This window comes from Orcinus orca, chromosome 16, assembly GCF_937001465.1.
Source record: "Orcinus orca chromosome 16, mOrcOrc1.1, whole genome shotgun sequence".
Classification (NCBI taxonomy): domain Eukaryota; kingdom Metazoa; phylum Chordata; class Mammalia; order Artiodactyla; family Delphinidae; genus Orcinus; species Orcinus orca.
In genome coordinates, this window is record NC_064574.1 from 48,882,453 (window position 1) to 49,140,367 (window position 257,915).

Consider the following 257,915-nt stretch of genomic DNA (forward strand, 5'->3'; position numbering starts at 1 on the left):
AAATGGTAAGGGTCACGGGATGTAAGTGGGGGACCATTGCCACCTGCCACAGAGTATGTGCTGAATGTCCTTTTGTCTGAGTCACTTAGAATTTGTCACTCAGAGATTGCAATCCTGGGTCAGGCTTCAGAAAGCAAAATCAAATGTCGTCACGTAGTTCCTCGTTTAGCAGTTAGTTAATTAACTAGTCCAACATTTATTAAACATACTCTGTGTGCCAGACAGTGTGGCATGCTGGTAAGGGGAGAGTTTTCAAGTTTATTAATGATCTCAATTACCGTAATATAATATACCATACAACACATTTGTTCATGTTCTCCTGTGCACACACATTTACTCAGGTACTTACAGTGTCACATCCTAGGAAACAGGAATTACTTGAAGCCAGAATCTTTACAAAAATTTTTATGTTGCCTGTAGATATCTCTTTTTTCTACTAACAGTCCAAAAATAATCTTTTTACTTATTCAATTAAGAAATTACTCCTTCCCCATGTAGGTGCTCCAAAATACATTAAGCACAGTGAATAAATGTGCTGAAACGGATTATTGCATTTGCCTAAACAAAAGTACCTGGCGAGACAACTACACATTATTAGGGAAAATTGATGGTGTCATAAATTACATCCTATTATTTCTTTGTTAGAAATAATACAAAGAATACTAAATGGAGTCTCCTTTCCTTTCTGTTTAGAGCTTAAAAAAATCTTTCTCTGAATTCATTTGAGGTTTCAATTTCAAGAAAGAAATATGCCTTTGTTGTTCTTTCCAAAAGATGAGTGGAGACCGGCTCCATGGCACAGTTTTGAGGTACATATCATTTAAAAGCTTAAGAGAGAATAATGAAAACCATTAGTGGAGCGCAGAATGTGCTAGGAATTTGGACCAGTGTGTATATTATATTCACTAACAGCCACGGCAAACCTTTTCTTTTCCCCATTAAGTCTTTTTATGTTTTTGGACCATGTGTTCTGTTAATATTCCTATTTAAAAAGGTGGGACTTATCTTTTTGGAAAGAAAGGTCATTTTTATATTTTATTTAATCAATGATCAAGAATGGATTGGGGGCCTGCTCTGTGCCACACATGGCTCTGGAGAGACAGCAGGGTACACTGGACGTGCTTCTGCTCTCAAAGTCACGACTTTGTGGCGGGAGAGGAAGGAATTGAATAAGCAGGCAGATAACTAAATAGGAGAAAACCACCTAGAGACAATATTACAGGGAGATGTGCTAGAGTGCCAGGGGTCTCCTTTGAGTTGGATGGTCAAGCGAAGACCCCATGGACGAGGTGACGTGTGATCTGATGACAAAATGGGCCCATCACGTGCAGATCGGAGAGAAGAGCATTCCCGGCAGTGGGAACTGCCAGTGCAAAGGTCCTGGGGCAGGAATGGACTGACCTGTTCAAGCAGGGGAAATAAAGAGGACTGGGGGGACGATGGAAAGAGGTGGGGACGATGGAAGGAGGGGAGATTGAGGCGGGAGGCAGGGGCCAGGTGAGCAGCATTTCCGGGAGGTTCACCTGAGCCTGAAAGCCGGGCTTGCAGTGTGAAATGCAGGGCTGCCTGCAGTGGACAACTTGGCGTCGAGTCAGGCTCTTTGTCTGCCCCCTGCTCCCCCCACCCCAGAGCCCCACTTGCTCATTTTCTTGGCACTCCTCTCCACTTTTCCTTGTTGGTTCTCTTTTTCCCCAGGAGAGCTGCAGAATGGGTTCATTTCCTGGCTTCTCTCCCGGAGGTCTCTGAAAACAAGCAAGTTTTTATAAAAAGTAAAACCGGGGGCTCAGAGCAGGCCTCCCAGTAGCATCAAAGACAAGAAAATGCCAGAGCTTTGCCACTGCTATATCAGGGGTCCTGGCCTCTTCCCCGACTCAGCCTCAAGCCCAGGACCGAGACTCTCCCAAGCCGCCTTCCCCATAAAGAAGCTGTGACCCAGCCCCCCAGCCCCCCATTCTCCAAGCATCTGAGTCGGTGACCAGTAACTGCTGTCGTATCAGCCGCCCTGGTGCTGACCCCACAGACCCTCCAACCCTTGCTGCTCTGGTTCAGGCCCATGCCCCAGGCAAGCATGGCAGGCAAGTGTGACTCCGCCTCAGGGGCTCCTGTGGCCGCAGGAGTGAGCCTGGTCCACACACTGGGCAGGTGGGCAGTGCAGGGCCCTCCGGAAGCAGCACTCATCCGAGACTGGGGGGCCCAGGTGTGTAAACACCCCAGCCCTCGCGCTTCTCTGTTGGGGTAACTCCAAGACATGTTGTACAGTCCCCAGTGGGTGTCAGCCCCAGATGCCCATGGAGAAACCCACTCATCTATGTGCCCTGAGTGGGACTCCTCCCTTCTGTGTCCCACTGTCCTGCTTCCCTACAAAAAGATGCTTCCTTTCAAGTAAATGACTTGACCTCGACTCCTTGTGTCAGAGTCAGCTTCTGGGAGGAACCAGCCTAAGACGGTTGGTGGGCATCTTCCCAGCCACCTCTCCCGCTGCTCAGGAGGCCCTCAGCCCTGATTTCGTCTTGAGGAGCTGCTTCTCCCACACAGGTTACAGCCCTGATGGGACCATCAAGACATCCTGCCTTCCTCTGCCTGTGGGTGGGCAAGTGTCCAAACCAGACCCATTGTTGGAATAGGAGATCTGAGTCTAGCGAAGCCAAGACTGAATGTGCTGGAGCTGGAGTTCTGACATGGTCCCCCAGCTTCCCGCTGTGCAGCCCTGTCCCCAGTCCTGCTGCAACCCCTGTCCCTTTTCCAGGCTGGTTTGTGCCGTCTTTTCAGGCTTCCCTTCAGTTCAGAGCTACGCTGCACGCTTCGCACACGCTCCTTGTTTGTTTTCACTGGTCAGAATTGGTTTCTGTTGTTTGCAACCCCAGAGACCCCAAAGACAGCTGCTAGTGAAGGAGGTTTGGTATCAAGGGGGAACTCGTGGAAGTTTGGATTAGGTTGGGTTGCCCCCAAAGCAGACCCTAGACAAGGGCTCAGGTGCAGGTGGTTCATCAGAGCGGTGATCCCAGGAGCTCGGCGTGCCATGGGTGAACACCCGTCTCAGCTCCAAGCTGGCCTTTCTACACTCCAGTGCTGGGGCTGGAAGCTGCGACCTCGTTCTTTCTCTGCCAGCATCTCCCTGATAGGAGAAGAGAGAAAGGCTGGAGGAGGGAGAAGGGCCCTGCTCCTTGTTTGTTCTCATCTCCTGGCAGTGCTACCTCCCCCTGGCAGCGGCAGCTCCTTCCCAGAGCAGCTGAAGCCAGTTCTCAGTTTTTCCCACATTTGCAGAAGCAGCCTCGCTACAGTCTCCTCAGGGGTCTGGGTCTTCCAGGGCGGGCCTGCCTACCAGGGACACTCTTGCTCCACCTCTGGGCAGGTGGGAGGGTTGGGCGGTGGGTAGTGCCCCCTCCCTGGGACCCCACCACCATTCGACAAGCCGCCTTCACCTTCACGCAGGTGTTAGATTCCTTGGTCCACGTGGTGCTTTAATGTTCCCTTTTGCTTTTCTAATTAAGAAGGCATTACGTCTTTATACTCAGTTTTAGTGCTTTATATTCCGTTCTCTCTGTTAACATCACCAGTGGGGTTTCTGTCCCCTGACTGGTGAAGGAGAGGGAGTGAGACTGGGAAGAGAGGTGCCTGCACAGGCACCCACGGGGAAGAGACCAGGTGGAACATCTTCAAATTGTCCTGACAGGAGGTGAAGAAGCTGGGGTACCTGTGGACCAGCTCCCACCCTTCCTCAGGTGAGGGCGGCCATGGGGCACTGATTCCCTGGCCCTTCTGCTTGTGGTACACGAGGTCTTGTGTGCAGCCAGAGAACATCCCTGGCAGAGAGAGCATCCTTGGCATGTATAGCAACTGTCTACAGGTGACCTCTGGGGCCACCCAAGGAGATAGATACAGGACAGAGGTTGGCAAACGTTTTCTATAAAGGATTATAGGTTGTACAGCCTCTGTTATAACTACACAACTCCGTTGTATTAGCATGAAAACAGCCACAGACAATACAAAAGGAAATAGGCATGATTGCTTCCAATAAAACTGTATTTACAAAACAGGCAGTGGGCTGGATCAGGTCCCTGGGCTGTAGTTTGCTGATCCCTGCTGTAGGACAGGCACCAACAAGGTCTAATACAAAATCCAATTTGCATAGCAGAGGACACGTCTTACCTGGCATCGCTGCTTGTTTTTTCCTTCCCTTTTCATGTTGGAAAATTCCATTTAGCTCTCTCCTTGACTTGAAACTTATATTTTGAGAAAGGATCTTCAAGCAACCACCACAATCAAGTTTATCCTGAAACGGTTGTATCCTGGGTTTGCAGATGGGATGTTGCTGGTGAGAGAAGTCACCTCAAAACTCACACAGCATTTAACACATTGATGATGAAGAACATTATTCAAACCCCACCATTAGTGCAAATGGTCGACTCCCATCTCTCGTGCTTGGATAAAAGCAAATAAATGCCACAAGAAAGCCACGCTGACTTATGTTTTATTCAGAGACATGGGGATTTTGAATTGAGATGTGTATTCTATCTATCAAGAGATTATATCCCTGGTCAATAGCTCACCTGTCACACCTGCCCCTTCACCTGTGTGCTTGTGACCAGGAGTTACCTGGTGGCTTACCTGTCACCTGTGGCCAGTGGCTCCAAGATATGGGATCAAAAGAGAAAAAGATAGGTTGCAGCCTCTGCCTTCCACCCAGCGTGGAGTAGACCAACGGCGTCCTCTTGGGTGCAGGGGAACATCTTCCAGGGCACTGTGATGTGGCACCCCTCCATGCTGGGAAGGTGAGGGTGGGGTGGCCTGAAGCCTCCATGGTAGGAACTGGTGACAGTTCATATGATAACTAAGGAATCCCCAGCTTCATTTGGCTCTTCGGGCATCTGCAACCCTGTGGGCTGAGATTTCTGATTGCCCCCATCCTACCCCACACAGCGCAGGGCTGAATATTAGGAATTTAGCAACGCTGAGTCTGCATCTCCTGGGCCGAACACATTTCTCATGGTCAAGTTCATTCTCTCCTCAGGTTCACAGTGAGTCTCCTCTACGTCCTGAGAGAAGAATGAAGCCGGCAAGCTGACTTAGAGAATTTGCCTCGGGTCAGATTTTGATTCTTGGCGCCTTATAAACTCAAAACCAAATTCAACCCATGTTTTTGAAACCCAAGGAAAGGGACAATTAAATGCACAAGAGATTAGTGGACCAACTCAAGTACGAGTTTATTAATTTGCAACGCAAAGAGGGAGCCTCCTTTCCTAGAGCTGGCCACCCCCTCTCCTGGTGTCAATGTCCTTGGGAAGCTGATGAAGGCGTCAGGAGGCTGTGTGTGGGCTTAGAATCCCCCCTGGCAGGTGGATGGGGTTTCAGGGTGCTCGTCTAGGGATGGCCTCCCCGTGCCCAGGTCTCTGTCCTCAACAGACTTCAGCTCTTCAGAGGATGGAATCCCCCTTTATACCAGCGTCTGCGTTTCCCTACGCTGAGCACTGCCAGATACGATTCCTGACTTCCGGCCTCCACTGTCCATTTCCTAAGCTCCCATGTGCTGAGTACCGGCCCCCCTTTCCCCACAGCTTGTTCCTTCTTTGGAGACAGGGAACCACCTGGCAGCTACAACCAACACCCTTCACTGGTGCCGGACACATCCTGTGCTCATGTTACTTCAAACTCCCCGTGTTTTTCAAACCCCTTATTCTCTCCCACAACTGGTGCCTCTAATCTTGGCATTCTGATTTTTAGAAATTTCTATCAAATTAGACTCTGCCTCCAAAAACTGACTCTGGCTACGTGTTCACCAATTCTCTTAATGCATTCAGCATTTTTCTCTCTAAATACGAAATGCTTGGCTACGTTTCCTAAAGGTTTTGTAGTGTGTGGTTTTCGACTCCAACCAGCGAAGGCACTGATCCCATGAAAACCACTCATTCATTTGTAAGTGACAATAAAAATGACACATAGTAGTAACTCTATAAGAATGAACAGTTTTTTAACTTAATCTTTGGGAAATCATTCTTTGAACTTAAGTATTGAAAAGAAGCCTTCAGTCTGTCACAAAATCAGACGGGACTTTACACCTTTCAGTATGTGTTTTCAGCCTTTGGCTCTCTTAAGATTTTACAGTAGTGTATCATAGGATAAAACTGGAAATTGTTTTTACAGTGAACTATGATAAATATAATATATTTGTATTTTATTAATACTTATCAAGATTTGCTAGAACTGCATGTGGTCTCATGGGTAGAGCTGGTTTTTCATACTCTTCATGGTACTGTCCTATGAGGAGAGGCTGCCATGTGAATCAGTACCTAAGAATACGTTTTTTCTTTCTTTTTTTTTTTTTGCGGTACGCGGGCCTCTCACTGTTGTGGCCTCTCCCGTTGCGGAGCACAGGCTCAGGACGCGCAGGCTCAGCGGCCACGGCTCACGGGCCCAGCCGCTCCGCGGCATGTGGGATCTTCCCGGACCGGGACACAAACCCGTGTCCCCCGCATCGGCAGGCGGACTCTCAACCACTGCGCCACCAGGGAAGCCCTGTTTTTTCTTTTTTGAAAGAGATCATATCAGTTCTTTTTAATAAACTCCTCCACAAGTCACAGGATTTGCAAAGTTGGTAAAATACCATTTTCCATTTCACCTGGAAGCTTGCTTAATTTTGTGACTACTAAATCCAGTTCTGGATCGGGAAAGTTATAGCAAAATAAGTACCCTCTTGACACTGAACAGTCCCTGAGGTCAAGCTGTGGCGTTGATGCAGGGGTATGCTGTCATTACATAGTTTATGTTATAAATACATCCCCAGTTACGCTTCCCTTATATTTTCCACTCACTTTACTTTCTTTACATAAGAATATGTTTTAAAGTGGCATCAAGTTATCTCTATGGTAGAGACCCCAGGGCTCACCAAGTATTCCACCAGTTGTCCTATAATCCCTCAGTTGCTTCCCGTGCAGGCAGGGTCATTGACCAGTACTGGCCAGTGCACGGTGGGTCAAGTGACGTGTGTGTCTCCTTCAGGGTGAACGTAGAAGAGTGAACAAATCTTCATGGGTTCTTTTCTCCTGCCTGCTGTCGCAGCCTCGCGTTGTGATGATAAACCTAAGGTTGAAGGTTGAAGCAGCTTGAATCCCTGGGTCACTGAATGGAGATCTCTGGCCTTGGGGAGTCACCCAGATCCCCTGTGACATTTGTGTAAATCATAAATAAACCTTTGTTGTGTTAAACCTCTGGGATCTGGGGGCTGTTCATTACCGCAGTATAACTTAGTCTAGCCTGGTGAATATATTCTAGAATAGTGTTTCTGAAAGATCTTTGTGACCCCAGTAAGAAACGTACTTTACATTGTGAGCCAATACACACACTCAGACACACACACACACACACACACACATTTCTGAAAAAAAAATCTCAGAAAACAATAGTTATCATGAATATGCATGATCTATTCTATTCTATTCCAAAGTTGCTGGTTTTAACTCCCTAAATTTATTTTACAACTACTAATGGGGTGTAACCTGAGTTTGAAAAATGCTGCTATAGATCATAATTTGGGTATGATTTATTTGCTAATTATATATCTTTCATGAATATTTATGAAAGCAAGATTTTTAGATCTCTTTGGCCACTTTTAATGATCTGCTCCCAGAATGGATGGAAGTGTTTTTATGTAATACATATCACATCCCACGTAATTTCTGGAAGGTAATGTTTTATTGTTGAATCTCCTAATTTACATCATGTACTTTTAAATTTACTTATAAAATTTTGTCACAGGGAATAGCAATGTTAACTTGATTAATTATTATTCACTTATTTTCATTTTTAAAATAAATGACTATAAATAAGTATCTCTTGCATTAGAATCAGGATGTCATAAAAACCTCACTAGGTAGACATATTTTAGTGTTAATACTGGTGTAAAACATGAAGTAGAGACCGAATAGTTTTAAATAGCACTGTATATATCTTTATGGACTGTATACTCATATCAAAACTTGCCATTTCTATTAAGAAGCTGATAAGTTACTCTCTAATTTCACAAATTATACCATAACTGTGAAAATATGGACAACTATTTTATATCTGTGCTGCTATATAAGACACTTAATGTTTATACAGAGAAGCAAGATTACAGAGGTGAAGTAATGGGAGCTGACGAACATTTCACCTGAATTTCCACCAGCCTTTTCCTTCAGCCAGAATCATCTTGATATCCTCTGAATATTCTTTTAGAGATGAATGTGGTGTCTGTTTCTTTAATAAATACACATACACACATTTTATGTATATGTGTGTATATACAGTTATACAAGTGTATATAAAGATATATACACATATATACACACGTGTATATAGTCTACATATGTATATATATTTCTGTGTGCACTTATACACACATGCACACATAACGTCCTTTGGTTTATTTTCAGACTGTTAATGTGAAATGAAATTTTGATGATTTCCATTTATTTTTTCTTTAAGTCTAAACTGGTTTAAAAAGACCTTTGCCACATGTAATAAATTTCTTTTAAAAATCATAAATAGTATTACATTGTAAAGCATTCTATAGAGAAGGTCATATGGTGTTAGAGAAGACAGAAATTCATGCCAACATGGGGGGAAAAAGAAAGAAAACGGGTTTTCCAGACTTTTCCCTTCAAGTTGCCCCCTTCAGGGGACGGAACCTCCTGCTCTTGTGTTGCTGGCTTTAAGGAAAGGAACTCCAGGCTGAGCTACCCGCTTCCATGGGAAGAGAGAAGTGTGAACAGAAGTGGTTGATCAGTTCTTTGGAATCAAATCAAACGAGCACATCGTTTCTCGGGAGCGGCTGGGCATTGGGATTGGTGATGAAGAGCCAGTCCTCGAACAGGAAAACGAAGTGACAGCTGCTCAGAAAGCATTTCTATTTGCTGATGAGACGGGGTCTTCGGGGGTTGACTGGGGAAGAGGGTGTGTCACCTTTAGATTACATGTAGAACCCCCTCCTGACGGCTTAGCTGCCAAGATGGTAACTGAGTGCTTCCGTACAGAGGCCTCCTCCTGCTTCCTTCGGGCCTCAGGTTACTAGGGGCTGAGCTGGCTTTTCCCCTCTTCAGCAGAGGGGTCTCCATACAAAGGGAGGGTCCATGTGAGATGGCTGCCCCCTCGCCCTGCACACACCTCTTCTGGAACAGAGGCCGTTTCCCCAACTCATCAGAGAAATCACAACACACAGAAGGTGTTTCCCTCTAGTCATGTGCTTTGGAAATCAAAGCCCAAGCAGAAAGCTCTTGAAAACGCTCAGCTCACCTCTCACTTCCATCAGATTAGGAAGCCCCAGAGTGACAGCAGAAAAGGAACATTCCTGTGTTAAAAACCACTAAGCGCCCCTTTCCCAGAAGTGTTGCCATCCTGCCCTGCCTTTCTTCTTTTGGATAACTATGGGAGGAACCCCAGAAAATTGGGGCTGGGATGAAGGCTACACACACAGGGTAATTTGGGCATCTCTAGCAGAGTTTACCGTCACTCAGAGCAGCAGCTGGTAAAGGGCAGCCAGGCTGCTGAGTTTTTACATGTATCACGCTGGCGGAGTGAGACTAGCTACGATGTGGGCGTTGGTGGCAAGATTTCCAAACCTTCATGCTTTCTGACTCTCTCTTCCCTATCTGGTAATTAGGGCACCTTTCCATTCACGCCACCTTCATTTACATCCCTGAAAAATCTTGCTAAAAGTCAAAAACATCTTTCCCCAAAGGATTTACAGCATCTGTGCTTTAAGAGACTCAGAGCTCACCTCTGTCATAACCTTGGATTCTCCTTTTAAGTAACAGGTCCTCAGCTGAGACCGTGAATGAACGTCCTTGGCGTTACCGCGCCTGGCTTTTTAAATGCATTCTCTTCTATGAAGGAAACCGAGGCGACAGCGGTCCCAGGTTTGTTGGCAAGATATCACCTATCTGAGTGACAGAACTAAAGAACTTCGAGTCACAAATAGGACAGAGGTGTTGGTGGGAACACTGTATTTGGGGCACAGAATAAAAAAGGTTGCTTCCATGGTAATGAAAATAACCACTGACAGTGAGCAAAGCTTCGGAGCAAGAAGTTGGAGTCGCTTGTGTGGGGGGAGGTTAACCGCTAGATGCCCGGCTGGGGCGGCGGGCCGGCAGCAGGGAGCGGGCGCCGAGGGGCTAGTTCTCGCCCAGGATGCTCTTCAGGCTTCTCTCCACCGCTTCGTCCAGCTCTTCCTCCAGCTCCTCCTTCTTGGACATGGCCAGCTTGGACTGGTAATCCCTAACCACCTGGTCGATGTACGGGGCGCTCTGCGTGCCGTGGAGCATCAGTGTCCACTCCTTCAGCACCCCCTTTTGGGGCACGCTCCCCACGAAGCCCAGCTCCAGGGTCCATGTCCCCCGGGCATCTTCCCCCCAGGTGTGGGTGGTCATGAAAGGCCACTTGTCGAAGCCCACCTTGGCGTCGTCGTCCCGTGGCCGCCGGCTCAGCAGGATGGACTTGGTGCCCATGGGGGACGTCATGTTGATGTTCAGGTCCCCTCGCCTGGTCGCGTTGACCGTGACGACAGCTTGCACGTGCTCCAGGTAGCGCACGAAGTTCTCCTTCCCCTCGCAGGCGGCGGTGGTGAGCTTCAGCACGAGCTTGCCGGTCGGCGGTATTTTCCTGAGGGCAGAGGGGAGGAGACCGTGAGGGCTGGGCACACTCTCCCAGGGGCAGCTCTGGGGAGCTGGGAGAGCAGGGGCTCTGGAGTGAATTAGTATTTTTTTTTTTTAGGTAACTGAAAATTTTATTGGAAAATTAAAATGTAGAACTCTACAGTAGGGACTTCCTTGGTGGCGCAGTGGTTAAGAATCCGCCTGCCAGTGCAGGGGACACGGGTTCTAGCCCTAGTCCGGGAAGATCCCACATGCCGCGGGGCAACTAAGCCGATGCGCCACAACTACTGAGCCTGTGCTCTAGAGCCCACGAGCCACAACTACTGAGCCCATGTGCCACAACTATGGAAGCCCTCGTGGCTAGAGCCTGTGCTCCACAACAAGAGAAGCCGCCACAATGAGAAGCCCACGCACCCCAAGGAAGAGCAGACCCCGCTCGCTGCAACTAGAGAAAGCCTGCACGCAGCAACGAAGACCCAACGCAGCCAAAAATAAATAAATTTATATATATATAAAAAAGAACTATACAGTAGGTTCGCATTAGTTACCTGTCTTATACATAGTATCAATAGTGTATATGTGTCAAACCCAATCTGCCAGTTCCTCCCACCCCCTTCCTTCCCTATTGGTGTCCATACATGTGTTCTCTCTGTCTGCGTCTCTATTTCTGCTTTGCAAATAAGATCATAGGAGGAATAGATAAAGATGTGGCACATATATACAATGGAATATTACTCAGCCATAAAGAGGAAACGAAATCCAGGGTTAATTCTTACGCTTGCTGTGTGAGCCTGAGCAAGTTACCCACACTCTCAGAACCGACTGTGTGTGGACGGGGCAGGCGGCAGATGCTGTGGACACCGTTCCTGCTTCTCCTAAGGCACTGCTGGGTTTGCCTACAGCTGAGGCTACTGTGGACCCTGCCTGCATCCACCACGGGTATCAGCATCTCCCAGCTTCTCTCCTGGAGCCTTTCCCTGCCTCCTGGGAGCATCCTCAGCCTGCGTGCAGGCCGGCCCCAAAGTGTCAGGGATTTAACCCCACAAGGAAAGCCCCCTACCGGCGACTGACGGAAGGTGGTGAGTACATACACCTGGCTTCCTCACTCCTGGTGGGGACAACTCAGCGTTGCCCAGGGTGGCAAGGTGTTGGTCAGGGGAGCATCAACGCATCTTTATTGGATTGCTTCCTCTTCCCTGCCTACAGCTGCACCTCCTCACTTGTTTCCCGAGATCATCTCTCAAAACATTGTCAGTACCCAAGTCCCATCAGGGTCTACTTTTGGGACAACCCAGACTGAGACAGGAGCTCATATACTTTTCTTTTAAAGTACTCACTACCTTGATAAGGAGAAATTATTGCTAATGTGATTGTTAACACTATCATAAAAAAGCTGAAATTGGGTTAATTAATCCTAGTGAAACACAGTCCTGTGATAGACCAGGGAAATTTGGGAGTCTCTTCGGTCATAGAGTTGGAGCCCCATGGACAGTCAGTCTAAGATTCCTCAGCTGTCTTTCCATATAACCGATCTCCTTTCTGGAAGTGGCCTCCTTTGGAGATGAGATGCTCAAAGGTTCTTGCACTAGAAACATAATACAGGAAACTCCATTTGAGGAGTGCATGGTATCATGGAAGGACTCCAGACTTCGGGAATAAACCTATTTGGGTTAGAATTCTGCTTCTATGCTTACGGGTCAAGAGAGCTTGGGAAAATTTTTCAAATACTTGAAGTCTCATTGTCATTGTGGGTGGGTTTAAATAAGACCATGTAGGAAAACACTGAGCACAGTGCCTGGACCATGATACTAGCTCCCTTTCTCCAGCCCTTTGTCTATGTTAATGTCCTCCCTGGACATGGCTTTTATTTTGGAGCATAAAAGGGTGTGTATTTTTAAATTTTTATTTATTTTATTTATTTATTTTTGGCTGTGTTGGGTGTTCGTTGCTGCGTGTGGGCTTTTCCCTAGCTGTGGTGAGCAGGGGCTACTCTTCGTTGAGGTGTGTGAGCTTCTCATTGTGGTGGCTTCTCTTGTTGCGGAACACAGGCTCTAGGCACATGGGCTTTGGTAGTTGTGGCATGTGGGTTCTAGAGCGCAGGCTCAGTAGCTGTGGCGCACGGACTTCGTTGCTCCGCGGCATGTGGGATCTTCCTGGGCCAGGGCTTGAACCCATGTCCCCTGCATTGGCAGTGGATTCTTAACCACTGCACCACCAGGGAAGCCCATGGTGTGTATTTTTAAACACACATCTTGTAGAATACATCTACAAAAGGATGCTGGTCGTACACCCAGCTCAGAGCCAAGCCTTGCTTCTACGTTGCCCTTGGAACCAAGGCAAAGAACCTGGGAGGGCTTGCTGGAGCTCCCCTGCAGCTCATTGATAAAGGCAATACTCTCCCAAGGAACTTAAAATATACACATAAACAGTCTCATGGACCGTGTGTGCTCTGCGTGGACTCTGATGCTGAATCATGCATCCACTGGCCATGGAGATCCAGTGATGGTGCAGGGGCAGAGGGTCCCCAGCACCAGGTTCTGGGGAAATCATCCAATTTGGTGGAAAGCAGGCATTAGGCCAGCTTTGGAGATGTGAGTATGGCAAGCCACTACCTGGACCTCTCAAAGAAGATGCTACTTACTCAGAACAGGATCAGAAACATGACAGGTGAGCTGATAAATGATTAATGATCACATGGGCTCCAGCCCCTGGGCAGAAAGCTAGATGGGTAGACTAAAGGTCCAGTTGTGGGTAAGGAATTTGAACTTTCTGAGCTCACTTTCCTTACCTATACAATGGGGATATGACTTCCTACCTTGAAGAGTTGCTGTGAAGATAAATATAGACACACACTCATATACGTTGTACATATACAAATGTCTAGACCAGTGCTGGCCAACAGCACTACCAATTCCTGCAAGGATGGAAATGTTCTATATCTGTGCTAATACCGTAGCCACTGGCCACATGTGGCTTTTGGGCACTCGAAATGTGACAAGTATGAGTGAGGAACTGAATTTTTAATTAATTAAATTTAATTTTAGTGATCAATTTAAATTTATTTAATTTCACTAAATAGCCACATGTGGCTAGTTGCTTCTGTTTTGTATAGCACAGATTTAATTGTTGAGAAAATAATTGGAATTTTGCCATCCACCTGGGCAGGTTGGCGTGGGAACAAGCACACACACCTGTTAGGATTTACAAATTGTCCTAGAAGCCTTGGGGTTGGGGTGTGTGCCAGGGTCGGAGGCCCCTCCGGGGACCCCTCGGTCCCTGGGACTCTGGCTTGTTTAGCGCCTGGGGGACTTGCCTGCTCCCCAAACTCCCATCCCCACCTGCTGGCTGAGGGCCTGGGGCCCTGGGGAGAGGACATTTAACTGCACTCTTCTTGGAATGTTGTCACTTTGAAATTGACTTGAATTGTGAATTCCAGAGGCAGCAAGCTTGATAGAGAAAAGAGAACACCACCCCCTCTCACAGGCGACCTGGCGTTCGTTGGTCGGGAGGGGCAGGGTTGGTCGGGAGGGGCAGGGAGCAGCTCTCGCGGATTTTTCTTACCCTCTTCTTGCTGCGTTGTATGTTCTGACTTTCCTCCAGTGCCATATATTGCTTTTAGAAGAAAAGGAGTACAACTCATTCTTATTTTAAAAGAACAGGGGGCTTCCCTGGTGGCGCAGTGGTTGAGAGTTTGCCTGCCGATGTAGGGGACACGGGTTCGTGCCCCGGTCCGGGAAGATCCCACATGCCACGGAGCGGCTGGGCCTGTGAGCCATGGCCGCTGAGCCTGCGCGTCCGGAGCCTGTGCTCTGCAACGGCAGAGGCCACAATAGTGAAGCCCGCGTACAGCAAAAAAAAAAAAAAAAAAAAAAAGAACAGGGATAGGTGCTCAGGAAAAGTCAGTTTATCAGAAGGTTGCAGTAGGAGATGGCTGTTTGTGGAACCAAAGAGGCTCTTCAAAGACCCTGATCTAGCCACACAGCCACGTTCGGGAACACACTCACTGCTGAAAATGAGGCACCCATCAGAAGGTGTGAGCTACTCTCTGAACTTTCAGAAACAAGTACAGAAGCCTGGTGCTCAAGTCCTATAAAGACAAACATGGCTTGTATCTTTGTCTTACTGCATGTTGGTGCAAAATGAGGGCTCAGTGACTTTGTGCCTAGAAATAGGCGTTGCTTCCCAGGGGGCCCTTGGAATGCTCTTTGGGTTCTCAATCCTCAGCTGTATGATAAAAACTGTTATGAAGCCGTAGTTGTTTTGCTAGAATAATAATAGTAACAATGACAGCTGCCCTTTCCCGAGTACCTAAAACACCTGCCATGTGGTTGTCAATGAAGAACACTCAACAGGGGTCACTTGATGTTTGCTCTGCCCCACGTCACAGTGGCAGGTGGGCATTAACCCCCACAGAAGGCACTGCAGCTCAGAAGTGACCAGTGCACAGCCACCCGGCCAGCAGGCTGTCGCCGAGCACACCCTCCGCTCTACTATGCTGCTTCAGGCATTCGGATCAGGTTTGAACGTTGATCTCCAAATTCACTTAAAATCCGGAGTTCGCCACAGTCTTCAAGGAGCTGAGTGAACAGGGGATGGTGGAAGTGGCCTGTGCCTGACAGCATGCTCTGGGGACATGCTGGCCGATGGGGCGGCCTGGGCTTCCTCTGCTCACGGCCCTCGGCTGGTCCAGCACAGATGCTCACAGCCAGTTCTATTTTTCCCTTTTATTTTAGTCAAGCATCCTTTACAGACTCTCCTGATAAAGTCTCCTTAGAAAATTGCTTTTCGAATTGACTGCTTCTCTGGGAAGATGAGTGCTGAGGAAACTCATAACCCTGACGGTTGCCACTCACCTGCTCAGAGGCCGTTTCTGTACAGCCCTGCATAGAAAGTGGCAGCTGTCAAGCCTGCGGATCCCTCCGTCCCAGCCCCTGAGAAGTTGGATTCCTGGTGATAGGGCTGCCTCTACCAGAGGCACAAGCTGGCCTGGGTGTTGCCCTCAGGACCCCCTGCCCAGCCTCTGAGTTCTTCCATGAGCACATCTGCCCCAGACCTCACTCACCTGCATCTGAGAACAATTCAGGTGTGGGTGGACAAGGGGACACAGAGCGCTTCCAACAAGGCTGCCTGCCCCCTGCCCCTGAATCTCCCTGGCTGGACTCGTGGTCCTATTGCCACCGTGTAGACATCTTCCTTGTGCCCAGGTGCTGCTGGCTAAATGTTCATTCATTCATTCATCCCACAAATATTGATCCCATGACTACTAAGTTCCAGGCGCTGTTCTAGGCCCTGAGGACACACCAGCAAACGAGACAGATGAGGTCCCTGTCCTCCTGGAGCCCAGCTGAGTTAGTGCTGAAATAGCTCTCGAGTTTCCTCTCATTAAAATAATGCTGCTGAGACCACCCACAAACCTCCATCTTCTGAACTTTACCCCAAACCTTAGAAATAAGAACCTCTGTGGGGTGGGGAGTTGACATACGTATTTTCACACACCAACCAAGAAATCCCTCTATACTTTACATTTTAAAAATTGCTGTCACAGTATATGTGTACATGTGTATTTTGTTTGGAATAAAATTGTCTCAACTAACAGAAGGTCATTTGTGGAAGGTAAATTCTCAATGGATTTGCATAAAAACCTGTAAGAAATATGTTTTCTATATAGACAAGAACATCTATAGATATTGTGAAATAAATTTAACCTAGTGAATCAACTGAAATATAATAAAAGATTTCTCCAGATTAAAAAAAAAATAATGCTGCTGCTATTGGATAAGTTCCCAGTTAGTTGTGAGCCATTGGGACGGTCACATCTCAGGGCCTCAGATTCCTTAACTAAAATGAGGCGTCAGACAGCCTATTTCCAGTGTTGCCTCTGGCTCCGAATTCCAACCTGTACCTGGATTATGACAGAATGTTCAGTGCACTCGGAATTGGGAGAGAAACGGTCATTCATCTCGGCATATACGTTCCGCATCTCCCTCTCCCCTCCGCCCCCCCGAAGCACAGAGCGTGAGGATCAACAGAGACCCATCCTTCTTGTCCAGGGCAATTGCGGAGAACAAGGTCTGACATCAAGGTGAACCTCGACTAAGCAGGCCCCAATGCCCGTTCCCCTAAATACTGCAACCGTGCCACCTTTCTGTTAATCTCGAATGTAGCCAGGAGGCAACTAACTGTACATCCTGCTCTGGTCACACTGCCCATGGTCCCCACCTGCTGTGGCCCAGCGTCTGCAAAGGCACAGACGCCGTAAGTCTTCCCCTTGGCAATCCCTCTTTGTAAATCTCTCCCTTTTTGCAATAAGGGAAAGAAGTTCCAGGCCCCAGGGCTTTGTAGACTGGATACTTTGGAGTTGTGCAACACTGCAGCTCTGCCTGGAAGCTGGTTGTCCCTGAATCAAATCCAGTGCATCTCGGGATGACGCAGAGAGGGAATCTGTTATGGTCACCAGTGCAGTGGCGCCATCTCTGGGTATTTTCCACAAACAGCAGTAGAACTGCTGCCCCCACTTACTCAGGGTCCTGCACGGAGCCTCCCACACAGTGGAACCTCTCAGGCACAGTTTTCCAGTCTTTGGCCATTTTCACCATGGCGCCTGCGTCAAGCACCCCGTAGCCAAAGAGGTGATTAAACTCCAAGCCGACCCCGTTCCTCCGCCACTGATGGACCTCGTCGTGAAGCTGGTTCCGTTTGGAGGTGAGCACGGTCAGATGCTGCATGTCTCTCCAGGTCAGACCCAGGCTGGGTACCGGAGGCAGAGTGTTTGAGAGCAAGGGCGGGGAAGAGGGGAGAGAGAGAGGGAGAGAGACACAATGACTAAGGTAGGACATAGACCCCTGGTAAGATGTTGAAACATCTATGAACCCACACGTCAAGGGAGGATTTCCATGCACTACTGAGAATATAGGTATAGATATATGTCAATTAAAAATATCTTGCCTTTCTTACTTAAATACATTTCAATTGTGATATCTAACACACACTGGAATGGCTAAAATTAAAAAGACTGACAATACCAAGTGTTGACAAAGATGTGGAGCAACTGGGTACTTTGGTGATGGAAGTGTAAGTTATTGCAAACACTTTGGAAAATGGTTTGGCTCTATCTTCAGATCTTGCCCATGCACTTAAGCTATGGCCCAGAAGTTCCATTTTTAGTTATGTATCCAACAAAAATGTGTGTATATATTCACCAGACATATACGTATTGGAATGTTCATAGGCCTAAACTATGAAGTCCTCAAATGCCCATCCACAGTAAAGTGGATAAACCAATTGAGGTGTGTTTATAAGAGGTGGAACACTGCACTGCAATGAGAATGAACTACAGCTACTCAGAATAACAGGGAACTCACAATTGTGTGAATCTCACAATAAGAATTCTGACCCAAAGAAGCCAGACACAGGGAGAACATAGAGTATGGTTCCATTTGTTTAAAGTATAAAAACAGGCACAATGAATCTGTGCTGTCAGAAGCCAGGTTAGTGGTTGATCTTGGGGTGGCAGTGCCTGTAAGGGACACAGGGGGCTGCTGGGTGCTGACAGAGTTCTGTTTCTTGATCTGGGTGTTGGCTACGCAGGAGTGTTCCATTTGGGGACATGGAGCTGTCAGTTCTTCAAGGGCAGAGACAACAGCTTAAGCATATTTGTCTCCCAGTGCCCAGGACAGCCCTCAGCATACTCTTCGTTCAGCAAATAGACAATTTTGCTTGCAGACTTGTCTTTGGAAATTAATGTCTAATAGTCTGTGCTATTGACATTAGTGTCAATGTCTGTGCTTTTCGAAGTGTTAAGTCATGACCCATTTGTGGGCTAGGAGGTCAACTGATTGCACAGGCTATGTATCTGGGCTGCACAGTAAAACTGTCTGGTGGGAACATTTAAAACTCCACTGCTCAGGCCACATCTCAGACTATTTAAATCAGAATCTCTGGGAGTGGGACCCAGGCTTTGGAAATTGTTAACACTTCCCAGGTCATTCCAGTAGACAGCTGAGGTTGAGAACCAGAGATTTAATGGATGGGGCCATCACAAGTGGAATAGAACAGAAAAGAATAACAGTGTGCACGTAATATGGGAAACTCTGTGTGTGTGTGTGTGTGTGTGTGTGTGTGTGTGTGTTTGCGTGCACTCGTGTGTGGTATTGTAGTATGTGTTTGGGTTGCAATGCAAAATTAATTTCTCACTGAGAGTCACGGTCACAAAAGTTGGAAAACCCTGCACTACGGTTCTCCTTAGACTCAAATGATTGAAAGAACACCATCACTCATTTGATAAAATCTCAGCACAAGCAGCATTCATTGGTTCAAAGCTTCAAAACAGAGTCAAAAGATGATAGCGATTCATATGCTCTTGAAATGCAGACCTTTAAGTTCTTTTCCCATTTAGGTTTGTACATAATATTGAGGAGAGGGAAGTCCAGGAAGACCTTCAGCTTTTAAAGAGAAAGTTCCAAGGAAGGTCAATGCTTATTTGAGAAATTTAAGAACATATCTTGGACATATGGTCCCCTGGACATGTGGACTACGTGAACAGTGTGAAATTTCCTGAAGTTGATTATGGCCGAAAGCTCATTGTTTTGCTGGAATAGGATTCTGAATTCATTTAACTCAAAAGTGTCGATAAACGAGGATCTGGTGACCTCAAGGTGATCCAAGGGCTGGCTGGCAGGTGGAGCATCTCTCATCTTTGCTAGGGGTTCTGCTGCAAAAATGAGCCATGCTTCTAACCCCACTAGATGTTTCTCCACGGATTTATTCTCATCGGGTCCATAAGAGAGAAAGAATGTGCTAGAACAAGGATGTTCTACTTCTAAAATAAATCAGAGCGTGCGCCATACTCCAATGTCACTGAATTTGTGACACCATTTGAACAACCATTTGCTCATGTCTGAAAAGTAAAACAGAGTCCCTCTCATTTTCCCATTCTGAGCAACTTCTGAATTGACCGAAGATACCATTGTGTAAAATAATTATTTCACCAACGTGCTTTAGGCTTTAATCCTACCATAGCAGCTCAAGGATTGTAGGTGATACCTATTAAATAATAAAAAATAAATTTACAGAACATCTACAATATAAAAATCACTGTGTTCAGTGCTACAGGACAAGGAACATGACATTTTCTCAAATATTTTATATGATAGCTGGGAAAGTAAGACAGATATATGGAAAGGTATCATGTCCAGGCTCTGAACTAGTTCTGGGCAGGTCATAGGAAGGTCCCTCCCTCTCAGAGCCTACAGCCCGGGGGACAGATAGACACCTCAATATTTTAAAATGCCAGGGGAGCCAACAGTGGAACCCTGAGTTATCCCAGCCAGGGAGTCTCACAGACTGTGGTCCTGCATCAGAACCGCATGGGGACTCGTGACAGATACGGATTCCTGGCCTCAACTTCAGGTCTCTGGAATCGGCCTCCTGGGGGCTGTGGGCCTGAGGATGTGCCCTCAAGACAAAGTGCAGGTGGTGCTTCTGCACACGGGGTTTGAGAACACGGGTCTGAGATGGCGGTTCACAACCTCGTCTGCACATGTGAACCAACGTGAACACAGTGATGAAGTCAGACAGGACCCAGAGATGCTGATCCCGTGGGCCTGTCCAAGCATCTGCCAAAGGCTCCAGCAAACCTGCTTGGGGTGGGGGCGGGGGTGGGGGGTGGTTCTTAACTTCCTGGCGGCACTGGGGGTGCTTGTTACAACTGCAGCTTCTGGAGACTCTGAGTCTGTGGACCTGGCGTGGGCTTGGATGTCTGTTCTTAGCAAGCACTCCAGGGATTCTCAGCAGCAGCAGCAAATTTGAGAAACTCTGGTCCAGGGGGTCAGCAAGGGTCTCTCAGGAAGTGGTATTTTTAGCTAAGGTCAAAGGGACGAGTGGGAGTGACTGAGTAAACACAGGGAAGGGGAGTTCCTAGGGAGAGAAGGTTCTGGAAGGAAGGATCTAGAGGCGGGAGAAGGCACATATCAGCACAGGAGGTTGGGAGCCCTGTATGAGTCAGGGAGGTAGAGCCAGGAACAGAGGCGGAGAGGATGACACAGTAGAATGTAGGGACTTTATCTTAGTGACAGACAGGAAGGGCAGAGAGACCCGTGATCCGATCTCCAGAAACATCACCAGGGAGGAGGAATCAAGATGTGGGACTGGAAAGAGGATGCTGCAGGAACCTGGCCCACGAACAAGTGACCACAAGGAACGAGCCGCGAGCAGTAACAAGGCCATGTACGAGGAACCCCCGGTGAACTATTAGTGAAAATGGTGACATCTGTGCAGCTGCAGGGCACCTATTGGCTGGGTCCAATCGCTCATAGGACTCTGTGATGTTCCGGGGTAAACGTTCAGCTGTCAGCAGACTGGTCCTAGGCCACTTGGGATGGGCCATCTGCCTCTCGGTTCAGAGAGAACATCTCCGGAGGTCAAAGCCAAACCCATGGCTTCTAGATAAGATGTGAGGACAGGCCAGGGCTCCAAGGAGAGAGGTCACTCAGAGCCTGGCCAAGGTGGCAGCCGTCTTGAGCAAGAGAGTGTGGGATCTTGGAAAAACCAGTGTGAAGCCCAGGGAGAGACTGACCCCGCATGGCTGGAAGAGGAATCCTGCACCAGGGAGACCTCGGGATGGGCTGTTTCCTAAGCCTCTAAAGCTGGTCCTGGCAAGTGAGTTTTTGCCTGTGAATGATCCGTAGAACCATATCTCCTACAGAGCCCTGCACTTACGATTGGTGTACTAACTTCCCACTGGTGCAAAATAGTGCCCTTTTTTTTCTTTTTTTTTTTTGAGTTCCCTATTTGTGAGGATTACCCCTGAAAGACCATTGTTTTTCAGAGTTCTTCTATTTATGGTATCAAATTCTCTGGATTCCAATTCACATTTTCCTCCTGATAATCAAGACAGCAAAGGGAATTTAAGGAGAGAACAGCTACAAAACTACATTTCCCATCCTCCCTTGCAGTCTGGGGGTGGCCACGTGACAGTTCTGGCCAATAAGAAATAAGTCCCTGGGTGATTTTTTGAAAAATTTTTAAACAGGGATCACTCAGCTGGTGGATTTCTTTTTTCCCTTTGCTTTTCCCCTCTTCCTGCCTGACATGTAAACATGATGGCTGGAGCTCCCGTGGCATCTAGATAACATGAAGGTGTAGAAGAACAGAAATCTAGAGACAGAGTCCCTGATTCTTGGTGGCCACCCTGCACTTGCCGGGGCTCCTCACCTCTGTATTATCTTCTGCATGACAGAAAAATAAACTCCTTCATAAGAAACTTATTAAATAAAATTAATATTCTATTTAAAATATATTGTTACTATGCTATTAAAAAAAAAAGGAAAAGAAAAGAAAAATAAATTCCTGTCTCAGTTTAGCTGTTGTTTTTGGATTTCCTGTTTTCAGTCTAATACGGGCACCTAGTCAGAGGCAGAGTGCGATGTTCATATTCCGCAAACGGCACCTGAGTGCTAGGTTCATAGAGCCCTTGCCGTACTCCTGGATGCCACACACTCCAGGCCACAGACCAGCACGGGGCTGGCTGCTCTTGCAGTCCCTGAAAAAGGCGTTGAAAAGACAGATTCCTGGGCCATTCATCCCTAAGGATGTGATTCAGTGACCTTCGGCTGAGTCTTGGGAATCTATCATTTTCAAAACTCCCCAGTGCTCAACTTCACTAGTTATCAGGGAAATAAAAATTAAAACTACAGTGCAATTCCACAGAAGGCCCACAAGAATGGCTAAAGTGTAGAAGACAGATAATAGCGAATGTTGGCAAGGATGTGGAACAGCTGTAACTCTCATACACTGCTGGAGGGAGTGTCAGCAAGTGCACCAACTCTGGAAAACTGGTAGACCTGCACCTGTGTATACCCCATGACCCAGCTTTTTGAATCCCTAATATACATCAAACAGAAATGCGTCCACATCTTCACCAAAAGACACGTACGAGAATGCTCACAGCAATGTTACTCACAATAGCCCCAGTGTGGAAACAACCCAAGTATCCACTTATACGATGGAGTAATATTCAACAACAAGTATGAACTACCTATAAGCACACGCAGCAGCATGGAGGAATCTCTCAGACATAATCCTGAACCGAAAAGCACATACTGAGACTTAGGTAATGGTCTGTTTCCTGACTTGGGTGCTGGTTACACGGATCTGTTAACTTTACAAGAAGTCTTTGAGCTGTATCTAATATTTGTGCACTTTTCTCTGCATCTAGTAGACTTTGATGGAGCTCACATGAAAAAATCCATCCCTTGGAAGGTCAGTTTTGGAAACACTGTTCTAGTCCAGTATATGGGCCGCTTTACTGTGGATGGTTCTCCTGGGTCACAAGTTTGCCTCTTTTGACATCTACCCCTCGAACCCAGCTCAGCCCTCTTGAACCATCCAGAAAGCCTGGGTTATAGAGAGAACCCCAAATATTTGAAGGCAGCAGTAACTCCCCACTAAAGAAATTCTTCGGAATGTCTCTGATATTGGTCTCACTGGGAAACGTGAGCAATGTTCCCGACAACTCAGAAAGGCATTTTCAAGCATTTGGCAGAAAAGCATTTTATGAGATTAAACCACAAGGTGATGACTGGTCAGAACAGAGGCGTGGTTTCCCTTTATCCCCTGGAGCCATGGGGGTGGTCATTCTCCCTCTTCCGTAGTCCGGATGGGAATTCATTTAGACAGGATAATTTATTTACTGTATTCAAGTTGCTTTGGAAAAGCTTTCTTATTGGACCTCTGGGTGGGAAACAGCCCTCGACTGCTGCCACATATGTCACTAGGGACTCCCAGCTGCCTCATGTGAAGATAAAGAGAGATGAGCTGTAGGAGATGAGCTGTAGGAAGTGTTCGTGGAGAGTCTTTCCCTCCTCCGCCCTCCGGGCTCTCTCCTGGGGCTATTTCATGCTGAGCAGTGGTTTCAGCTGCTGGCTGTTGGAGCCTTTTGGCCAACAGAGAAGACTTGGAGTTTACTTTCCCAGGTGGGGCTCTTAGCCAACGGCCAAACAGTACAAGAATATGGCAGCCCAGCTCCCTTGCTTTGATGTGGAACAAACTCTGAGGCATAATTTACCCTCCAGAGCTCTCCCTGGGATCAGGCTGAGGCCAGAACTTCTGAAATCGCATCCTTGCTCAGCTTCTTCCCCAGCCCGACCTGCTTCCTCTCCTCCCCAGTGGTCTCTGCCGGGATCCCTCTCTTAATAAATCACTTGCATCAAACTCTAATTTCAGGGCGTGTTTCCAACTCAGGTGATCGGTGTTCTGAGGAATTTTTGAGGACTGGCTCCCAAGACGCGCTTGAACCCCCTACTGCCAGGTATCATTTTTTCCCTCTTTATGGCAATAGACAGCACTCAATTCATGACCATTGCTCCAAAACAAAGTGTGCCTAAGTGGTGATTGCATTCTTTTCTGTAAGGAAATCTGCAAGTGTGCTAAAGAATGGAGAATAATTGGTGCAGAGCCCATGCATCTGTTTAAAGTCTCAGCAGCCTACTCCATTACTTTGACGTATGTAAGGGGTCACTTTGTAGGCATAGAGGCCTGGGAAAGTGACTTTTTGCTTGCCAGAATCTAAGGAGACTTTGAGTCAAGTTCTGCCCTCTTAGATTTAAGAGGAGGCCACGAAGCCCTTCTTGTTCCCTGTCCTCTGCAAGGCTCTGCGGCAGGCAGCAGCTTCCCTCTGCTCGTCTGCTCCCAGCTGGAGCGAGCGAGGCTCAGACTCCAGGACCCAACAGGCCCTGAGAGGGACAGCTTCATCTTCAGGAAAGGCACATAATACGTGAGTAAGTTCTGGTCTCTGTGCTTAATAGGAAGGCTTTGACCAGTGTCCATCTCTTTCCTAAAATTTCCAACTGACTTTTGTTAAAAGAATCAAAGCTTGGCCTGGTCCAAAAGAGAAGTCACTCCCAATTTGGGGCCTTATCTGTAAAAGGGGGATAATGATGTCTTTTCTGCTTAAAGGCAGAGGGGTTGGACTAGATAATCTTTTGAAGTCCTCTCCTATTCTAGGAATCAGCTCTTACCTCCTTTGCAAGTCAAAAAATGCACTGCATATGTGGAGAGTCAAGCAGGGCTGCCTGAAGATTGTTGCTAGAAGCTCCGGTTGCCTAGCAATGGCTGACAGGGACGGGAACTCAACTTCCCTTCCGCAGGAGCCTGAATTCAACTTCTTATAAGTTGCTGCTTCTGTATTCTTGGATAATTCCCTGCCTAGCGGGCATTTGCACTTACACCACATGGGTGGTGCCTGAAGCCACAAGTTCATTGTTCAAACCCAAGGCCAGCCTCTGGTTTGCACTGAGAGAAGACAGGGGAGTGGGTGGGCAGGGACCTCTGCTGATGCTCAAATCCAAGGTGGGTCCAGCTGTACTGACCTGTGGCCTCTGTGGAGGTGGTGAGAACAGAGGGGATGGTCTCCCCTCCCTGGTAGCTGGATGGTTTCTCAGCAAAGCCCATTTCTTGGTCTACGTTGTGTGACTTCGCCCACCTTGTCTCAGTGTTAAAATGAATTCAGCCTTATAAGTTAACAAATCTGGAGCAAGAGCATCCTGTTTAACACATGTCTGAAAACCTTGCTGGATACCCGGCTTGGCAATGGTTTTCCTTCATGTAGCTGTTTGGGAGTATTATTAGAGTAAGACAGCCACGGGATCCATAGAAGATAAAAGGGTGTTTTCACCAAGAAAACATCGATGTGCCCCTATGTGTGGTTGGATGTTGGGCTCTTGTGCTCTCTCAGGATGTAGTTTTGTGGTGTGTGTGTGAGTGTGTGTGTGTATCATTTAGCAATGCCCACCAGAGTTCATTGGCCCTGACTATTTACTGACTCTCACACCCACTTTTGCCTCTGTGGACACCTAGGTGGGGAGACATGTCTCAGTCCACCCTGCAGAACCGGCCCTTGGTCCCGAGATGGAAACATACTTAGCCTCTAAAGCCAGTGCAAACACTCCAGCTGCCTCCGGAGCAGCTGCGGATGTCCCAGAATGCCTCAGGGTGCAGTTGCCGTACAAATCTGTGGTTGCCTGGAGGGGAAGATAGTGAGTAATGAGTGAGTCACACTGCTTTAAACCCAAAACAACACGGAGCAGAGGATTTTCTATTTCTTTTACTTAAACTCTGCCTTGTTCTGAAGAAGATTAAGATGAAGATAAGGATAAGCTTAGCACCCATGTATCTATTTTGTCATGCATTTTATCTGAGTTTCCTAGTAGCCTGTGCAAAAAGGGAAACACAGTCAGTTATAGTTACAGTGTCCACAAGATAAAAGCAAGTCAATTGTTCATAGAAGCTATCTGCAGCTATTCTAGAGACCAGAGAGACATTTATCTTCTGGATCCTAAAAGGAAACATCATAGGTGGAAAGTGACAAGCCAATATCACCACCATAGTCAAAGCAATGGTGAGTTTTGTTGCATTGGGATTGGCTCAGAAAGCTCAGGGCCAGTCCATCAGCAATTTCCTTTCCCTTCAGGAAAAAGGGTGGCATTCCCAAAGAGGAAAGACAAAACAGGCTCAGCCCCAGTTTGCCTAGAGGGACAGGCCATTAAAGAGAAGTGTTACATTCTCCACATCTAAAATCCACGGAGAGAATCTGGAACACACTGAGCGACACCTCTGATACATGAGTGATCACCCCACGGGAGGCTGATCAACTGAGTTTTAAAGGATTTTACAAAGAGAAAGTCCCCATTTGCAGTGTTTGCGAGAGCCAGGGTTTTCATTAAGATCATTTATAAGCCACGAGAATACTCCTTCCTCCTGTTTGTCTGTAGGCTCCTCAAGTGGGCCTATTATTTTGGGGGACAAAGTACCAGGGAGGTTTAAAAGCATCTGCTTGCGGAAAATGACAATATTCAAAGAGAACTTAAGGCCCCTCCCCAGCCGTAGTAGTAGAAAGAGAGTCATACACAGGCGCTGAGGACAAAGTGACACCATTGGGAGGCTCTTGGGGCAGGGAGGGGAGCTTCTTCACTTGTCCCTTTCTGCCCATGTAGCTTGTAGGATGAGAGAGGTGAAACCTCCTTCTGCTTGGGAGGAGCTGACACGATCTCCGTCCTCCCCAAGACCAGGGGGAGCCCCAGGCTCATGGAGGGAGTCAGGCTAAGGTCTGTGTCTCCTGTAGGTAAAGGGCTTCTCCTGGGTCACGTGAGAGCCTGGCCAGCTGGTCAGGTGGAGCCCAGGCAGGCACCTGGGACTGCAGGACTAGCTGGTATTGGTGACTGTGTTCCTCCCAACCCCAGAGGAGGCAGTGGCCGGGCAGGATGTATCTCAGCAGGACTCCTGAACCAACCACTAAATTCCAGGCTTGGAAGACTGAGGAAAGGCCCCTATGTGAGTGAAATACCCAGAGAGAGGAAGAGATCCCAAAATGCTCGTTACGCTTTACAGACATATATTTCTAGGGGCCTTGGAAAATTCACTATTAAACCTCAGTGCCCAGGAAGGAAGAGTGCTCAAAGTGCAGTAAATAAGTTTGTGATTCTTAACCTTTTTGTTTTCTCAATCATGGACCCATTTTAAAATACGTTGGAACACACTACTCTTCCTTTGAGAAAACACACATGTGCCCACTTTGGGGGGTTCTATGGACCCAGAAAAGTCCGTCCACGGCTGCTATTTTTAAATTACTGTAATAAATGGACGAGCTCTTGGCTCAGATGGGTGCGGGTGTGATGCCCCAGTTCTTAATATTAGTTATCCTTATAAGTGACGTGCTGGGGGCAAACCAGAGTTCATCATTATTTGTAAGCCAAAACAATGAACAAGAAAATCGATGGTACATGAGCGGGAAGGAGGTCATCACGTTCTTGTTTATCGTGGGTCTCTACCTTGATAACAAGGCATCATCAGCCTGGAAGAGGGTGGATCTCCCCCGGGGATAGGCCCTGACTCTTTGAGGGAAGGGGGGTGGGGAGCTCCTCCTCCCATGACGTCACTGTGTCTGCGCATGACGTCAGGAGTGTCCACCCACCCGGCCTCGCACTCACCACTCCGGCCTCGGGGTTGCGCTTGCGCCCGTTGCTGAAGGTGGAGGCCAGGGTGGAGGAGCAGCTCTCATCGTACAGGGCGGTCCTGCCGTCGTTGATGGCCGAGTTGATGGAGATGGTCCACATGCTCGAGGCGTAGCCGTCGCAGTTGCAGTCGTCGTAGCTGCCGCCGTCCCCTGAGGCCCACACGTAGATGCTGCCTTTGCCCCCTCGGCCCTGGGGTGGGGGGCGACAGGGAGAGATGCGTGGGCTGCAAGGGGGTCCCGCCGGGGCTGGGGTCGGGGTCCGGGTGGGGACCTGGGCTTCTTCAGCAGCTGAGAGCAAGGACTGGCTTCCTTTCTATCTGCCCTTGAAAACCACTATCCTTCTGGCCGGGCACCGTGAGAATTTTTCTTTTCAGGAAGGATTCAATAGAAAAGTCATCCGAATTTACAATTTAAGCTGGGGATAACAACGTGAGAAAAACTGGAAGAATCTCCTTAAAACTGACAAATGAACTGCTTTTAAACATAGTACATTCTCATGGTAAAAAGTCAAAGTATATGGAAAGGAAAATGAAAAAAAAATACCCCTGCATGTAATTCTTATATATTCTTTCAGGCATTTTTCAGCAAAAATGCAAATGTACTTGTATATTTATATCAATACTTAGCCAAATAAGATATAAAAGATATTTATAGCTTCTATTTTATATATTATATATATTTTATATAAGTTTACATATATATGTAGATGTTGTAAGTATAAAATACACATTTTACTTACAGATTATATATATGTTGGGGTGTGTGTGTGCGTGTGTGTGTGTGTATATATATATATATATATAAAATACACTTTTTTTTTACTCAGTTGGATCATACTAGAATTCTTTTAAGCAAAATATTATATATTGTGCCTGTGTAAGGGAACACCAAATATATAAATATAAGAAGAAAGTCTAATATGATCAAGTAAAACATACAGCAAAAATAATTTTAAACGTAATGATATGCACAGTGATTACTGCCATATGCTAATTAGTTATAACCAGCAAGCTTAGTTGTAGGTACCTACAGTTTGCATTGCTTTTCTGTTTAAACCACTTTCTTAGTGCTTCTGTTTTTCTTTTCCTGTTCTCTGTCTTCTAGGAGAATTCTCTCTGCCTCCACAACCTGGAGTGGCCATTCCTTCCGGCTTCCTATCTTCTGACCCCAGGGGCAGGAGGGCCGGGCTACCCTGCTTTGACCCGCAGGCTGGGTGGGCGGTGATGAGGGCAGGGATGCCGTGTGGCAGGTGAGCAGTAGGTGTCCAGCCTGGCCAGGACTCTGGGTAACCCTCTAGGGCGAGGACAAAAGTAGAAATCATGGCAGAGAAAGTCTGTCCCTGCGCGGCCACCAGCAGTCCTCGGTCCTAACTCAGTGGTTTAAGGGCGGCGACGCCAGAGGCGAGAGGATGGTTGGGTCACCGCCAAAGTCTCTCTGCCTCCTGACAATGAGAAGTGACATTCTGATTGCTTCTAACAGGACTTGGAGTTAATTAGCCTGTGACTGACTGAGTCAATACATCAGCAAAGGTTGATTCAGCCACTAGCTGAGAACTGTCTTCAGCACCTTGATATATCTGTCCTGGAAAACTCTATCCAAACGAGCACTTGCTCTCAGAAACCAGGACACAGAGGGAAACAAACGTATCATCCTTACAGCTGGTGCAGGGGATCACCCTCTCAAGCAGACTCAGATTTGGGCTCAGTGTCAGGAAATGGCACCCTCGGAAAGTGAAACAGACATGAATCAGCGTAAATGGGTGAGGCTGCCACCTGAGGAAACTTCCTCTGAACCAGCCCACAGGTGGGCTGCTAGTGAGACAAGCAACCTCCGCTAAGAGGAAACCAGTGCTAAAAGCGTTCTCAGTTTGGTGTAGGGAGAAGGATCGTGACTCTAACTTGTCCGACTTTCTCTGTATTCATGCCCCCTTTACTGTATGATTTGCAGCCCTGCCATCAAGAGGAGAGGTCCGTTTCCCACTGCTTGAATCAGGGCTGGCCTCCTCTCTTGCTTCGGCAAACAGGATGTGGTGGGAAGTGGTGCTGTGTCAGTTCCAAGCATTGGTTTCAAGGAGCCCTACCCACTTCCGCTCTCCCTCAGAGCACCATGGGAACCAACCTGAGTTAGCCAGCTGGTTGATGACCGACAGTCCAGTCAGGTTCACTGTCACAGCCAACAGCTGCCAGACAGGGGAGGCTACCTCAGACCAGAAAGTCTGTAGCTCACCCCACAGCTGACCACAGATGCATGAGTGAGGCCACCTGAGATTAGCCAAGGATGGCCCAGGTCGGCAGACCTGTAGACCCATGATCAGACTTAAATGGTTGTTATTTTAAACTACTGAGTTTTGGGGAAGTTGTTATGCGGCTTTGCTCACTGATACACAGAGAATAACTATCAGCGTGTTTCTGAAGAGTGAGCAGCAAACATTAGTTTTGTTTTGGATGTAAGACTTGCCCACAAGAATACTTTGATTGCTAGGAATATTAAACTTCATTTTCCTAAGATGTTTGTGTGTGTGTGTGTGTGTGTGTGTGTGTGTGTGTGTGTGTTTACATGAGGCAGTAATAATTATATTCTTGCTTCTAATGATTGGGTATCAGCACCAAATAGGCCCTGGCTTCTGGGGAAGATGGGCCACTGAGGAGCAGACCCTGGTTCTGAGGGCAGGTGAGTGGGGAGGGGCATCTATAAGAGGCTGAGAGCCAGCTGTGGGATGGGCCTGTTATCAGCATGCCACACTTTCCTGTTGAAATGACACTCCAAGATCCACTTCTGCCCCCCAGCTTCACCTGAACAGCAGCTGGGCTGAAACCAAGATAGAACAACTGCGACCCGCATTCAAGCAATCATCCACTGGCGGGTATGACAGATGATAATCACAGCAAGCACTTCTGCAGCACTTACTGTGTGCCAGGGACCGCTCTGAGCACTTTACACAGTAACTCACTGCATCCGCACAGCAATCCTGTGCAGCAGCACAGTTCACACCAGCCACACGAAGGATAAAATACTTAGGTAGAAATTCAACAAACTAAAAAAAAAAAATAGGACTTTGAAATTCTGTGGAGGGACACAGGTGGAAAGACACATCAACACTGTCATGTTCTTGGATAGAAAGGCAGCATCACAGAGATGTCAGTTTTCCCCAAGTTAACTTACAAATTTAACTTGATCCCGAGAGGTACACTGCATTGATCAAGATACTGCCATGCTGGGCAGTTCAACAGAGGGAATTTTATCCAGGGAGCAAGTGGTAAAGAAGAGCAAAACCCCAAACGGGGTGTGGAAGGGTCACCCACAGATGAGGGGGTAGATGGCCCAAAGCCTGCACTGAGCAGGGGTGGGCTTCCTGCTGGGGGTCTCCCGCCCTTACTCTGTAACGCATGCTCAGTGGAGACTGGTGGGCACACTTGCCCTCCATGTTATTCTGGTTGACAATGGAATTGCCTTCTCTGCCTCTCCTGCCACTCCTGCTTTTTTTTTTTTTTTTTTTGGTCAAGTGTATTTATATGTGGTGCAATTCCACTTTGAATTCTGTCTTTGTATTAGTCTTCTGGAGTATAGTGGGATTAATGTCTCTCAAAAGTTTTCACAAAAAGAGAATTTTTCACCAAGGCACTATTGGAGGTATTTAACCACCAATGTTGTCAACCAGAGGTGATTTTGTGCCCCAGGGGGCATTTGGCACCGCTGGAGACATTTTTGGTGGTCACAGCCAGCATCTATTGGGTAGATGTGCGTGGTGTATGTACTATTAGCATCCAGTGGGTGGAGGCCAGGGATGCTACTAAACTTTCATAATGCATAGGGCAGCCCTCTGCCTCCTGTCCCCACCAGCTACCAACTAAGAATTATCTGGCCCAAGTGTCAACAGTGCTGAGGCTGAGTCTTTGCTCTAACATATTGGCAAAGGGCAGTGAGTTGGAACTTGCCGATTTTAAAAGCATAGCCTAAAGCAGCCTTTCACAGACTCACATTTCTTAAAAGTTCTTGCCGATTTTGTATTTTGCTTATAATATAAAATAATGGCACAAACTGCTTACCATTGGCTATAGTAAAGTTCCAGCTTGAGGCTGGTGCGGTGACTCTGTGTACCCTCAGCACATCACCTGTCCCAGGAGGTGAAGATCCCACTTTGAGAGACTTGGGGCTAAAGTGAGTCGGTCCCTTCATCCTCCCCAGTGCCTAGTGACCCGGACTAATGAGCCCCCTCCCCAGGCCCTGGCCCAGTGGTGGTATCTGCCTGCAGACACTGGTGAGGACAGCCTGATAAAGTTTGTATTTCCTAAACACTCAATTACACTCATTTTTATTTTCCAGTCACCTTGACATCTTAATACAACACTGACATACTTTTAAAAAAGTCATTATATTTTTATAATGAAAACCATATTCATTGTGGAAGAACTGGAATCTAGAGCATGAAGAAGAAAATAAAAATCCCATGTGATCGCCCATGAACAGAAAATCACTGGTGATATGTTGTGTATTCCTGCCAGTTATATATATAAATGCAAAGTATAAGAACAGGTTTAAGAATGAAATTGGGATCATAAAGTATATCCACCTTTGTGGCCCTGCTTACAATGTATTTCTCACTTACCATTACATTATTAACATTTCCTCACATAATTAAATATTACTCTACGTTATAAGTTTTTATTAGTCTTCTTAAATAGCCATTCCATAATTTATTTACTCTTTTTCTTAGATGTACGTGGAAGGCTGTTTCTAGGTTTTAAAGTGCTGAACTGAACATTATTTTATATATGTCTTTGTATTTCTGTTTATTTCTTCAAGGAGAGTTTTTAAAATAGGGAATTTTGGGTGAAAAGGAATGAATGAAGATTCTTTATCCATAGTGCCATATTATTGCCCTTTATACGGCTTATTAATAATTTATATCTTCACCAGCAGTGCACAAGAACTCCACATCCAGCCTATCTGGGTCAAGATTTAGAATCATTAAAAAAATAGTTTTTCCAGCTTGGTGGACAAAATTGGTACCTCATTGTTTTGAGTTATATATTTTTTTCCACTATCAGTTGAGCTTATCTTTTTATACCTTTACTGCTCATTAGTATTCTTGCTTTATGAATACCTTAGTAAAGCACCAAGCCCTCAAAGATAATGTCCTGTACCTATTTTTTCTTTCATGATATCCTTTTTATTGATTTGTTAGAGCTCTTTCTATATTAAAGACCTTAACCAAGTTTTTGTCATCTATATTGCATATATATATTTACCCACTTTTTTTCTTTTGTATTTTGCATTTTGACTTGCAGAAAAATTTCCATTTTGTTACTTATGTCTATTATTTTTTACAAATATATATTTAAATACCATATTAAACTATGCATTGATTTACAAGCACTGCTTTTCTGTACTCACAGTTCATGGAACAATTTTATTCAACCTATTCACAAACACATTTGACATTTGTGTGTTTGTCCTCACAAGATCACTGGTCACCCAGCAGTTTTTCTGGGCTCATTGTAGTAGCTGTTAGTGCTGATTGTCAAATATTCCTAGCTGCCCACTGTCTAGGCCCATGATAATGCCCCCTTGTGCTTGGGTGGGGTCTTATAAGCTGTGTTAATCAGTGAGTTGTGAGTGGGAGTGACAGATACAAGGTATCATTCTTCAGCTGAACCATTTACCGGTCAGTGCCAGCTGTGCAGAGCTCTTTCTTTCCCTCTGCACAGTGAGTAGCAATGTTCCAGGTGTCGGCTCTGATCCCCAGGAGACTGTGGTGAGCAGAGCCCTCTACTGACCATGATGGCTGAGCAGCTGATTGAGAAATAAACCTTTGTGCTTTCAAGCCCCTGAGCTTTGGGGGCTGTTGGTTACTGCAGCACAATGTAGCCTCTCCTGACTGATAAAGTTCATCACATTTGGTTCCATTTAGTTTCTATAGATATAACATTAAAAAAGATACAGCATCAAAAAAACCTCTCTCTTTTTAATATAGTCCCTGAAATATATATATTCAGGGAATATAGTATAGTCCCAGAAAATTTTATCCCAAGCCATAAGTAGCCATTTGTATAATATTAGAACAGTTGCTGTTTTCACTTTTCTCTAAATGTATATTCTGACTCTTGACAACTTAACCACCTACTGAATTGCTTTTTGCTTTTTTTTGCTTTTTTAGTGTGAATAAAAACCTTTTAATTTGAAAAACGTTAAGCGTCATGAAAAGTAGAGTGAATGGTATAATGAATCTCCCTGTATCCATTGACCAGCTTTAACAATGACCAGAGTTGTAGAAATTTTGAAAGGTTTTATGAGTAATACTTATTACTCTTTTTTGAGGGGTAAATATTTCCTCTTTTATGTGTAGAAAGTCCCTCTCCGGCACAGTATCAGTGACTGCATTATATTTCTGTGTAGCTGTTTTATGTTTTCCTTCTTTATTCCCTTCTTTTCTGTACTTGGAATGTTGGGGGTAGCAGTGAAGTCACACAGAGCCTTAAACAAGGGTGACAGATGAGTGGACCCCTCCTGGGAGCGGGGGCTCACTCTCAGAGAACTGCTGGTCACGCCTACAGGGAGAAGCAGTGGGTCCCAATTTATGCCCCTTCAAAAACAGATGCTGAGACCAGGACTTGGGGGGCGATCTCAGGAGACACAAGTGAGCATGAGATGGGGATAGGGGTGGGGGGAGGGAGAAGGGCCAACCAAGTGTGAGCTGATGAGGAGCCTCCCCCCAGCCTCTGGAGACCCCTGAGAACCTGTCCCCAGGACAGCGCGCCGTCGGCCGCCCCACAGTCCGGGCTGCGTGGCCTGGGACTGGGAACGCCTCCCGTGGGGTCGGCAGGTCCTCAGGCAGAGGCGCAGGGAGAGGCGGCTGGTGACGCGCAGGAAGCCGCCCCCGGGCCAGGGGACTGCAGCGTCTGCCTCGCACCCCCGTGGGTTCCACGGAATTCAGCAGGAGTGGGTGGGGTGTCAGATACCCAAGAAAGCCGAATGGAGGGTGGCACTACGTAGCCTCTGCTTAAATCCTTCACTTGAGCCCGTGTTTCCCCACACCTGCAGTTGCCCCTGACTTGTCCTGCCGTGTATCCACCTTGGAGGTAAGGCTCCTGTGCCATCCTGTCTCTTTCTAGCAGGATCCAAACACGCCGTGATGAACCTTTCTGATGTCACAGGGGCTGTTGAAGGCTTAAGTCCACATCAGTCCCTTAACCTGGTGGTTGGGTTTCTCCCTGGGCGCAGATGGGTCGCCACCATCAAGAAGGCTTAAAGGTGAGTGACAACTGCCTCGGTTGGCCCGGGATTGGGTAGTTCCCGGAAAGTGGGGCTCCCAGCGCAAAACCTCAGAAAGTCCCGAGCAACCAGGACGGTTGGCCGCCCCACCTGGGGCTGGCCAACTCTTAGGAAGGGTCACCAGAAACCCGCCAGCTTTTCCTCCCGCTTCTCCTTCTCAGAGATGAAAGGAGGGACTGTAACTGAGAAAGGCATCTCAGAGGCCGAACCGCAGATTCCAAGCAGCGGCATCCCCTGTGCAGTTGGGAACCTTCGTTTGGTTTCAGAGCATCAATCAGGGCTCCTGGAGGAGTCCTGAGAGCTTCTTGGCAGGAGGCATCGTTGCCGCCGGAGGCCCTGGCACTTGTGCCACTATGTCAGGCCCACTGCTCTGATTAAATTTCAGCAGGGCACCAGGCTCCTCCTCGCGCGTCCTGATTAATCACTGTCTCCCTGGGCAGCCTCCCCCACCCCGCCCCCCTTCCTGGATGGTGGCTTTTGAGCCAGTCTTGCAAGTGACCCCTAGTATAATATATTCCAGCTCCAAGATCTGGGATCTGTGTTTGAGCCCTTTGCAACCTCCCATCCCCCGCCCAGGAAATAAACTATCAATGCTCTGTCTCATCCGTGCCTGTGCCTCAGAGGATTTTCTGTTCCCTTGTCTTTAAATATTCCTAAGATGTTCCCTCTGGTAGCAACCCTGAGGTGTGATTAATAAGAGGTTGGGGTGTAGTCATCAGAGCCAGCCAAAAACGTGCCAGAGCTGCCCTGGGTGCATTTCCTTAAGATGTGGAAAGAAGTTCATGAGTCAGTCATCACTCTCAAGACCCTCTAGTGGTCTCTGAATTCCTCTTCTGGTTGTCAGAGTGATGTAAGATGCCGTATCCCATACCAGCTGGGCTTTGCTCGCCATCAGTCTCTCTGTAAGGGCTACATCCTTTTCTGACCAGCAAACACATCGCCATATTGGTCCTTTATTACCCAGAGAGAGATGACTCCAAGTTCAGATTAGGCTTTGCCCAAATTGCACTTGGAGATTGTGGTAGATGGTAGTGGGTGTCGCCCGTATTCCTTCGAGCTTGTGGCTTCTTCTGCGCTGGGGGTTTCCAGATGTCAGCACAGGCGTCTCTTCGTGTAAGGGATTTCTCCCCAGAGGCTGAAGGCTGCCCTGCACACCTCCCTCCCGGCTGAAAGTGCTGGGACATTTACACCCCTTGGGAACAACCTGAACCACTGACTTTTCCGCCAGCTCCCGTGCCGCCGGCTGGGATAACTTCAGTGTGTGTTCTGCATGGTTTCCCAGTTTCCCCGTGGGATTAAGCTCCAGTTGACGGTAGTAGCTGACTTGATAACAAATCCTTTAATAGCCCCTTTCTTCCCTGTTATACCTCCCCACTCACTCCCTTTACCTCCCAAATCAACTACCTGAACTCAACCCTCACCTCAGGGTCCACTTCTGCGGGATCCTGAACTAAGTCAGTTCCAAGATATATCATAATTCAGGGGTCTCTGTCTGTCATCTACTCCCATATGTAATGTGAAGAATGTCTTAACTGTAAATTCAACACATAGACTATAAAGAGGAAAAAATTGAAATAAACAAACGGGGAAAAGGTTTCCTTCTTCTCTTACTTCATGCCAGCTGCTTGCTGTCTCCGTTAAGTATTTATTGAGAAAATTTAGGAGATGCAAACTCAAATCCTATGAGATGCAAACTCAAAATCCCTAAGGAGCCCATTTATGTGAGAAGCAGATGTCATCCGATAGGGAGTGGTGGGGTCCGTGGCAGATGGTACATCCCTGGAAAGTTGTCTTATCCTCTGTTTCCTCTTCCTCTCCCCTTTTATCATTACAGTGTTGGTCAAACAAAACCTATCTGCAAGATGCTAAAATTCAAAGACAAGCATAAGAATTTCTTTAGTGTAACAGGTAATTATCTGACTCCTTTGTTCAGGTGGAGATCACCTTTCAGGGGTACATTTTCCTTTAGACCTGACCAGTCAGCTGAAATAACTGAGAGGAAGTCTTTTTTGCTCATGTATAATACCCCATTGCTCACACAATTCTATAACACTGTCCAAAAAAATTTCACCTTGAAATAAGGAAAGAATCCTTCCTACAGCTTGGGGGAAAGTCAAATGAGAAACTGTATTTTTCACCATACTCCACTTTGTAAAATATTTACGTGCTGTCAGCTGAAGATAAGTCATAACAAATTATTCTCCTAAGTTCTGGTGTACTTGGCATGCTTTGCAGAACAATCATACTTGAAAGAGCCTTTTTAGTTGCAGCAGGGGACGCTACAGATGGAAAGAGAGAAGTACCCTGCCTTGAAATGTGATGGAGCCGTTCAGAAGCTCATGGAGAGTGACAGGACTCGCCCGGGGATGTACTGCACTGAGCCCATCTGCACTGTCAACCCTGACAGAGGCCAGATGTCACCTACTCTCTGACTCTCTTTTGGCCTCAGGTGTCAAAAAATGCTTCTCAGTGAAAATCCGTGTCTGATGGGGAAGGGGGGCATCTGCCAGGTGTTCCCCTGGGTAATGTGCTGTCACTGTCACCTGGTTCCGGGCCTGGATGTGCAATCGTCTCTCTCCAGCCACACCATGAACAATGCGATAAGGAAATAGCTGTCTGTATGTCAGAAGTCTCACCCTATAAACTCCTAAGGGTCTGGGCATTGAAATGGGGCAGCAGCACTACCTCCTGCCCCTCCCCCACCATCCTATTGGTGACACACACCCCCACCCCCGTAAACTGCACTGTGCCATTCCAATGCCAGGGATCTTTGTGGCTGTCTCAGACGGGCTGAGGGCAGGGACAGGGCATCGCATCAACCTGATGGAAAGTCCAATCCTGGGAAAAGACTAAGACAAAGTGACTGAGTGCCCCGAGGAGACGGTGCCGTGGCACCAATGGCCAGTAATTCAGCCCCTCGCAGGAGCCTGCAAACACACACCAGCCTGGTGATTCAAGTCCCCAGACTTCCAGCTGAGGCCCAGCAATTGTGGAGCAGGGACAGGCTATCCCCACCGTTCCCATCTGAATTCTTGGACCACAGAGTCCACAAGCCCTAGTGAAACACTGTGCATTATGCCTCAAAGTTTTGGGGCGGCTGGTTAAGAGTCCCTAACGACCCAGGCAAACACCAGCCATTTGTGGGGCCTCCCAGGGCCAGCACTTGCATGTCTATCTCACACCTCACAGTGACCCCAGGAGAAATGCACCGTTATCACCATTTTACAGGCAGGAAAACGGAGGCGCAGTGAGGTCAGGTCACTGCGGATAGACACTCAGCCCCTGAAGAGCGGACCTGGGACCTGAACCCAGGGAGACTCTGGCCTGGCTGTGGTTTGCAGGGGGACTCTGCCCTGGGATCGCAGAGGCCACCTCCTGCCGCTCCCCACGGGCCGCTCACCCGCACAGGGACCCGCGGCTCCCGGCTGCCTCCCTTTGAGGTGCTGCTTTGGTCCCTGCTCCTTGGCTCTGTCCATTCCCGGACTGACCCCAGGGATGGGCAGCCACGAAAACGCACGCTGACTCCCCCACGGGAACATCTGGACGCAGCTCCCCTGCTGTGCTCTGAAGACACCCAGTTTGCGCGGAGACCCCACTCCCAGCCACGTCTGCACGGTGGGGTGCTAGTGCAGCTCCCTGTGGGACCCTCCTTCCCCACTCCCTTCGCAGGGGCCAGGATAGCGTCGCCCTCCGGAGGGCCCCCGCCCCCTTGCCTTTGTCCTTCACAGGCGCCCCCTCCAATAAGTCTGGACCTCTAACCCAATTTGGGGTCCATTTCTCGAAGGACCTGAGCTAAGGCACAGGGTAACAGCCCCACCTCCACCGCAGCCCTGCCCCTCGCTGTGCTCAATTGGCACCAGCGATCCGCCCCTCCCCCTCCCCCACCCACACCCCGTACCCCTCCTCCCCGGGTGTGGCTCAGGGCTTCCTGGCGCAGGAACGACCTTACCTTGTTCACGCCGTCCGCCATCGCCTGGAGTGTGAGCTCCCGGGGCCCATCCACCGTCTTCCCGTTGTCGGTGGGGCCCCAACTGGCGCTGTAAATGTCTATCAGCTGAGGCATGTGGCTGATGGAGGAGGCCTCGATAATGTCCGTCATGAAGGGCTGGTCCAGCATCCGGATCCCTGTGGACAGTGAGGGCCGGGGAGCTCTGGGTGCCGGTCCCCGGTTCACAGGAGGCAAGGTTGGGTAGGGGGCTGGGGTCCTGGGTGTGGTTGGAGGTCTGCCTTCCTGGTGCCCTGGGCTCAGCCGGGCGATCCTGAATCCAGCCTCACGCTGTGTGTGTGATCAGAGGATCAGGCAGGTGCACTGACTGATCCACTCCATCCTTTTGGACCCCACCCACTCCTTTCCTTATGCAACTATTTGAAGACAATTTTATCCCCCTCGCAAAAGTTGCTAGAATTCCTAATGTGGTCTGTTTCTGATGGGAAGCTTGGCTTCCAGGGACTGGGGGGGTGATGGGGGACACGTTTCAGAGGAGAAATAAATCTACTGGGCATGACAGTGTGGGGAGGAGATTGCGCTTAGATATTTAAGGAACAATTCTAGAGGGCAGGGGGCAGGGGCAGAGGGAGGGGCAGGACAGTGCAAGGGGGAGGGGCAGGGAAGGAACTCTCAGTTGCATCGTAGCTGAGAAGGGGCTTTGGCTAGGGGGACAGAAATGTTGAAGGGGTCATTCTAAAATATATTTGCAGTGGGGTGCAGGATACACCCCCTCCTCCTTCTCCCCTAGGCCACCTTTGTAAAGTGTGTGCTTCTATGATGCCCTGTAGGAGTGACTTCTCGCTGGGAACTTTTCTCTGATTGTGTGACTGTGTGTACAGGGACTCAGGAGGAGCCCAGGCCTGTGGCACCCACGGTTCACATCACCCTTGGGCTGTCTGGAAAAAGCCTGTCCACTCAGCAGCAGCCAACGGGAAGGGCATTTGTTCCTTCATCATTACCCTCTAAACATTGCTGTTTGGGGCCAAGATTGTTCTCTGCTTGATACGCTATTTCGTAGCAAGGGACCTAGAGTGCTGCTGAAGCTGACCTAAGTCTTCCCATCCACGGGAGTTTTGAAACGAAGGGCTGGTCTGTACATAGTCGGAGGCTGGCTTCTGACCCTTCTTACTTGTCCCTGGTGGTCAAAGGACATTATTATACAAGCATCACCTAATGTGGTGTGCACACCAACTTAAGGAAGGAAGATTGATATACATTGGTTACCTATGTACCTGTCACCACTTTCAAAAATCTACAGACAGGGACTTCCCTGGTGGCACAGTGGTTAAGAATCCGCCTGCCAATGCAGGGGACACGGGTTCGAGCCCTGGTCTGGGAAGATCCCACATGCCACGGAGCAACTAAGCCCACGCACCACAACTACTGAAGCCTGCGCGCCCAGAGCCTGTGCTCCGCAACAAGAGAAGCCATTGCAGTGAGAAGCCCACACACTGCAACAGAGAGTAGCCCCCACTCACCAAGAGAAAGCCTGTGCCCAGCAGCGAAGACCCAACGCAGCCAAAAATAAATTAAAAAAAAAAAAAGGCCCCAAATCTACAGACAGTTCATGTGGATGAGAACTAACTGCTTATTGTTGAATAAAGTTATAGGACTGCCTTCGCATCTTGATTTTCCTTTTCTAGTTGCAGGTAATAGGCTTGTATATCTTAAAGCAGTTCCCAATTATAGGGTCATTTGCAGAGCATTTCCTAAATACTGTTCCTGGGCCGCTTCTCCCCGGTCCCTGGAGTTTCTGAATATTTGCACGGGGCCTAAGCAGGTATTGGTCTAAGGTGGTTTTGAAGTGCAACCTGACGTGAGAATGGCTGTTTAGGTAATTGGGACATTGGGGGTATAAAGTTAATGCTTTTACATGCATGTTTTGTTAATTCTGAGATAAACATTTTTCCAGAAAAAAATATAAAGCAGGAAGATTCAGGCTCTTACAGGGCCCATGAAATTGACAGAAAATTCTCTTTTCTCTTAAGGTTCTCTTTCCTCCTCCCACGTCTCATGGCCCCTCCCTTGCACTTGCACTGCAATGTTCCCCAGAGTTCACCCTCCTCCTGTCTAACCTATGATCTCAGTAGGCCTTTCCCCTGAAGTCTTTGTGGGTCCAGCTCTGCAGGTCCTCTGTTAGCACTGCACTGGCAGCCTCCTCTGTTAGCACTGCACTGTCAGCCTTCTCTTACAATTGTTGATTTGTGTGTTTCATTTACCACCAGACAGCAAGGTCTTTGCGTACAGGGCATGTGTCTATTCTGTGTACTTCTATGTCCCTGGGCATCAGCATGGCGCTTGGAATTTATCTTAAGCTTGATAAATATTTGGTGAATAAATGCATGATATAATTACCTAATTTAGTTGAGTTTCTCCCTAGCAGGGATAACAGGTCCAGACTTTCCATCCTCTAGTCATAAATCAGGTCACCGTTTTTGCCAACAAGTCTAATTATTAGTTAATATCCTTTCTCCTGGAGAAAGCTCCTACAGCGTAAGCATAGCCTTTGGTTTCAACTTTCCAGAAGCTAAGTTTTATGGTTCATTTCATTAGGGATAGGAAATCTAAAACTCCACATTTCACTTTTGGCCCACCTATATTTTGCTCATTTAAAAAGTCTGTTTAACAAAGGTGGCTGACAGCTTACAGAGTAAACTGAAGAGCACAGCTTCTTCTCACAAGTCGTGTCCACTTTGTGGACTGGAAATGTCACAGAGAGGCTGGTATTCACTCGTCTGCAAGGAGGAAACTCAGATGGTCTTGAACTCATCCAGTGCCCGGATGACCAGCACTGAATAGCCTGCCTCCATTGAAAAGAGGGAGGAGTTCAACTCTGGCCAAAGCGCACCCGGACCGTCCCACGTGCCAAACAGTGGCGACTTTGCATTTTGTCACCAGCTGGTGCCCTTTGCCCTCTCTCTTTGCAGGTCCTGTCTCTCTGCCTCTCTCCCTCTTCATCCCGCCCTCGCTCCCTTTGTGCCGCCCAGAACATCAGAGCTGTTGTGTATTAATCTCCGGACTGTTCAGCATCGAGGGAGGCAGGGGCGGCCACGGGCTGGGAGCAGGGCTCTCATTCACATTCAGGGCCCAGGCCCCCAGCATTCTTTGAATCTCATTAAGCTGGAGGGAATGAGGCATGCATGAATTGAATGAGATACAGTATTAATTTTTGCAGGCAACTGCCCCATTAGCGGCCAAGACCCAGGCTCAGGGTGACCCAAGGGTTTTTAGGGAGGGACTCTGTCCCTGGATGGTCTAGGGGGGTGGGGAGGGGGAGAGAGCGAGAAAGATGGGGAAGGCAAGAGAGTGAGAGTGAGAGGCAGAAGGAGAGTGGGAAGCCCAGGGAGCCAGGACTCGGCATCCTCACGTTTGCACAATGCTCTGCTGGCTGCGGCGAGGTGATGGCAGGAGAGCCTGCACGTCAAGCATTTCTGTCCCCTGCCCTTCCGCCAGCCTGAGCACCGCATTCATGACCAGCAGTGAATCTGTGAGTCCCTCCTGCCTTTTAGAACCTGAGCCTCACGCCTGCTGCATGGCTTGCTTGCAGCCCTGGGCTCTAGGGGCTGCACAGCCCAGGGGTTTGAGCTAAATCCTCTGCCTCTCCTCCTGCTACAAAAGGTGAGCTTGTACGGACACCAGGAAGTGCTATGTCCGTCCGCACACCTCAGTGTCGATCATCGCCACTGTTGTGTTCACTAGTGTTCATCTGCAGGCTAGGGAGCCGACGCATGCTGGTCTAGGTCTTAAGGATCTGGAAACATGTTAATCATTGTGCCAACAAGCGATTTTTACTGATTTATTTAAAAACTCAGATAAAATACGTACAAACTCACTGGACTATTAGGAGTTTTATTGGCCAAATATGTGGAAGCAATTCATCGCTGGTAGAGAAATTTCAGGGTACTTTGATAATGGTCTACAGTGCGGTTTTCAAACTCCTTTTAGAATCTTTGCTCAAAGGAGCACTCGTTAGCAGATGCATAAGTCTATCTGCTCTGCCTTCAGAGGAAGGAAGGTAAGGCCAATGCCACCTGGCCTGGCCCCAGCCTGGGGCTGCTCTGAGGGGCTCTGCAGACGCCCAGGGGTGATGCTGTAGAACCTGCCCTCAAGTCACTTGCTGTGCCCCGGCAACCGGCAATCATGATCGGATATTGTCGTGTTTGTTTGCTCCCTGTCTAGGTCTCCCTTTAGACTCGAAGCTGTGTGAGGGCAGGTGTCTTGTCTGCTGGCTCACTGCTGCATCCCTGCCCCCCAGCAGGACCGGCACATGGTGGGCACCCGGCTGCAACTCCTGAGTCCTGGAAGGGGCTGAAGGCAAGAGATAGCATCTCCCAAAAGGCGTGATGCATTTCGAGCCTTTTTCATACTCTCAGAGGTAGAAATCTGACAAACTTGCAAGAAACATCATTTGAAGGGTTCATTATTTATATTGGTTGTCCATTTATTTGGTTTTGTGAATTTTGAATAATACACTGTCAATTTCGATTTTTTGTCTCAGTCCTTTTTGGCTAAAGATGCCAAACATTGATTTAAAAATTAAAACTAAGAAAAGAATTAGGTTGTCTTAAAGAGTTACTTTAATAAAGTCATTTTTAAAATAAAAAATGGAAATTAACCTTTCTCTTCAAAACATATAAATAAGTGGATAAGGAAATGTAAGTAATTAAACTTTCAAAAAAGTTTGGTAGTTATTAAAGCTTTGAGACAGCACCAAGACTTTGGGACAGCCCGGATGTACCGGTCTGCGTGTTACAGAGCATTTACTCTTTGGGAGCCAGACTAATTGGAATTTTCCTCTCTCCTTGCCATGTGTTAGCTAGAAGAAGTGGTAACAGCTGTGCTCATGGAAACAGGCAACAGAAGTCAAAGAGAGAGCTCATCTTAAGGAAGAAGTTTCTAGAGTTACCCATGTCCAAAGGCAGAACAGACTTTGTTGTGAGGGAGTGAGTTTCCCGTCACTGGAGGCATGCCGTTCCAGGCTGGGTCCAGGCTACATCAGGAGAGCAGGAAAAGAGAAGCTGTTCGGGACTTCCCTGGTGGCACAGTGGTTAAAAATCTGCCTGCCAGGGCAGCGGACACAGTTTCAAGCCCTGGTCCGGGAAGATCCCACGTGCCGCAGAGCAACTAAACCTGTGCGCCACGACTACTGAGCCTGCGTGCCACAGCTTCTGAAGCCTGCGTGCCCAGAGCCCGTGCTCCGCAATAAGAGAAGCCACAGTAGTGAGAAGCCTGCACACTACAACAGAGTAGCCCCCGCTCACCGCAACTAGAGAGAGCCCACGCACAGCAACGAAGACCCAATGCAACCAAAAATTAATTAATTAATTAATTAAAAAAAAAAAGAGAGAAGCTCTTCAAATGTTTTAGTGCAGGGACCCAGGCTGCGCTGGATACTAAATTGTTTTACAATTTACTAGCTGTGTGGCCCCATGTTCAGTTTCGTTCTCTGTAAAAGAGGGATAATAATATATAATAAATATGTTCTCTTTATAAAATATATAATAATGTATGATAAAGCTGTAAAGAGGGTTGAGTTAAGGGTTTTGCATCGTGCCAGACACATTGGAAGAGACAATATGTTATTATTATTATTGCTACTGTTATTGTTGTTATCATCATGCAAGTGTCAGTGGGTGTTCGGACTCAGGGAACTTTAGACCCTCTTTGGGGCCCAAGATTTTGCGATTCTGACAGGAAAATGGAAAAGATGAGCCGCTGGGAATTCACACGCTCTATTTCCAGCAACCAGATGACACACAGTGGATGGATGGCCATGATGCTCGTTGGCCTGGAGTGGCCTAGGGTGTTGATGCAAAGGGGTCCCCTGCCTGTCTTCACTGCTGATGGACATTCCCAGTGTGCCCTTGCTGGGGAGGGGAAGTGGGTGATGAGAAGGCCCAGGTCTCCTTGGAACTAATTTGAATGGGCTAAAGTAGCAAAGGTGAGACGGTGCTGGTAGAAGGGGAGATACCTGGTAGCAATTCCATCAGCTTTGGGTCCTTAGATCTTTATGCCCTTAATCCCTTAACTCCATTCATCCACCGATTCTTTTATTCAGTGATTAATCTCTACTGATTATCATGGGTTTATCCACAGACGCTTCCTTCTCTTTATTCCTTCTTTGCTTTCTGTCACTCAGCAAATAGAGTTTGAGCATCCTCTGTGCGCCAGACCCTGCTGTGGGTGCGAAGGTGAGAGAAAACAGACATGGCTCCTGTCTCTGTGGACACTGTTGTCTGCCTGCGGAGAATGATACTGATCAAAGAACCAGGCACAAGAATTTGTGATAACTGACAGTATTAGTGCTGGGAAGAGAAGATTCAGCATCTTTATCTGTGGATGGGGACTGGCCTGGGCAATGATGTTGGAGGATGCCATGGGGACCCGCTTGCTGCAGGATGAAGAGGTGGTGGCCAGGTGGGCCGTAGGGGGCAGGTGTTCTGGGCAGAGGGAGAGCACATACAAAGGCCCAGTAGAGGAAGGAGCGTGGCTACACTTCCTGACTCACAGTTGCTAGGAAGTTTCCTCTAAATTATATTTACACAGAGACTAACCACATGTGTATGGGAACTTAATATACAATGAAGGTGGTACCACAAATCAAAGGGACGGGATGGATTATTAAATAGATGGTATTGGGGATGTTTGCTCACTATTTGGAGAAAAATAAAACTTGACCCCAGCTGGCATGACATACAGAGGTGGAATCCAGTTGGACTAATGGCCTCATGTGAAAGTTTGGGAGAAGATCCTTGCGCTGATTAAAACTGATCAGGGGCTAATATGTGGGACATACCAAGAACATGTGCAAATTAACAGGAAAAAGACAGGAACCTCCATGGAAAAATGAGAAAGTGTATGAGTAGAAGAGAAACCCAAAAGGCTCACAGGCCGATGAAGAGATGCTCAATGATTTTTTTCCTTGTTTCCCTTCAGAGGACTCATTTTATCATCTTGTCTCCACTTTCCTTTCTTTTTCTGGACTGAGATTCTGCAGCACCTTAACTTTAGCCTTTTTTTGAAGACAAGAGACCCGGGATCTAGGGGGCAGTTGGGACATCGCTTCCCTACCCTGTGACTGAACACCTTGAGACGAGCAGTGATACGGGACGGCCACCAGATGGCGCTCCAGACCTCCCCAGCTCAGAAAGCTCGGGAAAGGAAAGATTCTCCGGAGAGTATAGCCCATTTATTAGTAGAATAAGGAAAATCAGCCAACTTTTGAAATTGCCAGCCAGAATGAACAAAATGTTCCCCCCAAATCTGTAAGGTAGAATTCTGCTTCTGTTGCGATTCCTGAGTACCTCTCCAGGGCTTTCTCAGGAAGAATTCCTTTCGCTCCCCTGGGGGAGCCCTGAGTCACTGGATGTCCTGCCGGGCACAGGGTGGGGACTGGACCTTCCTGCCCCTGAGCGCTTAGGACCCGTAAGAGTGACTACAGAGGAACCAAGCTAGGGTTAAGGGAGAGCAAGAAGGCGACCCCTTTGCTCAGAGCCTCTGTGGGGCTGGGCCTGCCTCCCCCCGGCTCTGGGCTCGGTTCCTGGATCCTCAGAGCCTTGCCTTGAGACCTGTGAGTTATCGGGGTTCACGGACAGGGGTCGGGTCGTGTCTTTGAGGTACCGGGCTGCATCCGCTCGCCTTTGGCATCAGGGGCGAGTCAGAGGCTGTCACACTCTGCCTGGATCTGCCCATCCGAACGAGGGGCTTGCCTGGGGCGTGTCCTCTGCCTTGCGGGTGGAGCTGCAGGCGGGACAGCCCAGGTGCTCGAGGCTGAGGTCCCGCCCCCCACCCGAACCCACCCACCGATGAGGGATGGGAGTTGGTGGATAAACTCCCAGCCTCCTCCTCTCGGGGGGCAAGAGCCCCCCAGAGCCCCAGTTAGGGAGCCCCAGCTCATCTACACACCCTCTGTTGGTCTCTCTTCCCACCATCTTTCCCTCTCTTTCCCTCACTGGCTTCCCAGGGTCACCTCCCAAAGAAACTCCTTGCACCCAGACCCTTGCTTCAGGTTTGCTTTTAGGGAATTCAAAGAGAGCAGGAGAATCAGGTACATTTGATAAGCAGCTTAGATGTTTTCAGAGTGCAAATTACAAGAGAGAAAAAGAAGCAGATGGAGAAAAAGACCCCAGCGGACCTCCAATTGCCATGAGCTAATCCCAACTCTTCATTGTTGCAGGCACTTGTTCTGAGGATCCCTTGTTCAAAAATCCAGTTACTTTGGGCATGCAGAAACTTCAAAACTCTTTTGAAGACCGTCATTGTGAATGAGAAATCCACGTTTGACATTTTCAGTTGCCTCCACTCTGCCCTGCGAACAGGGAACCCCCCCACTCAGATAGCACCTGGAGTGTGAGCCTGGTTTGTAAAATATTAACCAGGTGATATTCTTTCCCCTGAGCTCATAATGCCTTCTGACATTCTGATGCCAGCATTTTGGAGGCACACAGAATACAGAGAGATGAAAGCCAAGGGGCAAAGCCGCCCCAGTTACATTTCAGAACCCTCTGGATGTATTCGTTTGAGGAATTCAGCACCCAGCTCAGGCAAACCTCTTAGCAGACAGTGTTGAAAGAGGTTAATGGTGGGTTTGTGTAGGTTGCTCTTGCTTTATTTAGGTTCCTGGAAATGCAAGTGTCAGCACAAAGTATGTTTATGGTTCTATTAAATCACCAGGAAAAAAATATCAAGACAGTTGTAAAAAAAAAAAAGCAAGGTTGGATGACTCAGCCTGAATAAATTAAGAACCAAATTTGATGCAAAACTTGGAATAAGCCAGGAGCCACTCCATTCTCCAGCATCTTGTTGGAAGCTTATGAACCCCTTTCTCTCATTTTCTCTCTCCCTTTCTGTCTCTCTCTATTTTTTTTGGTGGGGGGAGGTGTTGGTTTCTAAATTTCTGGTGACCAGCCACCCTTCTTTCTAAAGGCCCATATAGAGGAATTTGTTAAATGTTTCCCGTGGAACTTAATAAAAAGGTTCTAGGTAGAATATTTTCCCTTAAAGATGAGAGGCACTGTGCAAACAAACAAACATACAAAAAACCTCACCAAAAACATTTGGAAGAGTTCTGAGTATGTTTACAATAATCTATACACACCTCCTTATATTCTACCGTCCTTATTTGATTCCTATTAAAACGCTATGGTTACTTGGACAAAATTATAATTCGAAAAGATAGGGAACTCCCTTAACTGTTGGTGGGAATGTAAATTGGTGCAGCCATCATGGAAACAGTATGGACGTTCCTCAGAAAACTAAAAATAGAGTTGCCGTATGAACCAGAAATCCCACTCCTGGGCACATGTCCAGACAAAACTGGAATTTGAAAAGACATGTGCACCCCTACGTTCATAGCGGCACTATTCACAATAGCCAAGACACGGAAGCAACCTAAATGTCCATCGACAGATGAATGGATAAAGAAGATGTGGTACATACATACAATGGAATACTACTCAGCCATGAAAAGAATGAAATAATGCCATTTGCAGTAACATGGATGGACCTGGAGAGTATTATACTAAGTGAAGTAAGTCAGAAAGAGAGACAAATACCATATGATATCACTTATATGTGGAATCTAAAATATGACACAAATGAACTTATCTAAGAAGTGGAAACAGACTCACAGACATAGAGAACAGACTTGTGGTTGCCAAGGGGGAGGGCAGGTGAGGGAGTGTTGGATTGGGAGTTTGAGATTAGCAGATGCAAACTAGTATATATAGAATAGATAAACAACAAGGTCCTACTGTACAGCACAGGGAACTATATTCAATATCCTGTGATAAACCATAATGGAAAAGAATATGAAAAGGAATATCTACACACACACACACACACACACACACACACACATATGTATAACTGAATTACTTTGCTGTACACCAGAAACTAACACAACATTGTAAATCAACTCTACTCCAATAAAAAAAAAAGATGCTATGGATACTGACACACAAAGAGTACAGACAGTACAATTCCATTTATATAAAGTTTAAAAACTGGGAATAACTGACATTTGCTGTTAGAAATCAGGGTCGTGACTGTTCTTGTGTGGATGGGCAGTAACTGGGAGGGGACACGAGGGCTTTGGGGTGCTGGTTGTGTTTTGTTTCTTGACGGTTACGTGGATGTGGTCAGTTTGTGAAACTTCATTGACCTATGTGCTCATGATCTGTGCACCTTAAAACTTTTTAAAGTTTATTGATCTTGCCATATAGGTTAAGTTAAAAAAATGTTTTTCACCCTTGCTAAGTGTACCAGTCCCCGCTCGCCTGCTCCACTGGGAATCTTTGCCGCGCAGTGGCCAGGCCCGAGACCCGAGTGTGATGCCTCCTGGGATTGTTTGACAGCAACAGCCTACCTGCGACCTTGGAGCCGTAGGCCACTCCGACCCCGCAGATGTTGTTGTTGGCGACTGCAGAAACTTCCCCGGCACATCGGGTCCCATGGCTGCAGAGAACAGTAAAGACAAGTCAGATACAGGGTCAAACGACTTGGAGAAGATCCCTTAAATTCTATCTATGGTTCTTTTCAATGGTTCAGTTAGCCCGGAGCCCACCCAGGCCCCTGGATTTTCCATCTGTGTCTCTCCTTTCGACCCCTTCCAATTCCCAGCTGCCCTTCCTGACCTTGGCTTGTTTCTACCGTGAAGAGTCTTCTCAGAACATTTTCAACCTTGAGAGGTGATCTTTACTTTAAAATTTGAAGTGTCTTACTGCGGAAAACAGTTATAGGCTTTCTGTGAAAAGGAGACAATCTAAAACAGGTTGGTGCTGGTCGAAACAGCTGATTTTTTTTTTTTTTGAAACGCTAGAATTGTGGGCTGGTGTTTATTTTCAAGGCTGGTTCTGTCCACAGGCAGGGAATGAATGCTGCCTGCCAGTTGTGGGATGAAAGTTATTTACCTTTTTGGATTATAGCCTCCTTGAGGACATACTGAATGCTACAAATCCCCCACCTTGCTCTGGAACCAAATAAACCCACACTGGCAACTGTTTGCATTCAATTTCGAGGGGTCCACAGAAACTTTGAGGCCGACCAGATTAAGAATCCCAGGCATCTATTAGATAATCTTTCTGAAGTTTGCCGGCCTTACAATTCCTAGCAAGGCCTTCTCAGGGCTTATGTTCTAGAATGTTCTCTGCAATAGACACTGGAATTTCATTAACTTTTTCCCTTTTGCTCCCTTTTCTGTTACACCAAAGGAATCTAAACAGCTCTCCCCTTGAACTGGGCCGGCCTGGTGGCTGGCTTGGACACATGGGAGGCAGCGGGAGGATGCCTTCTATCCTCTGGGCCAGGGTCCGTACAGAGGAGCTTGGGCTACAGCTGAGGCCACGTGGGGAGTGCAGCCGGGCAGCCCCCATTGTTCCAACATACCTCAGGTGAGGCCCCTGGAGGCCTGCCTCCCCCAGACCCAGACGAGTTACCCCGTCAGCAGCACATGGAGAGAGACAGGTGCCTACCTAAGTTGCAAGACTGTGAGCTAGTAGATGTTCTCTTTTAAGCCACTAGGTTTCGGGGCGTTTGTTAAACGGCAACGGGGAACTGAACCCCGCGTAAGCTTGAGGTCAATCACAATGCCGTGTTTTAACCCCAAACAGCATTCAAGAGGAGGAGTGGTCCAATGTACACATCACTGGAAACGGCCAGCCCCAGCCTGGAAGTCCATCCTAATGGCCCATGAAGCAGCTAAGTACGAAGTCGGCTGCAAAAGTGTCAGCTTGGCCTGCAGAGGGACGGTGGTGAGGGCTGGCTTCCCCCTCACTATTCACACGGCGGGTGCAGGAAGGGATGTGGGGAAGGGGACTTATTGGCTGCGCAGCCCAAGAAGTCCTGATTTCTGCAGTGTAGACGCTTCGCCGCATTCTCTTAGGGCAAGCAAAGCTCACACCCGCCCTTAAAAAATCACATCGGAGGACTGAAAATATACGCACATATTTTCTCTCTATATGTGAGCAAAAGTGAATCCTGCCTCTATGAAGGCTACACATCTCACAGACTCAAAATTCCCTTTGGAACAAGAATGAAATCTGTATGTGGTGTCTGAGGAGACCTCGTCGTGACTGCAGAGGTCAGCCCTGTGGTGGAAGCTCTGTGAAGACCCCACGTGCTGACTGAGTAAACCCCTGTCTTCTTGCCTGTAAGTTTTTGGTAGATCTCATGGGAGATTTTTGAGAAGGGACTTAGTTATGGTTTAACTTGATGGGAGAAGCTACCATGGACGTGGATTTCATGGCCCCCATCTTATTCTCAGTGCTGAAGAAAATGGTAAATAAAATTCTGAAAAACAGCATGGAAGTGTACACCCATGTATCTATATAAAGTGAAACATACACATTTTATATTGCTTCGTACGTAGACTTTAAATGTATATATTCAAGTATATAGTTGTACTTATATCTACTTATGTATTTGTAATTATATACTTCTATATTCATATGTATATATACTTACACATTATATATAATCCACATATTAGATATTTAAATATATAAAACACATGCCATATTAAGAGGACATGCATATACTTTATATATACACACATATATATTTAAAAATGGAACTTGTGCGGACACTGATTAAATTTGGCTGGCTCCCTTGCTGTTTGGTTCATGCTGAACAAGTTTTTGTTTGATTTTTTATTTTTCTTTTCGGTATGCGGGCCTCTCACTGCTGTGGCCTCTCCCGTTGCAGAGCACAGGCTCCGGACGCGCAGGCTCAGCGGCCATGGCTCACGGGCCCAGCCGCTCCGCGGCATGTGGGATCTTCCCGGACCGGGGCACGAACCCGCGTCCCCTGCACCGGCAGGCGGACTCTCAACCACTGCGCCACCGGGGAAGCCCCAAATAAATATGTGAAGAAAAGTTTAAAAAGCAGTGCCACCTCTAATTCGAGTGAGCACTAATTTCCTTATTATTTAATAATCAGCCCTGCCAGGCTCTCCTTTCCGAGGCCTTGCCTGGAACAGTCGATGCTTTGACCGACATCTGTGAAGCACACATTATGCTGGTGGAGGGGGGGCCCTGCTCTGAGGAGCGAGGAGGGCCAACAGCACCTGCTGTGGACGCGGCAGTCGTTCCTCACCAGGGACCACAGTCAGTGCTTTTCTTGTCGCACCCCCTTTACCCCTCGCGGGAGTAGGTACTGCTCCATTTCACAGATGTCAAAGCTGAGTATCCGAGGATCTGGGCCAGGTCTGAGACCCAGGGTCAGCTACTGGACCCCCCATCACCCTCCCACCCAGTGACAGACCTTCTCTGCCCTAAAACTGCTCACGAAAGGCTGGAGGACAAAATCGTGCGAACTTCCTTGAGCAGATTAAAGACACTGAATGCTTCCATATCCTTAATTTTGGCCTTTAAGTGGGGAGATGACTGTCGTGGTCCCTCCAGAGGAACATATGGGAAAAAACATTTCATTGCTAAATTAGGCGACACTAATTATAAGCGGGTAGTGGCTCCCTGTAATTGTTGGTGACACCAGGCCTCTTCGCACCCCTGGGCCTCTGTCGGCTCCGTCGCCACGGCCTTGAGTGCCTTCCCTTCAGTCCTGTTTTCCTGATCATCTCAGAGAACGAGCTTGCTCTTCTGAATATCAGGAGAATCCTTTTCCAAGTCCATATTCATCTGGCCCCTCTGCTCTCCCAAGAACATTCAGTAGCTCCCCTTTGTCTCTAGAGTAAAACACGAGTCTGTCAGAAGTGGAAATCGCTGTGGGTGTGGGGAGGAGGGACAAAGCTCGGTGGCTTGATTGGCCTCCCTTTTTTTTTTTTTTTTTGAAATTCAGTAAGTGTTTATTGATTGGCTGATTGAATAAAACAGTCCAGGTGAGAAGTCTGATTAGCTCACAAAAGAGTGGGATTTGGCAAAAAAAGATGTTATCTAACAAAATCTGAGTAAGTTATAATCTTTTCAAACGTCTTCAACGTATTCAGAACAAAAGTAATTTAAAAGATAGATTACTGAACAGTGCTCCACAGGAAGGGCAAGAAGACTGGTTTTTGGTGAAGATCCAACCCTTGCGTGGACCCATCGTCTGGCCCCTGGAAGACCTGAACCGCTGACGAGGGTTAGTGAGTACTCTCTGGTTCTACAGAACCAAGCCCATAAATTTGTGCTTTAACTAATTAATCGCCTCCTTCTGACAAAGGTCACCGGGGGGCAAGTGACAGGAGTCAGGGGTATCATGTTGCCAGAACGGCCTCGATCTACTGTTCCCCTGGGCCTGTGCTCTTGGCAGTGTGATTTTCTAGCTGCTTCATGAAGAGGGGAAGCACAGTTCCCCTACCTTGAGTCTGGCTGGCCTGGTGACTTGCTTTGGACAAAAGAATGTGGTGGAAGGGATGGGCCTGGCCCTCAAGAGGCCCACAGCTGCTCTTTCTCCTGAAACTGCCCTGGTGCCATGTGGACAAGCCCAGGCTGGCCCATTGGATGGTGAGAGACTGTAACCCCTCATGCCTGTCACCCAAGCTGACAGCCAGCTGTCCCCCAGACATGCGAGAGAGGACGCCCTAAGCCAGCTAGCCCCCAGCCTCCCTGCCAACCAACCCTGGATGCAGGGACGAGCCAGATCAGCAGAACTGTCCAGCGGACCTACAGACTTGTGAGCGATGTCAGTGCTTATTGCTCTAAGCTACTACTTCTGGGATGATTTTTTATGTGGCATTACTTGGCAATAGATAACTGATACTCTGGACAAGCAAGGCTGGAGGGGCAATCCCAGGTTAACCTGTGCAGGGTGGGGTTTAAGCCTGGACCCTGATGATGGCTGCACTGGGGCTTCCCTACAGCCATGGTAGCTGCTGAGATGTCTAAGAAAATCCTGAGGACCTGCTCTGACTCGGGGAGGGGGCACATCTCCAGAGAGACTGTGCCCCTTCTTCCACATTGCTGACCTTTCACTAGAGTGACTGGCCACCCTTCTTGCCCTTTCCAGCCAAAGCATGCATTTCTATGTGACTCCATTCAGGGAGAGATGGACGGGGCAGCATGCATACAGCACCTCTCGTTTACTGACACCCACCGTGGGTGGGCACCATGCCGAGAGTGCCGCAGGCTTTGTTTTATTTAATTCTCACAACTATCATTATCCCCATTTTAAAGAAGAGGGAGTTGAGCATCAGGGTACTAAGTCGCTTCTCAGTTCAGAGGCAAAACCAGAATTCAGATACAGGTTTGCTGCTTCTGAACCCTGTTCTTAAGCATGACCTTTATAAACAAGATGAAAAGACAACCCTCAGAATGGGAGAAAATATTTGCAAAGGAATTTACAGACAAAGGATTAATCTCTAAAATATATAAACAGCTCATGCAGCTCAATATTAAAAAAACAGGCAACCCAATCAAAAAATGGGCAGGAGGCCTAAATAGACATTTCTCCAAAGAAGACATACAGATGGCCAAGAGGCACATGAAAATCTGCTCAGTATCATTAATTATTAGAGAAATGCAAATCAAAACTAAAATGAAGTATCACCTCACACCGGTTAGAATGGGCATCATCAGAAGATCTACAAACAACAAATGCTGGAGAGGGTGTGGAGAAAAGGGAACCCTCCTGCACTGTTAGTGGGAATGTAAATTGATACAGCCACTATGGAGAACAGTATGGAGGTTCCTTAAAAAATCTATAAACAGAACTACCATATGACGCAGCAATCCCACTACTGGGCATATACCCAGAGAAAACCATAATTCAAAAAGACACATGCACTGCAATGCTCATGGCAGCACTGTTTACAATAGCCAGATCATGGAAGCAACCTAAATGCCCATCGACAGACTAATGGATAAAGAAGATGTGGTACATATACACAATGGAATATTACTCAGCCACAAAAAGGAATGAAATTGGGTCATTTGCAGAGAAGTGGATGGACCTAGGGACTGTCATACAGAATGAAGTAAGTCAGAAAAGGAAAAACAAATATAGTATATTAATGCATATATTTGGAATCTAGAAAAATGGTACAGATGAACTGGTTTGCAAAGCAGAAATAGAGACACAGTTGTAGAGAACAAACATATGGACACCAAGGGGGGAAAGTGGCAAAGGGGTGGGCAGTGGTGGTGGTGGGATGAATTGGGAGATTGGGACTGACATATATACACTAATATGTATAAAATAGATAACAAATAAAAAAATAAAATCTTAAAAAAATATATCATGTATTCCTGATGCTCAGAAATGTGCAGATAAAAAGTGTGATGGTTAAATTCATGTGTCAGTTTGGCTGGGACATGGTGTGCTCAGATATTTGATTAAGCATTATTTTGGGTGTTCCTGTGAAGGTGTGTTTTGGATGAGGTTCACATTTAAATTGGTGGACTCTGAGTAAAGCAGATTGTCCTCCATAGTGTGGGTGGGCCTCATCCAATCGGTTGAAGGTCTGAATAGAACAAAAAGACCAGCCTTCTCTGGGTAAGAGAAAATCCTCCAGCACTGCCTTTGGACTCCAGCTCGTCTCTCCTGGGTCTCCAGCCTGCCAGCCCACCCTGCAGATTTTGGACTTGCCAGACCCCATAAACAAATCTCTTTCTTTTTATATACATATCTGATTTGTTCTTTTTCTCTGCAGAATCCTGACTAATTCAAAAAGTAACTTAGTGGTTTAACCAACTTCCACTGGTTCTTTGGCTCACTCACTGGTTAGGGTCATTGGCTTAGGTTTTCTTCTACAACACGGACTGTCTTTGCCACGTGATTTTTGGTGGTGACAGAACATACTAACTGGTAACCAAGCTCATTTTCTTTTCTTCCTGGGATCCGGTTAGGCTCCATTTCCCAGCATCCCCGACACGTGCATGTGGCCAAGTGACTGAATTTCAGCTGATGTTATGTGGGTGACAGGATGTATGCTGCTTCCAGGCCTGGCTCATAAAAATCCCCAGAGCCATTGTCCATGTTCTGTCCCTCTAGTCCGTCATGCAAACCTCCAAGGTGGAGCTTTAGTTCCATTTTACAGATAGGGGAAACTGATTCAGGGATCACTTACTCCATACCAAGCGATCAATATATGGACCTTTGTCCATTATAATCTACTGTATTTTTGTCTCTTAAGAAAAGAATAATTACCACCTGAGGACCATAAAATCCCCCCATATGGCAAACATTAGTTTCCAAAGTAGAAATGATTATACCAACATACAGATATTTCTTTTGCCATCTGTATGATTCTCTCCACAACCCCAAATCTGTGTTACGTCTATTTCTTTTAGCTGAAGGGGAAATTTTAAATAATGAAAACTTGTGTCATCCAGGTAGCGGACTAGAAATTTTTTTAAAAACTCACAACTTTGTGGTATTTCTCCAGTGGCTCAGAAGAGCTCACAAAATTAAACTCTCTTGGATTTCACTGTACTCTGGATTGGCTAGAGAGAGGGGGTTGATTGCAAAGAGCAACCTTTGTGCTGGTATCGGCTTAGGAGGTAGTCTCAACGCTCACATGAAAGAAAAACTTAGATTAGGTCTTTGAAGGCAGTTTGGATTTTGTTATTCAGGAGGCAATTTCAGAATTAGTCCGTAAAGACAGAAGGGAAAGATGTTTGTCTATTTCTAAGCCATTACGTGTCCCCAGGGTAAAGTATTGGTTTCCATCACTGTGCTAATAACCAACCAGAGAGAGCAATTTTCCCCCCATATTCTTTTTAGGCCTGTTTATTGGGTTCTTCAGAATGAAATATGACTTTTAATTAAAAAAAGTTAATCACTGAAAATCGTTCTTATTTGAAGGTTTAACTAATGCTATCAATCAAACGTGCCCACACAGAGACAGACGATCCTTGGTATCCATTTATCCATATTTCCCTTCATTTTGGTTGCTTGAATAATAAATGTCTTCTCTCTTCCTGAATTTATAGTAAACTTTTTGTGACCAGGAATCGCATCTAATCCAGAATCTCTTACTCTTTAGGGCGTAATAGATAGAGCATGCTGCACCCTGTGATGCTGTGTAAATATTGCCGACGGCGGGGATGACATTTCAGTGGTGTATGCCTGTCAAAGAAATGCTATGCAAGAGAGATTGTTATGGACAGCAGCACAGCAATGGAATACAGATCTGCAGTGCATCACCAAACATTGACCTAAAACCCAGCAAGGCTGCAAGATTATTGACAAAGTGTGAGCTGCAGACCTTGGGAGAAGCAGGCAGCTCTGAAATGGACAGATGTCAAGGGCACTCAACATCTTGGCATGGCTGAGAAAGTATGCCACCCATCCATCAACCAGCCAATCAATATTTATTGAATGCCAGAAAAAAAATGTGATACTAGATCCTGATACCTCACAGCAAATCAGTTACAGCTGTGTTGCATATTATTGATGCTTATTAAATATGTATTATTTTCTACCTTTTTGCAGTCTGGGTTATTGTTGCTACTGTGGCCGTTATTATTTTGCTTGGTCGTCTGTATTTCTCTGATTGCAAGCTAGGAGGAAATTACACTCCTCTTCCAAATTTCTCAACTGTGTTTCAAATACATACCCGGAGCACAGATACCGCATACAATTATTAAATGGTTCACAGTAGAAAAAATACACTTGCTCTGCTGAAAAAGGAATAATCCTACAAAATCAAATGAGGCACAGGGCGAGGAATTCTAGTATACAGGTCCCCTAAAAGCTGTTCTGCATATGTATGAAGTTTGCCATCATAAGGAGTCCTTGGCTTGGAGTTTTAAGTATGTTCTTAAAGAAACATACACTTGAAGGAAAACAAGTTAACCTATAAGCACAGAGAGGAGATATGATGGTTTAAAGTGTGAGGAAAGCCCAAAGGAGACACGTGGCTATTAAACTCAGTTTCCCAACCAAGGGGAACGTCCTCCTTGCTTGCTCTTGAGAGCGCCCCTGGTAGAGTGTTTTATTTTCTACTTTCCACAGCAGTGAGAAGCCAATGATGGAGAGCGTGGCCTTTTCTGGGCAGGAATTGCCTCTGCGTTCTAACTGGCCTGTGTGGCAGGTAGTGTGGCTAGAGCAGCAGCAAGCCCAATGCTGGTCAGCTTCGGGCAGCCCTTCATTGGAGTTTCGGTGCCGAAACTAGCTTATCCAAGAGCCCCGAGTCCGCTGAGCAAAGATGGGGGAGTTGGGACTGGTGCCCAAGCCCAGAAGAGAACACCTGAAGAAACTGGCAGGCTGGAGGCTGAGCCTGCCTGGGCAGTAAACCCTGCTCCAGCCAAGGGCAAGTGCTCAAGGCTCTCAGAGCTTCTGGGCAGCGGCATTCCTAGAGTGCAATGGGAGAATCGTCCTTGTCTAGGCCCCACGCCCAGTTTCCGACCCAGTCACAAGATCTCTCCTCTTCTCTCCTAGCAACCTGTCCAAACCTTTCATGCTCACCTCCTCCATGAGGCCTTCTCGGATTGCTGCCTTCTGCACCAGTCTCTAACTCCAGGACCAGTTATCCAGGACACCTCCTGAACACATCTGTACCTCCTGCCTCTGCTTCTTTGCCTAAATTGTACCCTCACCCCAGAATACACTCCCCTCCCCTCCCAACTCTACCTAGTACCTTCATTCAAATCCCGGACCAAATGCCACATCTTCAAGGAAACCTGTCCCAGTTTCCCCAGCCAGAGATAACTTTGCATTTCTCCACGCTCTCTCTCCAAAGCACTTTATTATGAGGCAGTGCTTGTAACGGCCCCTCACTGGTGTCAAATCCTGTCTCCACCACTTGTTAACTGTGTGACCTTGCACACATTACTTAATCTTTCTGTGCTTCGGTTTACAAAATAGAGATAATAATGTTCACACCTATTTCAGAGGGTTAGATTGAGAATTAATACACGCAAAGCACTAAAACAGTGCCTTAAACATAGTAATTAATAGGTGTTCGCTTTCCTTGTATGATTTCAGTCCTAGCTACACTTAGCACTGTAGTGATTCGGGCTGCTGTCACCTCCTCATGGGACGCTGCAAGCTCCTCAGAAGCTTAACCACCAAAATGAATCATTTCATGAGGACCAAGCTAAAGGCCCAGTTCTGGTTATCTCTTTTTACGTCCTATGCTTTTAAAATTTACTTTTTGTTATAGAAAATATCAGAATAGACAAAAGTAGAGTGAAATCTCATGTAACCATCATCCAGCTTTAACAATTATTAACTCACAGCCAATTAGATTTCCTTTAAACCCCCCTTTATTCTCTTTCCTTCCTCTACAAGCCCCTAGTTATACTGAGAGAAATACTAGGCATAATATTCATCCAAGAGGGAATTTTTAATAAACTTATCTTACACTCAAGGGAACGGTGCTATCTTCAAATTCGCTTTGTGCCAAGCAGGGACCACCTCCAGGACAGACACGACTCTTCGGACCACAGATCCTCCCAGGGCTGTGGCCTGAACTTTGACCCGCCTTCCTCTCATAATCACTTACAACAGTCGTTTTGTTTCGAGAGGCCGTGAATTGAACCGTGGTACCGTCCAGTCAAGCCATGATGCATGAGGATCTTTGAAAATGACTTGATAATTGTGAAAAACCCCATTTATGGGTCAAAGCGGCCACTGTGTCTTGAGTCATTGGTTCCTTAAGAGGCAAGGATCATACTTGCCTGACTCACGATGACTGTGTCTCAGGCAGTTGGACACTTGGGGATTCTACCTCCGGCAATGAAGAATTTTAGTGCCCTGGGCTTCCCTGGTGGCACAGTGGTTAAGAATCTGCCTGCCAATGCAGGGAACACGGGTTTGGGCCCTGGTGCAGGAAGATCCCACAAGCCACGGAGCAACGAAGCCCTCGTGCCACAACTACTGAGCCCTCGCGCCTAGAGCCCGTGCTCCGCAACAAGAGAAGCCACTGCAATGAGAAGCCCACGTACCGCAACGAAGAGTATTTCCTGCTCGCCGCAACTAGAGAAAGCCCACGCGCAGCAATGAAGACCCAATGCAGCCAAAAATAAATAAGTTAAATAAATTTTTTTAAAAAAAGAATTTTATTGCCCTAAGCGCTCATTAGTCCTAGAGGATTTTAGCCAGTTTAAAATTGAACTTTCAAGAACAAGTTTGTAAATGAAATTATTTAAGATAGAGGACATCTCCATTTTTGCTTTTGTTTTTGTTTAAAGAATATTCTTACAGCTCATCACACAGGGAAACTTACTTGTGGGGGGTTGTGTTTGGGTTCAGAAAATGGGATGGGGGAACCATTCTGTTGGTTATATTTTTGTGCCTGGGTCCATCCATTGAAGATGAATTTAGTGCCTACTAGCTGCAGAGAGAACGCTAGTAGCTGGCACGCATGTTGCTACTGCCCTTTTTGATAGCGTGTGGACAGCTGGTGACCGATGGTGCTGAAGCCATGGCCACCCTCATTGTCCTTCTCAGCACAAGGTTCCAGGCTGCTGTTAATATGTCTCGCCCCTGGCTTAGTGACTTCTATTTGATGACTTCACATCCCTGTGTCTGAAAATGGTTTATCAGCTAAGGGTATGCAAGGATCTAGGTGAGTAAGAGACACTTCAAGTCAAAAGTTCTCTGGCCTTTTTTATACACCCTCACCCCCAAACGCACACTTCCAAATCCTGCATGACGATTTTAAAGCTGCAGATGACGTTGATAGAGAGTGAACTGTGCTCTTGGATATTAGCGATGATCTTTTAAAAATGTTACAAATTCGAATTGTGTTTTCCCCTTTATTCTTTTCTGCATTTTCTGTAATTACCAAGCCCTGTGTGCTCTGTGTGTGCCCCACTCAGTCTCTGGTCAGCTTGCTAACTGTAGGAACAGAGTCTAAGCTACCTGGTCCAGTGAGGACCCATCCCTGGCCACTCTCTGGTCATCATGCCTTCTGTCTTTTATAATAAAGATGATGCTTATAAAAGAAGGGTACAATTTGGATTTAGAAACACTTATCGAGCTTGGGTTCAAGTGTCGGCTTTGATATTTACTGGTTGTTTGTACAGGGAGGTCAGGCAACTTTTCTGAGCCTGTTTCCTTGTCACTAAACTAAGGATGACAGCATTTGTTTCATCTACCTTGAGTTTGTCACGAGAAGTAGAAGCAACGAGTAAAGTGCTGTACACACAATATATTTTTATATCATTAATTGAAGTTCATACGTTCTCATCAGCTTCACTCAAAAACATCAATAATGGGGAAGCACTAGGTTTAGAACTGAGTCAATTTTGACTGAACAAGCCACGTGCCTTAATTTCTTGATATTTCTTACGTGTGATAAACAACTTAGGCAAGAATTTTACTTGGAGAAGAAAGAGACTGCGTTTACATGTTTTGTAGCAAAACAGGCCGAAGAAAAACCACACTTTTGGATGAACCATTCACTGGGTAGTGTTGCACAATAGGATGCCAAGAAGTATTTCAAACCCAGAGTTAACAATACTGTACTGCATATTTGAAAGTTGCTAAGAGAGTTGATCTCAGAAGTCCTCATCACAAGGAAAAAAGTTTTTTTATGTGACTATGTGTGGTGTCAGATATTAACTAGACTTACAATGGTGATCTTTTTGCAGTATATACAAATATGGAATCATTATGTGGTACAGCTGAAACTAATTATACCTCAGTTAAAAAAATACCTCAAACCTCTGCCAATTATGCTTACTGTTTTGTCAAAAGGGGCTACATGAGCTGTTATAAGGCTACAGCAAAAACATTTTTCAAAAACATATAGACACAGACCCCTGGGGCAAAAGAGCTCTCTGCAGTAGTTTCAAGAGATCAAGTAAAACCCATGTGTTTACGATCACCTTGTGGTGGGTTGAGAAAGGTTTCTTATTATTCCTATTTTCTTTTTATCTTTAATAAGATGGCAAATAATTCCTAGTTCAACAGAACAAAATAGTCAAGAGATAATTCTAGAGGAGTGTTGCCATATTAAAAAAATCAAGAATTTAGAGAATGTAGCCACAAAGAAGGAAAAAAAATCACCATATAATTTAGCAAGGCATTGAAAGCATTTTGCTGGTGATATTTAAGCCTTAAAAACACAACAGAGTGAAATAAAACCCCACACCTGATGTCCCAGACACCTCAGGAGGCCCCATTTACCTGTTAAACCAGTCATCTGTGTATCGAGGGTAAGGATAGGGGTCGTTGCTGCTGAAGTCGTAGCTTGCTTCGGCGTTCTGCAAAACACAAGGTGTGTCATTAGGTCATAAAGCCAGAGGCACGGGCACGAGAGGATCCGAGAGATGCAGCCGTCTTATGTGGACGGTCCCTCCATGGAGGGCTATGTTAACATTCTCTCTGGACCAGCCCTCGAAGAGGTGACAGAGCAGACGTGCGTCCGTGGAGGATTCTATCCTCCTGTTATCCTCTTTTCCAGGCTCCCTCATCCCATCCTATTCCAGGCCCTCAAAGGGTTAGCAAATTTGCGTCCTGTGCTACCCAGGACTGTCTCCATTTTAAGCTGAGTGACACTTGTGGGTCAGTGGGGCTCCCCCGGAAACCAGGACTCTCGTTAAGCTTCCTTGCATTGATGGCCAGAAGGATCTAGTTCTCATGTCACAAGTGAGGCAGCCTCTAGAGTTTTCTTACTTTATGCAGAGCTCACTCCAGCTCCCTGCTTCAGGCTGACAGAGGCTTGTCTCCTTTACATTTACGGGTGTTAAACCCAAGCCCCGAACGTTGGCCATGATATCAACCTCATTTATTCACTCAACAAATATCATTGAGTCTAATATATGCCAGCGACTTTCCCAAGTATGGGACTACAATGGTGACATCCCTGCCCACATGTAAATTACAGCCTGGTTGTCGGGACAGACATCAATCCCACAAAAAATAGATAATTGCAAACAGGAGTCCTCAGCGCTACAAGATACAATGAGAAGTTTAAATTCTATTCAGTCCAATACCTCCAATTTTCCCATTGGGAGTCTTTCCCCACAGAAATCAATTACCTATTCACTTAAATTGATTTCATGCTTTAATTTGTCCGTTTAGGTCTTCAGTTGGTCAGCCTTTTATTTTGGTCCGTGATGGGAGATGGTCCCCCACCATCTGATGGCTAATCCCTTCCTTCCTCTCTGCCTGTCAGTTGCCCAGGTATGCTGAGCTCCGTGAAGCTCCTCTCTCCTCATCCCAACCTCCCTCCTTGGTTTTTGAGGTGTGCAACCAAGACCCCGGATGGTTTCCTGGTCCGCAGTATACACTGGGCTGGGAAACACTGCGTTAGATACATATTCCAGCTGGGAAATTTCTCCATTCCATGGGCCCTGAGACATTGTAGAGAACTGTGCTCTTTTATGAGTCAAAACACTTTAGTTTGTAAACTTAATGTATTAGTGGCATAATGGTTTTAAGAGCAAATTGACAAGTTCCATGAGTTTCTGTTTCCATTTGTTGGATGGCAAAGGGCCGTCAGTAGCTGGAATGACCAGAATTGTAACACTAATTTATTTTAAAAAATGTGCTTGGGGCAGAAGTCACCTTGAAATTTGTTTAAAAAATTTTTAACTTAAAAGTTTTTAGCTTTATTGAGGTATAATTCTTATACAGGAAATTCCACACGTTTAATGTCTATATCTTGATATGTGTACACTCATGATGCCATCACCACAACCAAGGTACTAAACATACCCATCACCTTCAAAATTTCCTTGTGTTCTTTTGTGTCTGTGTGTTCTTCTCCTTCTTTTTCTTTTGGTACGAACATTTAACATGAGATCTATCCTCTGAACATATTTTACAGTGTATAATACCGTCTTGTTGACTGCTACATGGCAGAGGTCTAGAACTTATTCATTTGCATAACAGAAACTTCATACCCATTGAAAAACAATTCCTCATTTTTCCCTCCCCCACCTTTCTGTTCAAAATTTGGACCAGTCCCTTATCTTGGGCATTGAACATGGCTATCCTGTGTTCTAGAATCTAGGTCTTCCTTTAAATCCTAGTCTTTAGAGAGGATGTGTTCCTGTCTCCACTGTCCATAATTATTGGCAAATACCCAGGTCTGCTCCTCTCCACTTAGATCCCAAACTACCTTCATTCACCTTTAAAAGTTTAATTCTCTATCTGGGCTATAATCCCAGTCTTTGGGAGACCCTCTCAGATTTGGCATATTTTTTTTTCTTGATGTTTCTTGAGCTATTTGGATCTCAATTCTTTTGAGGGATACTATTTTGAAAGTAACTTATTCGTCTTCCCTAAGTATGTTCAATTAGCCCAATCTTCCCTGAATTTTTGAGACAAGAGCATGCTTAGGTAGAGCTGGTGGGGTTGGAATATTAAGAGGAACACAAGTTAATAGTTTTTCTTTGGGGTTTCAAAGCTGAGGTTGAAAGTTAAGTGATAGATCTGGAAGACTATTTGCTAGGCCTGGTTTGTTTCTCTGTAGAAGAAATTAGAATGGCCCAGTCTAAGGTGAATTGAATAGAAAATTTATTGAGTAGTACTTGTAGGGCCCTCAGAGGAAGCCCTGAGCGCTACCTCTCTCTTCTGAGCTGTGTTCTTGGAGTGGGAAGGGGGCGTGTTGGGATGTCCAACCTCAGAGAGGTCTGGGACTCATCCCAGGACAGGGGCGTGGAGCTGAGGACCAGAAGTAGCTCCGTGAGGTGTCTTAGCTGAGGGACTCGGGGACGCCCCATTCCGTGTTCCTGTGATGCTCACTGCAGAACAGGAAGCAGCAGAATATTGTGCGGGAGGCTGAGATTAGTGAGAACACGACAGAGAGAACCAGCTGCCCTAGGAAGTCCAAGGGTCACAACAGTGAGGGTTCAGGCAGGATCTGCGTGAAGTGATGACCGAGGCCATTGGGGTGGGGATGCAGCAGTAGTTTTCATGGTGGACAGATGATGAGACGTGAGCTCTGGGAACCCGCCGCCTCTTCTTGATGCTGTGCTAGTCCTTTGAAGCTTGAGGGTGGAGACAGGAGGGTGGGAGCAAAACCCGTGTTGGCCAAGGACAAGTTTCTACCATCAGTGCCAGCAGGTTGTTGGATAGAAATTAAATTCCACCAAAGGGCTTCCCTGGTGGCGCAGTGGTTGAGAGTCCGCCTGCTGATGCAGGGGACGCGGGTTCGTGCCCCGGTCCAGAAGGATCCCGCATGCTGCAGAGAAGCTGGGCCCGTGAGCCATGGCCGCTGAGCCTGCGCGTCTGGAGCCTGTGCTCCGCAACGGGAGAGGCCACAACGGTGAGAGGCCCCTCCAAAAAAATTCCACTAGAGAAAAATAAAATCAGAAATTTCTGCACCTTTGTGTTTGCTGCCTAAGCAATTGACCTATTTCACCAGCTTTCCGCCCTGGCTCACCTTTCTTGTTCACAACTGTCACCTGCGGTCTGGGCCAAGGTCTTTAGCTCTGATTTCTGGTTCTGGAGAAAACGGCTTGCCACGACGTACGTGGGGGCAGGGGGAGGAACTGGAGAGTTCAGACAGCAGAATTTGTTCCGGAGAATCCACGGGACTCTGAGACCACTTTCACAGCAAGAAGAAAGACCATGTATTGTCTGCAGTCAAATTCACCTCAATGTTGAGTTGGATGAGGACTTAGGAACTCTAATTTGTTGTCTTTACGATGAATTTGATGACTGATGCTCATTCCTTGTGTAATAGTCCAGGCTGAGGCTGAGTATTAAGGAAGGCAAACAGGTGTTCTTTGGCTGTATATTTTCTGGCAAAAAATCCAACGGTTTATGGCAAGAAAGAATGAGTGATTTTTTGCAAGGGTTCTGTTTAGACTTTTAGAGCCCAAACTCGACGAGTCATTTGTTGATCTGAATTACAATGTCTTCGTCCATAAAACTGTTTGTGTACAGGAATAAATTAAACTGGTCTTGGATTATAGGGGAATTTTCTAAAATATCCATTAACATAGACAATTGGGAGGAGGCAGAGTCTCTGTAGATTTAATGCTGTGGTATCCTAGGCTAAGCCAGAGGTTGGTTTGGTTTGAATTCTGTAACTTCGTCCTAAAATGCATTCGTCTATTTTCTTTTAGAAAATACTAGCTGTTTAGCGAACATAATTTAATCATTGATGATTCAGTATCAGGATGATTCAGAGTCACCATTAAGAACTTGAATTATCATTGCACCATTGTGGAGAAAGTAGGAAGACTGGGCTGAATCCAAACTGACCTCAGGGCATCCCTGGAAGTTATTTCTAGAAGAAACTTCTGATAATGGCTCATTTTCTCTTTAAGAGTTGAGTGCAGGGAAAAAAAGTCCCTCTAGCAATTAGTATTTCTAAGGCTTAGTGTCTGAACACTTGAATGCATACTCAGAAAGCAAGGCTAGATTAACTCTCAGCAAAGAAGTTTAATAATTATGGTTTTGGATGTTGTTTGCGCTGCGCACTCTCCCATCAGATGGCCTGCCCTCACACTAGGCTAAGTAAGGACAAGGGACTTACTTATTTTCATGAAATCTTCTGACTCTGTTATATCTGAGGTGCTGCCATCAAAGACGCAGGCTGACGTGGCACCTGTCTGATGCTATGGCTGGTCTCACCTTGGAAGCTGGTGGTGGACCCAGTGGCAATCATGTTTGTTGCTTTAACATTTTCAGAGGAGCTTCTGAGCCCCTTGAGACTGAACTCAACTCTAGCACTGCCACCCTTAACCCCCAAATCTGGAATTTACTGCTTCTGGGACAAGGGGACTTTCCATGCTGGGTAGCACAAGACAGACGTATCTGCAGGTGTCAGCTTGAAGCAGGGGAAGGAAGAGAGGCATTAAATCAGACAGATCTGGTTTTGAACCCAGGCTATTTGGTCTTGGCAATATTCTTATTTTCTGGAAACTGAGGTTTTCCTCATCTTTAAAATGCAGATGATAGCAGTGATTGAGAGTCCGCCTGCCGATCCAGGGGACGCGGGTTCGTGCCCCCGTCCGGGAGGGTCCCACATGCCGCGGAGCGGCTGGGCCCATGAGCCATGGCCGCTGAGCCTGCACGTCTGGAGCCTGTGCTCCACGACGGGAGAGGCCACAGCAGTAAGAGGCCCGCGTACCACAAAAAAGAAAAAAAAATTGCAGATGATAAAACAGTAACTGCTTGGTTGCTGTGAGGATAAAAGGAAGTAAGGGATGTGGGCCAGCAAGCACACCGTGGATGATGTCTCACCTCTTTCTTCTGCCTTTGTGTCCTCTACTTTCTTTGATCACCTATGGCAAGAGTCACAAAATGTGACCCAAAGGCCAAATCTGGCCCACCACTTGTTTTTGTAAATAAGGTTTTATTGGAACATAGTTGTGTCCATTTGTTTATGGGTTGCGTGGTGCTGCTTTCACATACAACAGCAGACTTAAGTAGTTGTGGCAGAAGCCTACCAATCTTAGAATATTTACTCTATTTTATAGAAAGTGTTCCTCAACGCTTGACTGACTTCCTGGGCCTTTGGGCGCCCAGGCTGCCTGCTGATAGCCTGAGGCTTGCACTGCAGCATCTCACCCAGTCCTGCCTTCCTAGGAGGCTCCTAGGAACTAACCTCACTATGTTGCTAAGAGTTTGAAGTTTACCTGTCCTGGGCCTCACACCAATCAAAAGTAGGTTATCAGGTGTTCCTGTGCCCAGAAATGGGGGCTCAGCCCACTTGTGGAGGCCATGAGGGCATCCCGCTGGGATGGCGGGGAAGCCCCACCATTGTCCCCACCGCCCCTCTGCCCATCTTGGGTTGAAGGCTAGTCCTAGGGGCACCGACCCTCTAGTTCATCTGTCTTTCCATCTACAATTATCCTGTCCGTGCGCACGGTCAGAACATCACCCTTGGCAGGTGTTTGCAGTAAACGGCATGTGCCCAGGTGATATGGGCACATGTGGTGTCTGCTACACAAGGGCTCACCCATCTTTCATTTTTAAAACTGATGTTGCTCTGACATTCTAACAATACCAGGCTCTCAGAATAGACCAATGTATTTAATATAAAGGTCCGTTGGTGTGATTGAATTTTTTAGAGCACTAAGGAGCAAACTCTGTGGTCTGACTATAAAATTAGGCAAGTGGTTTTTTTTTTTAACATCTTTATTGGAGTATAATTGCTTTACAATGGTGTGTTCGTTTCTGCTGTATAACAAAGTGAATCAGCTATATGTATACATATATCCCCATAACTCCTCCCTCTTGCATCTCCCTCCCACCCTCCCTATCCCACGCCTCTAGGAGGCAAGTGGCATCTTTAATCAGGGCTGCCTTGCACAGCTGTGCAGGTCATGCCTTCACAAGCAGCCACGCCCAAAGGGGGGCAATGAGGGGCTGCGCTGGACTCACAAGCCTGTGCCCTGGGCAGGGGCTTGAAACACTAATCGGTCCGCCTGCCCGGAGGAGCCACCTTTTCTCATTTGTCTGCCCAGAAGGGGGCACATTTTCTAATCTATTTGCCCAGAAGAAGGTGCTGTTTTGCAATTCACCCACCGGAAAGGGGTGCTTTTTTCAATTTCACAAGAATGCACTTAAGTACTAGCGTGTCTATGAGCCACGGCAAGAAAGGCGTCTCCTAGTTACAGCCGTGTACAAGCTCAGACCACAGTGAAATTGAACCAGGGAGACAACGTGGCCCCTGTGAGATGTCAGGTAATACCAGACTCACATAATATCTCAGGCAATAGGAGTTTGTGACTATGGGTACAGCATGGCATAGGATACGTTGCCAATGTAATTCCACAGCTATAGGCACTCAGAACAAGAAAGTACATTGCATATGTCCCTTTATTCCAACTTGCTACTTTTCCTAAAGGCATTTAATCAAATAACCCAGCTAGGAGCTGTGTAACGTTATTAGCTGAAATTGCACTGTGCTCACGGACTAATGAAGCGGGAATGAGCTTCCCCAGATAGGCTCTCAGACTGCAACCATATTGCCCCAGAACAAAGCTCCTCTGTATGGAAATTGAGCAGCAAAAGGGCCCAGTCCACCAGAGCCGAAAGGATTTTGCTTTGCATCTACTTGCACTTAATACGGTCACGGCGGAAATTTCCCAACTGTGCCTATTTTGATTTTCCTCAAATAATTCTCCCACGTGCACTGGTTTAATGATCATGTTCAGCTCATTTTTGACTAAAACCAGCATTAAAGGGATTTATGTCTATCTTAAGTCTGGCTGTAAAAGTTAATGAAATTTAACATTTCTCCAGCACACACACACACACACACAAAGATGCATAGTCAGAAAATTGTTTGAAATCTTTCTTCCATACTAAGATTTCCAGAGTCATGTGTTCTTCCAGGGATGGAGTGTTCTCTGTGGTTTTGACAACCCTTACCATCACCTCTTTCTTGCTCCTAGACATTCCAGCAACTTCTCTAGTCACTGAATTACTCTCTGGGTAAGAGAAGCGTGAGAGTCAGGCCGGGAAGGCACCACCAAGCCTAAGGCACGTCCTGGATCACTGTGCTTTTTAGTTTCCAAAGCTGAGCGGCTCCATCCTTTAGCCCTAATGTCACTCTTATCAGCCGATCTGAGGGAGGTTCTAAGAACTAAACATAACAGGAGGTAATAATAATATAAATCCCTAATGGTTGCCACAGTGCCCTAAGTTAATAAAGTGCCTTTAAGTTTTTCAAATCAGGTTACGTTCTCTTATTTTATTTAATGTTCTCCAAAACCCTGTGCGGGTAAGAGAGCAGATACATTGAAGGCAGAAGTGGGGCGCTTACTACCTCTAAGACACGGCCAAGCCAGCCCCTCTGGATGGCTTTAGAGCTATCTCTGCCTGCTCGCGTCTTCTTAGCCCGTCTTACAGCTTTGGAAGGCCAACGAAGCCTGTCTTAGGCTAGATTGAGGCCAGTTCCCACTCATGAATTTTAATAGCTGCCCTAAAAGCATGAATTCCTAGGGCTGAACTGATGCATGGAGGAGAAGCTGCCACTCATTGTGATTAACCTCCAAGCGCTGACTCTGAGACAGGGTCCAACACTTGTTTGGAAAAAAATTTACATCTTTTTTTTTCACCAGCTGACAACTCAAATTTAGTGTTTCCTTCAATTATGGATGTGGACTACAGGCCACAATATTACTAGCAGTACCTGAGAGCTTGTCACCAATGTGTACTTTCATACCGCGTTAAAGCTATTACAGATTTGCTGAGATACCTTTTCTACTCACTCCTACCTGGCACTAGATTTTGTTATTTAATGCATTTATAAAGAGGGATACATACTGTTTCGCAAAAGTGTATTTTTAATCTTTTGGTAACTGTTTCAATATAATTGCTTTTCCTTGGTTATCCTATGCATTTTGTTTCATGAATTTAAAATATTATCCTGAGTATGAGAAGAAAGACATACTTGTGTACATAGGTAGGTGGTGTGCAAATTGGTGTAATCTCTTCAGAGAGAAATTTGGCAATATCTATCAGAATAAAAGATGCACAGACTCTTCGACCAAGCGATCCCACCTGTAAGAATCTCTCCTAAAGGTATACTCGTACGTATGTGAGAGATTTGTGTTTAAATGTGTTCACGGCAGCATGATTGTAAAAGTGAAAGACCAGAAATGGCTTGTGTCCCACATGGGGGATGACGTAAATCAATGATGGTGCAAAACTGCAGTCCCAGCAAAGAACAAGGTACATGGCCTGCAATGTACTCCTTCCCAAGAAATATTAAGTAAAAAAGACAACGTGTAGAACAGAGTGCATGGTGAGCCCCCATTAGCATAGAAGAGAAGGACACGCTTGATGGTAAATGCATAGTATTTCTGGAAAGATACACAAGAACCTTTTTATACTGCTTTGTGTCTAGGGAGAGGCCCAGGGCCTGGGGTGGAAGGAAGACAGATTTCATTGCATTGCCTTTTGTTTTGTGTGTTTTTCTGGCATAATAATAACAACAGGTAACACATATTGAGTGCTTATTTTGTGCAAGGGGCTCTTTTAGATGCTTCGTCTGCGTTTGCTCCTCCCTGCGATGTCCTTATGTGGTAGTACTCTTATTATCACTCTCATTCAAGGAGCAAGGAGACTGAGTGAGGCACAGAGAGGTTGACTATTTTCCCTGAGGTCACACAGATAAAAAGGGGGCACAGCAGGGACTTAGACCAGGCAGTCTGGTCCTGGAGGCCTCTCCCCTAACTCCTCAGTCTTGCCTCTGCATTAGAATCACAATGTCACATTCTGCGTGTGTTGTTTAAAAGAAAAGCAACCAGCAAATAAAAAAGAATAATTCAGTGGGTTTATTCCCTGAAATGTCAATGGGTCATTCTGTCCAAATCTAAGCATATGAACTGAGATAGGAATTTACCTCCCGACCCTGGGACACACCTCACTAAAGAGCTGGGAAGCTCATCTCTTACTTTGATCCATTCATTTGATAACAGCATGGTTTTATTTAGTGACTTTTCTATCCAAGGCTTAAACCAACAAATATGCCTCCAAAGAGAAAGCTAATTCCCCTGCTTTTGACAGCAACGTTTTGATTTTCTCTGTCGATGGTGCTGTTCCTCTTAGAAGTAGGAAAACGAACATCACCCTGTTTACAGACAAATCACATGGATGACTAGATTCCCCAGAAACTGAGCTCTAGGAAATACTTCCTTTTTTGTTCCAGAGCCCCATCTGCACTAGTTGGTGACCCTTGGGTTTCTGGGTACAACTTGAACTTCATTGGCTGGGAATGGTGTTCCCTGAGGTGCTTGCACGGGGTGCCTTCAATACCTGGCATTGCAGAACTTGACTGTGGCTCCTTGCAAAGGACCCCTCCGATCCTTCTTATTATGCCAACGACAAGCCTCCATTAAGTGCACCCGTGTCTTTAATTCCTCCCTATTCCTTGCTAATCCATCTTCTTATCTGACAGGGGCAAGTGTTGGCAGGCAGCAACATCCAGCTTGAGTTGCTTTCACTGTATTTATTTTGACAGGTACTTCTATATATGTTGAGGGATATTGGTTGTTTTTCTATTTGAAACAGTGATTTATAGTTTCCCTTTAAAATACATCCATCTGTGTGAAAAAGTGAGTCACTTTAAGGAAACATGCTAGGTAAGTAAGAGCACCGATAGCAAAAATTGTGAAAGTGTATTATGACTGGTGGCTGACTGGGAAACACTGGAATAAAGAGGTGGTGATGTTTATGGCTTTGACTCCTCTAGTCACCAGCAGATCCACCCTTAACAGGGGCTCGAGAGCTGAGTGTCTATTTGGGGGATTTGTAAGAGTAACGGAAAAAACTTTCTGTCTTCAAATTTCAGCCCTGTCAGTTGTCATTTCAACATTGTGAATTCAATCCTTGACAGTCTGTAGACTGTTGGCCTTCGAAGGTGTTCAATCATTCATGCATTCGGCCGCTCATTTATTTTTTTCATGGAACACATATTTACTGAGTACCAACTATTTACCAGGCATTGTGCAATAGCAAGTTCCCGTTGGAGGAGAAGATGCCCTTGGCTGGGGTATCTTGCCTTTAGCCCTCACAAGCTAATACATCAGCCAGGGACTGACACCTGAGGTTCCAATGAATTTATTGGCTAACAGCGGTTCTCAACTCAGGCTGCTCAATAGAATAAACTGGGGAGCTTTTAGAGATATGAATACTTGGGCTTCCCTGGTGGCGCAGTGGTTGAGAGCCCACCTGCCGATGCAGGGGACACGGGTTCGTGCCCCGGTCCGGGAGGATCCCACATGCCGCGGAGCGGCTGGGCCTGTGAGCCATGACCTCTGAGACTGCGCGTCCGGAGCCTGTGCTCCACAACGGGAGAGGCCACAACAGTGAGAGGTCCACGTACCGCAAAAAAAAAAAAAAAAAAAAAAAGAAATTTGAATACTTGAGTGACCCCTAGATTTTGATTTAATTCATCTGGGGTGGGGCTTGGGCTTGGGCTTCAGTAGTTTAAAAAAGGACACAAAAACTCTTCAGGGGTTCTGATGAGACAAGGTCGGGAACCACTGAGCTGACATCTCTGTTCACTCCTCAAGTTCTGGCCCCCCTGCTGCTTACGGTGTGGTCTGTGGACCAGAAGTACTGACATCACCGGAGAACCTGTTAGAATTGCAGGACTTCAGGCTGCACCCGAGACTGGCAGAATCTGAATCTGAGTTTTAGCAGGATCTCCAGGGAATTCATGTGTGCACACTGATTTATTTATAAAACGAGTGCATGTTTGCCTTTGGCCCGTTCACTTCCCCTTAATCTCCTACTTTCCTTCCTCCCTCTTCTTCCTAAATTCTATAACAGAACGAAATTGAATTTGATAAGCCATTCATACTTTAGCATGGGTAAGTTCAGTACACTGCCCTTCCCAATATTATTCGTTTTAACAGAAGAGCATGGACATTGGAAAAAGCTATAGTTCTCAATCCCTAATAGCAGAGATTGAAGGGTGGTATTTTGGGAGCATCAGGAACTTCCTGGCATCTCTTAGGCTGAAGTTCTTTCTATGGAGGAGTTCAGTTCTAAGAACAGAGCTGTTGCAATAAATTCCTTTGGTTGGGAAGGGAAGGCCTGATGAACCAAAGAAAACAAAAGAAAGCAAGATAAAGTGTGGCTATTATGCACAATATTACTGGATTCCCTGTGCTCCTGGCAGGTGAGGGCTCTTGGGGCAGTGGGGAGTTGATTCTGCAAGAAAGGAGAGTAAAATTCAGAGTGAAGGGTCTCCTGCTGTTAGATAAATTTTGATGAATATTAAAGTTTGAATTATTTTTGCCTCCTACCGCTTAAAATAAAGTTTCTGTCAAAACTTAAAAAATACATGCAATTATAATCAAACTAAATGCCAAGCCATTTTAACAGCAATAGGAGTTAAAACATTAAACAATGTGTTTATATTATGCTACATACCTATTTCTATGCCTTGCCTCTATTCCTGAAAAGAAATGATATGTTTCCTGGATCCTAACAAATGGTACAGACAAGCTAAAGTGAACAGTATAGCAAGATCTAACTTGGATTTGGTAAAAATGAGGGTGCACCCAGGTAACGCAGGGATGCTGAGATTCTGTGCTCGGTGCTCGGTCTTTCCTTGGCCTCACAGTCCGAATCTGCGTATGGATTCAACTTGGAGCCAATCCAAGCTCCTGACCTTCACACAGGCGAGTACCCTAGAACTGGCCAGTCCTCCCAGCTCTGGGCCAGCCCTGCTGGATTCCTCCACAGCCTTTACTGCTGAGGTCTCTCTGTGTCCCCCACAGTGACAAAGGTGACCTTGAGCAAGTTGTCTAAAGGCAGCTCTGGGCAGTGATAGGAACCTTCATCAGTTTAGTGCCCACCACTCCAGCAGAGGCGAAGAAAGATGGGGGTTTAAGAAAGGCAGTTGAATTTAGCCTTAATGATGTAATAAGATGGTAAGGAGAGCGATCGCGCTCCAGGGCCCCAGACAGAAGGGGGGCAGCCAACAAACGGGCTCAAGTAGCTGCTCTTACGGGCCTCCCCGGGCGGGAGATTGAAGGGGTCGGGAGCGGCTGGCTAAAGGCAGTTCGAGCCTGATTTGCGCAGTTCCACAAAGACTGAGTGTGCTGTCAAGGCCCTGCGATAGCAACCCCATAAATCAGCACGAGGAGAGAGAGACACAGTTCTGGGGTCTGAATTTGCACTGTCAAGGGGGCCAGGTACAAGTCAATCTGTGTTTCCGTCTCCTGTGACTGGGGGCCCTACGATGCTGCAGAGATGCTCAAAGCTGCTCCTCTGTTTCCTCTTTGAAGGCTCTGCTTGCCTTGGAATGGCTGCCGAGGTCAAGGCCACTACCTTTGAGTACCCTCCCCGTGCGACCGATTATACAACCTCAGCATCACCTGCTTCTCTTTTTCCCAGCCCTAAAAATAGCAAAGATGAGTTCACTGATAGCTGAGTCACCTCTTCGAAGGAGTTGTTCTGTCCAAATATTATTTATTGGAGACTTTGTCTTAAACACATTTACACAATGTTTTCCTTCTGTCAAAGGCATAGCTCTGTGAATAATAACTGTATCACGCAGGAGTCTGTTGCTATTACGCATACACCTGTCAGTTTTATGTATAAACTAAGTGTGTGTATAATTCAACACAAATTGAATTCAGTTGAGCCTCGCAACAGTTTTTCTTTCCTTTTCAAAATTAAAAAAAAATTACTGAAGTATAGTTGATTTACAGTGTTGTGGTAATTTCTGCTGTACAGCAAAGTGACTTAGTTATACATATATACGTATTCTTTTCCATTATGGTTTATCACAGGATATTGAATATAGTTCCCTGTGCTCTGTAGTAGGGCCTTGTTTTTGTCTCACAACAGTTTTGAGAATTGAGAATTGTAAACTCCATTTTACAGATATGAAAACCAAGGCTCAGGGAGGTTATGTAATTTGCTCAAGGTTTTCAGCTAGAAGTGGTTGAGTTAGTATTAAAAATTAGGACTTCTGATTCAGACTCATTCTCTCCTTTCTGTAGTGCATGGCATCTACAGCTCTTTCCTATGATAAAAAATAAAGAAAAAAATTATGAGACTGAGCACTTTGGTTGTCCCAACGCCCTTGGAACTGAGTCAGAGCATTAAGACCTAAGATATAGTAAATGGCAGAGAGATGGGGAGTGGGGACCCCAAGGCTTTGGATTGTTACGCAGTTTCAAATCGGTAATAAATCAAACTCAAAAGCTTGTCAGCACCCTTCTCGCTTGTCCCTTTTTGCTTCAAAGAGCTAATCTCTGCTTTGGTGATTCTTTTTAGGATAACCTTGCTAAGAGGAGAAGATGGAAAGAGAGTGCTGTGACCTTGAGAGATAAGCAAAGAGGATGACGAGGCACGTAAATATCTCAGTGTTTATGGCTGGAAAAAAGCGAAGTGGATCAGTTCCCTTTCACGAAGAAGTTGTTTGAATCTTACCTTTGAATGAGACCAATTTTTGTTCCCAGCCTATGTGAAATGTGACACAAAAAAAGGACGGATCCCCCACTGTTCTGGAGAAAGATTAAATGCACTTCTGGTTCCTTTCACAGCTATTCATCATTTTAATTGGTTTTGAAGCCAAAAAACTTTGACAGCATTTGTGATGGGAAGCCAACTTCATAATTCATAACCTATGGAAAAGTGATTACAGCCTTCATTCCGAGGCTGTGCACATACCTTATTAAGTTGCTACAAGGATCAAACAGCAGAATCCACATTGATCACACAATCTGTGCACAGGGGTTGCAGCAGTTGAATTATGGACACTAGTCCCTCGGGAAGGAAAATACTCTGCTGTAGACCTTTTGGGGACAAAGTGCCCTTGACTCATGGTGTTCCTCGCCACCATCGCTGTTCCCAGCATTTCTAAGAACCATGACAATGCTCATCTGGCCCCTGGCCCCCTCCCCACCACTCCAACAATTCCCCTTCAATTTCACCCCAGCATCTTCCTTCATCTTCTCATAACCCAGAACAGTGACTCTGTTGAAATCACAAAATTCCCCATTTCATTCTCCGCCCTCCACTGCCTGTTCCCCAACTTCTCTCCTTCTTTAATCACCGAGATGTTTCATCGGGGCCTGCAAATCCCTCGCCCACTCCACTTTCTTATTGCCATTTCTCTATCCCATTTCGCACGCTTTCTCTCAACACCGGGCTGCATCCCCCAGAGTTTTCGGGGTCAAGTTCGTAGTTCTTAGCTTCACTCCCAAGGCAGTTCACGATCAGCCTTTTACCAGTTTCTCTCTAGCTCAGGGGTCACCAACCTTCTCCTGGGAGGCCCAGACAGTAAGTGTTTTAGGCCTTGTGGTCTCTGTCCCAAGGACCCACCTCTGCCGTTGAAGTGGGAGAGCCGCCCTCGGTGACGTGTAAACAGATGGGCGTGGCTGTGTCCCTATAAGCCTTATTTACAAACAACAACAGCAAAAAGGTGGTGGGTGGGTGGGCTGTGGTTTGCAGAACGTTCTTCTTGTGAGTTAAATGCGTCTCCCCAAAACCTAACGCCCACACCCCACGTGAAGGTGACTTTATTTGGAAATGAGGTCTTTGCAGATGCAAACAAATTAAATGAGGTCCTGCTAGATTCGGGTGGATCCTAAGTCCCACGACTGGTGTCCTGATAAGAAAGTCATATGAAGAGACACAAAGACACACAGGGAGGAGGGGGACAGGTGTAGATGGACACAGAGATTGGACCGATGGGTCTCTAAGCCGAGGACACCAAGGGCTGCCCACAACCACCAGAAACTAGGAGAGGCAGGGAGCAGGCTCTCCTTCAGAGTCTCCAAAGGACCAGCCCTGCTGATACCTTGATTTTGGTCTCTGGCCTCCAGAACTGTGAGAGAAGCCGCTTCTGTTGTCTTAAGCCTCCCGGTTTGTGGTGTGTGTTACAGCAGCCCTAGGAGCTAACGTGCGGCTCTACTGTTATCTTCCCCCCTCCCCGGCACGCAGCTCCATCCGGCCGTGTCTGAACTCCATGCTGTGGCGTCTGTCTGGAACTCTCTCCTCCCTCAATTGGGCTCACTTGAGTCAGCTCAGATGTCACCTCTCTTCGGGTGACACTCTGCTGTGGGTAGATGTCCCTTCACAGCCCTCACCTCACTTTTCCATCCCCTCCAGTTCACAGTAAGCAGTTCAAGGGTGTGGAGTGTGTCTTTTGATGCCACAGTGCACAGAGCAGACTTTCATTACACGTTGAATGAGTGAATGAACTAGTGACAAGAATTATCTAAATTATTTTGTTGACTCCAGTGTCATCTGATGTTATGGGACTAATCGGTGGCGTGTACTCATTTTCTGTACCTTAACAAAATTATTAAAATAAGATCGTTTGTTTTTGGAATTGGGCAAAACAGCACAAGTATGTTTCCAAGGGTTTCCAAACCTTTAAATATTCACCTTTTCACTACTTGTATTTTTGAACATTAAATATTGATATTCCCAGGCCTCCTTTTACATGCACCAGCCTCGTACCACTTTATTTATACCGTGTTTAGCAATGGCGGTGTTGTCAGCAGCATTATTTGCATATTTTAATTGCATTTTACCCTTCTATTTTAGAAAATCAAGTGGAAAATGGAAAAATAAAATAAGTTGATATTAGAGATAAAAATAGAGGTCTCATAAACTTAATTCAATTGAAGCAAGATAGAAATCATTAGCTTTGCTACAAACAGCAAACCTTTAGCCTCAATCTAACAGTCACTGGATTTAACTCAGCGGTGTTCAACTGTGATAGAAAAGAGGAAACGTTTAAAATATTTATCATTTTGAAGACAAATCATCAACATTTATGTTTGAGTTGAGACATAATAGGGAATATATAATTATGGTGATTTAGACTTTTTTTAGCTTTCTGGGAATATAATCACATAAATTCACATTTAATGTTCAAATTTGGGGACTGCATATATTTAAAAAATTCAAATGGAAAAATGATCAGACTTCTACTGAAATTTATTTCATTCAGTTAAAAATCCCAATATCTATTTATGTGTAAATCTTAATGAGACTTTTAAGATACAAAAGTTGATGGGAAAAAGAAAGGAAATGGAAGTGTCTTGGTTTAGCTTGACTTAGGGCCTAAAACAAAAATAGGCAAGTGATTTTCTGAACTCACTGGACTGAAGGCATCAGAGTTCACACCCTGAGTTCCCAATCCCAGCTAGAATGGACGTTTACTCCCAGACCCATGCTGTGTGAAAACAATATTCCTGGAGAAGAGCATTCTCACCCTAGAGGCAACAGAAATGTTTCCAGGCTCCTTGCACTCTCGGGACATTTATATTTTCTGGAGATTAACTAGCAGTTGGGTTAGCATATGACACAGCAATCCCAAGATAAAGGAAATCTAATTTTCACACAAAAACCTGTATGTGAACATCTATGGTGACTTGATTTATAATTGCCCAAACTGGGAGTCATCCAAATGTCCTGCAAGTGGAGGATGGATAAACGAATTGTGGTACGTCCACACAATGGAATACTACACAGCAATAAAAAGGAATGAATGCTCATATATACAACTGCATGGATGGATCACAAATGCATGAAAACAACCAGACTCAAAAGAATTTTACTTTTTTTGTTCTGTTTTGTTTTTTACTGTAGGATCCCCTGTATATGAGATTCTCTAGAGAAGGCAAAACTACAGGGACAGAAAACAGATCTGTGGTTGCCAGGGACTGAGGGTGGGCCTGCAGTGGGTTGACCACAAAGGGGCAGCATACGGGGATTTTGCAGGGGTGGGGGTGATGGAGGCGTTTTTATTATTTAACCGTCTATCAGTTGTGGTGGTGGTTACGTGATTTTATGCATTTGTCAAAACTCATAAAATGGTGCACCAAAAAGAATAAATTTTACTTTCTGTAAATAAAAAGTGAATTGAAAAAGTAGCAGTTGGCTCCCACACTAGAGTGATTTTAAGCGACATTAAGTGAAGTGCTCTTATCCCGGTGGAGTATGTAATATGATTTCTAGTTAGAGCTTGGGAATATACAGCCGTTTCTCTCAAATCTTTTTTCCCCCATTCTAAAGAACTATTTCCAACACAATTGACTACTAGGTGGGTCATGAATTCTCTCTGACCTGGTGGGCAAGATGCTGAAGCACTGCCTCTGGTTTTTTTTCCTGTTTGTGCATTTCATCTCAGGGACAGGCTCTGTTTCCTTCAGGGTCATATTCTTTCAGGTTCAGAAAGAGTTTAACTCCACTTAAGGAAGAAAAATACCTTGGGAATACAGCCAAGATGTGTTTGTTGGCAACTGTCCTATTTCCTGAAGGGCAAGCTGTATGAAGCAGGGTTTTTTGGGGGAAGCCGAGGCAGGATGGAATTCTGTGTTTCTGAGAACCCAGCACACATTTTGCAGGATGAGAGCTGCATCCTTTTCTCAGTCTAGCCAGTTCTCGCCATTCCCGTCCCCACCAGCAGCTCATTACTCAGCACTTAGGTTGAGACTTGGCTGGCAAAGAGGGTCCCTGTGATTCATCTTCATCTCTGGTTAATTACCGTAATTGATGTAACAGTGTTTCTGTAACTCTGTTAACCAGCAAATGTTCAAGTCATACCTCTCAACTCTTATTAATCTCATAGCCTGAGTTTTTTTTTTTTAAATGATGTGGTTTTTTTCCTCATTATGGAAATTTCAGATGAGCAGTGAAAATAGGGATGTGTTGGCCCCTGCATTACTTTTGTTTTTCAAGGGCGTTGGAGAGTGTTTCAACATTGCAGTATTCTCTTCACTTTATTGTCCCTCTCTTTGAGATCAAAACAAAAAGTGATACTCTTGGGAGGACTGTAAATTAATTCAAACTTTTCAGAGAATAATTTGATAAACTTTATCAAAATTAAAATTGCATATACTCCTTGACCCAGAAATATTACTTCTAGGAATTTATTCTACAAGGATATTCACACAAGAATTCAGAGATCTATGTTCAAGGCAATATAGTCATTCCATAGTTTATCATAGCAAAACATTGGGGGAGAATCAAAAAGACAATTTTTAGGGGTTCGATTGAACAAATTACGGTGTATCTATTCTATGGGAGAGAAGATGTTGGGACACAACAGCAGATCGCACAATATGATCTACTGTATGATTCCAGTTTTGGGGAAGAAAATCTGGAAGGATCCGCACAAAACAGCTACATCACGAAAACTGAGAAGTGAGCAGGTTTTGTAGAGGAGGAGTAGGAGAGGGGAGAGAAGAGAAATTGAGTTTTAATTTTATTTACACTGCTATACAGTCTGAATCTTTTTTTATGATGAGCAAGCCTCCTATATTAAAAATGAAAATATGGAAGAAAGCAAGAATAATGCAGTTCTTTTTAAAAATTTTTATACAATTTTAAAAGCTACTTTTCATTTACAGTTACTACAAACTATTGGCTATATTCCCTGTGTTGTACAATATATCCTTTAGTCTATCTTATACCCAGTGGTTTGTATCTCCCACTCCCGCACTCCTATATTACCCCTCCCTGTCTCCCACCCGTAACCGGTAGTTTGTTCTCTAGACCTGTGAGTCTGCTTCTTTTTTTATTCACTAGTTGGTTGCATTTTTTAGATTCCCCATAGAAATATCACACAGTGTTTGCCTTTCTCTGTCTGACTTATTTCACTTAGCAAAATGCCCTCCAAGTCCATCCACGTTGCTGCAAATGGCAACATTTTGTTCTTTTTTACAGCTGAGTAGTATTCTATACAGAGTGATGCAGTTCTAAGACTTCAGAATCATTAAACCCCTTCCAGAGATTGGAGGGAGGAGGGCAGGCACCTGTCTTCTCCCAGGGCCAGTGAGAAAGCACCTCTCCCAGGAGATGGGCTACGTCCCCTCTGCTTCTTCCCACATTCACAGGGCATTTTCAGTAGTAACTCATTTCTACATCAGCTCTTTTGCTAATAGGTAATTTTAAACATTGTATTTTTTAAAAATTGAAGTATATTTTACCTATAGCAAAATATGTGATGCTAAATGTTCAGCTCTATGAGTTTTGGCAACATACACCCCCACGTAGCCATCACGGCAATCAAGATATAGAACATTTTCACCTCCTTGGAAAGTTCTCTCGCACCCTCCATCCACCTTGGTCAACCCCTCTTCTGATTTTTATCACTGTACGTTAATTGTGCCTGTTTTAGAACTTGATGTAGATAGAACCAGAGAGTACCGTACTTTCTGTGTTTGCCTTTTTAACTAACATAACACTTTTGAGATTTGCTTACTTTGTTGTTTGCATAGGTAGCTTTATTCCTTTGGTTGTGAAACAGTATCCATTATATGAAGATGTTACAATTTTATTTGTCCTTCCACATGTTAGTGGGCATTTGAATTATTTCCAGTTTTTACAAAGATGAATAAAGCTGCTCTGAACATTCTTGTATATGTCTTTTAATGAACATATGTTTTCACTTTCCCTTGGTAAGTACTCAGGGTGGGATTGCTGGTTGTACAGTAAGTGTGTGTTTAACTTTGTAAGACTGCCACGCCTCTTCCCAAAGGGATTGTTCCATTTGACATTCCCACTAGCAATGTATGAAGTTGAAAGTAGGTTTTGCCCCTGAAAACACCTACCTTTAGGTACATCTGTAAATATTGTTTATTAGAGTAAAGGCTAAAGGAATCTTTCAGCAGCTGTAAACACGGTACTGAGCTCACACCCACTTCATTCCCTGCCCCTCCCCAGATAGCTGAGTCCTGGTCCCTGGCCCAGGAGGTGAGTCCAGAAGACTAGTCTTTCTCTGTCTCTTAGCTGGTGGTCCCTGTAGCTGCAGCAGATATTCACTGTTGTTCACCTGAGAAACCATCCTCTTTTCCTTCTCCATCCTTTCCCTGCACCACCAGCTGTGCGTTGCATACTCACACAGCTGTGGGAACCCATGATCCTGGCTACGCATTCTGAGATCTTTGCTACAAGCACATCCCAGCCCAGCATTTCTTGGGGCACGCACAGGGGATTTGGGGTGGACTGTATCTATTTTTACAGATTATCCTATTTGCATAGAAAGTGAGGTTTTCCACTACCGTGGTAAACATATAATTACCCTTAAAAGCAATGTGATAAATGAGTGAGTCAATTAAGTAAAGATGGTTAAATAAATAATAGTATAGTGGATCATATTTCGAAAACCCCAGCTCTGGTCCAATTCCTCACTAGCTGTTAAAGACACTGAGCAATGTGGTTCATCATCATAATCAAAAGAGATTTGCTAAGAACCCATTGTCACTCAGGATATAATGAGCCCCAAAGTGGATATAGGCCTCTGCTTGTGACGGAACATCAGTGACGCTGCTACTAAATATATTCCTGTCAAAATCTTCGTAATAGCTAACTGTCCACGGTGTGTGAAAAACCTGAGCGTCCAATTAATTTCCAGATCAACGCTGCGTGCTTGCTGATTAAGGACCATAAATGCTATTCAGAGCTCTCTGTGGGCTGGTCCGGGTTCCTGCTGACAGTGGAGCAAAGCGTTAAGATTGCTACTGAATCCTCTTCCGTGTTTCCAGGACGAGGCTCCTTCTGGACACTGAGCTTACACGATACCTAGTGAGGCCTGCATTATTTAACAATATTTTTGCCTACTATTTAGAAATATTTAGTTGCAGATACCACCTTATTTTAAATGTTCCTGAGCTGTTTGTTTTTTGAGAGGAAGAGGGAAGTAATATTTAGTTAGCATCTCCTAAATTCAGTGTTACATTTTCTTTTGCTTTCTCTTAAAAAAAAAAAAAAGACAGCTCTTTTAAAAATAATTTCTCCTAGAAAAGTCCCCCTATGAGGTCTCCCTGCTTCCATTCTTGCCCACCCCCGATCCATCTCCAAAGCAGACAGATCTTTGAAAAATACCAAACCCAGGCATATCATTTCATGTCACACCCCCACTCCACATCGTCACCCAAAAGAAAAATTTTCCCTTTGCTTCTAGGATGAAGTAGAAAATCTTTATGGCCCACAAAGTCCACACAATTAGGTCTCTTTCTGCATCTCCAGTGTCTCTCAGGTTGTTTTCTCCCTGGATTGATATTGATATGCTCCTGCATCCACCCCATCCCGCCCCGACACACACAGCAGCTCTCTTCAGATGCTTGAAAGGGCTGAGCATATTTCTGCCTCAAGGCCTTTGCACAGCTGTTCCCTCTGCTGCCAGATACCTGGCTAACTCTTCCTCATACTTAAGGCGTCAGCATAAGTGTCTCTTCTCCAGGGAAATCTTCCCTCACCCAGCAAACGAGATCAAGTTCTTCACATAAAACACATTTACAGGAACCAGTACTCTTGCATCACAGCAAAGCCCCACAGCTGTAAATAAGCAATTGTTTCTGTAATTATTTATTTGGAGTCTATCTGGAGACCCTTCTAGGCAAAAAGTTTTTTGAGGGTAGGGACCACATCCACTCTGTTCATCAATGCATGCAGCCCGGCCCCCAGTGAGTCTGGCCTCCCGGCGTTCATGACCTTGCACGGAGGCTCCCACAGTGAGCAAGGCTGACACATGCAACCAAAAGGATGCTGCACGACAGCTAGATGGTGAGAGTCAGACCTCTCAGATCACGGCTGTCCAGTCACGAGGATTCTCAAGCAGTTGACAAAGACCCACACAGTGGGCAGAGAGGAGCTGAGGCCTCCTGCCAACAGCCACCCCCACGTGATCCGTCTCGGAAGCAGAAGGTCCAGCCTCAGTCAGGCCTTCAGATGATGCAGCCCTGGTGACACCTTGAGAGACCCTGAACCAGAACCATCCAGCCAAGTTGTTCCAGAATCCCTGACCCACAGATACCGTATGTCCGAGTTTTGGGAGTAATTTTTCTGCAGCAAATATAATATAGGTAACTAACATACCAAATATTATATACCAAATATTACATTAGGTAACTAATAAACCATAGATCTTGTTATAAAGTATAGCACTCAATAAATAGTTGTTGAATGACTAAATGAAAAGATATTACTATCTTTCTTTTACATTTGAGGAATGTACAACCCAGAGAGGCTGGTTAACTTGGCTCAAGTCTCAGTAACTAAGTCAGTAGAGCATGGTTGGACCCAGAGCCACCTGTTTGCATGGACCTTCTCAGTGCCATTTCTGTTGTACTGTTTTATCTCCCTTGAAGACAGAAATCATCACATCTAGCTAGCCAAAAGAGTTTCTATTCGGAACCTCTTACTGATCACACTGGACAGGGTTACACACTGGCTAGTGAGTGCAAAGGTCTTCAAAATGGGCATGCCCACCCCAGGGGATGTGTAAGATGATCCACTGGGGTGTGGGGAGAAAATATTACAACTTCTTTGTTTTAGCTTGATTTTTAAAATTATGTATTTATTTTCAGTTGTGGTAAAAAAGGCATAGCATAAAATTAATCATCTTAACCCTTATAAAATGTGCAGTTCCGCAGTGTTAAGTATATTTACATTGCTGGGCAACTAGTCTCAGAACTTTTCATCTTCCAAAACTGAAATGCTCTACCTATTAAACAATAATTCCTCATTCCCCAGTTCCCTCAGCTGCTGGCAACCACCATTCTCCTTTCCATCTTTATGAGCTTGACTATTCTAGGTACCTCAAGCAAGGGAAATCATACAGTATTTGTCTTTTTCGTGACTGCCTTATTTCACTTAGCATAATGTCCTCAAGTTTCATCCACAGTGTTACATACAATAGGCGGAATGATATTCTATCATATGCATGGGCCACATCTTGTCTATTCATTCTGTTCTTGATGGACACTTGTGTTGCTTCTACCTTTTGGCTCTTGTGACTAATGCTGCCATGAACATGAGAGTGCATTATAACTTTTAAAATATTTATTTTATCTTTAAAATTGTCTTTCTCAAATATGTTTTATAATGTACACAGTCCATTATTACAGTGGTACGTACACTGTGTGAATAAATAACTATGAATATACTTGGTGAGCCTGCTCAAACATTTTTATGGATGGGGATGTGTGATTAGAAAGTTTGGAGACTTGTAATTAGCAGATGTTGTTGGGTATCTATTCATGACCCCTTGCTTTTAGCCTTTCGATTCTGACTCAACTTTCCTCTCCCAGATTTCCATCTCTATCTCAGGAGCCCCATCTGCCCATGACCGTGGCAGCCCAGAAGAAGAGGAAATTGCTCTCCCCTCATCCTGATAGCAGCCCTCGATCAACTACTGATGGGAGTTGGTGTATTAGTACCCCAACTCTTTCCCCCTCATGGTCTAACCCACAGCCCAGGGTTTCCCAGCAGACCTGAGCTCCACGGCACTAACTTACTTAAAACATGCCCTGTGTGGACTTCTTCCCTTGCCCTTGCTTCCTGGGACCACCTCTCAAATAAACTGTCCAAGCCTCAGGGCTGGTTTCTGGAGGAATACATACTAAGACAGTAAACAAATGCAAACCTCTCTGAAATCACTCAGCCACAGTGGTTAATGTAGAGAGCGTTATGCGTGGAAAAGTAGCATAACTTTGACTTTATGTCTGTCATTCTCAAAAGCAAGTTAAGTAAATTCAAACTACTTGACAATTTCATTTCCTTAGAAAACTATTTCAGCTTTTGTTTCTTAATCAGTGATATTACTGGAAGGGAGGAGAGTTTCTCATAAGATTTTAGAGTTCCAGCAGACAAGAGTCCAACTTTCTCAGCCTACAAATGAGGACGCTCTGCCCCCAACACGTGGAGCATCTTGTCAGATGCCCCACAGCTAGAAAGTGGTACAGCTCTGATCGGACCCGCATTGCAACTCTCTGGACGCGTGTTTCTAAGATAAGCCATTTTCCTATGTCTTGATGCACAGCAGATTACATCAGGGGATTTCAGCAGACTTTTCCTTAAAGAGTCAAATAGTGAAAATTTCAGGCTTTGCAGGTCTGATGGTCTCTGTTCCAACGACCCCACTTGGCCGTTGTACTGTGAAAGCAGCCCTAGACAATTAGTCAACAAATGGACATGGCTGGGTTCCGATAAAAGTTTATTTACCCAAAGAGGTGGCCGGCTTATGGACCATAACTTGCCAACTCCTAGATTAGATGATAGAGGAGACACAGGTCCTTTTCGTTTTGATATTTAAGGGAAAGATTTTAATTCTTCAAGCTCTCCTTTAATTCTTCAGCTCTTTAGTATACGTGGTATAATTTATTCTTAAATATCATGTAAGTGTGTTTCCTTAGACCCAAAGAATAGCTAAGATGTATCATTGCCATGCGTCTCCCTCCCCTTATTCCTGCTGTGTTAATCCTGCAAATTAGCCCTGCCACACACTACTTACAGTACACACAGCACACGCACAGACAAGTCTGCCCCTCCCCAGAATTTCGAAGTAAGAGTGCATTTTTTCACAGTGTCAACATTAATTACTCATAATTTAGTGTTCAAAATTATTTTCTATATTAATTTCAACACAATGGAATGGGCCTAATTTGGAATGATAAGATTCATTTGCATTTAAATTGATATTTTAAGCATTCCCTGTGAGGAACAAAGAGCATCTGTGATTATAATTATAAGCTTTGTTTCCAGGGCAGGTTTGTTTTCCTTTGGAAGGATTTGTATATATGGTGCATTGAGTTTAATATTAATCATGAGAACACATGACACCACGTGTTTCTTAGGAGAGTCCTGTGAGTAGAGGTCCTATATGTCGGGAATTCCCTTCTCCTGGTGGAATAGTGTATAAGCAAAGCTTACCGGCTAAGAACATGTCCATGTACAGCTTTTTTATTTTTCAATTTTCTAAATCTTTTAGATACTTAACAGAGTATAAAAAACCTAGGTTAATTTTTTTAGCTTGAAAACACATGCTTGGAGAAGTTGAATGGCTATTGTCAATTGCCTAAAACAAATGAATGAGTTAAACATCAAGACAATCATGGCTGTTGCTTTTTCTAGTTCCTCTCTTGAGGAACACAAGTCAGCCTGGGTAGAGGGGGGGTTCCCGTTCCTTGGGTTGTGGCTATGAAGAAATATAGCAGTTCTCCCCAGAAGCCGGCAAGTACTAACAAGTGCTCATTTCCTGTGCAGACCATACTCCTGGTGCACTGACCAGAAGCTTCTTTTCATAGTGTTTATGGAGGTGCACATAAATAATTTCTTCTATGAGCAGAACAAAAAGAGCATAGCAAAGCCAGGGAGAGGGGTTTTGTGAGGACTAAGCATGACCAGAAGAAATTAGGGGGTGCAGGCTAAGGAAAGGGAAACGGAAAGCATTTCTTCATCAGCCTGTCGTCCAATGCATATTGGTCAAGGCCATTGTGCTTTGTTGAGGGTGAAGAGGTGAATGAGGTAGAGAAGACCCCTGTCAGCTCCTGGAGCTGATATTCCAATGGGAGGCACAAAACCCGAAAACCAAATACTTAACTACAAACTGTTTTAAGGGCTAGGAAGGGACTAAACCACAGGTTGAAACAGACTCAGCATATGAGCCTTCTAAGTCTTGAATTAGGACAAATCCTGCAATCGTAGAGCTTGATAAATACTGAGGGAGCAGGAGGTAGGTTGAAAGGGTGGCCGGAGCCAGGACCCGTGGACCTTCGCAGGGAGGGAGGGGTATGGCTCTGGGTGCAGAAGGAGCCCCTGGATGGGTTTAATTGGGGGTGTGGCCTCTTGTCCTTTTCTCCCTCTGTAATAACTCTCTGGTTATTTTTTATTTTTCGGCTGCTATGTGGGATCATAGTTCCCTGACCAGGGATCGAACCCATGCCCCCTGCATTGGAAGCACAGCGTCTTAACCACTGGACCACCAGGGAAGTCCCCCTCTCTGGTTATTTTGGGGAGATGGCATTGCAGAGGGCAAAAGTGGCAGCAGGAAGCTGGGGCTTTCATGGGGTCCAGGGGGGAGGAGATGACAGCTTGGTCCTGGATACCAGTGGCAGAAACAGAGAAGCAGATTTGTTGCAGAGAGGGGCTAGGACTAGCAGATCTGGTGGCTGAGAGGAGAGAGGTAAAGAGAGGAGTCCAGGACCACTCTTGTGTTCCAGGCTTTGTCACTGGGTCCACAGCGGTGCCATTGGCTGAGCTGTGGGAGCCTGGAGGGGGACTAAGTTGAACAAAGTTGCTTGACAGATGGTGAACTTCACATTTCACCCCTTGCTGGCTGTGTGAGCTAGGGCAGATCACTAACCTCTCTGATTTTCAGTTTCCTCTCTGTGGGAGGTGGATGAGAAAGCGCCTACTTCGCTGGTTTAACATACAGATTAAATGCAATAATACATGCAAAACACAAAACCAGGCACATAGCACCTTCTAAAAAAATTGCCAGGTAGAGAACCTCCACGTTTCCAAAGAAGCCGCTCAAGACCAAAGGGATCAAAGTATCAGGACCAAGGCAGGGAGAAAAGAGGGATCTTACACTCATTACAAACAGTCAATTCTCCATGTGGGAGTGTGGGGGGTGGTGGATTTGTGAGCTAAGACCAAACAAGAAACAGTGAAAACTCCCAAACCAAACCATCATGTAGGCTAGAATAATTGCAATTGCTAACAAGTGACTAGTTTTTGAAGAGTTAATGAGCTTAGGCTATGGTCTTATTCACAGAGAACATATTTCTTGTTTGTAAGGTGCCTGGTAAGAATCCCAGCAAGGTACTGACTGTATCAAATGACTCAGTGCCTGACTGGTCACCACACTGGCACCCACACAGGGACTGGCTCCTTCCTGCCAAGGCTTCTGGAACATTCTCTACAAGTCTAGGAGAGGACATGTGTGTGTGTGCCTTTGTGGGGGATGGTGGAGAAGAGGCCCAGGACCAGTACCAGATGGGCATCCATGCCTTTAGCATGCTGAGGAGTTCCATGTATGTTTTTTGATAGATCAACGAAGACCCACTGTTCATATCAGTGATATGGCCAGTCATCGTGTTCCTTTGATTCTGAAGTAGGAAGATCATCCCTGTTTTACAGATGGGGAAACTGAGGACCATGAAGATCAAACACGGCGTTTTCGCTCACAGTGACTCAATGGGACTCCTCAAGCTGCTGCTCCCTGAATAGCTGAGATTTACACTAAACCTCTTATTTAAAAAATTGGCAACGTTTGAGCTATAAAACATAAGCCTCCTATTTCCATAGCTTAATGAAAACATCTCCCACACACTGTAATACATCTTATTCTTCTGCATAGCAGAGCGCTCAGTGTGGGGGGGCTGTGTGTGCCTGACATTCAAAGTACAGGCCTCCCCACCCTCCTGGAGACAACGGTGAGCAACGTTGCTCAGACCCAAGCCCCTGTTTCCTGCACTTGGCTTCAGGTTTTAATTATCGGTTGGTAATTAAGGGTTCTTTCTTTGTGAAAAATAATTTCCCGTAGGTTGGGAGCCAGCAGGGTTACCGTGGTTGAGAAGCTAATCTTATTTCTACGTCAGAGATTCTCTCTGCCTTGGCCACGCAGGATGGAAAATTCTGTTTTGCCCGAAGCTCCAGACTGCTCAGATGTAAGGAGGTCAGGATTCCCAGTGCAGACTCTGAGATGAAGACTTGTGGGCAAGTGATTTATTAAAGATGTGCTCCCAGGGGAAATCAGTGAAGGAGCCAGGGAGGCAGCCCGGAACAGGGAGGAAGCCAAGCCAGGGTGTGATTTCGGGTGAGTCCGGCAGGGGGCCCTGGAGGGCTGGTTACAGCCCAGAGGTTTCCCAGCCTGAGACAAGGCTTTCACGCTCCCACAGCCAGCCAAGTGTTAACAGGGTGGACATTCCCAGTCTCATCAGGTCTCCACGCCTGTGGGGCAGAACAGTTTCCAGGAGCCCTAGGGCAACCCTCCAAAAGAGCAACAGGTGCTGGGAGCTGGAAGCAAAACCAGACCAATGCCAGGGTGGGCACGGAAATCAGGTTCAGGGGGTTGGAGAGGCAGACGTTGCTCCCAAGGGCTCGCTTTGGTGGCTGAATGAGGGGTAGTAGTGGCAGAGGGTGGGTTGAGAGGACTTGGCAGGGGAAGGTTGTGCTGAGAGGGGCCGAGGGGCTTGAAGCTCCTGCAGAGGGACCCACAGGTGCTTCCCCGCCAGGGCCAGGTTTGGCCTGATGTGTGCCTTCGCCCTGTGGTGTGAACTGTGAGTGGGTGCAGCCATGCTTCAGGATCAGGAGATGCTGGAGACCCAAGTCCAGGACAAGCTCTGCTCTAACCTGCTGTGTGGTCTCCGGCCATTCACAATTGTCCTGGGCCTCAGTTTCCACCTGTGTATTGAGTGAGGGACTGGGCACAAGCACCTCTCAAATCCTAATAGTTTCATTAGCATCTATCCCCCCATCTATCCATCCACTGTCCATCCATCCATCCATCCATCCATCCATCTATCCTCCATCCATCCATCCCCGCTTCTATCCATCCATTTATCCCCCATCCATCCATCCATCCATCCATCTATCCATGCATCCATGCATCCATCCCTCCATGCATCCATCCCTCCATCCATCCATCCCCCCTTCCATCCATCCATCCCCCCATCCATCCGTCCATGCATGCATCCATCCGTCCATCCACAATTCAGTCATTCATTAATAGAAGAATTTCTGTTAATGATCTCCTTGGGGAATGAAGCCTTTGGTTGAGTTTCTCATGAACAAAAGCATTGGAAAATATTATCTTAGTCTTTAAGACACTCACATTTAGTTGAAGAGACTCTGTCACTGACCTTTAGGGAATTTGGGGATAAGAAAATGATTTTAATGGGTTACTTTTAGTCTAGGCTTCTCGGTAGAAACAACGCTCCAGATGAAAACCCAGTTATAATCCAATGACCCTTTGCTCAGTATCATATAGATCAAGCTTCTAGGTGAGTTCCTATGCTGTATCGACCCAAGAAAACATTCTTTAAATGCATTTAAGTATCTTCCCACCTCTAAAATTTAGGGCCAACTTGCTTGTTCTTGTTGCTGTTTTCCCATAGTGGGCGGTGTTTTTCCTTCCAGGACAGGACTGGGCATGTCATGATGTAATGATATCACGTCATACTTACTTTGTGCCTCCCCCACTGAGCTCTGAGCTTCCCAAGGGCAGGGACCAGATTTTTCACACTTTATAGTCCAGGCCCTAGCACAGTATCTTGAACACAGTAGAAACTCAATACATTTCTCTTAACTTTTGACTAGGTTCAATGGAAGAAAACTAGTCAACTGAGCGATGTGGAAAGATCTATTAACAAGATTTTTTTCCCCTTTGCTTTCGTCTGCAGTTGTAAGTCTAGGTCCAAATAAGTAGCTTCTTTTCAGTTAATCAAGATTCTATTTTCTCCTGTTTCTATGTCAAAGTATGTTCCTGTAAAAATAGATTCCTCTAGTACATGGGTTGAGTCAGATCACAGTCATTTGACTGATGGTCTGTCCAAATGATTGAAAAAAATTTCTTACCCCCAATATTCAGTCTAGCCTCCTGACGATCAAGTGCTCACTGTGATCTGGCCAGCATTAATGAGTACATCAAAAAATGCCGGCTCCTTTCAACAAGACACAAAGGTTGTTTAAACCTCGGTTTCATATGCAATATTAATGTACTTATTTAAATATTAATCAGCCTAAAAGCCTGAAGTGATGCAAGCAATCAATACTTCATAGCATCTGAGTCACTCAGGGCTGAGGCCTGGCCCATGCCCAGCAGCCACCCTTTCATCATGGCGGCCGTCTGCCACGTGGAGCTCAAAGGCCCCTCTTCAAAGCCAGTCACCAGCCAGGAACCCATCAAAAGAATGGAAAAGTGTGGGTCCTTGTGGGCTTTTTTCTTTTCCAAGAACTTCTGTTGGTGAAATAACAGCCCTGGAGCATAAATGATGTTCCAAATTTTGAACTGAACCAAAGAGCATAATTCATCTTTTCCCATCTGGGCACTTAATTGTATTTCCCCCAACCTGAGGAGTTCTAGACATTACAGAAAAGAAAGAGCTCTTGGTTATCTGTAGGTGGTTTTATCCACAATAAGAATCACATTCTCTTCAGGCCTTCAGCCATGTGGGCCTCAGTTAGTTCCGGGGTCTTCTATCCCCTCACTGGCAACACGCATTATGGGGAATGGGGTGGTGGCATCTACCTGGAGACGGTTGACAGCTGGGAGTCAGAGGAAGCACTGTATGCCAGCATTTCCCATCACCACTGATAGAGGCCCATCATGTGATTTAGCCCCTGATTTCATTTGCAAAGTATGAATGATTAATTAATATGCAATGCAATTTAACAAATATTTATTAAGTGCCTGCTCGGCACTGTGCTAAACGTTAAGAAGGACACAAAATTTAAAAGTTACTCACTGTTGAAGATGGGCGAGTGCAGCACACAGGAACTGATGGAAGAGCAGCTTTCTAAGTCTTGGCAAAAAAACAAGCTGACAATAGATATCTATCTTTACATTTTTAAGAAAGGGGCAGAGGGGGTGTCAGCGGAGGTCCATCACTTTTTTTGCCCCCCTTCACCCTGATAGATTTTCTGCTGTAAGTGGAACTCTTAGTGAAAAAGAGGGGAGCCCTGCACTAGGAGTCCCCATAAACATGTACTGTAATTCTTTGTATATAGAAAAAAATTACCGTAAATTTTAACTTTGCTCTTAAAAAAAAAAAAAAGTTACTCACTTCCCTACACAGAGCTTGCGATCTAGTTGTGATAGAGTCACACATTTTAGGGGAATAGCATCGTGGAATGAATGAATGAATGACTGAATGAACGAGTGAGGTAAGTGCCGAAATGAATGATGAAGTTAATCATCAGAATCTGGGAATGTTGTCAAAGAAATACCTGTGATGACCTCTATTCCTAGAGGTTTTGTTTCAGTAGGTCTGGGGTGCGGCCAGAGAAATCTATATTCTCCTTAGGCTGGGATGGGCCTCAATTACCATGAGAGGACCCGGAAGAGGGTCCAGTGTGGGTGACTGTAACAGTTGCCACCTCAAAACCATCACGATGTGTCGGCGCCATGTAACAGCAAGCATGTGTATCACTCATGAGTCTGCAGTTCGGCCGGGAGCGAGGTGACCTAGGCTAGGCGCAGGTGGGCAGCTCTGCGGATCTGGGCGGTGCCTGCTTGCTGCCGGGGGTTGCCTGGGGTTCAGCTGATTTTGGGGGGGCTCGGCTAGGCTGCTCAGCTTCTTCCTGCCATTCTGTAGGTGGATGCGGGGGGCAGCGCTCTAGGCTTTGGCAGCTGGGGGAGCACTTCCCCACAAGCCTGTCATCGCCCCCCCGGGTCCCTGCAGGCCAGCCCAGGCTTGCTCTTCTAATGGTGATGGCAGAAGCCTAGGAAGGCATGCAGGACCCCACAAGGCCGCTTACGGCCTCTGACCTGGCCCACTGACACTTCTGTATTATTCTATTGCTTTAGAAAAGTCACAAGGCCCAGCCCAAAGTCAAGGGCTGGGAAATACACTTCACCCTTTAGAGGGAGGTTCTGTGGAGCCCCATAGCAGAAGCTGAGAGAAGGTTGGGGAGTGGAGTCCAGGCAATCTTCCACATTTGCTGCATCCAAGAATTTGTGGAAAAACTTCAGGAAGAGCACGTGAACCCGCACAGATTCTCAGCACAGGATTTTGGAGCTGCTCAGAGGGTGACCCACAGTTTCCAAGCTAAAAGGTGGAGGCCCGAGTGTGAGAAGGGCCAGGACTCTCTGCGTCAGGGCAGGAGCCTGGGCTCCGCCCTGTGACCACTTAGGCGTCAGGAGAGGTCGTTTCTCTGGCCTGGAGGAAACCTCATTTGGAAAAATTACTGTTGTACAATTCCTCACCCACCTAGGGGATGAATATCCGTGAATATCCTTTTAGTTCAAAGGTCTGTGACAGAAAAACAGATCAGAAATTCTCTCTCTGGGCCTCCTCCTTCCTTCTATCCTGGCTGCAGGCAATCGCTTCTCTCTCCCTGTTCCTTCTGTTTGCTTCGCTGCTCTTTTTCAGATCAATCTTTTATTTTTCAAATAGATCTTTGAGATTGACTTTGGTAACCTCCACCTTTGCCCTCTGCTTTTCCTAGTCTCACAATCTTACGCTTAGTCTGGGGGTGCCCTTTTTCCTCTTTTGATAAAGCTGAGCTCGCTGGGCGTGCCCCGAGCAATTGCACCGCTTTCTGGAGGCGTGTCCCTGCTTCTCCATCGGGACAGGCTGGCTTCGTGTCATCTCAACTCTTTTGAGAAGGAAATGGATTTTTATTGAGCATCTATTATCTGCCAGGTGCTGTACACACGGTATCTCAGTGATACCCCACAACACACCTGATAACTCTTTTGGCCCACTTCACAAACGAGGAGATTAAAGTTCAAAGAGGTTTAACAGGTGAGTCTGAGGTTGCACATCTTAGACTCAGGCAGCCGGGAGTCACACTCAGGTTTCACTGAGTTTCAGGTTTCACCGCTTTCCAAGGGTCAGCACGGCCACCCTGCCTGACCCTACTCTGCGTGTACGGTGGGCAGGCCAGGAGAGCCGGCTCGTGCTTGCTGGGGTCTCCTCCTAAGTAAGCTACTTGCCTCTGAGAAAACCCTCACCCCAGTGGGAAGGCTCTCTCTGGATTTTACAGAACCACTAGCCATCTCTTCACCTCCTTAGCTCCAGCAGCAAAGCATCTCAAAGGATCCTGCTTTTGGAGCAGAGCAGGAGATACTCAGCTTCAGCTGCCCCCATGCTCTGAAAGCGGCCGCCTCACCCACACTTGCATGTTCTTGAATAGAAGTCTCCCTCTATTCTGCAGGCCTGAAAGGACCCCAGGCTTGGACCTGTACCGTGAACACGGGCCCGTGATCATTGCTGCACGGGGGCCACACAGCACAAAGACAGCCACCTCCCGGCCTGCCCACCCCTCACCTGCAAGCCACGCCCCACACTTGTGTCCTGACTGACCTCAGGCTCCTCTGGAGAACACCTGTGTCTGGTTTCTCTTCCTCTGGGGCTCGGCCACGGCAGGCCCAATGCACAGCCATCTGACTGAGCTGGAGCAAATATCCAGAGAGGACGGGGTAAAGGAATCCCAGTTTCAAGTTGGTCTAAAATAGGGTCTTGGCTAAGACTCATTTCATGTTATTACTATTGAGATGAAGAGAGGTGAATGTATTTATTTGGAATAGTGAATATTTACCAGTGAGACTGGGTTCCTCAGATTAAATTCAATCATAGAACAATAGAGTAACAATAAAAGTGGCCATTATTATCCTTTGCTCCTAACTCAACAGATACAGGCTAGATTTGTTGAATTAAATGAACACTAATGACTTACATTTATACATTGATTTACAGTTTTCAGAGGATTAAAATTCTCAGTTTAAATAGAAAGGACACTGGACGACCAGCCTACCTTGAGTCTTTTCTTTTAATATACAGAATAAACAAGCTTTGAAAATAATTCTGTTTTGGGAAACATTTCACCTGGTTTGATTATGAAGAAGTTTTTGTCATATTTGTCTAAGAACCTCTGATACGGTTTTTACTTCTCACTGAGCACATTTCTGTTTATTTTAATCTTTAATATATTTCCAAGGCATCCTCCCTCTGGCAGACGTTGCCTGGACCCAGCCTTATGCCTCTTTCTGTCATCTCTGCGTCCTTGGTGGGCTCCAGCTGCCTGTACCCACTTCTGTTTGCCGAGGGCGTTTCCCAAGACAGTGGGAAAGTAGGAGCAGCTGGGATGTTAACATCCCCTGTGACCAACCCTCAACCAATGACTGATAGGAGTTGCTATATAAATACCCCAGCTTCCCAGGTATCCCATCCAGTGGGATAACTCTGGTGCACATCTTCTGCGCCATCTCACAGATGCCCCAGTGGGATTCCAGCCACTCACCATAGTGACTTGTTTGAAATGCACCCCTTACTGGCTGCCTTCCCTTCCCCATCTCACTCTCCCTTCCTCTGACCTTCCTTCCATATAAACTAGTTGCCCTGAAACCCTTGTCTTGGGTCTGCTTCTGCAGGAACCCAAACACAGACCTCCCCAAAGTGCATTCCACTGGAAGGGCACGGGGCTAGCTCTCACATCCAAGCCAGTAAGTCACCTAACAAGGTGTGAAGCTGCCTGTTAATCCTTTGCTCAAACAATTTTCGAGTTTATCACCATCCACTGATTTCATTGCCCTCCTGGGCAGGTCTACTCCACTTGCCATGCTCATTCTGTTAATTATAGTGTAAAAATTTTAATTAAAAATAAAGAAGATAAATCTGGTTAGTAGCTTCAAAGTTGTCACTCTCAGCTCTTCACAGAATGAGGGAAAGCTGTGACTAGCGAAAACTAGCTGGTTCAGGTTCTCTGCTGAGGAATTAGGGATGAGCTATTTCAGTGTTCAGTTTTCTCACCTATACCAAAGACACAGGACATTTTCAAAGTCATGTGTAATTAGATACAATTGGTTTGTAAAGTTCCAAGGGTTTTGATAATTGCTGAAGACTCAGACCTTCCTTTGGATGGAAGTTGTCAAACTGTGCAGTTTTGTCCAGAGCTCACATTTTCTGGTCAATTCTTAGATGTCATCTAGTTTAAGTCATCTCCTCAACATCCCCACCAAAAGGCCATCAACTCTCCTCGTAAACATTTTCCGATAAGGAGAACCCATTACTTCCTGGGAGAGCTAATTCTTTTAATTTATTCCTTAATCGTTAGATAGTTCTTCCTTTAACTGAACTAAAATCTTCCTCCCGCAATGGTCACCCATTGGTGGGAATTTTCATGGGAGAAATTACTGAACAAGTTGAATGTCTCATCTATCATGGAGAACTGGAAATATTTGAAAACATATTTAATGTGCTTCTTAAGTTGTGTTTTTCCAGTTCTTTCCACTCTCCTAAGCATGTTGTGGTTTGGAGACCTCTACCACCCTTGTCACTGTCTGTCACACTCCCTCTAAGAGTGAGACTCCCATTAGAAGCGACCTAGTTGTCCAAGAATTGGGGATTGGAAAGTTTAAGTAAATTACCACATGAGGCAATACTATATAGCCCTTATAATCATGTTTTGAAGACTATTTAATAATATAAAAATGTTCATGACATATCACATGGAAGGGGGTACTATATATGCAACAAGAGCCCAATTTTATTAAAAATATATACATAGAAATGAAGTCGAAAATATGTTAAAGTATTAAGAATGGTGATATAGCTAGTTTTGAATCTGTTTTATGTTTTTCTACATTTTCTATAGAGGACATTTATTTTTTTACTTTGGTCAGCAGTGACTTATTTTATTTTGTTTTTATTGGAGTATAGTTGCTTTACAATGTTGTGTTAGTTTCTGCCGTACAGCAAAGTGAATCAGCCACACGTATACACATATCCCCTCCCTCTTGGGTATTTTTTAATTAGAAGTTTTTTGGAAAGAAACAAAGGGGGAAAAAAGGAAAGCAGAAAACCACACTCAAAGAACCCATAGGGTTTTCGGGTATGTTCTGCTGTGGCAGAATTGGGTGGAGCTGGCACGTCTCAATGGGTATCTTTCCCTTTCCAATTTCAGATTAGAGTTTCTGGCAGATGAATCCCACTGTCGACTGGCATCGTACCTGCAGTTCATCAGAGCCCCAGAGGATTTTTCTCCCACTTGAATTACTATCTCTTTTTAATCCGGTGACTGGTGTCGGGGGCAGCTGTCACGGAAACCCCTGGGCTGGCCAGGGATGCCCAGGTCAGTGTCCATGTAAGTGGCCTTTGAAGGAGGGAGGCCGTGCGCTGCCCACCTTCCAGCCTGACTGGCAGCCACCCCACCTTGAAGTCTTAGAAGCTGTGAGAGGAGCAACGCTGGTTTGCAAAAGTGAGCAGAGCCTTATTTGGCTTCCCCAAGAGGCGCTGGTCTGGGGGATTGTGGGAACCCTGTGCAGCCGCAGCTCAGCTGGGAAGGAGACTGGAAATGCCTCGCATGCAGGGCAGCCCTGAGGTCGAACCTGCTCCCTCCAGGCTGTTGCTCCTGCCATTTCTCCATGAGGAAGGGCCCCTGGGTATCAGAACCTTGGAGAAAATGAGGCACGTGCATCTCTCAGCCTCCCCATTGGAGAACTCTCCAAGGTCCTGCAGTTACTGGGGAGGCTGGGAAAGGCAGGGCTTTGGAGGGGACAGACAAGGCCCTGTGTGGGGCAGTGCCTCTAAGGAAGCAAAGGAACCTCCAGGCAGGCAGCCCCGTGTGCCAGCAGTGGGGCAGGGGGTCAGAGAGGAAGAGAGAATGCTGTCCCTAGACTCTGCAGATGGTCGTTGAGGCAGAATCTGCAACTCCTAGGTGGTTCTTCACTGCCTTATCTACCAGAGTGGATTCTCATCTCGGGGAGTAGAGCTTTGGATTGTCTTCTGTCATTTCTCTCTGGAGGCACATTGGCTGCACTATGCCCAGTGTATACTCTCCCAGGTTTGTAAGACCCGTGCAGGAAATAGAAACCCAGCACCTTGGTGCTTTGCTTCCCAATTCCCAGTCCACTACACACATGGAAAATCTCCCTTCTCTTTTTGCAATGTGGACACTCACACCTTCCAGGAAGAATGACCCAGAATTTTGATCCCCAAACACTTCTGCTTGTTAACCATCTTTCCTCTATTTAAATTCATGTTCTCCTAAATATGAGTCTTTTCAGCAAATAAATAACATTTTATAAAATACTTAGCCCTGGAAGTTACAGGAGAAATATAACTTAATAATAGTTTGGGTAATTTTAAGTGACTACCCCAATGCTTGAATAGTATACTCCCTGGGGTTAAAATAAAGCCATCGCTTATGTTTAAAAGGTTTGGAGATTTTATCGGGAAATCAGCAGGTGACTTGCTGGGTCAAAAGTCAGAGCATGGGGTACCAGCCCAATAGCATTTACTGTGATTCCCTGTTAATGTTTGTTATGTGTCAAGGGATACTAAATGCTCTACTCAGAGTCGTGGGGAAAGTCAGTGTGGAGTGCGCATCAGCACCGAAATAAGAAGAAGGTGGCATGCTTGACTTCACACAGCTACGGGTGCAACGTGAGTTCCTGCTCTTTTTGGCTTTTGCCATCGGTTTTGTCCAGCAAGAACCCAAAGGGCTCATTCCCACCCACCATTCAACATCCTCAGCTGGAGCTGATTTTAAACCTTGCCAAGGCTCTCTCTTCCCTCTCCCTGTACCTTTGTTCTCAGCACTTTGTTCTTTCAGATCTCAAGTTTCCTTCTTTTCTTCTGGTGAAGTCACTCACCCCTGCCTGCCGCCAGGCCCCATGCCTCGTCTGTCTTTGGCCTGAGCTGTGGCTCTTATAAGACAGGCAGTCTGGGGTGCATGCACGTGCAGGCGTGCCCGTGTGCCAGCGTGCATGGCCTATGTGCGTGCAGGCATGTGTGTGCGTCTGTGCGAGTTCCCACTATGAGGGGCACCAGAACACTTAGGACACACGCGTTTCCCCACACAGGGCAGCTTGCACTTACATAGTTTGAGGCCAGGTCCGGGTGGAGATAGTCGATCCCTGTGAAAAGACAAGAGCACAGGAACAATAGGTTAATACCTGCCACGTATCCTCAGGAAAGCTGCTCGAGAAGGCGCACTCCTTATGTGCTGGCGCCAGGAGACGTGTGTGTGGGGGGGTGAGCGCTGGGCCCCAGCTTCGAGTTTCCATCCCTGTGGGAGAGTGCTGCCCCGCCCACGTGGAGAGCCAGCGGCCACCAGATGTGTCAGAGGAGGGAAGCCAGTTAGAGCTTGAGGCCCCAGGATAACACTTCTGACAAAAATGCCAGCTTAGTGACCCTAAGACGGATCGCTCAACAGAGAACTGATCTAAGAGAGATTTGTGGAAATCCTGACATTTCTAAAGCATCAACAGGCATTTCTTCTGAAATGAAACCGGTTCTGGGGAGGAAAAGTGATTATTATTTAACAGAGCCCGGACAGCAATGGATTAGGAGAGCGTTGCCTGGCACGGAAACCAGAGGAACACGGCTCGGCGAGAAAAGCCATTAGGCAAAGGGCAAGTGATTTCCCACGAGGTGTCCTGGGTGGGAGCTGGTTCTTGTCTCTGCAGAAGGCTTTCCAGGGAGCCTCCCAGCAGGAGTCCTGCACTTTCTCCTGGATGTGGCCCGTCTTGCTGTTGGTCCATGAGCACTGCTGGGTTCCATTAACACGTGGATCTCAGAAAGCACTGTGAAACTTCAAAGGGCAAATTGCAAAGCTCTCATCCAGGTCTGCAGAGCCATATAATCATTGCAGCAGTGACATCAGAGAATCCAGCCCTCTCAGAAATCGGCTGGCTTCCTGTACTACCTAGCATCACGGTTATGAGTGTAGACTTTGGAGTCAGAGACTCGAGTTTTAATCACAACCACGCTGCCAACTGGCTGTGCGGCTTCAGGCAGGGTGCTTGGCCTCTCTGTGCTTGCTTTCTTCTCAACCTGGTAGGGGTGAGAACAGGGTGGTCCTATTATTCCAGTGGCATTAGTAACTCTATTGGGTTGCAATATTTGAAAGCCAGAAGCGTCATTAAGTCCCTATCGTAGTGGTCGCCTTCACTACATGCACACCAAGGCCAGGCCACATTATAGCTTTGTCCTGTGAAAAAGAACTTGTATCCAAATGTATATTTCTTTTTTTTTTTTTTTGCGGTACTCGGGCCTCTCACTGTTGTGGCCTCTCCCATTGCGGAGCACAGGCTCTGGACACGCAGGCTCAGGGGCCACGGCTCACGGGCCCAGCCGCTCCGCGGCATGCGGGATCTTCCCAGACCGGGGCACGAACCCGTGTCCCCTGCATCGGCAGGTGGGCTCCCAACCACTGCGCCACCAGGGAAGCCCCAAATGTATATTTCTAAAAAGAAGTTATCCTTTGTTTTTCCTGGTTACACAAGTAACTTCCGGACTGGGAGTCACTGTGCTGCTGATGTTTTCATGTTTTGACATCAGAAGCAATTGCTGTCCTCACGCTGCTTGTGAGACTATAGCCAGGCCCTTCCCCCTCACCATCCTCCTCTCCCCTCCCCAAAGCTGCAGGAGGACAGCGGTCAGAAGACTTAAAGGCTAATATTATAAAAGTTTTAGACCTTTGCTCTGGACCCTGATTCAGAGATGGTCAGTGTAGGCTGTGGGGTGGAGTTGGGGATAAGCACAGGCTACGAGACCAACAGATCAGTTCTGTCCATGCTCAGACACTGTAATATTTGTGTGGCTTTGGCCATATAGCTTCTCTGAGCCTCAGCTTCCTCATCTTTGAAATGGGAATATCGTCTACCATGCAAAGCAGTTTTCGAGGTTGGAGCCGGTTCATTGAAAGTGTTTAGCTTGCAGTAAACACTTAATAAATTACATTTCTAGCATCCTCATTAGTACCTTAATCTACCACATTTTTAGTGTTCTGTGGGTGGTGCAGATGAGCAGAAATATTTGAAAAATCTACTTGGTTTTAGAGTGCTGTGTTGAAATTAAATTTTCCTATACGTTTGTGGAAATTGGTTACATTTTTTGAACTCATTATTAGGCAAAACATTTTATAACATACAGATGAGTTTAAAAGATACAGAGAATACTTTTTTTTCTTAACAGGGAGTCAGTTTTTAAAACATGGCCTCAAGTTCTGATAATGCAAGTTATTTAGGAAAGGAATTTTCTAAGAGGCAGTAGTCTCTTCTCTGTGATGGCAAATATTAAAGCAAAGAGATAATTTGAAACCAGAAGGAAATCAGAATGAAAATAAGATAAATTTAGCCTAATTAAAATAAAGGATCTTTAATTAGGTTAAGTGGAACACTGAATGTGAAGTTAGAACAGATACAGACTTTGGTCTGAGGAAGAAAATATTATTGATAGATTAAGGATGATAGACATGACTCAGAAAAAATAATAATGAGCTAAGCATGAAAATAATAACCTGGCAATTAAATAGTATTTCAATATTTTTGTATATTTGATTATCTTTGAAGGTGGAAGTCACTGAATACATCTTCTTAATCAGTTTGTTTATTTTTCAGTTCTTGTATTATTAATGTATTCACTCTTATTTTCATTCACTGGCTTATTTTCAGCAACGAAAGCCAGGTGCTACGTAGGTCCTGGAAAAACACAATTTAGATACAGAACCTGAGCTGTACAGCCATCTAAGCCTCACAGTCTACAGGGGGCACGGACTCATCACCAGCCAATCAGAATGCCCACAAATGACAAATACTTGGTTATATTTTTGTTCATAAACCATTAGTATCTGTCATTAGTTTGAAAGTCTAACTTACAACAGTCCATATTCTCAGGAATCGCTGGCACCTCTGGAGACCTCAGGGAATCAGTGAGCTCCATGTACATATTCTTAGTTACAATGCTAATAGTTCAGTCGAGATGTATAACATCTCTGGACTCTAGCCTTCCGATGACCCCCACCCAGACAACACCTGACCTCAGCTGCATGACAGACCTCAAGTGAGAACTGTCCAGACTTTCTGAATTCCTGTGCCACAAATCTTATGAGCAAGATAAATAGTTACTTTAAGCTGCTAAATATTGGAGTCACTTGTTACACAGCAATAATAATGGGGACAGACACCCTGCTGGACCTCTGGGGCCTGCAGAGCCCAAGGTTAGGGGAGAAAACCGCTTTTCAGCATATGACAGAGTTCTAAATCTCCTGGAAGGCTGTGGGTGACTGTCTGGCCCTGAAACTTGTACCTCTGCTTATAAGGATGAGGCCCCATCACAAAGTCTCACCAGGGAGGCAGAGCCACAGGGTGGGTTTCAAGCACTGAAGATGGTGGTGAAGATTAGTTTGGGCAATTTCTTCTCTCCCTAAACCTTAATTTCTTCATCTGCAAAATGTGGATAATAATAACACAAACCTTAGAGAATAATTATGACTGTTTCCAAATGTTAAGTGGAGGCTAGCACATAGTACTCACGAAACGCTAGTTTTTATTTTTACTTCAGCTTGAAAGCTCTCTCTGACCCTGCCTCACTGGCCTTCAATCTTACTTCCTTCACTCCATCAGCTAAAGGCCTTGACTCACGCCTTCACTGACCATCTTTGACCTCGATAGCCAGCGCCCGTCCTGGGGCTGGGTGACTCCTGTCTATCGCCGAGTCTCATTACGGCCACATCCTACTTTCCAGGTTAAGTTCCCAACACCAAACAATTCCATCACAACAAAAGGGATGAATCGTCATCATTAAGCAGGGTCCGTGCTGACATCAACATGCCCGGAATGTCAGAGCAGACCCTTCAGAAATTCTTTCTGCCCTTTTGGCAACAGTTAGCCATGGAGGTTCTTTCCCAGAGGTATGTAGGGTGTGGCAGTCACATTGGGTTGCACCTAACGAAAGCACCTACATGAAAGAGGTGAGCATCTATCAAATCATTGGATCTAGCAGAGGGGATGATGGCTGAGTTTTTGAGCTGGGCAACCAGAGAGGGGTGAACGAGTATTAAAACTGTGCTTGTCCACAAATCGAACCTTCCACACACAGATCACCAACTATTTCCCACACAAGACAGGCTTATAAAATATGACATTCATTTTGCTCTTAGGTCTCAGGGTCAGCATCCGTGTGTGTCTTTGACCTTGTTTTGGGGTGATGTCTTGCTGAGAGACTATCTGGGGAACGATTCCACACCATCCACGTGTGCAGGCAGCTGAGAGAGAAGATGCAGCCCTGATACTCCCAGCTCATCATCTCTGCTTCGCGTCTGTGGGTGTTTAGGCAGAAGTGTCCCACCACATGGTGAGAGGCTGTGCGTCTGGACTTGCCCTTGCTGTGGCCGCTTTTGCCCCAGATGCACTCATCTTGCTGTTCAACGCTGGGTTTGGAGAATGGCTTAGTCGTCTTCTTTTCTTCAGTTATCCTACTGAAAAGCATGTGCGGGTTTCAAGATAGCCACAAATCCCTTGTCTCTCCACACCAGGAGGCAGGATCTATTGATATTTCTCCTCCCCTGGAATCTGGCTCTCAGACTGTTTATCCAGTGGCAAGGGGCAAAGCAATGCTTGCCCATCCCAGGTTCAGCCTTTGAGAGGACTGGCAGCTCCTGCTTCTTGTCTTAGGATGCCTGTTCTTGGGAGCCCTGAGCCGTCCGTAAGAAATCCAGCCACCTTGCTGGGGAGGCCACGAGGAGCTAGAGGGAGGCCGAGCCATTTTAGCACCCTGTTGAGACTCCAGTTGACACTGGCCCCAGCTTCCTTCTTAGCCCAACTGTATGAGAGACCCCAAAGCCAGACTGTCCCTCTGAGCCTGGTCAACCCACAGAATGGTGAGAGTTAGCAACAGGGTGTTTGTTTTAAGCCACTCAGTTTTGGGGTGGCTTGTTCTGCAGCAGTGGATGACCAAAACAATGGGGAAGTTAGGAGTACAATTGAGGGGCAGAGGGTGCACTTTTTTTTGAATCTCAGAGGCCACTAACTCAGCAGGAGAAACAACATCAAATAGGAAATTCTGCTGAGACTTTGTAACGGGCTCGGCTTCTCAGGCCAGGAAATGTGGACCAGAGGCAGGCGACGCCCTCTCCTTAGCTCTCTTCAGAAGGGACGAAGAAAGGTCAGTCAAGGGGTCTGGAGTTAAAGAATCCTGAAACGGGCATCTCGGGGGCTGTTGGGGGTTCTGTGAGAGCACCGTGCCTCTCTGTGGCCACTTTTAAGGGTGCTTCTCTGGTCCCCCCACATCTGTGTGATGAAATGGTGATTACAAAGTATCCCAGGCAGGTTTCCCCCAAACCTACACGCATCTTTCTCCTGGGTGAGCTGGGCTCATCCACGGTGTTTTCTAAGCCAAAGCATTAGGAAGGAGAAACAGGTAAGCTCTCCACATTGGCACACGCGCGCAAACACACACACACACAGACACACTCGTGAGAGCGCCTTTCTTCTTGTGCGAGCCCTGGCCACTGGAGAAAGCTTTTACATCCGTTTCAAAACATCTCACACCTCAGAAAACACTGCGCATTGTTTTTATGTTAATATTTAATGAGCCCACACAAAGACAGTTCTGATTTTAAGCGCGCTGACTCTCCTTGTTTTCCCATCAATCCTGCTGCAAAGGCTTGCTTTAGAGAACATCGTGTTCTTTGAGGATCTTGAGGAGAGAAAGGCTCCATTGTTTCATCTCTGTATAGACTTTATATGTAATTAGACCAGTAGTGCACAGTGGAGCTTTTAAGGAGGACCCAGACAGCTAACGACAGGCAAGAATACCCCTGCGACGGGACGACGGAGGGCAGAGATGCTCCCGAATCTTGGCAGAGCCAAGGGTGTGTGTAGTTAGAAACACAGCGATTCATCAAACCCATTGGTTTTCATATCACAAACTATAAAAAAGAGAGCTCTGCTAAATCTCTGCTGGGCAGGTGTGTGGGATAGAATAACATATTGCAGGGGGCATATATAAAAAAATGTCATCAGTTTGCTTTACAAGGACTCATTCTGAAAGTAGCAATAAAGTCAAAATTCCCCAAACCCCAATCCCGTTACTAAGAAGCTGTTGTGGGGATCTAGAGCTACACTGTCTGATGGAAATTTCTGGGATGATAGAAATGCAGTTCAATTGAATTGTCACTAGCCCCATGTGGTTATTGAGACCTTGAAGTGAAACGAATGTGATCGAGGAATTGAATTGTTAACTGTATTTAGCTTTAACTAATTTAAACTTAAATGTAAATAGCCACATATTGCTAGTGGCTACCACGCTGGACAGTGTAGATCTAGAGAAATAGATGGTAAATATAAACAGAAGCCGCTTTTTTTGTTTGTTTGTTTGCGATACGCGGGTCTCTCACTGTTGTGGCCTCTCCCGTTGCGGAGCACAGGCTCCGGACGCGCAGGCTCAGTGGCCATGGCTCACGGGCCCAGCCACTCCGCGCCATGTGGGATCTTCCCGCACCGGGGCACGAACCCGTGTCGCCTGCATCGGTAGGCGGACTCTCAACCACTGCACCACCAGCGAAGCCCAGAAGCCGTTTTAAAGTAAGGTATAAGCAGTGGCCCAATAAGAAATTACAGTTCAATGATGGTCAACTTTCATTAGTTCATTTAAATATTTTTAAACTTATTAATTCGATAAATATTTGTGAAGGGCATCCTCGAGCTTGAGGACCACTGATGTGGAGAAATGTGAGGATGTCGACACAGTATAGACGACCACGCCCAGCATCTGGCCATTCTGCCTCTAATTTGCATCTCCAAAACAATGAATCTTTTGTGTTCCAAAGGTGTGCAAAGACACACTTGCTTCCAGGTGATGTACAGCCTTTGAAATACTCACCATCGTCCATAATTCCAATGGTAACACCTTTCCCTGTGTATCCCAGCTCCCAGGCTTCTGCCACATTCAAGTCGAGGCCAGGAGTACCATCAGCTTGCCCGGTATTGATCTGGTTCAGGAATTCCAAAGCAGAGAATCTTATTAGTTTGGTGTAGGTGGTAAAGCACCTGTGTAAATGTTTACTTGCCACACTCCTCAGACACCTGGTATTCCAGGGCCAGATAAAGGGCAACATCTTCCATGAAACAGTGCTTTGGGGTGTTTTCCCATCCACCTCTTCTAGTCTTCTCCCTCCATTTTTTGGATATACACAAAATCAATGTTTTCTGTTTTACAGAAATATGCAAACACAGTTTCAATCTTCCTATCTCTTATGACTAGATCATTATCTTTAAACTCCTTAGAGCCAACATTGCAAGAAACCCTCCGCAATTTAGAATTAAATGCTTGCTCTTGGAGCTCTTTATTTATCCCTCACTTTCAGAATTTAGTGCATATTGTCTCAGATTATTCTTATTTGAATGTGGTTTCCTCACTAAATAACAATATTCTTTACAAGAGGGAGCATGTTCTATTTATCTTTGTAATTTCAGTACCACCACACCAAGTCTTGCTTAAAAATATTTGTTGAACTGAATTAAAGAGAGTTGGCTCAGCTTTGGTGCATGTTCTAATGCAAAAAATAAAAATGCCTTCCCCCTAAAAAATCAAAAAAGAAAGAAAGGAAAAAAAAGGAAAATTCCATACAAATATGTTCACTACCCTCTTTTTATGCTTTTTTGTCCTGTGCAGATTTTCTCAAAGATAAATCATAAAAAAGTAGCGAAGTCAGAGCTTGTACTGGTAGAAGCCCATAGTAATGAGCTGGCTGTTACCGTGTTGCTGAAACATTGTGTGAATGTCATTAGTTCTCTTTATAAAAATGACTGCTCTTCCCCTTCTAGGCACATGCGAAGATGACACCTCTCCAACCTCTTGGAAGCTAGAACCACATGACTGGTTTTGGGCATTGGAATGTGAGCTCATGAACCCTTTGTCACATCCAGGCAGGAGCTTTAAGAGCCAGAGTGTGATTTGCCCCTTGCCCTCGTTGAGATGCCCGTGAAAGCAGGGGTTGGGATGCAGCTGAGATGGAGATGGGTCCCTGGGGATTACAAAGCATTGGCTGTGAAGCACGAGTGAGAAACAAGCTTTGATTCTGTTAATCCACTGTGATTTGGGAATTGTTCGTTATTGCAAGAAACGTAGCCTGATCCTAATACACATAAGCTCATTCAGTTATGCAGATTGGTTTGTAGAATTCCATGCCCCAAAGCGTAAAGCATAGTCAAGCTCTGAAGCCCCAAGAGGGAAGTTGTGATGCATTCCTACAATGGGCAGTTTATAAATTATAAACATGTATAAATTAGTCACTCCTTTTCCTTCAATATGCCCCGCAGTTTGGGTTGGTTTGGAGACACTGAGCCCCTTTTAAACATAACCAACTCACCCAAATAGATCAAGAAGGACTGCTGGTGTGTGAGAAAATATTCACTTCACCAGGCAGATGGGGTTTCCATCGCTAGCACCGAGTCGGGTGCTATCAATACCTATCAGCTAGTACCGAGTGGGGTGTTAGCTGACATCCCACAGAATCATGAGGAAATAGAAACCCATCTTCTATCTGAAGTTCCAAGCTGAGAAACATTAGGAATGATACCGAGATGCTTACCAGATACCACTGCTTCGTAAAAAGAGGGTCGTTCATGTTGATGTAGATCTCGTTGATGTCTCTATACCCTCGCTTTTTTCGGTTGAACCCTTCCTGTTGCAAGGCCCTCTTTACCTGGAATGACAATACTGGCATGTTACCTGAACACCCCTCTTCTGGACTTCATTTCTACAAATTCAAATTCTATTTGTATAGAATGTGTTGGGTTTTTTTTTTCCTCAGCAGAAACCAAGTTCATTTCATGCACATTCTTACTTTATGATTATTTTCCAAGATCATTTACTTCTGCTTGTGCTCAACAAAGAGGCCTTGGGGATGGCTCAAAGTGAGTGTCCTTAAAATAAGAAGGAGATGGAGAAAAGTATTCTCAAGGGAGATGAGGCGGTGGGGCATTAGTGAACTAAAACAGTGAAGCACTTCTATTAAGGAAAGGAATGTGGATTCAGAAAGGGAAACAGTGGAACTGGCACAGACTATCTTTCTGGAGGGCTTCCCAGCACCCATTTTGGGAATCGGCCAAAAACAAAACAAGAAAAACCTGCCTGACAAGCCAGCAAGTCCACAGCAAAGTTCCAGAAGGTAAGTGAGGGACCTTTGAAGATAAATTGATGCTGTCCTTGCAATGAGGACACTTCATTTTGGGACAGTCAGACAGAACCCCAAGCCCTTGGATGGAAACGAAACTTAGGAGCTGAATTAGGAGGCTCCTAGCAACAGCTGGGCTTTGTCCCAAACGGGACCCTTTCTTTCACTTGGGCAATACCTAGTTCATTATCCAATAGCTGTGGCTGAGCGTCTACACACTCAAGGACTACGCAAATGGATAAAAGGGTGTGTGCTGGGTGCTTTTAATTTTTTTAAGTTATATTTTGCTTCTGAACATTCATTTCTCCTTCTGCCAGGACTCCCCAGTGCATTTGGGAGATTACCTCAAGCCCACTGGGTTCTGTGTTGGTGGGAGTGAAATTCAAGGCACCAGCCTCCTGAGCCTCTCTCTGCCTCAGAGGTACCTCAATGGGTATCTCTCTTCTAGGGTATGAACCTTGGGAAAGTGATGTGAAGGCAGAAGGGACCCTTGGAGGCTATTTATCTCAGAGGCTCACTCACCAGGCTCTTCCCATAAAAGATCCTGGCCATCGTTCCCACAGCCCAGCCTGGAGCTCCCCCAAGACCAATCCATCAGCCTCCTACAGACTGTGAGCTCCACATCCCTTTCCAACAGATTCACTTTCGTTCACATGACCCAGAATCAATTTCTGTTGCTTGCACCCACAAACTCTGACATGGGATGAGGGAAAATAGAAGACTCCAAGTCAGGAACAAAGGGACCACAGATGTGGCCGATAACCCTCCCCTTCCTTGCTGCCCTGGAAGGCGGGGGAGGCTGTGGGAGAGTAGTTCCTCACTTCCCTGCTCCACATGCAGATGCCGGAAGGCCCAGGGCTCATTTGCAGAAAACCTCTAAGTCTACGAGAAATTCTACTTCTAGAGAAGTAGTGGGTATGGCATTTGCTCTGTGAGTTCTTTGAGGGGGATTCCAACAAGAGACATTCATTGTGGCAGAGTTAACCCCTGCCCCCTGAAAGAAATAGCAAAGTAATTGGAAAAAATGGGATGGATGGTTATTTTTATAATGTCACAAATCTGGGCACAACTAATGTCCGTCAAATGGAGATAACTTATGATGCAGATGTACCTATCCATATATGTATGTGAGTGTGTATACACGTGTATCTTCTGAGAAGCAGAGGCCAAGAGGAGATTAAATGTGTAAGGATTTTGTTAGGAGAAAAAACACAAGGAAGTGATGTAAGTTTGACCCCATAAAGAAGAGAGTGAACAGGCAGAGTCAAAGTGTCCTCCACTGCCCGTCCACTGCCCCATCGTCCGAGGCAGGCTTGGCAAGCCTGCTGGGGATCAGAGGCAGCTGCTGGAGGAACCCTGAGCCTCTCAGGGTAGAACTGTGTCAACACGCTTGCATCTTCCATCCTTGGCTGGAGCAGCCGTGGAAAGTGTGGCCTGTGGTCAACACAGTGCTGGCTTTCAGAGGATGGCAGCTAGGGTCCCTGAGGTCACAGGTCTACAAGGTGTAGTCTCACAGCTGCCACCATATATATGCACATGTATATATGTTATATATATATATATGCTTATCTATGCGTGTGTGTGCATTCATTAATGTACAACATTTAAAATGTTGAAGTAAATGTAGCGCTTGTTGGAGCCCTGGGGGGGCCACCCCAAATTGTGCCTCAATGGCATATTGATTATTTATTAAAGTTACTTAAGAAATGGCCAGTGCAAGAGGGACACTCTGACCCTCCTTCCTGCCTCCCTAGAAGCAGGAAATAAATCTCTCATATGAAAGGTGCACTCCCTGCAACTGGAGGTAGAAGAACACCCTATCACCAGAGACAGGGAATTCAAAGCCAAGGAGCCTGTATAGACAAACCTTCTTACTTCTTTCATTCACTACCTCAAGCCCCAATTCTGTTTAGATTCTTCACTAAGTGGGCACCCAAAACCTGAATTTCTTCGTCCTGTCAATTTTTCCCAAATTTACTGTTTCTTTGTCTAAAAAGTATAAAAGCTTCTATGAGACCTGCGTGTGCATGAATTAAATTGTTTCTTTTTCTCCCGTTCATCTGTCTCATCTCTGTGTATTATTAGTCCAGCCATAAGAACTCAAGAGTGGTAGGGAGGAGATTCCCCATCCTCTACATTCTCAACCTGTAAAGAACCACAGCATGCCCCCTCAAAACTTCCTGTTACTGTGGAAGCAAGTATTCAAGCACCTTGGGAAAGAAGGAGCCGGAGCTGGCCGTCCATCCTGAATTCGCAACTTCCCATTTCAGTCCCACAACCAAGTCTTTACCTGCTCTGCTCACGGATGGGAGCCTTGCCTGACTTCCCCAGAAGGGTCCCCATTATACTGGACTCATGTTGGAAAACTCCTCCACAAGTTGTTCCCAGCAGCGTAAGGACAGGAAGACTTATCTCAGATTCCATCTTTTCCAATAACGGTGGAGGAACGGCTATTACAATACCACTCCAAACTCAATTAGACCAAGTGCATTCTAACGAAAGGCTGTTTAAATTCATTTCCATAAAATTAATTTTTAATTCCATAAATTAGGCTTAATGGAAACCAGTGATGCTTTGGGAGGTTGTGCTCCCTGGACAGCACCCTCCTTGCAACTCAGAAGCACCAAAGCGTGACTCAAGGGTCTGCCATTTTGCACCTCATGTTATTAAAAATCAGGAATCCGAAGACACTGCAGAGGGCTTTCTGAATCCTGTCCTCAATGAAGATCACAGTTACAATTCCAAGAGAGATGAACACCTTTAAGACACATATTTTTACTTGTTACACACAAAAAACTGGAGAAGAGTGTTCTCCTCCCACAATGATGCTATGTACTGCCATCAGCTGTTTTCATTTTTTTGGGTTCTTGTCCAACCCTAACTTGCATTTTAACCTAATTTTTACGTAATAGTAATCATACTATAGATAAAATTGTGTATCCTTTCTTCATTAAGTGTCTAATCGTAGAAATTTTAATATGTTGCTACATAGCTCTCATCTTTTATTTTATTTTTTTGGCCGTGCAGCAGGTGGGGTCTTAGTTCCCCGGACAGGGGTAGAACCCACACCTCTTGCAGTGGAAGTGAGGAGACTTAACCACTGGACTGCCAGGGAAGAGAGTCCCTCTCATCTTTTAATTTTTAATGACTACCTAAATGTTCCATAGAGGAATGTACCATAACTTACCCAACGAGTTTCCTCTTCCTGGTCATCTGGGTTTCTTTCTATTATAAGTGAAATTGCCAGGAGCTGAGGGATGAGGTTATAAACTGGTTTTAAAGGCCTCTGGGGAAGATTTCAGTGTTACAGTTCTATGTGTGATAAAGCTCTTAATGTCAAAGAAGTATTTCCAAGCATTTATAATCCTCCCTCACATTATAACTAAAAGGCCACTTTCATTCTCTTTTCTCCCTCCTCTGAATTGTGACCTTTCACAGACAATTCCTTTCACTACCACTTAGATATAGTACCAATGACATGCATACAACTTAACCATAGCTTCTTGCCTTCTCAAAAAAACCAAAAAACAAAAGTAAAAACCATACAGCTAGCTTCAGTAGAATTCTTCCCCAAGTTGGCCCATTGACCTAAAATTTTTTTTTTTTTTTGCGGTACGCGGGCCTCTCACTGTTGTGACTTCTCCCATTGCGGAGCACAGGCTCCGGACGCGCAAGTTCAGCGGCCATGGCTCACGGGCCCAGCCGCTCCGCAGCATGTGGGATCTTCCCGGACCGGGGCACAAACCCGTGTACCCTGCATCGGCAGGTGGACTCTCAACCACTGCACCACCAGGGAAGCCCTGACCTAAACATTTACACAAATAAAAAATATAAGAAAGCAGGTGTGTGTGTGACTGGGCATTATTTTATTAAAAATGAACAGAGGGATATTCTACAATTCCGGTTCAAATTTTAAACCTGAATTTGACACATGTGCAAACACAGATTTTACCCGAACAACACCCACTGCCTTTGCTCTCCTGGTGTCTCTCCTTAATTAAGAATTTTTCAGTCAACAAACATTTTTGTGCATCTACAGTGTGCTAGATACAGATGATACTAGGGTGAGGAAGACACCACCCCGCGTATTGGCATACTATTTTATAACTTATGTTAACAAGGTACTTTCCCTACATTTAGCCTTCTCAACAGAACTGTGGGTGGGTATGGTTACAGTTGAGGAAACGAAGGTTCAGAGACCGTTGTCCAAAAACTGAAAACACAACAGTCACCCAGGTTGATCAGTTCTAAATGCCATGAACTTTCCACTAAAGCACGCAGTCTCTCCCTAAGGCACGGAACACAGTCAACCTTCCTGCATCTGGGACAGCATAACTTCATAAAACTCTCTAAGGATCAGGGCTGGGATCACTTCCCTGCTGGGCTGATAATTAAACAGCTGCTAATTAGCATTGACTGTGCAGGGCCAGGGAGGGGCCAGGAGAAGGGGGGGCAGTCCAGGGTGCTGCCTCCAAAGGGCATGCAGAACGTCTTGGCTTGAAGTGAGCATGAGAAGAAAAACCACAAAACACAGAACTGATATGTTGCTGAGAATACTGGTTTATGAAATCTGTGATGCTGTCGCTTGTATCACACTATTCTTTTCTGTATTACTCAGAATTATTTTGTTTACCACTATTATGCGTTGACTTAGTCCCCCTAAAAGATATATTGAAGTCCTAGCTGCACGTAAATTCAATGAAGATAGAACATGCCCTCACACCATGCACAAAAATAAACTCAAAATGGCTTAAAGACCTAAATATAAGACAAGACACAATAAAACTCCTAGAAGAGAACATAGGCAAAACATTCTCTAACACAAGTCATACCAATTTTTTCTTAGGTCATTCTCCCAAGGCAATAGAAATGAAAACAAAAATAAACAAATGGGAGCTAATCAAACTTACAAGCTTTTGCATAGCAAAGGAAACCGTAAAAAACAAAACGAGACAAAACGAAAAGACAACCTATGGACTGGGAGAAAACATTTGCAAATGATACGAACAACAAGGGCTAATCTCCAAAATACATAAACAGCTCCTACAACTCAACAACAAAAAACCCAATTAAAAAATGGGCACGGGCTTCCCTGGTGGCGCAGTGGTTGAGAGTCCGCCTGCCGATGCAGGTGACACGGGTTCGTGCCCCGGTCTGGGAAGATCCCACATGCCGCGGAGCAGCTGGGCCTGTGAGCCATGGCTGCTGAGCCTGCGCATCCGGAGCCTGTGCTCCGCAACGGGAGAGGCCACAACAGTGAGAGGCCCGCGTACCGCAAAAAAAAAAAAAAAAAGGGCAGAAGACCTAAAGAAGACATACAGATGGGCAGTAGGCATATGAAAAGATGCTCTACATCACTAATTATTAGAGAAATGCAAATCAGAACTACAATGTGGTATCAATTCACAGCAGTCAGAATGGCCATCATTAAAAAGTCTACAAATAACAAATGCTGGAGAGGGTGTGGAGAAAAGGGAACCCTCCTATACTGTTGGTGGGAATGTAAGTTGGTGCAGTCACTATGGAACACAGTATGCAGGTTACTCAGAAAACTAAAAATAGAATCAACATATGATCCAGCAATTCCTCTCCTGGGCATATACCCGGACAAAACTGTATTTCAAAAACATACAAGTACCCCTATGTTCATAGCAGCACTATTCACAATAGCCAAAACATGGAAACAACCTAGATGTCCATCAACAGATGAATGGATAAACATGTGGTATACAATGGAATACTACTCAGCCATAAAAAAAGAACAAAATAATGCCATTTGCAGCAACATGGATGCAACTAGAGATTATCATACTAAGTGAAGTAAGTCAGACAGAGAAAGACAAATACCATATGATATCACTTATATGTGGAATCTAAAATACGACACAAATGAACCTATCTACTGAACGGAAACAGACTCATAGACGTAGAGATCAGACTTGTGGTTGACAAGGGGGAGAGGGGGTGGGAGAGGGAGGGCCTGGGAATTTGGGGTTAGTAGATGCAAACTATTACATTTAGAATTGATAAACAGGGACTTCCCCAGTGGTGCAGTGATTAAGAATCCACCTGTCAATGCAGGGTACACAGGCTCAAGCCCTGGTCCGGGAGGATCCCACATGCCACAGAGCAACTAAGCTCATGTGCCACAACTACTGAAGCCTGCACACCTAGAGCCCATGCACCGCAACGAAGAGTAGCCCCCGCTCGCCACAACTAGAGAAAGCCCGCGCGCAGCAATGAAGACCCAAAGCAGCCAAAAAACAAATCAATTTAAAAAAAGAAAAAAAATTTTTAATTGCAAAAAAAAAAAAAAAGAATGAATAAACAACAAGGTCCTACTGTGTAGCACAGGGAACTATATCCAATCTCCTGGGATAAAGCATAATGGAAAGGAATATTTAAAAAAGAATGTCTATATGCGTAAAACTGAGTCAATTTGCTGTACAGCAGAGATTGGCACAGCACTGTAAATCAACTATACTTCAATTTTAAAAAATATGGAAAACAAAATATGTTGAAGTCCTAACCCCCAGTACCTCTGAAGGTGACCTGATTTGGGAACAGGGTTGGTGCAGATGTGATTAGTTAAGGTGAGGGCAGCCTGGGGCCCAGTGCGTCCTAATGCAGTGCGGCCGGTGTCCTCATAAGAAGAGGATGGATAGACACAGGAGGAAAATGCCACAGAAAGACACACTCACCCCCCCACCCATACACACCGCCACCCCCATAGCCACACAGACACAGAGTGAAGCCACCTCTGGAGGGAGGAGGCACAGGGCAGACTTTGCTACTAGAAGCCAAGGAGCACCGGGACTACCAGAAGCCAGGAGAAGCAAGGGAAGGGCCCCAGCCAGAGATCTCTGGAGCACAGCCCTGCCAGCACGTTGATCTGAAGTCTGAACTGCTGGCCAGAACTGTGAGAGAGTAAACTTCTGTTGTGTTAAAGCCACCCAGTTTGTGGTACTTGGTTATGGAAACTGTTACAACAGCTAAGAATTAAACTACGTCCCAATGCCTCCTTCTTATTCGTAAGCTTCATTTGGTACGTAAAGTGTTCTTGTAGTTTCATTTGGACAAAGATTGCCTTTTACCATATGTCACTTCTGCAAACAAACAAAAGCAAAATGTTAGTAAAATAAATTGGTTAAGAAGTTCCTCAACTCCTTCACAGACGGTGTCTAACTCAGAGTTGTCCGTGTCTGTGTTTTCCTCCGTGCCATCCAGCACGTTGGTGGTCAGCCTTTCTTGAGAAAATGCTTCACTCTTGTCTCCAGGATTTTCCTCCAAGCTGCCCACACCTATTCCACACGTTTTGTTGCACCAGGGGAGGCAATGAACATTTTGTCACTCTTGGCATTTGCAGAGAGCAGTTGTAAGATGTACTTAGGAATAGATGGTGTATGATAGTTTTTGCTTTTCTAGATTTTCTGATGGTAAACTTTTCTTTTTTAATTTAATTTATTTTATTTATCTATTTTTGCCTGCTTTGGGTCTTTGTTGCTGTGCGTGGGCTTTCTCTAGTTGCGGCGAGCGGGGGCTACTCTTCGTTGCAATGCGCGGGCTTCTCATTGCGGTGGCTTCTCTTGTTGTGGAGCACGGGCTCTAGGCACACGGGCTCAGGAGTTGCAGCACACAGGCTCAGTAGTTGTGGCTCGTGGGCTCTAGAGCGCGGGCTCTAGAACATAAGCTCAGTAGTTGTGGCACACGGGCTTAGTTGCTCCACGGCATGTGGGATCTTCCCGGACCAGGGATCGAACCCATGTTCCCTGCATTGGCAGGTGGATTCTCAACCACTGCGCCACCAGGGAAGTCCTGATGGTACACTTTTGAGGGGTTAATCACAGTGGAACTTCTCTCAGTTTGCCTCACCCCAGGACTGGAGACGCTGAGAAGTGGACTGGGAGACAGTCGTCTATGGGAGCGATGAGGTTTTGCGGGCAGAGTCCTGGATCGGGGTTAGGAGCTCTGGGGTAGGCCTGAGGTGTAGCCACGGACGTGGGTTTGAAACCGGCACCTGCCCCTAACCCTGTGTCTTTGAGCATCATAGCGATCTTTCTGAGACTCAGTTTCCTTACCCCTAAAATGGGAATCATAATTACCTCTGAGGGTTGTTTTGAGAAATGAATCATGACAACTGCTGTGACACACCCAGCACAGTGCCCTGCACATGGCAGGTCAGGTCCCACAAATGCCAGTTCCCTTGGTCGGTCCTCTAGTCGGCTGTCCTGGACCCGGGTGCACATCAAATCACCTGAGAGCTTTAACAATCCCCACCCTCAGGCCACACCTGGACCCAAGCAGACCCTCTGGGGCTGGGGCCGAGCATCGAGGTTCTTCAGAATCTCCACGTGGCCCCGCCCTGCGCCAAGGTTGACTCTGTCTTAGAGGCTGGTTTTCTTCCTCCGTAAAAGACCTGCCTCCACCTCTGGGAACTGTGATGAGGCTCTGGCCGGATGCAGGCTGTGGAATCCTCACTTGGTAAAGAGCCCTGCAGACGTGGGACTCATGCCATCACCTTGCTGGTGAAGGTGTCACCCCAAGGTGGGGCGGGGGGATGCCCACTGCCCTCAGCCGGCACCCCTTCCACTGCCGGGCCTGGCTCTTCCTCCCTTTCTTTCTGTGAAAGGATGGGGTCAGATTGGATCATTTATTCTCTAACTGGGCTGAACAGCTGAGTCACCAGGGTGAGCCGCTTCTTAAATTAAAAATTATTTTAAAACAGAGAAGTAGGAAAGAAGAAAAGAAAAAACATGATTTCCCCCTACCTCCCCATAATTCCTGTTGACACTAAAAAGAAAAAATAAGGTAGCACATGTGCATGCTTAGAAAATAAAAGAGGTACAGAAAGTTACATGATGGAAAGGGAACATTTTATCCTTCCCTCCTCTTCTCGGCTCACAAATAGCTCCCCTCAAAGGTAACTGCTGCTAATAATTTCTTGGGAGCTCTTCCAGGAAATGTTTATACATACGCTCTAATACATATATATACAGAAAGAGGGAAATTTTGTTAAAATCAGTGTACTTAGCATGATCCTTTTACAGTGTAGTGAGTTGAATGTTCCCTCAAAATATATATCCCTCAAAAATGTTTTTTGAATTTTATCTGTCTATATCTATCTTTCATCTATCTATCTATTGATCTATCTATCTATTAACTATCTATCTATCTATCTATCTCTCTATCTATCATCTATCTATCTTTTGGGCCGCATGGCTTGTGGGATCTTAGCTTCCGACCATGAATCAAACCCGGGCCCTCAGCAGTGAAAGCACGGAGTCCTAACCACTGGACCGCCAGGGGATCCCCCTCCCTCCAAATTTTATGTCCACGTCCTAAACCCTGGAACCTAAGAATGTGACTTTATTTGGAAAAAGGGTCCTTGTAGATGTAATTATAGATCTTGTGATGAGATCATTCTGCATTATCTGGGTGGGCCCTAAATCCAATGACACGTGATCCAGAACAAGCATCCTTACAAGAGACACAGGAGAGAAACACAGAGGAGGAGCCTCGTGGAGGTGGAAGCAGAGAGGAGAGCGATGCAGCCCAAGCACAGGAACGTGACAACCAACAGAGGCTGGAAGAGGTGGAAGGATTCTCCCCCAGAGCCCCTGGAGGGAGCACTGCCCCGAGGACACGTTGATTTTGGACTTTTGGCCTCCAGGACTGTGAGAGACTAAATAGAAGTTGTTTTAAATCGCCAAGTTTGTGGAATTTGTTACGGTAGCCATAGGAAACTCATACAACGTAGCAAATTTAAAAGAGAGATTTATATATACACATACATATATACAATATCAATATATAATAACCATATGTTTAATATCTAAATATAGATATTATATAGTATATAACTAGCAGACTTACATATATAATACGTATATGTTATAATCTATATATTTCTACATATCTGTAGATATATCTATTGTAATATAGATATAATATCTGGTGGTATCTTTTAAATTTACTATGAAAGGATCATGCTAACTATGTATACTATTCTTTTTTTTTGATGAACATAATAAAGCTCTTATTTTTTTTCCACATCTTTATTGGAGTATAATTGCTTTACAATGTTGTGTTAGTTTCTGCTGTACAACAAAGTGAATCAGCTATACATATATCCCCATATCCCCTCCTACTTAAGCCTCCCTCCTACCCTCCCTATCCCACCCCTCTAGGTGGTCACAAAGCACCGAGCTGATCTCCCTGTGCTAGGTAGCTGCTTCTCCCTAGCTATCGATTTTACATTTGGTAGTGTATATATGTCAATGCTACTCTCTCACTTCGTCCCAGCTTACCCTTCCCCCGCTGTGTCCTCAAGTCTGTTCTCTACATCTGCATCTCTATTCCTGCCCTGCCACTAGGTTAATCAGTACCTCTTTTTTTTTTTTAGATTCCATATATATGCGTTAGCATACAGTATTTGTTTTTCTCTTTCTGACTTACTTCACTCTGTGTGACAGACTCTAGGTCCATCCACCTCACTACAAATAACTCAATTTCGTTTCTTTTTATGGCTGAGTAATATCCATTGTATATATGTGCCACATCTTCTTTATCCATTCATCTGTCGATGGACACTTAGGCTGTTTCCATGTCCTGGCTATTGTAAATAGTGCTGCAATGAACACTGGGTCCATATGTCCTTTTGAATTATGGTTTTCTCAGGGTATATGCCCAGGAGTGGGATTGCTGGGTCCTAGGGTAATTCTATTTTTAGCTTTTTAAGGAACCTCCATACTGTTCTCCATAGTGGCTGTATCAATTTACATTCCCACCAACAGTACAGGAGGTTCCCTTTTCTCCACACCCCTCCAGCATTATATATACTCTTCTTAACAAAAACTCTTTCATTCCCTTTAACAGATGCGTATTATTTCGTCATGTGGTTAAACAAAATTTCTTTATTTCGTCACCTGTCAAAGGATGCTCTGGTTGGCTGCATCTTTTGTCGTTGTTATTTTGCCATTCCACTGAGTGCTGCAGTGAATATCTACACACACAGAGAGGTGATGTTTCGAAAGTGTGTCATCAGGATAAATTATAAGCAGTGGGATCGCTGGGCTGATGAAGACAACTTTAACGTTTCATCAGGCAGTTACTGCCAAAATGCCCTCCAGAAAGTCTATAACACATTGCATGCTCACTGACAGCGCATCAGAGTGGGGGGAACTTTAAAAAACTATGGATCTCAGACACTGTCATGGGGCTATCCTGATCCAGGGGCCTGGGGTGCTGCCCGGGAACCTGTACTTTGAAGAGCTCCCAGGGGACTGGGCTATAGACCAGGGCTGAGAACTTCAGGAGGCTCCAAACTCCGAGGTCCCCTCTGGTTCTCTGATGCATCCAGAGATGCTTCTGTCTGGGGAAGCAGAGGTTCCGAGCCTGGCCTCCCAGAGCAATCGTCTGGGAAGTTGTAAAACGAGTCCCTGCGGGTGGGTCATGGCCTCTGGGTTTCTCGAGCTTCCCAGGTGATTCTGAAGAGGCCCCGGGCTTGAGAAACAGTGTGCTGGACTCCTCTGCTCCCCTTTCTTCTCTCTTGACCCCGTCCTGACACAACAGAGACAGAGAACTGAAATCAAATTAAACTACGGCTGAGAGAGGGACAAGGTGCATCTATACTAAGCAACTTCAAGACTGCGCTCTCTGGAGGAGAACAAACCCAAATCCATAAGAAAATATTCGATTTACTCACTAAAAATTCATCTCTCCTTATTCATCTCGGGCTAGTTGCTGGGAGTGGGGGAGGGCAATGTGGGGGGGTGGGCAGTGGGAGGAGTATCAAGAAGATAGCAAAGTTTCCAAAGAACATTGTTCTTTAAAAAATAATTAAAACCCTCTTAATTTGTGAGGTAAATTACCTAGCGTTTATTATGGACCGAGGACTTCCTTTCCCTGATAGGTTCAGACAAAACAAAAATAGCTCTTCCAGAAACATCCTGCGCAATACATCAGCTAGAACATCCGTGGGTGGACTTGAAGACGAGTCCACATGGGAGGCAGGATTAAGGCTGGAGCAGACGGACCTCTGGCCCCTGGCCTGACCATCCTGTCTGTTGTTACTCTCCTGGGGAGGAGGGGAAAGGACCCGAACTTTCTGGTGTGTCAGCCAACCTGGAGAGAATCTGTCTTCCTCTTGTGAGATGCCAGAGGTGTGTTGGGGGGCTGTCCTTTTAAGATTTGAGCTGCTGGGGAGAACTGAAATGGATTGGGTTGGGCTTCATCTCACGGAAAGGACAGTACAGCTTGACTTCTATTTAGTATAAAATGTGGAAGAGGAGGCTGCGTGGCAATGTGGATGAGTTGGTCTTTGGGACAGGCAGGCATGGAGGCCCTGATGTACCTACTGTCTACTGCTGTGACATCTCGAGCAAGCTACAGAAACTCTTAAAGGCTCAGTTTTTTCACCTGTAAAATGGGGATGAGAGCTAATACCGACTCACAATGATGGAGGGCTGACTGTGTGCCAGGTGGTGTTTAGTCCTTTTCATACCTCATCTCAGATAGTTTTCACAACAACCTTGGGACGGGGGCGGGGAGCTAGGAGGGAAGGCATGAAGAAGTTAAGTGGTTGGAAAAGTCACACAGTTAGCCAAGGGTGGAGTCATGAGTCAAATCTGTTACAGGCTGAATTATGTCCCCGTAAAAAAAATCATACGTTAACGCTGGAACCCCCAGTATGTCAGAATGTGATCGTTTTTGGAGAAAGTGTCTTTAAAGATATAATTCAGTTAAAATGAGGTCATTAAGGTGAGCCTTAATCCAGTATGGCTGCTGTCCACGGAGTGAAGACCGCCACCTTCAAGGCACGGAGAAAGGCCTGGAATAGGTCACTCTCTCATGGCTCTCAGAAGAAACCAACCCTGCCGATACCTTGATCTTGGACTTCCAGACTCCAGAACTGTGAGACATAAGTTTCTGTTGTTTAAGCTGCCTGGTCTGTAGTGCTGGGTTACGGCAGCCCTAGGAAACTCACACGTTGCCCCAGCAGACCTGTTGCACAGTCTGGATATACCCCTACTGTCCCAGGTGGTTGCTTTGCTCCTGCCTCATATTTGGGTTGTGGTGAGGGTGAGGCTCAAATGAGACAATGCAGACACACATCTGGCCCCTGGTATATACTCAGTAAACGCCAGCAATTGCTACCGGAATTATTGCCAGTGTTGTCATATTTCGGGCCCTGTGGAAAGATAGCAGGGTGGTGCCTTCCCTTGTTCCATCCTACCTCAAGCCAGGGTTGTCTTTTCCCAAAGCAGCCCAGAGAGTCTTTGATTCATTCTTTTTTTTTTTTAAATTATATTTTATTTTTGGCTGCGTTGGGTCTTCCTTGCTGTGTGCAGGCTTTCTCTAGTTGCGGCGAGCGGGGGCTACTCTTCGTTGTGGTGCGCAGGCTTCTCATGGCGGTACCTCCTCTTGTTGCGGAGCACAGGCTCTAGGTGCGCGGGCTCAGTAGTTGTGGAGCACGGGCTTAGTTGTTCCGCGGCATGTGGGATCTTCTGGACCAGGGCTCGAACCTGTGTTCCCTGCATTGGCGGGTGGATTCTTAACCACTGCGCCACCAGGGAAGTCCCTGATTCATGCTTCTTGCTCTTAGCTAGTGGAAGACAAATCAAATTCAACATGGCAAGAGAGAGCAGCTGGAGTCCATTCCCATGTGTGTCCTGACAGCAGAAGTCCCCGTGCAGGAAAAGCACATCGCCACTTCTTTGCCTTCACCTTTCCAAGGCAGCACGTTAGCTCAGTGCTTGAACCGAGGAGCTGAACACAGCTCATCAAATGAGAAACCCAGAAAAGCCCTCATTGCTGGGGTGATGAGGGAGATTATGGAGGAAGGAGGCCATGGCTAAGCTCAGATAGTCCAGTTCCTCGCTTTCTACGAACCGTTGGCCTTGGCTGTCAGGATCTAGAGATGGAGGTTTGGGGAGGGAAGACTTGACCCAGGGAGGTCCATCACAGGCAAGGAGGGTGAGAGCAGGCAGAGAACAGTCAGAGAGTCTGGCTGCTTAACTTCCTCCTTGAACAGGCAGGTGTGACTTTTTGAAAGTCCAATTATAGGCAAATCACAGGGCTTAACTTTTCAAAGAACAGGGAGTTAAGCCGCAATTATGGTTGAATGCACCGTATTGATTGCCCTCATTTAGAGAGGTTTGCCGTCTTGAGAGAATGAAGACGATCAATTGAGGGGAGAGGATATGGCTTCGTGCCTCTGGCCACAGTTACAGCCACTGCGTCTCAGTGACAAGATATTAACAAATTGCTATCTAACAACTAAAGCTGTGTATACAAGCTATGCTACAAGATAAGTCGGTGTAATTAGGGAGGGATCGAAAGATGCTTCTAGTAGAGTGAAGGGCAGAGGCCACTGACAGGAATGCCTGTAGAAGGTAAAATTCCAGCTGGAATGTGTGTGTATCATCGTGATCTCAATCTTCCTCTAGCTCCTGTTTCCACGGTGGTGGGGAATGTCACGAGTTGGATTTAGGGGATTATATTACGGAAAAGGAAATTAAAAGACAGTAGGTGCTGTGCCAGATGTTGGGACAGGGATGGTTAGACTGGGGTACATTTGAGAGGATGCCAGGAACCCCTAAATGCTGTCTGTGGCCACAATGACATGACCCTTTCAATGAGGTTCTCCTGAGAAGTGAGTGTGGAAAAGAAGCAAAGCAAGTCTAAGTCGCTTTAATATATTAATAGCTTTAGGTATTGACCCAGAGCCTGTTGGCCAAGTGCACGGCTCTGATTCCCGTTGCAGGTGGGCAGAAGGACCTCAGTCTAACAGAGCAGTCTCCTGGGAGGTCAAATGGTGGGGTGGGGGGGAGGACAGGGAGAAAAGAGGAGTGAGGCCAAGGCTCTGCCCTGTCCACTCCAGGTGTGGCCCCCTCCGACTGTCCTCACACACGACCAGCACACTCAGTGCTCCAACTTCCTAGAAAGGCACCAGGACAAAGAGGTGAAGAGAGGCCAGCAGGGCCCACAGAGAAAGTGCTCACGGCACCCAGGTGGGAGTGAGTGGCTACATCCCCTGCAAAGCCTCCAGTGTGATGCTGGTACATGGTCCAGTTCTGCTAGTGGACCAGACAGAGGATACTGGGTAGATGTATTCAGGATATCCCTGTTCTTTGCTGGACTGAGGGTTCAAGAGTGTGCTTCTGGAAGGAATGGGTGAATCTGACTGCATATGCAATGCAAGTTTCATTAACCACGTGTCTACTGCTGGTAAGCCTCTTTAGGCAGAGCTACAATGTCAAGGGCACCTGGCTTAGACCTGTAGGTTAGTTACCTTCACTTTGCTTCCATGATCGCAGGGTACTAATGGTACCCCAGCCCAGCTGCTGCCCCACAAATGTTTGTGGGGAAAAGGGGATGGGGGGAGTGTGGGTAATACAAAGTCATGGCTCTACCTAAGTGCTAAAGACCATGCAGTGTGGTGCAGTGAGCAGGCAGTAGACTCAGAGCCAGAAAGAACAGGGTTCAGTCCTGGCATGGTGGTTTGCTTCTTATTTGTGTGTGTTCTGAGGTAGGTCCCTCTAGGTCTCCGAGTCATGATTTCTTCATCTAGGGGAGAGATGTTTTTGTAAATAAAGTTTGTTAAATGCAGCGGTGCCCATGTGTTTACATCCTGCCTCTGGCTGCTTTCACTGCAATGGCAGAGTTGAGACCACAAAGCCCACACGCCTAAAGGAAGTGCTCTCTGGACTTTTACAGAAAGCCTGTCGACCCCCGATGTACAGCATGGAGGTGATGGAATTCTTGACCAGACAGGCTAATGGTGAGTATCATGTAAAATAATCTTTCCTTGGTGGACACTACGAGGCATGCAATAAGTGTTACTCTCTATAACTAGGATGAATAATATGTTTTCGGAATCTGTCTCATCTATGAGAGTGGAAGCAGCGGCAGAATTCTGAGTAGTGGCGCAAATGGTGTGATTTGAGGGGCACAAAGAAACCTTCTGGGGGTGATTCAAATCACCTACCCTGAGCACAGGCACACTGACTCAGTTCCAGCCACGAAGAGTTAAGCTTTAATTTTAAGCCTTCATCATCCAGGTTGATTATGGATTGAAAAGATCTGGAAAACAAGCCCTCTGGGAAAGGCAACACATCCAGGTGTTACCACTTACCAGCACTTGTGCATGAACTCATTAATTAGACGGCTTTTCTCAACAATGCTGGTTGAGATTGGTGCAAGGAAAGAATGGGAGTTTACGGAGACATTTGTGGAAATTCTTAGGCAGTTTCTTGCAAGCCAGGGAGAAGTGCTCACCGAAAGCAAAAACAAAGGATCCAGGGCTTAGAACTGGGTGCACCTGGAAGAGGGAGGATTAAGATAAAGGAGGAGGGCTTCCCTGGTGGCACAGTGGTTAAGAATCCGCCCGCCAACGCAGGGGACACGGGTTCGAGCCCTGGTCCAGGAAGATCTCACATGCCGCAGGGCAACTAAGCCTGTGAGCCACAACTACTGAGCCTGCACTCTAGAGCCCAAGAGCCACAACTACTGAGCCCGCGACACAACTACAGAAGCCTGCACGCCTAGAGCCCGTGTTCCACAACGAGAGAAACCACAGCAATGAGAAGCCCGCACCGCAATGAAGAGTAGCCCCTGCTCGCCGCAACTAGAGAAAGCCTGTGCACAGCAACAAAGACCCAACACAAGCAAAAATAAATAAATAAATAAATTTATTTTAAAAAAAAGATAAAGGAGGAGAGTGGGCAGTGAAAACCCTCTCGGACTTGTTTGCTTCTCTGGACATCCTTTACGCCTGACGTGTCTTCAGCGCAGGATACACTTACTGATTATTCGCTATGACAAAGCTTGTATTGTTTCTTCATAACTTTTTCAGTGGGGGAACAAACCAAAAAGCTATCTGCTAGAGAGTATAAATGGATTCTTGAAAATTCACAATCTCCTTTTCTGAAACTCACACATGCTGAAGGTTTGACTTTTGGATTAGGACCATAGACAAAAGAGTTCAGGAAGAGAGAAGATTCCCTTCCTCTTCTTCCTAAAGGACATCTTTTTTTTTTTTTTTTTTTCGCGGTATGCGGGCCTCTCCCTGTTGTGGCCTCTCCCGTTGCGGAGCGCAGGCCCAGCAGCCATGGCTCATGGGCCCAGCCACTCCGCGGCATGTGGGATCCCCCCAGACCGGGGCACGAACCCGTGTCCCCTGCACCAGCAGGCGGACCCTCAACCACTGCGCCACCAGGGAAGCCCAGGACATCTATTTTTAATCTTCCTCAAAGGTTAGCCTCTTTGTCAACAGCAATGCCTTGTCAATTCTTTCCTCCTATCGGTATTTCATCAATTGCCAATGGAAAAATTCTGGGCTGACAGAGTGGAAAATTAGATGTGTGTTGAAATTACAATTGGCGTATGTCTGAAATATTTGGGGGCTGGTTACTGTGCGTCCCCCGCACCAGGCGGCTGGAGAGTAATTCATACGTCAAGACAAGCGGCCCACGAATGACAAAACAGCAACAAGGCATAAAGGTTAGAGTGATGGATTCTTAAAACACTTCTACTTAGGCACAGAGCACCTAGTGCCGAGCATTAACGAGTCCCCGAACGGTGATGCAGGACAAATGAAGAAAGTAATGAATTGACTTTGCAGGCGTGCTCCTGGAAGGTAGAGAAACAACCATGAGCTTAGATCTGCCCTCTGAGAAATGCCAGGGGAGAATAGCTTTTCATTCTGCAGTGTCTTGGTTTCCTATGGCCGCTGTGACACATCACCAAAACTCAGTGGCTTAAAGCAACATGAATTTATTCTCTTACAGTTCTGGAGGCTAGAAGTCTAAAATCAAGCTGTCAGCAGAGCTATGTTCCTTATAGAGGCTCCATTTCCTTGCCTTTTTTGCTTCTACAGGCTGCCTGCATTCTTTGGCTCATGGTCCCCTTCCTCCACTTTCTAAGGAAGCAACAGTGGGTCAAATTCTTACATGGTATCACTCTGACCTCCTCTTCTGCCTCCATCTGATAAGATCTTTGTGATGACCGGGCCTCTGGATAACCCAGGATAATCTCCCTATCTTAAAGGCAGCTGTCAAAGCTTTATTTATCCCTTGCCATGTACCATAACATACTCATGGACGCTAAGGATTAGGTCGTGGACATTTTTGGGGGCCATTATTTTCCCTACCACATGCAGGAAGGGAGCTAATATTCATGCTGGGGAAGTGAGGCCGAGTGTTGACTAATTCTACTGAAGATACAGGGCTGAAGGCAGTTTGATGGAGATACAGAGCACCCAGAATTCTTCAGAAAAAGAAACAAAGCAGCTACACTGTTGGATGAACCACAGTGGGCAAAGTGCTGATGACGGTGTCTTATCTCGTGGTGAAAAGACAATAGTGGGGTAACTGGAACTGTTTCTGTCAACAGCTGATGCATGATACTAATCAGAAGAATGGCCAGTCTGTGGGTGAGTATCTTCACCCCAAGAGATCTTAGCAGGTTGAACTGATTGGCTTATACCAGCTAATCAAAATTTGACAGCACAAACAGGTGTACGATGCTGTTCTTAGGTTAAAAATAATCCGCTGTACGATCACAGGAAAGAGAAGAGTGTCTTGGTGGGACGGTAGTGTTCTAGCGACGACCAGCTTAACATGAAAGAATAATAATAGTTAATGGGAAGAACCCGAAAAAGCAAAGTCAAACTCTGGGTGCTTTAGGAGAAGTAGGGTCCCAGATGAAGGACAGGGCAGATGTTTTTGAGACATCTGGTCCCGTTCTGGAGTCCACTTTCAGGAGGGCACTGGCAAATTTTGTGTCCAGAGGAAGGAACTAGAGTGATGACACACCTGAGAAACATCACATCTAGGAAACTGGAGATGAATATACAAAGCCAGCTCATGGGGTGGACTGCAAGTGGGGTTACTCAGACGGGGGGCTACTGAGAGTTCCAGATGGTGACCCCACCGGGCATAATCTTCCAAGGCCTGTTTCAGAAACTTTTACCAGTTGAACTATACTATTTGTATCTATTTACCCGCCTCTGACCTCCCACCTTACTTACAGGAGCGTATTCCTCTGCTCCATTGATACTGGGTTTGACTGTGTAAATTGCTCAGAACTTATGCTGGAAGAAGTCTACTTGTCCACTCCTGTACTTCTTGCCTTTCAGTCACGGCCATGAGAAGATATACCCAGGGTGGCCCATTTTACTTCGGGAGCTGTAAATCACGAAAGCCCAGTGCCATCTGTGTGGGTAAAATCTTCTAGGAAGAGCCCTGGTGGCAGTGTATACAGTGGATTGCAATTTGTAACCACGTCGTTTGTTCAGAGTGTCAGAGAACTATGCAGGGAGGGTCAGAGGAGATTCCATCTCAATCCTGCAAGTCCTTTAGACATTGGAAATTTGGCAAACTTTGTGCTCCCAACACTTTATCACTTTAACTAATAGCTCCAAGGGCAACCCAACATTGAGTCAGCTGGCAAATGCTGGGTTTGGATAGAGCTTATTTCATTCAGAAATAGCCATAAAAAGGAAAAAACAAAAAAGAGTAACCCACATAGGAGAACTGGAAAGAAAAATACTAGGAAAAGGGAGGAAGGTAATGCTGAAGACTTAGGGAAAAGGATTGCACGAGAAAGTGACTTAGCATCAGCGCTGGAAGGAAATTCTTTGATACATTGATTAGGACATATATCGAGATTTTCATGAACTAGGTAGTCCACATCCATAAGACTGAGAGGAAAAAACACATCAAGACCAAAAAGTGAATTGCTGAAACATAGAACAACTAAGAGGATGCCAAACACAAAAGCAAAATGAAAACTTGTTTTGAAAGCAGCAAAGAGCAGAATTGACAATGCAGAAACAGATCAGTAATGATAAAGGTAAATTTTAATGGTTTTACCAGAAAGAGGTAAAAACGTTGAAGAGAAAATTATCGATGTGTAGGACATAGAACAGAGAAACAGAGATTCAACATAGAAGTTATAGTTAACTGGGGGGATGGGAATATTCCTGAATGCTTTCTCAGTAACAAATATTACTGACCTCTAGTGGGAATAATTTAAGGTCAAATACCCAGTTCCTGGTGCCCTGGAGGTCTCCATCTTTAAGGTACCTGTGTGTTTTCACTTCAGAAGCTTCAACTCCTTACTGAAAAGCCTCAAGAGGAGGAGATAAGGGTGGGCTTTCTTGTCTTATTTGTGTTTATTGGTGCCAGCCTTTTGGGTGGGTATCTTGCTTAGGAATTTATGGCCAGAGAGCCATAGTTTCTGAGATCTAAGGGGAGGAGTGTGTTCCGTAACAGGCAGTGTCCTGTAGGGTGGATTACACGGATGTTATAAAGGACAAAGGTTGAGCCTCAGGTTCTAAGAGGTCCGAAGTGTTAACTGGAGACCCTTCCACTGCTGGTATTCGCTGTGATCACAAGTAAATTGAGCCTGTAGTCAGCATATAGTTAGAAGCTGCTTGACCCTTTTCTGCTGCTGGTCCTTAGACCTGGAGCAGTAACAGGAGGTGGGCAGCAGAGTGAGGTGGCTTGAGCTGAAAGTCCCCAGTTCACCAGGGAGCCAGCTCCTCAGCTTGGGAGTGTTGCTAACAATATTCTTGTGGGGAGACAGCGTTCAGAGCCATTGGAAGAGACAGAGACACAAAGCAAAACACTTGAGTATATAAATGGAAAGGCAAGAGTCATAATGTGAGATCTATACTTAGCCATATTCCAGGGAATATTTGAATTGCAGCAATAGAGACAAAATCTCAGAAGCATCCAAGGAGAAAAAAAATACATATTAACCACAAAGGAATAAAAAAGTCAAACCAAGCTGGGCCTTCTCTGCAACACCAAATGCCAGAATCCAAGGAGGGAATGTAGACAGCTCAAGAGGTCAGTGTTTGTGTTTCAGCTACTGCTGCTGCATAACAAATTGCCCCAAGGTGTGGTGGCTTAAAGCAACCGTTTCCTTACATTCACAGATTCTGTGGTTTAGGATTTTGGAGATGGCACAGGAGGATGGCTTGTGTCTGTGACATTATTTTGGGGTCTTGGCTGGAATAACTCAAATACTGGGTGTGACTCAAGGGCTGGGGCTGCCTAAGGTGTTCATTCCAAAGACCAAATACTTTGGTCTCCAAAGTATTGTTCTTAGGAGATTCTCCTTTATTGTTTCTTGAGGCAAGTTCTCTAGGAATTGATATTGGAAGCAGAGCCATTTAGAATCCTGAAGGGCCCTTCTCCACCCCTAGTCACTGATTTCCTTTACAATGGTGTGAGTTGCAGGTGATTTCTAATCTGCCTTCCTTTGGCTGCCTGGGGGGAACCCCTGGCTTTTTTTTTCCTGAGCAGAGATAACCACACCTTAATTTCCCTGGGAGTCAATGGCAATATAGTGTCTATGGGTGGTTTCTTGAACTTCCTCTATATTAAAAAATTCTGGTTTATCTGTCACCACTGAGATAGACTAAGACAGACCTTCCTTATCATTTCCAAGGTTATTAGCAATTCTGCACTGACACCTGGGATGCATACCCCATCCTCAGAAATGCACAGCGCTACCTGTCATTCCAGATGGGGCTGGAGCTTCGTTTCCATGGGTTGGTTGGGGATATTTTCCACGATGCCACTTAGTGAGTTGTATCATCAATTGGCAGATAATGAAGTGTGAACAATGGTGTGTACCTTCCAATCTAAAACCAAAGTTGGGGAGCACCTGAATGTAACCAGCTTCATGGTCAGAAAGCCATAGAGGGCTTTGTTGCTCCTTACTTGATCTATTTCTACGTGGTCTGCCATTTGCCTGATGTTTGCTCAGCACCTGGTAAGCAAAGAGCTTTCAGAAAAGGTAGAAAAGAAAATCAATATCTCTGCCCATTTAGACAGCCTCTCACCATTCAGCTACTGTCACACAGTGCTGGGGAGGAACGCAGGAGATCTATGCATTGTAGGGACCTGGAGAATGCATTCAGTCAATTCATCTAAGCGATCGATGGATTAGTTGCTAGCCTGGATTCAAGACACTAGGATTTATAAAAGTGTGGCTTGAAGAAACTATACCATCTACCCGTGTTTCTCTCCTATAACTGCCTCTCTGACTGATGAGAAGCAGCACCCTATTATCCTGCTATGAGCCAATAATTATAAAAATCTCAACAATAACGCTAGATGCAAGATACAATTACTAGATGTCTAGTCATTTCAGCAATCTTATAATATGGTGTTATTACTGTGGCAACTTTAAAACATGTCTGTAAATTCTTCAATGGTCCTCTCATCAACAGGGAAGACCCATGTCCCTCCCTGTGCTCTGAGTGGGCTTGTGACCGATTAGACCAGTAGAACATGGTAGAAGAGATGTTGTCTGACTTCCAGTACCAGGTCAGAAAGGCCACCTGGTCCTTTTGACCCAGGGAAGCCAGTTGCACGTAAGGAGGTCCAACCACCCTGAGGCTGCCATGCTGGAAGGTCGTGCACGAGTCCTCAGGTCCTGTACCCATGGGAGTGGCCCATCAGGCTGCAACCACGTGAGACCCCAAGCGGGAGCTGCTGAGCCCTTTCCAAATTCTTGACCCACAGGACAATTCTTGACCCACAAAACAATAAAACTGTGATTGTTTCACATGTCTAGTTTGAGGGTGACTTATTACACAGCGATGTTAACTGGAACAATTATCCACCACTTTACGAGTGAAGAAATTGAGCTTCACAAAGCTTCAGGAACTTGCCCCAAATCACACAATTTCAAAGTTGCCATTTTTTTTTTTTTTTTTTTTTGCCAGATTTGTTCTAGTTTGAAACCAATGCCCTTGACTCCATACCATAATGCCTTTCTAATTAGCCAGGTAATTGCAGGGGAAACACAACACCACTGAGAATGTGTGAATAAAAAATGAAATCTCGGGCTTCCCTGGTGGCGCAATGGTTGAGAGTCCGCCTGCCGATGCAGGGGACACGGGTTCGTGCCCCGGTACGGGAAGATCCCACATGTCGCGGAGCGGCTAGGCCCGTGAGCCGTGGCCGCTGAGCCTGCGCGTCCGGAGCCTGTGCTCCGCAGCGGGAGGGGCCACAACAGTGAGAGGCCCGCGTGCGGCAAAAAAAAAAAAAAAAGAAATGAAATCTCGCTATTTTATATGCTTCCCTGAAGATCCAGTTGGCGGTGAAGATCTACATCCCAGGCCCACGAGTGTGTGAATGAAAAGTCCTGGTCACAGGATCCTAGGTCTTCTCTCAGGGCAGAAGCCTTGGACGCCTTCTCCCAGGTGTTGTGCTCCACCCCACACTGGCGCTTTCCTGTTGACTCCACCAGCTGGACATTTACCATCAGCTTCTCTGCCAAAAAGTCAGCCATCCCCCTTTCTGGAGGCAAAGGACCAACCATCACTGACCACCGTGGCCCCAGACACATCCCCCCAGGAGTCATTGCATTTGATCTTAGTCACCACACTGAGAGAGAAGCACTGCCACCCGCCTCTTGTGGATGCAGAAATCGGGGCTTAGAGAAATTAAGTGATTTGCTCCAGTTAATTGGTAAATTTTAACCCACAGTTTTCTGACTCATTGTACTGTGCTCCTTCTCAATGTCCTCAAAATACTAAACATTAAAAAATGAATTCAGTTCAGTGCTCCTGTGGTGCCTGACACTTCCCCATTCTGATGAGTCTGATGAGAAATATTATTTCCATGTCAGGGGTGTCTGGTACCTTAAGGCAAAGCTATCTCCTACCTGAAAACTTTCTCTGGAAAAGCAAAGAGCGCCCTCACCACTCCCTTCCAAACCCCTAACCGTGAGAGTATGCTGGCGGGCAGAGAGATTTCAGGCACAGGTGACTTGAATTGGTAAGTAATCCTGACAGGCTGTGTTCCCTCAGGCAAGTGATTTAACCTCTCGGGTTTCCTTTTCATCAGGTGTAAAGTGAGAGAGTGACCCAGATAAATTCGAACATGCTGTGAACTTCCAATGGATTCACAGCTATCTGGACTAGAAGGCATAAGTATATGAAGTGACTTATAATGAAGACACATATGGTAATAACAACGTGAGATTCTGTGAAATCAGTTGCAGGCACACTGTCATGGTGATTCTATTTGCTTTTCCTTTTTGAATTTTTATTTTGAACTAATACAAAAAATTGGAAAAACAGAATAGAATTCCCACTTATTCTTCACTTAGACTTTCCAAATACTAATACTTACCACATTTGCTTTATCATTCTTTCTCTCTCACCACACACACACACACACACACACACACACACACACACACACACACACACAATTTTTTTTCTGAACCATCTGAGAGTAAGTTGTAAATAGTATGCCCCCTTACATTTCAATATGTCAGTATGTGTTTCCTAAAAACAATTACATTTCAATTGTGAAAATCAGGAAATTAACATTGAAACACTACTATTATCTAATCTCCACACCTTATTCAAGTCTCACCAGTTATCCCACTAATGTTCTTTATGGCAAAAGAAAAAAATGATTCAGATCCAATCCAGGATGATTTATATAATCTTCAAATGGGAAAATGTTGCCAACTTTCCATCTCTAGAGAAACCAAAGCCAAAGATAATACGAGGTGGGGTCCTCCTTGCAGGGCACTGGCTAAGAAGACTATAAGCAAAGCTATCCTCTGTGTATACAGTAAGATAAAGGCAGAGCTCACAGAACCAAGAGTCTGGAAGCCACAGTAGAAAACTGTTAACCTTTTAGCGGGTCAGCAGTGGTGAGCGCTGCACACAGCTGTGTTTGTCTGTGTTCTCAGAATCCCTTAGAGCAGTGGTTCTTATATTTAGAAGCAGCATCAGAAGCCTCTGAAAGCTTGTTAAAACACAAATTGCTGGTTCCCACCCCCAGAGTTTCTGATTCTGTACGTCTGGGGCGGGGCCTGAGAATCTGTATTTCTATCAAGTTCCCAGGTAATGCTGGTGGTGCTGATCCAGGGGACCATAATTTGAGACCTATTGCTCTAAGAAACCTGTGTCAGGTGATGCCCCCACCCAGGAATTTCATATGCTGGCTTAATCAACAGCCACCTCCTTATCAAATCCAGTGACCTATTCTCAATGCCATTCCATCCTGTGACAGAGGCAGACATGGGGCAATTTCTCTACTTGCTGGTGGCCTCCCATTTGTACCCAGACACTGGAGTGACTCCAGTTCCCATTCAGGTGTACCGAGGAAATACTATTTATGTGTGAGGTCCACTGACTGTGAACCCTACAGGCAAGATGTTATTTGTGTTAGACAGACAGACACACGATGTAGGTTGGTCTCTGTAAATTCCCTGAAATGACGATAGAGATGGTTGTAAGTGAAGTAAGTCAGAAAGAGAAAAACAAATGTCGTATATTAATGCATATATGTGGAACCTAGAAAAATGGCACAGATGAACCAGTTTGCAGGGCAGAAATAGAGACACAGATGTAGAGAACAAACGTATGGACACCAAAGGGGGAAAGTGGCAGGGGGTGGTGGTGGTGGGACAAATTGGGAGATTGGGATTGACATATGTATAAAATAGATAATAAGAACCTGCTGTATAAAAAAATAAATAAAATTTTTTAAAAAATGAAAAGATTAAGCAAAGCTGGAAATTGAGACAGTACCCCCCCCCATTTTTTTGTTGTGCCATATGAAGTCAATGTTAAGGAAGCGAAGCATGTTCTAGACAGAGTGAGTCCTATTCATCTTTCAATCGCTACATCTCAACTCTAGCACTTTGTAGCTGTGCAACTTTGGGAAACTTTCTTAACCTCTCTTAATTTTAGTTTCCTCATCTTTAAAAAAGGAATAATAATACAATTCGCCTATGGTAGATTAAATTACAGTACAGCAGATAATCATCCTCTCCCCCTCAAGCTCCATGGGAGGAGCATACTTCCCATCCCATTGATTTTAGGCTTGCTCATGTGACTTGCTTCAGCCAATAGGATGTGGGTATAAGTATGGGGGCTACAGAAACCCAATATATAAGTATAAGGAATCACGTATTTCTGTTTTTCCTTTGGGAATTTTTGACTTCTGTCAGATAAGCCAGTGGTTATTAAGTGATAAGATAATCAGAACAAACTTGAACCCAGCCCTTGGCTTAAAGCCACGCCTAGCTGAGCCTACCCTAGATCAACTGAACCACAGCCAAACCACATATACATTAATGAGAACTGGGCGTCTATCATAGATCCCTGAAAGTTTGTTTGTTATGCAGAAATAGCTGACTGATACACAACATTATAAAACTATTGTGAAGATTAAATAAGATAACAAATGCAAAGGGCTCAGAACAGTGTTGAGCACATCATAAATGCTCTGTAGGTGTGGGCTCTAATTATTATTACACCTAGTGCCTAGCCCATTGGGAAGGTTTTGATAGTAGGAGAAATGGAATCCTCCCTTCACCACTAGCATCCAAGCCTTTCTTATATGTTCTGGAATCCAAGACCTGGGTCTTAGTTCACATATTTGATCTTGACCCAATCACTTTACTTCTCCAAGCCTCAGTGATAATTAATTAAGTAGAGTTAGACATTTCTGCCAACCTCATAGGTTTTTCTTCTCCTTTTCAAATCACATCAGATGATGGACATACTCATCGTTAGGTTTTTACGATGAGATTTTTACCTTCTCTTCAAGAATAAAAATATCCTGAGCAGATCACAGTAGAAAGATCATTCAGTGCCCCAGGATCTGTCTGCCTAGTGCTCAGACAAGGACTGGGCACACAGGGGTGTTCACAAATACCAGAGATTATGCCAGGAAAGGACTGAAGCTTACAGTGTTTTCAAAACGGTCATAAAATTAAGTTTGAGATTCTTTAATTATGCATTCAGTTTTCATGAATGATTCTTTACTGGTCAGGCAGATCTCAGCTGAGAACAGAAGAAGCAGTGAGTCTGTCGACAGAAGACCTGGATTTAAGGGATGGTTTGTGGGAGAGCCTCTCCTTGTCTGTGACCTGGGGAAGTCATTTAACTTCTGGGTAAAATAAAGGCAATGTTCATAAAGGTATAACCTGTATAGGGATGTTTGAGAATCCAGTCATGCCAATGCTGCTGCAGATGTGGTGAAACAAAATTTTTTTAAATCCATTTTTGGAGGAAGTGTAAATAGCCCACGTGGGGTGTGTGTTCAGTCCATCTGACTTTAAAGTGAGCATGCTGTTTGAGCCAGGAATCCCACTCCCAGAGCTGTACATGATCTCTGGGTGTCTCCCCGTTACCCATTCCTGAGCCCATTCTCCTTTTCCAGCTTCTCACTGCAGAGTCTAAAGTAGCCAGACACTGTTTACCCAGTTTTCCTGTGACTAAGGAAGGCTATGTGATCTGTTCTGGCCAATGAGCTATAAAGGGGGAATCTGGGAAAGGCTTTTCCCTCCATGAATAGAGGGAGAGCCTGTTCTCACTTTCCCAGCCATCCTGCTTCCTGTCTTTGGAGGCTGGTGGATGAAGATGTGCTCTCTGGACTGGCAGCAGCCATCTTGCAACCACAGGTAAGGTTGAGAGAATTGCAGAGACACCAACCCAGACCCTGGATTGTTAGTCGCTGGCCCAGCCTTGGAAATGGCCGACTTGGAAATCTAGATTTCTGTTACATGGGCTAATTAGGGCTTTTATTATTTAAGCTATTATTAGTTCTGTTACTGGCAGCAAAAGAACTCTTAACTGATATACCATCCTACACCTCTCTCTCTTTCTGTTTCACACACACCCGCACACATACACTGTACTCTCGATACATATAGAAAGAAACTTCTAGAGCTGCACGGTCCAATAGAGAGTCACTGCCCCGTGTGGCTACTGCGCATTTGGTCAGTGTGAATTGAGATGTGCTGCAAGCATAAAATGCACACTGGGTTTTGAAGACCTAGTACCAGCAAAGAATGTAAAATATCTCACTGTAATTTTATATCGATTGCATGTTGAATGATAATATTTGGGGTATACTGGATTACATAAAATATATTATTAATTTCACTTTTACTTTAAAAAATGTGGTTATTTAATATCATGCACCCATTTATGGCTCATGTTATAGTCTACTGGACAGCACTGTTCTAGAAGGATAGATACCAAACTAATGACAATGGTGACCTCTGGAGTGCAAAAGTGAAAGAGGGGCTCGATATGGAGGGAGATGTTTTTCTATATATATTTCTTGAATTTTCTACAAAGAGCATATCTTCGTAGGTTAATTCTGTGAGTTTTAGGAATATAGGACAAAATGAAAATAAATGACTTACTTGCAATCCTGCCTTTTCAATTGTGAAGTTATGCATATATGAGTTGTAAGGACACAGCTTTTAAACCTGATAATCACCTATGTTGGAACATTATTTGCACTTGAATATAGGTACCAGGCATTTTAACTCTCTACAACTTTTAGACAACACATATACAGAGAAGTACTCAGGTAGTGTTTATGGTAATGAAAAAGAGTGTATCTGTTTTTTACCAGAAAACTTTATATATAAAGTAAGCTTGCTTTTGAAGAATTGGGGACATTTTCATGAAATCAACATCAAAAAACTGAAAAGGTGACATAAAGAAGTTAAGGTGCTTTGGGGTTAGCTCGTATGTAACTAGCAATATTGACGATAACTGTTTTCACTGCTAGAACTCATCCTGGTTCTTGCCTTTTTGTGATGCCTTGGGAGGTTTATTTTTCTCCAAAAACCTCTGAGTCATTGAATTTCAGATTTAACATTGATTTATTCCTTTTGAGAGTTTGCCAAATACAAAGATAAATTGCTCAGCCTAAGTGATTAAGGTAGAATAATGGTTTGTTTCTAGTCAACATTGTGTTTAGTCCTTTAATTATTATTATTTTTAATTAAAAAGTCAGTACACAATTCTCAACCTGCTCGTGGAGCTGGAGAAGAAAATAACAGCTAGGATCCTGGAAACCAATGGCGGACAATTCACTGGCCTAACTGTGGGGAGGGAGGAGACCCTGCAGGACGGCCTAGTTGCTGCTTGCTGGGTTCCGGCAAAGGTTTGATAATTGACGTTAGGTGTATACAGTGGAGCCTTCGAGTGTTTTCATGATTTCCCACAATTCAAGCAGAAATCCAAGTGGTTTGCTTGTGTCATCGTTTCACTCACAGCTCAGTCACGGGCTGGCTGTGTGATATTCCCCTTTAGACCTCATCCTCCAGGCCAGTAAAACAGATAAACTCAAAAATCATTTCCAGCTTTGAACTTGTCTTATCCTGCCCTCCTCTTCCTTTCCCTTCTGCAACACCCTCTCTCTCCAGATGTTCAGTGTAATCAGAGAAACGCGCGCATCGTCTGACATTTATAAATTTATTTATTTATTTATGGCTGTGTTGGGTCTTGGTTGCTGTGTGCGGGCTTTCTCTAGTTGCGGCGAGCGGGGGCTACTCTTTGTTGCGGTGCGTGGGTTTCTTATTGCAGTGGGTTCTCTTGTTGAGGAGCATGGGCTCTAGGCGCGCGGGCTTTAGTAGTTGTGGCATGTGGGCTCAGTAGTTGTGGTTCATGGGCTCTACAGCACAGGCTCAATAGTTGTGGCACATGGGCTTAGTTGCTCCACGGCATGTGGGATCTTCCCGGACCAGGGCTTGAACCTGTGGCCCCTGCATTCACAGGTAGGTTCTTAACCACTGTGCCACCAGGGAAGTCCCATTGTCTGACATTTAAAGCCACAGTTAATTATCTGCATTACAGATGTTGCTACTACTAAAATATATATCTTATGTATATAAAATTGTATGTACTATATATTAAGTTATATATACTATATATTTATATTATATATTAAATTATAGACTAACATCAAAATTATATATAAGTATGTACAACATAAAATATTATACATTTAATTTTATACACTTTATGTATTTTATTATATTTTAATAAAGATGATTTATCAAATATTTAATAACATAAATTTATATATAAATATAAACAAAATAGAAATTTTTAATTTAAAAATATATTTCATGTATTTTATATTATGTATAAAATCATATATTATATATAATCACATCTAATTATATACTATATGTAAATATATGTATGTATATACACAAATACACATACACGGGGAAGAAACTTCATTGTGGAAAACATACACATAAACTCCCAGACTGCAAAAATTTCTCTGGGAGAAGTCAGAGAAAAAAACTATATAATTATATTTCCAAATATGTAATAAAACCTAAGTTTAAAAATGCTTCATAACTGTTGTTTGGAAATTGAATTTTAGAGAATGGATGGTACACTTAAATTCTCTTTAACCTGCTTTGTTTTTCCATTTCCCTGACATCTCTAAACTAGAACTCCTTGAAGGATGAAGAGTTCTTTGCTAGCATTCATTCCACTATCTACTAGAATTTCATTACAGTTGCTCTAGGTGTATAGTCAGACTCAGGACCCAACAAACACAGCCTATTAACAAACCTCTTCTCAACATGGGCATGACGTGCATATAAAAGCATGATTTACTTGGATTTATTGAGGCGGCAGTAAATAAATTTGGGAACCCTGAATTGCATTAGAAAAACATGACTGAGCATTTAAAGCTTTTTCTCAGTAAAATAAATGGTGTGTTTTCTGACAATCTCTTTCCCATGCATTAATATGGAAAAAGTAATTTTATCAAGAAATGGTAACAGAAACCAGCAAATACCTTAATTTATGTTATTATCCCAGCCAATATAAAATTCAGGGAAACAGAAATGGCTCTGGTAGAGATCAGCAGTAGCAGCTGCTCCACGACTCCATGGAGCGTGGTCTACTTGAGGGATGCCAGTTGCCATAGCAGCAGCGATGCCAGTGAGTGGCCTGCAGCCTCAGACAGCCGGCTCTGCCCCAGGGAAGGGGCACAGAGTACGGGCCCTTCCTTGGGGTTGGCAGGGTGGAGGTGGGGCATATGACCTAGCCCTCCGTTAATCTTTGGTGGATACAGATGCATTCAAGTTGGTCCCTGCCTCCAAGGAACTTACAGTTAGGCTGAGATGCCCTAACACAGGTATGTTATGTGATATAAGGGCTTCATGTGCCCAGAGGAAGGGCAATTGATGAAGGCTAGGAGGACAGTCAAGGAAGCTTTCTCAGAAGGAGGTAGGATTTAAATTAGATCTTGAAGAATAAATGAAACTGAAGTGGCCACCCTCATGCCATCGTAGCTGTGGATTTTTAAGTTAGCCTGTTTGCATTGTGTAACTCCAAAATCTTAGAAGTTCGGTGTTGGGTCTAGAACTTTTCCAGTCTTACTTTACATACAGCTGAGGAAGCAGAAGAAGGAGAGGAACGAGTAGAGGGTTTAGGTGCTGAGAGGAACGAGACTGCAGTGGCACAAGGCTGGAAGGGACCCAAGGGCAAGCATGTAGGCCCAGGGTTAGGGTTAGGGTTAGGGTTAGGGTTAGGGCTGGGGACCAGGCAGGTAGCTGTTTCCTCCTGGCTGACAGTAGCCCTCCACACATACTTTCAGCCCCTCTCAGGTGAGTGTAATCACTGGTCCTAGAGTCTCAGAAGAGGGGGTGCTCCCCCTCCACAACCTCCACCACTCCCCCCCCTCCCCCAACCCCCGGGTCAGGCAGCAAATCTGACGTTTGTAAGACAGTAATAAGGTTAAGTATTTGATGAGTCTGGACAACAGATTATTCTTGCTATCATAAACCATATTCCATACCCGACTGCTTTTTTGTTTCAGTAGAATAGTTTACATTTGCAGAGAAGTTGAAATTACAGAGAGCGTGCATATTCCCCACACTCAGTTTCCTATTATTAACATTTTACATTAGTTTGGTACCTTTCTCACAACTAAACATTGTTGTTAACTAAAGCCCATACATTATTCGAATTTTCTTAGATTTTTACCTAATCTCCTTTTTCTGTCCCATTATCTCATCTGGAGTTCCACATTATATTTTTTTTCTTCCTTTTTCCTGATTCTTTCTTGGATGTGACCATTTATAGACTTTTCTTACTTTTGATACTTTGACAGTTTTGAAGGGTACTGCTCTTCACAGGAATTTAAACCTACATACCAACTGAGGAGACGATTGTCAACTGACGATTTGTTTTCCTAAATGCATCTGATCGTGTACTTGACCTTGCGACCTTACTGCCCTGGCGGTCGATTAATTGGTGGCCTTGACTTTTCACCCCTAAATGCAGGTATTTCCTGTATTTCCCCACTACTTGACTTCGGGTTTGATCACCTAAGTTGTGCTGGCCAAAGGCAAGTGGGCAAAAGTGGCAGGGGGCCAGGACTGAGCCGAGGCTTTTAGAGGACGCTGTGATTTCACTGACCCCCCCTGCTTTTGTCATGGCCACGAGGAGAATGCAGCCAAGCTAGTCCACTGCTGGAGGGAGCAGAGTCGCCCTCAGCTGTGCCGGGCTTAGACCAGCTCGCCCCACCCAATGCATGAATGAATAAATAATATTCAAAGCTTGTCATTTTTAGCCTCTGAGCTCTGGAGAGATTTGTTATGCAGCAACAGTTAACTGATACATGCCCTGAGGCTGAATATACTTAAGATATAAAAAGCTTTTTAAAAAGTTAGTTTAAAAAAATCTTTTTCTGGGCTTCCCTGGTGGCGCAGTGGTAGAGAGTCCGCCTGCCGATGCAGGGGACACGGGTTCGTGCCCCGGTCCGGGAAGATCCCACATGCCGCGGAGCGGCTGGGCCCGTGAGCCATGGCCGCTGAGCCTGTGCGTCCGGAGACTGTGCTCCGCAACAGGAGAGGCCACGACAGTGAGAGGCCCACATACCCCCCCGCCAAAAAAAAAATCTTTTTCTGAGAACATATAATCAAGAGAACCACAGGGTTCTCTTGTGGTTCTCTTGTGGAACCACAGGTGGTTCTCAAGAACCACATTGGGTTATTTTAGTGTCTGTCACGAGAGGACAGGCTTCCCACTGAAAATCTGAGTTGTCTCACCTCTGAGCCCAAAGGACAATGTCTTCAGCTGTTGACAAGCTTGATTTGGGTAACATCTAGATTGAACTGTTGAAGAATGTGTTCATTCATTCCTTCAACAGCTATTTATTTTGTGCCTAATATGTGCTGGGACTTCTGCTTGGTGCTGATCACACAGGGATGAGCAAAGGGGGACAGACATGGCCCCATCCCCAGGGAGGTGACTTCAGGGGAGAGATGAGTAAGAATGCAGTGATGGGGGGGTGTGGTTCTCCAAAGAAAGCTATTGTGCACGCGTTTGTGGGGGATCTGACCTGTCTACAGTCTCAGGAAAAGCTTCCCTGAGGTAGGTGACCTGAATTCTGAATCAATGGGAGTTGACTGGGCAGAAGAGGGAAGCAGAGCACAGCACTTTCTACAGCAGGAGGAAGGGTGGGCTGGACTTCGGGGCAGGGAGGGCCCGGGGGCAGGAGGGGCAGTGCACGCTGCCTGTTTCGGGTGTCCCTATTGCCCGCTGTGCATGCCAGAGTGGGCAAGTTTCCTCTCCTCACATCCTGGCACCATGCTTTCTTTTTTTTAAATTGGGGTATAGTTGTTTTACAATGTTGTGTTAATTTCTACTGTACAGCGATGCGAAGTAGAGTTCCCTGTGCTATACAGCAGGTTTTCATTAGTTATCTATTTTATACAGTTTAGTGTATATATTTCAATCCCGATCTCCCAATTCATCCCACCCCCCGCTTCCCCCATACATTTGTTCTCTATGTCTGTGTCTCTATTCCTGCCCTGCAAATAGGTTCATCTGTACTATTTTTCTAGATTCCACATATATGCGTTAATATACATTTGTTTTTCTCTTTCTGACTTACTTCATTATGTATGACAGTCTCTAGGTCCATTCACATCTCTACAAATGACCCAATTTTGTTCCTTTTTATGGCTGAGTAATATTCCATTGTATATATGTACCACATCTTCTTTGTCCATTCGTCTGTCAGTGGGCATTTAGGTTGCTTCCATGACCTGGCTATTGTAAATAGTGCTGCAGTGAACATTGGGGTGCATGTGTCTTTTTTTTGTTTTCTTGCAGTACGCGGGCCTCTCACTGTTGTGGCCTACTCCCGTTGTGGAGCACAGGCTCCGGACGCTCAGGCTCAGCGGCCATGGCTCACGGGCCTAGCCGCTCCGCGGCATGTGGGATCTTCCTGGACTGGGGCACGAACCCGTGTCCCCCTGCATCGGCAGGCGGACTCTCAACCACTGCGCCACCAGGGAAGCTCCTGCATGTGTCTTTTTGAATTATGGTTTTCTCTGGGTATATGCCCAGGAGTGGGATTGCTGGGTACAGATGACCAAGAGGCACATGAAAAGCTGCTCAACGTCACTATCATTAGAGAAATGCAAATCAAAACTACAGTGAGGTATCACCTCACACCAGTCAGAATGGGCATCATCAAAAAATCTACAAACGGTAAATGCTGGAGAGGGTGTGGAGAAAAGGGAACCCTCTTGCACTGTGGGTGGGAATGTAAACTGATACAGCCACTATGGAGAACAGTATGGAGGGTCCTTAGAAAACTAAACATGGAATTGGGGCCGTGCTTTTTAAACACGCCAGGCCTGCAGCTCTTTCTCAGGCTATAACTCAAGGGTGAGCCGAGAAGGCACATGAAGGTTGGGGACTTTCCCATGGGGGCTGCTGGTGGCTGAGCATTCAGTGGTGGGGGTGTCTAGCCATGGAAACTGGCAGCAGAAGAGTGATCAGGACAAGGTGAAAACAGGGTGTCCAGGGGTTTCCTGCACAAACGGTTCTTCCAGCAGGACCGTGACTGCTAACCTCTGAATTAGCCTGGTTCCCTGCCTTCTAGCTGATTCTGTAAGAGAGGCCTTTCTAATAAAGTACTTTTCTGCTTTAGTTACCCAGATTCTATTTCTGTTGCTAAAACTAAGAATCCTGACAAGGAGCAGATCATGCTGGGTCTTCTAGGTCAGACTGAGGAACATGCCTCTAGCCTAGGAGAACTTGAGGTCCACGGAGCTGCTAGAGCCAGGAGTTAGAGCTTCGTGTCTCCCGTTGAGTCCCTAAGACAAGGAGTTGAGTGCAAACAGCTTATTAGAGAAATGATCCCAGTGAGCACCAGTAGGGGACAGATGGCAGCCATAAAGAGTATGTTAACAAGCCAGTTACCTCTGTGGACAACTGGGGGTCAGTCCTACTGGGAGCTGTGGGAACAGAGTTATGCTACTTGAGGGAGGCGGGAACTGGGGTATTTACCCACCAACTCCCATTGTTGGTTAAGAACTGCTCCAGAGAGGAGGGTATTCACTGGGGTATTTACCCACCAACTCCCATTGTTGGTTAAGAACTGCTCCAGAGAGGAGGGTATTCACTGCCCAGAACCTTCTGTCTGCCCTGAGCAAGGGCCAAATGGGCTACAGTGGCCAGGGAACCCACTCAGGTGAAGAGTTGCAGGTGTTGGCAGTTGGAAGTCTCAGAATCTCTACCTTCAAAAGAGGTCAGTGCTGGAGGGGTGTTGGGGGCTGGGTTGGGGGAGAGCAGGAGGCACAAGAATGTTCTCAGCATCTGGTGCTTATATCTTGTAAACTGTAAATGTTAACCTAGCCTGGAGGCTGTAGGAAAAAAACCTCCATGGGTGTCCAGTGCTGTCCCCTGCCCCGTGAAAAACTAACCATTCGATAAAAGGTATAACAAAGCCCATCACAGGATAGAACCCATGTCCCCTGCATTGGCAGGTGAATTCTAATCCACTGCACCACCAGGGAAGTTCCTTTTTTTTTTAATTTATTTTTATTTTTGGCTGATTTGGGTCTCCGTTGCTGCGCGTGGGCTTTTTCCAGTTGTGGCGACTGGGGCTACTCTTTGTTGTGGTGTGCAGCCTTCTCATTGCAGTGGCTTCTCTTGTTGCAGAGCACGGGCTCTAGGCACATGGGCTTCTGTAGCTGTGGACTTCCCTTTGTGCATGTGTGTCCCAATATTCCCTTTTTATGAGGATGAAGGTTCACCCACGTGAGCTCATTTGACCTCCTGACAACCTCTTCAGAGGCCCTATCTCCAAATATGGCCTCATCCTGAGGTACTAGGAGTTAGGAGGAGACTCACATAACACCAACTAAACAGCCTGCTTATCAAGATTACCTCAGTGTGCTCACCAACCTGAAGTAAATAATAATAAAGTCATACATTTTGCCCAATTCCAACAAGTTCTCTGCCTTGCAGGATTCACCTCCAAATCACCTAACTCAGTTCTAAAACCGTTCTCTGTCAAGAGAGCATTCTTCCTTACTGCAGCAAGTCTAGTCAGTGTAGCTTTGCTTGAGCAACACCTTCCTCTGGGGATCTTTGGGGAGTTTGACGGGATCAAATTAAATGATAAAGGACGACCCCATGATAATACCTGGCACTTAGAGGTACTCAATAAATGTCAGGTTTTTTTTCTCCTGGTCCGATCTCATCACAAGAGAAAGGATTTTCAAAGCTCGGAAAAAAAAATTTTATTTTCTTCTTTTGGTCATGCCCAATTGACAAAATAATCTCACTTCAGAAACTTTCTGTCTCTCTGTTTGGTTTGAATAAATCTGTGCCTAATACAAGTCAACAGTTTCCAAGTTATTTTCAACTCTTATAATCTTCAGAAAGTCGGAATCAATTAGAGCTTAGAGGCTTTTTCATGTGTAATACGGTTTCCTTGAACATGGCAGTTGCCAGGAACTTTGCAGACTCCAGCAGTTGAGTGTGAATTATGGAACCAACTACTGTTATGTAAATTACAGGAAAATAGAGAATATTTTCTCCCTGTAAGATCGGAACATAGCACTCTTTATATTGAAAGCAATACCTACTGCTACCTGATTTTATTAGTTACTTCTATATATGTCTGCCTTTCTGCAAAGCAGAAAGTGACTGGAACAAAGGGTTATGTTTTACTAACTCTATACCTCCCTTATAATCTAAGATGGATTTTTCGCACACAGTGAGGCTTCGATACAAATTGATGGAATAGAATAGAATTTAGTCTTCCGTAATGAGGAGAGCCTTGGAGAGTGAAGGAGGAGGGCATTTGTGTGCCTCTCTCATGGGTGAGCTGCTCAATATACTTCTTTTCATTCAGTCCTTACCCACGATCCTGTGCAGACAGAATTGCTCTTCTCTTCTAATAGATGAGGAAACTGAAGCTTGGAGAGGGTAACCTGGCCAAGGTCACAAATGAGATAAATGACAGGGACAGAGTGAGGTCCAGATCACTATTGCTTCCTAATGGAAAGTAGTAAAAATAATCTTTGGGACTTCCCTGGTGGCACAGTGGTTAAGAATCCGGCTGCCAGCGCAGGGGACACGTGTTTGAGCCCTGGTCCGGGAAGATCCCACATGCCCCAGAGCAACGAAGCCCATGCGCCACAACTAGAGTCCATGTGCTTAGAGCCTGTGCTCTGCAACAAGAGAAACCACCACAATGAGAAGCCCGCGCACCGCAACGAAGAGTAGCCCCCGCTCGCCACAACTAGAGAAAGCCCACACGCAGAAACGAAGACCCAACGCAGCCAAAAATAAATTAAAAAAAAAAAATCTTTGCTTTCCTGTTGAGATTTAGGTAGATAACTTTGAAAGTCAACCAAGCATGTATTATTTAAGGCAGCCAAGGCATTCTTAGTTTGCATAAAAACAATGACAACAACAACAAAATAAACCAACCAAACTGTCAATTCAAGAGGAAAAAAAAATAACCGAAAGGGTGGTTGTCATAAGGGTTTGCTCATTTTAATAATGTTTTGCTTTTCCTGTGCTTCCCTTGGTTTTACTCCCAGGTTTTATACATTTATTTCTGCCTTTCTGGTTAGTTCTCCAAGGATGGCTAAGGCGGAAGGACTCTGGGCTCACCCACACGCCTTCTGCTCTGTCCTCTACAAGCCGAGAGCTGCCTCTGTCAACAAACTCCAGTGACTCTACCCGAAGGCCTTTCTCGAATGCTAGGCCCCCGCCTCAAGAGGCCAAATGTGCTGGAGAATTACTTCTACTGGGAGCACCCTTGACCGGTGCCTGCTAGGGATTTGGTATAGACACCCTCACCACCTCCCTGAGGGCGGGGTAACCCCAGGGCATGTTCAGCACAGTCTCCCAGAGGTCCTCACGGGCCTGAGCCCCTGTGCCATGGCGGGAATTTGCTTCACAACACACACTTTATGGGAGTCAGTCCCTCCCCTGTCTCACTTCCCCACCCCCTCCTGGTGCTTCCTGAGGCTCTCCCCCCAGTACAAAACCCTTTTAAACAAACTGGCCTGGACAGGGAGTGGGGCCGTGAGAATTGAGGCTTCCTCTGCCTCTTCTGTGGGTCATAAATACAGTGATGAAAGGAGGATGCCGATTCCGGGAGGAGGGGACGTGGGGAGAGAGGAAGGAGTCTCACTGAGGTACGTAGCAAGGGGAGGAATCTTGGTTTCAGGATATGTCTTATGCATGCTATGTTATTTTGGAATAACCTGAGTGAGAATTAAGTGTCTCCTGGGCATTCACCTCTCTCACTAGGAAGGGCATTGCAGTCAGATTTCTGACGTGTTAATATGGGAAGTGGTGATGGCAGTGAGGGGAGATGAATAAAGGTTGAAAACAAAGATGAGAGATGAGGAACTAGGTAGACAAGACCAGCTTCTAGACCTTTGCCGCCATGGTCCTTACACCAGCAGTATCGGTCTCACCTGGGGGCTTGTTAGAGATGCTGTCTCAGGCTCCGCCTCCCGAATCAGAATTTGCATTTTAACAAGATCCCAGGTGATTCATATGCATACAATTTGAGAAGCACTACCTTATAAATCTAAAAAAATAAGAGGAAAATATACCTTGAGCTTTCAATTGGTTTTCCCTCATTACATCTACCTATTCACCTGCCTACCTGAGCGCGGTCTTTTCTTTCCTAAAATATTTTCCACACTATCTAGTCCTGATAGGGTTTCTTTTTTCCCCACTAAAAATCATTTTACCTACCTTAAACACGAAATCAAACTACTATATCAGTGATTCTAGATGCTTTCCAAAGTCTTTATAACTAATGGATTATCAAGTTAGTCATGTGATCTTGGGCAAAAAAGTGACCTGTGTGAATTTAAGTTGCCTCATCTTAAATCATGACTGCCTGATTCTAAGTCCCCTAATTTCAGTCTGATAGAGGCAGATAAAAATGTTTCCAGGAACACTTTCCTGGTAGATTGTCAAAGTAACGGTCCCAATTTATTCATCTCTCCCTCTCTCTCTGTAAGCACACCTTTGAGTATCTCCTGCCCACCCTGACCCTGGGCCTGACTGCGTAACTTGCTCTGGCCAATGGGATAGAGCAAAAGTGCCTCAAGCAGAGGCTTGAAAAGTGCTTGTGCCCTGGGGCTTGCCCTCTCTTGCTGCTCTCAGGAACAGTGTGACTACCAACATGTGAACAAACTCAGCTGGCCTCTTGGAGGTGCAGGGCCCAGTCACCCCTCCCACCCCAGCCAACAGCCAGTGCTAAACACCAGCCATGTGAGTGAGGCCATCTGAGACCAATCAGCTCCCAACCACGCCACCCTTTGATAGCACCCACTTGAGTAACCCCAGACAAGGCAAGCAGCTCTGCCCAGCTGAGCCCGTCCTAGGCTGCTGACCCAGAGAATCAGGAGTTAACACAAGCTGGTTGTAAGCTACGGCACCTTGACGGCTGCAAAAGCCAATCTGATATGACTTCTTTGTCTTTAATTCTCCATTACAACCTCTTAAACAGGGCTTGGTAGTTATTTACAACAGGGACAAAAAAATCATTTTTATCATCAGAAATTAGTGCCCTGTCCCCTTACGACGGACCCTTTAACCGCCCACTCTAATGATTGATTCTTGGTTGACCGTACTCCGTTTGATGAAAGAAGGAGATATATTTTTCTCGCGAAGTTAGCAGCATGCTCCTTCCTCAGACACTGGTGCTGAAATAATGAGATGGGGATGTTCTCTCTCTTTTCCCTCCCTTCTTTTGATCGCAGCTGAATTGGATGGTCCTGCACCGGCCGTTCTGATTGTGTGTGTGCTGTTCCCATGGGCTTCTCGTCTAAAGTAGCAGATGTATTTCTCTCTGTCTCTCTGAAGAAATGACAATAGAAGTAAACTGTGGCCCTGTAGCTTATTCAAAGCTCTGAAAGCAGAGGCGGGCTTCAGAGAAACCCGGCGGAACTCTGACATTCGTATAGGCGTCCCAGCGGACGTGGCTGTTGGGTGGAATGCCCTGTGGAGATGAAAGACCACCAGCCCCAAGTGGTTTGGGGCCATATCGGTTAGAAAATGACAAACATACTCATTGTTTCCTGACTCAGATGAAAACAAAACAAAACAACTCCCACGCTGCAATCATAGCCACTTGACATTATCCAGCTCATATACAATGCATTATGCCTTTGAAATGGGCTGGTAATGTTGTTTTCTGTCTATATGGGACCAGGGCAGATGAAAAACATGAAGACAAACACGGCAACTTCAATGCATTTTGGATATTAAATACCTTTTCGCCAGGGTCCAGGCACATCTCTCGTCTCTCACAGAGGGCGGGCATGAAGCCACGTCCCCGCAGAAACTCTGAATGGCAAATAACAGATCGGAGTGCCATTCTGAGGACTGCTTTTATTTTTACACATTGTGGTTGGAATGGAACTGGACGTGTTCTGTCGTCTGCTTTCTTTGGCATTCGGAACTGTGTTCCTGCCGGGAGCTCAGAATTTTTCCTCTTCTGATTTATACCCTTCATCTCTGTCGTAGGCTGTCTTCCAGCTATTTAGTTATTATTCATCTTTCCAGCCATACCCTAATTGTCCTTCCTGCATCTAGATCTTTTTTAAAAAATTCACTTTCTTTGTTATTTCCCAATATTTCCCATGTTGTTTATATGTTCTTTTTTCTTTTTTAAAAAAACTCTTTCCACGTCTCTTTTATTTAGGGGTAATATTTTTATTAGTAGTTCTATTATGAGTTACTTCTTATTTCTCTTCTTTCAAAAGTTGATTGTCAATTGAATGCACAAATGAATAAAGAACAGTGAATAGAAATATCTCAAGAGGATGTTGGAGGGAAAGAGGATTATTTTGAGGTGGAGAGGAACAGATGGCAGCCGCTAGTGAAAGAAAAACACCTCTAATAAATGAATATTTAGTTACCCATTTTCCAAACCCAAGTTTGCCAACAGGGGCGCTAACAGACACAGCCAGAATCAGCCGGCCAGCACACCAGGAAACTGCGAGAAACTATGCCCACTCGGGCGAGAAAAGTCAGAGAGAGACAGGTCAAAAGAATGGAAGGGGCTTCTGGAGAACCCGAATAAATACTGGACCCCTGATGTACAGAACCAACAAGGATGTTCCAGGGAGGAAAGTTTAACAGGGGCTAAAATTATTAATGCGTAAATATTAACATTTCTCCCTTTTCATGCTCACCACCTTCATCTGGGGATCAGTCCAGTCGGCTCCCAAGCTCTCCATTATTACGGAGACTTTGGAGACGGAGAGAAAGATTAATGCACGTGGAGATGCCAAGTGATTCCCCTAAGAGCTGGCTGGGGAAAGAGTTTGTTGAGAGAGAAAAAAAGCCTTTTGGGCATGACGTTCAGGGTGCTGGGAGATGTGAGGGCAAGTAGAGAGGATGTGACACCCTCGACAAAGTGGAGAAAAGCAGAGCGTATAGAAAAGGTCTGTAGGAAATGCTCCCGTTAGCATTCTTTGCGAGAGGTCGGGCAAGGCTAGAATGGATCTAAATTGGACTGGGAATATGCAGTGCTGGCTGAGACTGGACTAGGTGGGGTTACCTGTGTAACAGAAAATCTCCTGGTTCAACTCTTAGGACCCAGCTGTCACATCACAACACCACACATCACACATCAGAACATCAGAAAATGCAGAGAGAGTGGAGAGGGGCCACTCTTCCTTTAATGATCAACACAAGTTGAAGCTATTTTATGATCCTAACTCTCTTGTAAGGATGCAGGTTTTCTAGCACCTGAATTCTGGGAAGGGACGCTATGTACCAGCACGCTGATTCCCCTGGAATCAGACCCTGACACGGGATTCGAGAGCAAGGAGCTTATCTGGAGGTGGTCAGAAAGCTCAGGTAGGCGAGCAGGGAAGGGAAGGAAACCAGTGGTGGGTATGTTTTCAAGCCTGATGTCTGAAGAAAATTGTACAAAGCCTAGCTGAAATGGTATTTCACCTATACACGCATTTGTAAAGCGACTGAAACACACAGAGTCTGATATATATATATACACAAACATACATGTTTATGTGTGTGTAGACACATACACACACACATATCTGATCATTTCAAAACCCTTGAATGACTTGGATACATCACTCTGCACTCCTGGTGTGTTTTGCTTCCATCAGCCTAGCTTTGGGCCAGTAACAGTGCGTCTGGAAATGTGTCAGTGCGGCAGAGAGAGGGCTGTGGGGATGGGGCTAATATTTACCGAGCAGGGGCAGCTTGCCCACACACGGCGCCAGTGTTTGGGGTGCTTCAGTAACCCTGTGAGGTCAGGGCTACTGCCATTCCCACCTGATCGCTGAGGAAGCAGCCATAAGAGGATGAGGTCTAGAGGTGACACCCAGGCAACCTGACTCCAGAGGCTGAGTCCTTGGCCACCGAGCTGCACCTGCTCCTGGGGTGGGCGGCGGGGAGAGGCTAAGAGGCGGAGGGGCCGTGCTGGCAGCAGGGACGCTGGAGTTGTTAACAGAGATGAGCGTGAAGCCCTGTGGTTAATCTTTAACTCTGGGAGATGGACGTGGCCGTTGTGTCCAGGGAACCCCCAGCTACCTTGCCCTGCCCTCCACGCAGGCTTGGAGTCACTCTGGTGTGGTGCCTGGCCGTGGGGTGAACCCACAGGAGAGTGGGACGGTCAGAGGAGTGGGAGCCCCAACAGAGGCCTTGAAGTCAATTTATATTCACCAGGTCCGGCTTCCATATACGTGTCTCTGGACAGTTATGTGAGGAAGGATGGGCACGTTCATGGCTAGAAGCCCTGCCCTGATTCTCTAGCCTGTTTGGGGCCCACGGTGCCATGTCTGGGGCCTGGAGGGGGCAAGGTTGGAGACACAGGGGAAGGGGAAGGAAAAAGGCAGCTGGCATTGCCTGGGGTTGCAGGACCTCTGCTTTGGCCTCAGGGACGTGTGGGGACTGCACCCTGCAGCATTGCTGCTGAGGAGCAGCCGGTCTGGGGGCAGGAACTTGCTTCTCCAAGAGGGACCTGCCCAGCGGGGAGAAGGGTCAACTGTCAGCCAAGCTCACAGTTCACTTCAATAAATAACTTTGCCAAGACCAACATTTATTGTGCTTTTCTAGGTTCTGAAAAAGCTAATTTCCACTTCTCTTCTTCTTCCTCCACTTCTCCACTCAACTCCTTTCCCCAGCCCCTCCCGCCCTCCCCAGCCATCACATCCAAAGATGCACACCACCAGCGCCATCAGGCTGCATCTGAGAGTCAGGCAGTTACGTAAAGTTCACGTCAGGAACCACCCCTTGGCGTACCCTCAGGTATCAGGCTGGCGTTCCAAACTGGGGGACACACAGGGAGTACCATGTGGACTTTTCAGGGAAGCCCCACTAGAGTGGTCCCATTGCTTATTTCAGAAAGGATTTGAGAAGCTTCTTGTTGGAAGAAGTCCTTCCTTATGTCTACTCTAAATCTCTATTGCTGCAATTTTTAACAATCAGCACATCCCCAGAGAACAAATTTGCGACCACAAAGAACATTAGACACAACAAACATGAAAAGAATCACATTTAGATTAGTAAATATTTAAGAAACATCTGATAGCGTTAGTGACAAAGGCAACATATGAAAAGTTAATTCTTGAGACCAATGACTAGCAGAGACTGGAGAATTGGAAAGGGTTTTTTAAAAATCTATAGAGCAAATCAATATCCTCTACTAGAGATATTGTTTTAAAAATCATTAAAAAAGCAAAAACCTGCATCTTTGAGTTTATCTGGTTTAACATGCAGTAAGAGAAAACAAGCCCACCCGTGCAGACCAGCCAGAAACCATCCTGCACCTTCCTTTGGGTCACTGTCCCTTCCCCAACATGGTCACACCCAAGGCGGTGACGGAAAGTTGCTCAGAGCATAACTAGGGCAACACTCTTTTAGTCTACAACTGCCAAACCAACACGGTTTCTACACGGATGGTAAACACTGCCGGAACTGAAGTATTGATATTTCACTGACCGTAGATTTGGAAACCTCTGCCCACTTGTGCTCTGGGTTTGCATCTCAATGTCCTGGCAATGTTCTCAATCCTGGTTTTCCCTTGATATTGCAAAGTTGGTGCTGGATGAAACACAAAATTAAAAAGCTACATAGGAAGGACATTAAGGAGGATTTGAGATCCTGGAAGTTGCTTGGTGGAAGGTGTATTTATCTGGTGAGGGGCTGTTTTAAGACAGAGTTTAAGTAGCTGCAGTTGTTCGGTGTTTGGTCATCTGCACGTTTGTTTGGTGACATATGTTAATGCTCAGAGTTATCCAGCTTTTTTGGGGTGGGGCGGACGTTCAGGTCTGTTTCCGACTGGAGAGAAGCACTCAGTCTTTGGTAAAAACACAAGTGAGTCATTCATCCCTGCTACCTTGGCTGAAAAATGGAGTTTTCAGAGTTTACCTTGTGCATGCAAGCTATTCATTTACAATCAAGTACACATGATTTGTGTCTCATTTATCTAGTAGGAAATGTTAATGGCTTTGGGTCTGGGTTTCTCAACGGAACAAACATGCATCCTTTTATTCTCCAGTCTGTCAGCATCAACGTTAATGTTGAACCACCATTAGCCAAAGTCGACTTGCAGAAAGAAACCTTATAAATTATGGTCCATTGTTGGTTGAATCAACCAGCAGTGACCCAGAAAGCGGCTATGAAGGCTTCTCCCCTCTCCAGGATGGAAACAGGCTGGAGACGAGGTTGGTGAGGGGGAGGGACAGCGATTCCTTTTGCTTTCCCCACGAAGACGCCTCTCTAAGGTCTAATGCCAACTGTCCTCCACCCCTGGCCTTAGTGCTGCCTGTGGCCTCCTTGGAAACAATAGTATGAGACCTTTTGGGATCCCCTCTGGTGATGGGGGGAGCAGCAGGGGTAGGAAGGGCAGGGTGGGCACAGCCCTGAAGAGACGGTTTTATGAGATCTGAGGCATGGCTCATGAGAGCCCTTGAGCTGTGCTGTCAACCACGGGCCATGTCACCTGAGGCTCTGGGCACTTGAGAGGCAGTGGCCCGAACCAGGGTACACTGTGTGTGTAAAGTACACGCTTAGTAAGACGTGGGAGGAAATGAGAATGTAAAGAGCTCATGAATATATCTGAGAAGGTTGAGTACCTGTTGAAATGATAGCATTTTGGATATATTGGATTAATAAAATCTATTATTAAAATTACATCTTAATTGTTTTGTCTCCCTTTTAAAATGTGCCTGCTAGAAGTTTAAGATGGCCTTCGTGGCCCACTTTACATTTCTAGGGGACAGTGTTTGTCATGATGGTGAATTCAGAGGGGGAAAACACTTTGACTAGAGCAAGTGACCCAAAGTCTCCTTTAAGGAGATGAAGTTAGTACTTGTGGGAAGAGTCTGAAGGAGGAGGAGAAACCCTGAATTTGGGACAAATAAATCTAACGGTGTTAGAGTTCCAGACACACAGTTGTACCGGCTCCCTTCCCTAGTCTGGAGGCAATTCTTCAGAGCAGGTTGGTGGCCAGTGCTAAGACATTACAGCAAGTCCCCTACATACGAACCTTCAAGTTGCGAACTTTCAAAGATGCGAACGTGCATTCCATCAACGTCAGGCGCGAGTGACATCGCAGCTTGCCCTCCGTCTCCTATTGCTGACGATCCTTCAGCTCTACCATCTCCCACCTCCTCTCCCTCCTCCAGTCAGTAACTCTTCTTGCCTGTTCACTCGATGCCAGCCCCTGTATGCCAGCTGTTGTACTGGACTACTGTACTTTTCAAGGTACTGTACTGCAAGATTACAAATGTTCTCTTTATTTTTTGTTTGTTTGTTTTTTATGTATTATTTGTGTGAAAAGTATTCTAAACCTATTATAGTAGAGTACTATATAGCCAATTGTGTCAGTTGGTACCTAGGCTAACTTTATTGGACTTACGAACGTGCTCTCGGAACAGAACTCATTCGTATGCAGGGAACTCACTGTATTGGAAACGCTCCACACTAGCCCACTGCTGGATAAGACTGCACCTCCTCCCTCACAGTCTTGAAGAGAAACTGCGCAGAGGAAGAGGGTGGAAAAGCTCCCAGTCAGGGATCAGGTCAGATTTTGTTGTCCTGGTGATGCTCCAGTTTTCTGTTCACTTTTGGGTTAAACACTTGAACACTCTGTGTCTCACTTTCTCATTCACTAAAAGTGTCAATATTTGTCCTGCCAGCCTCATAAGATTGATATCTGGATCAAAGGAGTTCCTGGGTTTGGAAGCATTTTGGAAAGTATTAAAGGTTCTTAAAGAGTGATGGTCCAGGAAGAGAGAGGATTTACTTCTTGAGAAATTACAGGAAATCAGAAGTCCCCTGTTTCCCTGCCCCTGAATTTGTTGTCACTCTGATTTCAGAATTTACTCCTGGCCGGAGGTCTGGGCTGGATTGGAGAGCTGACATCTGAGTTTTGAAGTTCGTAAAATCTAATCTCTAAAACGGAAAAAGGAGAGACTGCCTTTCAGTGTCAACCCCTTTGTTGACATGACGTGTTTGCAGCCGAAATAGATAATTCTCAATAAAGAGAGGTTGCAGCGAAAAGCAGTCACGTTATACCAAATGAAATATCTTTTATTTATTTATCTGGGTCCCTCTGTTTAGTTAGCCATGAGTGCCTACTGAAGGAAGAACCAGGAAAAGTGTTATCTCCACAGATCTTTGGAGCAAGCTGGTTTTAATGGCATTTGGAGTATATGCCAATTACAGAAGCAGGGAGAGAGAAAGAGAATTATTCTCTAGAGTTATTACTAAACCTATAAAATCAGGTTTGGAGCCATTGTTTTATGTCTTGTAAAACTCACAGCCTATTTCACTCCAGTCCAGATTCCTTGCAGGGTCATCCAGGGGAGTCATGCTTCCTGTAAAGACACTTTACCAGAGCCAGAAGACGTGGGTTCTTGTCCCAGGCCTGATCTATCCATTTTAAACTACATAATGAAGGCACATCCGTCATGGTCAACATGCACTTTAACGGCACAAGTTGCATCCGAAAAGCCAAGAACTTCTTCTCATGCTCCCAGAATGAAATGATACATCACCCACGTTTAGATTCAGTCTTCTACTTTCTGGGTCACCTTGGAAGTCCAGCAGTCTACAACATCAGTTCAATGGTACCGATACCACCCGGCCCTTCATTGCTCCTATTGCAATAACAATCAGGCTATTTATGTTTAAGCTCTTTAAGAAATATATACACATGAGAGGAATTCCCTGGTGGTACAGTGGTTAAGAATCCGCCTGCCAATGCCGGAGACACAGGTTCAAGCCCTGGTCCGGGAAGATCCCACATGCTGTGGAGCAACTAAGCCCGTGCACCACAGCTACTGAACCTGCGCTCTAGAGCCCGCAAGCCACAACTACTGAAGCCCGTGTGCCTAGAGTCCGTGATCTGCAACAAGAGAAGCCACCGCAATGAGAAGCCCGCGCACTGCAACGAAGAGTAGCCCCCGCTGGCCGCAACTAGAGAAAGCCCGCGCATAGCAACGAAGACCCAACACAGCCCCCAAAAAGAAAAAAGAAATATATACACATGAGATATTCTTACAATATTTTTCAGGAAATAAATTATTCCAAATAAGTGAATTTTCCAGGAACTGAAACTGATCTACTTATCACTAACGGGATTTAAAAAGTAGGTATTTTTCAGTGGAAATCTTTCCAAAATCTATTAGAATGCAGAATAGAAATTAACGCTTTTCCTTAAAGGTAGAGTATTTTCATTAAGATGCTCAGTTAATACACAGTGATGAAATCAGAGTTTCTCAGAGGATATTTGCCCTGCACTTAATGGCCTCAAACTACTCTGATTGTTGAATCTTTCTGGTGGCTTTTAAATTTTTTATTTATTTATTTTTTTAAATTGAAGTATAGTTGATTTACAGTGTTTCAGGTGTACAGCAAAGTGATTCATTGAATCTTTTGCAGATTCTTTTCCACTATGGGTTATTATGCGATATTGAATATAGTTCCTGTACTATACAGTAGGTCCTTGTTGTTATTTTATACACAGTATTCTGTATCTATTAATCCCAAATTCCAAATTTATCCCTCCCCACCTTTTCCCTTTGGTAACCATAAGTTTGTTTTCTATGTCTGTGAGGCTATTTCTGTTTTGCAAATAAGTTTGTATCACATTTTTAGATTCCACACGTAAGTGATATTATATGGTATTTGTCTTTCTCTGACTTACTTCACTTAGTATGATAATCTCTAGGTCCATCCATATGGCTGCATATGGCATTATTTCATTGTTTTTTATGACTGAGTAATATTCCATTGTATATATGTACCACATCTTCTTTATCCATTCATCTGTTGATGGACATTTAGGTTGCTTCCATGTCTTGGCTATTGTAAGTAGTGTTGCTATGAACATTGGGGTGCGGATGGCTTTTTATTTTTATCTCCTCTATTCTCAAGGAAAACTTCATTCATTTGTTCCACAAGTATTTTCTGATGACCCACTTGGTGCAGGGTGTTATGTGACCACCTGGGTACATGAAGATGAACGAGGCCTAGTCCCTGACCTCAAGGAAGTTACGCTGCAGTGAGGAAACAGACCACTTTTGAGAATTACGTTTCAATAGAAGAAAATATAGTTTGAACAATCTGACATGCATTGATTGGCAACATTTATTTTTGGCATTTCAGAGGTCAAGGTAAGATGAACAAGGCAAGTTCTCAACCAGTGTTAGTGATTATCATATTATTATTTTATTAGCTCTTTTAAACGGGTGGGTATATTAGATGATAAAATTTCCACATAAAGGAAATATAATCATGCTTGTTTATTATCATCAATGTTTTCCATCTTATGATAGCAACCAAACTTCCGGACATAGTGCCTGGGGGAAGAGGTCAAACTTTAGACGTCTGCTTGTGCATTTCTCAGCCTCTTAGGTGACAGCAAATGCTGCAGTGTCTTTATTTGTTTTTGTTTGTTTGTTTTTGCGGTATGCGGGCCTCTCACTGTTGTGGCCTCTCCCGTTGTGGAGCACAGGCTCCGGACGCGCAGGCTCAGCAGCCATGGCTCACGGGCCCAGCCGCTCCGCGGCATGTGGGATCTTCCCGGACTGGGGCACGAACCCGTGTCCCCTGCATCGGCAGGCGGACTCTCAACCACTGCGCCACCAGGAAGCCCTGCAGTGTCTTTAATCAAGCAGTCAGCATGGTGGATGGGACGACTCTTGGATGGAAATTAGGAGACCTGCTTTTAAACGTCAGCTCATCTGTTAACTCTCTGGAACTCAGTGAGGAGGAGAAGATCGCATTCAGATCAACAAAGCCTCTTCCAGCTTGACAATTCTAGAATGATCATCATTAAGGCTTTTATTTCCTCCTTGTTACCATAATGCTAACCGTCATTTTATGATCATACGAAAAGATACCCTCCCTTCTCTTCTGGTCATGAGTTAAGCAGCAGAGGTTGCTAAGCCCTTCGTGGTCTGTCTCTGGCCAGTCTCTGCAATTTTATGGGAGACTGTGCGAAACTGGCCATGACACTTCACTTCTCTCTTTATGCTTCACTCACTCTCTTTGCAATGTGATTTTTTCCCTCTTTTCTTCAAGAGGTAAAGTCTATTTCCCCTCTCCTTGAATGTGGGCTGGTCTTTTCACTTGCTTTGATATTTATTCTGCAGCAGAATTTGGCAGAAGTGATGCTGTGCCCGTTCTGAGGCCTCAAGAGCCACGGCAGCCTCTGCCTCCCTGGGACCCTATGCAGTCACCAAGCGGGGTTAGCCTACGGGAAGATGAGACACCACAGGAGCAGAGTTGAGTAGCTCAGATGTCCCAACCGAGGCCCCATACATGTTAGGGATCCTGGCTAAGATCAGCAAAGTTGCCTACATAACACACAGGTATCCACAGATGTATGAGGGATTCACCTAGCTAAGCTCAGCCTGAATTATTGATGTGCAGAATAGTTAGCTGAATAAATCATTGTCATATTGAGTCAATAAGTTTAGGGATGGTTTGCTATGCAGCAATAGCTGCCTGATATATATATATATACAAAACTCCCTACATTCCAGCCACCCTGGCCTCCTTTCTATTCCTCAAACACATTAAATTTGTTTTTGCCTCAAAACCTTTACACTTGTGCCCAAACGCTCTTCCCTCAGATCTTTGCATGTCTGGCTCTCTTTTTGTAATTGAGGTATCAGCTTAACTGTAACCTCTTTGGAAAGGCTTTCCCTGACTCTACTTCCTAATTGTACCACCTAATTATCTTCAGTCATATTACCCTGCTTCAGTACTCTACATAGTATTTACTATTTCTTGATATTTTCTTTTTAATTTATTGCTATTTTGGTTATTAGCTATCTTACCTAAGTAGGATGTAAACTCCATGAAATCAGGGAGTCTGTTGTATTTCCAGGGCCTAGAATCCTGCTGGTACATGGTAGGGCACTCAATAACACATTGGTGAAGGAATAGAAGGCATTCTATAGCTTGCTACAGTTTGGCAGAAGCAATATATAAAATATGGGTAGTCATTACCCACGGGTACTAGCAGAGTGTCTGTAGCTCTTGTTCTGGCCTGGCCATCTCTCTGTCTGCTTCAGACACTGCCAACACCACCCTTTGGCCACACTGGGCTGTGTGTCACATTCCCTAATGGCTCAGTACTTCTGACCAAGCCTTCACTTCAAAATGGGCTTTGATACACTCCCAACCATCCCTCAAGGCTCTTGGCTCCACTTTCAGTTCCTTCCTCTATTCATCCCTGGTCACCAAGGAGAATTAATTATTTCTTTACATTTTTAGACCTCATCACAAATGTTTCTATGATATTTTTCTCCATTAGCCTGAAAATTCACTGAAGTTAGAGACTATTATTTATTCAACTTTGCATTCCCCGTGCTTGGCAAGAAGGCTGTCCAAAAATATGTATTTGCCAAATTAAACAAGACACAGTCTGTGAAATAACTCTGTGTGGTAGAGGGGATTATAGTCTTACAATTTAACATGGTTGTTTCTAGGGCTGACCTAGCTGGGTAAAAATATTGAAAAAATTAACATCTCACTTCAGTCTTAGTGTAATGAATGAGTGAGGCACATTTGGAATATTTTTCCTCCCAAATTAGCTATCTAAATGAGTGATACATAACATTTGGATTTCAGAGTTTCTTCTAAGTATCAATATAGTTTTAAGAGAGACTTTCCTCTAAGACCTATGGCAGAGTTATAATTATTCCAACAGCAATTTCTTCAGGTGTGGTATCAAGACTGAAAGAGTTTGTATGCCACTCACTACATATTGCTCTGAACTCTTTACATGGGACATAAATATCCTGGAGTCACTGACAGTTATGTTAATGAACCCAATGGTCTAACTAGGCCTTGTATGGGGGAGTGCTAATGAGAAACAGTGGTGGGGTAGGAGGACATATAATACACATTTAAACTTAGAGAAAAGCAGTTTCACCTTCCAAATCCAATGTCTGTGACTTACAGACACAGTAAGTCATCACCTGTCTGGGGCCGTCTGTCTGAGGATTCAAATGCGTCTCCTTAGGAAGCTTCCACCTTTTATAATCAGGCAGTGTGCAGGCTCACTCACCAAAGGGTTCATTTTAATTAACTTATTTATTTTGGCATACTTCACTCATTTAGTGTTGATGCCAAGATGAAAACAAATCATCTGCTTAACATGAATAATTTAATGGCAAACCAAGAAAGAACCATGGAGCTGGAAGTTCACGTAAACTTTGCACAAATGGCATTGGCTATACTCTTTAGCTAAAGGGAGATAAGATTGTATTGTCCAACTTATGTCCATATAATTATGTTTTAGAAAGCCCTATAAAAATAGTTCATCTTAATAAATCAAGTGGTTAGTACTAAAACACTATTCATGCAAATTCTGCCCTCATTTTGGAAGTGACACTTTTGCAGAAAAATGTCTGGCTATGAAAATACTGTGGCACTTACAATGGAAAGGCAACAGTAATGAAATGTATCATGTTCAACTTAATGACAGTAGTAATATTCTTTTCAATGTTTGTGTATATGGCACCCTGCTAAACTTGCAAAAGTTTGATGAATTACCCATTCAGTGAATTAATAAAGATTTTTTTGTTCATTTATTTGTTTTAAGAAAGATTTAGTAAGTGCTTACTGTTATAGATGCCATGTCAAGTGCTAAAAATGCAAAGAATAAATAAGGTAAATAAAACCGTTTTCTGTGCTTATTTTATGTTTTAAGTTTCCGTGTCCTGAATGCACATTTAATAGGCTGTATGCTTCATCTTTTTCTAATTAGGTTCTTATAATGATCCTTTGAGGGATCTTGTACTATATTCATTGCGAAAAAAGAGCAAAGCTAGAGGTATCACAGTCCCTGACTTCAGACTATACTACAAAGACACAGTAATCAAGACAGTATGGTAGTGGCACAAAAACAGACTCACAGATCAATGGAACAGAATAGAGAGCCCAGAAATAAACCTGTGCACTTATGGTCAATTAATCTACAACAAAGAAGGGAAGAATATACAATGGAGAAAAGACAGTCTCTTCAACAAGTAGTACTGGGAAAACTGAACAGCTACATGTAAAAGAATGAAATTAGAACATTTTCTCACACCACATACAAAAATAAACTCAAAATGCATTAAACACTAAATCTAAGACTGGAAACCATAAAACTCTTAGAAGAAAACATAGGAAGAACACTCTTTGACATAAATTGTAGCAATATCTTTTTGGATCTGTCTCCTAAAGCAAAGGAAACAAAAGCAAAAATGAGACCTAGTTAAACTTAAAAGCCTTTGCATAGCAAAGGAAACCATCAACAAAACAAAGAGACAACCTATTGAATGGGAGAAAATATTTGCAAATGATGTGGCCAATAAGGGGTTAATATTCAAAATATGTAAACAGCTCATACAACTCAATATCAAAAAGACAAAAAAAATGATTAAAAATTGGGCAGAGGACCTGAAAAATTGGGCAGAGACATTTTTCCAAAGAAGATACACAGATGGCCAACAGGCACATGAGAAGATGCTCAACATTACTAATTATCAGAGAAAAGCAAATCAAAACCACAATGAGTTATCACCTCACATTCGTCAGAATGGCTATTATCAAAAGCCTACAGATAACGAATGTTGGTGAGGATGTGGAGAAAAGGGAACCCTAGTGCACTGTTGGTGGGAATGTAAATTGGTGCCACCACTGTGGAAAACAGTACGAAAGTTCCTCAAAAAACTAAAAATAGAGCTACCATATGACCCAGCAATTCTGCTACTGGGTATATATCCAGAAAAAATGAAAACACTAATTTGAAAAGTTACATACACCTCAGTGTTCAGAACAGAATTATTTACAATAGCCAAGATATGGAAGCAACCTAAGTGTCCATCAACAGACGAATGAATAAAGAAGATGTGGGGGCTTCCCTGGTGGCACAGTGGTTAAGAATTCGCCTGCCAGTGCAGGGGACGCGGGTTCGAGCCCTGGTCTGGGAGGATCCCACATGCTGCGGAGCAACTGGGCCCGTGAGCCACAATTACTGAGCCTACACGTCTGGAGCCTGTGCTCCACAACAAGAGAGGCCGCGATAGTGAGAGGCCTGCACACGGCGATGAAGAGTGGCCCCCGCTTGCCACAACTAGAGAAAGCCCTCGCACAGAAACGAAGACCCAACACAGCCATAAATAAATAAATAAATTAATTAAAAGAAAGAAGATGTGGTATACATATACAATGGAATATTACTCAGCCATAAAAATGAATGAAAATTTGCCATTTGCAGCAACATGGGTGGACCTGGAGGGTATTATGATTGGAGAAATAAGACAGACAAAGATAAACACCGTATGACTTCAATTATAGGTGGAATCTAAAAAAATTTTTTTTAAAGAATGAATATAACAAAAAAGAAAAAGACTCACAGATATAGAGAACAAATCAGTGGTTACCAGTGGGGAGAGGGAAGGGGAGTCCGGCAAATAAGGGTAAGAGATTAAGAGGTACAAACTACTATGTATAAAATAAATAAGCCACATGGATATATTATACAGCACAGGGAATATAGCCAATATTTTAAAATAACTTTAACAATATTGTAAAATAATATTGTAAAGCAACTATACTCCAATTTTAAAAAAAGATGAGAAAACAGAGACTAGTTTAATCCACATGGCTGGAAAGTGGCAGAGTTGGGATTTAAAGCAAGAAGTAAAGGCCTGGAGAGGAACAATAAACACAAGAAGCAAGAGTGAACAATAGGAACAAACAATCTGGGAAAACGTTGGTAAGTTTAATCGTGTTCAGGGATAAATGATAAAAAAAAATTGATGGAAACTGACATGGGTTGGAGGGGGGTTGAGAAGTGGGTATTGGTTCATGAAATTCTAGGATTAAAGAAAATTTAGTGTCAGATAGCTGTGTTGACATGAGCAGGGAGCCCCTGTTGGAACCCAACAAGAAAGTTCTTGGTTTCCTCAAGGCTTGGGGTTGCCTGAAGTTCTGGGTTAAGCAGAGACGGCCTAGGGAGAGAAGTCAGACAAACGTGTGATTTTTTTTTTTTTTTTTTTTTTTTTTTTTTGCCTGTGTACCTTCTAAACCTGGCAATCTCTAGGTTCACACATATTGACTTGATGTGAAGGTCAAGGTTATAGTACCAAGAAGCGAGTGAAAGAGGAGAAATCTATCTGTATATTTATTTTTGATCTTTTGGATCCTGGTTGTTGGAAAATGTAGGGGATCCTTCAGTTTGAGGATCCCAAACAACTTCACCGTCAGCAATATTTTTTTGCCAGCACCAAACAACCATCATCTTTCATTAGCCCTTAATCGAAATTAAAATCATCAAGACACTCCATTGGGAACATATTGCAACTTGCTAATAAGCAAGGACAACACAGAATCAACTATACGTTGTTCATAACCTTGGTGTTTTATAAGGTCATAAACAGAATTGGGCTATAAAATGAAATGAAAGGGCCACTTCTGCCTTGCAATATTTGGTTTTATGACAGTGTTTATACTGAATCTGTCCAAATAAAAGATGACCTCAAATCTAAGGCAAGGCCCCATTTTCCCTTGAAGAATATCCAAAAAATGTCTTAAGGGCAATGTGAATATAAAAGCTTTTTGGAATATAGATGAATCAGTCGAATGTCTCCTTATGGTAATTAGGTTATTTGTTTACTTGAATTTAAAATGACATCTATGGAATATTAATGTAAAACCATTGCTTTCTCACTTGCATAGTCTGTGACACTATTTTTTCCAAACTCTTTGCAGGTGCCTCGGACATCATATCCTGACCCTGACCCTCCTCCTCCAACTGCTTTTTGAGTCATCACAGTTGTCAGGCAGGGCTTCTAACATTTCCACTTCTACCGTGAGTATCTGAGATACAGCACTTTTGAATCCACATAAGATGCCAGTGCTGGAATTTTTATCCCAAGTCCCCATTCCTATTCATACAACATCAAACTGCTTTCCTCTTTTCATTTATCCTGCAGGTCACCATCTCCACTCTTAGTGTCTTGCTTTTTACATTGATTTTTCAAAGGCTTGTTTACAAGTAAGCTTGGTAAAATCCCAGCTCACGTTAGGACAAATGCAATATTTTATTAATTATTTTAAATAATATTACTGAAAATCCTTCTAGTCATTATTAATCAAAAAAGTATGAAAATAAGAAATGAGAAGAATAAGAATATTCTCACTTTTTAAGCCACTGAAACATAAATAAAAGCTCAACTTTCCCCTGACCACCTCTGAACTTCTTAAATCCAGAGAGTGGGCTGGACACAGACATCAAAATCTCATCCTGCCAAACTGCTGTGGAAATCACCAAAAGGAATGTAAAAAGAGAAACCGACACATAGGCTGTAAACTAGGGAATGTTCCAGGATGGGCCTGGATGGACCGGGCAGGGGCCCTCGGGGAGGACCCAGCCAGCCAGGCCCTGGGAGATGCACTTTAATCCCCTCAACGCCGCTCACTTGGGAGCAGCCGCCCACAGCAGTGCAGACTCGCGACGGGCGCAGATGGCCCTGCCGGGAGGACAGGGCTGCGGATGTGTAATGAGGGCAGCTGCCCCCAGGGGCGGGGGAGACCCTGCTGCGGCTAATTCACGGCTGCTCCGCCAAGGGGACAGGGGGCCTTGGGCTCGGGCACCTTGCCCTGGGTCTCTGAACAGGTGGGATCCAACCAAAGTGAATCTCAGCTTTTCACTCCTTCCTTCCCTGGCCCCAACGTACGTGGACAGCAGTCTCTCCGGGAGCCAGCGAGGTAGATACACCTGCTTCCCCAGACTCTAAGAAACCTGAGTCATTCATTGCAAAGACTTAGTGCTGATGCTTTCCACCAAAATAGATCCATGGCCAGCGATGGGAGGAAAGAGTGAGGTATTTTTTAATTCCCCACCAGGTTTGTGAAAGGAGAGCTGACAGTCCCCAAAAGGAAATGCTTTGATATCAGGAAAGATTGCATGAAGAGCAGAACAGAATTATTAAATTCAACACTGCCATGCCAGAAGAAGGGCAGATAAAGTAGAAAATCGGATTAGTGAGGGAGAAGGTAAATTTGAAAAATTCTTCCCAAACTCGGAGGAAACGATGAGGACATAAAAATGATGGGAGAAAAGAGAGATGGAAGATGGATCAGGGATATATCCAGTATTGCAAAGGTGTCAGTCCTTCACACATTAATTTCAAAATTTAATGCAATTTTAGTCAAAAGTTCCGAGGGATACTTTTTTGGAATTGGATAAAATTACAAGAGTTCTTTTGGAAGAATAAATGGGCCGGGAAATCTAAAAAAGATGGTTGTTAACAGTAACTGTCGTGAAGGAAGACTGGCCAGTATGAAAACATATTTTACAGCCAAAATAATTAAAACAGAGAAGTTAGTGCAAGAAAAGTTAGGTTCAATGAAACAAAACATAAACTCCAGAAACTGGCCCTTGTATTTAGCACGTGATAAACGTGGCATTTCAAATTAGAGGGGCAAAGATGGATTTTTTACTAAACCATATTGTGAGAATTGCTTAACTGTTTGAGAGTATTTCATGATAAACACCCAGATAAATCCTGTTGGGTTAAAATTATTGCATTTGAAAACATAATTTGAGACAACTAGAAAACTATCTGATCTCAGGATGAAGAAGGCCGTTCTGGCAAAAAAGTAAAGGAGGAAATCATATAGTAAATTTTATTTTTAAATATTTTAATACTTCACTTATAGTGTTTTTTTGCTACATGTCATTTCAAAATTTTTTAAATTTTTTATTTTTATACAAGTTTTAAAGGTTACTTTCCATTTACAGTCATTAGAAAATATTTTAAACATATACACACTACCATATATAAAATATGTAACCAACAAGGACCTACTATATAGTACAGGGACCTCTACTCAATATTCTGTAATAACCTATAATGGAAAAGAATATGAAAAAGAATATATATATGTATATACATATATATATATACATATGTATAACCATATCACTTTGCTGTACACCTGAAACTAACACAACATTGTAAATCAACTATACTCCAATAAAAAAATTTTAAAAGGACAATATTGGCTATGTTCCCTGTGTTGTACAAAACATCCTTTAACCTATCTTGCACCCAGTAGTTTGTGCTTCGCACTCCACCCCTACAATGCCCCTCCTCACCTCCCCACTGGTAACCACTAGCTTGTTCTCTAGATCTGTGTTTGCTTCTTTTATGTTATGTTCACTAGTTTGTTGTATTTTTTAGGTTCCACATATGAGTGATATCATACAGTATTTATCTTTGTCTGGCTTATCTCACTTAGCATAATGCCCTCTAAGTCTATCCATGTTGCTGCAAATGGCAAAATTTCATTCTTTTTATATGGCTGGGTAGTATTCCAGTAGTATATATATATAGGGTTCCCAAACAAACTTTTTGGCTAACCCCATATATACCATGTTTTCTTTATCCATTCATCTGTTGATGGACACTTAGGTTGTAAATTTTTAAAGTAAATTAGAAAAAATAAAAATTTAAACTTTCTGTACATAAAAAGTCTGAAATATGATTAAGATAGCAATGATATCTTAAATATCATAGATTAAATATTTGTAGTCCATATTGTAGACATCGGGCTACTACTCATAGAGAATATAATTGCATAAGAGACAACAGAGATAGAAACACGGGCAAGCGAAGGACAGGCAATGAACGGATAGCAGTGTAAAATGTGCCAATGTATGGTGAAAACATCTACCAGGAAAAGACCCCTTCCCAGAGGAGGGGCGGCAGATGAAATAGTCTCATCTCCTTCGGGTGAGTGTGTCTGTGGAAAATGCTCCAGCACTGGGAGTTTCGGAAAATAGAGTTCTTCTCTAAAGTCTGTTTGACAAAAAAATTACTTGAAAACATTTTCTAGCCAGTCAAAGGATAAATAGCAATGGAAAATCTTTAAGAATGAGGGTATAAAAATACCGACACTAAAAATAATTTAAATATGATAAGTAATATTAACTTGACCATCACAACAACAAAACCTCTAGAGCTCAGTTTCTCAAGCTCAACACTGTTGGCATTTGGGGTTTGGATAACTCTCTGCTGTGGGCTCTGTCCTGGGCACAAAGAATGTTGAACAACATCCCTGGTCTCTACCCGCTGGATGCTAGGAGCAACTGGGACAATCTTAACTGTCTCCAGGCATTGCTGAGTGTCCCCTGGGGGCCCACATCACCCTTCTTCCCCCAGGTGAGAACCATTGCTGTAAAGCTAAATTATAAAATGTCGCAACGGGGTGGGGGGGTGGGGGCTTTAGCTAAGTCTAAGCCCCAGCTGCATCAGTTGAAACTGGAAAGTAGCCAAGCGGGGAGGCAGTAACAGCCTGCTGAAATGTAGTATCTGCCTCAGGAATGATTTAATAAATATTGCTTCATCGTTGACATTTTATAATTAGGGAAAAATGCGTTCATATATATTTTAATTTTTACAGGAACCCTAAAGAGAATAAAGATGGATTACAGCTTTCAAAGCCCAAGAGGAAGGAAAAGAACAATACAGTTATAATCCATAAAATAGAAAACAGAAAAAAGGAACTAGTGTAAAAGTCATAAGAACAAATGTACTAGTTTCGATAATAAATAAAAATGCCTTTGAGTGCTTTACTAAAAGAAAAATACTTTTAGTTGAGACATATTATTTTTAAAAATTACCGAAAAAAGGAATTGACTCAGGAAGGCAAAAGCATAAAGGGATTACAAGACAAATCTGGCTCATGTACTAATATGAGCAAGGGTGGTGATATTTATTGGACAAAGTGGACTTGAGGGCAAAAAGCATTGAATAATATGACTTTTTATTGATAAGAAATTATGTTCACAATGAGGATACAACAATGGTGGCCCTGAACCAACTAATATTATGTCAAAGTACATAACCCACTCTTGCCATTTGCCACGTGCTATAGACTAAACGTTTGTCTCCCCCCGCAAATTCATATGCTGAAATCCTAACCCTCAGTGTGAGGTGATGGTATTTGGAGGTGGGGAAGTGGCCTTTGGGAGGTGCTTAGGTCATGAGGGTGGAGCCCTCAGGAATGGGATTAGTGCCCACAGGGTTCCTTGCCCCTCCTGCCACGTGGGGACACAGAAGACAGCCATCTATGTGAGGAAGCTGGTCCTCAACAGACTGAATCTGTGGCACCATGATCTTGGACTTTCCAGCCCCCAGAACTGTGAGGAATAAATGTCTGTTGTTAAGACATCCAGTCCATGGTGTTTTTGTTATGGCAGCCCCAACGGACCAGGCACCATGAAAAGGGCAGGCTCCAGGGAGCCGCTAGTCCTGGAAAGAGAGACACAGGGACAGACTTGAACCCAACTTGCAGGCTGAAGTACGTAGCTGAAGCGCCCTCAGGCCCGCTGCCAGCTAGTGCTGCTCAGAGATGGCGGCACTGAGCCTGGCTCCCCCTGTGACAAGTCCATTCCCAGCTGGCCAGACGATGCTCCCATGCTGAATAGCCTCTCTGTCCCTTCTGCCTGAGGAAGTCAACCTCAGCACCCGGCCACTCACCAGTGTCATCCTGTTGACGTCCACCCTCTTCTAAAGTCTCAGCGGAGCCACCAGACTAGTCTCCCAAATCCCATCTCTTCTTACTTCCTTCTCCAAACTAAATCAAAGCTCACTGCCATCACTTCCAAAACCCCAGGTCTCTACCTGACACTCAGTCCCCTGTCGCCTTCTGCTCCCTCTTCTCTTGCCAGGCTGGCCTTTTCCTATTTCTCTAATATAAACAGATCCTTTTTGACTTTGAACTTGGCAGTCCCATAGTGTACAGCACCCAGCATGTACTTTGCAAATTTGCACGTTCACTAAATTCTCTGTTCAAATGCCAACTCTTAATTAATGTAGCTTATGCAATTGTAATTAAATTCTAATGTCATAAAAATATTGATCCTCTAAAATACTCTTAAAAATAAATATAAAAATACAAAGGGGCCACTTTGAATATTATCTAAGCTTAGGTTGCTCTTTAGGTATGTTGCTCCGCGATCTGCAACAAAATATATTTTACTTTCATGTAGCATCGTTGGGCCAATGAATGGAACTTTTTAAAACACATGTTAACATATTGTTAGGAGCTGTCACCAGTGAGCCTGCTGCCTACCTTTTAAAGTAGAAATGAATTCACCAAAACTATTAGGGTTGAGGTGACTTTGCCATAAAGAAATCCATCCCACACCTTCTCCTTCTGATTAGAAAAATTATGATAATTAATTTTAAAATATGCAACACAAAATCTGCCAGAAATACAACAAGACCCATTTTCAAAGCAGTGATTTGAGCTCAGAGGTTCTTTTTCCTCCTTACAAAAATGTTATTGAAATAACCAAAGGAATGTAAATGTAAGATAAAATCTGCAACAGAGCTGAAAACCCGGAAGGACAGACTTGACAGTCCAGGTTGGAAGAATTTCTGGAAGACAAGAAACAGATGGCATCAAGATGAGTCCAGGTGAAGGGTGATGGGGCGCATATGGTTTGTCTGCTTCAAAGGTAGGGATGTCAGCAAAGTGTCACACGTCGCAGGACACTTGAATTTATTCTCTATCTTAAAAAATTGATCACTCTTTTTATACTTTTAGATTTTTTTAAAAAACCTGTCATTTAGGTTTCACAATTTATGTAGGTGATTAGCTATCTCTTGTTCTGGGATGTTGGGAGTCTGCTGTGCGAGGTGTAGCACATTCTGCTGATGTCCTGCTCATATGCTGTTGGCACTTACCCTCCCCGCTCTATGTCTCTGGCCGGAAGGAGTTGCCTGCTGTGCTCAGACAACCTTGCTGCGTTGCGCTGACAGTAGCATCTCTGCCCAGCAGACATCACGGGCTGGAGCCGTGAGTCAGACAGACACCAGGTCCTGGGGCTCTGGAGTGGCTCTGAGCGCTGCACCCTGGAAGCTGCACAGCTTTGCCCCAGGGCTCATCATCACTGGAGCAAGCGCTTCGCAGATTCCCTGCTATCATTTTACCTCGCTTAGGGTCACACTGGTTATTGATATGAATACATTTTAATTTTTATTTATGAAAACGAGGCAAATAGAAAAACCATACACATATATCTATAGAAGTAGCAGCTTGAAAAAAGAGACCCTCCTGAGCATAAAGAGCAAACGCCAGGCTTGCATGGTGGGTGGTGGGGCTTTTAAGGCTCCAGAGCCAGATGGCCAGGGTTGGCATCCAGGCTCTGCCCTGCTCTCCTTGTATGTGAAATGTTGGTAATGATAACCTCAAGAGTTGTTTGGGATTCAACGAGTTAACATACGTAAAGCATTTCAAACAATATCTAGAACACATTTAACTCTCCATAAATGTTCCCTGAATATAAGTGTGGACCTCACTGAAACAAAGGAAAAAGCAGAGGGGATTATCCCAATTTTGAATTCATAACCTCAGTGAAGTTTGAGGGCTACTTCTATCAAAATGACAAGAACAATTTGCTATGCGAAAAGAATGGACAGGAAAAAGAGAACCTTTTAAGAAATGTGAAACGATTGCTGTCCCAAATTTAATTTAGGAATAAATTATACATTGCTAAAAGCCAAGTTTATGAATAAGAAGATGAATTCAAGGAGTTATCCCAGAGAACACAGCAAAGAGAGAGAAAGAAAGCAAGCAAGCAAGGGTCAGAGGCATGGACCCAGAATATCTCATATCTCTATTACATCACTTTGAGAAGGAGAAAACAGAGGCAATGGAGGAGAGTAAGCAAAAATATTTTTGATCTTCAGAAGTTTTGTTTCAGATTGGTAACCCTCACTGAATGACAGACAAGATTATTGGAAATAAATCATATCATGGGAAATTTCTAAAGTTCCAGGATAAGGGTAAACTTATATAAACTTTTAGACAAGGCAAAAAAAATTGTAAAGGAGAGAGAATCAAACTGGACTTAGATATTCTTAGATTCTAGACTTTTTTTATTTGAAATATTAAATGCTAGGAGAAAACATAATAAGGTTTACAGAATTAGGCAGAAAAGAGATTGTGTCCCCTGGATTCAGTTTGAAGCTGTAACTTCCATGTGTGAGGGTAGAAGAAATAAACTTGGTTTTCCAGCAAAAGACTGGAAAGGGAAAAAAGGAGATATTGGAAAAGTATGTACAGACAACTTAATATGAGAGGAATATGATACACATAAATCAGTGGTCATCATGAATATGAATGATTTAGACACCTAATAAAAGACAAAGGTTGTCCAAAAAAATAAACCAAAGCAAATGCCAGTTATATACCATCACCAAGAGACACATCTATAAGAGAAAGTTTGAAAATAGATGGTGAAAGATTTGCCAAACAAATGCAAAATGACCACTACCTCAAAAAGAGAGCTGGCAATGTTAATATCAGGAGAAACACAAACGATGTGAAAAGTACTAAAAGGAACGAAAGGGAATATTTCATACTGTTAAAAGGAACCCCTACCAGAAGCTACAACAATCACAAACTTTTACACATTCATTATAGCTTTGGGATGTGCAAATCAACAGCTCCTAGCAATAAAAGGAAAAATCACCTGGACATCAGTTACAGTGGAGACTTTATACATACTTCTTTCAAAAACTGGCAAACTAGGAAGAGCAAAAAATCATAAGGATACAGAGGACTTATGTAGCGCCATGAACACATCGAATTTTATTATACTATTTTATTTTATTATGTAGAAAACTGCAATTGTCAAGGAGTTACTGCACATTTTCTTCAAATACTCACAAAATAATTGTAGGCTACTGAGAAGGGAATAATAACGGAAGATCACATTTCAAAGCCTGTGAGATGAATCCAAATCTTGATTCAAAGGAAAATATTTTAATAAAGTATATATATATAAATAGAAAATATACAGCTTTTACTGCAAATAAAATAATATAGCATTATATCAAAAAACAAAAACAATAATTTCAAAGGAAATATGGAAAATGCATTAAGAAAAATCCACCCCCTCTAAGAGTTGTATTGAAAAATAAATCCAAATTTTGGTTTTCTGAAAAGGCTAACGTAATAGACAAACCTTTTGAAAGTATAATAAAAAAGAAAGAGAAAGTAGCAATACACTACATTAGAAATAAAACCATATAATTATAGATACCGAAGAGATTTTTAAATGGTAAGAAAATACTGTACACAAGTTTACAGCAACAAATTTGATAATTGAGATGAATAAGTACTCTTCAAGGAATACATAAATTACCAAAATGGGCTCAGGAAGTGGTAGAAAACCTGAATAGACAATATGCATTTAAAAAGAAGTTGAAAAGTTGTCAGAGATACACTTCTAGGGCTTCCCTGGTGGCGCAGTGGTTGAGAGTCTGCCTGCCGATGCAGGGGACACGGGTTCATGTCCCGGTCCGGGAAGATCCCACATGCCGCGGAGCGGCTGGGCCCGTGGGCCATGGCCGCTGAGCCTGTGCGGCCGGAGCCTGTGCTCTGCAACGGGAGAGGCCATAGCAATGAGAGTTCCGCGTACCGCAAAAAAAAAAGATACACTTCTAAAAAAGCACCAGAATAGCCCTGTTTTAAAACAAGTTCATCTTTAAAACATTGACCTTCAAGGAGCATATTGTTCTTTTGTTATCAACTGTTAAGAAGCATTAGAAACAGAAAGTTTCCAGTTCGTTTTATGGACTTAACAGTTCTAAGAAACAGGCTGCCAAAAAGGGAAACCACAGACAAATATCTTTTAAGAATATAGATTTAAAAATTCTAAATAAAATATTGATAAATTAAATCCAGAGCATAATAAAGTAAAATTTAATCAAGTAACTTGGGGGTGCTTTTATATTAAGAAATCTGTCAATATAATATACTTTATTGAATTAATTGTTTAAAGGAAAAACAGACAGATCATGTAGATGTATATTGCAAGTATATTTGATAAGGTTACCGTTTCTGATACTTTTTATAAATCAGAAAAATTTTTAATGTTTTAAAACATGATAAAGGGTATTTGTTAGGAACCAAAAGACATAAAAACGAAGCGGAGGCATTCTCATTAAAATCATGAACAGCACAGGGACACCCACACTGACAGTTTTTGGTCATTTTTCTGGAGGTTGTAACCAAAATGTCAAGAAACATGTATGAGATATAAATATTATAAAAGATATGACAAATGATCATTATTTATACTTCATCTGAGTTTCTTCCTAGAAAACTCAAGAGAATCATTTTACGGGCTATCATAATTAGTAAGATTCAGCAAGCTGGAGGAAGCCAACATTTAAGAATTTCCCAGCTCTCCTATGCACTAGCAATAGTCTTTCAGAAAAAATAATTTTTAAAGTATTCATAATAACAATGCAAATGATAAAAGCGCTGGGAACAAATCTATAGAAAATACGTAAAAACTAAATAAAGAAAACCATGAAATTTTACTGAAGGACCCATGTGAAGAAGTAAATAAATGGGGAGACATACCATGATCTTGAAGGGGAAGCCCCAATATTTTAAGGGTATCAATTTCACCTTTTCCCATAATCTGTAAGTTTAATGTCCCGCTTCTTCTAGCCTGAAAGGGAAGAAACTCATCTGGTGGAGGGAGATGTCAGGGAGGGCAAAGAACCCCCGCTTTGCTCAGCGCCTTTCCTGTGCCACACGCTACAACTCCTCCCCACTCTGCAGACGAGGAACTCAGGCCAGAGGGGTGAGCGTTTCCTGTGAGTCACACAGCAGGTGAAAAGCAAAACTGGGATTCCAACACAGGTTATTTAGCTGGAAAGCCATTGTTTTGGAAGCAGCCCACCCTGCCTCTTTGAGATTTCTTTGGTAGAGGTGGGGTCTACACAGGGTTGGCTTCATGTGGGTGTCACTCATGTGATCACAGGGACCCTGCCCTTGGTTAAATCGGTTCTGCTGTCACCACCCTTGAGATTCTTAATAATTTTTGAATAAAGGGCCCTGAAAATTGTGTGGCTAGTCCCGGGTCTACGCACAAAAGGCTTTAGGACCAGATGTCTCTAACTGCAGAGGGCTTTGGGCCAGTCACTTCTACTAAAAGTCCATATCTGCACCGTAGGAGGCTGGATGAAAGGGCCAGGCCACGCGAGCATCACGTTCACAGGGCCTGAGTCACGTGGCCTTGGTGAGGCCCTCTCGGGGCAAGAAGGACCCTGATGGAGATAGAAGCTGGGGTTCAACCAGGGAAGACCTGGCACCTGGTTGAGCTTTAGAGTGACAGACAGCCCCTGGAGACCAAAGAAAGGGGACACGGGAGCCCTCCTGGATGCTGTGGGTTGGTGGAGGCCCTCGCCAAGAACCCAAACTGCTGGCTTGATCTTAGACTTCCAGCCTCCAGAACCATGAGAAAGAAGTGTCTCCTGGTTAACCCACCCAGTCTATGGTATTTTGTTATAGCAGCCTGAACTAATCAAGACAAAAGTTAGACTCTTTAAAAATATATATTGATTTATAGATACAGATAAATTAATGGGTTCCTCTTTTTAATAGTAAAAGTGTTTTTTAATTGTTACTATTTCAGTTCTTTTTTAGAATTGATAAACATTATTTTTAGAGCAGGTTTAGGTTCACAGCAAATGGAGTGGAAAGTACAGAGGGTTCCTATACACCCCCCTCGCCACCCACACGCACGGAACCCCCCACTACTGACATCCTGCACCACCGTGGAACATTTGTGATAATTAGCGTGTTAGTTTTTAAGAGAGGGTCATATTGACCCTCCAGTATACATTTATTACCTCTAGTAGGGTTTTTGTATGCAGAGCTAATTTGGTTCATCTCAGATGTACAAATCTAGATTTCAAAAGGACCAACTCCACCACCCATTTTGCCTTTCAACCTAAATATTGACTAATCCAACCAGCTTACAATATCAAGCAAAGGTGAGAGGTAATAGCACTGCATACATTTACCTTCAAAATGGTAAGGAATTTTATCACTATTGATTCAGCATTGCCTGGACTCTGCTGCGGTTCCCCTTTTGAGTGAAATGAAATGTCTCCTTCTAGGCACCAGGTGTTTTGTAGCAACATCTGCACCCTTATTTCCTTCTATGATCCAGTAGCACAGCCCAAGAACCCAGCTTTTCATTTCCCACAGCCTTTTAGGATAGCTTCGTGCAGTCTTTTAGAACTGCTAACTCTAATTTGATTTAGAGTGAAGCCGGACACATTAGCTTGCTAGGGCTGCTGTAACAAGGTACCACGGATTGGGTGGCTTAATAACTGGCCTCCCTGCAGTTCTGGAGGCCAAAAGTCAGAGGTCAAGGTGTCGGCAGGGTTGGTTTCTTCTGAGATCTCTCTTCTTGGCTTGTAGGCGGCTGTCTTCTCCCTGTGTCTTCTACATAGTCTTATGTCTGTGTGTGTCTGTGTCCTGATCTCCTCCATCTGTAAGGACACTAGTCATATGGGATTAGGGCCCATCCCGATGACCTCATTTTAGCTTAATTAGATCTTTAAAGACCCTATCTCTAAATGGAGTTATATTCTGATATAATATGGGGTTAGGACAGCTACATGAGAATTTTGGCAGGACACAATTTAGCCTGTAACACGGCATCTTGTTGTTGGAGAGACCCACCACTGCTGCCTATCTTGGGCTCTCTCGGGCTCTCTCGTTTCTCTCTGCACCCTTGGACTCGTACCTGCCCTTGCCTTGTTGCCACCCTCCCCTGGGCCAGACCATTTTGCAAAGTCCTTGTTAGTCCCCTTTTTGAAGGGCTTTCCTGGATTTCCGCTGCCTTTGGGAGCATTCTCATATGTCTGAGGGTAACAGGGTACCTGCTGAGATGGAGGTTAGCTGGAGGCCCCATTAAAGGATCTCCTTGTAATGGTGCTGATGTCATCTTCCACAAGAAGGGCTCGCCTAAGAGCAGAGCCGTCTGTCCCAGGAAGGGCCTCGTGGAGGGCTCCTGCTTGGTCAGGTGGAATGGGTCAGGAGGAGGGAAGGGCAGGTGCAGCCACAATCCAGAATGCAGAGCCAGCCTGGGGGCGGGGCAAGGTCATTTTACTTAAGGAACGCAGGGCATTATAGGAGAGAAGGAGAAACCATCCAAATCCCAGATTCCAGGTCAGGTGGCTCTCTCAGGCTGGGCTGGGGTGGGCTGGGGTGGCAGCTGTACGGCAAGGGCAGCAAGGCCCCCAGAGTAAAGCCACATTGAGGATAAATGCAGGAAAGCCTTCAGGCCAGATCCTACATGGCCCAGGGGCTCTGGGAGGCTCACCCAGCCTCCCCAGGCTTCCCCAGGCCTCCCTAAGCCTCCCCAGGCCTCCCCCCAGGGTGCCCTGGGAGAACATTGCATGGCCAGGAGTGGGAATTTTACCTACAAGGAGCTGTAGGTTTGGTGCCCTGCTGTCCTGGAACAGTGGCACCTACGGCTGCTAGTGGCACTGCTGCCACTGAAGCTCCAGGTTCTTGGAGAACCGAGGACCTCTTTCCAGTAAGGATGGGGATTCCCAAGCCACCCGTTAAAAAATATACACCCACATTTGCTGCTATGCCTGAGGGACAAATCACACTGGACACAAAGAATAACCCTTCTTCTCCTTGGCCTGTTTACCTCTACGGGGTCATTTGTGTCACAGGAGCTCACTCCCCATTTTAACACATGAGCGCGCACACGTGCACACACACACACACACACACACACACACACACACACACACACTCCCTCTACATTAAAAACATTCTGGGGACTTCCCTGGTGGCTCAGTGGTTAAGAATCCGCCTGCCAATGCAGGGGACACAGGTTCGAGCCCTGGTCCAGGAAGATCCCACATGCCGCGGAGCAACTAAGCCCGCGAGTCACAACTACTGGAGCCCGTGCACCTGGAGCCCGTGCACCTAGAGCCCGTGCTCTGCAACAAGAGAAGCCACCACAACGAGAAGCCCACGCACCGCAACAAAGACCCAACGTAGCCCCCAAAACTTAATTAATTAATTTAAAAATAAATAAATAAAAACATTCTGGATATGAAGACCCTTGAAATGTCCCCCTTGCCCCCCTTTTTGCTGTGGTTTACTCTCCAGTTCATCACCTTCTCTCTGCAGCCCTCCCCAACACCCCTGCACATCAGTTGCTATTTGATTTGGTGGCCTTGCCCATTGGACTGTGTGATGGTTTTAATTTTATGTGTCAACTTGACTACATTATGGTGCACAGATATTGGTCAAGCACCAGTCTAGATGTTGCTGGGAGGGTATTTTTTAGGTGTGATTAACACGTAAATCAATAGACTCTGAGTAAGGCAGATCACTCTCCATAATGTGGGTGGGCCTCATCCAATCAGTTGAAGGCTTTAAGAGCAAAGACAAAGGTCCCCTGAGGAAGAGGGGATTCTGCCTCCAGGATGCCTTCAGAATCAAGACTGCACCACCAACTCTTTCTGGAGTTTCCAGCCTGCCACCCTGCCACCCTGCCACCCTGCCCTGAAGATTTAGGACTTTTGAGTCCTCCCCATCACATGAGCCAATCCCTGAAGATAAATCTCTGTCTCTTTTCATAGGCATCCTGTTGGTTCTGTTTCTCTGGAGCACCCTGACAGATACAGACTGTGAACATGACCCCCTCCAGCAGGGCGGGGACAAAGGCTGAGGGTGTTGGAAAGTGAGGCCAGGACCTGTCTGCAATCCACGAAGCAAAGCAGGTGGGCTTAGAGACATTGCAAACTCATTGAATTCTTGACAAAACCAGGATTATATGTAAACATCTACCAAAATATGGCGGAAGGGTAATATTCAATGCATCGCAGCAATTCCTACATTTTTCTCCCTTCATGTGCATCTTAGTAGATTTTTTTTTTTAAGCTTAAACTCCTGGAACGGTATTTAGTACATTTCTTATAAAGCATCTGACACATTCTAGGTGTTAAAGAAAAGGTTAATTTCCTTTCAAAAACGTTCTGTGCAGAGCTTGTTCTTCCAGTGCATGGAGGCTGCACCTAACTTCCCCATTTATCTTCAACACTCTTCCTCCTGCCTTTGAAACTCTTTCATTTAACATTAGCATTTGATTAACGTTTTATTCAAGAGGCATCTGGGTTTTGTTATACACTATTATGCTGATTCTGGCTTGGTTTTATTTCAGATAATTTTCAAGTAGCCTCATGGACCAGGTAGTAACATCTTCTTTTACTGCCAATTTTTGGCAGGGGGCTTCAGGAGGAGTAGTTTCCTCATTACGTGGAGAAAACAAGAACAACGGAGAGGAGATTTTTTTTGGAGGACAGTCTTGGCCATCTTTACCTTATATGTAAGCATTTTCTGCAGGCTTTGAAAATTATATTTTCTATCAATTAAAATTCATATAAAATACAATTTAACTGAAAATACCAATGATAAATCTGCAGTTACTGTCATATGGGAATATTTGCAGCAGTTCCCGTGGGTTCTGGTAGTCAGATCATTTTCCAAGCATCCTCTGAGGCCACAGTGCTGAGCCACAGGTGGGCCTGTGATGTGCTCGGGCCTGGACGATGTAGACTATGGCCTGACTTCTAGATCTGGAGGAAGGAGAATTCCACTCCTGATTCTTTAACTGTAATGATGGGTCATGGTTGCCAGGGACAGAAGAGACCCAGGATGTGTGCAAAGCTTCGGTCTGAAGGTTACTCATTTCATGGGGTCACTCTATCCACCCTTGTCCAAAGGAGGAGCTCAGAACACAGTCTCCTTAAGAATTCAGGGCAACTGAGAGATTTACAGCTTGTGTAAGCCTGCTCTCTCGCACAAGGAAATGACAGGGAAAATGCAGCAGATGTAATTCCTGGAAGGAAGAGCCAAGTGGCCATGGTGGCAAGTAGGAAATGCCTCGGGGAAAACTGAGAAATGCTTCATGGATAGGATGAAAGGCACTGCCAATAATAGCACGCTGAACCTTACAGTTAGCCAAACACCAGGGGGCGTCCCAGGAGATTCGGTCAGTCCTGTTAGCTAAGAAGTAGTCAGAGGCCAAGACTGATACCAATGAAGACGTGGAGTTATTCTCACTCTTCGACTTGTTAGCTCCATAAACCTCAGTCTCTCTGTCTAGTGGGAACAATGTCCCCAAAGTGGGGACAATGATACCTTCTGGATCATCTCACACAGTGCTCGGGGAGGATGGAGAGCTTTGTAAACTCCCAACCCCACTGAGATGCTGAGGAGGGTGGGGGTGGAGGTAATACTATGGGATGCCCAAGAGAGGCAGGGCTACATGGGTGCTATATAGATGCCTGCCAAAGATCTAAATATCACCCGAGAATACAAGTGCAGCCATACACACTGCAGATGGCGATGTGGGTTCCAGCCGTGCAACCAGCAGTGGTAAACTGGGTCATCTCAGGAAAGTCAGAAAACTTCTGCGAGGCTCATTTTGTTCATCTGTGCCATAAAGAGAGGCTTGAGTAGCAGTGAAGTAGATACGTGATTTCTCTGCCTGTTGATCCTGGTCTGGGTGTGGCTGCAAATTCAGTTTGGAGGGTGGATTTAGCAACTTGAAATCTGATTGTCCTCTGCCTCTTTCCTTAGCGTGACAAGACAGCTATTAGTTCTTCATCACAAGAAACTGTCAAAATTGCTTACCCTTGAAATCATACAGCGATCATACTCTGGCTTGATAGAGAAATAGAAATCAGGCCTGATCTAGCATCTAGATACCGAATGTGAGGAAATCAGCCTCAGCGTCCCTCCTTTTGGTCCAGCAGTGATTGTGCTCAATGAATTGGCCAGTTTCTTCTGGAGTGTCCAAGGCCGTTTCTGTGTGTAACCATCATGATGGGAGTGGGGTAACAAAATGAAATCCAAATAAGATCTCAGCTTATCATGCAAATACTAGACATTACTCCGCACCTCCTTGAAACCTCCTTAAGGATTCACTCAGCCTAAGCTCCCCTATCTGTGAATACCTTTTTCATTATAGGTCTTTCTTCAGAGCTGAGTCTTCAATTATTCTCTAGTCTCTTTATCTATGTATCTATATCTATCTATCTATGTATCTATCTATCCACCCATCCATCCATTTATCTATTGTAGCACCTTCTCCTTTCCTGTTTGACTGTAGCATCTTGAGGGAAAGGGTCATCTTCCCGTCCAGGTGCTCAGTGAGGAAGGACCCACAGAAGATGCTATTGGCAAGTGGTTGATCAGTTAACTGGGATGATGGGGTCTAAGCCGCCACACTTAGGTCTGACTCCCTAAAGGGGTTCCCAGTTCTAAACATCCTTCACAAAAGACCATGAACAGTGAAGAAAAATTTTCCCTAAGAACAGGGAGAAATAAGTAACCTGAGATCTGAATTATCTTCAAATCATGGTAGCTTATCTACAAGACTCACAGACTCATTTTCTCCAGCCTGTGTGATAAATAGCAAAAAGACAAAAGGTGTTACTTCATTAAAAAGAAAAGCCTGGCATAACACTTTTCTCACAGCATGTATGCCCTTTCGAAGGAAATATTTCCATTAATGAGTCTCCTTTGCTCGTCCATTCGTTATTAGACACTTCTTAGGAAGAAAACAACTTTCCTTTAATTAATGTGGCTGTTCTTTAGGCCTCCTTTGGAGATTTTCTTTTTAACCTGAGCTACATAAAAAAGATGAGGACGTATTATACTGGCATGAGCTTATCTGCATTTGATACAACAATGGGGCGCTTCCCTCTTTCTTTCCCCGAGTAAGCTTGCCATGGCTTACAGATTATATTTGGGTCAAAAGCAAGCACAGCCAAGGAAAGACATGGACGTTCCATATTTAAAGTTACACAGGAGTCAGTACAAATAGCACACTGAGAGCCACCCCCCCTTCAATTCCTTAAATATTACAGGATGATAGATGATACAGAGATAGACAGATATTTTTAAAACCCTTAACTGCATTGGAAAATAAGAAAGGGTTCCCTTGGTAGCATATGCCATAAGGAATTTCTGAAAGATGAGTCCAGAGTAATAGAGAATTATAGGGCAGGAGAGTGCTGTTATGGGGTGTGCACATGGCACTGGGAAGCTCAAAGTTTGAGAACGGATATAAGGATAGGGCGGTGTCCAAGGGCAACAGTCAAGTGGTTTATTGGGCATCAGAGTAACAATAGCCAAGTAGGATCCCAGAGAATTCCCTGCAATTCCCAGAGAAAGCCTCCATCCACAGGCAGGAACGGTGTGCCTGGGAGTCAGGTGAGAGAGGAGGGCAGAGGTTCAGAGACATTCTCATTCCTACAGGAAAAGGTACTTAAATATCCTGCTTGGCTAACAGATACAGCACGCATTGGGATTCACAGCAACCGACAGGGAGCAACCAATATAAAGATGACTCTCCAAGATAAGAAGCCATTCCACCCATGTTAAGTGGGCAGATTAATTAGAATAAAGAGAAACATTGCACAGGGCCACTTACGTGCCCGGACCAACCACCCTGGCTGGTAGAAAGACCTCCCTGTGTGGGAGGTCTTTGAGACATTCTCAGCATCATCATGGGAACCCAGGTATAGCAAAGGCTGGAACTAGATGTATAAAGCACTCAAGTCTGGGATCCTGACCTTACTAAGGTTTTCCCCCCAGGGGACAGGAGCACCTGACTTCAAAGTTCATTGGCTTTTCTTCTGACCTCCAGTCTTCATCAGGGTCAGGGGAAGTATCCAGATAAGAAGGGAGTTCCAGGGGGGCTGAAACCAGGTGAGGGGCCATTGCAGGTATGGGAGACATCTGATTCCACCGCACAGTTAGAAGGATAAAGAGGTTGCCTCCAAAGTCTGCGTAGCAGATGGGTAGTCAACACGAGTGGTAAATCAACTAAGAAGGAGCATCACGTGGCCAGTTTGACCCAGATAGAGAGGCTTGATGGTGAACTTCACCAGGGCCACTTCACATTCAACTAAAATGGTTTCAAAAATGACATAAAGGAAGTCATCAGGGAAAAGAAGGAGAAGGCAAAGATGGCAGAACATCAGATTCGGCTCCGTGCTGTATTGACATCACTTGCTCGGCCTGCTGAGCATGCAAAAGTGCAGTGTGTAGAGTGGAATAATCCAGTGAGGCTACTGAAAAGCAGATCAGAACAATTGATTTTTGCAGGAGACGTAAGGTCCCCAAACTGTTGACTTGGGAGTTTATGATTTGCTACGCTTTACTTGCAAATATACCTATTTGGACAGCTAGAAAGTCTCATGGGACATGCAGAATGGCAACTAGTTATTTAGGTTACTTCTGACCTTAAACACCTGGCACTAGGTATACCTCATTACCACTTCTTGAAGGGAGGAGTAAATGGAGAATCTTCTATTTGTCTCAGATAGATCTGATAGGTGCTGGACTATTTTCCTTACCAAAGAATTCTAGAACAAAGCCACCTACTTATTATATATGTCCCGCAACACTTAGGCGTAGGTCCTCTGTGACTTTCATAACTCATTACTCTGTTCCATTGCATGCGATGCCAGGGTGTACTGGATGCGGCATCCAGTCTGATGGTCAGCATTAATAGGTGACCACTGATGCTGGGGACATCAGAGATCAAGTGTCTCAACAGCTGGGAGGTGAGTCCATCGCACAGCGGGATAAAATTAAAAGCAGACAAGGCGTAATTAGTTAGGCCACCAGTGAACTTCCTTTGGGTGACTCTGAGAATGAGAGGAAGGCTCTGCCACACTTTCTGAAACACAAAGGGCCCAGGTCCAAATTCTGTGGGATGAAGCCTAACCCTCAGTCCAGGGTCAAAACACAACTTCGAGCCATCAATTCCATTTCTGGTGGCTACCCGAAAGAAACAATTGCACACGTGCTCAATTGCTCAATCGCACATGTGCTCACTACATGTAACATGTAGTAACAAGTTTGAAACAAATTAAAAAAAGAAGGAAACCCTGTCATATGTTACAATGTGGGTGAATCTTGAGGACATTATTCTAAGTGAAATAAGCCAGTTACAGAAGGACAAATGCTGCATGATTCCACTCATATGAGGTATCTAAGGTAGCCAAACTCATAGAAGCAGAAAGTAGAACAGTTGTTGTCAGGGGCTTGGGGAGGGGGAAAGGGAGAGTTCCTGTTCAATGAGTGTAGAGTTTAAGTCACACAAGATGAGAAAGTTATCGAGATCTGCTTTCCGTTAACAACACTGTACTGCACGCTTAAACATTTGAAAATAGGGTAGACTTCATGTTATGGGTTATTTACTGCAGACAAAAAAAGGTCATTGATTTAACTGAGCTGGGAAGCTGGAACCTAAGTGTGCGCCGAGGGAGAAGCTAACAAGATGCAGCTGACTCAGACCGTGCCATCCCAGAAACACTCAAAAATCAGAGGCACCAGCCACATCAAAGGCAAGGAGAGGTGTTAAAAATCTGTATGGAGAACAATTAGGGTTACTATTTTGGAAAATGAACCAGAAAGTTTCCGTATTGGAAATAACAAACACGTAAAGAGCTGGGAATAGGCGTTATATTAAAAGCGGGGATTAACTGAAATGGTCTCACCACTGCACCATGATATTCCCTTCTCATGATTAGATCGCAGAGTGCAAGCAGCCAGACTTTGCTCTCCAGGCTGGATGTGCGCGTATTCCTCTTTGGAAAACTGACATGATCAAGAGATAGGACCTACAGTTATTTGGGGGTACTCCCCCAAAAAGGCTGTGTCTCCATTCAGGCACACAGAGGTTCAAATCAATTTTTAAAAATGAATGGACAGCTAAGGATAACCAGGCATTTGAGAAGATATACTAAAATAAAAGTTTAAGCAAATAAATACTAACTAAAACCATAAAATAGTGAACTCAGATGAAAAAGAAAATGCAGGGAGTAGAACAAAAGTTTAAAGAACTAGGAGTTCTATGTGGCAGAAACCTACATGGAAGGGTGACTTACAAGCATTTTCTGAAACTTTAAAAATTAAAAACCCAATATATAGGAATATTTTAAAGAAAGTCATTCTCAGTTGGGTTAATCCATTCTATATAGTGAAAATACTAGACTTGTGACACATGGATAGCAAGAAGTATATAACAGTGTATTCTTTTAAATCTTTTTATGTTAACCTATGCATTAAGTGCCACAGAGGTTACTAATAAATACTTTGGCTGAAAACAAAAAAAAATTAAAATAAAAATAAAAGAACTAGGAGGAAAACTCTGCAGAGAATAGAAGTCGCAGCAATGAAACAAGAGCATGATGCTATACAAAAGGAACAAGAAAGAGCTCTTGCTGTTAAAAAAATCTGTATATATAAACACACACAACATATATATGGATATATGGACACACATAAATCTTCTCAAAAAGTACAACAAAAAGACAAAGAATATGGAAATAAAACAAAGAAAAATAATAAAACTATAAGATTTATCCTATAATTTGCCCAACAACAAACTGATAGGTCTCCAGAAAAGAGAGAGCAGAGAAAGAAGTTATCGAAATAATAATAATATCAAAATAATAAAAATACTAATAGTACAAAATACCAATAATAATCATCTCACAGCGTCCCACTCCATCCCACGTCCATCCCTTAGTCATTTGGTTATCAGATTGACTGTCAAGGTGTCTTGGTGCTTGTGTTCAAGTAACTTTTGTTTTATTGAATAATGGCCCCAAATCAGAAGAGTAGTGATGCTGTGTTGGCAATTCGAATATGCCAAAGAGAAGCCATAAAGTGCTTCCTTTAAGTAAAAAGGTGAAAGTTTTATACTTAATAAGGAAAGAAAAAAAATCATATGCTGATGTTGCTAAGATCTACAGTAAGGGTGAATCTTCTATCTGTGAAACTGTGAAGAAGAAAAAGAAATTTGCGCTATTTTTGCCGTGGCACCTCCAACTGTAAAGGTTATGGCCATGGTGAGTGGTAAGTGCTTCGTTAAGATAGAAAAGGCATTAAATTTGTCTAATAAGATCTTTTGAGTGAGATAGAAAAGAGACCATGTTCACATAACTTTTGTTAAAGTCTATTGTTATAATTGTTCCATTTTATTTTTAGCTATTGTTAGTCTCTTACTGTGCCTGATTAATAAATTAAACTTTATCATAGGTATGTATGTGTAGGAAAAAACATAGTATATATAGGATTCAGTACCATCTGTGGTTTCAGGCATCCACTAAGGGTCTTGGGACATATTCCCCAGGTATGACAGGGGACTACTGTATTCAAAAGCTGGAAGAAATATAAATGTGTGTGTGTGTGTGTGTGTGTGTGTGTGTGTTGCATTTGAAGAAGTAAAATTCTCATCCTCCATAGAAGAAAGCCAATAGACTATATCTGAGATGAAATAGCACATTTCAGCATACACATATTATTTTAAAATGTGGACTTAACACAGGGAACAGATAAAGCATTGATGGATAATGCCTTTGAGGGACTGGGACTTGGTAGAGGTGGGGCAAAAGATTGCCATCGTTAATGTTAAGCCTTGTATTTAATTTTTAAAACTGTATTATTTTGGCAAAATTACAGTGAAAATAAAATCACCTACTCAACTAAATGTGATGTGTTCATGACATATGTGTAAAATTGTTAAAGGACTGCAGTGAATAAACGTGCTAAAACAGGTAATTTTCAGAAATCAGTATCAGTCACTTTGTAATTATACACTGCAGAGTAAAATATTACTAGTCACGGCTATCATCTTCTGATCACTTACCTTAGCATCATCTCATGATATGTTCACACCAACCCTTGAGACAGGTGCTATTAATACTAACCACACTTCACAGATGAGATTATGAGAAGCTAAATAACTTATGTAAATTTATGCAGTTGGAGAATGAGGTGGTGGAAATGAGATTAAAACCTGGATCTACCAAAGCTCCTAAACTTGACCACAAGTCTACAGTCCAGACAGACTAGGAGGTTACAGGAATTCAGAGAGTGGCAAGACCAAGCAACCCAGCAGACGGCAAGTTTCCTTGTACTTCAAAGAAAATTCAAATCCAATGTAATTTGGTAAGGCACAGGTTTGCATTTTAAAAAATAATTTTGAGGTTCTTTTAAACTCACTTCCTACATGTTTTTCATCAGGTTATTTTTAGATTTTTCAGCATGAATCTTAAAATGCTGCCCTGAATCTCTGTGAACAATAACAACACTTCACATTTTTCAGAAAACGTCTGTCTCTCATCTTCTTTGATCGCCACAGTTAACACCACGAAATGAGCAGGGTCGATGTCATTCATCATGTCACAGATGGGGCGTTGAGGACCATAAAGCCAAGTAGTTTTGTGTAACCCACACAGATGATAAATGACAGACCTGTGATTAGAACTCACAACTCCTGATTCTGCCTTCACCACTCTTCCCACCACCATGCAGCTCTTCACGTGGCTCCTCACGTGGCACCCACTAATGTCTCTGCCCTGAAAGGGTCATTTTGCTTTTGTCTCACGCCAAAGTTCGTGCTTTGGAGAAACCCACCTCTTTTAGATCTTTTTCAAATTCATTAATTTCTTAAACTTGAATAAACCTAAAGAAGGGGGCTTCCCTGGTGGCGCAGTGGTTGAGAGTCCGCCTGCCGATGCAGGGGACACGGGTTCGTGCCCCGGTCCGGGAAGATCCCACATGCCATGGAGCGGCTGGGCCCGTGAGCCATGGCTGCTGAGCCTGCGCGTCCGGAGCCTGTGCTCCACAACGGGAGAGGCCACAACGGTGAGAGGCCCGCGTACCGCAAAAAAAAAACAAAACAATAAAAAACCTAAACAAGGAATGGACTCTTATAAGGAAAACCATTTTTCCTTGGCTTCCCCATCTTGGCAGGTTATTTAAAATATACACAAAATAAAATTTGGTAGCAACTCCTAATGCTTATACCTCCTGTATACCTATGAAACTAACACAAGTTTACAAGTAAAATATAAAGAGCATAATATCCAAAGAAATATCATGGACGAAAAGACCCTGCGGATATGGTACAGACCACTGAGGTGTAGTGTCTCAGGGATCAGCCTGTCTGTCCATTGTAACAGGCTCCACGCCTGACTCAGTCCTCCACGATTCATCCCCAGCTGAAAGGTGGGAAAATTATCTATTGCTGTACAATCAACTACTCCAAAAGTGAGTGCCTTGTATCAACTCTTTTATCTGGCTCAAGATTTTGTGGGTCCGAAGTTCAGAGGAGACACAGCTGGGTGGTTTGTCTCCAGGTAGTAGCAGATGGAGTGGCTGCCGAGGCTGAAGGGACCACTTCCAAGATGATTCTTCATTCCCACGTCTGTATCTGCGTGCACTTTAGCATCCCTCTCTCCTCATGGCATACCAGCCTTTCCATCTGGCTTGGCCTTCTAATAGCAGGCTGTTCTCAGGGTAGTCACACTTCCTCCATGGTGGTTGGGTTCCAAGAGGCCAGAGTGGAAGCTACCAGGTCAGGTAAGGGCTATATCAAGAACTGGCATAGCATCGCTCCTACCACATTCTACTGCAGAAAAAGTCACAAGCCTGCTCAGATTCACGGGATGGAGAAATAGACTCTAGCTATTGATAGAGAAGGGCCAGGTCACATTGCCAGAAGAGCACACGTGATGAGAGCTGTTGTTCTAGACATCTTAGCAAAATTCAAGGTCCCCAGTTTGGCACAAATGCCCCATCTGTTCTCACTAGCCAGAGACTGCATGGTAGTAATTGCTGCAGATATAATTATAAACGTGAGTGCCAAGCTGATAGGAAAGTCTCAGTCCCAAGGAGTCACCCATAAAGTTAGAACATGCTTTTATTCATATTTTTATTATGGTTCTGAATAAAAAATGCACCATACAGGGTACTTCTACTGTTCCCCACGTCTAGTTTTTCTCTCCTTCCTGAGCACATTGGAGCGCTCCACTTCTCGGCTTCTTCACGCTGACTCAGGCATGGTGTCTCTTTCTGGCCCACAGGTGATGAGAAGTAATATGTGTCCTTTTCAAGATGAAGCATTTAAGAGCGGGTTCAGCTCATCATGCTTCTTCTTCCCCTTTCTCTTCCAGTGCCCTGGGAGCCATGTTAGGGTGGTGGCATCTCAAGATGCCTCTTCAATAGCATCAGTTACTGAAAAATTATGTTAATCAGGGCCCCCATGGACGCGTGCTGGTCATGCAGCACGAGTGCACGGTAAACATTTGTACGTCAAACCATTGGGACGTGAGGGCAACATAATCTAGCTTGTCTTAACTAATATTTTTATTATTCACAGCATTCTGGTAGAAAATGCAAGGACCCCAACATAATACAGTTTGAAGAACACTGATTTAATTCACACTAAAATTTTTCATGGAGTAGAGGTGGGCAAGGAGAATAGTGGAGAATTAAGTGGGAGAAAATGCAAAAGAAGTAGATGACACCATCCCCTTTTCTGCTCTGGCAAAAGTTATAATGTGTTTGTGAAACAACTATGTACATTCAAGGATGAAGTCACCCTTATAGTTTTGAAATCTTAGGCATTTATTTGTAGACGTTTGCACTTTCATCGTGATTCCGTGATAGAGATGAAAAATTAAGGCAATTTATTTCAGACATTTGGACTTTCATTGTTATTTAATGATACAGATGGTAAAAGAGAGGCAATTAGTGAAGGTTAAGTGACTTGCCCATGTCACATAAATAAGTGGTAGAGGAGTTTTTTGGAGTGCTCTGATAGAAGTCAAATGATAGGTTATGTTTTAGCCATGGAGAATATGATCCTTAGCTGAATTAGTCTATTTCTGAGATGTCTTCACTTACTCATTAAAAAGGAATCACTGTATTAAGTTTTAGAAAAATCTGATTTGGTCCACACATGAGTGCCACCTGGTACTCTCATGATTCGCATTGATGATTACTCATTGATTTTGGTTTTTTGATTAAAAATTTTCATGATTAAACAACCATTTGCAGATGTGTGGACAAATTATCAAGTGAATTCAAATTACCTCTAAAGACGAGATTGAAAACTGATTGGTCTGGTGATTTTGGTCATGTGAATAGCTGAATTAGATTGCTCCATGGGAAACGAACTGATTGCTCAGAGAGCAGTGTACACAAACAAATCAACTAGATTCAGAGTGATGCAGTTAAGCTATATAAACCCAGTCTTCAAATAGCCTCCCTGGTGAGACACTGTTTTTCATTTAACCTGAATGCTGTTTTGGGGGCTTTGGGTACTTTATAATTTCCTGTCAATATGAGGTCAGTGTGAGATACTCCTTAGGGTCTATAGTAATAGATTTATATCATCCTGGACAAAGGGTTTTGAGCTTTGTCATTTTTTTCTGTTCTATTCAACCTTTTTATTAGGAACTGGTTGAGAATATTGATGTTGATCAGAATGAGAGATGACAGGAAGGAGACTGAATCAGGATCCAATAAAGCCTTGACAGGTCGTAATGAACTCTAAGATGAAACATTCAAAAATTAAACCTAAGTCCTTGCTTTAGGACCAATATCCCAATCTTCCAAGGATGGATTGATTTGCAGCATATTTGAGCAGAAACTAGAAGTTCTGGCTAGCTGTAGGGTCAGTATTCGCCAATATAAGATCTGTGACCTCTAGAGAAGGATAAAGTGATCCTATGGTATGTCCACAGAAGAACAGCTTCCAAAATATGGGAAATAAGATTCTAGTGCTACTCTGACATCATCAGAATGTAGCTGGATTGTCTGTTTAGTTCTCAGACAATGTTCAGAGAGGTGTGATAAGGAAGGCCAGGAAATAAGACCAAATTCAATGAAAACATCTGAAAGAACCAGGAATGTTTACACTGAAGAAGGTCCAGGGCCATGGTAACTATCTTCAAATGTTTGGAGCTTTCTCGAATGGAGGAGGAAATGATTTGGCCCCAGAGAGCAGAGCCTGGATTGTGTCCCAATGCTTTGGGGTTGCCTTAAGGAAGAACTTTTATGCGGACCACCTTTGCAAACTGTGAGGTCGGGGGCTTGTCATAGAGGTGACTTGCCCGATGCCAAGTCATCTTGTTTTGGGAGGTTGAAGAGGACAGATCACAAAATGGAGTCCCATGGACTAATCTGTTCTGCTGACAGATTTTCTTCAGTTTTTTCACGTGTTAAGAATTTTTTATTTAGTCACTAATACTTTTAAGAAGCACAAAGATTTTGCACAAAGGTTGGCATTTTCTGATTTTCTTGAAAAACTGGGATATCTGGCAACCATGGACCTCCATTTTTGTGAGGTGACAATCATCTGAGGAAGAGGTTCTGCTTCCTCCTTTTGACAGGGTTGTAACTCTGGTTTTCCACAGTCCCCACTACTCCCTATTGTATTCCCACCTAGAGGCAGAAGAAAATGTGATCATTTGTCCTCTTGCTTGAGTTACTGCTTTGCTTAAACCCAACCCACCTCAACTGGTAACTTATTTGCCCAGTCTCTCTAGGCGTTCTGTTTGTGATCTTGATCTGACACACTGATTGACTGGGTTGGAGAATAGAACTTAATTAGAAATCACTAATTTTCAAACTTAACTTTTTTAGTTGAAATACCTCTGCTCCATCACACCCAGCTTGCCCAACGAAATCTTACACCAAATCCCAATTCATAAAACAGGATAGAGAACCTATTATCTTTGAGGTGGATGAAAAACCTCCACCTCATCATCTAGCATTTCCCTTGAGGCAAGAAGTGGAATTTTAGGGCTCTGATGAACTAGTTTGAACAACACACAATGTGAAATTTTCTTGTAAAAGATGAGGATACTAACATAAACGCTAGTTCTTCCAAACACTTTAGAGTATTGGTTTAAAGAAAATCCCCATTTCTCAGATGAAAGTAAAGATATGCAAAGGAAGGATCACATGGGAAATCTGGGTTTTAGTTCTGGCTTTCACATCAACCAGTTGGAGGAACTTGAGTTGCCCCTGGAGTCTCAGCTATCAACACCTGAAGGGACATTTCAGAGGCTAACTACTCTACACTCTTTACTATATTGACAGGGAAACCGAAGACTGGGGGATAAAACGGTTTGTCAAGGAAATGTGGCTAGTTGGTATCAGAGCTAGTGTTACAACCCAGAAACAACGTCAAGCTGCATGTCCTCCTTCATGCTCCTTTTCTCCCTGTAGGCAATTATTTGAGTCTGTTTCCACACAATAGATTTGAACCACTCTGGTTTTCTTCTGCTCTCTGGGAGGGCTTTCTCCTGTCATTTCTCTGAGGTGTCCTTACAAACTGACATCCATTAAGCAATTCTTTACACGGGGTGGGCTGCTCTTCCTTTTCAAGGGGAATGGAAAATAGAAAATTGTTTTGTCTTACCTGTTTTCTTTCAGGCAGTTGGTTCTTTATTGCTAACTGGGACATACTTGCCAGAGAGAAGATGGAAAACACAGTATTTTTGGTACAGATAATGGGAAACCAATTAGATAAACTCCAGCAATTGGATTGTTATTCAGACCTGAATCTCTTTGTCTCGCTGCTTTTTACTCTTTTCCAGACCTGGCTTCAGTCATTTCCTCTCCTCAGCCCAAAAGGGTTTGAAACCACATGAAATGGTAAGAATTCAATTCCTCTCATTTTCTAAATTCCCTTGACTTAGATTTAAGAGCACAAAGCTTGTTTATGGATGAAGATGTGATCACAAACATGTCAATGGACATCATAAAAGGAAAATGGCTAAACCAATTTAAAAATAGCCGAAGAGGGTTTTAGAGTGTTTTTTTTAAAAAACTTTCTGAGGCTTATCCAACTCCAAACATAACTTTGTCTCATGAAACATGATCTTAGCCAGATGGACATACTTATTTTAACCATTTGTTCATGTCATCATTAAGGAACACCGATAGCCTCCTTCAGCTAAGCGTTGAATACAATTCACTTTGGAGAAGTGGTTTAAGGGGTGAGGAATTACTTTCTAGATAGATATTGAATCTTAACAGGGAATTATTTTAAAGAACTCTATCTTTCTGAAATCCATGAAAATGTGATCAAGGTTGAATCAACACAGCTTGAATTTTTGTATTTCTTAATTGCAGATTAAGGTTCTTACCTTCGGGTCTACAGTCAAACTTGATCTGTCTCACAGCTTTTATAGTTCCTTACAATTAAAAAGAAATGCCCAACTCAGATTTTCCTCTTGCCACGTCACACAGAGGCTGTTTCCCGGTAACTTCACCCAGCAGCTCACAGAACTGGGTCTTGGCTCTGAGATATTGCCTAGTTGGGCTTGAGGTTTTAGAAGCTTGGTTCTTATCCATTCTGAGTCGAATGTGACACCATCCAGCCCAGATACAGCAGTGTCTAGTTGAGATAAAATTCATGCCACCATTTTTATTTCATAATCTCATGTTTGCACCATTGAAGTTCAATACTCTTTCAGAAAAAATAGACTAGAGATGGAAAAACTGAAGAAGTATATTCCATTGATATCTCTAAGTGGTTCCTAAGAAATAACTATAGGGACGGCCAAGATACTCTGGTAAGATGTGAACAAGGTAGGGCACATTGACTAGATTAGTCTTTGCTTGAACTCTGGTCCTCTTCCTTTATTATTTGTCCCTTCTCTATCTCCTCCGCTGGTCCCCAGTCGTCTCCCAGGCTTCTACATTCTAGAATGCCCTAGGGTTCCGTCCCACGCAGCTTGTCTTCTCTAGTTCCACTCATTTCTTAGATAATCTCAACTAGTCTCATGGCACTGAGTGCTATCAATGTGTGGGCGACTCCCACTTTATGTCTCCAGCTCCAAACTCTATCTTAAATTTTTAAATCCCTTCGCTTATTTTACTTCTCGACTCAGATGCTCAATGTAACCCTCAAATGTTAACATGCTTAAAACTACTCTCTGGATTCCCTACCCATTCCCAGTCAACCTGCTTCTCCCCCAGTCTGTCCATCTACATAAATGCTACCTCCATGTGCTAATAACTCAGGCCAATAGCTCTAGAGTTACCTTTGCCTTCTCTGTTCCTCTCCCATTCCTTATCTAATCTGTCAACAAAAGAATCAGCAAATTTGAAGTCTCTACTTTCACAAAATATTCCTAAATATTGTTTCTCACCACCTTGACCAGCTTCTACCCTGGTCTAAGCCAGCATCCTTTCTCCACCATCCTTCCAGAAAAGTTGCCATCACCTTGCACTGATCTCCCTGATTTCCAGAGTGCACCCCCCATGCCCACCCCATCATCTATAATTCACCCCAAAGTAGAGAAATCCCATCTCATTCAGTCAATCCAAAGTCCTTACCCTGACCTGTAATGTCTTCTCTGGTCTTGCTTCCTTGCTGACCTCATTTCTTTCCCTGTTCTTCCGGGCTCCCATCTTCCCAGCCTTCCTGGTGTTCTCACTGTTCACAGAACACATCAAGTGCCCCTTGGACACGAGACCTTTACCTTTGCTGGTTCCTCTGCTGGGGATGCCCTTTCTCCACAACCACATGGAAACCTTCCTTACCTCCTTCAGGTGTATATGTAAATGTCACCTTACCAGAGTAGCCAACCCTGGATGCTTTTTATAATATAACACCCCTCCCCTGCCACTCCCTCTTCCTCACAATTTTCTCTATTTATCCTCATAACACCTTCACCAGCAGTCATGTAATTGCTTTATTCATCTGGATTTTGTCTCTGTCCTTCATCCCCACTAGTATATAAGCTTCACGGGAGGAATTCTTGGTCTGTTTTGTTCCCTGCTGTGTCCCAGTACTTAGAACAGTGCTCAGCATGTAGTTGAGCTTAGTAAATACTTGCTGAATAAATAAATGGTTTGCTAGCAAGCAACTAGATAATGGAGTTATATTGTGAGTTTAATGAGTGTACACAAAATGTTTATTTTTAGGTGATATAATAGAGGCATTTTAGATATTTAAAGGCATTTCCTTTGCATCTTGGGGAAGGCTGGGGAACGAACGAGGTAAGGCAGGTCAGGAGAAATCTGCCTTAAAAACATTGAAGATTTTGGTAGAAAATCCTAAAAGTTTGCCAGCTCACCATTCGAGGGTCATCATCTTATGAGTTATGAAGATGATACAGAAGCACTTTCTTCTTTCCCTGTTGCTTTCCTCTGCATTAGAGCTTCTTAGAATTCTCCCAAAGACAGTTAAGACTCCCCGGAGATCCCTGGGCTTGCTGGAAGGGTGTCTTCCAGAGTGTCCTTCCTTCTCTTTTGGTACGCGTGGCAGCGTGAGCAGGAGTGATCATTTAAAAAATGCTCACAACAACTAGAAAAAGCCTGGCTTACTCCTTAGCAGATTTGCCTGTGCCTTTCTGAATCCATAGTAAACACTTCTCCCCTGCTCCCCACAAAGAGTTAATTATATCACTGGCAGCAGTTCTTTGAGGCAGGAAGCCAGGCACATCTGCAGCGCCCAGAGGAGATACAGAAAGTCCTCCCTGCTGAATAATAAAACGAGCAGATTAGGGCAGATCAGCTTTTCCCACAGGTTAGAGCACCACTGAAGACATCTCTCCTCTGCTTCCTCTCGCAATACACCTTCCTTTCTCCAGATGCCGTCAAGTCACTCTCAAAATGTGTAACCCATGAAGGTGTACACTTGCTGAGCCAACCTCTTGATGAGGTGTCTAGAAAATGAATTTGGTCACCAGCTGGGATGCTAAGTCAGAAGCTGCTCCACGTGGGTTCTCAGCTTCACCCTTTGGGCTCGAGATGTGGTCAGGGTTGTATGCCTGCAAATTCATGCTTCCCTCTGAGCTAAATGCAATCCCAGGAGCAGGGCAGTGCGGGGGAGCTGGGCTGCCTGGAGAAAGCTGCTGACCCTAGAGGCATGCCAACTCTTCCAGAAAGACCAAGGCTCAGGGCAGAATTTTGGCCCCCATGGTCTCCAGACCCTGGCGTTACTCTCATGATTATGTGATATATCACATGGTAAAAGGGACTTCATAGTTGTAATTAAGGTGACTAATCTGCTAAGACCAAGAGAGGGAGATTATGCTGGGTTATCTAGGTGGGTCCAACAGAGTCACAGGAGCCTTAAGCAGAAGAGGAAGCAGAGAGATGTGAAGCACAGGAATGATTTGATGTGTGTTGTTGGCTTGAGGATGGAGGGAACCACAGGAGATGAAAACACTGCACACCACATTCTTAGAAACATCTTTTATACATGCAACTCCCCACCTCAGAGTCTGTTTCCAGGAAATCCAAGCTAAGATACCATCTTTGTTTACTTTTTTGTAGAGAAATCACACCGCAGGGATAGAGTTCTGAAGTGGGTAAAGTGCCAACTATGCACGGTCAAAATGAACTTTGAAAATTTCTTAGGAAGGTTAGAAATCAGTATACTGTGCCTCAATACATCACAAACGTGTGGAATTTCTTCCACAGGAATCTGGTCCTGTCCTATTGTTCACACAGCAGACGAACACGTTGGCTCGTGCTTAGGAAATATTTTGCATCAAAAGTATTATCTTTAAACGCTGGAGTCTCTCACCCAGAAAGGTGAACTGCTTCCGCTTTGAGTCAGGAGGGAAAGAGGCCAACTGCATCCTCAGATGACTCTACTTATCCACACCACTTCAGGGCATATCCCAGTTGAGCAGAATCGTGAGCAGAAGTGCCCACCTTGCTATTATTTCCTCTCCTTTTTCACTTTTCTATTTATAGCTGAGTTCATTGAATTCACATAAATCACGTAAGCCAATGGTGTAACTTCGTATTTTCCCATTACACTATTTCTGATTTAGAGAATCCAGTTATTATTTAGTGAGAACAAGGTCTTAAAGAATCACAAGTCCGTAAGCAGTATCAATCCTCATTTAGCTTTTATTTATTTATTTATTTTTGGCTGCATTGGGTCTTCGTTGCGGTGTGCAGGCTTCTCATTGTGGTGGCTTCTCTTGTTGCGGAGCACGGGCTCTAGGCGAGCAGGCTCAGTAGTTGTGGCGTGTGGTCTCTAGAGCACAGGCTCAGTAGTTGTGGTGCACGGGCTTAGCTGTTCCGTGGCACGTGGGATCTTCCCGGACCAGGGCTCAAACCCGTGTCCCCTGCATTGGCAGGTGGATTCTTAACCACTGCGCCACCAGAGAAGTCCCTCATTTAGCTTTTTATTTAAATCAGATCTGGTGTTGCGAGGAGTCGTGAGTTTTATTATTTCTTCCCCATCAGTTATGGTCGTGTGACCCCAGAGAAGTCATTTACCCTCTCTGGGTCTCTTTTGTCTGAATTATATTTTAAAGCTTCAAGGCAAAGCGTTGAATCAATGTTTCCTTTGGAATCGTCCTGCTCTACTATTCTCTTTGTGCAGAGAAGGAGGGAAATTAATTTATAAAATCTAAGTCAGTGACAGAGCGGCACCATGCAGTGTGAGGACCCCTTACAAACCACAGGATGGTCAGTAAGTCATGAGCCTCCCTAAACTCGCATTTCCTCACCCGTAAACTGCGGATCTGATACCACTTAATTCGCAGGAGATATCTGAGGTTTAATGAGATGATGCCTGCTAAATCCTTAGCACAGGTTGGATGGTAGGATTTGCAGCAAGAGTTCACCTGCCACTGCCGACAGCTTCTTACACCAAGCATCTCCATCTGCCACTCGGCTTGGGGACTTTCTCCAGCATCCTGAGGCTTGTTCAGCCTGTGCACAGGTCAGTTCGGAAGTGCCAGGGATTTAACAACCCAGGTCAGCTCAGAAATGAGACAGAGCTAGTAGATTACTCATCGGGCAACCGCCTTCCTTGTGGGACAGCTCTGAAGGGCCCCCAGTGGGACTGAGTCTCAGCTGCCTAAAATGCAGACCTGCTAAAAATCTCACACTCTATTTGCTTTCCTCACTTCCCTCCACCATTTTACTCGTTCTCTTGCGCATCTGAGAATAAACCTCCCAAATAAGTGACCCTCTTCTAAGTTCTTGTCTCAGGGTTTGCTTTTTGCAGGAGCCCAAACTAAGACAACAGCATTCAACAGACACGAACTAGTCTTAAAATCGTTATCAAATTAAACTGAGAGGAAGCCCCAGAGAGATCCCCTCTGGCCTCTTCTTACTCAGTGGTCTGGTTCCTGCAGAAATGTCATGAGTGTAATCTTGCTTTCTCCTCACTTATGTGCTTTCTCCTCACTTAGCTGGCTGGCTGGGCATTGAGAGGGATGAGTCCAAATGCCCTCCTAATGGATTGCGCTGTACAGGTATTCACTCGCATTTGTAGTTCAGTTTTTGTAAAGCAGCTTTCCTCTTGAACCCTGAGACACACATTCTAAAAGCGTGTGTTTGTTGCTGCTGGATTCTTGAGGAGAGGAAATAAGGTGGAGAGAAGCAGGGAGGGAAAACCAGAGGGAAAAGGGAAGAAATGATGCTAAACTTTGCTATGCACTCCTTATGGAGTGATTTGCCTCTTCAAGGTAGGCAATGTGGTTCCCTTTTTTATGATAGAAAATTGAGTTGTTAACAGAACAGGAAAGGTCCAGGTCACTGAAGAGGTCACATGACAACTGTCAGGAGGTGGGTTTGGGGCTGAGTCGCACCCTATAATTTTTTTTTAAATGTTTCCTGTGCCTCTGTCTCTCCTTCTCTATCTTATTCTGCGCTCTCTGGCATCAACATCACTTTATTTCTGTTCCATATGTCCCCGGTTTATTTCTCTGTTTGCAAAAGACATGCCAGATGCACCCATGAACCCTTGTTATCCCACGGAGGAGTCTCTCTTGGGAATTCCGGGTAATCTGTGCCTCTAAGGCCCCAAGAGTTAAGGGAATTTCATTCCACTTTCAAACCCCACCATTGGCCAACTCTATGCTTGCACGGCTTTATTCATGGACCATCGAGCTCTTATGATCATGCATCATGGACAGTCTTTTCCCCGTGAGAATCCCAATTCCAAATAGGTTGTTCCCTTGTCTGACCAAGAGACCTAAATCCAGGTTGGAAAAGATGGTCACCATTGTTGGGGACCCGAACTGCTGTTTTGGGCTTTCAAACTCATGTGTGACTCAGGCACACGTCAACCTCTTTGTTACCTCCATTTCAAGATGGAATAGCATCTGTTGGTCCAACTCATGCTACAAGGAAAGGAGAAGACGAAGAAAAGGCAGCCACGAATGCCCTCTGGAATAAAAGCTCTACAGAAATTCAAAATACTATTGTCTTTGCTATACGATTTATAATAAACTCACCATGTCTGTGTTTCTAAATAAGTAAAATATAATTAAATCTATCGGCTTTCTTTTTTTCCCTAAAGAAGACATTCAGAAGATAAATTAGGGGATTTCTATACATTTCTTAGAGCAGTATCTCAAAACCTCAAACCTCACCATTTTAGAGTTAAGTATGAGACAAAAACACAACCTATTAGGGCTTCCCTGGTGGCGCAGTGGTTGAGCATCTGCCTGCCGATGCAGGGAACACGGGTTTGTTCCCCGGTCCGGGAAGAGAAACAAAACTTTTTAATAAGGTATAAAAATCAAAACCAACCAAATAAACCAACCTATTTTTTCTGGAGGGGGGACTTATAAATTTTTTTTTATTAAAGGCACTAAAATGATCTAATTTCTATTTTTACCAGTCCCGCAGGCTGAGACTCTCATATGTCACTGTGACGTAAGGAGAGGACACACCCACTGGAGGAAGGTTTGGTCAAAACCAAAACAAAAAGTGAGGGAAGGCGTTTTTCTCCACGACATTTTCTATTTGAAAGTAGATTTTCCAGAACATAATTGTGTTTTTTCTTCTCTGCTCCAAATTTTAATCGAAGTACAGTCAGCCCTCGGTATCCGCAGACGTGGAACCCGCGGATACGGAGGGCCAACTTCGCAATGCCATTTACATAAGGGACTGGAGCATCTGCGATTTTGGTATTCGCGGGGGTCCAGGAACCAATTCTCTGTGGAAGCTGAGGGACGACTGTGATCAAACAGTTATCTAATATTAATCCAAGGAAGGACACAATACATCAAGTGGGTTGTCCTTATCATTACAAATTACTGTGACTGATGTTAGGTATTTGAAAACGATTGGAAGCTAAGAGCTTAGCGATTATGACAAAATTTCATGTAACTTGTGGAGGAAGAAGGTAAATGAATTTCTTTGCTTGTTTGAACTGTTGAAGGACCCAAAGCAATTACAAGCCATTCCCAGCTTCTGTCAACCACCTGAGTTTCAGCTATGATAATGAATCCATTAAAAAAATAATATCAATTATTGTATTATTAAGTCCCATGGACAAAGGAAGCCTGATTCACTCATTATTCAGATTTTTACAAACAGATCACACCAGTCATGTCCAGTTAGTTTTAAAGAATAGGCAAAATTCTTTTTTGTTCAGATTGTATCGTTCTGTGAGATTTTTGAAGACTGTCCAGTGAAGCTAACTTTTGTGGGTTTTTGGAGTGCCCTGAAAACTCACAAATACCCTCAGAATAGACCTTTAAAGGACAAAAGTGAATCGCTATGTGATCATATGCTGATACCTATGTTCATAAGACATGTGAATACACCTGGATGAGGAAGAAGCTAGGAAGATACAGCTCCTGTGTACAGAACACAGAGGAAACATGAAACATTCTTTGAGACCAGGGAACTGAGAAAAGGTTTCAGTGGACCGATAGGAGTTTCTGACTCGAAACGGGTGTAAAAATGATCCCAAGGGATATGGGAACATATGTATATGTATAACTGATTCACTTTGTTGTAAAGCAGAAATTAACACACCATTGTAAAGCAATTATACTCCAATAAAGATGTTAAACAAAAAATGATTCCGAGGGATAATTGGATGGTCTAGTAGCATTGCTGAGAAAAGGAAATAAACGTTTGTAATTCTTGAATCAAATATAACTTCTCGCAACAAATGACGTTCAGGTTATTTTTTGTTAAATTATCTGGCTTCCATATAACTGGTGGGTGTTATTGAACGATGTGAGTCTTTATGTCTCTGAACGTATTTCATTTCAATGCTCTCTATGTCAGATGAGCAGATATGATTCAACAGGACTGTGAAACAAATGTCTTAAATAAATCTATTCCCCAGCAGCTTTTCAAGAACTTGTAGAACGTATGCGGTTTGATGCGTAGACTGTGGACCACAGTTAGGTTTGACTTTAAGATCTGTTGATGCTGCTCTTAGCTAAAGTTTCACAAATGTCACAGAGGTTTTGAACATGGATTATTTTTCTTGACCTTGATGCTGAGAAAGAATTTTTGGTTTTATTATTTCATTTCAGCTTTGGATTTACTTATTACATCTTCAAATTATTTTAGCTATCCACACACTTTCCAAACATGTTCTTGCTACGGTGGTTGCACTGTGACTTTGAATATGATCAGAAACACAGAGTGACTTTGGAAATTAAAAACTGGTTCCTCATAGGATTTTCAGTGACAAGACTTGAAAATGATGAAACGAATTGGGTTTTTACCCACAATTAAGAATGTATTTAAAGGAAGCGTTAGAAAGAAGGCTATACTTCTGTTTCCTAGTGGATGCACATTTTAGAATAGCAGTGAAAACATAAGATGAGATGAACAATATTATTTCATAGATTAAAACTCTGAAAAAAATCATTAACCCTCCATCTATTCGTTCGACAGTCACTTTTTGAGCATCTACTCTGTGCTCAGAGCTGCACTATACAAAGATACCCAGAAATAAAAAAGACACAGTTTTTGCTTTTTAGCATCTAAATGATGTTACACGGCATTATTCTAAGCTTTTTAGCAGAAAGAAATGGAAAGGCAAGAGAATACCTTTAAGACAGTCTGCACCAGAATCTTTTTCTTAGCTATTGCCCTAAATATTGATGAACAAATATAAAGATATAGAAAGCAGCCCTGTACTGGCCTGGACAAAAAGTCCCTGTGATCCCTTTCTAGTCGTTTTCTTCTTTTCCTTAAACATAAAAGTTAGTCGTGAAATGAGGGACAAACATCCTTGAAATTTCTGTTCTGAAGCCAAAACAAAACCAAAAGTAAGCTTGGTCCTCTATCTTTGTCTTCTCTATTTGTTGGGTTGATAGGAGATCTTGGTAATTTCTTTGGCTAAAAAGCTACCTAGGTAGATTGAGCCCCGAGAGTCTATAGAAGCTGAAACCCTCCCGGACTTATGTACGTGGCTCCTTGGGCTCTGTATTGTCGTTCACAAGCCAGGGGACAGCTAGTGAGAGAGGCCAGGAAGTAATGCAGAGACAGGGGGAGAAGGAAGCTGGGGCTGCGAGCATGATTAAAGCTGATAAGCCCAGGAGACAACATGTTTCAGAGGAGGATAAAACAACTTGCTCTTAAGATCTCAATTCATGAAAAGTAACTAGCAACGTCTGTGCAAGAGACAAAGGATCCTTTTCAACTACCTGATCCTTCCCCTTTCCTCTCTATACGTCTATTTACTTCTCTTTTTGAAACCTGTTTGAATGTGCTTGGGTAACCCCACGTTGAGGTATCCTAACTCGACGTACTTGCCCTTAGTTTAGGTCTAGAAACCCACAGGGCTTCCAGAATCTTCATAACACTGCTGTTGTACGGTTCATCATCAATGCTTTTTGTTTAAGAGTAGCCACCCGATTCCTGTCAGCCGATGCCAAAATTAGGTGACCACAAGAACACCCTGCAAGAAAGACTGAGGCCTTAATCTAATGTGTTTTTTGGAACAAGGCAGTCATTACTAGCAGGGCTTTTTGTTTCTTGGGGTTTTTTTTCATTTTGCAAAGAATTATGAGGTTTTATGCTTTATTTCTTTTCCTAAAATGGTTTTATTATTGACAGCAGCCCTGACATTTAACCTTGATGAGAAGGCAGATAAAAGATACGGGAGATTTACGACCTTAGTTTTGCTGCTCTCTTCTCTTGGTCTTTGTGGGCAGGTACATGGACACCCCCACCAGGTAGAGGCAGATGGCTACCGGGACCTTATAATGGGCAATGGGGACTGGATGCTCCTTTTGGTTAAAATAGATACTATTTTGAGGAGAAAGACAAATGATTAGAATCACCAATACATGATTTCCTTCCTTATTATCCATCCCATCTTTCCTTCTCTTTCGTAAACATCTCTCTACACTTCAAGAATCAGCATTTCAAAGATCATTTCAAGTAAGTGCAAAAATAAGAAAATCTTAATCTAATGGGCCTGGGGAGTCTCTCTGAACCAAACAATGGCTTCTTAGTTTCACTGTTCCTTGGTTCTCTTTCCCTATCCAAGCCTTTTAAGCACCACTTTCCTTCTGCCTCAATTTCTTTTATGTGCTTCTCTGAATGATCTCGGGGCAATGTGTTTAATTGTGGAAGAAAAGAAACCAAAGGAACTTTTAAGAATTATATAAATAAAAGTAAAAAAATTGGCCATAAAGGGTAAGATCATGGGGCAGGTAGGAAGCACAGGGAAAACCAGTGTCACTTGCCCCAGAGTGGTCATTGTCTGCTGGTACCCACTCTGGGTCCACAGGTGAGACAGGCAGCATCCCTGTCCAGGGCTTCTCAAGGGCATCCCCAGACACTGAACTGATACAGCCAGGCCAAGGCTGTGATGACAGAAAGGAGAGCTCCTCCCTTAGGTAATGGTGCCAACTTCTACAGCAGACCCTTTACTAATGCTGGGCTTGGGCTGACAGCACCGGCAGCTTGGATCTTACTGCAAAAGCAAAGATAAAGTGGCTTCTCAGAGCAGTATTTTCACTCTAGGGAATGCGGGATCCCCTGGGTTGAGGAGTTAAAGGAAAATTGCCTGTGGCCTGTCAGTTGGTGATCTGCGGGGGAGTCTGTTTCATCTGCGTTCCTAATTAAAGGCCACATTAAACCCAGTCAAACGTTCACATGAAAAGCCCCACATGAATGATTCCGGATTCCATCAGCTCCAAAGGAGTCTCATGTTAAACCTCTAACTCAAACGTCTGACCCTCTTCACATCCACTGTCACCCAAGTCCTGGGGAAGAGGGTATGAAGCCTTCAGTGTACAGAGAGCAAACTGCCTGGATTATTCATTTCCCTCTTGGTGAATTGCATATGAGAAATCAGAATCTCCCAGTTGAATGAATGTGGGGAGGGCGGAGGAGGTGGGAACAGTCAGGATTCAACGATGCCCAAAGTTCTTATTCTGAGAAAACAGGAAGTGGGAACACTGGAAAAGGAGCTGCTTTATGGCCAAGATGATAAGTTTGGTTACAAGAAAGTTTGAATTTAGGTTTCTGAGGGGAAAGGGAGTAGAAAATGAGAGCTGGTGAAGGTAAAGATTGGAGGTAAAAGTGGGGGTCATGAGCATCCAGAAGACATGGGACACGGGGTGACTTAGAAATAACAGTGTGGGAAGAGGGGCCGAGCAGGTCTTGTGGCTTCAGTCATGCTTGGACACGGAGGAGCCCACTGCCTATTGTGAGCTGATCGCTCACTGGCCATATGGGGCATGGCAGTCTCCTCAGAGCATGTGGATTCACCAGTAGAAACCGTCCATAAAATGACTTATTAAACTGCTTGGTGTCTTCCCATCCTTCGCAGGCCAAAGCATGTCCCCGGGCAACCAGCAGTCCTCACGCGGTAATGCAGGAGAAAAAGCCAGAAAAGAGGTGGTACTCCTGTTTACACCCCCACCTCTGGCCGATCGAGGGTTTAATTATTACGCGTTAGACAGAGGAGCAGAGTCCCCAGGACCACTCTGCAAGGGATCCATTTGGCCTACACGTCAAGTGCCTTAACTTCAAAATTCCTGCCTGCTCCCTTGTACACCCCCACAATGGGCTCATTTGCGGCAGCAGAGGTTAGAAGGCAGGTTTCCAGGAAAACTCACCCTGGGGTCTCTCTCCAGCTGATGATGATGGGGCAGGCTGCGTCTCCTCTTGGCCTTTGCCAGGCCATTGTGATAAAAATGATACAGGCCTTCAGCAAAGGGGAGCTGTGGAGAATCAAACAGACACAGGCGTGGTTAGCTTCTGCTGGCGCCCTAGAACAGGGACCCCAGAGCTGGGGTGTATGCAGGGGCTCCCTGGGATGGGAATGTATGTGAGAAAACCCCTGCTAACCCCCTATCAGACTTGGCGCTCTGGTTCCCTGTCACCGTTCTCCTCCCCATTTCCCTACCTTTTCTTATGTAATGCCGTTCACCTCCCCTCCCCACAAACCTTCTATTCCTTCCTCCATTACTTTAGTTTTTATCCATCTTTTAATCTTCTCTTCTCCTCCATGGAGCCTTCCCTTTATATTCATCCCCACACCAAGTTCTCCATTCTCTTCTCTTAGGTATCACAAGAAGAGAAAACTACAGACCATTACCCATTAAATGGGCCCCATGTGGACCACAGCAGGCCATCCACACCGTACCCTGTATGAATCTTTGATCCCAAGTCCATGAACATAATAAAATGGTTGTTGTTTATACTAAGAAGTTTGGGGTTGGTTTGTTACTCAACAATGGATAACAGGAACAAATAGCTAGCTGAAAAAAATGTTTTATTCCTTCATTTTTTTAGGACTGTGCAGACTCGAAACTCTACAATAATATTGGCTCTGTCTGTCAGCTGGTGACACCAGCCAGGAGCAGCCCAGATAAGGGCCCTCGAGGGACATTCCTGGCAAAGGAGGAGGGGGCCTGAGGCCAGAGAAGCAGATACTAGATGAACTTCAAGGGCACAGCAAGTTTGGCCAGGGGTCTGGTGTGCAAGTGAAAATCTTTTAGAACACTGTAGCATTTGTGATTTTGTTCCTGTTCATTAAAAACCACATTCTTCAGGGAGAATTAAACATAAATATTTCATGTGCATTTTTCCAGGCTCAGTGATTCTTGAATGTTTTCTCTACTTAACCCTGCTGCTGTACTCAGGGTAATGATAAGACTTGATCAAAAAGGTGCAGGGGTGGAGGGAGAAGGAAAGAAAATGTAAGTGTGCTTATCTTTTGCTCTCCAAAGACTTGTGCTTATGACCACTGTCAGGTGGTGTGAACTTGGAGTTTTACTTCCTATTCTGGAGAGCATGAAGCATCTGAGAATTTTTAACACAAGAAAGGAAATTTGGGGCTATAGAGCACCAGTGAGCTTTGGAGGGACATTGCTCTGGCTCTGTTTTACTGATTTTTTTTAAAAAATTAAATTTGAATAGAGGCAAATGGAAAACTCTTACAGTGGAATTCCAATTAACAAAAGTAGAAGTAATGAACAGAAATTGAATATCACCATTTGGAAACACCATAAATAATTGTGACTGGCAAGTGTCACCAAAGGATGCTAAAATTAGTGGGGGAAATATAATGATAAACAAAGAGAAATAATACTTTACAATGGAGAAACCTGGCAGAGACGTCCTCAACCAAGTGATGTAAGTTAACCTCACTACGGATGAAACATATCAAAATCATTGCCTCATGATACAATGCACTGAGGAGACATCACGTACATAATTTCCTTGCCAGAAATACATAACCTGTATGCAGTCAGGAGGAAACATCAGGCAAACCCATAACTGGCTAGTACCCTTCAAAACCTTCAAGATCATAAAAGACAAATAAGGACTGCAGAAATTTTTGAAACCAGAGGAGACGAGGGAGACAGGACAGTTAAATGTAACACATATCTTGGATTGGATCCTGGATCAGAAAAGAAGGACATTAGTGGAACACTTGGAAAACTGTGAACGAAATCTGTAGATTAATTAATAGTGTTATATCAATGTTTTTCCTGGCTTTGATAAATTGTACTATGGTTTTGTCAGAGGTTAACTTTGGGAAAGCTGGATAAAGGGTATATGGGAACTTTGTTGCCATTTTAAAAAGAGTAATTTTTTTATTGTGGTAAAATATACAGAATATAAAAATTTTTTTCATTTTAAAGTTTTATGGGTACAGTTTAGCGACTTTAAGTACATCTCCATTATTGAGCAGCCATCACTGCTATCGATCTCCAGAACTCTTTTGATCCTACATGTTCAACTCTACATTCATTAAATGATAACTTCCTATCCTCCCCTCCCCTCAGCCCCTGGCCACCGCCATTCTACCTTCTGTCTCTAAGAATATTACTACTCTGGGACCTCATATGAGTGGAATCATAAAATATTCATCCTTTTGTGACTGGATTATTTCACTCAGCTGAATATCTTCAAGGTTCATCCATGGGAAGCACTGTCAGAACTCCCTTCCTTTTTAAGGTTGAATAATATTCCACTGTATGTATGTACCACATTTTGTTTATCTATTCACCAGACGATGGACACTTGGGTTGCTTCCACCTCTTAGCTATTGTGAATTATGCTGCTATGAACATGAGTGAACCTGTGTGCAATTTTCGCCAACTTCTTAAGTCTAAAATTATTCCCAAATTGAAAGTTTTTAAAATGTAAAAATACTTTTAAAATTAAATTTGAATGCCCTTAAGAGGGCCATATATTTAAAAATCTCAAGCCGGAGGTCCCACCACTTCCCTTTGTCACATACTGAAGTCACTTCACATGGTTATGTTAACTGAAGGCAGTTGAATGGCACCCCTGGCTTGGTCTAAGTGCCTCATTTCATAGAGAAAGACACTGTGGCTCAGGGAGGGGCAGGACTTGCCCAGTCAAGAGGGAGCTCTCAACGGAAATCCCTGGTCTCCTTGACTGTAACTCCAGACGCTTCCCACCCACCACTTCCATTGCTGTCTCGCTCTATGTCCCATCCCCCTTGATAACCCTGGCTATAAATCCAACAGATTGCAGGCTGGATTTCCTGACAAGGAGGAGTGCGACTCAGGGACAGCCAGGCTGGTGAGTGACACTCTGGGGTGTACTTGGGACCCACGACCCGGGATTCTTTGATTAGAAGCACTGTCTTGGCTATGGAAGAAATGGAGTTAATTGGTCTCATAGAGCTGAAATTGGAAACTCAGGCAATAAACAGGTAAACTGACTGACCACAGAAGATTAACCTGCAGGCATTGGTTATTTTTCTGAGCCCTTTTTGCCTTTTGTCTTTGGAGTGTAGACCTCAAATCCACTGCCCTCTGAGCCTCTGAGAAGCAACTGTCTGGGGAGATCATGTGCAAAAGCACAAGCTCATCACGGGCAGGGAAAGACAGATGCCGTGTGTCTTACAGTAGTGCAAGGTGCCTGCTGCCCACACAGACCTCAGTGAAGAAATGCTTGTGCCTTCCTCTGTTTCTTAAGTAGAATGCTGATCTTCCAAATAGAAAAGACATATTAAAAGCAATCTTAGGTCCCCAAACCCTCACCTGTGTCCAAGTAAGAAACCTCTCATATATTTCAACACAGTATATTCTCAAATGTTTCCTTCATTTAAACACACACACACACACACACACACACACACACTTCTTTTCTTTTACACCATCACCTTTGTGTCTTAAGGCAAAATACACATGGTTCCAGAAAGAAGGAGAAAAACAGAAGTGAAAGAAGAATTCACAGCAAATTGTCAGCTTGAAGGTTCAGGCTGGGTGACAGTATAATAACGTTGCTAACTCAGACTTGCAGTTTTTAGAAATTCTCATTATGCCGCGAAATTTTATGGATCCCAGCAACGCTTCTCATTGCCTCTTTTCTGTCCCGCCTGCCTCCTTCTCCCACTGATAACCATGGCTCCAAGCTAAAGCTCCTCTCTGAACCCACACACTCGCTTTCCTCATCAGCCAGGAACCCCAGGGAACTGGCCGCCGATTGTGAACAGATAATAAGGCGTGTTAACTCCTCTTGGAGCCCACTGCCCACCTTCCTTTAGACCAGAGTTCTTTCCCCTCAGGCAACCCCTGGACGCTGGTCTGCGAACATTGTCTCCACCCCAAATTCTGTGCTTCTATGCATTTGCTTGTTTCAGGAATGACCACTGCTTCTCACAGATTCTCAGATGGGTCCAGAGCCCCCAAGCAGTTAGGACTCTGGCTCAGACCCATCACTCTTCCTTTAGTGGCTTTGTCCATTGCGTTGATTTTCATGATGCCCAGTCATGTTTATTTGGGAGTCTAGTTTGGTAGAACAATGGACTTCATTCCACATAGGAAGAAATTTATAATTTTATTTTCAAGGGGAGCTGCTGTCAAGAGGTTCAAGGAATAAAAACTGGGAAACAAAACAATACATCAAGGATAGAAAACTGGTTCAGCTGATAACTGCTTGTCAATTTCATTTAGGGGTCCTGCATTTTACAGGGAGGGCTAGGCTCTGCATTTTACTGACATTTCCTGAGACCATTCTTAATTTCCCCGGATTGCATGCAATCTCTTACGGGTGGGGGACTGCACTTTGCAATAAGGATGAGGGAGAAAGGGAACTGGGTGGAGGGGGGTGGGGGTCCCAGGCTCTGCCCTACTGGTACTTATAGGCCAATGAGGAAACACACGGGAAAACTACATTGTGCAATTGACAGAAACGTATACTATTATAGAAAGAAAGAAGGATAGAAATAAGGAGATAGCAGCTGTGCATTAGACAAGAGAAGGTAAGGAAAGGGGAGACGGAGAGAGGAAGGGGGACCCTGAGAACTTCTGGGGGAGAGGCAGTGTCAGCTGGTGTGGTTGAGATAGCATTAAAAGGTTCCCACTCAGCCCCATCCTAACTTTAATCTGTGTGTGTGTGTGTGTGTGTGTGTGTGTGTGTGTATGGAATACTAGCACGAAAGTCCAGTTATCTCTGGGGGGATGGGGGTGGGTAACACCCTAAGCCATGGTCAGCTAAATGCCTTACTGAGATTTGCTGACAGGATGGAGGTTCCTACGGCCAGAAAGGAAGAGAGAATTGAGAGAGGAAGGAGAGGGGCACCGAAGGCATAGTCCTGCCTATGTTACAACCATGCTTCAGCCTGAACAAGCTCTTGTTTACAGGTTCTCAATGCTCACCTGTACTGAGTTACATCTTAACCCCAACCAAAGTTCCTCCTCCTTAAAGTTTGGACCTAGGATCACACATCTCAGCTATTTGAATACGCTCACCTCTTTCTGTCTTGCTTTGAAAAAGGGTCTGGAGAGGGGCTTCCCTGGTGGCGCAGTGGTTGAGAGTCCGCCTGCCGATGCAGGGGACGCGGGTTTGTGCCCCGGTCCGGGAAGATCCCACACGCCGCGGAGCAGCTGGGCCCGTGAGCCATGGCAGCTGAGCCTGCGCGTCCGGAGCCTGTGCTCCGCAACGGGAGAGGCCACAGCAGTGAGAGGCCCGTGTACCGCAAAAAAAAAAAAAAAGGTCTGGAGAATAACAGGGAAAGAACACCTCCTCTCCTGCACAAGACTCTTCCTTTCTCTTCTGCCTCCACAGGACCAACATTAATTGCCTCTGTTGTCAGGCTCTTAGGTGACTCACAAAGAAGCTCAGAGAACATGATTAGTGACTGAGAGTTGGAGAGATAAGCAAACCCATGGAGGTAGTCTGCGGCTCTGGTGGCTGAGGAGCCGCAGGGGTCCTCATTAAGGTTCTCTAGCCTTGGAGAAAGCCTCTCAGGCACTTGAGTTTCATTCCTGTCTCACCACGATAATGTGTGCTACAAACCACCAAAAATCTTGGCAGCTCCAAACAGAAACCGATTATTTAGCTCACGATCTCCTGGGTCAACAATTTAAGCTCACTGAGTAGTTGTTCAAGTATTGACTTCATTAAAATTAAAAACTTCTGTGAAAGACACTATCAAGAGAATTTAGAAAACAAGTGACAGACTGGGAGAAAATATTTTCAAAGGATACATAAAGGATTGCTATCCAACATATACAAAGAACTTTTAAAATTCAACAATCAGAAAACAAAGAACCCAATTTAAAAAGGGGTCAAGGACCATAACAGATGCCTCGCCAATGAAGACATACAAGTGGCAAATAAGCATATGAAGAGATACTCCACATCGTATGTCATGAGGAATTACAAATTAAAACCACAATGACACAACATTACACATCTATTAGAACGGCCCAAATCTGGAACACTGACAACACGAAATGCTGGTGAGAAGGTGGAGCAACAGGAACTCTCATACATTGTTGGTGAGGATGCAGAATGGCACAGCCGCTCTGGAAGACAGCTTGGCGGTTTCTAACAAAGCTAAACATACTATTACCATATAATTCAGCAATTGCACGTCTTGGTATTTATCCAAATGAGCTGAAAACTCATGTTCAGACAAAAACCTGCACACAGATGTTTATAGCAGCTTTGTTCATAACTGTCAGTATTTGGAAGCATCCAAGATGTCCTTCAGTAGATGAATGGGTAAATAAACTGTGGTACATCTAGATAATGGAATATTATTCAGTGCTAAAAAGAAACGAGCTATCAAACCACAAAAAGACATATTACTAAAGCAAAGGAAGCCAGTCAGAAAAGTCTCAATGAGTCCAACTATCTGAAATTCTTGAAAAGGCAAGACTGTGCAGAGAAAAATAAGACCAGTGTTTGCCAGGGGGTGCAGGTGGGGGCAGAGAAGAACAGGCAGAGCACAGAGAATTTGGGGGAAGTCAAGATATTTTGTATGATATTATCATGATAGATATATGTCATTAAACTCATGTCGAAACCTACAGAATTTACACTAAGAGTGAACCCTAAGGGAAACTATGAATTTGGGGCAATTATAATGTGTCAATGTAGGTTCATCTTTGGTAAAAATGTACCATTCTGGTGAGTGATGTTGATAAAAGTAGACAGTATGCGTGTGTAGGAGCAGGGGTATATGAGAAATCTCTGTACCTTCCTTAATTGTTGTCCACTTAAAGTGGCTTTTAAGAAATAGTCTTAAAAATAATATAGCCCATTTCAGCGGATTCCAATTGCTATAATTACCCCAACGGAGAGCAACGTGTTGGAAATGGAATATAGAGTATGTGGCTTTTATTGTTTTAATTTTTATTTATTATTTTTATTTACTTTGATCATTCTTTTATTTTTTGAAGGGGACTAGATGGGCAGTGAATAAAATGGAGAGAAGGAGCTGGGCATTTTGAATATATCCAATGATTCTAAAACTATGAAAGGATATAATAATTGGAACTGTTCGATAAGAAGTCATTCCATTCTTAGCAGAGAGGCATACAGAGGCACAAAAAATATGCTATCTCATAAAAATCAATCAACAAGAAACAGGCCAAGACAATTTCATATTGAAGGCAAATAAGCCGCATTATTTAGGTGAGTAAAGTAAATATGATTTCACTAGAGGAGTGGAAGGCTTGACAGCTCCTTTGAACAGATGCCGCTCATACAGCAGAGGAGCCTAATTGTTTACTTGCACCTCCAGCTCCTCTGTCAACGGAAGGAGGCCTGTGGTGTGAGGACTCATTTCTTTGAGTAACCAGATGTGACAGAGAATCTTATTCAGCCTGAACTTCTCAGGGCATATTGTAAGGTTAGCCTGCTCTGAGGAGGCCCTTTGGGTATAGAACCAGAAACCAGTTGCTAAACAGAGTTTTCCACACCCCAGCACATAAAATAGGTAACTTGTAAGAGACTGGATGGAGCCATCAGATCAGGGGAAGTCTTCTAAACGGGTCTAGAGAAATATAATATGTTTTTTGTTGCACATAAATCTAAATACGTTACCTTTCTGTCTGTAAAACCCATCCCTTTCAATGTGCTCTATCTCTGCAGGGCTCAATAAAAACTTGTCAATAAAATATGACTGTATGGATGGATGTTCCTTTGGATTAGCTATTTGTAAGGGGGGAATCAGCTATCTGAGGGGAAGTGAGAGGGGAGAGTGGAAAATCCTTGACCCAGCACTCAGGACACCTGGCTCTAGGCCCACCTTGCCCATTTCTACGCTTCTCCTAGGTATTGTTCTCCATGGACAACACTCAACTCTCTTCTGTGATTCTAAGAGCTGCTCTTCCCTATGACCAGGAGCACAAAAATGCAGAACGGCTTGTGTTGTCCAGGGTTGTTTGTTTTTGTGGAATGGAGCTACTAGTCCACAGTGGGATTCAAACAATGATATACACCCAAGAACCTACACAACTTATTTATATCAAGTCTAAAATGACAGTCAGACAATGAGATAGGTGAAGAATAGCTGACCCTCAGCCTCATTCACAAACAGTTCCTTTCTAACCTAAGGCAAAATTTCCATGTATTATCTCAGAAATGAAAATGTAAGAACATGCATTCTTCCTTTGGAATATCAGGGAGTAAGCTACTTATCAGGTGTGCTGGGATGACATTACTGTCCTGGCTTTTCTTTTTGGCTTCTAAGTTAGGGGGTTTGTTTTAGATTCATGTATCTGTGTGTCTGGGAGGAAGTAGTATGCATTTAGCGATTTTGTTCTTAGCTGGAATAAATTTCATGCACAGAATTGGCCACCTCTACCAGCCATCCACTGTGGCTTCAAAGACAATAATTAAGCTATTATTATCCCTGATGTCATCAGCCAGTGGCAATAGGATCAAAGGCATGATTCCCTAGTAGTAACATCTGTTAAAAGGGATGGTGATACCTGCTTCCAGGATATGAATGATTCCCTAGGACAAAGGAACAAGGCTGGGAGATCCAGGCTCCTCTACTTCACTACTAGCTCAACTTGTTTTTCTAGGGTTACCTATGGCCACTCTGCTATACTTTCCAAGTATCCTTCAATGTCTCCTTCTACTTATCCACAAGATCCACGTTCCTAACATGGTATGGCTGACCCCTCATGAACCATCCTCAGTCCACGTTTTTGGTTTCATCTCCCAAAAATGTTGCCTAGTCAGGCAACACTAATTGTAATCCTTCTAAAATTCCGGTGCACTTTATTTCATGTGCTGTACCATCCTCGATAAACCCCCTTTTATTTTAATTTGTTGAAATTATGAGCCTCAGTGCAAACTCACCTCCACGTGGCACTGCCTGCCTTGTGAAGGCTTCCCTTCTGCTTCACATGTCCTATATCACAGATCTCTCACAAAGCATATTGCCAGTACTCATACAGAGCACTCCTACTTGTCTGTGATTTCTGTATCTTATCTAACCTGTGCCTCTGTGTAGCAGATGATGTTTTGATGGCCTTCCTGCATTCCTTTTACCTACCCTGGAGGTCCCCTGTACACAGTGCCTGTACATGCCACAGTCTTCATGCATCCCTCTGCCTGAGGGTGTTAGTCTGACTGTGGAAGCAGGCTTGGCCTGCTTGGGGCAAGCAGAAGTGCAAGGGATTTGATGCCCCTCAGGTGTAACCCTCAACCGAGGAAGAATGGGAGGTGGTGGCTACATTTCCTAGCTTCCTCGCCCTTGGATGGGATAACTCAGAAATGCTGTAACTCCCAGACTCTTCGGGAGGAGAAAGTTGCAGAAGTGGTCCTCGTTTGTTTATGTCTCTCCGTATCAACTCCTTAGGAGAGTTGCCTCCTGCACTGACTCTGAGCTTGGCCATATGGCTTGCATTGGCCAATGGGACTTAATAAATGTGACACAACCGAAGACTTGAAAAGGGTTTGCACACTGGAGCTGGATCGCTCCTTAATATCTGAAAACTTTCTTACTTGTCCCCAAGTCCGTGTCTCGGTGCCTGATATCATACTTGCTTATTGAATGTGTTAGCTACGTGTTTATTGAATGAACGGCATATTCTTCTGCTTCTGTGCTTCCCCCGCTATGACGGTGCTCCTGTTACTTTGTTTGTCCATTGGTTTCAAACTTCCATAACTTTTCTTTGGTCCTTTCCTCCTTCCTAAGTTAATGGCCAGAGTGGCTTGTTTCGGGCTTCAGCTTCTGGGTCCAAATTTGCTTCATGCCAAGCCTCATTGGAGACACACTCTCCAAGGTTCCCTTTGGCTTGATTCCGCACCCCACCCCATGTTGCTGCCCCTGGACTTCAGGAGATCCACAGTGGCTTGTTTCCCATCCTTCTCCCCCCATCTTAGGCTCTGCAAGCTCTCTCTTGGTCTCCCATTCCTGGTTGACACTCCCTAGAAACACAGTCAACAGGAACTGACTAGAATTGACTCTTTCATGCCAACTACCTTCTTATGTTTGAACTTCCATCATTTTTGAAGAGAACTGATAGCCTTCTGATGAAACATATTTTCCCCTCTTCACAGAAGTGAAGAACAAGCTAAGGGCAAGGAAAGATAGGATTTGTGGATCTCCTTGTTCTCCTCTGTCATTGGCTTCTGAATTTCTCATTAAGTCACAAAATTTTAGGCTATTAATGACAGTTAATTAATCGAAGTCATTTAACACAGATACAAATTAGGATATTCTTATAACGTTTCCTCGCATGCGTGGTTTTCCTGATTGCAGTATCTCATAACACATCTGTCTGTCATTTAGTGAGCATCTGATGACAATGCTAAGCCTTTAGAATGTTTTCTAACCATTGATTTTGATATTTATTAAGTGCTTGCTAAAAGTACAGCACTGTGCTCGTCACTAAGGGGACAGTCAAAGAAATATAAAATTCTTATTCTATCTTTTATCAAGTGTTAATCCAATAGGTTTTTGTTTTTTGCTGCACCATGCAGCTTGCAGGATCTTAGTTCCCCGACCAGGGATTGATTGAACCCGGGCCCACTGCAGTGAAAGCCCGGAGTCCTAACCACTGGACTGCCAGGGAATTCCCCAGGAGGTTGTTGTTGGTGTGGAATCCCTGAACTTATAACTTTCCCAGTTTTGTTTGGGAAACTGGAATCTGTAAAAATTTTAGGGGTAAATTTGAGAAAAACAGACTAGGAGGACGTGAAATGAACTGGTAACCAACAGGTTGGTTTATATGGCTAATCGCTCATAGAAATCCCTCTCAATCTGGTTCTCTCTCTCTTCCAGCATGAAAGGCTGGTGCAGTGGTTCTGATGATGCAGCGTCTGAACCACCGTCAGGGAGCAACAGGGTTCCAATGCTCATTGCAAATAGTTGGGAACAGAAACATCATGTTTGATCTCCATTTCCTCATGTATAAAATTAAGGGTTAAACTAATACCTTTCCAAGGTCTCTTCCTGCTCTGACAGGCTGTAACTCCATAATTCCAGTTACAATTTGTTAAAATTTAAATTAGTCTGGATAAATCAGTCAGAATAATCAGTCAAGTATGTCACAGTATTTTGGTGGAGTACCAATCTCCAAGTGGTCTGACAAGTGTTTAGAAACCATTATAAAAATCATTAAAACCACATAAATTTGTCACCATAATAATACTTTTCTTCTTGTCCTCCCTTTACCACTATATTTTTTGAAGGAACTGTCTACACTTGATACCTCTACTTCATCATACTTACTGCAGCCTTCACAATTTGGCTTCCTTCCTGTCACAGACACTATCACTTTCCTGCTCACATCCCTTTGGGCCTTAGCATTTAGTGTATGAAGAAAGCCTCTGGATCTATTTGTCTGAGAGTTTTCTCTGGCGGCCAAATTCTGCTCTGTTTGAGCGTTTGCCAAGTCAAAATGCTGGAGAGTCAACGCCACCCAGGAAAAACTATCAATCATGAAACAATATCTGATTGCAACTGGCATATAAATACAGCAGTTCCCTCACCCCTCAGGCAGAATGACTCTCAGACGAGTTCTAAACCATCTCCCAGAGTTTCCTGGTAGGATTGAGCCCCCGTTACCCACAGTGACAACTTGTGCTGTAATACACCCTTAATTCCTGCCTTCCCTTCCCGGTCTCAATTCCCGACTCCCCTACCGGTATTTACTAGAATCATGCCTTGGATAAACAACTTGCATTTAATCCTTGTCCCAGGGACTGCTCCTGGGGACCCAAACCGACATATTGTACTTCTCCTCTTCCCATGTGCTAAGGTGCCTCCTCCAATCACACCAATGACTTCATCTCCAAAACCAGTGGCCACCGTTGCCCCATTCTTTCTTTCTTAATCCTCATCTCCATTCCTTTCACAGCCCTGCACTTTCTCAAGTAATCTTCCATATCCCTAACTGTCCAAGTTCCGTCTCCTTTTTCTCCCTCCACGCCCAAACTTCTCCAAGATTTTGTGCTAGAACCTCTTCTCTTCGTTTTCTCTCCACACTCTCCCTTGGCAATGCTATTTAGCTATGGAATGACTGAGGTGCACGAGGATGGATGCTTGTGCATTTGACTTTCAGCTCCTTGACCACCTCCACCTCTTCTTGGCTTTGGTAACTCACCTCCATGGACCTCATCATTGTCTGGAAATGCTCAATTTTGGGGGTCTTGAGTTTCAACACCCTACTCACTAACCATAGCTTTCTCCCTTTCAACTCTCTCACTACTAATCCCAATTAACCTTCTCTTCTATTTTATGGATATTCCATTTTTTAAAACTCCATTTCCTTCTCTCCCTACTTCCACCACCTCCACTTGAGTGCTATTGAAGAAAATGACTCAGTTGCTGCTGCTATAAATCCATGCTCTCCCACTTGGCCCCTCAGTACTGGCCATAGGTCATTACCGGTCCTTTGTCAGCATCCTCTCCCACCCCCATTTGCAGAGCACAAAATTTTATCTCTTTTGAAGCCCCCATCCCAGCACCACTTCCCTCACTCCAAGAATTGACCTTGCCTCCTACACCTTTGAAATAACTGTGACTCCCAAGTGGATATTCTCCTGATATCCTCCTCTGTGACCTAAAAACTGAACTTCATCTGCTCATTCTTCTCTCTTTTATCTCAAAGAGAGGAGAGTTCCTTTTTCATGTACAGGCTAATCCCTTCACTTTTCAATAAAACCCAGCTCATCAAGAGATGAATGAAAATGAAGAATTTGGGTCTGAAGAAGTTCTGGTAAAAGGACTTGTAATGAAATTAGAATTTAAGAAAAACTAGGAGAAGAACTGGGTGTTTAGGGGAGTCAATGCCACATTTAAAGTTATAAATGAAGGGCCACTCTAGGATCCTACAGTTTTCTTCATGTTCTTGTCAAATTTCTACAAGAAACTATCAGCATGTTGTAACATTCTTAAGTCTATTTTACTCTATATCAGAAAATTAAGAGTTTGTGTCAATGTTTCACTTTCAACCTAAGAGTTTATTATTTTCAATTATTCTCATCAGAGGATATCAACATATCACAACATTATCCAAAAAGCCATGATCAAATGAGCTTTAGGGACAAAAACAATTTGTCAAGAGAGTTTACTGCAAAAGTTTATTGCTTTTTCTATATACCTCATGTAGAAGCCATCCATTAATATGCAATCATTACATTTAGGATAGAAGAGAGTTAACTCAGATGTAATTTCTTGATTCCCTAACCATTAGAGGATTTTAGCCACTGAATCATCTTTAGCTATAACAAATACATCTTAGTAGACAAAGTCAAGCTGTAATTCCTGTTTTTCAACTGCCCTGTGATTCTTTGAATATCAACTAATATATTCCAGAAATTTAGTATAATGTTTCTTTTCAAAATGATGAATCTGAGCTCAAATGTAAAATAAAGCCACTGCTATAGTGGGGGGAAAGCATTTGAACTTCAGGTTTCACGTTTTATTTTTAAGCCTGACTTCTCTGAGCAGTTATAGCTGAATATATAACTATTGCAAATTTAACTATCAGCATTACTCTCTGATGTGCTATAACATTATGATAAGACCTTTTGAAATAGAAATTGATTTCTAGATAGTCATTCATTTGAGAAAAAGAGGTGTAATTTCCCCCCTTCTTTTGTATTTATCAAGTTTTAACTGCAGGCTTTATTTTCTCTGCTCAAACAACTCATGTATTCTACTATTGATAATTTCTAAGTTGGGAATTTTAGGGAAACACAGGAGTCTGTCAGTCAGTGATTTGCTGGTTGTTAACTACTTCTGTTTCCTAGCTAAATTTCTGCCTATTAATAAATGGATATTACAGGGGTAGTTTCTTAAGACTAGTTCTTCAAGTACTTTCTCTCTGAGCTGACGGCTTAAATCATCATCTTGTGACCCCAGTGTCTTTATCAGTCAAGAAGCACAGAATGAGTATCTACTATGAGTAGGGCGTATTGGTTGCCAGTGCGAGCAGCAGAGAGTTGAATGGATTTTATGTTCTTGCTGGAGAAGACAAGTCACAAAGACCTGAAAAGTTGGTTGATGTTATGAGATGAAAATCTAAGAACTCTCATAAGCCTTTAGAAGATTATAGCTGTTGTGATTTGCCTTGGTTTGGTTACAAAGTTTGGAGAGTCATTTCAACAGCTTGAGAAAAGGAACATTTATGGAGAATGTATTGGTTTAGGTAATACTGGTTGTTGTAAAGATAAACTCCCAAATCTCAATGCCTTAATGTAATAGTTTAATTTCTGCTTCACGTAAGGAATGAGAAATTCTAAGTCAGGAATCAGGGACCTGGGCTCCTTTCATGTTGTGACCCTGCCACCTTTAGCATTTGCTTCCAGAGTTACTGTTCTCAATCACATCAAGCCTCAGAATAGAAAAGAGTGTGGAAAATCAACCTACACGGAGTTTTTATGCATCAGGCATAGAAGAAAAGCACATCACTTCTGCTTACAATACATTGGCTGGAATTGTCATATGACCACACTTACCTGCAAAGCAGGCTGGGAAATGTGGTCTTTCTGTGGCTCGTGTAGAAGAGGAAATTAGTTTGGTGGCTAGCTTTAAGCCTCTGTCACAGAGTTCTTTGGCTGGGAATTTGGGCTGGAAGTTATTAGAAACTCAGATGCAATGTTTGCATCTCCCACAACCTGGATGGGCTTTCTCATGCCAACTAGACTCCATTCTCCATTCTATAGCAACCAGTGGGTCACATTTCCTAAAGAAGCCAGTATGATTGGTTGAGATAATTACCATGGTCTGTAACAAATTGTAGACCACTGAATTATTTGGGCCAGGCCATCTCATGGACCATGGTTGACTCATGGATGGGTTGCCATTGGGTTGAGTGTCTATTCCTCGCTCAATCAGTTGTCACTCCTGAGAAAGTATAACCCACAACTGCTTTCTTGAGTAAAAAAAAAAAAAATGTGGCTAGGTCATCACCTTATTATTATTACTACTACAAATAATAGGGTTTTATTCTATGCACTCAGCACTGTGTCCAGAACCTTACATGCACTATGTTATTGATTTTTCACAACCCCCATATTTTATTAACCATTTCAAATAAAATAAGCCTCTGAGGGATTTCATAACTTAGCCAAGTTTCTGGTGCTGTCTAATCAAAATCCTGTCATCTTTACCTTTTAACATCACTGTTCCTGGTTTCCTTCAGCCACAGAGGGGCTTTGGGCACGGCGAGTGCTGTGACAGATATGACTGGTGACTGGTCCAAGGGAAAGGAACAGATTATATGCAATAGAAGTTCCAAAGAGATACAAAACAACCAGAGAAGGCATGAGGGATGAACTTGGACTTGACCTAAGGCATAATGTATTAAGTTGGGATCCAAAAGGAATTCATGGCAGTCATGTTGGAGAAATGGGCTCTTTCCCTTTAGCTATCATGATAGTAGATCTTGTAGTTCCATAAAAACTGTCCCTTAAGGGTTTTTAAGATAGGAATCCTTTCGGAAATACTTAGGATCAAATCTTTTTCCTGTTATTTCTGCCTTCATCCCCCAAACTATGTTAAGAGGACGGGGGAATATGGTTAGAGAATTCTTTTGACTGACAATTCATTGTGTGTGGAAGTGAAAGTAAAATTATATAATATGGATTCAATATTGTTGGGACATTAAAACACCATTAAAAGGGTGAGAATACATATTCAAAATACATATATCTGACAAAAGATTCCTATCCATAATAGGTAAAGAGCTCCTACAAACCTAAAGCTAAAAGCTACCCAAGTGAACAAGAGGGGGACTTATGGAATGCTGGTAACATTTTATCTCTTGATTTACGTGCTGGTTACACATGTGTGCCCAGTTCATGAAAATTTATCAAGTTATGCTCTTTCCTAAATTATATTCTACTTCAATAAAATTAAAATGACCAGAAGTTTATTCTTTCATTACATAACAGCACAATTATTAGATTTTAAAAAATTTTTAACAATTATACATATAAAAGCTGTCACATGACTTTACTTGTGTAATCATCCTAGCCTCAGTTCTACATGGATAAAAAATAAAACATATTATAGTAAAAGAAAAAACTTAATTGTCAGTTGTTTGGATTTCTACCTTAATTCTCACATGATTTTTGGCCAACTCTCAATGCATTAATAAATAATTTTCATTTTCTTTTTCAAAGGAATTAAAATTAGTAGTGTATTGAGAATTTTAAGGCAATCTTTAGAATAACGTCTTTGTCATTATTGCAAACTCACTCATTCTCCTAGACATATGCACCTTCTCTGGTGAACTTACATCTTTGGGCCACATCATGATAAAATAGAAAATTTTAGTCTCAACACACCTTTCTGAGGGTAAAGTTATAGGTATTTTTATTCCTTTTGAGAGAGGAAATATAATTGTTTGCTTATGGTCTTGTAAGAGTTAGGCAAAATAGTCAAAAAATATTCATTGAGTACCTTATATATAGGACACTGTGCTAAATATAGAGGTTATAAAAAGACATAATATATTATCTCTTGGGAGATTTACAACTTATCTGAAGAAGTGTATACTCGTACACATTAGTTAACAACATAAGTTAATACCAAATAAGTGTTAAATATATTGTAGAAAAAAGAAATAAAGGAAAGGAAAAATATCTGAACTCTAAAATGGTGCCCAAAAGGCAGAGTTCTTGGCAGTCAGGGAAGGCTTCCTGGAAGCAGCATGATAGAAAAACAAAATTATTTTGGCTTTAAATCTGAGTTTTTTTCACTTTCCAGATATAAGCAGTTACGTTTAACCTCTTAGAGCTTTAAGATTTTCATCTGAGAATTAGAGCTGATGCCAATAATTTCTACCTCACAGAGTCATGAGGTTAGATAACTTTGTAAAATAGTAGGTCCCTCCCTTCTTTCATATGAATAAACAATTACTGAGAATCTTTGCTGTCTGACACTGAGCATCTGGAAGGATGGGGCGGTAGGGAGTTGGGAGGTATCCTAGGTGTTAGGAGAAGGAGGTATTGGGGGTTTTAAATGAAAAATGAATAAGAAATATTGACAGAAGTACAGTACAGCATGACAAAAAGAAGACGGGACAGTGTTTGGGAGACCTGGAGGAATAAATAAAACTAAGGAAGTTTTCTTACAGCCTGGCAGTAATATGCTGGCTCTGGTGAGGAAACCAGAAATATAGAAGATCCCATCCCTGAATGTTTAACTTTTAAGTGGGTAGACAATTCTTACACCCGTATTTACTTACATATATGAACTGACTAGAGGACAAGTAATGAAATGTCCTAGCTTATGTCATGTAGTCTTTGCTTCTTTATCCCACAGGGATTTGGAGAAGGGAAAGCTCATGGCATCAGGGAAAGTTTGGAGCTCAGTCTTGGGGGATGAGTGGACATGGATCCAAAGGAGGAAAAGAGGGTTTATTCCAGACAAGCGTAGCTTCGTGCAACAATTCATCAGAAGTATCTTGCCATAGACTGATTTTTACTTAAATAGATATCAGAGCAAAAATCATTTGGATAAGAGCGCTTCTGAGAGGTCATGGACAGGTAACTAGGAGATGGCAAGGTAAAAAGCCCATTTCTCCTGGATGGGAACTGCCGGTTTGAGACTGTAATGCAAAACCAGTGGGCTCCTCTCCAAGAAAGGATGGGAAAGAGGCTTAGGTATCTGATTTCACCCCAAAGTATGAGTTCCCTGAGATTTTAAGGTAAGTGTATTGAGAGGATTAAGATTCATCTATGATGAGATTGTCTCTACACCTCCTTGCTCAAGTTCCATCACCAAAACTGTAAATCCTTTATTAGGCTGTTCACCTCTATACAAAAAAGAAGGAAGCTTCTTGGAGCATATATGCTAAGCCATTATCAGTCTCAGCTACACAGAGATCAAATGTTAAGGGCATATTTTCAATAGGGGAAGTAAAAGAGGATAGTGATGTCTGCCCACCCCATGGAAAGGGCCCTGGTATGGGAAGAGAGTAACAGGTATTTCTGCATCAACCGCAGCCCTTTCACAGAGCTTTTGTTTTGTTTTTGTTTTTTTAAGAGCCTTTTTAAAGAACCTGATGCCACATCCCTTTCCAGCATACTCTAAAGGCCAACGTACCCTGCAGAGCACTTAGCTCACTGTGGCATGTACTAAGGGGGTGAGAGCATAAGTTCATCTCTGAAAGATCTGGGCTTAAATTCTTGGCTGTTTTCATCTTGGGCCTTTATCTGAGCCAATTTCCTTATCAGAACCATAGGCTTAATAATAATCGTAGCTTCCTCAGAGTTGTTGAGAGTATTAAAGAAGAGTATTAAAGTAAGGACTCCATCACATAAAGGTGCCCTATAACTGTCAGCTAATAATAATCACCACTATATTTATGGCGCCTGGGTCCTGGATCTTGCCAAGTTTGGGGCAGGGGTAAGGGTGGGAAGGAAGGAGGGTCTCCTTATTTATTGTATTGGCGGCACTCTGTAAACAGCCCCCAGGCCCTGGGCTAGAGCGGCGGCGGGCTGCACCCTCAGCTGGCGTCTCCTCTCCCGTGCTCCACCCACACTTCCCGGGAGCAACAAGTCCCTCTGCGGGACCCGCCCGCGCGCCACAGGCAGACCCAGCGCCGCCTCCCAGACCTCTGTCAAACTCACTGTCAAACCCATTTGGGGTCGAAATCGCGGTGGCCAACGCCCTACGGAGGCGGGAGAACCCGCAGCAGGTGAAGGAGGCTTGCAGCGGCTAGGAGGGAGGCTGGAGACGTGGGAAGTCCGGACCGAAGGGACTGAGTCCCAGTTCGCGCTGCCCTTGCGAGGCAAGAGCAGCACCGAAGCACCCACAGCTCAACTCTAGCTTCTCTCCTGGGATCAGGAGGGAGGAAACGGGACCCGGAATCCCACAGACCTCCACCCGGTCAGCGCTCTGGTCGACAGATCGCATCCCTCCGTCCTGCAGGTTCAGATCGCCCCGGTCTCTCCTTGCACCCTCACTCCACCGCACCCTTCGCCAGGTCCCCTAAGGACACTTGAGATCCCTGGCGAGATATTTCGCAGGAAGCAGGTAGGTCAGCCACGGCCCCCATCCAGTGATCTCCACTCCCTTCCCTCCCAGACTGGGTACCCTGGCGTCTCCAAAGGAGTCCCGAGGCATCCGAGGCTGGGAACATCATCCAGCTGCCCAAACGGTTGAACTCTGACAACTTCTTGGAATGGGGATCCCCGCTTTCTTGTGGGAAAGCCAAGCCGGCCGCCCACATACCAAGAGAGCCACCCCGAGTTCTCCGTAAGGAACTCCCCTCAAAATCTACCTCTCCAGCGTCTACAGCTGCGAGTTGAGAACTAGAGAGCTGAGTACGCTTCGGGGTGGGCGGGCGTGGGCGTGGGCGGGGGCGGGGGAAGTTCAGCCCCGATTTTGGAAAGAAAAACCAGTTCTGTCTCCAAGTCTCCTGGAGCCAGGGAGCTGCCTTCCCTGGAAGAGAGCCGGGACAGGAGTCAGGGAGGGAAGTCCTCCTGGCGCCGGGTTCGAAAAGCGCGGAGACGAATCGCAGTGTCCAAGCTTCAGCCTTGTGCGTCGGAAACTACCCGTTCTCCGGGAGGCAGGGGCGGGGGATACATCCCTGACGAGTCTGCCAACGCCAAGACCTGCTGTTCAGCACTTCGTACCTCATCCCCAGGCAGCCTTGAGAAGTTGGTAGCTCGGACAGCAGCCCGGGCGCACCGCATTGTTTGAAAGGTGTTATCCTGTTTTCGCCACCAAGTCAAAGAGCAATAAATTGTTTTTATGACCTTACGAGTACAATTTGAAGGGCATTTTAATTACATAACCCGTGAAAGATCACCAGAGGCAACGTTGTGTTAAGGAGCCGATGGCAGAATATCTGCATCGCACAAGAAAGAGAGAAAACTTGCAAATCTGCAATGAGATTGCGCAGGGCTGCCCCCGTTTTGAAACAACATGCGAAATGCAAGAGAGGTCTTACCTTTCGGACTCCAAAACCGTGTTCTGCTGCAACTTGGCGAGCTTCTTCCTCTCCTCCTTTATGCAACTCCACAAGAAAATGATTCGTGAAGACCGGTCTCTCGGCAGATGCAAAAACCATGACACAGAAGAGGAGCCCGGCGGCCGCCTTCCACTGGAAGACACAGCCACCTTTCATCTTTCTTTGGGAGTGAAAAGTGGTGTTAGGAGGCGCGCAGACTGGCGGAGCAGTGGTCCCGCAAGGAAGGTGCAAATAAAAAAAAAAAAGAAAAAAAATATATAGTTTTTGTTGTTGCTTGTTTTAAAAAAATCTTTGTGTAGAGAAAAACACTGATTAGGGGTTTGGAAAGGAGCAAATCAGTGTGTGTTCTCTAGCATCTGGCTGGCGGGGAAGCCGTGTAGTCAGGCAGCCCGGCTTGCTCGCAGAGGTGCTAATGTGGAGAGCTGTGTGTATCTCAGAGAAAGAGCGAGTGTATCTGTGCCTGATGCTAAATCTGCATTTTCAGCTCCTCCTCAGCTCCAATTCCACTGGGGCGGGAGGAAGGCTCCAGCCTGGGTGACGTGCGCCCGCCGGCAGCCAATGAGGGCTGCAGAAGCGGCGGGTCCCGCCCTGGGCCGCCCCGGGCCCGCCCCTGCCCGCCCCCGGCCGGGCAGGTCCGCCTCCGCCGGCGGGGGGCGCCGCGCGGCGAGCCCGCGCCCCCGCCCCTTTCAGCACCCTGGAGAGCGCCTCCACCTCCACCCAGGCCCGCGCGCTCCCAGGAAAATCCCCCCAGCTGTAATCTGGTCGGCGGCGCCGGAGTGATGTCATTGTTTGTGGAATCTGCAGGGCTCTGGAAAGGGAATTACGGTGTGTGCCGCTCTCTGAGGCCCCGAGGGGAGCTGGGGCACCGGTCTCTCCCGGTTCTTCTTCCCTGTTTATTTTCTGCTGCAAAACAACTCTCTCTCTCTCTCTCTTTCTCTCTCTCTCTCTCTCCCTCTCTCTCTCTCTCTGACGCGCGCGCACACACACACACACACACACACACACACACACACACAAGCACTCAAGGCATACTTGCTTCCCCTTCTCTCAATAACAAAGCAAACATCAACCCTCCTCCCGCCACTTTGGGCAAATCCCAGGGCAGGGCTGCTCCCCTTCCTGGCAGGGGAGGGGGGCGTTGGGGAAAGTAGCCTTCTTGGGGTGACTTATGGGGGCGAGAGTGCAGAAGCGAGCTATTTTTTAATTATTTTGTAGGCTCCAGGCGAGTCTGGAACTAAACAACTGGGAAGCCTGGTAGGAGATCAGGCTCGCCCCCATCAGTAAGTGTGAAAAGATGAGACCCCTCCAGAAGTCTGGGTTGCTCCGCTGAGACTGCCTTCAAGAAAGCCGCGGCCGGGATCGCCATGCCTCGAGGTGCACTCCCAGACTTGAGGACGCTGCGCAAGGACAGCCAGGCTGCGCTTTGGGAAAGGCGCAGCCACAGATCCCAGGCACTGGGCCGAGGCTGGTTGAGCATCCTCGACCGGGGCGAATTCAGGCCAAGTGGCAAAGGGTCAACTAAGTTATCCAGTTAAGAAACGTGCACTCACAGTCTAGGAACTGCTTACTACTGACTTCTTCTTGCCCTAGTGAGAGGAAGCAGGGAGGCGATGTCTGCAACAAAATGAGAGCGATTGTCTTAAAGCAACTCAAACAGTGTTGAGTTACAGAGTATGTACACTGATCTTGACTTTGTAGGCTTGATCTTGACTGTGTAGCTCCAAAGTCCAAAATCCTGCCTCACTTGGATAAGAGGTAAGAGATTTTTTTGCCTAGAGGCTTAAGTGTATGCAATACATCCAGAGAGAGAAGGAGAGGGAGGGAGGAGCAAGGCAGAGAGAGAGAGAGATAGATTATAATTTTGACACATTACATATGTGTGTGTTTCAGACTTCCTCCTTTTCACTTTAGCATGAAGTTAGAATCTACACAAGAAAAACACTAATGGTAGAAATGAATACACAATGCCATGGGACACACTGTCTTTGAAACAGAGCTCATTGTTGACAGAGCTGGCTCCCCGAAAGCCCTTTCAAGCATTGCCAAGTAAAAGTGTAGGGATTACTGAAGACTTTGATACAAGCACAAGAAATCTGTATGCAGTTATTATTATCATTTGTATTATTATTACTTGAATTTCTTTAAGAAAAGCTAAGTGAGATGCTGAGAAAGTGCTAGGACACAGGCTAAAGATGAAAGGGGCCAGAGTAGAAACAAAGTTTCTGGAAAAGTATTAATAAAAGGGAACTGAGCTACTCTAGTTTCCTCTGTTCTTTACTGCTCAGAAGCTCATTTCTGCCAAGATTAAAAAAAAAAAAAAATCACCCTATCTTACTCTACTGCTTACCCCTTAGAGTCCATCTATTTGATTCTAACACAAGGTTTTCTTACTCAGAGACCTTCAACTCTTCCTTTCTCTTACTTCCTTATATTTTACCCATATTTTGAATCAAAGTACTAGGCTGGTATGAAGAAATACCAAGTGGTTCTTCCTGCCCTGTATTGTCATTTGAGAAAAATGGCACCAAATGTGAAAATTACATTCAATGGATTCACAATCATGGAGAGCATTTCAAAAGCAGCAACAGAGATAAAAATCTAAGCCTTTAGAAAAATAGATCTGAAGAGCATCAAATAAGTCAATTTAGAAGATTATGGGTGTTGGGAAATAGTGCTGCTAATGTAGCTAACTCTTTCTGAAAATGAACACGAAATTACCATCTATTCAGAGATATTTATTAATTTTTTCCTGAAACCACAGAGCAATACTTCATTTCCTAAATAAATTCCAAAGATGAAATGCTAGTAAATGTTGAATCTTATGTATCTGCATTTTAAATAATTAAAACCATGTAAAATTGGATACAAGCTAAATAAAGCCCGGATAGCTGATTAAAATAAGCCATTTTTAGTGGTTTACATAGAATGCAGCTCATCGTAATATTGTCAGAACAGCATAGCAAATGAAAATAGAAAATTTTTGTGATGCAAATGCTAAATTTCCAATGCATAACAATGTAGTAAGCAAGTGGAGGAAATGTATTGATATTATTTGAAATACAAATATACATCCATGTGTTTTATATAACTATTTCTAGCTCATTTTTTTGATTAACAATAGTAACTTTGGTGTAAGCAGGTGAACCGGAGAGTGAATGGCAGCAGAATATTTCACGGACTGAAATGGAATCCAGTTGACAGGAACTCTATTGTACCCTCTGCTGTCACTGGCTACGCCACTGGGGTCAAACCATTGCATCTCTCAAAGCCTCTATCTCCTTATCTATAAAAGGATACAGTTGAATTAGATAACTTCCAGGTCTGAAAGCCTACAATTTCAAAGAGATGTCAAAGTACAGACTGTGATGTAGAAAGCGTCACAAATAGCTTGAGGAATGTTGAGGATAATCATACTTTCTTAGGTAACATTATGGTGACCAATAGCTCTATTTATTTTTATATAACCTCTCTCAAGGAGTCTTGTGTTTACTAATTTTGTGAATTTGAGGAAAGAGTAACTGATACAAACTGGCTGACACTCAGATTCAGACACGAAAACCATCAGTACTGAGGTTCTTACTATTTAAGATACTGTTGTATATGTAGAGAAAGCATGGGTATTTGGTTCTGGTTCATATGTGGCACATACCCCTACAGTTTCTTTGAAGACATTGTCCTGAAAAGACCAGAATATTCCCATTTTATGGCCTCATGACTGTAAATCAGTAGGCTTATGTGTAATTAAAAGAGGCAAAATCACCCAAAGTAGGATTGGGATCCTCCCATTCAGATGTATTTCTGGGGAGAATTTTGAGCCCAGGGAGCTTCAGGTGAAGGGAAACCCATCACTGCGGAGGAGAGAGAAAGGTAGAAGCAATCTGAGGAGAGGTTGCTGGACCTTTGAATATTCTTTGGACCATTAGGAAAAAGATCTTATGTTTCTATTCATTTCTCTTCAGTTGGATGGGTGTGTAATCAAATTGGGTGAGATGAAGGGGAATAAGGTATGGACAACAGGATGTACAGTTTAAAATACAGCCTTGTTAAAAATCAGGTTGGGCTTTTCCATTTCTGTTGAGTTCATTCTGAGCATTTTAAGTGCAGTAATAATCATTTCTTTGGGTGCCACAACTCTCTACAATCATAGTGTATTACCAACCTTGTCAGGTAGATTCCTCCTAATGACACTGCCCTGCTTCTCCTCTCCACCCTAGTCCATATTTGGGCTTTCTGAAGTACTATGATTTATCACCTTATAGGTTTCTACCAAATTTTGAACTCAATACTGATCAAGTTTTTTAAAAGTGTTCTCCAGATAATTCTTATTTTCCAAGATGTCACTTCACTTCTCTGTAGTATTTATCGACATTCTCATATTTGCTGTAACTTAAAATTTAGGTGCTCAAAATTTTTTATTTCCTTGGCATACACTCACTCCTTTTCAATCACTGGGACTCACTTGGTCCTACCTCCCATTCCTATAGCTTTTACCAACTTATACCATTTCCTTAAATGACTTATCTCTGTTGACTCTATCTCAGCTGACTTTTGTTATCTAAGCTGTCAAATTAATATAGTTCAGAGGACTCATGGGGCTTTACTGAGAGTTTTATTATCAACAAGGCATTAAATCCAGAATGCTTTGGGTTGTATTCATTTTATAACTTCATCAACGAGCCATCAAATTTATTCGGACTAATCAACTCTTCATAAACAGAAGCTACTCATTGCTTCCTTATTTTTCAGGACAGTAAAAAATTATTTTTTGTGCTAATTTAGGTTCTACTATTTTGCTAGGATTTGAAGAAGCTAAACAATGAGGACCAAGGGCCCTTTTAATATTCTTTTGAAAATTAGGAACACATTACTATTCACTACCTTTAGATTCCTCTTTAGGTCTACAGGACTACAAAATAATGTTTTCTCACTTGGAAAATTAATTAGTTATTTCTCAGGCTTATTGGAAGATTGCTTATTGTCTGTAGAAAGTGATTACCTATTCATGAATTCTCTACCTTGTGTTATTTCCTTTTCTGTTTCATGGTCTTTTAAAAAATACAGCAAATCTCTCTCAATTCATTTTTTTTCAATGATTATGGAAATTATCTTTAACAGGGAGATTTTTTTGAGCTCTTCAAACTACCTTTAACATAGAAATAATTCAGAGAGAACAAAGTACATGGCTTGTTAGCAAATATAAACTGGAATTTGAAAAAATAAAAATTTTATACGTAAAATAATAGTTCAAACATTAAAAATGTATATACTAATTTTTTAAGGTTAATTCTGCCATTGCAAAAAACATCTGATTCGAGGAAAGTCCTTACTTAGACCTAAATTCTTTCGTTAATTATACAACCTTTAGTATTGGTTTGGATGACCTCATCTAAGTGGAGAAATTGATGTATGATGTTATTTAACATGCTGGAAGAACATCTATAAAGTTATGGCTGTTCTCTCGGGTATCCCACTTCCTATTTCTTCTAAAAATATTCTAAAATTTCATGGTTTTGGAAACATGGCCTAGTCTATTTTTAGGAAACTTCATCATATAATATCCATTTTATCTTCTTATGATACTAAAGAGAGTGAACCAAAAAGTACACCTTAGAAACATATTTCTAGAACGAGCTACTCAAAACCATACTTAGTGGCTTTATTTATTTACTTATGGCTTCATTGGGTCTTCGCTGCTGCACACAGGCTTTCTCTAGTTGTGGCGAGTGGGGGCTACTCTTCATTGCGGTGTGCGGGCTTGTCATTGCGGTGGCTTTTCTTGTGGAACACGGGCTCTAAGGTGTGCGGTCTCAGTAGTTGTGGCTCATGGGCTCTAGAGAGCAGGCTCAGTAGTTGTGGAGCACGGGCTTAGTTGCTCTGCAGCATGTGGGATCTTCTTGGACCAGGGCTCAAACTCGTGTCCTCTGCATTGGCAGGCGGATTCTTAACCAGTGTGCCACCAGGGAAGTCCCTACTTAGTGGCTTTTACAGAATTATTTTCTCTTTTAAAATTCTACAATCAGGAGATTATAATTCATATAGGACCTAATCACAGTACTCGTAATGTCTAATAACACCCTCTATGATGTATCAACTTATGCTAGGGGCATCTGGTTCACAAACATTTTTTGTATGGATCACAATGTTAAAAAAAATAGTCACCATCCTTTAAAAATGGATCATTTCCCATAAAAAATCCAAGATGTGGCTTCCTTTGGAATAATTAAAGATTTGGCAATATGGTCACAATTAGCTAGAGTTAGTAGTTACCATCACCCACCCCCAAATGTAGTAGGGCCTGAGCCGCCCAGTTTGCTGGAATTCTCACCCAGCTTTCTGATTCATGTGTTTTACATTCCTGACTTGGATCATAAAGTCATCTGAGTTTGTGATTTCTGGTTTAAACAGTCTATGAGGTCTCAATTACTTTTGCTAGAAAGATTTTTATAATGCCTTTAATGGGACACATTCAAATAACATGGAAATAAGAATGTATCCTTTAAAACAACTATCATCATAGATGTAAGAAAATCTAACAAATTATACTCAGATTTCCAGACTACAGACTTTCACGGAAATGGAAGCAGTCTTGGCCAAAGACACTCTTCATCCACATTAGATAACACAGAGTAGACATATTGGGATTTCCTCCCTTCTCTTGTAGTGAAAACCTTTGCAAATGCCTAATTTGGTTAGTTTTTCTTATATTCTACATTCTGCTATAGAATGGTTCTTAGAGGAATGCCAGAGGAAGACAGAATCGGGGTTGCCAATGTGAGAAGAGTGAGATATTGAAGTAGAGTATGAATTATTAGTCTATAAATACTGAAGGGAGGGTAGTAGAGAGGCTTTGTGGGAGGATCATGAAGCTGGAAGTAAAGATTCCTTTGTTTAATGCTCGTTCTTTGTCATTTTAGCTATGTGACCTGAGGTAGTTGGCCTCATCTTCTAAGCTTCAATGTAAATTGGGTGTAGTATTTGCTTAGACTGATTGTGCCTAAGATTCTGTTTAAGGTTAATTTTCAATAATAATATTCTAGACCAAGCACTTATTTCTCTTGTGCCTGTCATATCTCTTAAGATCTACTGGCTGCATGAGCTATGCTATGGTACATGAAGCACAGCAATATGGTTATACAAAGTATAGCAGTCCAGTATTGCCACTATAATGCTGTGTAACAAATCACCCTAAACTTAATGGCTTAGAGCAAGTGTTTTATTCTTATGTTACAGTTGCCTGTGGTTTGGCTGATCTAGGCTGGGCTTGGCTGAGTGGCTTTACTTCAAGCTGCAGGTTGGCTCAGCTTGGCTCTAACCCATGAATTTGGTTTAGATCTTCTCCATGTGTATTTTTTTCTGAAGCCCAGGTTGAAATGGCGCTGGTCACCTGAGCCATGCTCATCTTATGACTTATCAGTGGAGCTCAAAACCCAAGCCAAGCCATGGAACAACACTTACAGCCACCATTGCATCATGCCCACTATTATTCTATTGGTCAAAACAAGTCACATGGCCAAGCCTAACTCTGTCCATAGTGGGAGAGTGAAGGGAAAGAATAGTTGTTGAACAGTAATCCAGACTTTAACACTAAGCAACGTCCAGCATCTATAGACATTTTAATTGAAAAGCATATTTTCACAAGCCAACTTAAATGATTGAAAACCAATTTGAACAACTGACTCCAGAATCATTTTAAAGGGTTAATTGTAAAATGATATCTATAATGTATCTGCAGTATGTTGTTTTAAAGTGTTGGGAAAGAACATTTCAATAATTCAATTTGTGTGTGGAAGAATGAATCACTCTCCTCTTAGAGACCTCAAGAATTAGAGTCCTTTTGGACATTTTCTTCAGAATAGCCAAGTAAGCATTGCTGGGGTCTGAATCTGACTTAAATGGCAATGTTCAGTTTGAGGATGATGGAAGTAAGGCTGATCTTGGCTCAAAACGATCAACTCAGACTAAGCCGTAGTGCAATATATGAAGCCCAGAGTTGAGAAAAGGTAATGGAATCTAGTTATGTGACCTGAGACTTTTGAACACATTCCAGATTGTATTAATCAGAATAATTCCTATTTTTCTCCCTCTTCCCCCTCCCCTCCCCCACCCTCCCCCTCCCCTCCCCATCCTCCCCCTCCCCTCCCCCATCCTCCCCCTCCCCCTCCCCTCCCCCTCCCCTTCCCCTCCCTTCCCCTCCTCCCCTCCTCCCTCTCCCCTCCTCCCCTCCCCCCTCTTCCTACCCCCCTTCCTCCTCCTCCTCCTTCTTCTTCTTTTTTTTTTTTTTTTTTTTTGCGGTACACAGGCCTCTCACTGTTGTGGCCTCTCCCGTTGCGGAGCACAGGCTCCGGACACACAGACTCAGCGGCCATGGCTCACGGGCCCAGCTGTTCTGCGGCATGTGGGATCTTTCCAGACCAGGACACGAACCCGTGTCTCCTGCATCAGCAAGCAGACTCTCAACCACTGCGCCACCAGGGAAGCCCTTCCTTTTTTAAAAATTTATTTATTTTATTTATTTTTGGCTACATTGGGTCTTCATTGCTGTGTGCAGGCTTTCTCTAGTTGTAGCGAGCTGGGACTACTCTTCATTGCAGTGCATGGGCTTCTCATTGCGATAGCGTCTCTTGTTGTGGAGCACAGGCTCTAGGCACGTGGGCTTCAGTAGTTGCAGCACACAGGCTCAGTAGTTGTGGCACATGGGCTTAGTTGCTCTGTGGCATGTGGGATCTTCCAAGACCGGGGCTTGAACCCGTGTCCCCTGCATTGGCAGGAAGATTCTTATCCACTGTGCCACCCCTTCTTATTCTTCTTATTCTCCTTCCCCTTCCCCTTCCCCTTCCCCTTCTCCTTCTCCTTCTTCTTCTCCTTCTTTTTCTTCTTCTTCTTCTCCTTCTTCTTCTTCTTCTTCTTCTTCTTCTTCTTCTTCTTCTTCTTCTTCTTCTTCTTCTTCTTCTTCTTCTTCTTCTTCTTCTTCTTCTTCTTCTTCGTAGAACTACAACAGTAGCTGGCTTAAACAATGAAGGAAACTTCTTGTTTTGCATACTTAAACAGTCCACAGGTAGAAACAGATTCAGGTACGACTTAATCCAGAACTTTCTCCATCTTCATTTTTAGGATCTATTATCCTCTTTGTTGGCTTAACCTCAGAGGAAAGGGAGATTTTTTCCCCAGTAATTTTTATAAAATCTTGGCATAGAAGTTCATTAACTTGACTTATGGAATGAGACCAATTCTTCCCCAATTACAGGGTCAATTATTGGAATCAGTTACTGGCCAGGCCTGTGTGTTGTGCATTCTCCTGGAGCTGACATGTGACATGAACTGCAGGAAATAAGTATAAAGACATTTTTATTAGACAAAGGAATATAAGAGGCTTTTCCCCAGAGAAAGGGGAAAGGATGTTAGGTGGGTAAAAACAACATGTGTCTATTAAAATTCCTGTTCAGCAAAGATGGACAATGCATTAGGGTGAGGGACAATTTATGAAGCAGAACTATACTGAAAAGTGTTGACTACAATAAAGCTAAGATGTAAATCGTCTGGTGCTATATTAACACATTCTCTAAATGCTGGGCAGAGAGAGAGATTTGATGCATCAGTTATTTGTCTGTAGATATTAAGAAAGATCATTCCATTTTCATGGGCCCAACTGGCAATGATAGTTCCTAGTCCTATGTCACAAACTCATATCTGGTGGCTTGTTGGTGATGGGCTGACTCAGCTGTTCTGGGTACAGCTGTAGCAAAGTCAAATCATGGGTTCAGTCTTTCAGAGGGAAAGTCAGAGAGTCATTTTACTATGTAGAAGTATGTAATTCCAGGATTCAAATGGTGATAAGAATAAATCTTTGCAAAGATATACATCTATGCTAGAATGAGTCTTCATATTTCTTTCACTGACAGGGAGAGGAGGGCTCTTGTTCTCAGTTCCACATGAGATGCCTTGCCCACAGTACTTTATGTATAATTACAATGTTTCTTCAAGGTGCCCTTATTATTTCTCCTCTCATCTTTCCCAGGAGACATGCACCAGGAGGCGTTGGCAAGTTCACTTGGCAAGAACAGACGAATAAATAAGAAGCATGAGCTTGCGTCTTTTAGCTGAGGTGATTTGTCAAAAACCACAGCACTGTGGCTATGTTCAGATTTTAAGGGTTATGTTTGGCCTTAATCAAGGGGAATTTTAAAAGCTAAATCATTGAATGAATTGAAAAGATTTTGGTAGAACATGAAGTCAATTGTTCTCATGCAGCTGAATGTATTGGCCTGAAGGCATTTCAAACATATGTTAGAGTATTAGACAATGGTGAGTTATGTACTCATGTTTCTCTAATTTATTGAGTGAGTAGTATTGAGTGAAGAATCCCATGAAGAATAATGGGCTTTGATACTCAAGAGAGAAGAAAATGGGACTTCCCTGGTGGTACAGTGGTTAACAATCTGCCTGCCAATGCAGGAGACATGGGTTCAATCTCTGGGCCGGGAAGATCCCACATGCCATGGAGCAACTAAGCCTGTGCACCACAACTACTAAGCCTGCACTCTAGAGCCTGTGAGCCACAACTACTGAGCCTGGGTGCAGCAACTACTGAAGCCCACGCGCCTAGAGCCCATGCTCCACAACAAGAGAAGCTTCCGCAATGAGAAGCCTGCACACCACAACGAAGACCCAATGCAGCAAAAAAAAAAAAAAAGAGAGAGAAAGAGAGAACAAAATTTCTGAACAAGAGACCCCTGAGGTCAGCTACTTGTTATAAGGCCATCAGGTGGTGAATATGGATACATTGTTCTGTAATACAATCTGAGTTTATAATATCTTTGTAATTTTCAACATTGTTATGTTTTATTATGTAAATGTCAACTATGCATATTATATCTGTCTGTTAATTTCTGTTTTCCTCTTCAGATCTTCGCTCCACCTTTCTCCAATGTGTGCTGTGCCCTGGGAGATTGACTTTTATGGGCCACATCAATGAGATTCATTGCTTTATAGCATCCCATTGGATTCAGCCAATGGGAAGAACCATTTGAAAAAATCGGAGAGTAAGGCAGGAGAATCAACTCAAGGTTTTTATTTTCTAGGCTCCCTCCCTTTTGGGTCACTATATATTGACTTCATCCCTTTTCTAAATGCCACAGCTTTGTTGGGGAGCCCTCTCCGTACAAACTCCCTCTCCAAATTCCACTGACCACTCCCTTCCCTTGTCTCTTCAGCCTGAAGGGATAATGGCTCCTGTAGATTGCTAGTCCTAGAGACTTGACTACGCTTCGTTGGACTTGCTTGATCCTCCCATACGTTTGTAAACAGGTCCTTAATATACACTCCTTAATTATTCCACCTGCATATTCCATCTCTTCGCTAACATCTTGACTGACATATTACCTATGTAAAATATGACACACGCTACATATTTTCAGGACATAGAATACATTTACATTAAAGTTATTTATGCTGCACTTAGGACAAATATAACCAAAACAAATCTCAGCCTTCTGGGAGGTCAGCTGAATAAAAACAGTAGCCAAAGTAAAAACAAACAAGAACAAAAATGTAACATATACTCAGTCCAGTGGAATAATATTAAGGAAAGCTGTGTTCAGAGGCATAGATAAAATGGGAAAATCAGGATTTCGGGGGAAAGTTCCCAGGACCAAACACCAGAATTCAAAATTGTGAACAACCAGGAAATCTTAATATCGAGGGCTAAGAAATGAGAGAGACAGAAAAAGAGATAGCGGGGGGAGAGAGAAGAGACATGTCAGTAAAGATGTGTGTCTGTGTGTGTGTGTGTGTGTGTGTGTGTGTGTGTGTGTGTGTGTGTGTGTGAAGGGCATAAAGTGCTGGGATGGAGGTTGCAAGACCCCGCACTCAGAATCATCTGAAAAATCTGCCTGGTGGCTCTGTCCATGGTGCTGGCCGAGTCCATGCTACTGCATGGACTGCTCCTCTCCCTCTGAGGACCAGGTGAGCTGAAAGAATTCTTAATGCTTGACTGATGTGCCTTCAGACTTCCTGGGAAATTACTTTGTACTAAAGGCATCCAACAGTACCAGGCTAAAAGAAGGGGGGTAATATCATCTGCCTCCCAGTTATTACGCGTTTGTACATGATTGATACTAACATTACTGCTGCTGGGAATTGATCGAAGCATACTACCATGCTAAAACAATTTACCATGAGATAGGCGTGAATGTGAGAGCTCTGAAGAGCAGTTTCAAAATAAGAGGCCAGGGTGAAAATAAGATCATGGGATGGAAATACTCAAATGTCTGTACACAAATACAGGACTGAATTTCTGCTATTTCTTCCGTTATTCTTTTCTGGGCTGAAAAAGTGATTACTCTATGTAATGACGTGCCCAAAAATGATTTTAAAAAGTTAAAGGTTAGGATAAAAGTAAATTAGCTTACACAACAAAGGATACTTTTGTGTTTTTGGAAGAAATCGAAATTTAAATCTAACGTTTTACCTTTTACATAACTGTTACATGTAACAACACTAACCAAGGGAAAGAAATAGGTCTTTTCTTTAAAGTCTGATCGTTATTAAAGAAACAAAGAATGTAGATTCTCAGGAAAATATCGAATGTATAGTCAATGAGAAAAGTTTATGCATCTGGCAGTTTTGAGCAGTTTTGCAGCTCTGATATTAAAGATCTTAAGTTTAAAATGTAGCATTTAATATTAATGGGAGCACTGTAGTGACTTTGTAGATTAGAATGAACTGGTGTGAAGAGGGGAAAATAAACCTGGAACAAATTGCAACAAGGAGGAGAAAATTAATCTGATGAAGTCAACAAACAGAAGCAGGAAGTGTCTTCCAAGTTTTGTGATCATGTTCTCAGAAAGCACAGAATACCCTCACAATCACAGTTCCAACCATCATCACTTGGAAATGCAAGCACTTGAAAGCCACCTTGTGTTCAACCTTATGCCTTTCATCCTCTGATTTTGGAAAAGTCTCTGGTGTGGTGACAGGAACATTAAAGTATCTCAGGACCCAGGTTCCCAGCCTTATCAGAAAGATGCTGGACAAGCTGTGTAACCTTTTGCAACTTTATTTTGTCCCCAAAATACATGAGCTATCTTGTTCACAAGGTTATCTTGGGTTTTAAGAAAGCACACATGAATGTAAAAGAGATAAACATGGATAAAAAGTAACCCAGAGATCACCACTGCCTCTTCCAGCCTTTGGGACCTGAATAGAATTGTCCCAAGCCCCAGCTGGATGTCCTGGAGGAATCCTAATCGTCCTCAAGGTGTCTGAAATTTCCTGAAGACTACTTTCTCATACTTGCCTTCACTGCTGGACTTCTGGTACCCATTGACAGCTTTTCACAGCACTGTATTAACTCAGATGTGGAACTCAAGACTGCCTTGAATTTTCCCTCCCAAACCATGCAGGTACTCAAGAGTATGTTTGCTTGTGGACTTAGCAGGAGGCACTCTCTGTAGAAAGCAAGTGAGTTACGGAAAGTAAAAATACTTTTCCTGTTATGTTGATTTTAATGACCACTAATAAACTGATCATACAACAGAACCATGGACACTTTCTTAGGATGACACAAAAATAAATAACAAGAATTCATAGACTCTACTCAAATAAAGCTACATAAATACTGACTGGTGCAGTCCAGTGAAATGTTACAGGGAGAAAACACTGAGAACTAGAGATAGACTTATTCCATCTCTGTCATGATATGTTCATGTCAGTAGAGGATAAATCAAACAATCCTGTGGTATGCCCGTCCCTTGACACTTAGCAGACGCTTTAAAGAAAAAAATATGTTCAGAGCACATGGCGCAGCCTTTGGACTTAATTTGCAAGTTGTTTTTAGATAACAACTCCTCCTTTTCTTAGAAATTTGGGTTATTAGAAGTTTCTCTGGGGACTTCTCCAGGCGGTCCAGTGGTTAAGACTCCATGCTTCCAATGCAGGGGGCACAGGTTTGATCCCTGGTCAGGGAAGTAAGATCCCACATGGTGAGCGGCCAAAAAAAGAAAGAGGAGTTTCTCTGCTCATGAACAAAATAAAGTACAGTGCGCTTAATAAATTCCTTTTTGAAACTGGTGGTCTGTCCTAAGGGGTTCCTGGGGTCTTTGTGGAGGGTCTATTTTGATGATTTTGGTCATAATTTTTTGGATAACAGTGTTATGGAGGATGCAAAACAAAGACTACCACCCTTCTTTCTTACCATGCTTCAGTCCAGGTCATAGGTACCTTGACCCCATTAGCAGAATGAGAGGCTGTGCTTTTTAAATCAGAACAAAATTCCACCTTCTCACCAGAGTCTGACGTATGGACAATAAAACAAAGACCTTAATTATGCAATCGCATTAAGAACAATATATTAAAAGAATGTCTTTTTTTTTTTTTTTTTTAAGCTGCGTTGGGTCTTTGTTGCTGCGCGCAGGCTTTCTCTAGTTGCAGCGAGCAGGGGCTACTCTTCATAGCAGTGTGTGGGCTTCTCATTGTGGTGGCTTCTCTTGTGTGGAACATGGGCTCTAGGGCACACAGGCTTCAGTAGTTGTGGCACCCGGGCTCAGTAGTTGTGGCGCACGGGCTTAGTTGCTCCGCGGCATGTGAGATCTTCCCAGACCAGGGATCAAACACATGTCCCCTGCATTGGCAGGCAGATTCTTAACCACTGCCCCACCAGGGAAATCCTAAAAGAATGTCTTGAAATGGATGTGTGAGTGGGCACATAATGTCCTGGCCCAACTCACGGACTGGGTTTGTGAGACTTTGAAGTAGGAGGACTTCAAGTGTTTAGCTTCCCAGGCATACTGAGATGAATTCCCAGAACCAGAACGTCAGTGGCAGCGTGCTTGGCAGCTCTAAGCAAAGCATGTAGAGTTTCTCGTCTTGCTATTACACAGCCCTGGCAGGGTGAACATCCCAATCCAGTTGCAGGATGTGCTTGGCCTTCAAATTCCCCTGAAAACTCCAACACATCCACTCGTGGCAGTGCTACCAGAGGCCAGCTTGGCGATTTCCCCCTGATCTTCCTTCTCTCCTTTTTGGACCCTTTCTTCCCCAACACCTCTCACAATTGTGTAATGTCAAATTCCTGTAAGAAGTTCCTTATTCCACAGCACTCAGAGAGGTTATGCGTTCTGAATTCTGCCCTTGTATTACATGGGATTACTGTCAGGCATCATTCTTAGACCATATCAGCTTAATCCCCTCAAGAAATCATTTGAACTGAAATGGATTTTGATGTTAACCTCTCAACTTGTTAGGCAAGTTCCTTATTAAAAGATCCATGTAAAAACCTGGTCAGTATTTTTAAAATGAAATTGGTATCAGGAGACCTATCATGTCACTCAACGTTATCTTCATAAGATTTCACATGAGAAAAATATCACTATTTCTGGCCAGTTTAGACTTTATTTCTTTTGAAGCATTGGTATACTTCTTCCTTTTTGGAGCGTTCAATTTTTGCCCTGGCTTCTAGGAGGCTCAGAGACATGTATGATACCTAATTAAAGGAACCATCTTAGTTTCCAATGTATTTGGTTATTCCTCTCTTCCATGCACCTAATTAGTTCTATTTAACTAATCTTAGAGTATACTTGTCCTTTATTTTAACTTGTGTCAAGTAGGAAATGGTTGAGACAGAACAAAGGATTGACAAAATCTGTTTATTCAGTACCTACTTAGTGTCATCTGGGCTTGCATTCTCTCTATCTTATTTTTTTCTTCCATTTCACATACAAGGAAACTGAGTTTCCACTGGATTAGGGGATGCTAAATGGACAATGACAGAACTGGGACTTTCATTCTCTCTCCATTGTGTCAGGCTGTCCTAAGGCCTGAAAGAGTCAGATATAAACACAAGAGACACATTGAAATAAGAAATAAGTATCTCTGTCCCTCTTAACCTGACTTGAGAATGGAGACCTCACCGTGGGTCCCTTCTTTGTCTGGCAGAGAAGTTTGTGAATATAAGTGAAACAGAAAGCAAACGTGTTTTGAAATGGAAGTTGGTGATGAGGATAATGAAATTGACGGTGATAATGAAAATGATTAAGATGATGGCGGTAATGAAGAGGATGATGTATCACTTTAGTTGCAAAGAAAAATTGTGATTATTTTCAGTCACTTTACTCCCTCATTAAGTATATATTTTCAAGAGATACAGCATATGGGAACTTACATCATGATTCAGAGGTTTTTATTACTGGATGGAATATATTTCCTGACTTCAATAATCATGTAAAATAGCTAAAAGGATTAACTGAGTGTTCACTGTATGTCAGGCACTGTTCTAGGCACTTTCCACACATTAACTCATTTCATATTTGAAATAGATATTTTCCTTATCCCCATTTTACATATGCTAAAACCAAGGCAAAGGGGTTAAGTTACTCCCGTGGTTAAGATCACTGAGCTACCAAGTGGTGGAGCTAGAATTCAAACCCAGGGAGTCTGGCCCCCAAGTCTATGCTCTTCAGCATGATTTTGTGCCTAATTCTCTTTCCAATGACCAGGAAAAAGAGCAGATTTGGATTCATATCTGGATTCCATAACTTCCTAGCTATGTAACCTTGAGCTTAATCTCTTTAATTCTCAGTTTCTCTGAGGTTCTTTTCAGTGCCAAGAGATAGGATTCTTTTGAATCAACCATTTAGTTACTTACTGAGCACCTATGAGCAAAGAACTAAACTAGGTGCCATGGGCTGAAAAATTAAACCACCAGTCAAGAGTTTTGCTCACGAATACAAGTATAAAGATGCTGAAAATACTTGCTTAATTGGAATAAATTTTCTGCAGCTGGTCCTCAAACATTCCAGCTTCCCGTAAGAAGACAAGTAATGCTCTTATTGAAGAAACTCTTCTCTTTTGCTCTTCACTTTCTCCCTGCAATCCACTGCATCCTGCATAGAGAATTCTCTTTATTGTATTCCTTTGGCCATGTTAACTCCTTTGAACATCTACCATCTACATTCACCTTCACAGATCACTAATGCACCCCAGGCCCCTCACTATGAATGGCCCTCACTGTGAGACCTGGACACTAGGACTTTTCAGAGGACTGCGAGTAAGTAGCAGAGCAGGAAGGATGTCATTTCACATCCCTACGTTAACACTTTTGGGAAAATAGCATCCTGGCCGTGACACGACAGCAAGTGCTAGTGTGGAAGACTGGTTCCTGGAAGATATGAGAGGCTGTGAGTTGGCTCTGGGCAAGGGGAAGGCAGCAGTTCCAAGAGACAGGTTGTAGCTGTTCTTTTTTACCTCTCTTCCTTGAGTTTGGTGGCAATAAGGCATATGGCATGGATCACCCAGCCCAATCAGTCTCAGGTTGTTAAATAATCTCCAGGATGTATGAAGGCAACACTCACATGCCCAATAAAGAGAAGCCACAGGACAAAGAAGGCACTTATTTCTGGCGACGGAAATTCTGCCCCAATCTGTGTAATCACCAAGGCTTTTTAGACAAAGGGAGGGCAAATGAAAGAGAAAGGCTTAAATGAATCTGCCATCTGAGGCCTCTGGGTTCCTGCTCAGTTGGCAAGAATTGAGAAGCAGACAGGAGACCTGGTTGCTTCCAGGCTGAGCACTCTTGAGGCGTGGCTTAAATCGACATCAGGTACTTTTTCTTTATTTTTTTTAATAACACTGAAATTATTTATCAGGAAACATATAAAATGAGTAGAAAATATGGCCCATACAAAATTTTTTTAAGCATGCTAACTGCATTTATTTATTTATTTATTTATTTATTTGTATTTTATATTGGAGTATAGTTGATTAACAATGTTGTGTTAGTTTCAGGTGTACAGCAAAGTGATTCAGTTATACATATACATGTATCTATTCTTTTTCACATTCTTTTCCCATAAAGGTCATTACAGAGTATTGAGTAGAGTTCCCTGTGCTATACAGTAGGTCCTTGTCGGTTATCTATTTTAAATATAGCAGTGTGTACATGTCAATCCCAGACTCCCAATCTGTCCCTCCCCCGACACGTCCCCCCTGGTAACAGTAAGTTCATTCTCTAAGTCTGTTTCTGTTTTGTAAATAAGTTCATTTGCATCATTTTTTTAGATTCCACATATAAGTGATATCATATGATATTTGTCTTTCTCTGTCTGGCTTACTTCACTTAGTATGATAATCTCCAGGTCCATCCATGTTGCTGCAAATGGCATTATTTCATTCTTTTTTATGGCTGAGTAATATTCCATTGTATATATGTACCACATATTCTTTATTCATTCATCCTTCAATGGACATTTATGTTGTTTCCACATCTTGACTACTGTAAAGAGTGCTGCAGTGAAAATTGGGTGCATGCATCCTTTTGAACCATGGTTTTCTCTGGATATATGCCCAGGAGTGGGATTGCTGGATCACATGGTAGTTCTATTTTTAGTTTCTCAAGGAACCTCCATACAGGTGCTTTTTCTTTAAACAAGGGATATTTTCAATACCATACTTTCCAACGTCTATTTTTCCACCTGTGAAACACCATCCCTACTGTGGGGGAGCGTTCTTAGAATGGAGTCTGAAAATCTAGGAAAGGCTGCTGGCACTCTTTTCCTCCCAAGGCTTCTTCTTGCCCACCCACCTCCACCCCACCTTGCAATTTAGTGTGTGTTGTCAGGGGGGTGGTCTGGGCTGGAAGGGCACTCCCATTTGATGCTGCTGGAGGTCAAGAGGGAAGAAACTCACTACGCCCCCCAGAGGGGCCCATGTGCAAGAGCTGGATTGATTGCCGGGTGGGAAAGCAAGTAGCACTCTTATTTGAGCAGATGGTTGGAATTTGAGCAGTGGAGAGAAGTAGAGGAGAGAGTGCTGGTTGCCTGGTGTGTGTGTGTGTGTGTGTGTGTGTGTGTGTGTGTGTGTGTGGTCCTGTGGGGAGCATAACTAAGGCTTTTTCCACTTTGTATTTGCTCAACAAATGATTCTAGAACGGATTGGAGCTCCCAAACTTTTTCTCATTGGAATATAGGGGGGACTAATAGGAAAGATAAGAGGTGTGTGGCTTACTTTTCATTCCACACCCTTATTTCCCATAAGCCATTGCTTCGTCCTGAATTAATTTCTTTCTTTTCTGAGAAGGTGTCAGCAAAGTGTTTGTGTGTGTGCGTGTGTGTGTGCACGCGTGCGTGTGTGTGTGCATGCGTGCGTGTGCGCTGTGCTCCCTGAGACCTCAAGTGTCTGAGAATACTGATATCTTGCCTTTGCAATTAAATTGTAGTTCTGCTGAATGTAACTTTTACTTGTAGATTCTAAGTTTGAAGCTGTTACTCCACCTTCTTACTAGATTTTTTGATGCAAAAACTTGTGCTCATATTTACTGAATTATTTTTGAAATAGCCCTAGAAAAACCAGTTGGTTGTATAACTGAGGGAAGACACCAATAATAAGGCTTAGCAAACTACTCCAGCAGCCTAAGATAGTTTTCACATTTTAATATTCTTCCCATTTCTAGTCTCTTAAAAAATGACTTGAGGGCTTCCCTGGTGGCGCAGTGGTTGAGAGTCCGCCTGCCGATGCAGGGGACACGGATTCGTGCCCTGGTCCAGGAAGATCCCACATGCCGCGGAGCGGCTGGGCCCGTGAGCCATGGCCGCTGAGCCTGCGCGTCCAGAGCCTGTGCTCTGCAACCGGAGAGGCCACAACAGTGAGAGGCCCGCGTACCGCAAAAAAAAAAGAAATTACACTTTTAAAATTACATAAGAAATATTAGTTATAGGACTTCCCTGGTGGCACAGTGGTTGGGAGTCCACCTGCTAATGCAGGGGACACGGGTTTGATCCCTGGTCCGGGAAGATCCCACATGTCGTGGAACAACTAAGCCCATGCGCCACAACTACTGAGCCTGTGCTCTAGAGCCTGCATGCTGCAACTACTGAAGCCCGTGTGCCTGGGGCCCATCTCCACAATAAGAGAAGTCACCGCAACTAGAAGCCCAAGCGCTACAACGAAGAGTATCCCCTGCTTGCCGCAACTCGAGAAAGACCGTGTGCGGCAACAAACACCCAATGCAGCCAAAAATAAATAAATAAACAAAATTAAAATATTAAAAAATAAAAAAACAACGAAAAAACAAATATTAGTTACATTCTTCATGACATTCTATGCAACTAGAAAGTAGTGAGTGAAACAAATCTCACTGTGCAATTAGAGACATTTAGGCATTAGGCAGGATATAATGGCCCAGAAAGGCAGAACTAAGCCATTTTACCTGATTCCTTAGAGGTGGGATATTATGATGTAAAGTATGATTCTATCATTTCTTGGATTTGAGGACCAAATATGTTACTTATTTCAAAAAAAGAGATAAATAATATGGCGTTTACAATTGCATTATTTTCCCATATCCCAAAATCAAGAAAATGTTTCTTCAACAACACAGGCTATATCAATTAACCAATTCCACAGTAATCTGCAAATGCATAGTTACATAATTGGTCTAACAGATATTTGGGCAGCCAAACATGAACATGGGCATGAACCCATGTCCCCTGCATCGGCAGGCAGTCCGCAGTCCTCTCAACCACTGCGCCACCAGGGAAGCCCAAAAGTGTAATTGTTTACAAACACACACACACACACACACACACACAGCATACCACACCACAACTTTTCCAGAGCTGACACAATCATTTCATTTGTAAAACTATCTTAAATATTTGGATGGAAATCTAGCTCTTAATAAAATAAGGCAATACATTTGTGGTTGTTTTAGGACAGTCTCTTAGAAGCAGACCAACAAAGGATTCACATGTAAGTGGTTTATAAAGGATGTGCTCCTGGAACACTCTGGTGAAGGACTGGGGGAAGCAAGGCAAGGGAGAGGGATGTAGATGGAACAGTTGTGTGATTTCAGGTAAAATCTCCACCTGGTCCTGCAGGGAAACTCTGGAGTATAAATTACGTCTCAGAGTCTGTCTTAACTGTAGGCAAAGGAGCTGTTTCCTTTGGATGTGCTCTAGAATTTGCCAGTCTGTACCCAGTCCACTTTGCTCATTCCTGCACTTGCTACTCTTGCAAGGTTTAAGCTGATAAGAGAAGAGACAGGTAATTCTGAGACCCTTGCACTTTAGTTACTGCTGTTAATGAACTTAAAATGATGAATAACTTGAGGAACTAAAAGGGATTGGAGAAATCTTTGTTGTCAGTTCTTGGAAGTTTCCCTAGTCTTCCATTATTGAAAAGCTGGGTCCTTTATGACCTGCTTTGTCTATGGGATGTGTTTTTTTCTGCCACTCCTTTGGGCTACATATTTCTTAAGCATTGCATTGCTAATTAGCATCCTCTTTGAGAGATGGAGGGGAACCATGCAAGAAGAAAAAGAATATTTTTTGTGGAGGTAAATCTGAAACTGACCAGTTAAATTAAGTCTTTGCCTAATCTGTAACATGTTTTCTCCTGCCACTCTTCCGTTTTATCAGCACATTTGAAGAGTTTATCCTCATATAAAACTATTTTTATGAACACACACATACACACACATCAGAGTTTTGTATGCCCTTTGCTCAATGTGGGTATAGTTCTTATATTTTTCTCTGTGATGCAACAAGAAGAGATGGGGATTAAACATCTAGAGATCTGCTGGTTTGCCTTTAAATCTGTGATGACCATCATTTTGTCACTAAATCTCCTAAGGTTTCAGTTTCTTATTTAGTCAAATAAATAGTGTGGGAAGTTGGAAATGATGTTTAGTTAAGTTCCTCCTGGATTTAAAAGCCATATGATATCCCAGCTCTTCCAGGATCACCTGACAATCTAATATTTAAGCTATGCATTGCCCTATATCTTGACTGTGAGATGCCCAGATCGCAGGCAGCCAACCCCTAGAGGAGGTATCATCTAGTTATAGCTTAAGTGACTTTGACAATAACTTCAAAGATGGGAGAAAAAGGGCTAGAAATTCTTTTCTGTAATTTTACCATTTTTAGGTACCTTCCTGTGGTATAGCTTCTTCCACCAAGATTCTACTTTATTGAGGTGTTATCACATGAATAATGATTGAAATATAACTTAAATATATGCATCATTCTTGAAAATATCAACTTTATCCTAAGGCTCTTCCTAGTACAGGCCAGGTCCTACACATTTTACTACCAGACATCAATACATTTGCCATGCCAAATTCAGTTCATCAATCTCATCCAATCAGAATATAACTGGAAAAAAAAGAATAACTCAACGGAAAAATAATGAATCTGAAAGTAATTTTTTTTAAAGAAGGGAAATAAAATCAATTTGGTGTTGCTTTAATTTTTGATGATTTACAGTGAAAGTTCTAATGCCCAGCAGGTACCATTTGACATTTTCATCTCCAGTGCTGTGAAGAGATTAGCACTTGCTGGTATTGATTTAAACTAGGATTTATACCAGGGCTGTCATTTTTATGGAAAGCACAATAAAAAAAGATTAGAAAGAAATTTCCAGGCGGCCTGGGTCTAATCAATTGTAGAATGCTTTCATTGGGAATTTGCAACTTTACCAAGCAGCAAGTTAACATGCAGGATACGCAACAGGAAATGAAATTCACCTCACGACTTAAGAATTGTGGCCAGGCCAAAAGCACAGCACATCACACAATAAGACACAGGTTATGGTTCAGAATCACTCTGCTCATTTTCCATGGAGTTTGTGAAAAATCTGTAAAAGACAGCATTTTAAAGCCGACTGAAGTGGAGCAGACCCCTGCCAAAGGACTGGGGGAAACACTTATGATGGATTTCAAGACAGAATATTTGAGGAGAATTTCTTAGAGCTGAAGTCAATACGAATCAACAAGGGTATATGACTTTTATTTGGTTTTGACTGAAAAGGAAGAGTTAGTCTAGGACTAGCTGGAGGTCAGGAAGGGTGGCACCCGTGGACTCAGTGTTCACTACCGAAACTGAACTCAAAACCCAGGAACGGCAGAGAGAAAGTGAATATGGGGGAGGCACTGATTGCTAAATTCTGAATCCTAGCCCTCCAGCAGCTGACAGTGCCATACGTGAACACTGAGACAAAAGCATCAAAAGGCTACTATTGAGATTCCTGGACATTCCAGCCAAGAGATACTCAAACAATCTCAGGCAATCTGCTTTACTGGAAAAATCACGCAGAGAGAAAATTCTATTTACTATACAATGAATCACAAATTAAACACACACCTGATGGCAGTAATTATGCAGAGGGCTCAAGATAAAAAATTAAAACATGGGAACTTCCCTGGTGGTCCAGTGGTAAAGAACCTGCCTTCCAATGCAGGGGACGCGGGTTGGATCCCTGGTCGGAGAACTAGATCCCACATGCTGCCTGGCAACTAAGCCCGCGCGCCACAGCTGCTGAGCCCAAGCACCCTGGAGCCCACGCGCCACAACTAGAGAGAGAAAACCTGCACGCGGCAACTAAAGAGAAGCCCACACGCTGCAACAAAAAGATCCCACATGCTTCAACTAAGACCTGAGGCGTCCAAACAAACAAACAAAACCATAGGAATATTGCACATAAGTGGCTCACAAGGTACAGGACAGAATGATAAATATGATTCTAGTTTTATGTCTCAGAAGAGGAGGTAGTTACGTCTTTCTGGGAGGGGAGAAGGAAGGGGATCAAGGACAGCTTCTATGGAGAGTTCACAAAGCAGAGTTTTGGATAATAAACGGAAAGACAAGGGAGAGAAGAGGATTTCAGGGTGAGGGAGCAGCGGGTGGAGGGGTACAGAATCATGACCTCTGACAGGGTCATGTAGGACAGGAGTTGGGAAAGGGGTCCAGAGTTTGACTTTATTCTAGGGGCAGCGGAGAAAACTTTGGCTGGTTTTAGATGTGTGTATGCGCAGTGCATGCAGGGGCCAGGTGGGAGAGCGACCTGCTCAGAACTGTGTTTTAGAAAGACTGTCTGCTGCCATGCTAATCACCACGTGGACCCATGCAATGATCTTGTACATTGTCCCTCTGCTTCCCCCTTGCCTCTTCAGTGCGATTTTCTAAAAATGTCGCCCCTTTGCTTAAACCTGTCAATCATTCCACCTCTGATATGGGTCAGCCTGTGACAGCTGCTCCAACCACATCTCCTGGCACTCAGAAGAGATTCTCTGCCTTCTTACTGGCTCACAAACACGTCTGTCTCAGAGCCTTTGCATGTATCGTTTTCTCTTCCTGGAATGCTTCCCCACCCCACCCCCAAATCTCCATGCTCACTCCCTCAGTTGTCCCAGCTGCTCAGATGTCACCTCTTCAGAGAGGTCTTCTTCAGCCACTCACTCTGTGTACTCAGTATGATTTTTCAGTGGATGCCTGGATGGAAGGATGGATGGATGGATGGGAGATAGATGGATGGATGGATGGATGGAGGCAAAGTGTCCCTCAGGAAGTTTGTAAGAGTCTGAGAAGAAGTAATATGAGCATATGGGGATTCAGGATAATGAATGGTGCTTGGTGATTACATAGCTATGGCAGAGACGGGTATGAGGAGACTGAAGGATTAGAAGGTGCAGAGGGTCCCTCCCAGGTTCTGGACTGGAGGACTGGATGGATACAGGAAGAAGGGAACCTTTTTGAAGGGAAGCAGGAATGATCAGAGAATAAACTTAAAAAGAGTATTATCTAATTGTTATAGGACACATATATGCCAGTCACTGTACCTTATGTATATCATCTCACTTAATTCTCTAAGGTAGATAGATACTCTTATCATCGTCATTTTCTTTTGAAGAATCTGAGGCTCAGAGAGGTTAAGCAACTTGCCCAAGATCTCACAGTGGAAGGTAGAGCCCAGACCTTAGGGCCGGTCTATCTGATATAGTTCACATAAACTTAAGTTACTTTGGTTACTGCTATTAGTTTTGATTGTGAGAATCAACTGCAACAATCTATGTGAAAATCTAGAAGGTATATAAATTGGATATAGGTTTGTATTCTGAAGAGTGTTACAAATACATTGCGCATACTATTATCTTGGAATTTTTTAAAGAAGTTCATATATTGTTTAACTTGAATCTTTTATGCAATAGACTTAATCCGTTCCCCTCTACTTGAAACCCATAGAAATATTAATGCTAACTCCTCTGCACAGTGCTAGCCAGGCTGCTACATAAGGGGAGTGCTCTGAGCACTGCACAACTACAGAGAGTGGCATGACATGAACCATCCCCCTGGAGCTGTGCAACATGGCAGCTCCAAAGTTCTTCTGACGCATGAACTAAAACTGGCATTCACTATACTAATATACCTTAGTGAAATAAGGTTCACTCTACTAATATACCTTAGTGAAATAAGGTAAGTGGAATATTTTCAGAGAGATAGAGGAAATGAATCAAAGAATGAAGACCTTGCCAACGGTGGAAAAAAGGCTCAACTCCTTTAGAGAGGATGTGGCAAAAATATCTCTGAAAGGCACGGAGACCAGGGCAAGTCTTTAACACATTCTAAGTCTGGATAGCTGGACCCAGGTAGGGAAACAAAGAAAGAAAAGCCAAGGCTATTTTCATAAATATTTTATTCACAGCAAGAACACTGACCTTTTCTCCAAGCTAAGCCCTTTATAAACATATAAATGGGCAGTCATTTCCTATGAAATTACCTATCAAATCAAAGAGTAGTTGAAAATATTGCCTAGGATTTTTTTTTTCATTTAGGCAAGGAACATCAGTCTTGCCAGTGGGCTAAATTATACAATTTCTTCCCTCCCTCTCTCCTTCTTTCCTTTCCTTTTAATTTGCATACAATTCACCTTTTAAATCTTTTTTATTATAAAATAGAATACATGTACAGAAAAATGCATAAAACATAAACTCACATTTTAGCAAATTTAGCAAACACTCAAATAACAGTCGCACAAGAACTCTGCCACTACTTCTGAGATGCAGTCCTTCCCAATTACATTCTCCTCTCTCCCACCTAGAAGTAGCCATTCTTTTGACATTTATGGTGATCACTCCCTTGCTTTCCTTTATAGTTATACTACCTAAAAATGTGTCCTGAAACTATAGTTTGTTGGCTTTTTGAACTTTATGTCAATGGAATCATATTGGAGTTTTTCTTTTGATCTTGCTTTTTTTAGGTTGAATGATGTACGTTGAACATCCAACCTTGTTGATGTATGTAGGTTGGGCTCATTTATTTTCATTTCTTTGTAGCAAGCGTCAGCAAACTTTCTCTGTAAAGGACAAGAAAGTAAATATTTTAGTCTTTGTGGGCCACAAAGTCTGTCATGTATTAGCTATGGAAAAAGCAGGTCACAGGCTGGATTTTGCTGAACCCTGCTCTGTAGCATTCCACCAGATGATTTAATACTCATCCTAACGATGAAGGCCATTTTGATTGCTCTCATTTTTGGGGGGCACATTACAAATAATATTATTATTATCATTATTAGTGTCTTATGCAGTCAATCGTCACTTAGATTTACCTATGTGTTTATCTCTTTCTTTGATTTTCATATATTCTAGCTATTCTGATTTATTGTTTCTGCTGATTCTCATTTATTATGCCGTGTCTTTTTGTGTGCCTATTTATCTTTGACTATGTGCTGGGCATTGTGTTTGAAATATTATTTGTAGAAATACTTCACAGTGTAGGATGACTTTTCTTTCCTCCTCCAAAGATTTTCTGTTGACTTTTGTAGGCACCTAGGGGCATCAGCAGCCTGGGATGATCTTAACCCAATTTTAAGATTTGCAGTTTTCTGGCCTACCCAAAATAGTTGAAGCAAGACTACCATCTGTGTAACGGCTGGTTTATTTTAATTTCACTCTTACCCTTGGAATCTTAGACCAAAATTGGGGGTGGTTTACTGTGGCAGGCTCAGAACTCTGGCATGTGTAGCCAGGTGAGATTTTTCAAAAGTGCAATTCAGATTGTCAGCCCTGTTTTTAGGACTGGCAATGGTCCTTGGGATGGAGGTGGCCTGGAATGCTGGGCTTACCTTTCTGGATTCCCTTCCTCTCCTGGATCTTGATCCAGAAATTCCTTACTTTTGTTAGCTTTTGGTGCTTTTATGTATTTTTTTTTCTGCTTGTCTAGTTTAGATATTACCTAGTCATTCATTACCAGGAACAGAAATTTTCCTAACTTACATTTTTCATTAAAAAAGGACAAATTTTAAATTAGTTTTCACATGAGAAAAAAGTATTGTAAAAAAAAAAAAATAGGGAGTAATTCTGATAGGATTAAGCCCATAAAACAAAATGCAGTATTCCATAATCTTTAATCATTTTCTCTTCCCACAGTGAGTTCTAGAATATTTTCAACCTATAAATTATTTTATTATTAATTTTTCTATCAAATCTATATCAAATCTGTTAGAACTTATTAAAATTAATTTTTTTTACCTAAGTACCAAAGAAATTATGCTAAATCCCACATTCTGATTATTCTATTAGGGGATTTTTTCCCCTTGAACTGTTTATGAATTCAAGGAAAGAATCTGATCCCATAGGTGATTCATCTCACACTAACGAATACAAACACCACTTCACCTTGTTCTGATTTACTTCCCAAAAGAATTAAACTACAAAGTGAACTCAAGGCTTCAGGTGAATAAAAACCACTGTGAATCCTAAGCATGTACTGTCACTAATTTTAAAAGTTTCAGGGTATGTAATGAAAAGTTCAAAAGAGTTAAGATTTGGAGAGAAAACTGATATGACAAATCAACTAAAGCTTGATTCCCAACAGAACCATAAAACAAGATGTGGATGATAGATTTCCAGGGCACTTGTCCTTTATGTGGCCAGATGAAAAGCACAGGGCATGTCAGATCATTAACATTGAATATTATGTTCAGATAGACAAATTATTAATTTGCACCAGGTAAAAAATACTACAAACAAAATAATGAACAAAATCACATGCTGAAAGCTACAAAAATTTCATGGAGACTGGAGTGAAAACGACACAACAAGCATGAGTTTTGTTGTCCTTCCTTGTCGTGTGCTCTAAATTCATCTTTCCCTCTATTTCACCCTGGGGATCAATGATCTTCGGTATACAATGGAAAAAGCTAGAGAACGAAGGTTTCCACCTCGCCCTGGGCCTTTAATGCATCCAGACTGAATGAATGTTGTGGCTTAAAGTACCAATTTGCTGGTAATAGAGTCCTTATAGCTTTCGCTGTGCATTATGCGGCTGAATCAAGGACTTCAGTCGTGAAACAGAAATAAAACTGTGCAGTACTCTTCCTGGTCAGCCTACTAAGCAGCAACTGTGGCTGATAGATAGAGTTTAGGTTGAAAGTCAGAAGATGCTCTCATTTTGGAAGGCTTCTCAGATGCCTTTGGACAGATTGCCTCACTATTCAGTATTCCTGACAAATGCTTACTCGGCGCTTATTAACACTCTGTGCCCAGGACCGTACTGGATGCTGAAGATCATGACCAAGGGCCTGGCATTTGCAAGCTCACTGTTTAGTTGTGGAGCATAATGTAGACTTTGGAGCCTGCTGTCCTGCATTCAGTTCTGTGTTCTTCCACTCCCTGAGCCTTAGTTTGCTCATCTATAAAGTAGGGATAATGAGTACTACCTTATAGGACTGCTTTCAGAATTACAGACCCAAGTAAGCATGGGATAAACACAACTGTTGCTGTTGCTGTAGTAGCAGTAGTTGTTATTATTATTAGCAGTAGTATTAGTAGACATTTGCACCAGATATGTAATTATCAAAATAGGCCATAAATAATAAATGGTCAATAAGAAGTATAAAAGAAAGATGTTACTTGAGAACCAAACCATCTATACCCACACAGCGTAAAGCCTACATCGTATGACTTTAGTATTCCACTGTCTTTATTAACATGCTGTCACTATTTCAGGTAACTCTTGCCCAGGAAGTTGCAAATAACTTGATTGATCATTCCAGAAACTTCCTGAAAGACCCATCAACTCTTCAAAGAAAAAAATCGAAAGACACTTTTATACCCCGAGGCTTTGAACCTCACAAATTTAACCTTCACCACGAATTCCCTACCCTGCTGTATCTACCAATCCTAAAGTATGATGTCATGATCCTTACCCATTCCTAACCAAGCCCACAGCCCCTCCTATTGAAAGATTCACTTTAAACTAGATTTCAAAACCTCATAAGTACCCCTACTTTGCCTTGCCCCCTCTGAAATGCTACAAAGGGCTGCTAAGTAATATTCTCACTCACTGCAGAAGAATGAACTCAGCTCTGTCTTATCAAATAAATTACAACTAACACTGGGCCTTATTTCCAGGAATAGCTAAATAATGACTGGATGAACATCTGAAGTGACTGAACACATAAATGTTACCTTCAAAGGGCACCTTCCCCAGATGAACTTAAAGTGTGACTCGAGTCATTTTAAATATTAATAAAATTAATACTATAAAAGCTAATATTTATTGAGTATCTATTATGAGCTAGGCATTGTTCAAAGTTCCTATTAAAGGGTAATTTTTTAACAGGTAAAATCGTGACACTTATACAGATAAAAATGAGCACCAAGCTTCCCTGGTGGCGCAGTTGTTGAGAGTCCGCCTGCCGATGCAGGGGACACGGGTTCGTGCCCCGGTCCGGGAAGATCCCGCATGCCGCGGAGCGGCTAGGCCCGTGAGCCATGGCCGCTGAGGCTGCGCGTCCGGAGCCTGTGCTCTGCAACGGGAGAGGCCACAACAGTGAGAGGCCCGCGTACCGCAAAAAAAAAAAAAAGAACATCTGTCAAAGATTTATTTAACTCATAGCTCATCCATCTTGGTTATCTTCACCTTCCGTTGTCTGTGAGTTTTTTCACAACTCTGTAACTTGTAGAAAACTGATAATAATACAAATGATTCTTGTCCATGAAATGCAAATTCAGTCCAGTGGGATGCAATTGATTAATGCCTTGTGGCTATTAACTGGTTTTGCATCTAGCTGTCAATTAATTTTAGCATCTTTTGTCTATACCTATGTGTGGTGTTTTGGATTCTCCTTTGAACTGGTTGTAACATCTTCCCAAACTCTTTTCCAAGGTGGTTGGACCATGGTTGGACCATTTTACATTCCCACCATTAGTGTATGAGAGTCCCAGTTCCTCCACATACTTACCAAAACTAGGAGTGGTCTAAAATATTGAGTGGAGAAATAGCCATACACGTGTGTAAGTGTATGAGAGCACATACACACGAGTGTGTCTGTATAACGATCACCAGAAATGTGAGTCTTCAGATTCCAAGCGGCAGAGCTTCCTGTCTTACTCCTTACCACTTTTATTTCAGACGCCCAAAGACAGCCCTTACATCTTTATCAAACCGTGTATAGCCTATCTAAGGAAGAGTTAGTAGCTCAATGTAAATGGCTGTCAGGGATGAGAAATGTTACCATAGAAAGTCGATATTGCTAGGTATGAGATGTGACTGGATACGTTTAAGCGGCACGATCTATGATCTGTGTCTGGTCTCTCCCATCACCTCTCCCAGCAGACCCCAGGCAGAACTTCCTCTCACACAGTTCCCTGAGAGTTGTGCAATTCCCTGAGCCCCATGGATAAGCCATTCTGCTTTAAAGGTGAAGAAGGAAGAAATGCTCACCTTTCTATCCTTAGCTAATTTTGATCTTAATAGAGACTTCTGCTGCCGTGGATGCCCCCGAGATGGGGATCCATCTAGATTAACTGGAAGGAGGGTGGATCCCTTTCTTCCCATGAGCTCTGAAGGTATCTTTAAGACTGGGCAGGTCCTGCGACACTTTGAGAGCTCTCTGGGCGGAGTCTGTAGTCTCTGAAACAACGCCAAAGACTGATGTTATCCCAGGGGTGATTGACAGGAGCCTCTTTCCACATTTACTATGACAAACAAGCTAGCCTCTCCTGCCTATCTGCATTTGCCTGTGACAAGCATCTAGCTAGCTGACTTTATTTACTTTTACTTTTTAGAACAAGAAGTCCTGCTATATCGAGTCATATTATGCATGCCTGTGCATTCAAAGAGGCTTAACCGAATGAATAAACAAACATGAAAAAACATTAGAGGAGCTGCATAAGGCATAGAACACGGCAAGATTTGTAAACAATCACGGGAAAGGGATGTGTCAGAGAGAATGCTTTATATCTCCCCTCCCATATTTGGATCTATGGGAAGCAGGGGGCATTGTGTCCCGCTGCTGTTTTTAACACAATTCAAGTCTTTGATGCTGAGAACTCAGTTGACCCTATGTACCACCTTATTTTTCACTCCCAGAATGGCTTTAGAGATTTCATGTTTCCTGTGGCGGGAAGCTTAGAGGATTCCCGAGACATCCTGTGGCTGTGCTTGGCTATGTCCCCAGCCCAGACTGTAATTTTGTATCTGTGTAACCATGTTGGCAAAAACAGTGATGGTTTTTATTCATTTATCTCCCATGTGCCCCACAATTGTGCTGACCCGACTTCTCACCGGTCCCTTCAAAGGGACTCTTTCCTGAGGCCAGGTGGAAGATGTCCTGTAGCTAGTTTCCTGCATGACCAGGCCCTTCCCTTGCACCCTTACTTCACCAGGAGGGTGGGCAGGAGCTGAAATGGCCGTCAGAGTGCAGCCTGGTGTTTGTGCAGGATTCCTGATGCTGTAGGGTCCCAAGTATCCCTCACATCTGGTCTGGGAGCCAAAGGAACAGGGGACCTGATGGTGGCTGACACATCAGCCGTGAGGGGACTCGAACACCATAACCAGAATTCACTTTTTACAGCCTACTTTATTTTATTTAAAACAATGCGTAGAAGGAAAGATCTCTGTAGCAAAGAGAAAGTCCTGAAATAGACCCAAATACATAAAAAAGATTTAAAAGATGGATTATTTATAGTAGTATTAGGACTCCAGGTTAGATGTGTGGAAAATCAATTAAATTTAATTTAACCTTTCATACCTAATACAAAATTGAATTCTAAACTAATCAAAGATTTCAAAGTGAAAACTGAAACTGTTCATAATTAGAAGAAAGCACTTTAAAAAATAATCTTGGGGCTTCCCTGGTGGCGCAGTGGTTGAGAATCTGCCTGCCAATGCAGAGGACACGGGTTCGGGCCCTGGCCTTGGAAGATCCCACATGCCGCGGAGCAACTAGGCCCGTGAGCCACAACTACTGAGCCTGAGCGTCTGAAGCCTGTGCTCCGCAACAGGAGAGGCCATGATAGTGAGAGGCCCGCGCACCGCGATGAAGAGTGGCCCCCTGCATGCTGCAACTGGAGAAAGTCCTCGCGCAGAAACAGAGACCCAACACAGCAAAAACTAAAAATAATAAAAAAAGTAATCTTAATGTGGGAAAGACTTTCAAAGCATGATCCAAAAGCCAGCAGCTATAAATTTTTTTTTAAATCCTGTATCGGGGCTTCCCTGGTGGCACAGCAGTTAAGAATCCGCCTGCCAATGCAGGGAACACGGGTTCGAGCCCTGGTCTGGGAAGCAGCGGAACAACTAAGCCCGTGCGCCACAACTACTGAGCCTGCACTCTAGAGCCCGTGAGCCACAGCAATGAGAAGCCCACGCACCGCGACAAAGAGTAATCCCCGCTCTCCGCAACTAGACAAAGCCTGCGCACAGCAATGAAGACCCAATGCAGCCAAAAGTAAATAAATTAAATAAATTAATTTTTTAAAAATCTTGCATGGTAAAAATCCTGTATGCAAAGCAAAGTCAAAAGACAAATGACAAATAAAAATTAATTGCTACTCATATTCAGATTAATTACTTGAACATATAAAGATTCATACAAACTGATTATGCAAAATATAAAAAACACAGCAGAAAAATGGCAATGGATGCAAATGGATATTTCAGAAAAAAGAAATACAAATGACTCTTAAATAACAAGCCCATGAATAATAGAAATTCACATTAAAACTATAATTAGAATATAATTTTTAATTTTATAATCAAAGCATTTAAGAACTTTGTGATAGCAAGAGTGTTAGCATATAGAAGCTTTAAACCTTGCTGGTGGGGCTTTTAAGTGGCCACCATGGGGGGCAATTGGCAATACCTATACTATAAAGATTATAAATGGACATTTGTAGGACAGCATCTTCTGAGTATTTATGGTAGAAACATACTCACATATATGTACAGAATTTTTGTATGTCCAAGTATGCTAGTTTTCTGTGGCTGCGATAATAAATTACCCCAGACTTGGTGGCTTAAAACAAGAGAAATTTATTTTCTCATATTTCTGGAGGCCAGACGTAGGAAATTAACATCACTGGGATGAAACCAGGGCGTCGGCAGGACCACACTTCATCCGGGGGCTCTAGGGGAGAATCCATTCCTTGCCTTTTCCAGCTTCTGGTGGCCGCTTGCCACATTACTCTAACCTTGAATTTCAGCATCTATGCTGCCTAAGCAACTCTGTCCACAAAACTGTCCCTTTCCCTCTGAATAAGATACAGTGATACAAAGCTAAGGTCAAGATAACCATTTGGGGGTCACCAGATATTGGAAGGGAAGGCAGTAAGACATTAATTTTATGACAACATTTTGAAACTTGGGCCAGGATTCTCCGGCTTAAAGGGACTTGGTTTGCAGGGGAGCTCGGTGAGATGTAAAATGCAGGTCAAGGAACACAGGGCCAGGCATTGCTCCCTAGGATTTGCCTCAAGTTAGGGCATTTCTGTAGCTCACTTCTTTATCATCAGGACTATGGTCTCTTTAGCAGGAATGGGCGTGCTGCTGAGAGAGACTCTTTGCACAGCAGGGCCCTTTCTATTTGGATACAGGAAAGCCGCTTCCTGTAGTTGGGGGTGGTCCATAATCAGAGGAAACTGGAGCAGAAAGATTCAAGATGGAGACAAACCCCACGACCCCCAGAGACGTTTGGGCTCAGGGCTGCCTTTACGCCTGTCTTATGAGCTCTTGCTTCAACCCCTTTGGGGCCCAGGTGAGCTCCTTGCCTTGGGACCTTCACACTTATCTTTTTTTCCAGCTAAGTTGAGTTTCTCCTTGCAACACTAAGAGAACTGACTGGAACATGGGTTCATTTTTCAACATTCCTTTCCCAAATGAAATGTATGCATAACACACAATGTGAAATCAATGCTTGTAACACTGAGAAGGGATCAATAACATTGTTACGTGAGTGCAAAAGTGTGGTCGCAACAATGTGAGTTGCCAAATGCTAACGGGGGCATGTGAGGCAGTGAGCAGACACCACTTTAGACTCAGGCACACCTGTGTCCTAATCGTGACATTACCATTTCTCTCACCATTTGAACTTACTGAGATGATTTTTTCATCTGTATTTTGGGGAAATACCGCAT

General features: G+C 44.1%; 1 protein-coding gene across 1 annotated transcript; it reads right to left on the reverse strand.

The window, feature by feature from the left end:
- Positions 1-9,960: 9,960 nt before the first annotated feature.
- On the reverse strand, positions 9,961-224,227 carry PCSK2 (proprotein convertase subtilisin/kexin type 2). The gene is made up of 12 exons (XM_004270393.3): positions 223,712-224,227; positions 203,681-203,785; positions 107,945-108,058; positions 106,234-106,342; positions 99,445-99,482; positions 61,907-61,983; positions 49,260-49,348; positions 38,855-39,030; positions 27,608-27,823; positions 25,542-25,642; positions 17,145-17,372; positions 9,961-10,632 (listed from the first exon to the last, which is right to left on the reverse strand). Exons 1-12 carry the CDS (start codon positions 223,886-223,888, stop codon positions 10,146-10,148), a joined length of 1,917 nt encoding a protein of 638 aa, XP_004270441.1. The 5' UTR covers positions 223,889-224,227; the 3' UTR covers positions 9,961-10,145.
- Positions 224,228-257,915: the final 33,688 nt, after the last annotated feature.

Bases quoted from the DNA above. Each gene is read 5' to 3' on its own strand.
- PCSK2 (XM_004270393.3), bottom strand. From the start codon at position 223,888: ATGAAAGGTGGCTGTGTCTTCCAGTGGAAGGCGGCCGCCGGGCTCCTC. The intron at 99,483-106,233 runs GTGAGTATTTCA...GTCTTTTCACAG, and splicing joins CATTGGAATTATGGACGATG to GGATCGACTATCTCCACCCG. The intron at 49,349-61,906 runs GTAAATGGGGCC...TGTTCTCTGCAG, and splicing joins ACAGATGACTGGTTTAACAG to CCATGGGACCCGATGTGCCG.